Source organism: Mus caroli, unplaced genomic scaffold, assembly GCF_978045245.1.
Source record: "Mus caroli unplaced genomic scaffold, Mus_caroli_1 scaffold_16, whole genome shotgun sequence".
Taxonomy (NCBI): Eukaryota; Metazoa; Chordata; class Mammalia; order Rodentia; family Muridae; genus Mus; species Mus caroli.
Genome location: NW_028227271.1, coordinates 61330299 through 61618656, shown reverse-complemented (window position 1 = coordinate 61618656; position 288358 = coordinate 61330299). Strand labels below are relative to the sequence as shown.

Here is a 288358-nt window from a genome sequence, read left to right as displayed (position 1 = left end):
AAAGAGGGTTGTAGCCTGAGGATTGTTAGCATAAAAAGTATAGCTCTTTTATATGCATAATCTTAAATCACATCCAGAAAGTGATTTCCAAAATTATATGCTAGGAAAGATGGGGCTTTATCACCTAATTTCAAGAGCAACTGTATGTCAGGCTGTCAGATAAATATTTACAACACATTCAAATTTAGCTGAACTTATATGACTTCAATCAGTGAAACTGTTTCCAGACCCCAAAGGTCACCAAAGCTGTTATCAGGACTCCTGAGATAGCTCCCACAATCAAAATCATGCTGGAAGCCAAATGCCACACACTTTAGGCTTCCTTGAGTCCTCAATAGCTGATAGGAAGATAATCTCCTCCTTTCTGTCCAAGGAAAACACCTTGTCACTCCCCCTCCTCCTCCTCTTCAATGACCCAATGCTCTTTTTGTCCAGTTGAAGGGTCTAGCCAACTCCCTGAAGCTACTGTGCCTTTCTGCCCTGGAATGTGCTTTTCAAAATGTTTAGGCTGGAACTTGAAGGGTATGAACTAGTATGATCATTGGGAAGGGGAGTGAAGAAATCTCACAGTAGCGGGCTCTGAGCCAAATGTCCAGGGTAAAGTTATCTGCCTTAAAAAATGTTAGAAGGGTCAAAGAGGTGCCCAGAGTGGGAACCTGCCAATTAAAAGAGTGTGAATGAGACTTATGGGGCTGGCGAGGGTGACAGGACCACAGCCATCATCTGGCAGGAGACAATTCACAGATAGGTGTCTGACAGGGTAGCCAGAGTTCTTGGGAGCTTATGAATGATTCTTGGAACTATGTTCTGTGTTGCAAACTATTTTGTTCAGATTAGAAGTGCTACTTGCTGACTCTAAAGGTTACAGCAATTACAATGAGAACTTCATTTCATTAAGAAATGGGCACTGGAAAGGTTTAGTTAGTGGTCATGTGGTCATGTAGTTAAGTAGTAAAAGTTGGAAATTTTAAAAATAACATATTTTCAGGGTTTCCATCTACTTCTTTGAAAAATTCAAAGAACTAAAAATAAATTATAACTTTAGAATTAAGAATAATGCTATGTCTCAGTAATAATAATGCTTCTGAGCCTACGAGTGTGGTACCACATAGGTCCTAGAGGCTATAATATAGAATCCATTCAAGTCATCTTATTAGGATTAGATTTCTCTTCAAATATGTGACCCATGTATTGCAATGAAAGGGGCTGAAATTCAAGCATGTTTCCTTGACTGGTGTGTTCAAGTGACCATGACCACTGACTTCTTAGGTGTGTCTAGACCACATATGAGACTAAAATAAAACTCTATCAAAATGGAATAGTTTAGGGTTCATGGGGATAGCTGTATTTTGATATAACATTAATAAGAATTGCCATTTCATACAGAAAATACACAAGCCTTAAATTGCAAGGCAAAAGGCTTAAATAAAATTTCTGAGTTCAGATTTATGAATATTAACTTTAACTTTTACTATTCTTAACTGTAAACTAATATCACTAGATAAAATTAAGAGCTAAGAATTTAGAGTTCACTATGTGAGAATTCCAACATGTTCTAAAAGCTTCCTAGGAATTAATTTATTTACTATCCAAACAAATCCTGTGTAGTGGGTATTTTTATTAACATAATTTGAAAGATGAATAGAAGTGAGGTGATTTGGGGGCTGAAGACATAGCTCAGTTGTTGTAGAGCATTTGCCCAGCACAAAAAAAAGGGTCTGACTTTAATACTCAGCTTAAGAGGAAGGAAGGAAGGAAGGAAGGAAGGAAGGAAGGAAGGAAGGAAGGAAGGAAGGAAGGAAGAAGGAAGGAAGGAAGGAAGAAGGAAGGAAGGAAGGAAGGATTAGATCCAATTTAGAACTTAAAGCCAAATTCAAATGAGATAACTTAGCAACAAAGCAGACAGTAAAGGCATCTGCCAACTATAAAATTACTAGCTTAATATTATGGTTGGTTTTGCACACATACACATACACAAAAGTTTTCTCATTTGGTTGTGGTATAACAGAGGGGAAAAATAGAAAGTAGTGCAACATGGCCTAGCTTTGAAAAGCCCCCATTTCCATATTACCTGTAAAGATGGAATTCAGAAACAATAACAATTTCATTCCAAAAGGTGCTTCCAACATCAGGAAATGCGTGTTCTATAATGCTGACCTATGCTGTTTAAAATATAATGGGCATTTACTAACGCAGAGCAAGTATTACAGTGACACTTCAGTGTGGTAAGTTAAGTATTTGTTGTCAGTTCTCAGGAAGATAATTGATAGGTCTACTCTTATCTCAGGAGAGTTCTCCAAAGAAAGAAGAGGTTGGAGCGTCTTACTTCTGGGTGGCCGAGCACTCCAGAGGGGTGTTAACAAAATGAAAGCAGTTTCTTCGCTAAAACAGAAAGATAAACTGGGTTGTCAAATCGCTGGGTGTATTTTTACCACACAGTGGGACTCTCAGTAAAGCTCCTCCTATTACGGAGACAACGAATTCATTGTGCCAAGACACAGGCTTCCAGACACACTACTTGAACACAATTTCCGTTCCACTCCACGTGTTCTCTTCATCCTTTCCTTGATATCCACACTAACACTTGGCAACAGCCAGGCATGGCTGCTGTTCACAGCTCTCGGTGACACCTGTGAAACATCAGTTGGTCTGGTTAGAACACACAGATCCACCTTCCTAGATTAACAAGAAAAATAATTTGAATTCAATCTGGGAATTCAGTAGATCACTGGGGAAAAGCCAGAACTTGCTGGCTTTAAGTTCTAAGCCTCCACTGTCCTATCTTGAGCATTTCATCCTTTCTGATCACTCGCGGTTTTACCTGGTTCTGCCATTACTACTTTAACATTTGTAAACCAGTGCGAACTCCTCTTTTCTTGATAAGTCAGAAAGTCTGTTATTCAATACATAATGGCCTTTCCCAAGGGCCACTAGTAAACCACTCTGGGTTCCTTCCTATCGTGCCTCATATAGACTGATGCCAACAAATGGTTTGAACTGCATGAGGGGATTGAAACAAAAGCATAAATTGCCTAAGAAGCAGAGTAGACTACTGAGCTCACTCTCTCGGAGCCTGGGTCACTCCAAGTGTCAAGGAACATCAGAGATTTAAAGTTCCAAAATGGTGTATTCATTCTGATTCTAGATTTAGGAAAACTGGCAGCACCCAAAGCACGGAGAGCTGTACAAATTCTGTTTTGGCAGAAGCTTTCTCTCCCCACCGCCCAGTTGAGAGGAGGGGTGTTTGAAGAGCTATGGGAATCTGGCTTTCTCTCAGGCTGCAGATGAGAAGTGAAGTAAATAACCAATGATGACTAGCCTTGGCGTTGAATATCCAGCATTTATTAAATGCATTTTATTAAATGCATTCAGACTTTCAGTAAATTAAGAAAGTGATGGCCCATGGGGCCATACACACCATTTATGGTACTAAAATACTTGAGAATGAAGGTTGATTTTTGTACAAAGGTTTATGTACTATAATTGAAAGTGTGTGTATGGGCAAAGAATAGTAGGGGCCATGTTTCTGACTTATGGAAATTATACCTATTATAAAACTGATCTCAACAAAATGCAATTGATTAATTGATTTTTATTTTGTAGATAGCACACAGAATATGACCTATTCAAAGTCTTGTCTGACCCATATACACTCCAAAACTTTTTTTTTTTTTTTTTTGAGGAAGAAAGGGTTTATTCAGCTTACACTTCCACATTGCTGTTAATCACCAAAGGAAGTTAGGATAGGAACTCACACAGGGCAGGAACTTGAATGCAGGAGTGGTTGCCAACACAATGGAGGAGTGCTGCTTACTGGCTTGCTTCACCTGGCTTGCTCAGCTTACTTTCTTATACAACCCAAGACTACCAGCCCAGGGATGTACCACCCACAATGGGCGAGGCCCTCCGCCTTGATAATTTATTGAGAAAATGCCTTAGAGCTGAATCTCATGGAGCCATTTTCTCAAGAGAGACTCCTTTCTCTGTGATAACTCCAGCTTGTGTCAAGTTGACACCCAAAACCAGCCAGTAAAATTGTCCCCTTGTCAACTTGACATACAAACACATCACTATTAAGCATCAACCATTACTTTCTTATTCATCCCCAAGATATAATAACTTTAAAAATCCCACAGTCTTTATAAGTTCTTACATACTAAAATTACAATCCTGTTTAATTATGCAATATCTTTTGAAATTAATTTTTTTTTTTTTTTACAGTTCGAAGTCTCTAAACTGTGGGCTCCACTACAATATTTTCTTACTTCAAGAGGGAAAACATATTAGGGCACAGCCACAATAGAAAACAAAATTAAACTCTGTCCAATCTCTGATTCACTCATGATCTTCAAGGCCCCTCTAAGGGCTTGGGTTCCTTCTTCAGCTCTGCCCTTTGTAACATACACCTTGTCTTCCAGGCTTCAGTTGCTTGTTCAGGCTCTACTGGTGCTTCTGTTTTTGATGGTCATCTCATGACACTGACATCTCCAAAACAGTGCTGTCTTATGCTGCAACTAGACTTTACAAATAGCCTCTCATAGATTCTCTTCATGGTGTCAAGCCTCAACTCCTTTGATACAGAACTATAGCAGGGCAGTGGTAGCACACACCTTTAATCCCAGCACTTGGGAAGCAGAGGCAGGTGGATTTCTGAGTTCCAGGACAGCCTGGTCAACAGAGTGAGTTCCAGGATAGTCAGAGCTACACAGAGAAACCCTGTCTTGAAAAACAAAACAAAAAACAAAACAAACAAAACAAAATAAAACAAAAAAAAAACAACAAAAAAACAGAACTATATCAAACTCATCAACTTCAAAGAAGCAAGTGAAAGAAGTATGTGTTCAGAGAGCATGAAAGTGAAGGTTCATATAGCTCCCAGTGAATATGTCCTGAGGTCCTGATATTTGACTTTCTGGTTCCAGCATGTGGTGGTGTTCAGCTCTGATTTTCTTTTACTCCCTCACATTCTTTCTATTTTTTAAATTTTTTATTAGATATTTTCTTCATTTACATTTCAAATGTGATCCGGAAAGTCCCCTATACCCTCCCACCCGCCCTGTTCCCCTACCCACCCACTCCCACTTCTTGGCCCTGGGGTACTCATGTACTGGGGCATATAAAGTTTGTAAGACCAAGGGTCCTCTCTTCCCAATGATGGCTGACTAGGCCATTTCTGCTACATATGCAGCTAGAGACAAGAGCTCTGGGGGTACTGGTTAGTTCATATTGTTGTTCCACCTATAGGGTTGCAGACCCCTTCAGCTCCTTGGGTACTTTCTCTAGCTCCTCCACTGGGGGCCCTGTGTTCTATTCAATGGATGACTGTGAGCATCCACTTCTGTATTTGCCAGGCACTGGCATAGCCTCACAAGAGACATCTATATCAGGGTCCTTTCAGCATAATCTTGCTGGCATATGCAATAGTGTCTACGTTTGGTGGCTGATTATGAGATGGACCCTCAGGTGGGGCAGTGTCTAGATGGTCCAACCTTTCAGCTTAGCTCCAAACTTTGTAACTCCTTCCATGGGTATTTTGTTCCCTATTCTAGGCAGGAATGAAGTATTCACACGTTGGTCTTCCTTCTTCTTGATTTTCTTGTGTTTAGCAAATTTATCTTGGGTATTCTAGGTTTGTGGGCTAATATCCACTTATCAGTGTCACTCCAAAACTGTTATACCTTGCACTAGTTACTTTCCTCCCAACTGTCCCCAGCCTGAACAGAAGTGTGTTGATTAATCTCGTGTACCAGAAGAGATCCCAGTTAAATTACATATGATGATAAAGGGAGGAGATTACCATCACTGGTGGTAATTTCAGTAATTAAGCTCTATTGATTGAAACAGACCAGAATGCAAGCTGTGGCTGACTAGATAGCCTCAGAGCTTGTCCTGAAAGGAATAGTTTCATGTGGTTCTTCAGCACTCTCAGAATCCCAGTGCTCAATTACATCAAGTGAAATAGTATTTGGGGAACTCCAAATTGCAAAGTACCAAGATGGTTTATCTAACTTTTACATTCTGCTACATCTGAGCATCATTCGTTTTCCTTCAATCTTCATGCTATCTCTCACTATAAAGTAATCACACAACAATTTGTTTTCAACAGCTGGTCTTATGCCAGAGCATTTTATCTTGTCAACCTCTAACAAATGCTACAGTAAGCAGAGGAATACAAAATACTCAAGAAACTTCCCTCCTCTGCCCTAAGCTACATGTGGTTACAATAGTCTCTGATAAATTCCTCATTTTTCCTTAAAACAACCTCTCTAATCTAATGTCTCGCAAACGGCCCGTGGAGAAAATGCCTGATGCATTCTTTATATTCTCTGGTCTCTCAGGTGGTTGAATATTTTTGTCCAGTCAATATCCACTGCTGGGTTGGGTTTCAACATTATTTCAGGTTTCTATTCTATTTATATTATTCCTAATAGTTTGGTTATTAAAATCAATTGAAGATCTCCAGTTAAAATTGAAGCAAGCAGTATAAATGTCCGCTACACTGGTCTAGTAAATAACTTCTAAGGGTCATGGCTTTCGATGGTTTCAAATGGTTCATTTGGGTTTTATTTCCTTTCATTCCATGATCAGCAGGAAACAAGTGGATTGAGCCTATATAAGAAAGTGCAGTGTTCTTTTTGAGAAGGAATATGTTGTTTAAAATTTCCACACCCCCCAAAAAAATCCATGGGGATTTTCATTCTCTGCATTTCATGTTGACATATTTTCTTTTCAACTTTATGAATTCTGCTAGATATTTTTGGGATAAAATTGTAAACAAGTTGTAGATTTAATGCTTTTCTCAATGTCTAATTATACTGAACATTTCGATTCATATATGTATATAATGCTTACTATGTATAAATACATACTATGACCTACTCAGTATATATTCATACATGCATGCATGCATACACACACACACACACACACACACACACATATATATATATATATATATATATATATATATATATATATATACATACATATTGCAAAAAAATGTCCTTTAAAGAAGTGTTTAAATCATGGCTAATGTTTTCCAACTTAAATATTAAATTTCAATGTCTTAAACAAACAAGCAACAAAACACTGTTAGTCATAATCAGCGATTGTGCTACTTACACTATTAGTATACTAGAATCTAGGATGCTTTGTCACTTGTGTGTAATCTGTTTATGGAAAATTCTGATTTCCCAAGGACATCTTGCAAATGAATACTTGTAAAAAAGTAAATGAAAGCTAACTTTCTTTTCTAATCTAGTATTTAAGATAGAAATATCTTAAAACCATTCAGTTATTACTTTAAAAAAATTTCAAGTAGAAGACAAGTTAATTTGTCCAGATGTTAAGACATGCCAGAACCTGGATCAATGATATACAGATGTAAGCTTGCACTGTGAGTCTGAAACAGTAGCATCAAGAGTTTAACTTCACTGTTGGCTGTCTAAAATATATCAAGGTCAGCTTAAGCTACAAGGGATGATACCTTAAAACAAAGCAAAAACAAAACAAAAGGAATTGCATAAATGATATAGTGTCTCGGTTCTAAAGACTTTTTAAACTTTATTCACTGCTCAGTGGTCTGCAAATCCTACCACAAAAGATGCTGGGATGCAACTCATAAACCAAAGAAACCAAAAGAATGCCACCCACCAAGAAAGTCACATCATATATTTTATTTTGAAAACGAAAGACTGTCACTTATTACATTCTTTAAGTAGTATTTACTTGTTTTCTATGTTTCAAACGTAATTTTAAATTACTCTTCTATCTTAGATTGTGGCTAGCTGAAAAAGTGAAATGTGAGAGACTCTAGGCTCCACGATAGCCTGCTCACACTAATATCTACTCCGCTCAATCCTATCCATCTTTACAGTAGATCTTGGGGAGGGACAACCTGAGAGGCCCTCTTTACCTCCAGACTTGTCTTCTTCAGAGTATCCTGATGACAGGGCCATCTCTCAGGCCATCCCATGAAAATTCATTAAGGAAACTTTATCAAAAGGCATACCTCTGAAATTTTGGGGGGGACCAACAAAAAGATGATTCTCCTAAAACATAAGATTTGCTTTTAAAAGACTTGAAATAACATTTTCTAAATTGAGCTGTCAGAAGTTTCCATTTTCTTATATGATAGAGTAAGCAAACAAAAATGGGGTTATCTATTTTTTCATTATTTATCAAATGAGATCTCTGTGTGTGTGCATGTGCACGTGTGCGCACTTGTGTGTGTGTCCTAGTACATCATGTGTGTACTGTTCAATGACCTGCTCATGCCAATCATATGCCACCCCTTTCTCCTGAGCACTCACCATCAAATGGAAAGCAGAAATAAAAATAGAGAGTAAGACTCTTAAAGTACTTCTCACTTGCCATGATCATCTATATCCTGCGTTTCCTCTGCCAAGGCCCCTCCCCCACCTATGGTCCCTTTTACTTTTCTAGTTTATGTAATTATTCCATGCTGTATACTCGTGTCTGAGGATTTGGAGACAGGAACCATAGACAAGCAAGATCATATCTGTCTGGATCTGTGTTACCTCACTCAATATACTTTTTTCTAGGCCCATCCATTGACCTGCAAATTTCATTATTTTGGGTTTTTTGTTTTGTTTTGTTTTGTTTTATAACAAAATGGTGTTGCATTGTGTATCTGTACCACATTGTGGGGCAGTGGGCTGTGCACAGCCTGGTCTTCAGTCCAGCATAGGTCTTGAACCCTGGGGGATCCAATAGGTGGTGACTTCCACTTACATGGGACGGAAGGACCTCTGGCTCCTGTCGAAGTTACCACCCCAACAACTCCCTCAGAAGAGGTGTGTAACTATCAGACCCACAGACAATGTCCCAAGCTCCTGGCATTCTGGCTAGACTCTACCCCCACAGTTATCTGACTATAGGCAGCTATGCTCCTCCCCACAGTTACCTGATAGCCCAGCCCACTATAAAAAAGAGCTGCTTGGCCCCTCCTTGCACCCTTACCTCTCACCTTTCTTACCTCTCTAGCCCTCCTTCTCTCTCTCCCTTCCCCTGTCTCTCCAGTGGCCATAGCCAGCCTCACTCCCTCTTTCTTCCTTCTCTCTTTCTCCCTGCCTTTCTATGATAAAGCTCTAAAACCATAGACTGTCTCTGCTCATCAAGGTCTATTGTGCTTGAATGATGGGATAGGCTTTCCCCTAAGGAGCCATATCTAAACTTCTGCAAGAAGACATTCCTGTGCTCCAGCCACAGACCAGACCAAGGACTCTCGCCCACATGAGAACAATCTAGCACCCCCTCTCCTGCTGCCCTCTGCTTCCTTTGGCCCTGGGGCTGACTGAGCCTCCCCAGGGCCCCCATTCTGTTCTCAGCTCTTCTGTGGTGTACAGAAGTGTCTGGGATGCCCAAGGCTGAGAACCTGGTACCTAGGACTGTCCCTTGTCCATCACCCCCTGATCTGAGATTCCATGACTTCCCATGGCCAGACACACACCCAGGACCACATGGAAAGCATGAGGCAGTCCTTCCTCATCCACCCGCCCAGAGCACCAGAGGACGGCCTTGTTGGTCATCAATGGGAGGAGAGGCCCTCTCTCCTGTGAAGGCTCGATGTCCCTGTGTAGGGGAATGCCAGGGTCAGGAAACAAAGAGTGGGTGGATTGATGAACAGGGGGGGCGGGGGAGGGGATGGGGGTTTTTAGAGGAGAATCCAGGAAAGGGGATAACATTTGAAATGTAAAGAAAGAAAATAGCTAATAGAAAGAAGTATTTTTAAAAATTTGCATCTATTTACTAAAGATGATGAATTGTTTTTGAATGATCTCTTGGCTATCTTTAATCTGTTCTACAGAAAAATCTCTGTTTAAATCCTGCTTGTTTGTTTGCTTTATTCATCTGTTTTTTAAATACTTTGCATATTCTGAATAGTAACCTTCTGTCAGATGTACAGCTGGCAAAGACTGTCTTTATTATATTATTAATACTATATTATTATACTATAATTCTGTAGGGATTTTCTTCACTTGATTGATAGTTCCTTTAATTGTATAGAAACTTCTCAGTTATATGTTATCCCAGTTGTCAGTTGTTTAATAAAGCCTCAAGGAATCATGTTATTTTATAATTATCTAAAACTATATACAGTACAAATGTGTGTGTGTGTGTGTGTGTGTGTGTGTGTGTGTGTGTGTGTGTGTGTGTGTAAGATAACCAAATGGACTTACAGTACTCTCCACCAAAACCATAGACTAACACAAACCCCAGTACCAGAACAAGAAATTTCATTTTTAATGGTGGGTCAGGTTAGTTCCAAAATAATAGTTTACCAATGTATCCTTGATTGTGACTCAGTTATTAAGGGTTGACCTCTAATTTTGAAGACATTATAGACCTAGGACACAGGACTTATATGACTCAAGCAGGATCTGACCTGAAAGGCTCTCCCTTGTATTCTAGTTTTCATGGTTGTGTGCATGTGCAAGTGTGTGTTGTGTGTGTGTGCATGCATGTGCCCATGTATGTGCATGTTTTTAAACAATAATAATCCAAGAAAAAAAAAAGAGTAGCATGTTCTGTGAATGTTTAAAGAAGGGTAGTTGGGAAAGGTTAGAAGAAAAGTGGCGGGCAGAGTCATCTAATTCTATTTCAATTGAAAGAAGAAAAATAACTCTCAATCGTAGAAAAGGTAAAAAATTAGTGAGGAGAGAATTCTATCACATCAATTTAAGTTTAGACCATGTAATTAGAGCATGAGTCATTCTCAAAGTACAATTGTTTTTGTCCTATTACTTGTCACTGGTATTATGGTGTGGTTTCTTTCTTTCTTTTTCTGTTTTAAATTCCCTTCAATTTAACTCCATGTGTATTTATCATACCTCCATAAGAGATCTTTGAAATACACATACATAGGCATTTTCATCGTCTTTGACAGCTCTCTATGTCATACAACAATTTCTTCATGTAAAGTAAACATTTTCTAAAACCCAATAGCAAACTGATTTTTATGATTTTATCTGTCTTTGACTTAGAAGTCTTGCAAAAAGCCTCGTTAGGGTCTAGATAAAGTAGGTGCATTGATTTTTCAAGTCCACACGTTTATTTATCTCTCCAGGGATACTTTGGTTCCAAACAACCAGCAAGGATCATTTCATTACATTGTGTATCCCATCACTAACCTGGATATTTTCTATTCTTAGTCTGGGAGGCTAAAAAGTCCCAAAGCTTTCTTTATCTATTTGCTGTTCTTTATAAAGGTGCACTATTATATGAAACGAAATCTAAACTATGAATACTTTTAAAATCTCAATTTCTAACAGTGAAGCATGTAATAGAATTTTGATAAAAGTCTGAAGTTATTCTCTTTCTTCTAAAACATGCTATCCAACTACACATAAGTGCTAAATCAAAGAGCAAGATGTACATAGACTTTAACCTTTGCAAATAAAAATGCAAATTACTTGAGAATAAGCAGGTATTTAATGTGATGCATGGCTGAACTCAGATTTTAATTCTAACTTTCAAGCACAGATAAGTCCTCTAATCACATTATTTTAAAGTTAAAAACAAATTGATGTTGATAAAAAGTAACACTATTTGTTGGAAGTCAGTGATGTTTCTTCTTAAGGCTCCCTGGAACCACAAAGTGAGGACTGCCTTTCTTGTTTAAAGAAAATCACATTCAAGCTTATAAATTATTCCTTATTCTTGTTGTTCTATTTTTAATGCTACATTTTTACTGTGTGGGCAAAGGGCATGCCTTGGAGGGATTATTTGCACAATGTTTGTTATTGCTTATGAAAAATGTTTTATGCCTTGCTCTTTGGCTGTTTCTGCTTTCCAAGCCAAAGAGAATTCATGAAAATGTTACATGTTCAACTCTTTTGTATTCCTTTAATGAAAAATTCTTTCCTATCTATGTTCGTCAATGTTTATCTGAACTCATATCCCATTATGTAAAAGAGAAAAGTACTTGGCTTATTCTCAAAGAATTGTTTGACACTTAAAGGATTAGAGAAAATTTGATTTATGATCTGTAATATGAACCCTTAGTATGAACAGGAATAATATTCTGAGATCTAAAATCAACTACCAACAGAAGGATTCAGTTGATTTGCTTTGGTGATTTGAAATTCCATCTCATCAGAAATAACCTGAAACTATTCTCTTTAATGTGGTTTATAGACTCTGACATCAATATTTAAAAGGTAAATATTATGTGATATCTCCTGACAAATACACATCAAATGCTTATTATGTCCTATTTCCTTGATGTTTAAATTATTAACTTCATGCTTGCTTATGTAAAAAAAAAAGGTAGGGTTTCTAACATAAAGAAATTAATAAAGACCCAAAGGCTCAAAGTGTATTTTTCACTTAAAAGAAAAAAAATGGACAGATGATATACATTGAATATTTTTTAATAAATGTAAAAATACTACTGATGCCAAGAAGATCCTGATAGCAAACATTGCATCTTCTTAACTGATGTGTTTATAATGATAGTATAATGATGCTTGGGAACTTTTCCAATAGTAAATTATAAAACACTAGGGCTAGGGGGCACTTAAATAGTGCTATTAGGTCTTTCTCAAGAATAAGCCCTTTTATACTAACTAAATCATACTTTAGAACGCATGAGGTTTATTTTCTAATCCTTTGCCTATACACTGTTACTATAATTCCATTAACAAGTGAATTAAGAGATGCTGGAGAAGTGGCTCTGTCAATAAAGCACTTGTACCACAACTATCAGGGCCTGATTTTGAATCCCTAGAACTCACATTGTTTTAAAAAACTGTGGCAGCTAAGTGCCAGTCATTCCAACACTGGAACACTTAGAGACAGGCAGTCCCTGGAGCTTGCCATCCTGCTAACCCAGCCAAAACAGTAAGCACCAGGTTCACTGAGAGACCCTGTCTCAAAACAAGGTAGAAAGGGATTAAGGAAGGTACTTGATGTTGACTTGTGGTCTCATGCAGGGGATGGGGGGAAGGAAGAGTTGCTAAGGGAAAGTCAATTCAAAATTAAAATCATATAATACTAATTATGAAATTTCTTAATCATATAACATTTCATTTTCATAACTTGTCTCCTGGCTTTCCTGAATGTTATTTATTTATTACACTTTATTCACTTGTTTTGTTTCTGATGGGAAGGAGCACACAATTGTACCATGGTTAGTTTGCTAAGGACAGAGAGTAATGTGTGGGACTCAGTTATCTTCTTCCATTATGTTTGCTCTGCAATGCAAACTTAAGCCCTTAGCCTTGGTGGCAGGCATCTGTATAAACTAATCAATCTCACTGGCCCCTCTGGAATTTATGAGAAAAAAAACTCAAGGTGGCTGCTGCTGCTGCTTCTTTTCTTCTTGTTGTTGTTCTTCTTCTTTCTTCCTCTTCCTCTTCCTCTTCCTCTTCCTCTTCCTCTTCCTCTTCTTCTTCTTCTTCTTCTTCTTCTTCTTCTTCTTTCTTCTTCTCCTTCTCCTCCTCCTCATCCTTCTTCTTTCTTCTTCTTCCTTTCATCCTTCTTCCTTCTTTCTTCTTCTTTCCCTTCTTTCTTCTTCTTTCTTCTTCTTCCTCCTCCTCCTCCTTCTTCTCCTTCTTTCTCTCCTCCTCCTCTTCCTCCTATTCTTTTTCTTCTTTTCTGTCTCTTCTTTTTACTTCTGGTTTTGATACTGCTTCTTGATGATTGATTGACTTTACAGCATCTAAAATGTGTGACACTTTCTGTTCTCTCTTTTAAAATGTATTAATTCCTCCTTGACTCCTTGAGTCTCTCTCTCTCTCTCTCTCTCACACACACACACACACATATACACACATACACACACACACATACACATACACAGAGAGACAAACACACAAATTTACATGTGTAAATTTTCTGTGATGAAATGATTGGCAACAGTGAAACTCAGACATACTCGAGGGACAATGATCGCAATCCCACAATATTTATTAGGATGATAAACATTAACAGACTATTAGGAAACTATATCTCTTTGAGATGCTTTCAGAAGATCACAGGAGATGGTCAGCAAAATAAATAATTTTATCAGCCTGGTAAACGACATAATTTTCCAGGACTAGTCAAGAGTGAGTACCTGAGGAAGAAAAGCAGTTAGACAGAAATTCACCAGAGCAGAGTGACTGAGAGAGGAAGAGCTAGGGATGAAATGGTCACTTGAGCAATAGGAGAAATATTGCATGAGCTGTAATGAAGGAATCAGAGTGACATAGTCAGAGATCATGATGTAGATAGAGTAGATGTTGTGTTCTCAACTCAGCATACAAAGGAGATTAGAAGAATAAATACCTGCCTTGTGAGCTCCTTAGTAGGATTCACCCTTGGCAATTCAAGCCACTGAAGAAATTTAAACCAAGAAATTCATGCAGTGAGGAAGGCAAGAACAAATCAGTATTCAAACAGAGATTATAGTGGCAATCAGTAAAAGATAAAATAAAGGATCTGGTCCTAGCAATGAAATGATAAGGGATGGAAAAGAGATTTGTGCTGGACTCTGAAGGCAGAGTCAACCAAAGCAACAATACAAAAGATGAAGAAGTCAGTAGATACAATCAAAGCCTGAACCACAACTTACTAAATATCTAGTCACTAGATAATCAGTACATCCAGAAAAGGAAAATATGAGAAGAGGATAAATTTAAGCATAGTATGGTTTGATAGTATGATGGAAATTTCCCAGAATCTATGAGCTTGACCCTAGTAACGACTCCTAGCAATGGAGGATATAGAACTTGAATGAGCCATCTTCTATAACCAGAAAAGGCTTCCAGTGCTGGGAATGAGACACCAACCCAGCCATGAAATCTACCTACAACCTATCCAGCCTGTAATGTATTTTGGGGCAATACTGTCTCAGAGTTTGTGGGAGTGGTTCAATCACTTGTCTCACTTGTGTGAGTGAGACAATCAGTGACTTGGTCTAACTTGAGGTCCACCACCAGAAGAGTGAGTCCATGCCTTACACAGCCTAGATGAACAGGACTAGGAGGCTGGAAGCCCAGAGACCTAGGGTAGAACCAAACCTGACTAGAAAAAAACATCAATGAAATGATTCCTAATAATATTCTGTTATCCTCATAACAGAATAAACACTCATAAGCACCTCATGGGTACTTAGCTCCTTTGTCATCAGAGATGTGTCACTAGAAGCTGATGGGAGCAGATTCAGAAACTCACAGTCAGACATTAGGCAGAGCTACAGGAATCTTGCAGAAGAGAAGGAGGAAGGAGGATAGGAGCCAGAGGGTTGGAGATACCAGGAGAAAATGACCCACAGAATCAACTAAGCAGGGCTCAAAGGGGCTCACAGAGACAGAAATAGAAATCACAAAACCTGCATGAGTCTGGTTATGCCTCTGCAGATACCTTATGGTTGTTTATCTTGGGGTCTTGTGCGATTCCTACAAGTAGAAGATCAGTCTCTGACTCTTGCAAGCTTTCGCAACTGTTTTCCTTCAACTGGGTTACCTCATCCAGCCTTGATGTGGAGGTTTGTGTTTAGTCTTAATACATCTTGTGATGCCATGTTAAATTTATGTCCCTTAGAGTGCTGCTATTTTCCAAAGGAAAACAGAGATGTAGTGGATCTTGGGGAAAGCTGAGTTGGGAGTATTCTATGAGGAGAGGAGGGGAAGGAGACTGTATTGTGTGAGAGAATAATAAAGAAAAAGAAAAAAAAGGAAAAGAAAAAGAAAAAGATGTAGAAAAAGAAAAAGAAAAAGATGAAAAAGAAAAAGAAAAAGAAAAAGAAAAAGAAAAAGAAAAAGAAAAAGAAAAAGAAAAAGAAAAAGAAAAAGAAAAAGAAAAAGAACAGAGTACTGTGGTTTGCATCTAAAATATCTCCAATGGACTCATGCATTTGAACACCAAGCCCCAGCCACTGATGCTCTTTTGGGAGGTTCTAGAATGCTGGGTCCATGGTGCTATCTAGTAGATACAGGTCACTTGGACAAGCATTGAAGGTTAAATCCATATTGGATCTGGTCTGATCTGTCCATTTCCTGATCTACCATGATAGGAGCAAATCATGTTGTGACATCCCACATTCATGGCACAGTTGTTCAAGCCACCCGGCTGCCATGCTTTGCCCAACAGGATGGAGGGGACCCAAAATTCTCAGCCAAAATAAATCTCTTCTGTCAGATATTTTTTTCTCAGTGACAAGAAAATCCAAGTAACACAGGCAATTATTAAGTGATTCTAGGTGAAGGTATGCTAAATTGTAAGTATGGAATATCTTCGTGTAAGTGAGAATAGCAATATTCAATGTGTGTTTTCAAGTTCTTTGGACCCACCAAGCTTAGCTCAAAAAGAACATGTATGTGGAAAATCAATTGAGAAATACAAGGTGATTTGCAAACAGGACACCAAGTAGGTTTATTGCATTGTTATGGACTGAATGGGTCTACTCCTCAAATTTCAATGTGAAGTAGTAACAACCATTACCTCAGCATGGAGATGCTTCTGAAGGCAAGACAACTAACAAGGTGTTTAAGTTAGAATGATAAGGCCATGAATTTCAAAGAAAACAAGAAAGAGTATAACAGATGGTTTGCACGGAGGAACTGGAGAGGGCAAATGATGTAATTATATTATAATCTCAAAAATAAAGGAAATCACAATTACCAGTTCAAAGATAGCTTATTTTGTGCAGCAAGACTGTCTCAATACAATAAAAAAAAAATCACTCCAATAGTCCATAGAATAGAGCATATTTGTAATAGTTTGCTGGCTACTTCTGAAGAGTATTCTGTCCTTGATTTATGATATCCAATAACATATTTCCAGAAAATCCATTAACCATTTATTCAGTAAATTGTGTTATTACTTATGAGTACCTACTTGAAGCCTGGCACTGTCTTAGTTGTAGGGACATCAGTAAGCATGACTTCTTGAATCTTTGCAGACTGCCTGGGACAAATATATTAGAGGACATTCAGATTGATATACCTTAGTTCCTTTTGTTGTGCTGTCAGGAACTGCCTTCTTGATGCCATGTTTAATCCACCTTCAATCATATACTGCAGAATAAATAGTGATTTCAAGATAAAATTGCTTTTTTTTAATTTATTTTTTAATTAGGTATTTTATTCATTTACATTTAAAATGCTATCTCAAAAGTCCCCCAGACCCTACCCCCCAAGTCCCCTACCCACCCACTCCAACTTCTTGGCCCTGGCGTTCCCCTGTACTGAGGCATATAAAGTTTGCAAGACCAAGGGACCTCTCTTCCCAATGATGGCTGACTAGGCCATCTTCTGATACATATATCAGCTAGAGACATGAGCTCTTGGGGTACTGGTTAGTTCATATTGTTGTTCCACCTATAGGGTTGCAGACCCCTTTAGAACCCAGATGTCCCTCAACACAGGAATGGATATAGAAAATGTGGTACATTTACACAATGGAGTACTACTCAGCTATTAAAAAGAATGAATTTATGAAATTCCTAGGGTAATGGATGGGCTTGGAGGGCATCATCCTGAGTGAGGTAACCCAATCACAAAAGAACTCACATGATATGTACTCACAGATAAGTGGATATTAGCCCAGAAACTTAGAATACCCAAGACAAAAGATACAATTTGCAAAACACATGAAACTCAAGAAGAACGAAGAGCAAAGTGTGGACACTTTGCCCCTTCTTAGAATTGCGAACAAAACACCCATGGAAGGAGTTACAGAGACAAAGTTTGGAACTGAGATGAAAGAATGGACCATCTAGAGACTGCCATACCCAGGGATCCATCCCATAATCAGCTTCCAAATGCTGACACCATTGCATACACTAGCAAAATTTTGCTGCAAGGACCCTGATATAGCTGTCTCTTATGAGGCTATGCTGGGGCCTGGCAAACACAGAAGTGGATGCTCACCGTCAGCTATTGGATGGAACACAGAGTCCCCAATGGAGGAGCTAGAGAAAGTACCCAAGGAGATAAAACTGCTTTTACAGTGTAAGATGGGTGTGTCAGTGGTCATATTTAGAAGAGCTGTGCTGCGTTGTAGCTTTTGTTACTAGAAACTGTAAATGTCAATATTAGGAAATAAAAATCTCTGAGTGTTTTTGGCTCAGTTTTGCCTCTTGTCCCATATTCACCCTCAGCATCAGGACCTTAGCATCAGGACCTTAGTAGTACCTGGAAATATGGTATTAAAAGGAATCATTAGGTTAAAGTGGGCTCTTAGGCTATGCCTTACTTCAGCCTAATTGATCTTCCTTACAAGAAAAGAAAAATCCCTGCACACAGAGATTCCCAGGCTCATCCATGCACAGGACAGTCCTGTGACAAGTCGTCTTTAAAGATGTACCTTCAACAAGCTGAGAAAAAAAAAGCCGCGGAAAAAACAACCTTTATTGGCACCTTGACCTTGTACTTGTATCATCCAGAACTACTAAAAATAATCTTCCACTGTTCACATCACTCAATTCTGGTGTGTTGCTATGGCAGCCTAAGCGAAGACAATAGCAAGTCAAGACTTGTAAAATGAAAACCAACTGGAGAGGCCATCATTATTCTCTTAGCAAGGATGCTGCCATTTGTGACATCCTCAGATAATGCATACCATCCATGCACTTGGTCATTCTGTTGAGTACAGCACATATTCTTATGTCAATGGTCTGTTGTTTAAACAGTAAGAACTTTCAATGAGAGTAGAAACATTTTCATTAGATGCCTTTTATCACAACAAATGGGTGACAGTTAATGTATCATCAGGTCCTGTCACCACCACGGCACTTCATCTCTAGGTTTCAGAAAGGTTTATTTAGCTAACTTTCTTTCAGCCATCTCAGTGAACCATGGTAATTTCTGGCACATGTGGAAAACAGAACAAGCTTGCTTGAATTAATGAAATGAAGTCTGTCAGACTTAGGCTGGCTGGATATGAAGTTCAAAATAGAGCAAGTACTGGCTGACCATAGCTGCTGCTTGCATGGATCAGATTTGGCATAAGATCCAGCACATGATGCAACGTCAATTGCCAAACTGATATTCCTTCATCTTCCACATGGCTTATTTTTAAAATAATATAGATTTTAAAGAAAAATAAATCTTCACTTAATGTGAAAATAACTACTTATAAGAAAAATAGAATAAAATATAAGTTGAGTATTCATTAAGAGCTGGCTTGTGGTTCAGGACAATAATCTTAGACTTCATTGTTTCCATTACGATGGAACAGGAAAAAAAAAAAAACAGAGATGGATCAGGATACAGAGCTACTTTCACTGTTACATGGGAACTCTTAAAATGTGCATATGTATTATAATTTATGGATTGACACTGTGTTCTTTCAAGTGAAAAACCACCCTTTTTACAATGACAGAAACAAAAGGAGTAGAGACTATTTGACTTTAGTGACACTCAGTTAACAATGCTGAAATACTCATGCCCCCTCAGTGACAGACACAACAGACTACTTTGAAACACCAGTTCCATGTAGCAGCCACCATTTCAGTGACTGAGGACTTTGGCCAATGTTCTCTTCTCTTTAAAATCAGAAACATAAAATCCCAAATCTTCTACAGGAAGGTTTTTACTCAGAGTGTCAACAGATCAAACAGGATATTTGTATCAGAAACCTCTGGGTGGAGCCAACGCAGGTTGAAATTCAATGCAATTCAAGACAGCTTGAAATTCAAATGGGTGACTTTTCTCACTGGGTCAGATAGCTGCCTGATTACATTCTTTACATTTTCAATTAACGTAAAATCTCCAAAGAAATTTGTTTTAGGAGTTTTCTAGGGTTTCTTTAAATACAACAACAGACAATTCAAAGTAGTAATTTTAGGGCCTAATTAAAATACCAAATGTGGTTTGGGGGAAATAGTAAATATATTAATGTGTTCCTGTTGCTGTGGTATATTGTTTCGTTCATTCACTCAAATAGATCATTATCTGCCAGGTGCAGTAGTTCACAGAGGGTCACAACCCAGTTGAGAAACATCACCTCTACCCAAATGGAGCTTATGTGCAAAAAGAAAGGTAAACATTAAGTAATTAAAACTTAATATGAACTAGATAGAAATTGGATTGTTTCAGTGTGCACTGTGTGAAGTGCACACACACATTCCTTCATCCCATGCTCAAAATAGTAGGGTGAGGTCATCATTAATTTTAGCCTTATTTTACTCAGAAAAAAATGAAAAGGGGAAATTGAGTCTGAAGGTTATGCAATCTCTTAGTGACAGAGCTGGGATTTGAACTCAAACACTCTGCTTTCAATGCATGTATCTTTAAATACTATTACTGCGTGCACCATTCAAATATATCATGGTAGACTTCGATTTATTGCCATGTAGAAATGGACCATCTACAAAAAAATGTGAAGACAAAGCCAAATTTAACCTAACATCAAGAGGAGCATCTCAGCAACACTGGTTTTTAAAAATTGAATTATATTCATTTTGGGAGCGTTGGGGGAGATCTAAAGACAAACTGAAGGAGATAGTTCTTTTCCTCTACAATCTGGGGCTGGGTGATTGATCTGAGATAGTCAGGTCTGACTGGCTGGAGCATCTTTACACACTTAGCCACCCCACTGGCTCCTAGGAATACTGATTTTTAAACAGAGACTTGAAGGGCAACTGAAAGAAGAGAGAAAATGGGGACAGGTTATTTCTAACAGAATAAATGACAGGTCTCCAGCTTATAGTATTAAAAAAAAAAGAAACAGATTGAAGTTTGCCAAAACTTCACCAAGAGTCAAAATGTATTTTCTATTTTATATTTCATTCAAAATATAATTTTTGTGTAAAAAAATGGAAACACAAAAGAATTTGAAAATAATTGGAAAATGTTGAAAGACACAAGAAAATTGAAAAATTACTTTGCACAATGCCAAGATTGCTGATACAATAAAAAAGGCTAGTGGCAAAGTGATTATTTTTGAATGTATTTCTACCCCCAAAAGGTATCTTGTATAACATTTTATCCCAGAAAATGGTATGTTTTCAATTCTGTCCTTGCAGGCAAGAAAGGCTGTCAAGCAGATGGATCAATGCAGTCAAAAATAAAAACATTGTGGCTTGCTCTCAGAATTGCAAAGAGCTTGAATTTGGCTCAGGTATATGGGAAGGTATGGGAAGAAGAAGATAAAGTTGGGCTGGTGTTGTAATTTGCGTATGGTTTGGTTTAAATGTTCCCCTAAACATCCAAGTTTTGGAAACCTCTTAGTCCCCAGGACAGTAACATTGGAGATCATTGAACACTGAAGAGATGGAGCCTACTGAGAGGCATATGGGTCACTGGAGGACTGCCTAGCAAGGGAGCAAGTGAATGTGATTGTATAAAAGCAGCAAGCCTGGATCTTCTCACCTCTCTCTGCTTCTAATTCTTCAGTATCATTTTTCAGAAAAGAATATGGTCACAGCTTACTTCTTACTGAATTCTTTTGTCTAAAATATCAACTTCAAGACTCAACTGAAAGAAGCCAGTGTAGGCTGGAGTGATTGTTCAGCAAGTAAAAGTGTTTGCACCGAGTCCTGGTTTGCTTTGCTGTTGCTGTGGTAAAATGCAGACTCACCCAACTTGTGGAAGGGGAAGGATTTGTTTAATATCCACATCCTAGGTCACACTACATCAGTGAGAAAAGACAGAGCAGAGCATGGAGGTAGAAACTGAAGCAGAAGCCATGGGGTAACTGCTTACTGACTCGCTCGCAATGGTTTTCTCAGCCTGCTTTGTTGTACAGCCCAGGAATCATTATTGCCTCAAAAATATGCCAATAGGCTGATCTGACCGAGTCTTTTTTTTTCAGTTGGGGTTTCTTTTTTCTTTTTCTAGTTTCTGTCAAGTTTACAAAACACTGGATTGCAAATTGATATTGCATACCCTGTAAGTCTGGTGACCTAAATTTGATCTATAGAACACACATAAAAGTGGCAGGAGAAAGACAAATACACACAATTTTCCTCTGGCCACTACATAGGTGCCATGACATGATTTTGCCCCCCCCCCTCCATCACAGATGGATACAGACACACAATCTAATTTTTTCTTAAAGCTAGGGTAGAAATGCCTTCTACTTCAGTCTAAAGATATCCCTACTTATATTCATGGGTACATAATACTAAAAGGGATAGTATGATATTCTTTGAACAAGATGGGTTGTAGCCAGATGTGTATGATTAAAGTCCATATATGTATGGAGCTTATATAAATTGATAGAGATCAACTTATAGAGATAGAGAGAGACAGATAGATGAATGGAGTGTGTGTGTGTGTATATATATCTATATATCTATATCTATATACACACTACACACACACATATATATACATATATACACACATACACACACACATATATGTGTGTGAAGAAGAGTGTGTGAAAGAAAATGCTTGTATTTTCAACAAAGAGTACAAGAATTGGCTCTTTAATATTAGTTATTTGAAAATCACACGATTCTAGGTGTACCAAATATTGGTATGTCCTCATTACTAATTAAATTATTTTCAGTATTATTAAAATGCAATTCTTTGTTTCATCTACTCTTTACAACTAATACCATACAGAAAATATTTTAGACCTTGTATTCCGTAAAATATATATATATATATATATATATATATACATACACACAAGCATACACACGCACGCGCGCACACACACACACACACACACACATATATATATACACCATGTTCCCAGGAAAGACCATTTCTGTCATGTTTTTCCCTAACATTTGTCATATTAAATATTTAAAAGACAATATGAACCAATATTCAAGAAAATAAATGGAGGAAAGCAAAATTTTTGAAAATTTCACCATAATTAGAATATACTGTGGACTATAACCTACCTACTATGTGACCTTGAATAAGATGGTTAACCTCACTAAGTCTCAGCTTATTCACCTCTATAGTAAGGACAGTAACTGTATCCAGAGGATCCCAAAGTGAAGCACCAAACAAGCAATTAGCAGAATCCAGGGTATAGTGAAAGAGCTTAGTACATAGCTGTCATATACACTATGACATTGTTGCTATAAGCCAATGTCCTTTGCAACCTCTGCATTTTGAAGTTGATCCTCCTAAAATTCCTGCTATCCCATTATCTCCTGTAAACTTCTGTTCTTGTCTTTTAGTACTAAGAAACCTAATGCGAACAATCTATATGTGTGAAGAAGCTGGTAAAGTCAGGAAATTAGCCTTTACCTCTGAAGTAGAATAAACTAATGGCAGTGCAGAACTTGTGTGAATGGTAAATCCAACTGGTGGGGGAAAAAAGCAATCACATGATTCCTGATGCTATTTTACCATACTCATAGATTGGTGCCTAGTCCTGTCATCATCAAAGAGACTTCCTCTGGCAGCAGATGGGAGCAGATGCAGAGACCCATAACCAGTTACTATGCAAAAACAGAGTCTAAATAGTAGTTTCCATTTATTCTCTCTGCCCTTGAAGCCAATCCCATCGAGTCAGAGTAGACGGAAGACACCAGGAGAAAATGACCCAGTTACTCAACAGAATTCATGTGGTCTCACACACTGAAGTGGCAAGCATGGCGCTGGCATGGGTCTGCATCACATTCTCTCCCTGTGAGTTATAGCTGCTAGCTTGGGTGTTTTGTGGCACTCATAATAGTGGGAGCAGACATGTCTCTGATTATTTCTGCCTGCTCCTGGGAGTCTTCCTCCTATTGGATTGCCTTGTCCTGTCTCTGTGAGAGCTTCTGCCTTGTCTTACTGTATCTTGCCTTGTCATGTTTGGTTGTCTCTTAGAAACCTACTTTTCTCTGAAAGAAAACAGAAAGGGAGTAGATCTGGGAAAGAGGGAAGATGGGAGAAGTGGAGAGAGAGGAAACTATGCTGGTGATATATTGTGTGAGAGAAGAGTGTGTGAAAGAAAATGCTTGTATTTTCAACAAAAAATACAAGAATTGGCTCTTTACTATTAGTTATTTGAAAATCACACAATTCTAGGTGTACCAAATATTGGTATGTCCTCATTACTAATTAAATTATTTTCAGTATTATTAAAATGCAATTCTTTGTTTCATCTACTCTTTACAACTAATACCATATAGAAAATATTTTAGACCTTGTATTCCTTAAAATACCATTAACTACTGTTTTGAAGTCTTCAAATTTAATATCTCTAATATACACAAATATTTATGTGAGTTGTAAAGTAAATGTTATAATCAAATACAGTGATTTGAGGGAGAAGACAAATATACATACTCTTAGTCGCTGATAATTTCTGAAAATAAAATTAAGACAATTACTTTATGACAATATGCTAGAACTTCACTTTTGAGTGAGAGGAGATGTAAGTCAGAAATACACACTGCTAGAGTACACATGGTAACATAACAGACCTTAAAACTGTATATTGTTAAATTGTCTTTGGAGTAAAACCAAAATTTAAGAGTGTGTTTAACTAGGAGAAAATATATTCTCTGCCTTCATATCCTGTCTGTTTTCAAAGTCTGTGTTGTATCCTACTTATCCCATGAATGACTAATTTTCATTTAACACCAACCAACTACCTAACACCACCCTTCATACCCTTTTCAAGCAAATCAAGGAATGAATAATCTTTAATTTTTTAAAAAATAATATTTACTCATAAGTCTGGTTGTTGCATTTAACGTACTGCAATAGTTTTTGTTTTTTTTTCCTAAATTTATCTTGAAATCATTTGTGTTAAAGAATAGCTAGCACATGATACTTACACTATAAAAAGACAAAAAATAGCAGATTTTAATAATTCTTAGGTGCCTCTATACAAAGCAGATGTTCTATTATACTTTCCAGATGCTGGGCGCAAGCATGATTAATTAAAGGCAGTGCCTACATATCATTTTGGTACATTTCCATTCTCAGTTAAAACTATGGTAAAGAAAAGAGAGAACGAACAAAATCTAGGACTACCTGGATGCCCAGGGAATTTCCAAAATTTACAAATTTTTCATATGCTATGCCAGTAATAGGCAGAATTACAAAGCAACTCTTACCAAAGAAATAGGTACTTCTTTGGTCTTCTGTGACAGCAACTGTTCCACTTTCATATGAAATGAACCCCAGAGGAAAGTGTGTTGACAGCATGGTACCCAATGTGGCATTCAGAAGTGGAGAAACTGGTCTGATGGTTAAGTACTTTGACTTTATCAATGATGGAGTCATATTTGAGTGGGCTGTTTTAACAGTGGGAAATAGAAACTGAAAAAGGTAGAGCCTGATTGGAGGAAGTGAGTTGCTAGGGAGGTTCCTTTAAAGGGTATTTCCTATTCTTCATCCTTCCCTCTTTCTGTCTTCCTCTGCTTCCCCTCCGCCCTCTGGCAGCTACCTCATGTCCCTTTGGTCATGATGCTCTTTTTCACAACAAAGCTGTAAACAACAGAGCTAGTTAGTTGATTATGGCTATAAGCTTGGAAACTATAATCCAAAAAATAAACTTCTTTTAAGATTTTTTTTTTTATGAGACAGGGTTTCTCTGTATAGCCCTGGCTGTCCTGGAACTTGGTGGCGCACGCCTTTAATCCCAGCACTCGGGAGGCAGAGGCAGGCGGATTTCTGAGTTTGAGGCCAGCCTGGTCTACAGAGTGAGTTTCTTTTAAGATTTTTATATCAGGCATTTTGTTATAATGATGACACACTGACTAATACACCAACTTTGTTCAAACTTATGCAGAGTATATGACCTTTGTTTAGGTTCAAGCATACACATTTGTTAGATATTAACTAAATTACCAGTAATGTGTTAGGAATTCAATCACCTGACAATATTTGAATCAAATGGTTTTTATGCAATTTACTAGGGAACATAAATATATTTTCTCAAAGAATACATTTATTTCTGTTCATATTACCAGTTCCATATATTGCATCTTATGTTTTGAGCACTGTGTTGTATCTTATGCGATCTATAAAGTCTTTCTTTTTAATATAAGTGTAATTAAATGTGCAACAAATACCAGTGTGTTCAAAGTCCTGACATGCAGGGCAGAGGTAGAAATGAACCATCTAGAGCTCTTGGCTCAGAGATCTCATGTTCATTAAGTCTATCAATTCTTCATCAAATTCAATACCTAATTCGCCAACAGTTCTAGTTGTATTTTCCACCAGATTTTATGTTGAGTTCATTATTGTGGGTTTACCTGAGTCATCACAATGTTTATCTCATCTGTAATTAAGTAGCATTTTAAAGAGAGAAAACCAAAGTTGTAATTAATGCATAATTTTTTTAAAAGCACATTTTAAAAAATCAACCATAAAGGTATATAGCAGTGGTCTTCAACCTTTCTAATGCTACAACCTTTGAATAGATTCCTTCATGTAGTGGCCTTCAGCTACAAAATTATTTTTGATGCTACTTCTTAACTGTAATTTTGCTACTATTATGGCTCATAGTGTAAATTTCTGTGTTTTGAGATGTCAATCCATGTGAAAGGGTCTTCAATCCCAAAGTGATTTGAACGCACAGGTTGAGAACCACTTTTATATAGGAATTATTTGTAACAAATAGTGCTACCTTCTTACTCACATGGTGAGATAATCAGAAGTGAGTAACCCACTATAAGTAATTAAGTCACTTGTTCTTTACAGTTTACCTTTGGAATGCTGGGTAATATGCCATCTCCTTTTCCCTCTTGTATTCCAGACTGCAACAGAGGAAGAAATCTGAGTTTACTCTAAACACACCAACAGAGATTCTTTGTGTTTTTTTCTCTCTCTTTTTTTCAATAATGTATTTATTTATTCACTTTACATCCCAATCAAAGCCCCCTTACCTTTCCTCCCAGTTGAACTCTTACAAATCCCCCCATAACCCGCCCTGCTCCTCAGAGCAGAGGAAGTTCCCCTTGGGTACCACTGACCTTGTGACATCAAGGCCCAGTCAGACTAAGTCTGTCCTTTCCTGCTGAGGCTCCACAGGCAGTCTGGCTAGGGGAAGGGAATATTCTGAATCATTTATTTTTTCTAATGGTCAATTTTAAAATGGTCTGTCTTTATAAAAAGAAATTCAAAGAGACTTGGCTTATTTGCTTAGCTTAAACCATAAAACCATTTATGATCTGCATTTTCTGAAGTTCAGAGTGATGATTCTGTGTAGTTCAAGCAACAAACTCTGCCTTGTAATTTCAACATACCATCTCATTAAATTAATCCTTTGAAACTGATACAATTGCTTTAGTAGAATTTGACTCTTCTTGCATTTGACTTGATGATGGTTTTTCAGCTCTATTTTCTCCTAGCTCGGTTTTGATTCTTCAGGTGTATTTGTGTTGTTCCCAGAACAGCCTGGCTAACTAAGGTAGCTGGAATGGCTATGCTCTTCGTTCAGTGAGAGACTCAGGCTTAAAGTGAAGACCAAGTGAAGAAGATACCAGAAGTCAAGTTCTGGTTTCCAAATGCAGGTGTACCCACATGAACCTACATATGTACACATGTACACCATACATAAAGATATCTGAAGAATCAAAACCCAGCTAGAAGAAAATAGAGCTGAGAAACAGGTGACAAGCAGCTTGCATCCCACCCTGATTTTTGCTTATTGGCTTTAAACTTGTTTTTCATGTAACCCATTTTGATCATATTCTTTCCCCACCCCCATCTCTTCCCAGATTCTACCAGTCTCCTTACTCACCCAACTGCATGTTATTTCTCTTTCTCAAAAAACCTAGTAGGCCATCACTGGAAAGAGAGGCCCATTGGACACGCAAACTTTATATGCCCCAGTACAGGGGAACGCCAGGGCCAAAAAGTGGGAATGGGTGGGTAGGGGAGTGGGGGGGAGGGTATGGGGGACTTTTGGGATAGCATTGGAAATGTAATTGAGGAAAATACGTAATAAAAAAAGGAAAAAATCATACAATTAAAAAAAAAACAACCACAAACAAAAAATAAAAGGGCAAGGAAAAACAAACAAACAAACAAACAACAATTAAATCAAAGCCAGGGGGAAAAAAACATTTAAAAAATCATTTGAATCTGGTTTATGTTGGCCAACTATTTGTAAGGTTGGGGCCTTCTCTGACTGCTTTTTCTTAAAAAATGGGATTTTGGAGATCTGAACTCAGCTTTTCATACATGAATTATATCTCCCTAGACCTGATCTGATCAATTTGAAAAAACATTTTGCTTAACAACAAGAAACAGAAAAATGAAAATGGACTCAAAATGCAATCTGTCACAGCTTCTTGTCCAGTGAAACCACTCAATGATATAAATTCAAGAGTGCCCTTATCCTAAGGGAGCAGAGGGTGTTTCTTGGGGCTTACTTGAAAGCCTCGTCTCCAAAGAGTTCTCCTTCATGCAGTGGTCGAGAGGAGGCACACAACAGGTACAGAGATCTGCAGGGCTTACCTCTGAGAACCAAATCTTTTCTTCTTCTTAATGAATTTCTTTCATTTAAGTCTTTAATATAATCTAGTTTGATCATACTATTTCCCCTCTCTAACACTTTCTAGATTCACTTTATCTTCTACTCACCCAATTCCATGTCTTAATTAATTATTTTCATCAATATGGCATTTTATTTTGTCTAATTCTCTCTTTGTGTCACTTTCTTGAAAATAGATTCTTTTCTCATACATTATACCCTGATTGTAGTTTCCCCTCTCCCACTCCTCCCAGTTCCTCTACCTCCCATCCCCTCCGCATCTCCTCTCTTTCTGTCTCTCTTTAGAAAAGAACAGATTTCTAAGAGATAACAATCAAATAATGACAAAATAAATTATAGACAGATGAAACAAAAACTATCATATTGAAGGTGGCCACAGCAAGCTAACAGGAGAAGAGTCCCAAGATCAGGCACAAGAGTCAGAGACCCACTCATTCTCACAGTCAGAAGCCCCATAAAAATACTAAATTAATATCTATAATATATACACAGAGGACTTGGTGCTACCTTACATAGCCCTATGCTTTCTGCTTCAGACGCTGTGAGATCACACGTGCCTTGCTTAGTTGATTCAGAGGACCTGGCTCTCCTGACTCTCACAGTCTTTTCTAAATTTTTCCTCTTTGTTGAGATTCTCTGAGCTCGGAAGAGAAGGATTTGATGGGGATATCCAATTTAGATGCGCTCTTCACATAGTGTCTGGCTTAGGATCCCTGTATCTATCTATTCATGACTGCTGCCAGAGGAAGCCTCTCTAACAATGACCTGTGAGCATAGCAGAACATCATCAGGAGTCATCATTTTATTGATACTTTTCATTTCCAGACCAATAATGTTTAGTTTTACCCTCAGTCTCTGGGCTATTTACTCTCTGGTTCTTGGTTACTCAAACTGTGTCAAATATGGATTCCTTCTAACGGAGTGGGCCTTAAGTCAAAGCACACATGTGTTGGCTACTTCCTTAAGCAGAACCAAGTATTCACTTAGCCCATTAGATTTATTCTCTATTAACACAAGTCCTACTGAAAAGTGATTACTGTAAACCATCAAACCACCCACACCAAGTCAACTGAAGTTCACCAAAATCTTCATACTCACATGAAATGAACTCATTTCCCACATTCCCTTGCTACCAGTCTTTCTTTGTTCCCAGAAGTGCATCCACCTAAGAAGATCACATTATGCCTATCTGGTTTTTTCCTGTACCTTTAAGAGTAAGAGACAAATAGATGATTAGTGAAAAAACAAAAACAACTACAATAACTCCTCCCCAGGTGCACAGGAGTGAGGGGATGAACATACTTTATCTAGTAAGACAAGGTGAGTGTATGATTGAGCCCAGCTATGTTATTTAGCTGTCTCTGCTTGGAGGTGGTTGAAGCTGCTGAGCAGGCACTGTATTGAGAGGACTGGAGTGCCTTCTCCTATGATGTTCTGTTAGTGTGAATACCTTCAATTTCAGTCTGTAGTATAGAGCTCAACAGAGAAACCGTTGACTATTGTTATAAACCTGTCAGATTGTAAAGATCTCCCTGGTGACTTGTGGCTTGTGATCACAGAGTTTTGAGACAGACACAGAAGCATCTGGGTTTGAGACCATGCTGGTCCACATAGTATTTTTTGAGGGAAGTCTGTGCTTCATAATTAGAACCTGTCTTTAAAACAAGGCCAAAAAATGTCTACAGGAGATGCTCCACCGCAATCTGGCTGGCATCTGTAGCAAGATCAATATATTGTAAGTGGCAAGTTGTCTTTTAGAATCAGCAAAATGCACCCAGAGGGTTTGCTGCAGTCCCCTTTTAAGCCAAATTCTTTCAGCTAACCTATTAGCACTCATCACCTCTAGTTTTTCTCTGCTGCCTTTGTTTACTTTGCCTTGCTTACTCTTCCTCTACTTCTCCTAGAAGGCAAACGTCAGGATAAATCAGAGCTCTCTTGTTCATGGCACACTCTATGACAAGGGCCCAAATCACACTAGACATCCAGGGAATACTTAGCCAAGGCTATGGAATTAATTATCTGAGTAATGCAAACTGCAGCATACAGCACTGTTAACACCAACTAGCCCTGAGAAACCAGGAAAATTTAGACAATTCCTTGGTTGGATTCCTCTTCTTTTCAATAGTGTTTCCTCCAACATTTGAAATTTCATAGACATTTGTCAAGCATCTACACCTGGGCTATGAGTAAGTAAATATTTGCAAAACTGAATTTCTGGATAGAAAGCATAGTTTGTAAATAAAAGTAAACCTGTGTGGTTGACAAAATATGAACCCTGTATTTATTCACCAAATTAAATGTTCTCTGAGTCTCTAGAGCATGACAGACACATGGCACCAATTGTTGCTGGGACACCAGAGTTCTTCCAGGTAGAACATATGCCTCTAAGTTTGTTACAAAGAATGAAGTTCATGTTGGGTGAGCCTATAAGAGGCTACAGACTGAATCCATTCTACTCCAGAATTTTAGCATCACCCTCCCTTTTTTTCACCATGGAAGACACATCAGTACTTTATTTTTCATGTCTGTACAAGGAACATGTCTTGGCCATGGAGAATGTTTATGCTTATAAAAAATTTATCCAGTGGAGGCAAAACCCAGTGTTTAGGGTGTAATGCTGTGGATTAGAGTGATTTTTTTTCCTATGGGCAAAATGATCAATCTTGTCCTTAGTGTCCACAATTTAGTCACCTCAGACATAAAACAACGATAATAAGCAATACCTTCTAGGCATTAATAAAAATAGGCAAGGCCATTGTGGGGCTTAATAGAACACTCTACTATTCCAATTCTTTAACATATTTAAAATATGCAACCAAGCCTTTCTTATTTCCAGTCAGAAATCAAACTGATGATGCTTTCATCTGTGGGTAGGAAAATGGTTTGGAACTTAAAAATACAGTCTACACAGAGATAGAGTAAGATTTGGCATTCTTCATAGGGAAAGCTCGAGGGAAAATGATGACGAGCTTTTCATAAAGATTTTCGCATTTCAAACTTTCTCTTCTATTATGTGAATTTTCATAGCTGTGGACACAGACCTACCAACACTGAAGTCAAAACATTGGAACAAACTCATCCCTTCTCTAGCCTTTATGTAATACCTCGAATCACAGTTGTATGGAGAGGTATTTCATGTTCCCTGCAATTTTCTCATTTAAAATTACAATTCAATGGTTTCAATATATCCACAAAATTCTAAACCACACCACAATTTTATATTTTCAGTATCCCTTTACTCCTAAACCCAACACCCATACTCACTTCCCTTCAACAACCCTAGCCCCATTGAATCACGTATGCATTTTGTGTGCCTATGGCTTTTGTTTGGTTGTATTTTAAAACAGTGTCTCATTGTGTATCCTTAGCTTTGTAGTCCACTCTGTAGTCCAGATTGATCCCCAACTTGAGATCCTCCTGTTTCAGCCTCTGAGGACAGCAATTATAGGGATATGCCTATAATCATGACTCCATGATATGTTTTTTTAGGACAGATCTGAGGGTTAAATCAATGGGTGAACTAACATGACATAGAGTATATAATGTTTTACAATGCAAATTTGAATAATTTCTTGAACGGGTAGAAATTCAGATGTTAAGATGTATATAAGAGACAGATGGTATTGTCAACATGTGTTGCTGATCAGGTAGATGTAAATCACACATTTAACTCTTATCCACAGGGAAGCTGAGGTGCAGAATAACACACTAGCTGTTCACAACCTATCTGAGAAAAGAGTATGTGGATACGATGAGATTGGGTATGTTTGTGCTTGTATGACTGGAGACATTGCAGATAAAGAGGAAGCCTGAAGAGTGTATAGGGTAAGAAGACCAAATGGTTAGGTCTGTGGGTATACAGGAGAAGAAAGGACTCTGGCAACTGAGGCAGCCAAGAAAAGAAAGCTCGTTTAGGCAGAAAGAGACGGGCAGAGAACAGTGGGCAAGGATTTCAATTTTCATCTCCAAATAAAAATTCTCAAAACATGGAATGATCAATTGTAAGTATATAATGTTCTTAATAGTTGAGTAGTATTTCATTGTGTAAATGAACCACATTTTCTGTATCCATTCTTCTGTCTTCTGGGTTGTTTACAGCTTCTGGCTATCACAAACAAGGCTGCTATGAACATAGTGGAACATGTGCCACTGTTGCACAATGGGGAATCTTTTGGGTATATTCCCAAGAGTGGTATTGCTGGGTCTTCAGGTAGATCTATTTCCAGTTTTCTGAGGAATCTCCAGATTGATTTCCAGAGTGACTGTAACAGTTTGCAATCCATCCAGCAATCGAGGAGTGTTCCTCTTTCTCCACATCCTCACCAACATATGTTGTCACCTGAGGCTTTGATTTTAGCCATTCTGATTGGTGTAAGGTAGAATCTCAGAGTCATTTTGATTTGCATTTCTTTGAACACTAAGGACTTTGAACATTTCTGTTTCTCAGCCATTTGAGATTCTTCTTGTAAATTCTCGGTTTAGTTCTATACTCCATTTTTTATTGGGTTGTTTGGTTTTTTTGGTGGTTAGATTCTTGAGTTCTTTATATGTTTTGTATATTAGCCCTCTATCACATGTTGGGTTAGTGAAGTTTTTTTTTCCCAATCTGGAGGTTGCTGATTTGTCTTATTAACTATGTCCTTTGCATTACAAAGCTTTCCAGTTTCATGTGGTCCCATTTATCCATTCTTGATCTTAGAACCTGAGCCAGTGGAGTTCTGTTTAGGCAATTTTCACCTGTGCCAATGAGTTCATGCTACTCAGCTATTAAGACTGAGGACATCCCGAGCTTTGCAGGCAAATGGATGGAACTAGAATCATCCTGAGTGAGGTAACTCAGACCCAAAAGGTCATGTATGGTATGTACTCACTAATAAGTGGATATTTACGAACAAAAAAAAGTGCTGAATACCCAAGATATAGTCCACAGAACCCATAAAGGTCAACAAGCTGAAGTGCCCAAGTGATGATGCCTCAGTTCCACTTGGAGGGAGAAGAAAGCAACCACAAGTGGAGAGGGAGGGATCTAGGAGGGAAAGAGGAAGGGGGGACAGAAAGGGGCACATGATTGGGTATTGGGTGGGAGAAAAGGATTGAAATCCCTGAGGGCCAACAGAAAGAATGGAAACATGCAATGGAAACCTCAGGAGGTAGGAGGTTTTGGGGACCCTCCAGAATATACCAGAGACCAGGGAGGTGAGAGACTCTTAGGAATCAAAGGAAGCAGCCTTAGATGAAATGCCCTACATCGGGGAGAGGGAACTTGTAGAGCCCACCTCCAGCAGAAAGACAGAGCATCAAGTGAAGGATAGGGTTGTCATCCCACAGTCAAAACTGACCAATAATTGTTCCTGTCTGAAGGAACTGCAGGGATGGAAATGGAGAGGGGCCTGAGGAAAAGAAGGTCCAGCAACAAGTCCAAAGTGAGATCCAACTCAAGAGGAGGCCCCAAGACCTGACACTATTACTGAGGCTTTCACAGAAACGGACCTATCATGACTGTCCTCTGAAAGACTCAACAAGCAGCTGAAAGAGTCAGAGGCAGCTATTTGCACCCAACCAAAGGACAGAAGCTGCTGACCCCTGTGGTTGAATTAGGGAAAGGCTGGAAGAAGCTGAGAAGAAGGGTGACCCTATAGGAGGACCAGCAGTCTCAATTAATCTGGACCCCTGAGATCTCTCAGATACTGGAACACCAACCAGGCAGCATAAAACAGCTGTTATGAGGCCCCAACACATATACAGCAAAGAACTTCCGGGTCTGGGTTTAGTCAGAGAAGATGCGCCTAACCCTTAGAGACTCCAGAGAGAGACTGGAGACTCCAGAGAGTTTAGAGGTCTGGTGGGATCGGGGTGGGAGGTAGGGACATCCTCTGTGAAGATAGGGGGCAGGGAGGAGGTATGGGATGTGCTATGGGAGTGGACTGGGAGAGAAATAAAGTCTGGAGTTTTAAATAAATAAATTAATTAATTAATAGGAAAAAATCAAATAAACACATATCTCATAGAGACAAAAATAAGTATATAATGTATATTACATACATTTAGAATTATGTATAGCTCAGACATCAGTATGTGAAATGTATTTTTCCCTCTAGCACTGAAAATTGAGCAGAGTCTTCCCCTTACTAGCAAGTCCCCTACTGCTAGGTGACATTACCAGCCCTAAAACGTGTTTGCACAAACAAGATCTATGTGAGCCACATGTGAACAGCTTGTTTGTTTTGTGTTCCTCATTACTAACTGTCAAATTTTGTTGTAAGGATTATGTTGCAACTTCTGAAATCAAGAAAATCAAATACCGGAAAACTACAGGGAAAAAGAAAAGAACAGCTCTTTACACCATCATCAGAGTAAGACTGGCAGCACGAGAGTCTCAGTCTCAGTCTTGACTCTAACACTATGTCAACCCATTGCCTCTGCTACAAGTTCTCCCGGGGCTTCTTTAAAAGTGATTGCTGTTCTGTGCCTTGCTTCTGGATCAAATGAAAGAAACAAGTCAGAGGCTACATTGATGGATGCTAAACCCAGTGCTAGGCCAGATGGTGTTAATACATGGCACTGACCTCACCTTTGATGGATGGAAAGATAGAGAAGCAGATGAATTTCTGCTCCTGCCCTGCGGCTCCACACAAGCAGGGCAATGGGCCCAGTTATTTCACCAAGGGCACCATGCAAAACCACATACTCATACCTGCTGGGACTGCAGTGACAAGGTTATCAAGACTGAATGCCCAACAGGACCACTTAAATGTTTTTTAAAAACTCCATGCCGGGCTTTACCTGAAAAAAAGCCTTATGCAGGCTTATAATTCTCACAACTGCTTGGTAATCCTGGTGCTACTTGAGGAGGGTGGGTGGGGGGCACACCCTTCAAGGATGAGGACCAGTGGTGCAGAAAGGGGTTAAGATCATCACATTTTCTAAGCGTAAAATACATCTGCCGTAAGTCCACAATGGCACCGGTTATACTCAGTTCCCTTCGGCCACTGAGGTCAGCCATCAGGGCTGGGGCACAGGACTGGGGACAGTGGCAGTGAGGTGCTTGCTGGACTGAATATTAATGCTGCATTGTTTGATTTCCATACCAACTAGGGTGCAATAACAATACAAAAATAAGGTTGGAAATATTATTTTGAACTTTCACCCATTTTTTAAAAGCTGAACTCCACTGCATCTTCATTTGTTCTTGATTCTGATACTTTTATGATTCACTGCATCCTCGGGGTAGATGGATGTGAACTAAGAATGACTGGAGGACCTGGGCTGCCAATATGCCTATTTATGTACATTTTTTTTCTCTGAAAGTACCAGAAATTCTGCCCCTGAAGGGCATTTGTGTCCTGCTGTGTCTCAGGAGGGATTCAATAGTTGAGTAATTGGGAAATTAAAACCAAGAGTTTGGCTTTTCCAACGTAATTCTAAATGAGGTTTACTTATGTTTTCTTCACTGGACATCTCCTATTTGTGCTTTTGCGGATCCTGCCTTCATTCAATACATCTAGATTGTATTCTGCCTTTTCAAAGGCACAGAGGGAAATGTAATTCTTTGCTCTCTGAGGGATGTTTTAAAAATACATCAGGCTATATTAAATTTAAGATGATCTTGCTAATAACAACAACAAAACAAACTTCAGATCCTGAACAATTGAAAGGGAATAAACATGTCGGAAATGAAAAGATCGATGTTATGACAACATGAATCCAGAATCCATAAATTCCATAATAATAATAATAATAATAATAATAATAATAATAATAATAATAATAATAATAACGCTCAGGGTTTTACACTTGCAGAAGGTTCTTCCCAGAGCCCAGAGTTGCTGAAATCCCAGACCTGCTCTGTGGCTGCCCTCTACTGGCCAAATTGCAAAGTGCTACTCAGAACAGAGACCATACTGAACTTTCAGCAAAACATTCCCAGTATTATACATATGTTTTCAGGGTTTGTAGAAGTTTTGTGTGGTCTTTAGTGACACCACTTCTGTATAAAAGAAACATTTCACTTGTGCTTAAACATTTCTGACACCATCTTGAGTTTTAAGTCTGTAATCGTTATTGTCTAAGGGGGTTTCCAACGATGATTACAAAAGTAATCCTTGATCACACACAAGGAATTCAGTATATTGTAAAATATGATTCACTATTGTCAGGCTGTGGAAGGCATATAGGGTTTAAACATGTAGCTGCATTCCATGTCATTTATCATTTTTAACTTCAGTTTATTTACATGGATAGCAACCAAGGATAGATATATGGAGCATTTTTTTTTTAATTATTGGAAACTGATAATCTGGTTTGTAACACTTCAAAGTCTGTTAGTCAGCAGAGGGGACCAGGGAGATGGCTCAGTTACCTGTGCAAGCATGATGACCTGAGTTCAAAACTCTAGCTCATACATAGAAATCAGCCATGACTGAACATACCTTTAACATTGGCATGGGGAAGAAGACAGAGGAGATAGGCAGGTTCTGGAAGCTCACTGGCCCACAAGCCTAGCTGAAAGAACAAGTTTCAGGTTTCTTGAGATAATTGACCTAAAGAGAATAAGGTAGAAAGCAATAGAGGAATACCTCAATGGAATCTTCCTGCGGTTTCCATATGTTCATGCATAGACACATTATCTACATACTAATATGCATGCATCACATACAAACACAGAAACATACACACACACACACACACACACACAGAGAGAGAGAGAGAGAGAGAGAGAGAGAGAGAGAGAGAGAGAGAGAGAGAGAGAATAACAATAATAAAATAAAAATAAACATCGGTTGCTGGGCAGTGAGCATGGGGGAATAGAGAATGGGAGAAAAATCCACGTCCCGCCAGAGTTCCGGTGCTATAGGTGGGCAGAAGTGGAGGACTGCCACACTGCACCCTTTCCACACTGCCCGGTGTCTGGCTGTGGGAAGCTATGGACCCAGCCCTTGGCGGGGATGGATAAGGGGCAGTCCTAGGTCTCTGGACTTCACGGGGACCAGAGATAACAGGTTCTCAGTCTCGGGCATCCCAGATGCAGCTGGATACCACGGAAGAGCTAAGAACAAAACAGGGGGCCCTGGTGGCACCTCGGCTTGGGCCAAAGAGAAGAGAGGACGGGGGCAGAGGGACCACTGGATGGTTCCCATGTGGGTGAGAGTCCTTGGTCCCGTCCATGGCTAGAGCACAGGAAGGCCTTCCAGTGGGAGGTTAGACATGGCTCTTTAGCGGAAAGCCTATTCCAATCGTTCAAGCATGGTGGGCCTTGATGGGTAGAGACAGTCTATGGTTTTAGAGTTTTATTGTAGAAAGGCAGGGGGGAAGAGAGAAGGCAGAAAATGGGAGAGAGGCTGGCCATGTAGACGGGGTAGGAAGGGAGAGAGAGAAGGAGGGCTAGAGAGGAGATTAAGAAAGGTGAGAGCTAAAGAGAGCAAGGAGGGGCAGAGCAGCTCCTTTTATAGTGGGCTGGGCTATCAGGTAACTGTGGGGAGGAGCACACCTGGCTATAGTCAGGTAACTGTGGGGGTGAAGTCTATCCAAAAGGCCAGAAGCTTGGGACATTGTCTGTATGACTTATAGTCACAGAATTATGGAGTTGGGTGCTCTGTAGTGTCAGGGACCTATCTCTGGGAACGTGGCTCACTGTTCCATCCTTTGTAGAGTTTCCTACTGGGTCTCTACTTGGTCACAGGAGCAAGCCTCATTCAACCAAAACAGGCTGCCTTTAACAGCCCCACAATTGGTCATTGATATTTCTTAACAAGAGAATTACAAACCAATTTTCCATAACAAAACAGATGCAAAAATTCTCAATAAAATACTTATAAATCAAACTAAGAACATCAAAAAATATCATCCACCATGATCAGTTAGGCTTCATTCCAGAGATGCAGAGATGGTTCAACATACTTAAATCAATAAACATCACATAAACAAACTAAAAGACAAAACCACAAATTCATCTCATTAGATGCACAAATGGCCTTTGATACAAATCCAACACTTTCATGATAAAAGATATGTAGACATAGAGACACAAAGGACACATCTCAGAATAATAAAGGCAGTTGACAGCAAACCCATAACTAACATCAACTTAATAGAGAAAAACTCAAAGTAACTCCAGTAAAGTCAAGAAGAAGACAAAACTGTCCACTCTTTACATATCTATCCAATATAGTACTTGAAATCTTAGCTAGAGCAATAAGACCCAATATTAGAAATACAACTGGAAAGGAAAAAGCCAAAGTGAACTTATTTGCAGATGATATGATACTATTCATAAGTGTCCCAATAATTCCGCAGAAACTCCTACAGCCGATAAAATACTTTTGGCAAAGTAGATGGATACAAAATTAACTCACAAAAATCATAGCACTCCTCTTTACAAATGCTGAACACTGTGAGAAAGAAACACCTTTCACAATAATATAAAATATCATGGGATACCTCTAGCCAAGCAAGTGAAATACTTTAATGATAAAACCTTCAAGTAATTGAAAATATTAGAGGATGAAAAGATATTCCATGTTTGCTGATCAGTAGGATTAACACAGTAAAAATATTAGTCATCCTACCAAAAGCCATTTACAGATTCAATGCAATCCCCGTCAAAATTCCAACACAATTCTTGAAAAATCTTGAAAGGACAATTTTCATCTTTGTGTGGAAACACAAAAAAATCCAGGATAGCTAAAACAATTCTGAATAATAAAAGAACTGCTCAACATATCATCATTCCCAATTTTAAGATGCACTACTAAGTCATTGTAATAAAAACATTCATGTTGATCTAATTGAAGACACAGATAAAAACTCACACACCTATGGATATCTGTTTTTATAAAGAAGCCAAAAAAATACACCGGGAAAAAGACAGCATCTTCAACTAATGATGCTAGGAAAACTGGATGTCTGAATGTTGAAGAATGTAAATAGATCCATACTTACCACCCTGCATAAAACTCATGCCCAAATGGAGCAAAGATAGCAACATAATACCAAATACACTGAGCCTGACAGAAGAAAAGAGAACATACCTTTGAACTCATTGGTACAAGAAAGAGTTTCTGAACACCAATGACTCAGGCACTGAGATCAACAATTAATAAATGGGGCCTCAGAAACTGAGAGGCTTCTCTAAGGAATAGACACAGACATGTGGACAGGCAACAGTCTACAGAATGGGAAAACTTTTATTAAGTATGCATCTGATGGAGGGTTAATATTCCAAATATATAAGGAACTAAGGAACTAGATGTCAAAACAAACAAACAAACAAATAAACCAATATAAAATGGTGTACAAATCTAAACAGAAAATTGTCAATAAAGAAAACTCAAATGTCAGGGATGCCCTTAAACATTCAACATCCATAGCCATCAGTGATATGTAAATCAAAATTACTTTGAGATGTCATCTTACACCTGTCAGAATGGATAGATCAACAAAACAAGTGAAGCTCCAGCTGGCAAGAATATGGAGTAAGAGGATCATTCATGCATTGCTAGTGGGAGTGCAATGGACAGCCCCTGTGCAAATCAATATGGCCATTTCTCAGAAACCTGGGAATCAATCTACCTCAAGGTCCAGCTCTTCCACTCTTGGGCATATACCCAAAGGATCCTTCTTCCCACCACAAAGACACTTGCTCAAGCATTTTCACTGCTGCTCTATTCATAACAGCCAGATAGTGGAAACAACCTAGGTGCCCCTTAACAGAAGAACAGATAAAGAAAATGTGGTACATTTATAAAACGGAGTATTTTCTTAAAATGGCATCATGAAATATGTAGCCAAAAATGAATGGAACTAGAAAGAACATCCTGAGTGAGGTATTTGTAGTATTCCCATTTGCTGCAGGAGGAAACTTCTCTAATTATGACTGACCAAAACACTGATCTGCACGTATAACAAAATATTATTAGGAGCCATGTTATTATTATATTTTTTTCTGGCCCAGTAAGACAAATATGGTATATGCCCCTCATATAGCTAAGTCAATGATAACAAAAATATAATCTGTAGAATGGAGAGCAAGTAAGACTAGAGGGAAAGACAGATTTTATCAGAAAAGTGAGATAAAATAAATACTGGTGGATGGGTGGCTAGAACAAGAGGATCAAGTTAAGAGTGAAAGAGGAGAGGAGGTTGTGCAAGGGGATACAGGGAGAGACAGTTAAAATTAAGGACCATTAGACAGGTAATATGGAAATCTAATATAGTAGAAACTAATTAAAATATATACATATATGAAGGTGAACCAAATAAAATTGCTAAGTAATGGGGAAGACAGAGCCCCTACTGGCCATCTTTTGTCACCAAACAAAGTACTGGGACTGGGTTACATATAATTAAATTGTTGGCCAAAGAGAATTTATGGGAATCCCCAAACAACCAAAGCTATAGGTCAAGACTATAGGTTGCTCTCCACAAACTGACAACAAGGCCCAGTTGCTGAAGACAATACCTATACAACTCCATTAAAATGGAGATGTTGAGCCGGTTCTTACATAAAGCATCCACACCTATGTTTTAGTGTCTTTGGTACAGAGAGATACTCTACATGCTACCAAAAGAAAATTGCAAACACCAACTTATCCAAAAACTCTTTGATCTCCAATGGTATACTGCCTGTAAGATATGCTAGGGCAATAATGGCAAAAAACTTCTGGGAGTAACTACCCAATAACTGATTTGATTTAAGGTGTACTCCATTCGATGGTACTCCTTGCTACCATCTTAGTAGGTGAGGGTACTCCATACCCAACCCTGCTTGGGTGACAAAGAATCAGGAACTAGAGAGCCCAGAGACCTAGGATAAAACCAAATAATACTGGTTTGAAAGGATGGAGAGGGGAAATGATTCTATATTCTGTATATACTCTGATATACTCATAGTTCAATGTCACCAAAAGAGAGGCTTCCTCCTATTGCAGATGGGATCAAATAACAAAGGTTTACTGCCAGACAATATGCAGACAGATAGAGTGTGACCTTAGAACACTTAGCCTTAAATGAGATTCACCATCAAATCGTCCCCTCAGGGCTCATTGAACTCCATGGAAGAGGAGGCAAAAAGATTGTCAGAGCCAGAGGAGATGAAGAACACCAAGAAAACAAGACCCTCCAAAACAACATGAACAAAGTTCATATGAAATCACAGAGGCTGAATCAGCATGCATAGAGCTTTTACAGTCTGCACCAGGTCCTCTACATATATTTCATGGCTTCCAGTTTAGTAATGATTCTCGTGTGTATGAATAACTGACTCTCTGATTTTGTGTGCCTTCTCTTAGTCTCTTTTCCTTCTGTTGGTTAGTCCTGTCCAACTTTGATATAATAGTTTTTGTTTTAACATATTATATTTCATTTTGTTATACTTATAAAAGGTGAATGAATGAATGAATGAATACCTAGCCACTAGGGTAAAGATTAACAACTGAATTGTCATTCATATCTGCTGAGAGAGAGAAAATCAGTTTTATCCAAAAGAGTGACACTGTGCATATCAACTACTCCAGGAAAGGCCTCGTGGTTTTTTGCTTTGTTTGTTTGTTTGTTGTTATTTGGTTACTCTTTGGTACTTTGCTTTTTCTTGTTTTGTATTCTTTTCCGGTGCTGTGTTATATTATTTTCTTGATTTGGGGGGTTGGTTGTTGGATTGGGTTTTGTTTACTTTTGTTTGAAAAAAACCTTAATGTTGAGTAGCAATGGGAAGAGGATCTGCAAGAAATTGAAGCAGGGAACGAATATAATAAAATATATTTAAATTTTAAATTGTTTTGAATTATAAAATATATATTCAAAATAATAAAAATACTTGAGGGCAGTTGGGATTTTGAGTTTAAAAAATTGATTTTGATTTGGTGTTTGAAAGTCTTCTACTGAAGACTTTATAATCTGTACATACTGAATTCCTTAACTTGTAAGCTAAGGCTGTAAATGAGAAGAGTTTAAGTATATACAATGTGCTAGCCAAGCTCATGTGGTGAACTTGCTCACTTGTGATCAGTAAAAAGGCTATGACCCACAGTTTCTCAACAGAGGACACATTTTGGCACATAATTGATAAATGAAGAATAGTTCTTCAAATCAGGAAAGGACTTTGACATATTAAGGTTGAAATCCTATCCTTTGTAGGGCAAGTCATTTCTTCGGGATGCAAGACTGCAAAGGATGAAGCTTACACCAGAAATGAGAACTGGTAAGTCCAAAATACCTCCTGTTCTTTCCTGTTATCTCCTATTATCTGAAGAGATCTATGACTGAGTCTGTGTTATAGTGAGTCATGGAGACGTTCAGCTTTTCTTACTTCTAATCTGAGGGTTCAGAACATCAGACCATGTTCTCTCATACAGGACAAAGTTTACAGAATGGTTCTTTCAGTTGTCTGCCCTCTGCTTTGATATCTACCCACCATCTGAATCTTTGTTTTCTGCCAGCAGTCCCCCAATACTTCGGGAAGGGAACTCCAACTCCACAATCTTGCCAAGACCCCTTTTGCTCCTCTCTTCAGTCTTAGGAGATGAATTTTCTCTGCACCTCCTAAGCACTTCTCACTCTCTTTTCTGGTTTGCCTATTGCAATCTTCTGAAGAATTCCATGCTTCCGTTCCAGCTGAAGATGAAGATCTTCAAACAGTTTCTGTTTCAGGACTTGCCAAAGACCTTCAAGACAGATGAGCACCAAGGCAGGGAAGCCAATGCAAAGATAAATAAAGTGCAGTTTCCATTCTTTCACTCTCCCACATTAATAAAGCTGGTACTTGTGTTGCTTCATCAACAAATATTCTGCCACAATTTTGAAATCAGGGAGACTAGAGAGAAATGAGGAACACATTGGGCTAAGACTTTGGAAGAAACATGTTTTAAAAACTCTGTTCTCCATAAAGGTTCCTGTCTTCAACTCTCATGAATCAATATCCAGTGCAATGAAATAGAGTGAGATTTCCTCCCCCATCACATCCTCATCACAGTACAAAATGTGTGTACTAGCACCATACTGCTTAGATTATTGACCTCAGCTCCACCTGCTGGTACACAGGAGGTTTCTCACTGTGCTGAGGCAGAGCAGGGCAGGGTAGGGGGCACATATGTGTGTGTGAGAGAATTCATGCCTCCTTTCCGATCACTACCAGTGATTAAAGGTTCATACCAAAATACAGGTAATGATTCAAATACAAATCAAATTATAATACACTGAGTAAGAGGGTACAGCATAAGATAAAGTGTATGTAGCCAATGGCAGAATGTTGAAAGTAGAACAATATTCCCAGTGTGGGATTTTATAAATATTTGTGAATGCCATGCTTTAATATTTCGAAAAGTGCATTCTCCGTGCCTCTATTTGTTAATGTAGTTTCAAGATATATATTAATTAGACTGCACTGGAACTACTAAACACATGTCCTCTTTCAGTTTTATTTATCTCTACTCTGTCTTGTTTATCAACACAAATATGAATAATGATATACAGCACAAAATATTATTTGCCAACAAGAAAATAATTAATACATTCTTCAAGCTGAAAATTAGGCTGACTATGCTACACATAATAACTCTTATGTACAAACATTAACATGGTGTCAATTGGCGTTTATTCTGGAATTTTATATGATGAACAACTTTAATCCAAAATCAAAACAAATGAAGTAAAAAACCTTCTTCAAAAATAGGTCATATATGTTCTTGACCATATATAGAGCCCAAGGCTAGGCTATAAAAAGATTTTCCAGACTCCCAAAAAGATCCTGAATTTAGTAAGGACGAAAATATTTATTGCTATATTGGCATTATGGAGACCAATCTCTCATGAGTACTGTCAGCTGTCCTTGAGAACATTCAGCTCCACAAAATGAATAGGCTTACTGTTGTTGTGCTATCTGAGTGTCATACATGTAGTACCTAAAGAATATAGCGAAAGCACTACATATTAACAAAATTTTTATTCACAATTGACTTGGATTTGGACTAGCTTAAATGAAGCAGGAATGTGATGCAGTTCATATGGCAGGGAGATCAAAGTTCTAGGAGGATCCTTGAAACAGCTAAAATAAAGCAATGGAGACTTACATTGTCAAATCCTTCCACAATTCACATTGGTTGGAATCTCCCTTCACAGAGAGCCAGGCACCCTTTCAATAGCTCTCTAACTTCCCATTCCACAGTGACTCTCACTTATAATCTCCAAAGAAAAGCTGATTGGTTTGAGACAAGGAGCTACATCAAAACCAAATACTTGAGGCCAAAAGTGATGTGACATGATTGTGGATAGCAGGAACTCTGAACCCTGCCTTCCTAAGCTATGCATCAATTTTCTCATCTAGTAAGCAGTGATAGAGCAATTAAGTTCAGAATTGCATTGTGGGGGAATTAAAGTGACACTGTGACTCAAAAGTGTGGCCAATGTTCATTCCCAGACGAATGGATAAATTTGGTATAGCCATACAACAGAATACTATTCAACTGGGAAAAGAGACAGAAATTCTCCTACTGTGACAATACTTTTGAGTATAAAGGACACTCAGCTAAGTGAAAAAGCCAATTACAGGTTGACTGTGCTTATATGAGGATTCTAAAACAATCCCACATCCAGCAGAACATAGAATAGTAGTTATCAAGGGGCTAGTGGAGATGGTAAAAATTGATCAATACAAATAAAATATCTGCTATGCAAGATGAGATCAAAAGCCCACAGGGCTATGAAATTGTGTGAACACTCCTAAATTTATATGTAAAGTAAAGCAAAACTGCAGTGAGACATCAACTCATCCCACTGTGAGTCACTGCTAAGGGTAGCAAGTGCTTCTGGGAGTGTGACCAAAGTCTCAAAGTGTTTGTAGGAAGGGTGTGAGAGATACCATAGAATTCCCCCAGATTCAAAAAGGCGTTGGTCTATTATCCTGCAATTCTATGACTGAATATACAGTCCAAGGAAATGAACTCAGTAAGCCAGAGCCCCCACTTCTCACTTGTCCTTTGTATTACTAGTCACAATAGGAAGAAATGGCAACATTTTAAGTGCCTGTCGACATAGGAAAAGAAAACAAAACAAAACAAAAGAGAGAAAATGTGGGGCTCACACACACTAAAATACTGTTCAGCCATAACAACAATAGCAACAACAACAACAAAAGAGTAAGAAGTGCCATTCTTTTTTTTCAATTTTTTATTAGATATTTTCTTCATTTACATTTAAAATGCTATTCCAAAAGTCCCCTATACCCGCCCCCACCCTGCTCTCCTACCCACCCAACAATGAATTTATGAAAAAGTGCCATTCTTGAGAGTGTGGATGGTAGTGGGAATATTATGCTGAATACAGTAAGCCAGTCAACAAAAGACAAGAACCGTATCACTTCACTCATATGTGGGATCATAAATCCCACAGAAGTTGAGGCAGCACAGTGGTTAGCAGAAGCTGGGGTGAGTATAGAGAACGGTGGTATAGGAAAATATTGGCCCACATTAATAATTTAGATGAGGAACTAAATTCTAGTGTCCCAATGAATGACAGGTGAATATAGATCAATGATAATGTGTGTTCCAAAAAAGCAAGAAGGATTTTTATTATAATCACCACAAAGAAATGATACATGTCTAAAGATGTGTCACCTTGACTTGAAAACTATGGTATATATATATATATATATATATATATATATATATATATACATATATATATTATATATATGCATATATAGAAATATATTATTCATATTTATATATCACCTGGCACCCAGTAAGAAGTTTGTTGTATATTATTTTTAGAAAAATTAAAGTGATATGCATGCTATTGAGATGTGTTTTAGAAAATATTGCCTATGTTTAATAACACTGTAGTGTGCGTTTAAAAATTGAAGCTATGACTCTTGCTGGAGACAAACAAGTAAAATCTAAACTGAAGAAAAGGAGATGGAGAAAGGAGTGGAAAGAGAAAAAGTAAAGGAAGGGACAGAAGTAGTGACAAAAACAGAAAAAGAGGGAGAGAGGAGGGGCCCAGTAATGTATTTATTGGCTTCATAGTGGTGTTGGTATCGCAAATGTGTGTGTGTGTGTGTGAGTGTGAAAACTCATCAAATTAAATACATTAAGCATAGACTTTGTGCTTAATGTCACCTATGTTTCACAGATCATTAAATAAACTGCCTGACATAGAACAAGTACAATTTGAATCACTGTTTTTCTACTAGAATTTTTTTTTTTGAAACCTGGTCATCCACAAAAATCATTTAACAAACTTTTTTAAAATGTGTGGTGCTTTGATTTTTTTTTATCCCCAGAAAACTGCTTTGGATACTTAAGTTCAGAAATGGGGTTTTAATGTATTGCTTAGAAAATTCTAGTAAATGTTCATAGCAGCCCTATTTATAATAGCCAGAAGCTGGAAAGAACCCAGATGTCCCTCAACAGAGGAATGGATACAGAAATTATGGTACATTTACACAATGGAGTACTACTCAGCTATTAAAAAGAATGAATTTATGAAATTCCTAGCCAAATGGATGGACCTGGAGGGCATCATCTTGAGTGAAGTAACACAATCACAAAAGAACTCACACAATATGTATTCATTGATAAGTGGATATTAGCCCAAAACTTAGGATACCCAAGATATAAGATACAATTTGATAAACACATGAAACTCAAGAAGAATGAAGACCAAAGTGTGGACACTGTGCACCTTCTTAGAATTGGGAACAAAACACCCAGGGAAGGAGTTACAGAGACAAAGTTCGTAGCTGTGATGAAAGGATGGACCATTTAGAGACTGCTGTATCCAGGGATCCGTCCCATAATCAGCTTCTAAACGCTGACACCATTGCATACACTAGCAAGATTTTGCTGAAAGGACCCAAATATAGCTGTCTCTTGTGAGACGATGCCGGGGCCTAGCAAACACAGGAGTGGATGTTCACAGTCAGCTATTGGATGTATCACAGGGCTCCCAATGGAGAAGCTAGAGAAAGTACCCAAGGAGCTAAAGGGATCTGCAACCCTATTGTTGGAACAACATGATGTACTAACCAGAACCCTGGAGCTCTTGTCTCTAGCTGCATATGTATTGAAAGATGGCCTAGTCGGCCATCAATGGAAAGAGAGGCCCATTGGACTTGCAAACTTTATATGCCCCAATATAGGGGAATGCCAGGGCCAAAAGAATGGGAATGGGTGGGTAGGGAAGTGGGGGGTGCTATGGGGGACTTTTGGGATAGTATTGGAAATGTAATTGAGGAAAATATGTAATAAAAATATATAAAAAAAAAAAAGAAAATTCTAGTAAGCATCCAAGATCAAAATGACCAGCACTGAACTACACATTCCATGGTTAGTGATAATTTTTGAGTCCCTTCTTAAATATTCAGTGTTTAAACCTATGTATATCTGCTTCAGGGTGGGAACATTGGTATTTGTTTAGTGAAATAAAGAATAATGCATGTATACACATGTGTGCAGTAGATAATAACATTTATGGGGTCAGGGTAAAAGGTCAGAGGCAGTCCAATAGAATATTAAAAAAATAATTATAGGGCTGGGATGTGGTTCAGTTGATCAAGTATTCGCTTAAACTGAAAAAAAAAAATGCCTGAGTTTGATCTCTAGCACTACGTAACTGTGAATTAAGATGCAAACGTATAATCTCACCACTTGAGAGGTGGATTCAGGACGATCAGAAGTTCAATGTCATCCATGGCTATGCGGGAATTCATGGCCAGCCTAGGCTAAAGACTGTCTACAAACTCCTATTAGTCATAAATAAAGCTAACAAGTTGCTTAATTTGAAAGACACTAAATAGTGTGTCTTTTATACCCCTTTCATTAAAAATCAATCTCTATAATGATCCAGAAGTTTCAGTATTGGGAGCACAAAGGTTCTTATACTCACAGAGAAGCACTAAGGAAACCAGGAATGTTAAACATGCAAGGTTGTCTCTTCTGCCCAGAAGGCTAGAAAGGCAGGCTCCCATAAGCAGACCATAGATAGCTAATAGTTTAAGAGACCTGTATGATGGAGATTACACAAGATCTGTCCCCTAAGCCCTATAAAATAAGACATGTAGTCAGTCTATCTTTAGAATGTAGCTTCATGGAACAAGTGGCATGTACTTTGAGAAGAGTTGCAATGTAATTATGCCTCCTTGTGTCCACAGGATGCCGTTACATGAGAAAACTTTTTGTTCAGATTGCACTGTTCTTACTGATGCCTAAAATAAAGTACCCAGTGCCAGACTCTAGAAGTATTAGCCCACACCAGCTACTGAGTTGTAATAAACCAGATTTTCTGCTTGCAGATTCAAGCAGGTCCTTACTCTGCTGGCCATGATTATTTGCAGACTCCCACACCTAGAAATAAATTTGGAAAACGAACTCCGCTGAAAGCCTAAATACCTAAACAGTGCCAATCTGGGAGTACTGTTGTTTGCTTTATAATTCCTATTTATGACTGAACCATTAGCTTCTTAGTCCAAGTTCTATCTCTCACTGCAAAGGAACTTGAGCACAAAAATATCTACATTTAGTTCTCTCTTAGAGCCCCTCTCAACACCTCCCACACAAGGTTGCTAGCATTGACAGCAGGAAGATAGACCAAAGAAACAAAAGGTAGGCAAAACTCATTTGAGAAACCTAGGTGCTTGCATCCTGAAAGGTGATCTATGTAGCACTGGATTGGGCAAATGCATGAGCTGTAGACAAACTTCTGAGCCTACACACTGCCAGCCATTTGTGCAAGGACCATAATGGCCCAGAGTTACAGAGGAAACATCAAGGGAGCTTAAACCCTGGATACCTCAAACATGAGGGTAGCAGGAGTTGGCTACCTCCCCCCTCCCAACTGGATTCCACAGCACCAACCTTACTAAGAATCTATTACCGCCAAGTATCAAGCTTCACTCCTTGTTTGACTTTTTAAGGTTTACACACACACACACACACACACACACACACACACACACACACACACATCCTATAGCCACTGCGTATGTAGATGAAGCATCTTTCAACATCCCTACACTGATCAATGTTACATGGCCACAAAAACCTTGCCCAAGAGACCCTAGCCCCTTCTGCAGGGGCTTAGTTCTCTGAAGCAGTTCCTCACTATGTTCATTCTCTGTGCACTCATGTGATGGAGATCCCGCACTGAATTCATCTGGCTAATATTCTCTCCATCTAATCCAGCTGGGTTCAAAAAGGACCTGGCCACCCAAGGGAGAAATGGGCATGAGGCAGTAGAGGGGCAAGACTGGAAGAGGGAATAAGACTTCTAAATATTGTTCCAATAGGTGGGTTCCCCAATTTAATATATACAGTACCCTGCATCTATGTGCTTATACACAAGTTACAACTTGGAATGACACTGGGACCACAGAATACTGAAATGGTCTGCTCAACAGGACTTTAGGGAACAGGAACTACTTTCAATTCTGACTATAACATGCAGGTAGGCGTTGACTTGCTTCATACCATCAAACTATGTAAGTCTTCTATGTTAAATGTCTCTATGACTTCCCATTGCATTTTGTGAAAAGTTAGAGGAGATTCTGGTTGGGCCCCATTTTGGCCCTGGTTTGGGCCTTGAGGACAAGCCCAAGCCTGGCTCGAGTTTCTGTGGCCTTGTGGGAGAACCTGAACCTGGCTCAAGTTTGGAGACCTGTCTCAGTCACTTCAGTATTGGGGTGACTCAGCAACACCTGTTTAGTCCTGCCTCTGCCCCATCGTTGCTGATGTATAGCTTTGCCATTGGCCCTGTCAGTCACTCCATACCCTCTCTCACCCTTCCCTGCCTCCTACATCATCTTACCCCACCAAAAATCCCCCTCCCTATGTTCTGAGCTTATATAAGCGGGAGGCTGATATCATAAAGTTGAGTTCCTGCTTTGACAGATGCCTGGTTGGCTGTGTTTCTTTTGGCCTGTGGACACTCGCCATCCCACTCAGCCCAGGAGAGACCTCAGTGGGACAAGGACCTCTCTCCTCTTGCTTGGATCTGCCAGCAAGGAGCTGGCAAATTCTCATCAACAATGATAGTGATTTTCTATAAGGATGCTACAAACGCTGAAATAGTAAACACTGGACAGAAACACTGGAAAAAAAAACACTGGACAAAATATTGTATTTTTAGAATCAAGTTGTATCATTTTTTTAGGTGAGCGAAACCCAGCCTTGTGTATTTGTGTTTCTTTTCAAAGGCATTTAATACATAGGGTTGATTCATTAACATCAAACTAGTAGTCAGTAGCATTGACTAACAACTCACAGCACTAATAGTCAGCTGGAAATCCTGCCTGAATAAAGTGTTTCTAACACTATTTTCTCACATGACAACTCTCTGGTGTGCATAAGAGTACTAGACAGTATTTCAACATCATTTTAAACAATGACATCACCACAAAAAGAAAGATGTAAAAATTTTAAAGTGCAGATTTAGTGTATCTATAAACAAGAGTCAGTATAAAGCATGAGAGCCAAAACAGGGAAGAAAGTTATCACCTTGCCTCATGAACTGAGAATTGTCAACCCCGAACTCACTACATTTTTAACACTGTCTACAAGCCCACAGTATAAAGAACTGTATTAATGTGATGATGCCAAGTAAATTTTGAAATCCACAAAGGATGACAATAAACTGTCTTTAAGATGAGAAAGTTTCTGATCTCAACCTCAGAACTTGGTTCTCTCTCAGCATTGGCTGTATCTTGTCTTTCTACATATGACCCTGATCTTCACTAACTCTCCTTTCTTCACTCTTCACTCCACTATGAGGTTAAATAACCTTAAGTAATTTTTTTAACCTAAAACATAAATGTCCAAGAAATTTCATGGGCAGAAGAAAGGTTCTAACCATAATGTATTAACTATCTACATTAAAATCTCTGAACTCTGATGAAGACTATAAAATTAAAGGTGTTACCATGTAAACAGACAGTAAGGAAGTAGTTAACAGAGTGGCGAGAGATTAGATACCACAACCAGACCAACTATATCAAGTATATATTGACCATTATGTGGTGATTTGACTAATATTTGAATGCTTAGTCACCAGGGATTGTCAGTATTTGAAAGGATTAAAAGGATTAGGAGTGTCACCCTGTTGGAGGAAGTACAACAATGGGGATTGGCTTTGAGGTTTCAAAACCCCAAGCCAGGCCCTTTGTCTCCCTTTCTGCCTGCAGATCAGGATATAGCTTTCAACTACTACTCCAGCACTAAGCCTGCTGTGGCTTCCACAGGGCATCCTGCTATGATAATAGTGGACTAAGCCTCTAAAACTGTAAGTCCTAAATTAATACTTTCTCTTAAAGAGTTGCCACTGCCCTTGTGTCTCTTCACAGCAATAGAAAAGTGACTCATACAATGACTTTGGAAAGTTCATGACCCACTTGTCAATTATTGATCTTGGAGCCTGAGCCATTGGTGTTCTGTTCAGGAAAATTTCCACTGTGCTGATGTGTTCAAGGCTATCCCCCACTTTCTCATTTACTAGATTCAGTGTACCTGTCTTTTTGTTGAGGTTCTTGATCCACTTGGATTTGAGCTTTGTACAAGGAGATAAAAATGGATCAACTTGCATTCTTCTACATGCAGACCACCAGTGAGACCACCACCATTGTTAAAGATGTTTTCTTTTTTTTTTTCACTGTATGGGTTTGGCTTCTTTGTCAAAGATCAAGTAATTTTCTGTTGGTGTGTGAGTTCATTTCTGGGTCTTCAATTCTATTCCCTGGATCTACCTTTCTGCCTTTGTACCAATATTGCTCTGTAGTAGAGCTTGAGATCGGTGATGGTGATATTCCCATTTTATTGTTGAGACATCTTTTTGCTATCCTGGGTTTTTGGTTATTCCAAGTGAATTTGAAAATTGATCTTTCTATCTCGGTGAAGAATTGTGTCAAAATTTTGATGGAGATTGCATTGAGTCTGTAGATTGCTTTTGGTAAGATAGCCATTTTTACTATGTTAATCCTACTAATCCATGAGCATGGGGGATCTTTTTATCTTCTGAGGTCTTCTTGGATTTTTTTCCTCAAGGACTTGAAGATCTTGTGATCCCCATTAATATTAGCAGAAATTGCCAACAACATGGAGATAGAATCTGAAGATATCACCTTTTCAGTAGATAGACATGGCTCTCAGTTATGTGATGGGGCTACCCACCCACCTCAAAATTTTTAACCCAGAATTGTTCCTGTCTAAAGGAAATGCAGGGACAAAAATGGAGCAGAGTCTGAAGAAAAGGCCATCCAGAGACTGTCCCACTTAGGAATCTATCCCATCTACAGACACCAAACACAGGCACTATTGCTGATGCCAAGATGTGCTTGCCTGCTGGAGCCTGGCATGGCTGTCCTCTGAGCAGCCCTGTCATAGCCTAACTGAGACAGACACAGATGCTTACATCTCACCATTGGATTGAGCCCCAGGACCCCTATGGAAAAGTTAGAGGAAGGTCTAAAGGAGCTGTAGAGGCTTGTAACCCCATAGAAAGAACAATAATATCAACTAACCAGACATCTCAGAGCCCACAGGGACTAAGCCAACAAACAAAGAGTATACATGGGTTGGTCTATGACACCACTACAAGTGTAGCAAGAGATTGCCTTGTCTGACCTCAGTAAGAGGGGATGCACTTGGTCCTATGGAGGTTTGGAATGCCCCAGAGAAGGGGGATGCTTGGGGTGAGGTAGGAGTGGGTGGGTGTGAGAGGGACAACCCTCTTAGAGAAGTAGAGGGGTATGTGGTGGGAGTCTCATTGGAGGGGGTATCAGGAAGGGGGACAATATTTGAAGTATAACTAATAAAAATAATTAAAGTAAGATAAATGAATAAATGAATAAGACATGAACAAAAAGCAACAGCTGTTGACATGCCAATATGGATGGGCAAAACCTCACAAGGCCCTAACCTAGAGGAAAAGACAACATCACTTAATGGTTGCTGAAAGAGAGAGAGAGAGAGAAAGAGAGAGAGAGAGAGAGAGAGAGAGAGAGAGAGAGAGAGAGAGAGAGAGAGAGAGAATCTGTCTTCCCCAGAGATGAGCCCCGTAATCCATTATCTAGTACCAAGTGGTCATTCCTTAAAGCATTTACATAGGTCCAACAGTGAATGGGTTCAGCAGGTTGCATTAATATATATATTTGTGTATGTGTTGTGCATGCATGTATATAATACTACTAATAATAATAGTAATTAAAGAAACAGAAATAAAGAACAGAGGGAGGGGAAGGGACAGAGACAGTAGAGGAGATGGAAAAGAAAAGGGGAGAGGGAATATTATAAATATGAACAGAAAATAAATTTAAAAATTTTAAAAAGATAAAGACCAAATTTTTCCTTACCTTTCAGGAGATAAGTTTAAAATCTATCTTAAAAAAAAACAAATTTTTCTTGTTAAATAATATATAGTCTAAAGTTACATAAATGTCTCATAATAAAATTTTAATTTTGAACTTTAGATAAAGCAAAGCATATGGAATGCTGTGCTTCAAATGACAGCACTGTTGTGATTGGATGTCTTGTTATGTGCTGTATAACTTGGCCATATGTTTATATATCAAAAATATACATATGTATATGTGAAGTATACATTTATATGGATGACACATGAGATGTATGTGCATGAATATATACCCTATGTTTTAAGATTAGCTTTAACTCTGTTTTTGTGAATCACTTTATAAATTAAAGAAACCCAAAACTTAAAACAAAAAAGCCCTGCCATCCGATACATGTGTGTGCTCTTACAATTTTAAGAATTTCAAATAAGGGACCTGACTTTTTGTTTCCTCAGGTAATAATTTGGAAAAAAAAAATCCTTTCCTCATTAAGTTCTTATTATCTTTAGCTTCTACTTTTGGTATATGTTGTCAGGAGAAAGATATATTTTTGTCCAATTATGAATGTTTAGAAAACTAGCTTTGTCATGAATTAATTTCATCACAAAGTATAAATACAAAGAGACAGGTCCTTTTTTTTAAAGTTGTATCACCTAGATTATTCTTAAATAAATTGTCCTCCTTTCAGTATGTGCTTCACTTTTTGTGTGGAAGGAAGCATTACATTATTCAGTATTTTTCTAAGATTGCATAGGAGGTTGCTTAAGTTCTCAAGATCCTTTAATATCTTCAAACATATATCTCATGGTCTATATTTCCCACTTATTCTCAGCTTAGCCTCTGTCATTAAGAGACAAAATAAGGGGCTGGAGAGATGGCTCAGTACTGACTGCTCTTCCAAAGGTTCTGAGTTCAAATCCCAGCAACCACATGGTGGCTCACAACCACCCTTAATGACACCTGACGCCCTCTCCTGGTGTATCTGAAGACAGCTACAGTGTACTTACATATAATAATAAATAAATCTTTAAAAAAAAGAGAGAGAGAGACAAAGTAAAAGATCACATAATCACAGAGTGACTAACCACATACCCTAATCATTATAAATCAATCCAGTTTCCTGTTCTAATTCAAAGACAGCCTAAGACCAAGGATGCGTGGAAGGTAAAGATTGAAAAGTAGAAACAAAAAGTGTACCAGGACAGATGCTGGAATGCTGTGAAACAGGCTGGGTTGCAGCCCTGCCCTCATGCATGATTACTGACAGGCCACTCAACCTCACAATCACTTAAGAAATAAGTGCATTCTTAAAGCCCCATCATGCCAAAGACAAAGAAAGCACTTTGGTGCAACAATGCAGCACAATGTCCAGAGGAGCTATCTGAAAGCAAGGAAGCTGAATTCTTTGTTGGCACAAAAGTTAACAAAAGCACAAACCTGGAGATATACCCAAGAAGTAGCATCTGTCTGTCTGCCTTGTGATGGCATGTCATCTCTACATCCAGGTGTGATTTGCTTAATCTTAGTGGGTGAAGCAGAGCAGACAGCAGAACTCAGTCTACGAGTATGAAACTCCGAGGGAATAAAAATGATATGAAAAAATACCAAAGTCAAAGTTAAGCTATTAGAAAACAGGAAATCTGATACCTGTGCAATTACACCAAGTACTGTTTTCCTGAGACAAGCAGCAAACAGATAAGAGCCGTAGCATGCATGATTATAGATCAAATGAAACTTTGGAATCACAAAGCAACAATCATGAGCAGCTTCTTTATGGCAAGATCTATCCTATGCATCAGGGATGAAGTAGAAAATAGGGCAGTATCCCTGTCCCCATGGATTCTACATGCAAAAGGGATGACAGATAAACAGAAAGACAATTCTCAATTATAGCTAGTAGAAAAATATGCTGTTTCTAAAATAACACAGAGCATCTTCTCAGCTGTGTTACTAGGATGGGAAGGGGCATATAAGTCGCTATAAGTCACATGAGAACAACAGAAAGCACGACACAAGCAGCTCGATCTCTGGGAAGACGCTTCATCAAAGAAGGAAGCATGAGGACAATGTGTGCCCATAATGCTCTTTTTCTTGACCACGGATGAATATACCTGCTGTTTCCAGCCACTTTGAATATGGTGAACTATACCTAATATTATGAGCCAAAATAAGCCCTCTTTGTGTTCAGTTTCTTTTGTCAGAGTATTTTATCACAGCAACAGAAAAGTAACTAAAGCTGTCCTCAAGTTTGAAACAGAATTGGCATATTTAAGAAACAAAGAAGCTGTCATATATAGCCATATAAATGAAGTAGGAGGTAGATGGTTCTGACCTTGGAAAAGAGGACAATACCCAGATCAGAGAGGGATGCTCAGTCACAGGAAAGAATTTAAAGGCCACTAGTGGAAGACTAGTGAAGAAGTGAACACTTCTGAAAGACTCTCTGGAGTCCCCTCTGGAGGTAGCCTGAAGAAGCATAGCAGAGGAAACAAGAGGGACTCTCAGCCCCATGGAACAGTACCCTTGCGAGAAAGGGCAGTGACTACCAAAGTCTGGATTTGTGAACATGGGGATATGCACCACCTCAGAGCAACTAGAAAATCAGAAAATTCAAATAGCTTTCTAAAACATATATCTAAGAAAATATCGATTAATCACTTATAAAATCTCCAGACCTGTGCTGAATTCTACCTTGTCAACAATACAACTTGACACCCAAAGCTTAAAATATGCTTGAGATACAAACTAATGAAATGTTACAGCTAAGAGGATCTATGATGGCCAAGTGATCTTCCTTTTTGTGAAGAAATCAGCAGCCAGAGCCACAAATAAGGAAGGAAGGAAGGAAGGAAGGAAGGAAGGAAGGAAGGAAGGAAGGAAGGAGTAAAGCTGGAATACCCAGTGCTGTGCAATGAAGAGCACAAGGAGCCTGACACTTTCTCAAGGAGGTGTCATAAAAACAGCCTCCTTCCCCAAATTTACAGCCTTCCCGTTTATACAAAAGTAGGTTGAGGGGTTATGTCAGGGAATTCTCAGATAGAAATATAGCTCAAGTATCCCTGGAGGTATGGAGGAATAAGGATCAGACAGAATGAAAAATGGACCACCCTTTAACTTCAGCCAATTTTACATGGATCCTGGAGTAGCAACCACTGGAGTGCCCCACGTGAGGAAGACACGGACAGGCATACCCCTTCTATATCAGGCCTATCCTCCTATTCATAGGAAGATATGTGCTGTCCCTAGAAGGCCAGATTTAGAATGAGCAGTTCTCTGTGGTTGAGGTTGTCCCTGACTATGTTGACAGCACACATGCGGGTCTTGGATCGTGACTCCTATATCCTCATCTCTATTTTGGGGAAATAAGTGAAGGCAGCTGTGAAAACATTCTGTCCTGTAGAAGCAGGTGTTTCATAGACACACACACACACACACACACACATCCTTTCTCTTCCCTTCCTATGCCCCCAATTTATTCTTCTCTTTCTAAAGCAATGGCAGTGCCCAAGGTCAATTTCCTTCTGCTTAAACTTTTCCTTAAACTTGCTGAAATCTGAACCAATATATATAATTAGATATCAAGGCTAAAAGACGAAACTAGGTCAGTGCCATTCATTTTCCATGATTTGGCTTTCCCAAATAGGTAAAGGTAAGTCCCTTGTGGGTCAAAGAGTGATCTGGAATACTATACCTTCTATTTGTTTCACAGGCTGTTACATGCTTAGGGGAGGTTCTGTACTACAAAAAAGTAAGACAGCCTACATGTATTCTTTGCACAATACAGAGGAGGCTTTAGTTCATGCTTTACACTATGAAATTTTATAGACCCTATCTCCTCACAAGGAGCCAAAAATCATCCCCATGGGAGGAATCTAGGAGCAGACTTAGTCCTTCTGTGATGTTATTTTCTAGGACTGGAAACTATGATCCTGAAAACTACAAGCAAAACAAGGATGGGAGATGAGTCATTCTCTATATTTATGTTATAAGTTCTACATGATGGATTGGAAGTGAGCAGCAAACAAATTATTTTTCACATTACATTATATACCAAGTGAAAACTTGTGTGATTATCACATCAATAATGCAAAATACAAACCTCCAAAAGTGTCTGTGGGAGCCATTACCCACAGGCTAAGGCAGGCTTGTTGTAATGTTCCCATCAGCCTTTAGAAAAGTCCTAGAGAATTTCATAAGCAAGCAGGAAGCAGTGTTCTGAAAATTCTGAATTGTCATGATATAATTGATAACAGTATTCGCTAACCATATGTCACAATACAAAAGACAAAATTAGCTAGGAACATACCAATAGAGAATAGAAAGGACTTCTTTCCCTAACAATGGACCTCAAAAACAAACAAACAAACAAACAGAACAGGATGGGTGTGACTACTCTCAGTGGCAATGAGCAACAAACATGTAAATCAAATTCAAACTGTAACATTCTAAAATGTCACTGATTAAACTTTATGTCTTAGAAGGCTATGTCAACTTTACAAAAAAATTTAAATTATATTAAAGACCAATCATAAAAAAATAAATTTGCCCAAGAATTTATCCACACCAAAATAACACAGAAAAATAAATGCTGAACACCTCAATGTCCTTCTTTATATATCTCTATAAAATAGCCATTCTTATAAGTTATGGTTTTTACATTCTCTAAGAAACTTATAAACTCAGAGGCTAGACAGAAGGCTCAGTGATTAAAATGCTTTTTTCCCTGGCAGCAGGAGAGTTGAAGGATAGATTCCCAGAACCTGAATAAATGGCAGATGGGTGTGGTGGCCAGTCTGTAATTCCCGTTGTGTTTGATCACCAGAGTAAGCTGACTAGTGTTACTAGACATATTGCTGAGCTCTGGCTTTGACTGAGCAACCCAGCCTCAAGGACTAAGGTAGAAGACTGATGGACAAGAATTCTCAACATATACATACATAGATATATGTGCATTCCCACACAAGCATGCCTGTGTGTGTGTGTGTGTGTGTGTGTGTGTGTGTGTGTGTGTGTGTGTGTGTGTGTGTGTGTACACACACACATGGAAAAGGAATCCTCTGCGAACTTCGATACATGTCACATCTTAAGTCTCCATTACTATCAGGATGTGTTGTGGATAGCCCTGAGGCTAATTATATTTGATGTTAATTCCATACTCCTGTGAGTGGTTGTGTACAAGGAATGAGTCAGCACTCAGGTGATTTCCTATAAACCTGCTTCCCACTTTAATTTGTAAAATAAAGGGGAGCTGATGATTGGACAAATAAAAGGGAAGGTGGAGCAGGACACAGAGGAGGAAGAGGAAGAAGAAGAGAGCAGAAGCACAGGGCCTGGAGAAACCGCAAGTTCTAAGGGGTCTCATAAGCTGCGGAAGATGGTAGTGTAACGATAGATCTGCCCAATCTAGGCACACAGCATGTAATCATATTAACTGTGTTGTGTTTTCATTGCCGGGGCATATTTGGGTGGGAGGAGATTTACTGCCACAAGGATGTACTAAGGAAATCAACAAATTAATCCTGTGTTTAATTCAACGCACACTAATATACAAGACAAGTTTATATTAAGTTGAAGTGGATAAAGAAGTGTCATGGAATTTGTATTCTAAAACACAAAACAGATATTGAGTAACCATTAATAAAAGCGCCTATGAACCTAGAAGTTAATATATACACTCAGAAATCCTACTGCCAGGGGACAAGTCTAGCACTCTGCAAGCACTGAGCATTGCCAGTCCCTAAAAAAAAAAAAAAAAAAAAAATGTGTGAAATAACAGAGCATCCTAGACTCTAGATTAGTTACACAGATAAGTGAGCTGTCCAGAAGACAGTAAAGTGCAATATGTGTTAGCTGCTGTTATCAACATGCATGGTAAAAATACTAGGAAAAGAGGAATATAAAATGCAAGTTTATTTGAATACTGAATATTGACCTATGTAAAGCATGAAATAAAACCTAAGAATAACATGCCATAGTCAAAATTGGGTGTGTCTACTGCTTCTGTTCACCAAAACCACTGCACACACTTCCTTATTTGTTCATGCATGAAGGATTTGTTTAGGTTCTTGCATGGGACTGACTGTATAAACATAGCTCCTGTATTTATGGGGATAATAATCTGTCTTGATACAAATAGCAATGCTCAAAGACTCAGTAAGCACTTAAATATAAGTGATTGCCTAAGCAGATCTCAGAAATTTTATGTAAAATGAAAGAGTTTCAAGATATGTGATTCCCCACTAACTTCACCTGCCACTTAGAACTGAAAAGATTGCTTATTCAAAATAGAAATTTCTCCTTCTTGCATTTTTGCTACTAATGAACTCAATAAAATTTTTACAAGACTTTAATTCTAAAAAACTGATTAGAAGCACCATTAAATTCATAAATCTCAAATAAAATATGCCATAACTAGCCATCTATATATCATCTATTAACATAAACTTGGTCTTTGGAAAGTAAGTAATTGGAATGTGGCTAAAAATCCTGAAATCAGCAGGTAATTTGTTCTACAAAAACACTATTTTCTAACTCAGTGAGTCTGAAGCCCTAAGTACCAATATGTAATGAAGTACAAGAATTAAATTTGTATTCCAGGGATTTGGGAGAATACTGAGATCTGTTTTCAACTCAACCAGCAGGGTTCTGGGACAAGATAAATGAAAAATATAAACCAGATTAGCTACATATTGGTAATCATTGAAGGAAGAGATACTGGTCCATGAAAGTTCATCCTAGTTTTCTTTCCATAGTTTAATCTATATTTTCATTATTTGGTCAAGTTCTTCTTAATAAGAGAAAAATGTGACTTGAAATCAAAATAATAGTCCACAATACAAGGACACATAGAAATGAAGTTGTGGAAAGATATTAAAAGAAATTAAACCGGAAAATAGCTTAATCAGATCTGTAAGTTTTAAAGAGGTCCCTCTGGCTCTTGCATAGTGGAGAATACCTTAGGCAGAAAGCCTGGAGTGGAGAACTACAGCTTCTAAGGTCAATTATGTACAGAGGTGAGAATGCTGGAGGGCTAGGCAGAGAGCATAATGGAAAAGAAAACCACCAGTTCTTTTGATGGGTTGCTGGGAGAATGGCAGGGCCGTTTGCCAACATGAGGTCTGCAGCAGAACCCAAAGTAGGAAGCAAGATATTCAGCTGGACTATGATATCACTATGAAATTCTTATGGGGCCTCAAGAAAGCCAGCCAACTCTGTGTCTAGCTCAGATGCATTTGAAACTGTGGTCACCACATAATGTGAAGTATTTTAAATAACAGAGGAGTTATTAATACAGCATTTGAGCATAGGTAATATGCCCCTAGTAAACAACCCAAAATAAAAACTATGAAAGTTTTACCTTTTCAATTTTGAAAATTCTTTCAGTCAGTTTAGATATGCAGGTAGTTATCTTACATATGAAAACCACTAATTTTCATTTACATCAACAAATTCAAGAGTAGGTGTGTTCAGACAGAGATCATAGTACACCTGCAAGCACGAGCCCCTTCTGAGAAGTCAACTCAAATATGATGACTAGAAGCTGACCTAAATCCTAAGAGGGAGCAGATAAGGGTGAGCCTTGTTTATTTATTTATTTATTTATTTATCTATTTATTTATTTTGGATCGAACTGATCTTGCTGATTTGTGTATGTGTTCTGCCTAGTGGACTGGGCTAAAGCTGCTGGTTGTGTTTGGTGTTTGCTAGTGGATGGATTGAGAACAATGAAGATTGGAATCACCCTCAAAGAACTATTTGTAAACAGGCCCACTTCCCTTGTAACCTTTACTTTTCACTGTTTCTGGTGAGTGACAGGCAAGAGGGTTGGTTAATCCCTCATTAAGTAGATTGAAAAAGTATGCCTACAGTTTATTATTCTGTTATAAATATTAATAGCTTGGAATTTTCTTAGTTTTTACCTTTTCTTTTTTTGCAAGGAGATGCACAAATGAGTGATAAATATCTTTATGAATACTTTCTGTCCTAGTAGGCTGACATAAAGAGCCTCATGAGGCTCACCAAGGCAGCTGAAGCAGCAAGAAGCCACAGGAACCTAATGAGAAGCATTTTGTCCTGTTTCTCTCTAAGAAGTCACCACAAGCAAAGCTCAACAATGCAAGGTAAGCCGAACCAATACATGTATATCATCAGTGAAGTGTAGTAAGGTGGTGCCAAGTGAACCAGTGGTCGAGCTCCCACTGTCCACTGGGGTCATGTTTATATTCCCTCTAAACATCATGCCTCCTTTCATGTGTCCGCTATAGCAAAACATCCTTTCACCAGTGTGCCCCAAGAAAATATCTTTTGACATAATGACTTTCCAAAAGTCATTATGAAAAAGTCATAATGAAAAAGTCATTAAGAAACCAGAAGTTCCCACTTTAAAAACCACTAATTTTTCACACTTGTTCATACTTGTAGGCTGTTTGATTCTATCTAAAGTTTCACTTCTGACTTAGAACTTAAAATCACAAGGCCAAAGACATAGCTCAGTGATTAAGAACACTTTCGGCTCCTGAAGAGAACCCATCTTCAGTTCCCAGCACGAAATGGCACCGCACAATCATCTGGAACTCTAGCTCTAGGAGAGGCAATGCCCTCTTCAGTACACATACATACATGCATGCAAAACATTTATACAAGTAAGTAAGTACATAAATAAATAAATATAATACTAAGAAATCCTTTAAAAACACCACATTTATTTGTGATAACCCTTAGGTATCAGATTTCAAAGTTGGTCTCCTTTGAGAAGAAGTGTCCTATGACCCAATAATTTATACAAGATTTATTCTGTAATTTTCTCTTGTCTTTATGTAAAGAAAATAATGTTTTTAAATGAAAACACAGAACATATTACTAAAAGTGTATATGAATTGCTTTTCTTGTTGCTATGGTAATACTTGAGAAGAAGCAAATTAAGGGAGAAAGGCTTTGTTTCTGCTTACGGGTTTGAGAGGACACTGTGCATCACTGTGAAGACATTATGGCAGTAAAAGAATAAAGCACTCAGGCAGTGGCCACATCTCTTCTCCTTTCAGCAAGCAAAGCAATGACTGCTGGTGCTCAGCTCACTTTCTCCTTCTCATTCAAGCCACGAGCATGCCTAGAGAGCTGCAGCTACCATTAACCTTTTAACAGAAAGTGCCTCATCTAAAAATCCCTCATAGACAGCCTAGAGATTTGTCTCTAGGACCTTTCAAGTTAGCAATCACAAGTACAAAGCATTTCTCAGCTCTTCAAGGATTAAAAATTATTTTGCTACATCCCAACATGCTTACACTGATATAAATTCTAGCATTCTGCATAACTCTGACCTCTGTGTACATGGCCTCTATCCCTCCCATTTAGAGAGTTCCTGCAGGACCGTGGGTTACCAGTGCTAAAAGAGCATGTCCGCAGCATTTCTCTGAAACCAAGAAAATAAACTTAGGGAAAACAAAACAAAACAAAACAAAACAAAACAAAACAGCTCAGTGCTTTCAACAGCAACTAGCTAGACTCTTTTAAAACCTTCTAACCATTACAGGCAGTCCCATCATTACTTGCACTTGGGCTTACAGGTTTAAAACATGATTTACCGCCACTCAAAAACTAAAAAGCAAATTTTACAGCAGCTGTGTCTGATCCTTAGAGGACTGCAGCAATCTCCTGACTTTAGGAATTAAAGAACAGAGAGGAAGGTGGAGGGCAGGGAATTCAATGGGCAGTTAGTTCAGCCCAAGAATGAGAAAGAGATCAGCACCTAATTAAAGCTGCCTTGCAAAGGCTCCCAAAGGAGAACAAAGAGTTCTACTGAAATCTACTGGAACCACTCAGTAGGACACCATCAATAGCTAAAACTGAGGAAAGGAACCCAATCAGCAGCTAGACAGAGGCAGGGCAGGCAAGTTCAAGGGAACAAAGGGTGGATAAGTTCCCTTTGTCTGTGCCCTCTTCTATCTGGGATGCCACCAAAAATGCCACATACACTTGGGACTTCCCATACTGATTATAGCAACTAGATAAAGTCCCCTTTCTTGGATGATCCCAGTTTGTGGCAACCAATCATCACTCTAAGAAAGATAGATATCTCTTGTTTCCTCTCCAGATGTGCAACCTAAACTTTCTAGATACATAGAATCATATCTGTACTTATGCTGTGAAAGCAAAAGCAAAATTGGGAAACAAAGAGGACTAGGCAGAAGCAGAGGGGTGAGGAAGAAGGGGTGTGGGATAGATATGCTCAAAGTAGGCATTATTCTTGCATGAAAATGGCACTTTGAAATTATTAACACCTCCTCAGTTCCAGTGGGCAAAGAATTCTGGTGTGGTTAGCTGGATGCCTCTTTCTCAGTACCTCTCTTGTAGATGTGATAAAGCTCTTAGACAAGACTTTTAATTCCTTGGGATTTGATTTTCGAGTTCACTTGAACACTTGTTACCCAGACTCAGATGCACATGGGCTGCTAGGACAAGGTCTCAGTTGCTTACCATGCCTCACAAGCATCTCTATTGTGGGGTGCACAGCAAGACATTGGGCTTTTTTAAAAAAGAAATTGAGATGGAGACAGGGGTGACAATGGGAAGAACATGTTGGAAGGCAGTTTATATAGCCCAATCTTAGAAAGAATGCCTCATAATTTTTTCCTTTGCTCTGTTCCTTAGCAAGTGTAGAACCAGCCCACCTACAAGAGGAAGAGGTTGAAGGATACTAGTGGTGGGGATACTGTGAGCATGTCAATAGCTGCCAAATGCCTGTGTTTATGGTGATCTGATTCGCTTTGAGCTGCCATGCTGCTTGAAAGCACATTTACATTTATCATTTGCTAGGTGTGAGAGCCTCCAAGAGGCATCAAGGCACTTCCTTTCTAGTTCACTCATCTACAAAACAGAATTGGGAATGGAAATGACACATGTTCTGGAGAACTTAATGTAGGTGCATTGTGTGAATAATGGACACAAAAATATAGAACAGTACTTTGCACATGGTAAGCATTCAAATAACACTAGGCAGTATTACTTTAATAATTAGATCACATAGAATGATCCAGCTTCAGCTCACTGCATACACTTAAGAGGGAGGCATCATATTTCACATTGTGAAAATAATGCGATACAAATGAGATGCTTAGGAAAGAAACCAAAGCCACAGTCATTTTAGGCAAAGCTGAAAAACATCACCTCTGTTGGCAATGGACATTTGCAACCCTAATTTTTAGTAGCTAAAGCTTCAGCCAAGGAAGCAGAGTGTTTCGTTTCTGTTCCACTCCCTTAGCCTCATATCCTGATGTCACAAGAGCTTATTGCCCCAATACCAGCATTTCCTGTTCAGTATGGAATGAAGCAAACTACGTTGGCTGATGGTACTCTGCATGTAGCTCTGAGGTCAGCTTTTACTCACCTCTTCTTCTCTGTAGATGACACCAACACTATACACACAAACCCACCACAGACAATACAGACTCACATATGCTTTTAGACTCTGACACAATTCTTAGACATAAATAATATTTACCACTCAAAACACCTAGAATTTCACACTAACCCTTATCAATAAACATCCACAATAAATTTTGTTTTCTTTTGTTTTTTATTCACTTATTTATTTTTTTATAGCACTTAGAGTCTCCATCGTGGCAAGCTGCATTCCTTTGGGAAATATAAAGAATTCCTCTCACTCCAGGAACTCACAGTGCATGGTCTTCTGAGCTTAATGACACCATAAATAAATGTCCCAATAACTCACTACATTTTTCATTATAATCATCTACTGTCTTTACTTATGGCAGGGAAATTACAGTCACTGGAACCAGATTGGGTCTATGAGATCCACTCCATCTCACTTTTTTTCTGGTCAATTTCTTCTGAGGGTAACCCTTAACTTCCAGGTTGAAGGAGGCTTTCTAGTTGCTGTATGAAAAGAGAAGACTCTTGGTTGGTGGTGAGGGAAGGGCTACCATCTTTCATTTTACTGTTGTGACAAAGTTATAAATTCCAGTTTAGATTCAACCAGAATGTGTTCTAGCAAAGAGACCTATTTAAGTCTAAAGATTATCCTGAGAAAGACAATATATCAAAACAAGTGATAGACTTAGCTTTAGAGATATGGATTCCTTGATATCAATGAGTATCACAAGGTCTCGTGGTGTTTGGTTACAATTGTTTTAGAATTTTATCACAGGAGTCAATGTTTCCTCAGTAGCTCCTTGAAGCTGGAACCTCCAGAGCATGCTCTGAAGCTGGCCAGTGCAGCTACTCGTGCTTGTTCTGGTCTCAGATCAGGTTCTAGCTACTTCTCCCCTCCTATCCTGTGTTGGTCAGAAGCAGAACTTTTTGCACTCAATCTGAGCTGTCTGGTAGACCAGGATCTTCCTACTACATGGACAATGCTCTGCTAATTCAAAGGATAAGACAAGTTCTTACAAATCAGGTAGTTTTTTTCCAGGTACAAAACCCTTAAGCATCTCTTACTGGACATCACTAATCACAGGAGTTCCATGAATGTTGTCCTTCAAACATCGCTTCTCTTGTCTTTTGTTTACTGCTATTTCATTCTGGGGAACTCTATCGCATACAATATCAAGTTACATTCTTTCAGTGAGGCTGACTTCAATTCTGACCTAAGCAGTAGATGTGACTTTTCCTTGAACACAGAGGCAGGCATTGAAAGCAACTCATTTCTAAGCCATAGGGATAGTCTCGGGGTGTTCATGTGGCTCATGCCAAATGAAACAGAGCTAATCCTAAGAATATTTCAGAAATGTTTGTAAAATAACAACTCTCTTTTCTCTGGGGTGGCTAATCAGACAGGATATAATCCTGGAACTTCTGGAAGCCACATTGCTTCCTCTTGGAGACAGCCAGCCTGAGAATGGGGCCAAAACAGAGAAACAGAAACAGGCTTGGTTGGAGGAGATACTGTTCCTGCAGACGTTGTATGATTACCTGGATTCATCCATGCTGAGACATTTCAATTAATTAAACCAGGATATTCCCTTGGTGCCTAAGGCAATTTATAATAGACTAATGTCCTATAAAATCAAAGAAACAATTTGCCTTCCACAATTTCAGTGGCAGAGGGTTAATATTCTAGTTAAACTTGTTTCCAATGGGCTGTGAATCTTGGGATTTGGTGTCTAGTTCTTTCTTGTTTGAAGAGAAGCTTGCAGCTTTTGGTCTATACATCACTAGTGACTTACTCAGTTGTTAGCTGAGTTACTTTGTTAGTTGGGGAACAAGTAAAGAGTTTGAGTTTTATATGTTACAATAATAAAAACCAAAAAAAATATATAAAGGAAAAAGATGTCTGTAATAGAGGGATACAGTGATATACATGATAGGTACTGTGAAGGACAGGCACAGAAGAGTGAGTTTTATGGTAAAAAAAAATGGGAACTCATGGTAGTTAATATAGAAAAATAATATCACTTAAAATATAATGTTGCAAAATATAGTGCGAATTCAATTCCCACAGTACCAGACAGCCCTACAAAAGTTGAAGTATTTGGAGCTCTTTATGATTTTCCTATTTTCTGTCATAAATAGCTCCAAGTTTTCTTCCTTCACATTTCATGTGACAGAGCTCTCAGACGACCATCAGCAAACTATTCTCCTCTGGGATGATTTTATTGTGTTCATATGTCTCACAAAAATAAGGCATGAGAGGAGCTCAGCCATTCCAGATACTGACTGGGCAACCATACTGTGAAGACCTTGTCTTTCTTACACGATCCCCTAACCCTCTTTGTGAAGCTTAAGTCTGTGGTCTATCACAGGCTACCAGCTCATGTAATTCATTCTTTTGGTGCCTATTGCTTGCATAAAGCACTGTACTGTTGGGATACTTCATTCACATATATTATGGACTTTCATCATGCTTACACTTCCTATGCCATGGTTACCTCCTCTCATTATTTAGTCTATGTTTTCCCTTGTAGTCTATCCTCTATTTTTTGTCATCTCTTCCCTTTACATTTGAGGAGAAAAAAAAAAGCTATGACACCTGTTTTTCTGTATTTGTTTGTTTGTTTCACTTAGCATAATGATCTCCTGTCCCATCCATTCTCCTGCATGTGAAATGATATTCTTTTTTTAATATATGAATAACAATCATATTGTGTATACAGGGTCATAAACACTACACATTCTTTGTTCCAGGCACATAGGCTGATTCTGTAATCTGGATGCTTTCACTATCAATATGCTAAAACACAGGTGTACTGATTGAGTATAAATAAGGAGACTACATGTCTGCATCATATGGTGCTCTATTTGCAGTTTCTGTGGAACTTCCATAACAATGACCATAGTGGCTGTACTGGCTAATTTTGTGTCAACTTGACACAAGCTGGATTTATCACAGAGAAAGGAGCTTCAGTTGGGGAAATGCCTCCACAAGATCCAGCTATACGGCATCTTCTCAATTAGTGATCAAGTGGGGAGGTCCCCTTGTGGTAGTCTTGATTCTATAAGAGAGCAGGCTGAGCAAGCCAGGGGAAGCAAGCCAGTAAAGAACATCCCTCCATGGCCTCTGCTGGTTGTCTTGATTCTATAAGAGAGCAGGCTGAACAAGCCAGGAGAAGCAAGCCAGTAAAGAACATCCCTCCACGGCCTCTGCATCAGCTCCTGCTTTCTGACCTGCTTGAGTTCCAGTCCTGACTTCCTTTGGTGATGAACAGCAATGTGGAAGTGTAAGCTGAATAAACCCTTTCCTCCCCAACTGCTTCTTGGTCATGGTGTTTTGTCCAGGAATAGAAACCCTGACCAAGACAGTGGCTAAGCCATTTTACAATCCCATAAACTGTGTATAAGGGTTCCTTTTCCTTTCCCCCCAATATCTTTGACCAGTATTTGTCATTGTGGTTGTTTTGATTTATTTATGATGTTCTGACTGTGGTAAGATAAGATTGTATTTGCATTTTGATGGTAAAAGATGTTAAATATTTTTTATTGGCTATTGTGAGAAGTTCACTTTTCAATTTATCAATTGGTTTAAATGCTCCTTTGGTTGTCTCCTCCTCCTCCTCCTCCTCCTCCTCCTCTTCCTTCTTCTATCTCTTCTCCTTCTTCCTTCTTGTTGTCATCTTCATCTTTGTCTTCTGCTTTTTAGAGATTCTACATAATAATTATTTTTCTCAAATTCTACAGACTGCCTACTCACTCTGTTGGTTATGTCCTTTGCTGTGGCTAAGGGTTCAATACGTTACCAATGAGAGAATGAAACTCTATATAGACCAGGCTGGCACTGAATTCATGATCTGTCTCCCTCAACGTCTGAAGTTATGGGATGACTGGAATGTACCATTATGCCTAGTTAATTCCAGTATCATTTGTTAATAAGGCTATCTTTCCTCTAATGCATGTTTTTTTGATACCTTTGCTGAGAACCATGTGGCTATAGGTTCATGTAGTTATGTCTGGATTTGTATTTGATCCCATTAATTTACCTGTCTTTTTATGTGCCAAGACCATGATGTTGTGTAACTTTAGCTTTACAGTCTACTTAAAAATCAGATACTGTGTAACTCTAGGATTGTTCTTTCAGTACAAGATTGCTTCAGATATTCAGGGTCTTTTGTGCTTTTTAGAGCATTTTTGTTCTATAATTTTTTACCACAGAAATCTTTAAGTGCCTTCATTAGATTTTATTCCTTAGATATTTCTTCTGGTGCTATTATTTTTTAATTTATTGTTATTTAATTTTTGCCAAGTCCTGAATGGCCATGGAAGGAATGGCATGACATTGTTCACACCTCTGGAGCAGGACCAGCAGGGTATGGTCCTGTATAAATGTTGATGATTGCTGTACGAATAAAGATTGTTTGTATAATAATGTATATATTTTACTTTATGCTCCTCCTTTGCCACACTCTGTTAACCAGCACAAGCTACAAAAGCAGCCACAGTCCAAACATCAGGGAAATGGGATTAATCCATTCTTGGACAAAGCTTCAAAGTTGCAATGTAGGGTAGAGAGATATAGAGTGGATCATTGCAATAAATTCACTATATACCCCCTCAGTTTGGTACCTGAAAAATAAGTGTAGTGACTCTGACCCCTTACCACCAGACTCTATTTTGCTAAATAGTTGAAACAGGAAAAATGATAACCAAATTTTTATTTGATTAGAGTGATTCAACAAATATCTTTGAAACAACTATATTATTATATGCCTTCAAATTACACATGAACACAAAAATCATACACACACAGAGATATAGATAGATAGAGAGGGATGATATAGATATAGATATAGATATCTTATAGAGTGTGCAGTTTAATGCCTTCTTAGTAGACATTTATCATTTGGTGGAAATGCTAATACACATTGCAATTTCAACTAAAATTTCAAAAGATTGTTTAAAAAAATAAGTTATTGCTTTTACAACCATGAACATAAAATTTTTCAGTTTTGACTAGACCAGCTCACTTATCAGCCTGAGGCTACACATATTTTCAAGAAACAAAATAGAGAAATAATGGAAGTTTGATCATGTTAAAAGTTAGTATTTGGTATCTGGTTGTTTTCTTGCCCTTTATTAGTGATTGTGTCATGTGAATCCTTGGTCTTTCTTAATTTTCCACTGCTTAGAATCTGCAGGTTTCCAAAATGATGGCTTCTCATTCAGCTCTATTACCAAAATTGCTAAATTAACTTTTCTAAACAGCAATTTCTAAACAGCTAGAATTTAGAGCTCATCTTCTCTATTCCTTCCCTATGCTCATGATAATATGCATCTTTTTACATCAGCTCAGACCATATGAATGCATGTTCTCCTTTCCCAGGGCACTGTTCATCCTAATGTATTGGAAAATCATAATAGACATGAACAAAGACACTTAAAGTCAATAATAGGACTTTGAGGAAGAACCATAGAAGAGATGGAGAAAGCTACATATATTCCTAATACAGTTAAGGGTGGTATAGAAGGAAGGAAGAAGAAAATTAGGTTAAGGTATGCATATCAATGTGGTTAGTAATGCCATCATAGAGGAACTAGGCAAATGACAGTGGAAATCAAGTACTTGGTTTTTCTCAATGATTTTGTGTAACATTTTATATGTCTGGTAAAATGGTAATCTCTTTCAGACAACTGTAGGTCTGAGATTCAGGATGGATAGATCACTGATTCATTCATTCTTATATACAAACACTTATGATATATAGATGTCATGCTTTGTTGAGAATAGCTTACAAGGAAGAACAGGAGAATACTTGTAGTCTTAGTTACTGTTCTATTGCTTTGAAGAGACACCATGACCAGGCTAACTCTTAATTTTTTTTTTGATTGGTGACGTGCATATAATTTTAGAGAGTTAGCCCATTATCAATGTGGGACACAGACAGGCTTGAATTCCATTGCCTAGTTACCTTTTGAATGGCATTACATTGGTGTACATCTCAGAAACAGACAAGGGCAGTAGCTGACAGCTTTATCTATTGCTCCTCAGGCAGCAGACATAGAAACAGACACTGAGCCTGGCATTGTAGAGGAATTTTAACCCAGCAACATGGCTGCTTTGGTAAGGGATCACATAAAGGCTTATATGATACATCTGGAATGCAGACATGTTCTGGATTACAGAAGATCTGGCTAGAATATAGACATGCTCTTACTACAGACCTTTTAATCACCAACAGCAAAGGTAAGGGTTAATTTGTAGAAAGAAGCAACCATGTTTGAATGTGACATCTAATTGAGGGGCAGACAATGTGGTGAATCAGAGAAAGATTTGACAGAATGAGTCAAAGATAGGATATGACCAACTCTCACAAGAACAGGAAAGAAGAAAGAGAGGCTACTTAAGAATAGCACAGGGAGAGACAATGAGCTAGACACAGGTGAAGCAGAAGAAGCCAGAAAATGAGAATGAGCCAGAAGTTTAGCAAATATTGCCAAAGTTAGTATGAGCCAAGTAGAGCAATTCAATCAGCATCAAGAGAAGCCTGGTTGAGTCAGTGGCCTTGGAAGGTTAGATTGTATGGAGGCTAGATGCAGCCAAGCCTGTGCCTGGGAATGGTTAGAACCGAGAAAGAAGTGCTCTGGGCTCAGCCTAAGCCATATATTCACATAGTTGTGCATGGCTGTCATCTCAACCCTTATTTCCTCTCAAGAAAATAAAAGTGACCATTTACATGACATGAACTTTTGAAACCTCAAAAGCCATCCTCAGTAACATACTTCTTCCAAAAGGGCCACACCTTCTAATTCTTCCCTAACAGTTCCATTCCCTGGTGACTAAGCATTCACATAGATGAGCCTATGGGGCCATTCTCATTCAAACAACCATACCTGTGCTTGAGGGACTGTCTTCATTTCAGAACTGTGCAGTCCAATACGTCTTTCTGGGTACATGGCCTTATCAGGAATACAGCTTCACATGTGCTGTGATTTACCATAAAGGCTATACTATTCAATGAAATGGGCTCCACAATGTTTAGTGCTCAGTAAGAATCCTAAGTTAAGCTATTTGGCCAATCTTACAAAGGGGAAATGGCCAGGAACATTGATTCTGGGGCTCCTTTCAACTCTGCTTTTTCTCTCATCTTCTGTATAGTTTAGAGAGAAGTTCCTCATAAAGCAGATGGTTTATAGTCCCACATGAGTCCCAATTCCAGCACAGTCTCACATGTTTTGAGGACACATTTGTTGGTTAAATCATTTCTCCTTTCTGCACCTTGCTGGCTGTAGTGTAATCCCATAGCCAGAAAGGACAGCATCAAATTGAGTGAGTAGGGCTCAAGACTTTATAGACTCCTCTTTTTAGACACTTCTCTTGGTTAGAAATACCACTGGCCTCCAGTTGCTAATACGCTCTAGCCTGCAGAGCTTAATGCAGCAACTGGCCCTGAGAGAAGGTCTCACAGTTAGCAAGGATTCATGCCACAGGCAGAATAAGAAATTAAGAGCAAAGCCCAGATTTCTTTTTTTTTTTTTATTTTTATTACATATTTTCCTCAATTACATTTCCAATGCTATCCCAAAAGTCCCCCATAGCGCCCCCCACTTCCCTACCCACCCATTCCCATTCTTTTGGCCCTGGCATTCCCCTATATTGGGGCATATAAAGTTTGCAAGTCCAATGGGCCTCTCTTTCCATTGATGGCCAACTAGGCCATCTTTCGATACATATGCAGCTAGAGTCAAGAGCTCCGGGGTTCTGGTTAGTACATCATGTTGTTCCAACAATAGGGTTGCAGATCCCTTTAGCTCCTTGGGTACTTTCTCTAGCTTCTCCATTGGGAGCCCTGTGATACATCCAATAGCTGACTGTGAACATCCACTCCTGTGTTTGCTAGGCCCCGGCATCGTCTCACAAGAGACAGCTATATTTGGGTCCTTTCAGCAAAATCTTGCTAGTGTATGCAATGGTGTCAGCGTTTAGAAGCTGATTATGGGACGGATCCCTGGATACAGCAGTCTCTAAATGGTCCATCCTTTCATCACAGCTACGAACTTTGTAACTCCTTCCCAGGGTGTTTTGTTCCCAATTCTAAGAAGGTGCACACTGTCCACACTTTGGTCTTCATTCTTCTTGAGTTTCATGCGTTTATCAAATTGTATCTTATATCTTGGGTATCCTAAGTTTTGGGCTAATATCCACTTATCAATGAATACATATTGTGTGAGTTCTTTTGTTATTGTGTTACTTCACTCAAGATGATGCCCTCCAGGTCCATCCATTTGGCTAGGAATTTCATAAATTCATTCTTTTTAATAGCTGAGTAGTACTCCATTGTGTAAATGTACCATAATTTCTGTATCCATTCCTCTGTTGAGGGACATCTGGGTTCTTTCCAGCTTCTGGCTATTTTAAATAGGGCTGCTATGAACATAGTGGAGCATGTGTCCTTTTTACCGGTTGGGACATCTTCTGGATATATGCCCAGGAGAGGTATTGCTGGATCCTCCGGTAGTACTATGTCCAATTTTACTTTTCAGCATTATCTTTTATTTTCTCTTTATTTTGTTTTTAATGTTTATTGATGCTTTACCTGAATGTATGTCTGTATGAGGATACACACATTATGGTAGCTCACACCTTTACGTCGGAAGCCCTAGACAGGGGTGATCAGCCATAATGGTGTGAGTTGCCATGTAGGTGCTGGGAATTGAACCTGGGTCCTCTAGGTCCTCTGGAAGAGCAGCCAATGCTCTTGACTGCTGAGTCACCTCTCCAGTCCCAGCATTATAGCTGTAATAGCTTCTATTTATGTCTTGTTATGGGTCGGACACCAACAATGGATTGCTACATGCACATAGTTTGTGTTAATCCTCACCAGTTCCTCACAGGGTGAAGATAACTTTTGTCTTTGTTTGACGGATAAATGAACTGGAACTTAAAGAGGATACACAGCCTGGACACCAAGTGCCAGGAAAAGAATGAGAAAGTGACTCTAAGCCATTCAACGGAACAAAATTCCTGTGCATACAACATTTTTTTCAAATGAGGTTTCAAATTGTGCTGTGTTCTTCTAAGACTATTCTTTAAGCCATTCAGTATAAAGGCTTCTTCGCCCATTTATTTGAAGAGTCAGTAAATTCAGTATATGCTGAATACTAAATGTGGGTTTTAATTTACAGTCATTCCTAAAGGGACCTGATTCTAGGTAGAACAAACATTGGACATTTCTAGAATAAGTTATTTAAATTGTACACTAATTTAATAATGAATGTGGTCATGCCTCGTGCTGAGCCACAGATGATTTTTAGTGATAAGAAAATATCAAACAAGGAATACAAATGAAAAGGACATGCCGGGAAAAGTATGGGAAAATGGCTATACCTTTTGATATAACTCAATGAAAATTAAATTGCTTTTAGTAGACAATAATAAAATAAACCAACCAGAATGACTAGACGGGAGAATGACTGCTCGGTTTCAATTCATAAAACCTTCAAGTGGAATGAAATGCCAAGGAAAGTGATTATTTTTTTAATGTTGAGAAAACTAGTGGTTGAAAATTTATAAATGTGTGTGGTTTTGTTCTTTGAAACTTACCCAGCCCTGTCATGATCTGAAATTTCAACTACAAAGTTCAGCCACCAAATATCCTCTTTGGTGGAAGTCAGAATGTAACAAAAATAAATAGAATCCCCGCAAAGTTGAATGCTTCAGGTTTAAAACCAAGGAGGGAAAATCTGGGTGTACTATTGTTCTATACCGACGTCAGCCACTAGATGGCAAGATATGATGCAAAATAAAGGCAGCAGAGGCCTTTAAAGAGAGGCAGCCACTGCCGAGTTTGAGGCGACTGAGGGTTTAAACCATGCTGCCTGCATGGAGAAATTATTAAGTTACCCTGCTTTTAATCTTTATACTACATTTTAGTCATTTGTTTTGTGTGTTTGTAGGGGTGGAGAGGCACGTGGGTGGCAAGTGGTTAGAGAACAGTTCACTAGAGTCCTTTCCTACCACCTTGGGAATGGAGCTTAGGTCATAAGTCTTGTTGATATGTGCCTTTACCTGCTGAGCCATCTTGCCGGCCCAGGGTACTTAGTCTTAACATGTGCACATTACTTCTATCTTGACTTTTTCAAATTCTTGCCTAGAAGTACTCAACTAAGACCCATTTCATTGCCAGGCTTAGATCCTGACAACTTCTTCTTTCTCAATTACCTTTTTAAAAATGCCTAAATTATTCATATATGTATGTAGGCATTTTATTTGCATTTATGCCTGCATTCCTGGTGCCAACATTAACCAAAGTGTTGGAGTCCCTGAAAATGGACTTACAAATGTCTGCTGAAAATGGAGCCCACGACTTCTGAAAGAGAGGCCAGTGCTCTTAACTGCTGAGCCATCTCTCCATCCCGTGTCAACCTCCTTTCAGAAGTTCAAGTCCATCCTACTGTTTGACAGAATCTCTTAACATTAGCTGTTACTTTTCTTCTGTCCTATTTATTATTTGTGCGCGTGCTTATACACGCGCGTGCACGTGCACACACACACACACACACACTGTCGACATCATCTCCATCATTCATCTTGGCTTCCTTTCAAGTCCCTTTATCCTTGTGTATCCGAAGTGTGTATTTGCTTCACTGAGCCCCTTTGCAATCACTCGTTGTGGATAGAGTGCTGCTGTAGTGGTTTGAATATGCGTTTTCGAGGGAGTAGTGCCACTAGGAGGTGTGGCTTCGTTGGAGTAGATTTGGCCTTGTTGGAGGAAGTATGTCACTGTGCAGGTGGGCTTTGAGAACTTCCTCCTAGCTGCCTAGAAGACAGGAGTCTCTTAGCAGCGTTTGTAATAAGATGTAGAATTCTTAGCTCCTCCAACACCATGCCTGCCTGGAAGCTGGCATGCTTCTGACATGATGATAATGGACTGAACCTCAGAACCAGTAAGCCAGCCCTGATTAAATGTGGTCCTTTCTCAGAACCTTGGTCATGGTGTCTGTTCACAGTAGTAAAACCCTAACTAAAACAAGTCCTCTGTATACCTACATGGCACTTCTGGTAGGATGCTTTGTTTCAGGTCTAACCTAAGCCAAGTAAGTATCAAGATATGAGAGCAACATTTCTTCTTAAAATAAAATGGGTGTGATGGATTATTTTACCTGTCAATTTTGACTGGAACAGAGAGCAACAATGTAACCAGTCAACCTTGATTGAGTGAATCTATGAAGATATTCTGAAAAGGCAGTACACTTGAATCCCCCACTGAAGGAAGGATTTGCCTTTCCACCCTTACAAATGAAAGTTACATATTAGCCAGTTCACTGATCCAGCAAAACAAAGGAGCCCAAGAAGGGAAAATCTCCTCTCTCTCTCTCTCTCTCTCTCTCTCTCTCTCTCTCTCTCTCTCTCTCTCTCTCTCTCTCTCTCTCTCCATCCATCTTCTTCCATTGCCTTCAAACATTTCTTGTTCTCAAGCCTTCAGCCTTGGGCCTTAAGTTACACCATGAAATTCCTTGGTTCTCAGGCCTTTGAACTTGAAATGAATCACATCCCTCATTTTCCTGGTTGTCTGGCTTGCAGGCAGTGTACGAGAGCAGGAAGAATTATCAGCCAACATTATTGTATAATAACTATCTTTTCTCTATTCTCCTTTCTGCCTTCCTTCCTCTTTCCCTTTTCTCTTCCCATTTCCTTCTCTCCTCCCTGCCTCTCATTTCCCTTTTCTCTTCCTCTCTCCCCTCCTGCCCATCACATCTCATTCTCTTGTACCCTGGGGAACTTTGAGTAATACAGCAGGCCACATAAATATTCCAGGAAGGCTGAAGAAGTGGGGCTTCAATAAAGTCCAGTTAAGCAGCTTATTCAAAGTTTCTCATCAATAATTGCTAAAAATAGAACCAGAGACTCCTGACACCTGACTTGGCACTCCACTTAGTCAATAGCATCTTTCTTTGATCATGAAATGAAAGAACAGAGTAGCAATTTGGGGAGAAAAGCCTGCCAAGTGGACTTAATCTTTCCCAAGTGCTATCAGTGGAACAAGAAAGGAAAAAAATAAAGAAAGAAAAAGAAATAAAGAAAAAAGAAAAATGAAAAACTTTCCTGCCTAGCCTTCCTGACATTCTATACTAGCTGACTTCAGGACTTTATACCCAACAATGGAATTCTCCTAAAAATTGCAAAGTGCAGGAAAGCCTGAGGTTTTCCAAAGAGGCCTTTGTGGGGTGCTCCCAAGAAATATGTGAGTGGCATGTGTTGTTTCATATAGAAGAGCTCACATGATACTCTCATGAAAGCTTCCCTAAGCAAAGACATCTAACTCATCTCATCCCTACTGTGCCTGGCCAATATTAGATGCTCAATATTTACAGAAGGAGGGATTGAGATGAGAGGGATGGGAGGAAGAAGGAAGGAAACAGGAAAGAGAGCCTGGAATCTCTATTAAAGGCTAGTATGACCTTGTTTATTCTTTTGTGCAGTTGAGACAAATACAAGTCCGAGCTCTCCTCAGTTTGACTTGTTTTAGGACTGGCCTCTAAGCAAAATGATTTGCCAGGTATCTCTACTCTACACTGAAAAATGACAGTCTCTAACATGTTGCTCAAAATTATCATTGTCTGGGGCTAGAGCAGTGTCACTCAACCTTCGGTCCCTTTGGAGGTGAGTGGCCCTTTCAAAGAGGCCACATATTATATATCTTGCATATCAAGATATGCATATTTACATTACTCTCCATCACAGTAGCAAAATTACAGTTATGAAGTAGCAATGAAAATCATTTTATGGCTGGGGGCTCACCACAACATGAGACTCTATATTAAGGATCTCAGCATGAGGCCGGTCAATAGCCACTGGTCTAGAGGGATGAATCGGTGACTGAGAGCATTTCTAGCTCCACATAGTGAATTACAACCGTTTGTCACTCTGATACCTTCTTTTGACCTCCATGGGCATACACATGGCACACAGATATACACACACAGGAAACATGCCTACACATAAAAAGAAACTAAGGTAATTTTATGTTGTTCACAACCTTTGTGTCCTTATCTGTGTCAACCGTGATTTCTTCCTCAGAGGTCATGGGTGTCTGATGTTCACCCTCCTGCTATACAGTGCCTCTCTCTTTTAAAGGATAACAACATAGTTAAAAAACATACCAAGATTTATTTTTATTTTAATTTATTTCAAAGTGGGAATTGCCTCACAAACCACATGAATGCCAACCTCAGTGAGACAGGGATAGCCCTGTCTGAGCATATGCATATCATCATCAACCAGGGCCATGGTTCATATTCGGGAACTAAACCATGACCCCCAAGTTAAATCTTAGAGGATTTTGAAGCCTCAAATCCACAAACATCTGTGCCAAGTTATCTCACCAATCAGGATGTAGGGATACGGTATTCTTTGGGAACATGTCTGTGTTGTATATTCATCCTGTTCCCATTGGTTGGGGCATTCAGCTGTGGCAGGGAACTTGCCTTGTCTAACATTCATGTCTCAACTTGTCTGCCAGGATGTCAGTTACCAGGAAAGTCTTGGGAACTTAAACTTTACTCAACCAATACTCAAAATAGAAGCCTTATTTCCAATAGTTTCTTATATCTCTTATGTTGGGGTGCATCCCATGGGCAGCTTGACCATAAAAGCTTATACACAGGGGCAGGGAGGGCTGTTGGGTGGTTGCTTGGGGTCCAAGCTTATTTTGGCTAACTAAAAACCAGTTCTACTGAATTCTATTGTGATTGTTTTCCTGGAGCAAAGAACATAACTGAGTATGTAATCAGTCCTGGCATTAGAAAGTTTCCTAGTAACAGCAGAAACACATGAGAAAGTTTCTGCATAATGGCAGGCTAGCCAAGTAGTAACTGTTACCTAGGCCTTAACATTCTATCTAGATCTTATTATTTTACCTATGTCCTAACATTATTCTGAAACCCAGGAAAATGAGGGCATTTATGCATTTATGCATATAAATCAATTTTATCAGGGATTTGCTTTCTTAAATGATAAAACATTAATTACTGCATTCAAACATTTCATCACTCTGAACCTATTGCCACATAATTGACTACACTATATAAAATATAAGCATAGATAAAATAGTCAAGCATATTTTTTGTTTACATTTCCCAGGTTTCTACTTAATGAAATAATTATTTTTACACTAAATTCATAAAATGTATTTAATTTTTTTTCTTTTAGTGCATAAAATCCCAGAGAACTGGTTGGCAAGTACTATTTGGAGTAAACTTGTTAGTTTCAGCCACACAGTGGCCCGTGATCTAAGCGCCTTCCATAGAGTACCTATCAGGGTGAGGTTTCACCAGCGAGGCTTGGTGCCATCCCCTTTTCTCCATCTCCACAGAATCAGAAGATCCAGGTGAGGTCCCGCTTCTATAATTCTACTCCAGTTTCAAGGGTCTCAAGGGACCTTCACATCACCACTGGCCTTTTCAATGTAGAACAGACTTTATTATTGTTCTTTTCTGGTAAAAGTACAAAGATGTTTTGGAGTAATGGCTGAACTGTGAAAAGTACCTTCTCGGTCCAAAACTCAAAAACCCTGGATGTGTTTTCGCAGCCTAGTTCTGGGCAGGGAGAATCTGTGTTCCGAGGAAGTCGTCACATGCTTTCGTCTTCCAGAGATTAACTTTATTTTTAGATTCTGCTGTAAGTTAAGTCATAAAGCTTCCTTGTAAGTCACGTACTTAGCCAAGTATTGCGTTTGCACCTTACTCAGAAACAGGTTTGATTTCTTCTGTGCGGTGCCGTGGGATGCCTTCCATGGAAGACATTGCCTTCGACAGAGGAAATAGAAATACCTCCTTTTGTTTGGCAGGGCAGGAGAAATTGCCAGGTGGTGGAAAGAGGGGACAGTAGCAGTGAGCCGCAACCACTGAGCGATGAACTGACTGGGGGTCTGGAAGGTGGGATCTCAACAGAGGAAACTGTGGTCTCGGTTCTCAGTCCTTCAGCTTCTACCACTTCGATTTTGGTTGTTTATAGATGACCCGTTGCAAACACGTGATAGCTGTTTTTTTCATGACCATAGCCACGTTATAGTTGATTGACAACATCCATGATTAGTCTATTAGTAGTCTCTGAACTAAGCCTCCCATTCCATTTTGCTTTTGTTTTGTTTTATTTTTTAATCACATTTTCATGTATTTTTCCCATAAAATTAATATACATTGAAGGCCCTTTAGCTGTGACTTGTAAGATGGCCCCTTGAAGCAGTTTTCAATAATTATCATCATATCTGCTATAAAACCACTGATATTTTTATAGGGGGTATAATATACCAAGAAGTTTCATACCTATTTGAATAATACATAACTACTCAAAATATAGAAGAGAATGTGCTTTTATGATTTCAGCAAAACTAAATAAATGTTTTAATTACCAATGTAAATTTTTGACTAGTAGGCTGTTAAGGGATTTTTTTTTTAAACTAAATTTGGGGCTGTTAAGACAACTCAGTGGTTAAGAACACTGGCTACTCTTCCAGAGGTCCTGAGTTCAATTTCCAGCAACCACAATGTGGTTGATGACTTTATCACAAAGAGACCAGATGCCCTCTCTTCTGGCATGTAGGTGTACATGCAGAGAGAGTACTGTACTTTAAAATGCGTAAGTAAGTAAATTTAAAAATGTTTACAAATGAATTTAATTTGGAATAAGACTAAGTTAACACAGAAAATATGTGTTGTCTTTATGGGACCTCTGCAATTTTTCTACCAGGAGAGAAAGAAATTGAAGACATAAAGCTATGTCTAAAACTAATAGCTTCCCTCTGAACTCCGGAATAGAAAAGAAACTATTGCTTATATGATTCTCTTCACATGGCAAAAAAAGAAGTTGATTGCTGAAAAATTCAGGAACTGGAGCAATGGCTCAGAAGAAAGCACTGACGACTCTTGCAGAGGACTTAAGTTCATTCCCCTGTACCCACATGGCAACTTAAAACTACCTAGGACTCCAGTTCCAGGAGACAAATACCCACTTATGACATCTATGGGCTCCTGCAAGTAGGTGGCACACACATATACACTCAAGCAAGCATGCATGTGCTCGAAGGCACACACACAATGCACATGTGTAAAATAAAATAAATGTTGTTAAGAGTGGTGGCATGTGTCTTTAGTTCCAGAAGTCAAGAGGCAAAAGTAACTGGGATTCTGTGAGTTCTAATCCAGCCTCTTCTACAAAGAGAGTTGCAGGGCAGCCAATATTATACAGTGAGACTCTGTCCAAAATCCAAATAGTAAACCAAAGTGATAACTAAAAGTGAAATTCCAAATTGCACAAGTAATATGTGTTTCAGTGATAAAAGATGGAAAGCTTCAGGCTTCTGCCACATGGCTTGGTCCTGGGAACATGATCAGCGTGAGTGGAGCATGCACAAAAGGCAAGCACATAAGCACATATACAGAAAACTCACATCAGGTGAGCTGTGCTGATTGAAATGGAGCAGCAGCCAGAAATCTCAGTATATTTATTTTAAACATCTGAATTGAGGAGGCAGGTTACTTGTATGTGGCTTAACTAGGAGGCAAGGTTATTACATACAGCTTATCAAGCAGGCAGATTTAGCCAGTCTCAATGTGTGTGTGAGAGAGAGAGAGAGAGAGAGAGAGAGAGAGAGAGAGAGAGAGAGAGAGAGAGAGAGAGAGAGAGAGAGAGAGAGAGAGAGAGAGAGAGAGAGAGAGAGAGAGAGAGAAGAGAGAGAGAGAGAGAGAGAGAGAGAGAGAGAGAGAGAGAGAGAGAGAGAGAGAGAGGAGGTTCAGGCTGTAAACATCCTGGAAGAAGTCCAGGTTGACATTATCTGCACACACTGTCAGTCTCCTTGCGTAAGTCTGAGGCATTGGGATCCTTGACATGGCCACATTCATGTCAAGAGTATATAGTCATTCAGGACTTCATCTGACTGTGGCTTTCTCTCCCACAGGCTTCCCAAGTAGATATTATATCTTCATAAATGTCACTCACCATTGTGGGAACTATTGATTATCAGCACACTGTGTGTCTCTGCGTGCCCAACATCATTCCTTTGTGGACCTGTAGCTCTAGTCCTCCACAATCACATTAAATAATGAACTGGCCGGGCGTGGTGATGCACACCTTTAATCCCAGCACTCAGGAGGGAGAGGCAGGCAGATTTCTGAGTTTGAGGTCAGCCTGATCTATAAAGTGAGTTCCAGGACAGCCAAGGCTATACAGAGAACCCTATCTCGAAAAACAAAAACAAACAAACAAACAAAAAAATGAACTGCACACTCTTTCCATGTATGACTAAGTGACCCACAACTGGGCCTGATATAAATGAGAGGATTTGGCCTGGTAATTTCATGATAACTTCTAGGTCTAAGATTCAATTTTAAAATTTACATCCTTTTATTTAGTATCCACAGTACTTCTCTCAGTATTCTATGGACGTAATACTTATATACTCTAATGGAGAATATACAAGAAATAAAGCTAAATAGGTATAAAATCAGCAATTCAAAATCAGGTTAGGTGATAGAAACTATAGTATTCCCCTCCCCACCAAAAATAAATCAAGTGAAATCCCAAATTTAACTTGTGTTTTATAGTAGAGTTTCTACCTTTCAAAGAATTTGAAGTCAACATAGAACACCAATCTCCAAAGAGGGGCCCTGTGGTGATGGCTCTCTATTCTGACGACTCCACGCCAATTGCAGGTGAGGGTCAGAAAAAAAAATAGACAAATAAAGACAGACCTCAGCCTCCGATGCAGGAAGAGGCCTTTGAGTTCTTGACAGGATAATGACACAGCATAGGCTAAATCTCCCCTGGGAATCATAACCAGATGTGTTTCAGAATGTTGGTCCTAAACCCCTTCTGCGATATGATTGATCTGTTTACTCAAAATGTCGAAGAAGATAATGACGAGGGTTAACACCCAGCCTTCCCTCCATCTCTAGTCTCCCTCCTCCCCAGTTTGCACAATTGCAGATCTTATTTGGGGCCATCTACACTTCTCCACTAGGAGATCTTAAGAAATTGGATAAGTGCTCCTTCAGAAGTAGTAACTTCTGCCCAAACTCTCTGATAGGGAAGAAACTATTTTTCTGTGATTCTCTTGGTCACAAATATTCTAAAGCTGTGGTTGCATGTGAACCCCTGGAACATATACTCTAAGCCCCTTCTCTCCCCACCCTTGGCTGTTTCCCTCTGTCAAAATAAAGCACACTAACCCCAGGAAAGTCCCCCCATTCTCTGAGAAATTACAATATCTTTTAATAGAAGTGATATTTATCAATTTAATGGTTTATATGAATCTATGCTTGAATTATGCTTAACTCACAAAACAGCAAGAAAACTATTGTATAGACACTGGCTGGATTGGTTTCTGTCTTCACTTGACAAATATCTGCTATGTATTTGCTTTCCTGAGGTTTGCCTCACTTATATTAAAACTAAATTTAGAATTTCAAGATTTAGATTGAATGCTTCAGATTTCTAGAGTTGCATTTAGCCACGGTATAACTAAACTTATTAATTTTAAGAAAGATGTTTTTCCAGAGCCTGGTATATCTTTCACTTTGCATCTGTGTCATTATTCTTTAATCTCATTATTAACACCATTCTCCTCTGGAACCACATCTCACACATAAATGAATTGGACCAAGGAAGCACCGAGTAGATCCACAGTTGATATTTGTAAACAATTCAAGAATCAAAGACTATCCTGGAAGTAAAACATTCTCAGTTTTTTTTTTATTGAACGTTATTTTACTATGCATGCTCCTCATAGGTAATTAAAGCAATATAGTGCTGTGACTCACACATTTACAATCATCAAATTGACCAAATAGGAGAGGCAGAGCCGGACAGCAGCTAAGATCTTCAGGGAAGCATCTTTCCAAAGCCACATCACGTTAAGAAGCCAATACAGCAAACTGCTGTCATGGAAAGTAAGGAAAGCATGTGAGAGATCACACCTCCTATTCTGAAATAACAAAGTTAAAAACCATATTGAAGAAGGCTAAAAGGAGAGATTACCTGCCAGGGTTACCTTTCCCTTAACTTCCCAGAAGTCCCGTGTGAAGAAAATTCCTGTCTACAGAATGGGGAGAGAATTAGTCCATATAAATGATAGCAGTTCAAACTCTGTTAAACCAACCAAAGATATCAGAAAGGAGAGCCAGACTGCCCTCTGAGACACAAACTAGGAAATCCTGGCCTTAAAACTTATTGAAGTCTAATTTGGAGAATCTGAAGGTCTTGTTTGCATTCCAGAATTAATAAATTAATTCCAGAATTAATAAAGCCACAGACTAGCCCTAGTAGTCGGGAGAAATGGGGCCACTAGTAGAATAGACTTCGATTTCTGCATACATTTCATGATTTCCAGTCTTAAAACAAGTCGAGATTTTTAACCCTTCTCTAAAGAAAGTGAAGGTCTTTGCAGGAAACTTCCACCTTTTGAGTACTAACTTAGGGCTAGGTGTCATGGGGCTCTGCCCAGCACTGGGTTCTATTATGGAAGGAGTGGTGCTTATATGCACTTAATTCTTTTTACCATCTTTAAGATTCAGGTGGTCTGGCTTAATATCAGCCTTGATGACCAAGAAACCATCTCCACCACCAGCCTCTTAACTATAGATATCACAGCTTCTGACAGACTATCCCTATGTCAAGTTCTTTAACTATCCCAACATGAAACAAGACTTATATCTCAATAGGATGGACTTTTGTTTCAGTCTGTGCCATGGTTACCTGTGGTATGTGAGGTATTTATGGTCCCTGTGCTTCCCTAAGACTCTATAGGCGCTTGCCACCATGAGACTCTGGTACAATTCCACTAAGCATCAGCCTAGGGGCCAATGGACTGTTCCTGTCGATGCTATCTAGTGTTTAAACAGCATCGTGCAGTGCAAGACCTAATTCACCTGAGGTAGAACATGGTGGTAAGTGTAATATTTTGTTCTGGAATTTAATGTAGGGTCAGTGAAAGTAAATGTTGAGGAGAACATAATGATAGACATTGTTAGGCCTGCCTATTAACAGCATCTCTGAATAGTTCTGGGGTCAGAGGGCCCAAGGTTCTAGCATATCAGATTTCATTACAGCTCCCATCATCTGTAGCTAGTTTCTTTATCCTTAGGTCTTGTCATTTACTGTAACATTATGCCCTTCATGGTCATATAGGATGAAGTCCTGTCCCAGTGTGCTTTGGGTCTTGAACAGCTATGTGTTCAAGCTTGGCAGCACTAGTGGTCCAGAATGTGATGTACGAACCTAGAAGTATTCTCTCTATGGTGACTCTGTCTGGGGGTGGGTCGAATTTTGCAGTACCTGAGAATACGCCAGAAATTGTGGATGTGGCGTGCAAACGCTACTGGTTCTTTCTGAACATCACACTGATGGTGTACTTGGAACAAATGTGGGCTTAGGTTACCTTTTAGTAGTCTATTAGTGATCATTCTGCAAACAATTCCTGGCTATTTGGGACCCACACTCTATCTAATGCTGTGCCAGGCAGCACTGAAACCATAGAACGTGTCTCCAGGCTTGGAAGAAGTGAATTCACAACTTTCATGATTTGAGAAAACAAGCAAAAATAAAAACAGACTAGGAAGATTACAATATGTGCCTACCCCATTAGTGCCTGATAAGCTATGCATGCAAACAGAGAATAAAAGTTTCCAGGAAACTATCACCTCAATTGATAACACATGAGAAACCAAATGGAGAGTAATGTATGTGGGAGATGGCCCAGATAGAACATTTAAAGCCACCATCTTAATAAAATGCAACGGGCTGGGGAACACACAGACCAATGCTTCAATACTCCAATGAACAGAGTTAGCAGAGAGGTCTAAAGCAATGAAAATGAAGGCAAAAATATTTAAAGAATAAACTCAGTGGAGAAAAATCTGATAGAAGTCATCAGATACAGGAAAGAATTAAAGATCACAAACACAGAATGTTTGAGAACTTATACTTGAAGGCAAAAAAGAAGAAAATGAGAACTAGAAATAGCTGGCAGGAATGTCAGAGACATTGTTTAAATAGCACATATTTGAAAATTCCAAAGTACTTGAGAATGTCAAAGGAGTAGAATGCTTAGCTTAAAAAAAAATACAACAAAAACAAGAAACAGTAAGAAAACCTTCCCCAACTCTGGGGGATAGCGTAAATAACCAGGCATGGAAAGGTCAAATGCTCACAGACTGAACCCAGTAAAGAATAACAAGATACCTTATAATTAGGTTCACAAAGTAAAAGTTAAAGAATGCTAGGATGCTAAAGAAAGGAAATAATTCGATTTTTGGCATTTTTTTTCTAACAGACTTTTAAGAAAAATAACTCAGAGGCCAAAGGAGAGTGTTGTGAGATCTTCACAATGCTAAAGGACAAAAGAAAACAGACAGATGAATGTAATGTGACTAACAATACCAGCACTTAAAAAATAAGAGATGTCTGCAGAGCTGATGAAGGGTTCAGTGTGCTTGCTACCTGCCTAGAGGACCTAAGTTTGATTCCTAGGGTCCAAACTAAGAAGCTTACACCAACCAGTAATTCCAGGAGACTATACACAGACAGACACATCACACACACACACACACACACACACACAGAGACACACAGACACACAGACAGACACACACCACACACACAGACACACACCACACACACACACCACACACACACACACACACCACACACACACACCACACACACACACACACACACACACCACACACACACACACACACACCACACACACACCACACACACACCACACACACACACACCACACACACACACACCACACACACACACACACACACACACACACCACACACACAGCACACACACACACCACACACACACACACACACAGACACACACACACACACCTTGTCTTGTCTGAAAATGTCTTTATCTCTCCTTTACTGATTTGTTTTTAAAATATTAATTTCATTCATGTGTGTGTGTGTATGTGTATTTATATATCCTCCACTATGAACATTATAGCTCTTCAAACTGAAAAGGATATTAATAAGCAAAGAAAGTAAGGTATGAAACACACTCCTCCTGAATTACAATATCCAAACCTGTTTGAAGGCTCCACTATTATAAGCAAGATACACCAGCCATTTGTTTCATAAGACACTAAAGAACAAAATTGCAGTGATACCTACATTGGCCTATGAAGAGACTGGATGTCTGGAAGAAGGGTAATGGAGCATGAACAATTCAACATGGTGGAGGGAGTGAAGTGTGCAATGTACAGTGTACAGTGTATGTGCAGTTTTCTCATTAGCACGTTATCTAATGTTATCTTCTTTTGGTTCTTGTCTTTCTGATTCTATTATCTTGCTACTATTCTAAGATAAATGTTTTTAAAAGCTTTATGGTAATTTCAAAACTCTAAAATATAGCTCCCAAACTAATAATAGATAAAGAATTAAAATGTACTAGTAGGCCCAGGGACATACTTTCTGATATTGGAATGTGCACACAAAAGCTGGATAATCTACCCAAAGTACAGAAAATAAACTTAAAAAATATTCCAATATCTCTTTGCTACAAACAAAACAATCAACAGCACTGGAGAAACAAGCCTCAAATAACACAGCATTGGTATCAATGTACAAGGAACTCATAAGCTCAGAAGCAAAACCCAAATGATCCAAGTCATGAGTGACAGGCTATATCTAAGTAGATGTTTCTCAGAAAACACATAACTATGGCCCATGTGTGGGTATATAAAAAACATTCCATAGCTCTAACCACCAGGAAAGTCTAAATATACTATGAGATACTGCCTCCATCAAGAGTGAGTGTTGTCAAAAGACTAACAATAACCACCGCTGGAGAGGATCTGAAGACAATGAAATGCTTGAACACTGCTGGAAGGAGTATAAATTAAAGCTGTTCTTTGGAAAATAGCATGAAGTTTCCTCACAAAACTAAAAATAAATCTACCACATGATCAGCAATCTCATTGCTGTGTGTGTACAGCAAAGATGTGAAATCAATATGTGAAAGAGACATGAACTCAGATGACCATTTCAAAGCTATTTACAACAGCAACAAATGAAAAGATAAATGCGTATGGCTGAGTATTGAATAAAAAGGTTGGCAATGTAAAGGGTATTCAGTCACAGAGATAACAATCTCTTGTCGCTTGTGATAACGTGACTAAAACTGAAGCCCATCACGCTAAGCAGAATAAGCCATGTGCAAGAAGTCAAGTTCCACATTACCTCATACATCTAATGTATGAAGATCTAATGTGGTTTGATTTCACGGGAGTTGAGAACAGAGTAGTGGCTTTCAGAAGGTGGGAAGAGGAGAGCTGGTGGGAGACAGGACAAGGCAAGTCTTGACTAGTAGCTAATAGGTTATAATTAGGAAGGACTAAGAAATAACAAGGTAAATGTAGTGACCACTAGGAATTACATGACTTTTTCATTTGTATCATTTTTACATATCACATTTTATTAAGCCAGTATATTTTCTTTGACTATAATACGTGGAACATTGTGATGTCAAAATGCAACAGTGTGATGTTGTGATGGAGAGCTGTGATGTTAACGGAACATAATGATGCCAAATTTTCTTCAAGGTGGCACAGTAAAGCATTGTGATGTCACAGTGGCTGCATTGTATTGTCACAATTCAATATGAAGGTGTCAAATGCAGCATTATTATATCATAATTCAGTGTAGTGACAAAATTTACCTGTAACTTCAAGCAGAGCCTATCCCACCTATATTCCAAAAAAATCATGTTGTCTTGTTGGTCTTTGTTTTGTTGGTTAACTTTGCATGAATAAAAACTAAGGAAAATATTCTTGTTTGCTATGATTTTATTTCAGTTTCAATCCCATACTCTGGATCTTCACAATAGAGATTAACTAAAAAATTTAAATCTTGCACAAAGGATTTTGAGTGTTTTTTAAACCATAAAGCAATATCAAGTAGATAAATATGCTCACCCTTATTTAAACCTTAATACACACATGTATGGAAACAGTGCACATTAACCCAGTCATATGGCAATCTATTTTTCTTCAAGCACCTAGGAGATAGAGCACCAGGGTGTTTCATTTGGAAGTAGATAAGCAATGTAAGGATGTAAACACATCTCTAATTTCAAGTAATCATCTCATCTCATCTGGAAACAAATTGTCTCTAGCTCTAATTTGTATGGGAATTTAAAGTAAGATGATATGATTAAACTAGTGTCATTAGGTGTACATTGATATATTATTAAAGTGATTATTCTTGCTAGTAACTGCACTTGGACATGTCACAGTCACCTCCAAATTTAATCCATTCCCTCAATCTGTTTCTCCTACATCGCTCTTTATTTTAATCACTGACATTGCTGTCCACACAGGCGCTCAAGCAAGAAACTTTGTAGTCAACAGCAACCTCTCTTAATTAGGAAAGTGTGGTGGGTAGATCCCTGCTTCTTATTTACTACTGCAAACATATGCCATTATTGACTTCATGTTCAAATGATTTTGGTGATTACCCACATGTTCTGAAGTTTAACTTGGAGGACTCATTTCTTCACCAATAAACTCAGAGACACACATTAAATAGACACAAGGTTCTTTAATATTAATAGCTGACAATCTATTAGATGTCAAGGCTTTACATGTAGTTTCCCTATGGGCTGGTTCCCTGTTCCACATGCTTTCAGGTGTCCTGTTTATTCTGTTAGCACTTACTATTCTCAAGGACAACTTTCTGTTTAAGATCTGTCCTTTAGCTTGCACTGAGAGTCCTGAAGACTAAAACTGGCATATAGAGACTCTTTACCTTTGCCTCATACACAAATCAACTCGGCTTATTTTACTCTCTCCATTGATATCCTACCCTACATCATTCTTGGCGCCCACTGAGACGACTCAAACAGCATCTTTTCCTGTTTCACTGCCTTGTCTTGTTTCTTCCTATTCATAGAGAAGTCACACTGACCTTATATCCCCTCCTTGCACAAAAGGAGTGCTACGTCCTTTTGCAGCTTCACACCTGACCAGCATCTACCACTGTCATCTCAGTACTCAAGCCTTTTGCCTCACACCAGCTCCAGACACACCAGCTTCTTTTCTGATCTTCTCTGTTTTACCACCTCTGCTCATGCTGCTCACGATCCTCTTGCCTCGGATTCTCTAGTGCTTGGACTTCCTGTATGCACACCACTCCTAGTTCATTAATTTGTTCTGAAAGTCTAAAAATAGCATTGCTATCCTGTTGGTTTATTTTTACTTAAAATCAAGTCTCCTGTCATGCAGCTTAATCATATATTTTGTCAAAGTATTTGACATCCCAGAAGATGTTCTTACACACACTAAAAATTCTGACTCTTCCATAGGCATATACCCAAAGCCAATCAGTTGAAGCTCCTGGGTCCCTTGAGGATTATTGTAAACTCATTATGTAGAAATTGCAATAACAAAGACATTGACCCTAAAGTGCCCAGGAAAGTGGCATACTTCCATTTGTGTCTTGCAGCCTCTCTGGGCTCTGCCTATAATGCAATCATGTTTACATAAGGATTAGTTCTAGTGACAAGTGTCTGGGTTTTCATTTAGGGCTGAACAGGACTCACTCCACCACAAAGAACCACTGGATCATAGGAGTGTGTTCTTTTAATTTTCTTCCATAAACAGACAAAAATTGAAATCAGCTGTCAGCAAAGTCCAAATTAAAGAGCTGAGCATCAGAGCCACCACTGAATTGAGATCAGTTTTTAGGCTGGAGTAGTGGGGGGTTAGATTTTTGAATTTCCAATGAAAATATATTGTTAGGTACAAAGTGAAGATTTCATTTTAACTGGGGTTTAAATACACTGTGCATTGTTTGCTTTTCAAAAATTGAATTTAACTTGAAACTAATATCATTCAAAAAAAAACAGATCTTCCCTTGCTTAAATGTTGTACATGATCTCAAAGTATAATGCAATAAATGTGCAATTCCTCACCATCCCTAATATGATTATAGAGGATACAGTTCTGTCTGCTCAGCTTGCAGGCTGTGACTCTCCTTGATATGGCTCAGAATAAACTGCTAATGCTTCTAATGATTTCAATGATTACTCTAATTCTGTCCTGGCAGGTTTTTCTTTCTTTCATTGTTTCACAGTGACATTGATGCTGAGAACATGTCCGCTATGACAATACGCAAAATTTTCAGCTTGGAACTTCTGATAATTCAATAAATAGGACACAAATTATTCATGTCTATTAAGGTAAATGTAGACATCTGTGGTTATGTGCAATGCTGGGTAATTAGGTTATCATAGGCATGAATGTAATTAGGGGACAATGTGGCATGGTAGGGGAAGCAATCCTAGTTGTAAGTCAGATCAGGATCTGAATTGTGACTTGTACCTTCCCAAGAGTGCATTATTAATGTTTTGTAATTTTAATTCTATTTTTAAAATACATACATTAATATTTCATATGGTTGTTTTAAATGTGTAATTTGATCATGTACATTACATGCTTACCACGAAGACATGCCTATTGATAGTTCTCAACTATACAATTGTTCTAACAATTTCACCAGTTAAACTCTGCAACAGATTGTTCAGTTTGCTATGTGTCCAGATCTAAGAGCTACAAAAAAAAAAAAAAAAAACAGTATGAAATAATGTTTATGGCTTGAAAGTCTAGTTGTTAGTTTTAATTTTGGCAACTCTAGTTCCTGAAACAAGCAATTTGTTACAAGTTGGAAAAGGCCTACATAGAGAGGAAGGAAGATGAGAGCTATAAGGGGCTAGAGAAGAGAACAATGTAGCAAGATATCTGATCATACTGTGATCCTCCAGATTGTACACTGGAAAAATCTCTAGGTGTGGTGTGGCTCAGCCCAAGAACACACCTTTAATCAAAGAGCTTATTGTAAAGAAGATTGAATAAAGTCAACCATACGTCAAGAGGCAGAGCGAATAATCAGTTGACATAGGGGTCGGGGAGAGAAGCACTAAATGTGAGAAGAAATCAGGAGAACAGATAAAGAGATGCACAGGAAGTAGAAAGGAGGGACATTTGGCTTGGAGGGTTTTAAAGGCAGTATGGAAAAGAACTGTTGTTGGTGGTGGTGGTGGTTGGTGGTAATGGTGGTGGTTTGGTTTGGTTTGGGTATTTTCCCCTTCTGGGTAGAAGAAGGTTAGCTTGGTTTTTTTCTCTGCCTCTCTGAACTAGCAGGCTTTCATCAAAGCACCCTGAGTCTTCATTTGGTAAAACCAAATGTTTGGGATTTCGTTTTAAAAACAACAATAATGATTAAATATAAGTAATAGTGAATTTTATTAAAAGACATGTGAATGTGTTCCTTCTCATGCAATCTCGTTGTGCAATGAGTATCTTTATTTTGTGGTGACATGCGATGAGACCATGCTTGAGTTTCATAACCTCATCAAAAAGAGCCACTAGCTGAGGCCCAAGTGTTTAAGTTCATGAGCTTATGGGAGAGATTTTTCACTGAAACCACCATAGACCAGCAGTGTCTTTAAGAGTTTTAAGTGTATTAGCTAATCACTTTAGAAAGCTTACCTTTCACTCACTGTAGCCAAAGTCATCTTTCATAAGCACAGATCTATTAACCTATTTACTTAAAGTATTTTTCTTAGAGTAAAATCTAGTTGATATTTTTCCATTTTAAATTGGCTAGAGTTTGAACATAGGACTTTAGACATGCTAGTCAAGTACTCTACCACTGATCTACAACACTAGCTCTAAGATATAGTTTCTTTACCATAACCTGCATAGTCCTTCACACACCTTCGGCCCAATCTTTTAACCTCATCTTCCTTGCTCACACATACTTGCCTTATCTGTCTATCACCCTCAACTTATTCCTAGCTCAACACCTTTGTCCCTTTCTCTCCATCATCTTAGATATGCTCTTGAGAAGACTGTCTCAGCACATAGCCTCTGGTAGACCATTCAAGTTCAGCTCAAGTACCATCTCTTCTTACAGGCCATTCTGTATCATCCTGACTTGGCTACCATGTTGTTACCCTGATTCCCAGTCACCCTCAAGTTTTGGAATAAGTTCAGTAACAACAGCAACTTAGGCCAAATTAAATATATCATTTTTGTCCATGATAGACTCACCAAAATCACGTCAAAGCTAGACAGCAAGAGGAGCAAATATAAACATACATCCCAAGCAACTTTTAAAATTGCATTTTTCATGAGGTGATATAAACCATGAACTGTTTCCCTTTAATAAAATGGTTCAAGAAAGATCTGTGAGGCAAATTTGAGGTGAACTCAAGACATCCAGAACTCATACAAGCTGTTTTAAAGCCCAGACCTGAGCTTCAGCCCATAGAATTGAGATTTCTTTTACTTCCATGAAGACAAAAGGAAGAGCTACAATTGTCAAATGACCAGCCCGCTGCTTTAAAAACTTGAAACTGACCATGAAAGAAGTCATTCCCTGATTACTTTGGATTTAGAGTAATGTCTTCCCTGGTTTTACCGATAACTTTTTACAGTTGGCCTTCACCACACACACACACACACACACACACACACACACACACACACTAACTCACTCACACACACAGTGAGAGAGGTAGGGGGCTTACGGATGCAGAGGGTAGCAGGGTGAAAGTGATTCCAGTGCCCTTCTTCGAAATCTTTACCATGATACAAGATCCAATAGAGGAGATCTGCTACAAGTGACAACACCTTTCCCGCTAGCACCATCTCACTTCCTGATAAAACATCCATTTTTATAACCTTACAAAATAACGTTCTTAACTTCATCTGTAACGTAGCTCCTTCTGAAGCCACTTACAGTCTTTCTTGGATTTCCAGATGAAGATGGAATCCCCACTCTGACAGCCATCCCTTCTTGTTCTAGGACATGCATTTTAGATGTAGTTTCTAGTCAAAAGGTGGCCTGAGATAAAATACAGAAAATGAAACTCTTATTTGAAGACATGGAGAAACGAGGAAAAACAGTGACTATTTCCTGCCCCGGCCAGCTGCTATATCCTTGTGATTCTCAACCCATACCTACTGCTCATAGCCAACACAGAACACTCCGTCTGTAGCTGAGGCTACAGCTGTGGTTACACCTCAGTAAATGCCTATCTACTAATGTAGGGTACTGAAACACAGAAAGATCTTTCAGCTTCTTTCAGTGTAAGACTCATCTTCCAGAGGCTTAAACAATGCTGTAGACAAGTTCTTTACAAGTTGCCTAAAAGATTTTAATGTTTGGGTGACTGAAACAGAGATATTGTTTTTTATCTATAATGAAATCTATTCTTGGTTTATCTCATACAACATCAATTCAGTCATAACTTAAAAGAAAATCCTGCCCAGACATGGTGTTACAACCTGACTTCTAGGCTATCCTGGCTGCATAGCAAGGCTGTGACTCACACAAATAATCTAAGGAAATCTGGTACTTAACCTGTTCTTATTCTCTACTGATGTAAGAAGGACTCTATCCTTTATGTCTAGAAGAATGAACTCATACCCACCTTCAAGCTTCAGGAAAATGAAAAGGCAACCGAACTGACGACACCCATTACTCTGACCACATCCATCACTCTGAGTACACCCTCACCCTGACTACACCCATCACTCTGACCACACCCATTATTCTGACCACATTCTCACTCTGACCACACCCCTCACTCTGCTCTGTAACTCAAATCCCCCACCCTTCCTCATCAAAAGCATCTACCTTCCCTATGTAAGCATTAAATCTTCTCAGAGGCAGGCTGAGAAGTTCAACTCATGCATACAGGCCCTTGGCTCATCTCATCTGCAGGCACATAACATCTGTTCTTTTCTGTAATTTTTTGGATTAATAATCTAAAACATATTGTTCGATGGAACTATCCAGATCTGGAAACACTATATAGCTTATAAGGTGAATGTGTTGGTTCACAGGATGTGTGTTCATGTAGAGTATAATCTGAGCTATATTGTCAGAATTTGAAGGATAGTCTGTATTTTAATTTAAATTGTGCTTAGATGAGATAAAATGTGTATAATGTCTTCTTACTTATGCAAGTATTATATATTCACGGGAAAAATAAAAAATACACTTTTCTTTTCAATTTATACTCTTTTTCCTTTCTTTGATATGTACTGAGAACCTATATTTTAAATGCTAGAAGTGATAAAAAAAAATTGGTGGGGGATAGTCTGATGTTACACTGATATATCAAACTGACTGAATGATAGGTTTCTTCTTTTTGGGCCACTAACTGCTTCTATGTTCAAGTAGCCTTTGAAATGTCAACTTTTGCCTGTTGGTCATGTGTTCACCAGGAAACACTTCCTCCTTAAATTCCAGGCTGTGGCATTTGTTCCTCACTCACTACGGATATTACATCATTCATTCTCTGACTAATTTCTGTTCTATTTTTTTCTCATTCTATGACATAAATATGGGCCTTGCAAATCAGTCTCTTAACATGCTGATAATGATCCAAAAGCCCATTTGGGAGAGTGAAAATAAAGACCTATTTTTCCTTATTTGTGTGTGTGTGTGTGTGTGTTCATGTGAGCACATGAAGGAAAACAGAATTGAATGTTGCTGTTTTCCACAGTTATTCTGGACCTTATTTTTTAAGACTGAGTCTCTCACCAAACCTGGAGCTTCCTGACTGGCTAAACTGGTATTCAGCAAGTAGCAGGGATTCACTTCTCTGTTTCTCCCCTATTGCTACCCTATGCTCAGTTGGGTGCTCCGTGTCTAAACTCAAGTCCTTATGCTCATGTGATAAGTGCTTTACTGACTGGGCTATCTCCTCACACTTCTTTTGTGATTTCTAAACTGTCAGAAGACACACTTCTGGGCTGATAGCAAAATCACCTGAAGCCTGATGCTCAGAAATGATCAGTCTTCATACTTAGGACGCAGCTGACAGAGAGATCTCAGGCAAATGACAGAATTTTACAGAATGGACCTTATCGTAGATTTCCTGAGGTGCTAATAACAGGAAACACTTGGTGCAGGTATTGACCAAGTTAAGGTTCATAACACTAGGAAATTAAAATCATGGAAGACTTAAAGCAGCTGTTTTGGCTCGACTAAAGGACAAGGGGACAAAGAAATTGAGTTCTAGCCAGAAAAAGGTATCATCTTGAATGTTTATTGAGAAAATGGAGATGGGGACCATGTTACCTGAGATATCACACAAGATCCAGGAGATACTAATAGTAGAGTTGTAAAATGCAGCTTAGTGGTATAGCACTTCCTTAGCATGCCTAAAACCCATTGTTTTACCCCTGGCACTAAAAAAATAAAAACAAAAACAACAAACATGGATCCGTGAGTCATGCCTCACTGCTCCGTTAGCCAGACTTTGATATCTTTCAACTCCTCCTAGGAAGGAAGGGTAGGTTTCACTGCCTGAAGAGAATCTAGAGATCAAGTGGACCAAATTGTGAAGGAGTTAATGAACATAATATATCCCCTAGAGTGGGGGATGTCTGAGTCATTTAGCAGAAACCACAAATGATGCAAAAGATGTCTTGATGCTGACACAAATGTAAATGTTTAGAAAAAAATTATTCATTCTGCCAATTGCTTACATGTTTATTGAACACTAGAAATTTTGTGGAGCAAAATGAACTTAATATAACCAATTGAGAAAGCAAAGCACAGCACCATCACCAGGGATATTCACTGGGGGAGGGGAATGGCAGCAATATTTTTTTGTGGATCCCTTTATGCCTCATCCACAGTATTTAACACTGGTTACAATTCTTTCTTTATGTCTAGATTAGAGAACATACCCATTTTCTTTAAATTGCATTTAAACTGTTTCTTGGAAATTCTAATGTTTTCCAAGGTAACAACTTTCCCATTGCCAAAATCTCCTCTTGGCCTGGGACTTCTCTGAGTGTGAGCGTTGTTGCTTTCCCTTATCATATAATGCTTTTGGCTTTTTAGACTGGAGGGATTGCAATATTTACCTGTTCCAGGATAGAACTGGTCCAGCAGACTGATTGTTGTAAAGAGTGAAGTATGGGCAAGAGGAAGGTACAGCTTTAATGCCCTACCTTCAGAAGTCAATGGAAAGTGCTACCCTGCAGTATAATGGTACTGTTTGCACAGCTACACTTTGGACCCACAAAGTGGGGCTCAGATTGTTGGCAATATTTGCTGCAGCAACATAAATTGCTAGAGAATAAGCACAAAAGATAGCTTTGATCAAACAAAGCAAGCCACTTATTGAGGTATTTGTAAATTGAAGTCCCTATAAGACAAAATGCCTTCAATCTATCCCATTTTGAGATCTGCATTCATTTAGCACAAACTCATAATACTGACAGGCAATTTTCGTTCCTGTTCAGAATGTGGCTAAATGTAATTAGATTTCTCATTCTTAAGGCATAATTGGCCTAAACACTACTCACCTCTCACCTCTTTGGACATTCCCCTGCTGTATTTTCCAAGGCTATAAATCTTCAGTACCTTGGAATTATCTCCCAATCCATCCTCATAAGTTATTACATTTCACAAACATATACTAAAGCCCTATGCTAGTTAATGAAGTTCTTCATCCTCTTTTGAAAATATGAAAGAAAATAATTTTTCCTTTGGTTTTTGTTTTCTCTTCTTTTGATGTGTCTATATATACAGTGCATGTATTTGTGTGTGTTTGCATGTATGGCAAGAGAGCTCAATATGAAGATCAGGACTATTTTTCCATCACTCTTCAGCCTTATTCTATGCATCAGGGTATCATTCAGTCCCAGAATTCATTGATATGCCTCATCACAGTAGCTAGCTTGCTCAGATGATCCCTGTTTCTACATTCTGGGGTGTCAATGACAGATGATTTTTCAGCCTTTGCATTGGGTCCAGGCATCTGAATTTAGATCCTCTTGCTTACAGGGCAAGCACCTTAACCATCAAACCATCTCTGAAAATATTCTTATTATAGAAATTCATTTATTTAGATATTCTCAATGAAGACATGTAATTGCTGTGTGTACATTTTTAGTCACAAAAAAGACCTAGATGAAAAAGGCAGTTTGGACAGACAGAGATAAAAGATAATGGGAAAACTGGAAGACAACATGGCTTAGATTAGAAGCTTGTCTTCAATCCCCATGATCAACCATGGTTCAAAAACCCGATGTAGCCCAATAAAGTATTATAAGAGACAGAAGGAATATTCACAGCAAATTTTTAGTGTTGCTGGAATGTTTTATTATTAATTGCTAGTGTTAAATTCTTATAATTCATATGTTACAGTTTACCACAGGTATGTATTAGGCAGAACAGTTTCCATGGGACTTAGCAATACCCTTGGATTCAGTTGTCCATGAGTGAGAACTACTGGATCCATGTTCTAATGCTTGGCCCAGAAAGTATTGAGCAATCAGTCACATAAATTTCAATTAATTTCATCATTTAGCATGAAAGAGGTCATATCTAAGCCTGGGCTTGTGTCTATGACAGGGTGCTGGTGCTTGCTAGATCGTATTACTAAAGAATGTCTCTGAGGTACTAGAAACCACGCATTAGGCATGATATTTTAATAGTGCCATTATTTAATAAGAAATACTCATTAAAGATGGAATAAATGGAATAGATGAGGCTGGAGAGATGGCTTTGTGGGTAAAATAAATGCTGACTAAGGATGATGTGTGCAGTTTGAAATAAGTCATTTTTGAAAACTTCTATTTCCAATCTAAGAAGCACAGAGTCAACTCTCCTGATCTTAAAATTCCAATTAGATTCCATTTCTATACTAATGCCCATACATACATACTTTTATATCTTTTGTCCTTTTTCAATGTTCTTGATAAGTGTATCTCATTCCACATAAGAACAATTCTGAAAATATATATGCAAAGCTAAAAGAAAATATGTGATTCTCCAGGGAAGAACAGTTGCCTTTAAACCATGATTCAAAAGAGGCAAGAAAAAAAAATGTACTATTTCATTTTTCTTATTAACAATTACCATTATGAAAATAAATATGTTCTTTAAATCATTAGATATATTAAATTAAGTAAGTATATTGGATATTAAATTAAACAAACTAAACAAATTGGAAAAGAGAAATTTGGCAGTTCTTATCTTACATCTTTTGGAGAGAAGGCAAAGGGCTGGAGGGAAATGCCTTAGGGTAAATGTGTGGTGTTTGGGCCCCCCGACCCCAAAGTCTTACAAAGTTTTCTTCCTATTGCCAATAAAATTAAAAATAAACCTTTAATGAATTAATGTACAAGATTTGCATGCTTAAATGTGAAGATATAGATGCCCAGGTTATGTTTAAGATAAATTCTCTTTTTTAATGATTTCAAAGGCTTACCAATGGACAAGAAAACATTGAAACTTGTCATAGGCTTCTCTCTAGTTAAACCTCCTCATCTCATTTGCTTAAGTTCCATTTTATCAATATCTGGAATCTGGAACATTTTAATGCATATGTTCAATGATGCAGAGGTACTTAACACATGGGGGGGTGCATATGGGCTTGGGAATTTGGAGACCAGAGGACAATCTCATGTGCCATCTGCAAGGACAGCATTCACTTTCTTTGAGGCAGATTCTCTAATTGTCCATAAGATCAACAACTGTACTATGCTGGCTGACCAGCACTCCACATAGGTTCTTTTTATGTTCTACTTCCTTGAAACTGGGATTATAAGTGTATGTCACCACACCTGGCATTTTGACACATTTTTTCCCCAAAGCTACCCATATGATACTAATGTCTAGGGCTTAGTTTTGTTTTTCTTATTGAATTTTATTACACCTATAATGAACAACTACTCCATAACGAAATACTTCCATTTTCTCTATTATAACCTCATAGAAAGATAGACCTTGAAAATCACACAGTATGCATGTTATTTTAATGGTGCCATTAGTTAGTGAGAAGTACTCATTAAAGATGGAATAGATTGGGCTAGAGAGATAGCTTAATGTATAAAATACTTGCTGACCAAGCATAATGTTTGCAGATTGAATACGCATCACCTAATTCAAAAGGACAACAAGGTATGGTGTCATGTTCTTATAATCACAGTATGGGGAATAGAAATTCATTCAGTGACAGACTTGGTCTCCAAATTGTAAGGAAGAAAGCAATAAAGGAAGACACTGATATAGGTATCTATGTTCAAATGTGTGCACATGTGTAACACACACACATATACACATTTTAAAAACGATGGAATATACATGAAATTACCAAACTATGCCCACATGTATGATGATTATCTTTCTGTCATTTTGAAATGGGATACCTTAGAAATCATTTCATTTGACTCAAGCCAAGACTGTTGAGAACTTTCTAAATTCATACAACACAGTGTCTATCACACAGGCCTGTCCACTAGAATTACTACATGAAAGAGTTCAGGCACTGTCCCTGCCTAGATGCTATATTGTCTACTAATCCAAAGTTCCTGAGACTGGGACACAAGATTAAATGATTTTTCCCTCAAAAGTTACCCACATGATTCTAATGCACAGGGTTTAGTTTTGCTTTTACACATCTTACTGCTTGTAAGACAGAGCTCTCACCTCCTAACCAGTTACCTAAAATGCTCCACCCATCCCGGTTATGCTGAATAGCATACTGAAAGGTAAAAGATGAGTCTTTGGAGAACTTAAATAAATTTTGTGATCATCTAATTTTACAAAGAGGAAAGTCTATATTAACCAGATAACTAATGAGCCTGGTTCCTAACCTTGTTTATCTACTGTCTTCAGGAGTGTGTGCTAACCCTCCAGGGACTCACTGATAACCCTGAATAGATCAGGAAGAATGGTGGCACGTTGTACTCCATATAACCTTCAGTATCCACTTGGAACTTAAGGTCTCAAAAGAAAATTTCTGTGAAATATCTTATTGTATCCTTCTTTCCAGGATTGTAATCAGAACTCTGCCCATTGGATGTATTATTTTTCTTATTTGGTTTCCTTTGGAAAAGAATGGAAACTCTGAGCCTTGGCCACTCCTCCATCTTGTTCTGATTTGTGCATTTAGTGGGCCAGCATAATTTGTATGCTTCCTTTAATATCAAGAGAATTAATCTGCATTATGTGAAAAATGTACAAGGAAGATTTATAGACCTCAAAAGCAAAATAAAAATTAAATTAAATGTTGAGGTTTTCTTAAAGGTAGAAGTGGTTCATTTGAAGTGCTTGCCAATGTTTGGTTTGCAAGGAAATGTGTATAAAAGTCCCCAGGTTTCCTTTGTTTGATTCCTAGATCTTCTTTGTATAAAACTCTGATGGGGAACACATATACACAAGTACTACAGTAAATATGATCCCATCACAAGCAAAACATTTTTTCCTGAAATCTACTGGAACAGAAAAGTGACAAATAATAAAGAAGAGAATCTCTCTGAAGAATGTTACTTCTTACTTTTATTTAATGTGGTTACCTCTAAATTCCCAGGCAGTTTTTTTTGTTTGTTTGTTTGTTTGTTTGTTTGTTTTTGGAATAACATTGTCCTGGCTAGTTTTGATCTCGGTGTAAATGAATTTTACAACATTTTCTCTCCTACATAACATCTACACAAACTATATTTTCTTAGTGTATTTTCCCTGTGTTAATGTCACAGCTACAGGTACGAACTACAGTACCTAACAGAATGCCTGGCATATAATATATAATACCATTTAGAATGGTCTGTTGATTGAGTATAACTTTTACCATTTTCCTCCCATAGGCACTGTCCTATTGATTATAGGAATTGGCAAAAGGAAGTGAGGAATATATTCTTGCTAAAATTTTTGTGGTTTGCAAGTTCTGGCTTATAAAACCCACAAACTACTGAATCCAGAAATCGCTTTTCAGATGGCTTGATGCGGACTTCAAACATAAACTTGAACTCGCATTTTAATTCTACCCCTTCCTAGCAATTGCTTAATCATGGAAGGTTATTATATACATTAAATCTCCAAGAGCAATACAACGGCATCTTCATAGGATAGAAGGAGAAAGCATATAATTAAAAAGCTATCAGAATTGGCACCCCAGAGTTGGGTTTTATTGTTCTAGTTTCTTTTTTGTTTGTGATAAAATATCCTTGCTTTCATTCAGGTTGCTCCTTCAACTCATATACTTCCTAGAGAATGGTGCCATTCAGAGTGGGATGCGTCAATTAACAATCAAAATAACTCCCCACAGACTTGACCATAGGCCCCTCTGATCTAGTCAATCCCTCAACTAAGACCCCTTCCCTGCTGATTCTTGGTGGTGTCACATTGACAAATAAAACCAACCAGCATATTCAGTTAATGCTCAGTGAATCAAAGTCTTTGAAATAAATAAATGAATGAACCAGTAATTTTGGTGGTCCATTTTGAATGTTGAATGGAACGTTTCCCAGGTCATGAAGTATGAAGGTGGAAAAGGCTTATGTCAATCACCGTGACTCTGCTTGTGGGGTCCTTGAGCCTTAGTTGCAACAGAAAGTTCACTCTATCTGTGGTTTCTGGAATCACATCAGAGGTCTGGAGTAATTTCAATTAGAATCCCCTCTGTGATAATACCAAGTAACCCAAAACTTCTATTGCCCCTCAATTCCTTTATAAAAACTCTCAAAATTATTCTAGAAACTACACAGTAAAAGAGTATACTGATGTTATTTATGAAATTAATACTGGAAATTTTCGTTAATATGACATTCAGGAACTCACAAATTTTCTTGAACTTTGATCTTGAATTATTTTTTTTTTCAGAGAACCCAAAGACTTGGATTTATTTCATGGATATCATTCATTTTCAGTTGAAGTTTTTTTTTTGATTTTTAATATTTTTATTACATATTTTCCTCAATTACATTTCCAATGCTATCCCAAAAGTCCCCCATAGCGCCCCCACTTCCCTACCCACCCATTCCCATTCTTTTGGCCCTGGCATTCCCCTATATTGGGGCATATAAAGTTTGCAAGTCCAATGGGCCTCTCTTTCCATTGATGGCCGACTAGGCCATCTTTCGATACATATGCAGCTAGAGACAAGAGCTCCGGGGTTCTGGTTAGTACATCATGTTGTTCCAACAATAGGGTTGCAGATCCCTTTAGCTCCTTGGGTACTTTCTCTAGCTCCTCCATTGGGAGCCCTGTGATACATCCAATAGCTGACTGTGAACATCCACTCCTGTGTTTGCTAGGCCCCGGCATTGTCTCACAAAAGACAGCTATATTTGGGCCCTTTCAGCAAAATCTTGCTAGTGTATGCAATGGTGTCAGCGTTTAGAAGCTGATTATGGGATGGATCCCTGCATTTTTATACCTACTTAGTTAAATGCAAGTCTTACTTTATCCAAAACCAACAACAGTTTGAAGTGTTAACAACTTACAAAGTTTATGAAGCTAAAGGAATCACTTAACTTTTTGTAGCTTAGTTTCTTCAAATGTTATATGAGAATAGTGAGAGAATTATCCACTTATGGTTATATGTGCATTAGAAAAGATAAACGACATGAAGCACATTCACAGTGGTATGACAGTTATTGGAGTTTAATAAGTGTTTGCTACTTTGATAGTACAGAATCAATGGGTATTTCTTTCTCTATCTCTGTCTCTGGTTATCTCATGTGTGCATGCACACACACACATACACACACTCACACACCTTTGAAAGAACATGAACAGTGATAATAGCTGATGGTCACTTTCCCTGAAAATATTACAGTTAATTTTATACCAAGTATATTCTTAGTATTTTCAAATTCTAATGTCACTGAGGATTATTGCAAAGTGATCTTCAAAAATCTACTCATTGCACATAAATATTTTTGAGTGCTATTAGGCTAGGTCTTTTCTAACTGTAGTTTAGTAACCACCTACATTAAAATATATCATACATTTTTAAAGATGCAGACACTTAACGCTACCCAATCCTGCAGAACAAGAGACTTAAAGAGTATAAAGCCAGAAAATATGCATTTCAGATCCATTAAGCAATCTCTACTTGGGATGAAATTTGAGAACATCTACAATAGGTTGAATGTATTAGTTTTTATCATAGTACTTTACTATCATTAGTAAAGTACTAATAGGGAAGGCTAGTAAGGCTAACAGGGAGATACAATGTTAACCTCACTCAGAGAAATAAAGCAAAGGTAATACGTAATTATTGAGCACCTCTGTGTGATAAGTACACATGGAATATATCCTAGTCACGTTCTGTATATAATTATGTCTCAGACACCATTTTCATGGAACATTCTTTAAAACTCGGTCATATTACTCAGATCAAGATCATGATAGTCATGGGACAAATCTAATGGTTATATCATAAATACATGAGGTTCTAGAACAACTCAACAGGCAGGGGAGAAGAAGAAATATCCATTGCTAAAGCAATGAGAGTGCATAATAAATTTGGAAAACAAATCTTACAATATTCATAATTTCATATGAGGAAATTTCTCCAGTGTGACAGTGCCATTCAAGTCATAGATATGACAGACCATTGCTCTGAACCACGTGTATCTCAGTGCACACACTTGGCTTTCCATGCAGATGAAGGAGTTTCTGGACCTGAGTCACAATGCTTACATGCCTACCATTATTCAGAGATTATCACAGTCTCTTATTCTAAGATCCCAGCTAGCACCCAGTAGGAAACTCAATCCTAAAAGTACCATGTCTTTCAACTTCACAAAACTTAGGATGTACCTCAAGCATCCAGAAGTTGATCCCGGAGTCCACAAAAATGCACCTCAGCTCTAAAGCTAACTGATGAGCCCTCTCTCAGACTTCAGCAATATCCTCAATATCAAAGGCCCAAAGAACTACACAAAGGAAGACACTGAAGGCTATAATTCTAACAAAACAATAGAGAAGAACTAATTATCCATGCTGTGTTGCCTGAGGAAAATGTAAGTTTAAAGTGAGTTTAAAATAAAATAAAATTTGTAACCTGGAGGGAGACATATTGTGAAACACGGGGCCTCTGGGGTAAGGAGTAGTACATAGATATGATTCAGATATTTTATAGTAATCTATGAAAATTACGATGAATAATCTGAGTGAGCATTTAACACTTTACAATACAAATGCTGACGTTTTAATCACAACAAAGAATTCCATTCATCTTTTCTCCTGAATATCATTAAAAAGGGAGGGTTCTTCTTCTGAAATGTAGTTTTAGCCTGGTTGCTGTAGTGACTGAGGGTTAAGGGATGAGACAAAAATAAAATCTGTCTTTGACTCTTGAAGTTTCTTTACATTTGACTTAGAAAACTAAGAGGAAGCACATTTGCATTTTCCACCCCTAATGGAAGAATTGCTTGCTAACAGAAGAACACACTGCTGAAAAGATGCCAGGGAAATAGCTGTGTTTCAGAAGCCATGGACTGTACTCAGTACAAATAGCATTTGCGGTTTCAGACATGAGGTTCTGTGGCTGGGGTATGTGAAAAGGAACTGAAACGAAACGGAGTCTCATGTTCTGATGAGCAGAAAATGTGCAGCCCTGGTCAAAACCACTCCAGCCATCCAGGTAAGGGAACGCCAGCCATGCATTACCCTCTCAATTCCTTACTCACCTGGCCATCCATTTCTTCAGGATATAGTCTTATTTATTCTAGAGCATCATTAATCTGGCACTCCATGTAAAATATAGCACATTCAACATTAATGGTTAGCCAGGCTAGTCCTTAATGTGAATTATTATTTGCACTTGAGCTAAGAGATCTCTATAAAGATTTTCATGAAAAGAAAAAAGAACTAAGGGAAGAAAGTGAGGTGGGAAAAATGGAAGAGAGGAAAAGATAAGAACAAAAGAAATATCCTCAGTAGAACAGTAAAGTTGAATATTAAGGGTATCAAAATTTCCATGCTCGGTAACTCTGGGGCCTCTATTAAAGAGAGACCACCTGACTAGACCAGAAAAAAAAATCAAATAGTTCGCATTCTGTAACTACCTGTATGGTCTCTCTCTCTCTCAGCTTTGAGGCTCTCCCTTCTCCAAGCTACCTCCCATTGGAGGACAGAAAGCAAGGGCTGGAGATAGAGAGCTCAAAGAAGAGTGTTTGCAAAGCCCGTGAGTTTCTGAGACCCTCAGAACTACATAAATCAAGAAAGGAAAACACAAGAGGAAAAGTTATAACTCAAATCAGCATTTTTTAAAACTTGTTCTCTGAATAGCTTAAATGTCAAAAAAAAATTCATGAAACAACAGGTTTGGTCAAGTCCAAAATGTTTTAAGGTTTTCTTTTCTTTTCTTTTCTTTTCTTTTCTTTTCTTTTCTTTTTTTTTTTTTTTCATGGTATTTCCACTGTTGGTGTTAGCCAAAACCCAGGCTTCATACCCAGATGAAAATCAATATAAATCTACAAACCTCAGAAATGGCCAGAACTTGCTGTGAAGACCAAATGAATGACAGCTTAGGTTAGTATGCATTTTATCTGAACTGGGCCCCTGACTTTTACATGAAGAAAATTGTTATTGTGCCAGTGGAGCAAATTCATCTCCCAAAACAAAATACTCAGAAATTCCATCTACTCCATCAAATGGTAGGCAAACTCCAGTGATTCATGACATATTCCTGTTATTTTCTCTGTTATTCCTAGTAAGGGATTCAGTGGTGAATTGAAATGTCTTTAGAAATTGTAACAACTAATCCTTGGGAATTTAATTCTCAAAAACTCATTTAATGCTTGCAGACAAGAAATAAAGAAGGAAAAGAAGGTAAGAAAGAAAAGAGAGAGAGAAGGAAGGAAGGAGGGAGAGAGAGAGAGAGAGAGAGAGAGAGAGAGAGAGAGAGAGAGAGAGAGAGAAAGGAAGAGAGGAAGAAAGAAAAGAGGAAAGAAAAGAAAGAAAATCAATACTCATGAGTATCACCTCAAGACTACATAGCTGGTCACTAATTATCTGTTGTTCTCCTTATTTATTTATTCATGTACATATTGGCCTCTTTTTATTTTCTAACATGGGCAGGATGAGGCACATAAAAGCACTTATTAAAGGACATGATTTTGCCTTGAAGCAGCCCTGTTTCTGCCCCCACAGGATGTACATACTCTCCTCAGACCTCGTGCTGATTGCCCTCTGTGGGAAGTAGTGGTCAACTTTAATTAACTAATTTACTTTCAACAAGTGTTTAATTAGGGCCTTTGCCCATATGTTGTGCTCTTTTGAAGATTCTGCCCAAAGTAAGACCTTTCTTCAAAAACTTCATCTGATTCTCTGGCACAAGAAATCTTTGAATATACAAAAAATTAGATATCCTTTGACAACTATTAAATACAAGAACTAAATGTTTAACTTAGAAAAAGCATGAGGCCAGCCACCATGAGGGAAAAATACAATGAGATTTGATCATGTACCTGGAGACAAACCCTGGAGAAAATCAAGGAAACTATACAAGAGAGGTAAAGTCTTTGTCACCAGTGTTGGCTGAGAATAATTATCTATGTTCCTTGACTATCAACTGTCTCTCTTCCCTCTCACTTCATGCTCTCAGGAGTTGTGAGATGTAAATGGTGCCTATTTTCCAGAGAAAGAAGTAAAAGACAAAGTTTAAAGGTGACCCAAGTTACATATAGCAGGCTTTAATTTGTGTGCAAAGCCTTTAAAATCACAGTGAAGTTCAAGTGTCTTAAAGAAGTGTTCCCCCAATCCAGTAAGCAATAAAACAACTGGAAACCTCCTCACCTGCCAGAGTCCAGCTCTGTTAGCTCTGGAGAACTGTGGGGATGGGTATACTAAGGCTTGAGGGAGTGAGAACTGCCATGACTGATACCTCACACACTGTGCAGTCACATACCAGGCCAGGCTTCCATTTTCTTACCTATAACAGAAAGTGTTGAGTAAACCAGCGAGCTTCCAGAACCTTTCCCAAAAATAATAGAGTAAGCCTATAATTCCATTGTGGGTTAGGAAAGGAGGCAAAGCTATGAGCCATGGTAACAGGAAAATTCTTGAGGACAGTGAAAGCTACAAGTTTATCTGAGCAGGAAAATCAGGTTGACAGATTTGGCAGCCTATACACCAAAGAAGGTTCTGGACACTAGACAACACTGTGACAAGTCTGTACCAGAGAAAAATACACACAAAACAGGGAAAACATCTTAAGTGTCTATATCTTACTCTATTAATCAGTCATTTTGTTACAAGTTAAAAAGTTAATGCTTTATCATTTCAATAATTGTCTTCTTCGTGGAACTAAAGCTCCATTGCTGTGACTAAAATCCACTGATTTTGTCTACTTGGGCTAAGACTGGTGCTGGGTCCAAACACAAGGTAAAATTTCTATAGAATTTTTTTCCCTGTAAACCAGAATTTTAATTTTAATATTTTGTCATGGATCATTCCTTTGATGTTGTACTAATAAAAATGTTATTGAACAAACATGACTAGGAATTACCTGCAGAGTTCATTGATCAAGCTGTCTTATTCCCCAGATTCTCAGGTCCCCAAGTTGATTCATAAGGTACAAAAAGGGACATAAGAAAGTGTTCTTTAGCCACACTTCATGTGCTTTTTGTATGTGGTCCTCATCCTTTGAGACATATCTTCCTAGTTAATGTGAAAAACTCAGCCTAGAGTTTGGCAAGTTTTACAAATAATCCTTATTTATGTAATCTAGATGTTGATAAGTGAAACATATATCCAAAGATAATGGTAGCCCCTATTTACTGGGTATGTGCTCAATGCTACACATGCAGTACATATTAAATATTTTATATGTGTATATTAAATGCCATGCTTTATAATACCCATGAAGATTTTTCTCTTGTATTTCTAGATATGTGAACCTACTAATTTCTTTTTATTTATTTAAGCCATTCTGAGCTTGGATTTTGGTTGTTTGCAGCCAAAAATGCTCAATCTGTTCTGTATTTTCTATGCCAGACATATAGATTTAAACTGATTACCCCTAAAAAAAATGCTTCAATGTCCCATGGCACGGAGAAAGCATGTCTGACAAGCAACGCTGTGATAAGTTTCAACATTGAAGTATTGGAGATGCTATGGAAAAGGAAGGAAAAGATAACAAGGGTTTAGGAATAGAAAACATTAATTATTTATTGTAAAAAGGGCAACATACGTGAATAGGTGGTCACAGGACCCTAGACAAAGGACTGGTTTGTGCAGTGGCTTAGAAATGTGGAAGATAGAGCATCAGATAGGTGACTGCAAGATGCTCTACTCTCTGCCTGACTGAGTACAGGAAACTGTGTCTGCTCAGGACATGAAAGACTTCCAGATCTGCTGCTGAACATGTGGAGAAAGTTTTTAGGATTGTGTTATCTTGACTCAGATACCTGGATTTAAACCCCAAATTTGTTTCATGTTATCTGCATAAGTTTGCATGACTTTCTGAACTTCTGAAAGCCTCCACATTTTTGTCTGAGAAGTAAAGTTGACTATATCTAATTTTTAAGTATTGTGAAGTTGATAGATGATGAATACAACATTTTGGCATGTTATTACAATGATTGTGATTACTACTGTGCTAATACAAAGGGAAGGCACTCTTCTGAAATACTTAGCATCCAGTCCTCAAGAATGTGATCCAGTAACAATGCTGGGTGAGTATTGAGGAAGGCATAGGACAGAATGAAAAGCACTGCATTTAAAGTTACTATAAATTAGTTTAATTTTTAGCCATCTTAGAAATAATATAAGCTGGAGATCAAGGTTGGACTAAAGATCACAGCATCTATCATGGTGTGGAGAGCATAATCAAGAAAAAACAGAAGATCAGCTGAGGGCTTGTTAGTGAAAAAGAGAAGGAGGGAAGAACAGAAGAGGAGAAAGTGATTGAAGAGACATTTTAACATAAAGTTGTTTGGAACTTGTGCTTGAGCTAAGACCTTCGAATGATGTTCATTTATCTAGCTTAGGGTGTCACTTCCTGGAACCTGTCTTGTAGGAGATGAAGTGAATTCATTGCCCTCCTATTCTCATTTTCTCTCTGCATCTACACAGTGCTTTGTCCAAAGCAACTCTTTTTTGCTCTGACCCATCAGTCTTTTGCACTTCATTGTGCAGTTCTATATCAAGCAAAACCCAGTATATGTGAGAACTTATTAAACATAAAAATTCTTGGTGTCTACTATAGTGCTAAGAAATTAGAAACTCTGATCCTTGATCCAACAGTCTCAAGCTTTTAAACAAGACCACCAGGTGATTCTAATGCATTCTGGATTCTGTAGACCCATTTGTCTACAGTAAGCTTAAGAAAATGGATGTTTTAACATCCTGGCTTTCTTATGAGGAAGCAACACTTGCAGCATTCTGCCATACCCAGAGAGAAGACTCACAGTTTTGGGAGGCCTGAGGATGAGGAAGCCCAGTGCCCAGCCCCAACCTGAAACATACACACCCTTACAGGTAAACTCCATAAGAAACAGTCACAGCCAGTTTGGGGTGCTCTGTGACTGAATTGTATAATCAGGATCGTCTTCCAAAGGGAAAGAAGAATGTTCAAAGTTGCTGGATTCACACTATAAAGCTACCTTAAGACCAATCCTGAAATGCAGCTAGGAGAAAAATTAGGGGGCATTGGAATATGTGAGGAAGTAATCAGAAGGAAAATCGTCTGGGACATTCCACTGCTCTTAGGGACAAGGCCACTCTAACTCCCAGAGTCAAATATAATAGCTCATCATGCCAGGTCAATGGGTAAAATTTCAAGGGTCAACAAGCCATGGTCTTAAAGGCTCCAATTACAAACTAGACTACTAGACAGATGCCCAATTGTCTACTGGACTCTGCAGCAAAACTTTATGCTCCTAGGAAGGAGGGGGTGGGGTCAGTCTTTGGCTCTCAGGGAAAGAGGATTAATCCTATCCTGACCCCTGGGTCTCAGCTTCCAACTATCCATTAAATGTCTGGCTCAGTCGCATCCCTGGGTGGGCTGCATAATTTCAGAATAGCTCTGAAATCCCTTCCTGTCTATGTTCCAAATAAACCCCTTTGCAAAGAATATTTTCTTATTTTCTCATCCAATGAGATTTTCTCTTGAAACATTGTTAGATGTATTCCGTTCTGTCCTTTCCCTAATAATACATACTGTTTCAACGTTTTTCACGAGGTGAGAAACCTCAGTATTTGAGTCACTGCTGATCAGCACTGCCTACTTTCTCACAGTTCATCTCCCTGACCTTCTAAGCTAATTACTGGTAGCCTGGTTCACAGTTAGACATCCTTGTACCAAAGCTAGACATGTAGGATTACTCTGAGGTCAAACGGGAGACCTTTCATCCCCCCTACACTCCTAATAATAGAAATTTAGTGCAAATAACTAGAAAAAGGACCCACATTCTCAATTCCGACTGAAGCCTTTAGGACATTCACTGTCTCTGAATGTAACGTGTAACTAAAAGGATCCTTTTACTCTCCTAATTGTCCTTATCTGAAAAATGAGGATAACTGTGAAGGTTAAAGAAAAAGGCATTTAAAATCAATGCTTTGTCTAACAAATAGCAGCAACAAGGGGATAAGGATGATGAAGATGAAGATGGTGGTGGTAGTCGTGGTGATAATCATGATGACGATGGTGATACCATTGCAGTACTTCTATGTTCTGCCCCAGAGTGCTGGGCATCTCCTAGTTGAAGAAGGTGTCATATCCATGGATTATAGTCTAGCATTTCTTGTTCACTAGAACCTTGTGTTTCACCTAAGAGCACATTTCTATACACAATACAGCTGCTGAGAACTTCACCCATGCTGCTAAAGACACAGCGTGTAATGCCATAGTTATAAACTGGCACATATCTGTAAACTGCCAACTCATCTGATTTCTACCACCTTCTAGATCATAGGTGCTACGCTTCTCTCAGTGTGAATCATAGAACACTAGATATCTAATGAAATAATACAATCCATAAAAAGCAGCTTCAATGTTTGTATATCAATGGTATTATCAGTTTATATTTAGTGATCACTTATTTTCAATACGATGGTGAAAAACTAAAATTACATGGGTGAATAAATTAAGGAATTTCCTAGTACAAAACAAAACTACAATGGGAGCTATGATATATGGTACTAAGTTTGTGATGGTAAAATATAGGAGCAAACAACCAATATTGTTTGTTGAGAATGTGCTGTTTCAGGAATTATGTGAGACATACGTAAAGTACAAAACTTTTCTCATTTTATCGTGACAAATTATTGGAGTACATATATACTAAGATAGCCTCTCATCCCATCTCCACCCTATGATGAGCCACTGTTCTAGTTCACTTTTTGTTGCTTTAATAAATATCAGGACCAAAAGTAACTTGGGGGGAAAGTTATGCTCCATCATCAAGAACCTCAAATTTGGAACCTGCAGGTAGAAGAGAATGTGTGTGTGTGTGTGTGTGTGTGTGTGTGTGTGTGTGTGTGTGTGTGTCTGATGTTTCTGGCTCAGTTTACTGTTTTGTGTTTCTGCTCAGTAATCTTCCTTACACTCCCAGTACCATCTGTCCAGGAATGGGCTAGGCCCTCATATGTTAATTAGTAATCAAGAAAATATCCCACACACAAATCCACAGACAAATTGATGACGTGTTTTCTAAATTGAGGTTAGCTTTTTCAAGGTATATTCATCAAGCAACCAAGAATGGCCATCACAGTCAGCATCAGTGTAGTGTAGAATAATCTTGGTTAAGAACAGAATTAAATGATTATTTGGCAATTAGCCAAAGCACCCCTTGCGACCTCTCTGTCTCTCTCTCTCTGTCTCTCTCTGTCTCTCTCTGTCTCTGTCTCTGTCTCTCTCTCTCTCCCCCTCTCTCTCTCTCTCTCCCTCTCTCCCTCTCTCCCCTCTCCCCCTTCCTTCTCCCCCCCCCAGTTGTTATGAAAAGGGAAAATGAATGGAATGGACTGTGTTCTCCATAAGAGACTTTAAAGTACAGAGTACAGAAGTCTAAAACAAAAGTACATTATTGATAACTAGTTTTGTCTGTTGGTTCTTTTTGGATACATTTTACACTTTAGAAAGATTATATTGACTATACTTTGAGGAATAGTATGAAACTGGGCATAGCAGGCAGGTCTTTCTGAACCACCTTCTTAAATGAGCAAGTCTTCTCAGCATTTCATTATACAACTAAGATTGTATGTCATATTCTAGTATTCTATGTCTTATGTTCTGACTTCTTGATTAAAAATACTTACAAAGTGTGGATAGGAAAGACAAGATATAAATAATAGCATTATAGCAATGCCTTTATTAACATAGATGCAAAATACTTAGCAACATATTAGCAATTCAAACGTACCAAATTATAAAATGTCATGGCTATATATATATATATTAAGGTGCCTTGCTTTAAAAGCAACAGAAAGAATTATGTCAGTCAATGTAACTTGTCATCTAGTTATAACAAAAAAATGTCTCCCATTATGACTTACTTGAAGAATGACTGAGCACTGCATGTATATGGCCCACCCCTCTTGACTCTGAGAGTCTCATAGCTAATTCCACAAATACTCTTTTCTGCTTTGGTGTTATCTCTGCAAAATTCTCCAGGAAATGTCAGAACTTGCAACAAGTAGGCATAAATGTAGGGAATTCTACAATTGTCCACATATTTCTATCTGAAAATATATCTAAGCCTACTTTCTTTGATGTCATCAAACAGTATGTAGACATCATGACATCTCTATTTTGTTCCATGAATTCTCTCTCTTAAACCTTTGCTGCATTCCCAGATAGAGTTTTCACTCCCCATACAATAGTTTTCTATTATTTCCAAAACATATTGCCTTTCTAAATTGTGTTCTTCTAATTCCTAGCACATTATAAGCATCCTTTAAAAGCAAAGATGAGAAGAAATTGTTTTCCATTTAATATAGAGTTTAGAAGACCAGGAGCCCAACAACAGACATGCACATGCGCACACACAAACACACACAGACACACACACAGTCTAATGATTTCATTCAGTTTTGTTCTTATATAAGTATGATTAAGAATAATTACTTGAGATTAGATAACTTATCGAGGGCTCTTCCCCTGAGGAAAACTGATTCTCACTCTCTTAGTAGCCAATTATTTCCTGAAGCTTTTAATCTAAGGGTGGGACCTTGGGAAATTCCCACCATCCATATTGGCATATCAGTGGCACTGTCAGTATTCAGGATTTACTTAGATAGCCATATTTCATAGATGTAGCTTCTTTGCCATGTATAGACAACAATATCTAGCAGCAGGTGTTCTAGATGGATAAACTTTTATTTATTTTTTTAATTATTTTTATAGCCACTGAGATAAATGTGTTAGATGTACTACTTAATCTTGTAACTAGTTTACAACTTATTATAGTTATTTTTAGTGGAAACAAAATATAAAAAAATATAGTGGTACCTAAATATATTAGAGAAGTTTACAATTGTTGGCATAAAAAAGCATGAAAAAAATCTAAATAAAAATCTCTTAGACTCATGAATCCCATGATGCTAATTACTGCTCCTAATTACACATCAGAAGTGAAATTGAGATAATATAAGATTGTTTAATCTACCTTCTTGCCCATGATGGGAAGTAATTCTAAATGGCGAAACTGCCTTGAAATAGGAGTGTGGATGGAGGGGGGCAGGGAATCAAATATGGAGTGTAAAAATGAATTACAAATAAAATTAAATTTAAACAAACAACAAATAAAGCTTCTATGAACATAAAAAGAGAAACATAGTTAATCTAAGGACATTCCTAAATGAAGACTGAAAATCTCAGTGCCAAGCCTTCTCGCTTATAAAAACTTAAAAATGAATGTGTCCTAAGTTGAGACTCTTTATTAGAGATGTAGTCCCTGATTTTCCCTAGCTCATTAATCCACACAAGCCAACTTGCTTTGAGGCTGACCGTACAAATAAATAGAAAGCAGGATTCTAGTTCCTGAAGAAAGCTGAGAAAGGAGAGTTCTCAGGATCTGAGGTTTTGATGTCAAGCCTTCTTTATTCTTCAATTAATCCACAATTGTATGCCATTTCCATAATTCAATAGTGATATAATTCTTCCAGAGAAAACTACAGCACCATCATTGGTCCACTGAAAACCCATGCTATATGCAATCCAGTTGATGTTGCTGTCTTTTGTACATCTTTTGCTGGTTTCTAAGTATCCTCCACTATGGCCACACCCATTTCTCCATGCAGAACAAATTGAGGAGGAATCCACGTGATATATTACTATATTTATCTTCTTCAAAATATCTGTCTCAATATCATATTATTAGAGAAATTACCTTGACACTTTGGAATATTTACCTTACAAAGTAAAAAGAGAAATGGGATATACAGCAAACAATGAAAATGATGTAAGTGACTTTGGTTTATAGAGCTAAAGATTCATGTTAACTGTTCAGCCATCTGGCTCACACATGGAATAAAGCAAACTAACTGAGTTGGCTGAGAACACAAGAAGGTCCATCTGGTCCTTAGCAAACATTGCCTGAGTGCCTACTCTGTGCCAGAAACTGAAACCAAGTGTGAAGATAATAGCTTGGTGGAACCCAGCACAAGTGAGTGTTTTGTTTTTTGTTTTTTGGGTTTTTTCCCCCTCTCTAGCTGTTTGAATTCTCAAACAATGGACTAGGCTAGTTTATCACAAAAGCCTCTGAATACTTTACTTGTTAACCAAATACTTAATAACCACATTAGATTTTATAAAAACATTTACTTTTTTTCTATTGTGAAGGAAGTAAAAATAACTTAGTTAAGCAGAGTATTTCTGTGGAATGACAATCAATCTTTTTCCAGTATTTATTTTCCACTCAACACTCTTTGCTCATTCCTCTAAAATTCTACTGCTCAGATTAACATTTGTGCAAGGATGCCCAGAATTCTCAAGATTAGAAGGTGCTACTAAATCAGCCATGGTCAGCAGTACCCCAGGTACTTCAATCTAGACGCTCTCCCTTCTGCCTAAGAACAAAATAATTAAACTTATCTTAGATGCAAAATTACATAAACTTCCATCCTAATACCTACATAGTATTAATCCAAGTATAGCTTTCTTTTATTCTTTCAGTAATTTTGACACAAAATCATGCAGTTATCATCAAAGTAATCTGTCTCTCAGAAATTAGATATGACTAGATCTGGAATAATGCTGCCTCAATGTCGCTAATATTCTCTCATACATTTTAAAATCTATATCCTACCCACATTTTCAGATTGGTTTGTGCTTCTGTGTCTTAGAATAGCTAAGTAAGGAGTAGTACCGAATCCCCCAATATCAGCTATGTTTTCCATGTTTCCAGAGTAACTCGTGTTACTTTTAAAGATCTTCTAGCTGCCAGTTCTATTCTCTAAGAAGATGTAAATGGATTTGGATTTCATTCATGTTCAGCTACTGCTAACAAAATGCATCATTTTTCTTTAAGTCAGGTAGCACAAAATATTCAGTAGATAGTTCTAAAATCCAAAACTACAAGTACATATCTAAAGTGTGTGGGTCAATTTTAACTCAGAAACTCTCTAGACAGTCAAATCTCAGTTTCCTGTTGTTTATACACACTGAGAGGGAAAGGTGCACCTGTGTACTTCGGGGGACTCTTTTGGAAGTTCTCATCCCTCCAAGGATGGGGTCATGACTTTGTACCCTTTGGGAATGGGTACAATAACATGTGGTTTACAATAATCCATTCGCTGTATTATTCAATAGAGTTACAGAGTTCACTAAGCAGTAAGCACGCAAAAGTGTGAGATGCTACATTTAAATAAGTATTTTAATTCTTTGATCCTAGCAAAGAGTATTGTATTCAGTAATTTGTCAATTAACAACACTTTGATCATCTCTATGGATACATTGCTATGAAAATGACTTCGAAAATCACAGACTAGGAGAAAATAGTGATGATGACCTATCTCATTAAGTAATTACATCAGTCATCCACAAAAAAGTCTTACAACATACTAGAAAAATAAAATACAAAAATTTAATGGGTAAAAATGTTAGAAATTTTACTGGAGACAAGATATATTGATAACAAATTAACACATGAAAATATTCTAATAGAAAGATATTATGATACACATTACACAATTATCAGAATGTTGAGCTTGACTCACCTTGCCTTGTGTTAATAAGAATGTCAAGGAATATGCATGTGGGTAATGCTACTAATAGTAATAGGCCTAACAAAGATATAAATATTTATGATCTGTAAAACATAAACAAATGGTTTTATATATGTATTATATGTATATAGCATATATATAATGTGTTTATATAAAAATATTTAATATATAAGCGTACAAATTTATTATATAATAAGCATATATGTATTATATACATATAATATATACTCACATAATATGTATATAAATTCATATATACCTATACATGTTTTATATATAAAAATATTATATATACATATGAAATGTATATATAAAACCCCAGAAATAAAAAAGGACATAATATATACTTCTGCTTGCATAAACTTCTAAAAATATAAACTAATCTATAGCATAAGGGGGCCATACAGATGAACATTTGCTTAAGAGCAGAAAACAAAACAAAAGATGATTAAAGGGATATTGGGAGATATTTGAATTTCAGACATGATGATTGTTTTTAATATCGTATTTGATATTGTATTTCAGTATCATATTTGTGATTTGTTTGTGGGCTTTTATATGTCAGAGCCTACCTTATTTTACAACATGCATTTATTTGCTGATGATATCTAAATATAGTTCCTTTTCTTTATGGAAAGGATAAAGAGAGAGATAACGATGACTTACATTTTGAAATTAATATCTGGCTAAAGTTTCCTTAGAAAATGAAACATTGACTCAAGTATTCCTTCATTTAACATGCATTTATTTAAGAATTTTTATTTTCTAAGTACTACTATATAAAACATGACAGGTGGGGTTACCATGACTTACACACTGAATCTTAGTGACTCTCAGAGAGATGGCTCAGAAGTTAAGAACACTTGCTGCTCAACCAGCAGACTCTAGCTTGATTCCCAAAACTCATGTTGGGTGTCTCACAACCACCTTTAACTCCAGCTACAGTGGATCTGACACCCTTTTATGGGCATTTGCAGTTCAGAGAGAGAGGGGGGGGGGCAGAGGCAGACAGACACACAGAGAGACAGAGAGAATGAGACTAGAAAGTGAAGGAGTGAGTGGGTAAACTTCACAACTTGCCTTGAACCTTGGTTTCTACATGTGTAAAGTGAGCCTAACTAAAGGGAGGGAAGAAGGGATCGAGGAAGGGAGAAGGAGAGAGAGATTTAAAATTATGTGTTAAAAATTAAGATAAATCTTTAAACTTTATGGACACTGGAGAAGACACGCTCTACCAAGTGAGAAGGACTATTTGTCATTGCCAGGAGGAGTTAAATTAGGGAAACAAAACAGAAAGAGAACAAAAGTGAGGATTATTACTTTGATTCAGAGGTTCACAGGTGACTTAGCAGAAATCACTTTTATCACCTTAATTTTTTCATTCATAAGTATTCATAATATCATTTTAGAAAAGATTTTGTATCATAGAAATAATGTTCTGGCTAGTAATGTTAATTCCTTGACCCTTTATATGATTAATGTCCCCTTATAAAAGGAACAAAATGGGGCTTGTTGGTGACACGAGTGAGCTACAAGTTAAGAAACACATATATAAATGAAAGGTCTGTGAGATTTCTAAAAGCTAAACACCAATTAGAAAACCAGTTTGAAATCAGAACCATCTCTCATAATTACCACTTTGAAGACAACTGCCTTGCTCCATAATAGACATTTTTGAGCTGAACATGAGTGTTCTGTTCACTTGGCTTTTCTTGTCTTGACTTTTACATGTTGGTATGAAGGCAACCAGAACAAAGAGTAAAACGGTCTTTGCTGTTACACTTCATTCACCAACCCAACTCATTTAAAATGTCTTGTGCTGAACTGAATTCAGGATGTTGCTGTGTCAGCAAGTTAGACCTGGAACCAGAACACATTATTATCTGCTAGAGGTAGAAAACCAAGTAAACAAGTTTCAGGAAAAAAAAATATTGCAAGAGGTATTGCCTTCAAAGTAAAGAAGAAGGGAAGTGGGTTGTCGGTTCTTTTATTATGGAGTGCATACCTTCAGCTTCCTTCTGCAACTTTCCCTTCTTCCTGTTATGTCCTACTATTTGGGTCTTTAGGGTTAATTGCGGCCAAACACTTGTTATATTCTGTTTATTAACACTTTGGCAATATATCATAACATATTTCAAACACGAAGAACTTTAAACAATGTTAAGAGTCTCATAGAGATGAAACAAACAAACAAACAAACAAACAAAAATAGCTGAGTCTGTTATACACCTGACTTTCACCTTCAACACCCTCCAAAAAGGAATTGCCATGCAAATTTGAGATCTGTCTATCTCAGGTTCCACTTTCTGTTTCTACTATGTACACATATACAAATATTACATTTGTTTACACCATTGCTTGTATGTTTTAAAAGTTTCTATAAATAACACCATGTTTGAGAGGTCTGAAATATCAGACTTTCCAACGAAAAGTGTAGGGTTCTTCTTGGTTGGTATGTAAAAAGCAAATGACCTTTTTCCTACTCTTCTTTTCTACATATGCACTTTCCATGACTTGTAGTCAAGGTGATAGAATTTGAATGAGGCTGGTTCAGCAACATTGCTATGAGCATGACTATGTGGGGAGCTGTGAAGACATGAGGGAGAAGCTTCAGGGGTATATTGGGGAGCAGAATCACTAATAGGCAGAATTTACATTTTACAAAGATGGCAAATTTATTTTGGAATGTACATTATCACGAGCTGCAGGTAAATTTTTATATTGCTAATTCTTGACAAAATCATGTTTTCATAAGAAAGAGTACAAAATAGCACTTCAACAAGGTTTGAATTTACATTTTCTTATTACCAGTGGAGTCAAGCGTCTTTTCTTACTTAGTGGTCATCTCGACTTCTCTTCTATGAGATATTTTTACGCATTTTCTCAGAGTCTTCTAGCAGAATAACTTACTGTCTTCTATTTTAAATTTATTAAAATTGTATGAATGTTTGTTATTATCTTATGGCCAGAAAAGAATGTTCACTTCTCTGAAACTGGAGTTGGAGGTGGTTGTGAGCTGCCTGGCACAGGTGCTGGCAACCCAACTCTGGTCTTCTAGAAGAGGAGCAGTGTTCCTAGACCCTATGTCATGTCTCAGCCCTTTATGAAACTTGTTACAATATACTTGTGCCTTTAAAATCTTAAGATAGATAAGTATAATTGGTAAGATTGCATTTAAAATACTTAAGTACAATTCTCCTTGCCACCTTTATCCTCAACTGAACAACATTCCACTGTAGAAGAAATTTTCACTCAAATTTGAAAGCTGGAGGCTACAAAATGTTCTCTCTCTCTCTCTCTCTCTCTCTCTCTCTCTCTCTCTCTCTCTCTCTCTCTCTCTCTCTCTCTCTCTCTCTCCTAATGCTGGCTATGTACAGGAGACAAAGGGCAGAGAAGATAAAAATCTAGGATTTTAAGTATTAAAGTATGAAATAAATGAGCTTCCTACAGAACTCTGAGTAGGGAGACAATGATAACTAATGCTTGAATATCAGAAATGAAACTAGGAGGTGTTCCCCAGGAGGGTTCAAGCTAACATGTTTCTGAGTATGGCTGTCCTGGAAGCCATTGGCTTGGGATGTGCATTCCTCAGGAGCATATTTGGTAATGGAATTGTTTGAAAAGAAGACAGATAAAATTTGTGTTTATAAATGACTCTTTTAGCACAGACTAACCAATGGACACAAACACTGTTCAAGGAAGAGAGTCACCACTTACTTAGCAAGCACTTCCTGTGAGGCCTGGTTAGCAGTGAGCGATGCAGGCCAGAGCTCTAACGCTCTCTGACACAGTTAACCTGCTGTGTTTATTAAGCACCATTTGCCTATGTGTGCTTATTTACTTTGTGCTGCATAGGAAACATCTTTTTTGCTTACTGTCTTTTTCAATACTCCCATGACGATTTCAAACTGTTCTGAACATGAGGAACCTGGGGGCCAGAGTGGGACAAATCATAGACCTCCATGATGCCATCCTAAGTTTCCTTCCCTGGATACTGAAATGTCCCTTCCTGGTTGGCCTTCTGAATTGACCAAGAAATTATAAAGACCTAGAATTCCAATTTTAAGTTATTTGTGTATTTCTTTTCTGTAAGGAAAAAAAAAAAAAAAGAAGAAGCGAGTTCTGGAATCCCAACCTTTCCTATTTGGGTCAAAATAAATGTTGCTGGGCACTTCTTTCTGACTTTGCTTAAATATTCCCAGTTCTTCCTATGGTTGGCATTCAGAGGCCATGAGAAGACAAGATTCGAATGGCACTGATCTGTCAATGCTGGACACCATGTTGCCCTGAATATGCTCCAGGGATGAACGGCTCACTGTCTTTTATACAGATATTAGTCATTTATTTTAAAAGGTAATGTGTTCCTCCTAAAACGCTTTGTGCTTTCAGCAGAATGAGCCAATGCCAATTTTTTTTTTTTAATTCCAGTCAAGGGTTTTACTTACCCTTAAAGCTCTCGTGGCCACTAATCCACAGAAGCTGTTTTTTCCTTTGAAGTTTGCACTCCAGACATAGAGGACTGTAGCCAAGTTTGGCTTCAGGAGACCTTCAGAAGTTGTTTTCTGCCCAGGTTGTGTCCTCTTGGTGTGGTGGTTGAGCTGAGGCTCAGATTTCATGAGGAGAACCAGTTGTTCATGTCCAAGGCAGAAGGAGTCTATGCTTCCTATGGGGAGTGGGGGAGGGTACATGGGGCGGGGAGAGGGACTTGTAAAAGAAGAATGGATAGCTGGTTTTAGTGAAATGAGCCTATGAACTACAAGACTCACTTAGTTTGCTTTAAACATGTGTTTTTATCAGATCTAGAACTAACTTTCAACATGATAATTGCTACACAATGGTTACTCTTGCATAGGTCACCCAATTTTCCAATGTAATTATTAGTGAATCTGAGATGATGAAATAACAGTCTAATAAAGAATGGCCATACCAAGCCAACTATGAGCAGCAGAAAAAAGAAGCCATGAAAGTGGCTGAACACATTACCCAATGTTCCCATGACTGTACTCAGCCCTCTCGCCTCACGATGCACTAATATTTCTCTTAAATAGGGTCATGGATCATTAATTTCCTGGCCTTGAGATCTCTTATTATTAAAGTGTTACTTAGCAACATTTAGACACTGAAGTTACTCCAAAGGAGAAAAGCCACAAGGGCTGTTGGTCTGTTCACTCTTGTTTTAAAAACAAAACAGAAAAACGATTGATGTTCTGTCCTGGAATAAGTTTCATTCCCTTTCTTAGAATTATATTGTCTTGACTGGGTTAGAGCACACAAAAAAGTGCAGTATGAGTTTCTTTGGCTTCCACTGATCAGAGAACAAAATCACACACATTAGTGCTCAGCACCATGTTGGCCCATAATTCTTCATGTGTAAAAATGACTGCCCCTCCCAGTGTTGGACTCTGTTTGAACAGCATGTTCTATGTGATTCAACGTAAGTATGGTTTGTTGTTGTTGTTGTTGTTTTCTTGTTTCTGTTTTTGCGGGAGTGATTAATATAGCCTGTTATTTTTTTGCTAATGGCAGTCAGGTCTGCCTTGATTACTCAGTACTATTTGATAAAACCAGAAGAACTGTCCAGATGAACCAATTCCATTGTGTGCCTGAGACAGCTTAACACACTCTTCCCTTAAGGCACTTGCGATCTTGTTCTGAATTAAAATTAGGCTTATATAGAGGGCTAAATTAATAGGCATGAGGCCATGGGGTGGCATAATTTTCATGACAGATATTGGTTTTAATGCTATAGTAAAGTTCTTTTTTTAAATCCTAAATTTTAATCAGTCTTTCTCTACAATTTCAGTTTATCAGAGGCTCCATAAACTCTATTGCAGGTCCTCTACCCAAGTCTTTGATCTCTTCTGGAAAAAAAGTCATTTGAGAGATAAAGAGATGGAGCAGAAGTTAAGATTATGTGTGTATTGCTCTTACAGAAGACTGGAGTTCAGGTCACAGTCAGGAGTGGCTCACAACCACCTGTAACTCCAGTGCTATAGGATCCAACAACCATTTCTAGCTACCTAGGGTGTCTGTGTTCACCAGTAGATACACACAGGGGCAAGCATGCACATAAATAAAATTTATAAAAGAATCTTAAATAATTAAATAGCTAAGAAGGAAGAAGAAAGGGGGTATGGATGTAGGGACAGAGGTGCAAAGAGTTAGAAGGAGGTATGGAAAATGGAAGAGAGGAAGAGAGGAGACATTTGAGGTCAGAAACTAAATTTGCAGCCCCAGTTCAGTGCATGGACTGAAAATACTGGAAGCAGGTTAACCATGTGATAAATTGTTTTAACATAATAAATATCTGTACAATGTTAACAGTACAAATGCTATGCTTTAAAACAATTATCTAATATAGTTATAAACCAATATTTAAATCAGCATAACTTCAATTTATTTCTGTGTGTATGTTGGTAAGGATTGAACTCATGGCTTTATAAATGACAGTCAAGAGCTATACCCTGAGCTACATCCCAATCTTTGGTTCTGTTTCTGCTAATGTATAGCTATGTTTAAGGGCAGAAGGAGTCCAAAATATTAAAGGCCAGATGTATTCTCAGGAGAAGATATTATAGAACATTTTTGGTCTTCTGTGTGTAAAATAGCCCAGTTTTGCATATTACTTGCATATAGTTGTATATTATGCTTAGGGTGATGTTTGCTATTTTGACAGATATATCCACGTATGTTGTGGATAGCCCTGGGGCTAATTGTATTTGATGTTAATTCTGTTTTCCTGTGAGGGGTTGTGAACAAGGAATTAGTCAGCACTCAGGTGATTTCCTATAAAACTTCTCACCTTAATTTATAAATAAAGGCTAGAGCCAGTGATTGGGCAGAGAAAGAGGAGAAGTTGGAGCTGAAGGTTTTGGGAGAGAAATAGAGAGGGAGAGGATGACAGAGGAGGAGGTGGAAGGAAAGCAGAGCAGAAGCACTTGGCCTGGAGAAACTGCAAGTTCTAAGGGGTCTCTAATATGGGGAAGATGGTAGTGTAGTGGTAGATCTGCCCAATTAGACATACAGCATGTATTCATATTAATTGAGTTGTGTTTTTATTGCCAGTGATTATTTGGGTTGAAGATTTATGCATGTAGAATGTCTAAATCATCGTAATTAACATGCACAATCTCAAACAGTTGCGATTTTAAATTTTTTATGTTTAGGAACCTTCCAACCCCTGTCTTGTAGTTATGCTAAAATGCACAGTAAGTTCTTCCTGTAGTAATCATACTGTGATAATAAGCACTAGAGCTTAATGCTCCCCTCTAACTACAGTTTTGTTCACATTAGCCAGCCTGTCTCTGTACCATCTTCCTAGCTTCTCATACCAACCTTTCTTCTCTCCTTTGTTCGTTTCCACATATGAGTGAGCACAGGTGTTTGTCCTTCTGTGTCTGCCATATTTCATTTAACACAATGACTGTTAGATCCATCTGTGTTGTCTGTCACAGGTGACTGGATTTCATACATTTTTATGACTGAGTAGTATTCCACTGTGTAAATATAACACATTTTCTTTACCTATTCTTCAGTCAATAAACAATTAAGATGGCTGCATGTCTCAGTTGGTATGAATAATACTGCAACACCATGGGAGCATTAATATAAAATAGTATCAAAATGTCAGTTTTATAACCTAACTTTATTGAAGCTATTATCTGAAATTTTATTTATATTAAAAATTATTTTTTAGATCATGAGAGATCTTCAGTTATATGTGAAATTTCCAAGAGAAATTATAAACAGCAATGAATTATAGAGGTTGTGATGTTAAACATAGTACATACTTCTTTGTATCTGCCTCACAAAAGATATTACTGAGGATTCAGCATCATGGAGAAAGACCATCCATTCAGCGCAGTCTCATAAGTAACTATCTTTGTGTAGGGGAGCATCATATGCCCTCCACTTAGGAAGAGTATTAAATGATAGTTTTTAATGAAGATTGGTCTCATTGGAAATAGTAGTACAATCTTTCTGATTTATTGAAGTATATCATCTTCATAGCTTTGATTTTTATCACTGTGTACTGCAAATATCCCAGACCTGTTGGGAAAATTAATACCATGCTTCCTGAATGTCCAAGTAACATTATATCCTATGTCTTCTCCCAATGCACAGTACAAATTTTGGAGAATCATTGGACACCATGAATTTAGAAAATAGTAAAAACCTGTTTGAAATCCAGTTATTTCTCCTAATTTAGGTTACATGGCTCAGCACTGGATATTATTTAATGTCTTATTGATGCTTCTGAAGCAATTAAATTACATAGAACTGCATATACATGTCAAAATATCTAAAAAGATAACAGAAACATTCTCTTCCATTTAGTTTTGAAACTCAGAAGAAATGAGAAAGGATGCATGAATCATGAGAAGCAGGAAGACTAGACCTGTGGTTTAGGGGTCTGTCCATGGAGTAGTGTGGAACAGGCCTGAGTAAGAATTCTTGGCACTTTGGAAAAACATATCCCAGATATAGCTGAAGCAGCTTTGAAATTGGACCATATTAATTTCACTTGGAAGAACACATATGATTTCTCAGGATAGCCTAGAGACTTACACAAGTGTGGAACATGGGCTGACAGAAAGCCTCTCCCAGCCTGCTTACCCTAGACACTCATTTTCTGTGACTCTATTGAGGAAGTCCACAACAGATTCTGAAGTGGCCTTGTAACTCCGCCCAGCCTTCAACTATACTTGCTTTTAATTTACTTTTATATTAAATCATCCCAGACTCTCACAAAAATCAAAAGGTGAGTTTGTAATAACGTTTCCGCAAATCATTCTGAGATACATTTAAATTGGCTTTGAGCAGCTGTTTTATTTGTCTCTGAGTGTAAACTGAACAGTCATCTCTGGAAAGAATCAAACTCATATACCTCCTCACATCTCAAGAACACATTCAGTATGATATTATGTATTTGAGTACATTTTGATAAATACTGTTTGTGTTAATTATCAACAACATGCTTTAAGACAAATCACTTAGCACAAAAGTCAATCAGCATTATGGAGCAAGGGAGAAGCTGTCTAATCTGCAAGCATACTTAATACTGGAGGCCAACTTCGAGAAGGTGGTCTTTTGAATGTTCAAAACATCCATAATTAGGGTGTAGCAAATTTAATGACAAAGAACTGCACAGAACTCCTAATTACAGTGGTGCACCACTGATACTAAGAAATTAACGAAAGGGTAATGAACATACCATCCATTTTGACTGTTGCTCTTCCCCACAGCACACCAAAGTTCAAACCTATAAGATGAAACACATTCAGCTACCCTGTTCTCAAACCTCAGCAGCCTGTGTTTTTGAAATACACTAATTTAAATTTAAAGACATATAGTTATGCTGTTTTCTCTTTGTAGGTTTTCAACAACATACACACAGGGAGTCACCATCTGTTTTCAGCCTGGGTCATTACCAATTCATCCTCCTGCTCTGTGTTATCAGATCAAGAGGGTGGACATAAATTTGGCCACCTGGGTGCTGGTGTTATTAACATGTGCCCCAGCCACACACTCATAAAGTGGTTTTGTTTGGAGCTGAAGCCTGGTGTTTTCTTTTTCCATTTGATCAATGCTCAGAATTTCTCAGTATGATTCTAATAATGTAACTTCAGAACAAACTAAAGAACACAAAGTACTTCCAGGAGTATATGCCAACAAATCCAAGATAAAGTCATGTATGTTGTCAGAGACAGGAATACATGGGAAACACAAAAGAGGCAGAGCATTAAAGCAAGAGAGAAGAGCAAGGCAGGATACACAGGAGCCTGGGCTTGCCTGTGATGTGCAGATGATGGAGCTTAACAGTTCCATACATCTCTATATGTGGCCTTTGAGTGAAGATGGTCAAGCATTGTGTTATCTCCACATGGTTATAAAACCTACAGCAATCCCTCTCAAGTCACTTAGCTCATCACAAAATTAAGATGTCACCTAAAGCAGAAGTTTCACATTGGTTAAACTTTGACTTTATATTAGTTTGTACACCACATAGAGTGGAGAACTCATCTGAAAATTTACAGAGGTAGTTAACACAGATACCCCTGGCTCTTTTTCCTGCCCCTTTTAAACATTGGGCAAAAATCATAGCAGCACAATTATCATTACATAAAAGAATAGGAATCAAATGCATACTGCAATAATCCCATCTTTTAAAGAAATGTAATGTAGTAACTAAGAATCTTATAAACAATAGCAATGTTCACCTTGTCACTCGTAAAAATTTTCTTTTTGGGCTGTCACAAAACCTCAGTGTGTGAAAAAGTGCTTGTCATCAAACCTAGTGAGCTGAGTTTTGTTTCCAGATCTATATGTTGGAAGAGGAAAACTGACTACTACAAGTTGTTGTATGACCTCCACAAGTATGCCATAACACACACACACACACACACACACACACACACACACACACAGAGAGAGAGAGAGAGAGAGAGAGAGAGAGAGAGAGAGAGATATGAACTGACAGACAGATGGATGGACAAAAAGACAGACAAGACAGACAGACAGAGAATAAATGATAAGTTTTATTACCATGATTCTAGGCTGAGAAAATACTGGATCGTTAAACTTATCCTTTAAGTTAAACAAACAAATCAGGGACTAGACAAGGCTGTCCACTCTCTCCATACCTATTCAACATTGTACTTGAAGTCCTAGCCAGAGCAATTCGACAACAAAAGGAGATCAAAGGGATACAAATTGGAAAAGATAAAGTCAAAATATCACTTTTTGCAGATGACATGATAGTATATATAAGTGACCCTAAAAATTCCACCAGAGAACTCCTAAACCTGATAAACAGCTTCGGTGAAGTAGCTGGATATAAAATTAACTCAAACAAATCAATGGCCTTTCTCTACACAAAGAATAAACAGGCTGAGAAAGAAATTAGGGAAACAACACCCTTCTCAATAGTCACAAATAATATAAAATATCTTGGCGTGACTCTAACTAAGGAAGTGAAAGATCTGTATAATAAAAACTTCAAGTCTCTGAAGAAAGAAATTATAGAAGATCTCAGAAGATGGAAAGATCTCCCATGCTCATGGATTGGCAGGATCAACATTGTAAAAATGGCTATCTTGCCAAAAGCAATCTACAGATTCAATGCAATCCCCATCAAAATTCCAACTCAATTCTTCAACGAATTAGAAAGTGCAATCTGCAAATTCATCTGGAATAAAAAAAAAAAAACCTAGGATAGCAAAAACTCTTCTCAAGGATAAAAGAACCTCTGGTGGAATGACCATGCCTGACCTAAAGCTTTACTACAGAGCAATTGTGATAAAAACTGCGTGGTACTGGTATAGTGACAGACAAGTAGACCAATGGAATAGAATTGAAGACCCAGAAATGAAGCCACACACCTATGGTCACTTGATCTTCGACAAGGGAGCTAAAACCATCCAGTGGAAGAAAGACAGCATTTTCAACAAATGGTGCTGGCACAACTGGTTGTTAACATGTAGAAGAATGCGAATCGATCCACGCCTATCTCCTTGTACTAAGGTCAAATCTAAGTGGATCAAGGAACTTCACATAAAACCAGAGACACTGAAACTTATAGAGAATAAAGTGGGGGAAAGCCTTGAAGATATGGGCACAGGGGAAAAATTCTTGAATAGAACAGTAATGGCTTGTGCTCTAAGATCGAGAATTGACAAGTGGGACCTCATGAAACTGCAAAGCTTCTGCAAGGCAAAAGACACCATCAATAAGACAAAAAAAACACCAACAGATTGGGAAAGGATCTTTACCTATCCTAAATCAGATAAGGGACTAATATCCAATATATATAAAGAACTCAAGAAGGTGGACTCCAGAAAATCAAATAACCCCATTAAAAAATGGGGCTCAGAACTGAAGAAGGAATTCTCACCTGAGGAATACCGAATGGCAGAGAAGCACCTGAAAAAATGTTCAACATCCTTAATCATCAGGGAAATGCAAATTGAAACAACCCTGAGATTCCACCTCACACCAGTCAGAATGGCTAAGATCAAAAATTCAGGTGACAGCAGATGCTGGCGAGGATGTGGAGAAAGAGGAACACTCCTCCATTGTTGGTGGGATTGCAAACTTGTACAACCACTCTGGAAATCAGTCTGGCGGTTCCTCAGAAAATTGGACATAGTACTACCGGAGGATCCAGCAATACCTCTTCTGGGCATATACCCAGAAGATGTCCCAACTGGTAAGAAAGACACATGCTCCACTATGTTCATAGCAGCCTTATTTATAATAGCCAGAAGCTGGAAAGAACCCAGATGCCCCTCAACAGAGGAATGGATACAGAAATTATGGTACATTTACACAATGGAGTACTACTCAGCTATTAAAAAGAATGAATTTATGAAATTCCTAGCCAAATGGATGGACCTGGAGGGTATCATCTTGAGTGAGGTAACACAATCACAAATGAACTCACACAATAGGTATTCACTGATAAGTGGATATTAGCCCAAAACTTAGGATACCCAAGATATAAGATACAATTTGCTAAACGCATGAAACTCAAGAAGAATGAAGACCAAAGTGTGGACACTGTGCCCCTTCTTACAAGTGGGAACAAAACACCCATGGAAGGAGTTACAGCGACAAAGTTTGGAGCTGTGATGAAAGGATGGACCATCTAGAGACTGCCATATCCAGGGATCCATCCCATAATCAGCTTCCAAACGCTGACACCATTGCATACACTAGCAAGATTTTGCTGAAAGGACCCAGATATAGCTCTCTCTTGTGAAACTATGCCGGGGCCAAACAAACACAGAAGTGGATGCTCACTGTCAGCTATTGGATGGATCACAGGGCTCCCAATGGAGAAGCTAGAGAAAGTACCCAAGGAGCTAAAGGGATCTGCAACCCTATAGTTGGAACAACATGATGAACTAACCAGTATCCCGGAGCTCTTGTCTCTAGCTGCATATGTATCGAAAGATGGCCTAGTCGGACATCACTGGAAAGAGAGGCCCATTGGACTTGCGAACTTTATATGCCCCAATACAGGGGAATGCCAGGGCCAAAAGAATGGGAATGGGTGGGTAGGGAAGTGGGTAGGGGGTATGGGGGACTTTTGGGATAGCATTGGAAATGTAATTGAGGAAAATACGTAATAAAAAAAAAAAGTTACTTGTACCTTAAAAAAAAAAGTTAAACAAACAGTTTGCATGATAACTGGTGCACACTCATTTCAAGGGACTACAGCTGAGTTGTTAGAATAAAAAGATAATTGCTTGGTTGTAAAGAAAAGCTGAAACATCTTATTCTAAAACTTTGTTTTAACCTATGTTCACTGTACCAATTCAGAGGAAGGTATCAGGAAATCAGGGCTATAAGACTACCTTAAGGACTCACAGCTCTCAGGATCCCTATGAAACTGCATAGGCTAATTTCTTAGATTGTTATGAAAGAAGACACAAGATTGTGTGGCTTATAGAACATATTTGAATTTCTCAGCATTCTGACTTCCATGATGAAGGTGTTGACTCAAGGTCAAGAGTAATACAGGGCCATTAAGGTTCAACACAATGAATCTTTATATTTACTTGTATAGCTGGGGGGACTATTTAAGCCAACAGTCTTTTATATAGTAACTGAAAGGCATAGACTTCTTTTACTTCATGGACTTGTCTTTGTACCCAAGGCACAAACATCATGCAAAAGGTGTACCTCCTATTAACTATTAGATCTCAAGTGGCTGTATACCATTTCTCTGAAACCCTGTGAATTTAAGTTAGGCACAAGCACCATCTACCTGCAAGAGGACTGGGGAACGGAATGCTACTCATTGCTCAAAAAGGAGAGGGCCATTTCTACCAGGCTTTACCACACTTATTATCCAGGTATGACATATAAGAGAGAATATACCCAGGACAGGCATATGTAATGGGCAAACTATCATCACCCATTTAATTTAAATTTGAAATGTAAGTAATTAAAGCTCTCTCATTTGTTCCATTTTACGAGGAAAAGCATGGAAAAAACGAAGTGCTTCTACCACAATCTTGCTTTTTAGTTAAATACTATGATTGTGAGCATGTGATTGCCTAATTCTGTTCAGACATGTATGCGCTCACATCAGAAGGTTGCTTCCAAAGTAACTCAATAATTACAAGTTTGAAAAATCCTCATTGCTGAAAATTACAAACTCAAGGACCTATAATTTACAGAATGCTTGTTCTGTAGCCCAATTGATACATTTTATTGATTTTGAAAGCAATAAAAGAAAAATCCTTGTAGGGCCATTGAGATAATTATTTCATCATAAATGTAAATAAAATTGGTAGATGATATGGTAACCTGAAATTAAGTATCATTATCACATTTATGTGAAGCATAGTTTCCAAGTCTGTTAAGCATTGACATACCTTTTTTTCTATATCAAAACCACTTTCAAGAGATTATTCAGAGTATACAGTTTAGAAATAAAATTGAGGAGACACCAACTTTTAATTATTACAATTTTTCTAATTGTCCTTACTTCTCTCATTATTTTTACTATATAACAGAAGGGGAGGGAGCTACATAAAGCCTAGAACTCTTACCTATTTTAAAGGTATATCCCTGTAGCCCCGACAGGCCTCATCTGAGGCTATCATTGAACTCCTGAGCCTCCTCCCTCAAGCACCTACATTTGTGAATGCTGGGATTATAAGTGTGTGTTGCAACTCCCGGTGCAACTCTTCTTAGGTCACTATTATCACCTGCTTCTGGTGTTCCTCTAGGGACACCTTTTATTTCTCCTTACTTCTACCCCACCCTCTGGTTGACAATGTAGGTTTGAATGTCCAAAGTCTTTGTTCTCCCACCTGCATTATTTCTAGGCCATCACATAAAGGTCTAGGATTCAAAGAAAAAGCAATATTCCAATATATTCCCAAATTATATTTTGGCCTAGACCTTTTCCCTAAAGTCCATAATTATAACCAACTGCCTTCTTGCTGCTTGCTTTTACTTAGCTGCCTAAAACCACTTCAAGCTTAGCATATGAAAACTATAATCATTTGCCAGTTCTGTCCTCTAAATATTCTTACTCAGAACAAGAGACATAGATAACATCTTAGGAATATAGGAACATTTGTTCCTTTATTTCGTCTCTATCTCCCAAATGTCCTAGATCCATCCCCTCTTCCTTTTCTTTAGTACTATTCATTAACCAATGACATATGGATTCTCACTAGGTTAGTGCAATAACCTACTTCATCTCTTTGCTTTTCCTCTTAAAATCTACCTTCTACACAGATGACTTAATGAACAGTGTTCAGAAGTTAGAGAACCTCTCTTCTCCTTAAGCAGGGCAAATATCCAGTGATTTTTTTTCAACCCAGCAAAAAAAAAAAAATCTGAGTTTTCTCTATAGCCTTCGAGGGTCTTCATTCCTACCCGATTCCTCTAGGTTCTACCTTCCCCAGACAATACTTAAGTATTTGTTTCCTGGCTGTCTTTCTTCATTCTAATCCTGGTTTTGCTAAGTACTGGTGCTTTCTAGTGCCTTGGATCTTCTTTCCAAGATTTCAAATGTCTGTCACTGAGGCTTTATGTCAAAATATATCTGTCATATTCTTTCCGGCCATTGGTATATGGTCTACTGTCTCCACCAGAGAGGAATTCAGAATATCAAACTTCAATCTGAAACTCAGGGTACAAGTAAGCCACCCAGAGAGCAAGCATGCTGCAATCATTGTCTTTAAGACTTTACTCTTCAAAGAAACACAGTCCATACTCAACTTCTTGTCATGATAAGACGTAAGTAGACACCAAAATATCAAACAAAAATATACTACCATGTTGAGAGAGGCCTGTTTAAGAAGTTCTGAACCCCAGAAGCATAAGGATGGGGGAACACTTAAGCAGCCATTTTTAATAAACATTTCCTGGGAGATGATGATAGTTTCTCTTCAGGGCATTCACATGCACCAGAAAAGCTAGAAGTTATGAATCCTCTGTCAGCTTCAAAATCTTAAGAGGTTTTGCCCTGCAACTCCACTATGGGATTCAAGGTATTTTGATCAGATTTGATGGACAACATTTGCTGGAGCTGGAGGAGATGGCATGTGGTAGTTTGCTAGCATGTTCTTCCTATCCATATGACAATCTGCTTAAATATTTATTCCGTACTTTCCTGACGAGCCAACCCATTATTCTGTATTAAGGTGGGAATTATCTACTTTTGAATTCATGTTTGTTTTACATTCCAAAAAAGTATCAATTAAGTCACTAAACAAGTTAAACACAGTTCCTAAAGACTGGACATTGACCCTAACCTCAGCTCACTCAGCCATATAAGAAACTTGGGTTAAGTGGATGATAAAAGGACATACTGTTAAGAGTCTATAAGGAACAGGAGAATATTTAACAAGAGAGTAGTAGACTATATATGTTAATAGAGAAATAAGTGGTGAGATAATAAGGGGATATTTGTGGCGAGTGAACAGCAATATTTAGAAATAATAGTGTAGTCCTGAATGAAGTAAAAAAGGACCCAGCTCTCAGCAAAAAAAAAAAGGGGGGGCAAGAAAAAGACACAGAAGAGAGACTATAAACACTCATCCTCAAGACAGGCTTACTAGAATTTAATTACTTACAATTGTGGAGACCAACAGGAGTAAATGAGAATCATGAAGAGCCTTACTTGACCAAGATTATCCTCCTTAATAGGGAAAGGCTGATGGTGCCACAATTCTACAGCAGGCCTTGGTGGTTATTCTGGCCAGTTTGTACTTAGATCAAACTTCTGTATCATGGCAAAAGGCGTTACCCAGAATCCCTTGCTCCCAAGCTCAGGAACACATCTGGGTGACTGTAGGGCTCTCTTAGAAGCAGCTGAGGAAGAAGAAGCCTGGACATTTCTGAGTTTGCAACATTTCTCAGAGGTACCAGGTTATGTCTGAGATTTCAACGCATCCTAGACTCGAGGTCTGTCCTTGGTCCCAATGTCCCCTGGTTATAGTTCAACTATAGCTTGAAGCTTGAAGGGAATAGTTTGATAATTACATTTTGAGAATTCCCCCCAAAGCATGATAGTGGCTTGCTGCTATAGCTCCACTCTGGCTTATTTTGGTAACACATTTGACTTCATGGCTCATTGACTACCTGTGTAATTACTATATTCTTGATATTAGAGTGCATTTGAAATGCTTGGTTTAATTTCCTTGAGCGTACCCCAACTGAGAAATACAGCCATGAATTTACTTTTAAATCTATATATGTGCAGTTTTAACACAGAACCTCAAAAATAAGTGAGAATAAATTCCCATTAGAATAAAGTTAATGACTAGAAGTCAATCAATAGATTGGAAGTGTCTGATACCTCCATAAATGTTTATTCATTTATTTGCAGTATAAAAGATGGGTCTTAGGATTATGGATGTCAGCAAAATTCTCTACCACTAAACAATTTTAGATTCTATTTTGTTAATAGAGTGTTTGGGGAAAATGTAAATAGCCAATGGAATAAATAATAGTGTAGTACTTGGCAAACTTCTATAGTGACCACACTTTATATATTAAACACTCACCTCTTAACTCAAAGTCTGTACTAGGTTTCCTCATGGCATTGCTTCCATGAGATCCTGCAGATACCACAACCCAAAGATGCTCTCATAGAAACTGGTGCTATATTTTCTCAAAATTATGTGTACAAACTTCCTCGTACACTAAAAATTATTAAAAAAATACATAATATGTCTAAATGTTATGTTTAAGTGTTTCTAAATACATTAAGTGTACAGAATAATGAAAAATATATCTTCAGTATGAATGGATGTAATGTTTTGCAAATATCTGTGATACACAGTGGAGTCCATTACTACCTGTGGGTATGGAGAACTGTAGTATATGTCTTATTACAGCCCCTAAAACACAGCCCTATTGGTGGATAGCAACACAGAGAGATTAAGCAATTTTTTCCCAAGTTTCTTAACCTAGATTGGAACTTATGAAGCCTAGTTATGAAAATCCCACTTTCAACTACTTTGCAATAATATTTTATATAAATGAATATGATAAACACTAATACCAACAACATCTCTCATATTTCTCATCACTCACTAGCAGGAAGCAGTGTTGTTACGGAATGCAATGCAATTCCCCTTAAGTGCACTCTGCTAAAGCAAAATAAAAACAGGCTAAACAACAATTTTTGAGTTTTTAATGCACAAAAACAACAGTCAAGAAACATAACAAGCATTGACTTATTAACAATGAAGTATGATATTAAGGAGACCCCCTACCCTCTTAGTAAATAGGAACAGAGCATAAATGGACATGTAGAGAGGTGAACACTTTAGGATTAATTTCAAGCCCTAAAGTTGAATACAACATTCATATATGGCTTATCTTGCATCACTATTTTCACAATGAAGCCTAAAACATCTACAACATATCAGCAAGATGTTTCTGAATCAACATAAATGCGAAAGAGGTAGTTTTGCCAATGCAAGGCAAGGAAAGGCTTTGCCTTGCTTTGGATGTTTCCTCAAAACTATATAACTTATTTTGTTCTAACTTTCTCCTGGATCAGCCAGGGAAATAATGCAATTAGAACCTGCCAATTCATAATCTAAGGACAAACTGACCTAAGGGGACAAAGATGTTTTTGAAACCATGGCCTTGTGTGCGTCAACTAGAAAGCTTCCATCATGCTTCTGCTCTAATATAGTTGATTCCAATTCAACAGGGAAATGTAAGATGTGGCTCTCACTTGGGCAAAGCCATTCTATTTTCTCTCTCATTATCTTAGTGACAACAGCTTTCCCAGTAATTCAAGAACATTGCCAAGTGACCTATCATTCAAAGTCATGGGTTATTTTGAGTTTGAAAAAAATGTAATTGGAAACTGTATAATAAATACAAGTAACTACACACAAATCTTGTTTTCAGCTATATTTCATAAGTCATTAATTTTGGGATTCAAAAGAAATTTGGCTTCTGATGGCAAGATGCCGCATGCTGCTTTCTCTCTGTGTGTATGGTGACATGAACTGGGGAAGTTCTATCAGCACTGATCCTCTGACATTAGTCATTTGACTCTATATACAAAACTAGCTTATCCTATACTTACGATTAGAATCAAGCCCACCCCACCCCAGCCAAAAATGATAGGAACAAAAGAAAACAAGAGGCAACAAAACACTTGTTAATTTCCAAAACTAGAACAGCCATGTACCAGACCATGGTTAAGAACCACTAGAAACAAAGTGACATCTTATCAGGTATAACTTGTTACACACAGAAAGTATAAATATACAGTAATGAGCTTTGAATGTAGCGCAGCAGAATCTGTACATGTTAGCACTAAGATGAAATGTAGCAGGAATTTCCACAGAATACCCCTAGCTAGAAGGCAGTCTCATTGTAGGACCGTTTGAAGGTCACTGATGCTGAGAATGCCATGAGGTGACACTAAACATTTTTCCATGCACATTTGTCTTTGACGATGCACAGTGTGAGAAATAAAAGTCACAAGTGAACAGTGCTTGCTTGCTTGCTTGCTTGCTTAGCATTGTCATCCATCAAAATAGGCACAGGTGCATTCTCCAGTGGTGAGCTACAGCCTTGTGCCTCCTGTGGGTCCACCGTGCCAGGGACAGGTTCTTATGACACACTGTGCTCATCACAAGAGTACAGATGCATCAGCTCCTACTGATTCAGCTCAACAAGCTCCTGCCATCACAGGCCCCAGATTCTAATCAAAGCATAAATAACGCTGAGTCCATGCTTGGGCACCTCCCTTTGCAGCATTACTGAAAATGGATACTGGTCAGAGGATCAGGAATGCTGTCCACCAGTGTGGACTGGAGAGTAGCTTTGTGCACTTTTGCAAAACAACCACAACAACAACAACAAAAAAAACAAAACAGAAAACCTCAAAATGACCCAGCTATTTCTTGTATTTTATTGGTTCACTCTGTCTGTAGCAAGGAAGACGCTGTGCTGCTCTTGGGCTCTCTCAATCAGCTTCCGCCTCTTCTTCTTGTTTCTCTTCTCTTTTGCCTTTGGTGTTCTCTGTCCTAGGATGGATGGAGAAAGAGGGAAAATAGAGGATGTCAGAAAAGTTTCTTTTCTTAAAAAAAAAAAAATTAAGAATTTTGTACAAAGCCCATCTGGAAAACATCACCTATAGAAAAGGCAGCCTCAAAGGGAAAATTGTTCACATTAATTTTGATGAAATAATAATAATTTCCTAAATTGGATATGTTGTCTAGAACAGAGACAGATATTCTTTTTACAGGGAACTGGCATATTTAAAAACTTCCCTGAGGCCAGATCAGTCTTTCAAATATAAGCCTGGCACAAAAAAATCATTTATACTCTCTTACTTTTAACAATGCTACCTTTTACCAGCCAACTTTGCATCTTTCTGCTGCTCCACATGTCTGTTGGTCAAAAGAAAATAAGCTTCTCTCTACAGTAAATATACCAGAAGTTTCAAACTCCCTTCTTCAGGGGAATGGGCTCTTGCTTTTAACACCATTCCCACCAGGTTCTCTACAGACTAATGAATGAAACAATTAACTGTGTGCGCTGATTTTTTTTTCCATTTTTCTATAAAAACTGAAACTCATGAGGGATCATGTATCATGTGTTTCATTGGTTCTCATCTAATTGCCTAGGCTCATCATTCCTGTTAACACTAAGAAGAAGGCTTGGTTGTTCTAACAAATGAGTGATAGTCTTCTTCTTTATGTATAAATATAAAGTTTATTTAGCATAGTGTTTAAGAAAATAAGTTCACATCATTTCAGAAAACAAATAAAACACTTAAATTGTCCAGGCATAGCTCCCAGTACAGTACAACATACAGACTTTAGATCTCTTTGGATGGGTAATTAAGCACAGAAATGCTCCAGGCCATGCTGTGTGCTATCACCTAACAGTGCAGTAGATGCTCTGTTCCCCACCCCCTGTCATACACTCTGTGTAGAGTTTCTCTTCAGGTAAGGCACAGTAAAACTATATTGAGTATACAACTGATTTCCTCTGAACATACAATAATACAACAAAATGATTCACTTTTTTCAAGAAACCCTGAAAGCCCAAAGAGTCACATGTGATATAATTTGGATTAATAAAACATATGGTGGTAACATTTAATTAAATTGAAATGTCTCGATTAGACAAAAAATAACCATTAAGTTCTATCATCCAAGTTTTAGGAAGACTTTGAAACTGCTCTTGTAAAACATAATTACTTTCCCCACAGGTTTCCTGAATTATATTTATAAGATGATCTGTCAAAAACATTTGAGAAAAAAAGATTCGAGTTTATGCACTAATGTTCACATACTGAGGATGTAGCTCAGTATTCCAATAATTCCAGCTTTAACATGCAGAATAACAAGGGTACATACACAGAGTTATGGTCAGGGTGCATTCAACTATAGATATTTTTAAAAGACCTATGGTGATATTCTTCTATTTCCCTTCTTTTCTTTAGCCACTAAAATGCCTGGACCACAAATAAATACTTGGGGTTTTCCTCCATCATAGACTATTGCATACAATTTCTCCTCTGCCTCTGCCATCTTTTATTTCTTCTATCTCCTGTTTGTGATCTGTATTCCACTTCAGAAGGAATTAACATTTCTTCATGTACGTGTATATACAAGATTATGGAAAAAGGGAACAAGAAACAGGAGGCACTTGGGTTTGGTTATTTTATATTACAAACATACAGGCACATGACAAGTTTAAAAGAAAGGGGGCTTCAGAAATGTCCCATTTTACAGAAAGTCGTTACAACATACCCTTAGCACAGAAAAACCACTCTAGAAAATATTCTGGTTGTCAACTACCCTTCTCTACCTTCTGTGCTCCCAATGTTATACAACACACATGTTCTACCCCTGTAGGGTTCAGCCATCAGTTACCAAAGCAACCTGCATGGAAGTGACAACAACATGGAGCTTATCATCCAATTGATGCACTTCAGTCTCCCTATACATATGAAATTCAGTTCTCTAGCCCTTTACATTACAACCTCGAAATGGAGAACACACACACGAGATACCTTGGTGGTTAAGAGAACTTCCCACACTTGAAGAAGCCCTCAGTTCAGTTCCAATGGTGGTTCAAAACAATCTGAACATAATCAATTTCCAAGGGATCCGCATCTTTTCTGACCTTCACAGGCACCGTGTAACCACATGATAGGTATACAAACAAGAAAACACCGATGCTCATAAAATAAATCTTTAAAAATTAAAATAAGCAGGAGATGAAGGAGGTATATCTCTTAGAAATCCAAAGCAAAGCCTTCAGTTTCCTAAGTGAAAGGAAGTATTTCCTATTCGCTCACTTTCTGATTAGATGGTCACTGTTAGTGTTGAGGAAGGGAGATAGTCTTATGCCTCAAGGCCCCAGCAAAGTGACAGGAATACAGTCAACATTCAACAAATAGTGCCTGAGTAAAAACAAACATCACAAAGAAGATGATAAACTTATTTTAATAGACTCTACATTAAAATAATGAGAACATGATCATACCCCCATATTAAATTATAAAGGTCCTTGAAGTTAACTTCTGGTTCTCATTAAATTTTGGCATTAAATGTTATAATGGCATTCTGCCATCTTTAAACATAGTTAATCCTACCCAATGAAACCCTAGTCCAAGCCTTCATTAATCCAAACAGCTGTGAAGTTATAACTGTGTAGGTCCATTATCTCTAATGATGACACGCCTGATGAGCACAAAGAAGTACTTAAGAGAAAACAGCATGTTTAAAGAGAAGTGTCAGTTACAAAGTTTTACAAAGATTTCTCAGTTCTACACATTCTCTAACTAAACACATATCCTAAGTTAGCAACAATCATTGGTGACTATAGGTTTAAAATCATTCAGTTTACAAGGAGAACTCAAGAGGGAGACCCATGGATTTCCCTGGGAATGGAGAAACAGAATAGACATTAACCCTGGCCAGTGGTGAGGGTGGGGGATGGGAACAAGAGAGATCAGGTTGGGGAGGACAGAAGGACAGAAGGACAGTATACTGAGAGAAACAACTGGAACTGAGAGCAGCTTGCACATTCCTAGTATAATGGAAACTCCCTAGAATCTACATGGATGACCCTAGCTAACACCCCAAGCAATCGAGGATATAAAGCCTTCACTGGCTATTCTGTAATCAGGCAAAGTTTCCAGGACTAGGACACCAACTCAGAAACAAAACTTTCAAACTATAATTTGTCTGTCAACAAGATATTCTGGGGTAAAGGTGGCACAGAAACCATTAGAGCAGCCAACAAATGACTTGTCTAGATTGAGACCCACACCATGAAAAGGAGCCTACCCATGACATTGCTTGGAAGACGAGAAACCAGAGATCTAGAATAGAACCAAACACTACTACTACTACTACGAGAGAGAGAGAGAGAGAGAGAGAGAGAGAGAGAGAGAGAGAGAGAGAGAGACAGAGACAGAGACAGAGACAGAGACACACAGAGACACACAGAGACAGAGACACAGAAAGAGAGAGAGGAGAGACAGACACATACACACACACACACAGAGAGAGAGAGAGAGAGAGAGAGAGAGAGAGAGAGAGAGAGAGAGAGTCAGTAAAACAATTCCTAATAATATTCTGTTTATACTCATAGATAGGAGCCTAACAAAACTATCATCAGAGAGACTTCATCTAGCAACTGGTGGAAACAGATGCAGAGACCCACAGTCAAACATTAGGCAGAGCTCAGGAATTCTGCAGAAGTAGTAAAGGAAGAATTGTAGGAGCCAGAGGGGTCAAGCACACCACAAGAAATCCTACAGATTCAAGTAACTTGAGACCATTACAGGCTTACAAAGTCTGAATCAGCAACCAGGGAGCCTGTATGGGCCCGACCTAGGCACATTGCATATATATTACAGTTGTGTAGCTTGGTCTTCTTACAGGACTCCTAACCGTGGGAATGATGGTTGCCTCTTACTCTTTGCCTGCTTTTGGGGCTCTTTTCCTCCTACTGTGTTGTCTCATCCAGCCTTAATATGAGAAGTGCCTAGTCTTATTGCAATTTGATATGTCAAACTTGTTTGCTATCCATTGGGAGCTTCTCTTTTCTGAAGAGAAACGGAGGACGTGTGGATGGTGGGGGGTTGGGAGTAGAGAAGAGAAAGGAGCATTGGAGAAAGGAGAATGTACTGAATACATAAAATACTTATTAGGTTTATTATTCCTTTATCTAAATCTTGGCATTTCTTTTGAAAAAAAAAGTAAATTGAAATTAAGTGGATGGAAAATTAAGCTAAAACTTATTTTACTAGACTGAAAATGTCAAAAAGAGCTCCTGGCATTCACAATTTCAAAATCTTCATGTGGAAAAGGTCACTAATATAAAATAAACTAGATGGGGATGGAGAGTTGGCTCAGTGGTAAAGGAGACTTGCTGCACATGCAGAGGACCTGGGTTCAGTTCCCGTCGTGGTTTACAACCATCCATGACTTGATTTCTAAGAGATCTGAGCTTGTGTTATGAATGCAGTGAGCCTCTATGGGAAACACTTACTATTTTCACTAAGCCCTGATCTGTGCACAGCGACTCATACTTTTAAGGCAGCTAAATTTTTGTCAGTTATCTAATAATTATTCCAATGAAATCATCCACATCAGAGGGTCTTTGGCTTTGTAATATGACTGCGACATTTACGTGAAACACTTCATATTGTGGGCTTATTCAGTGATGCTTCTTAAAACTATGAGAAATTCTTTCATGGTTAGTTTTTGGTGACAAGGTCTAACTAACAATAATTTGGGGACCCAATGATAACCATAATGGTTTTCTTCTGAAAACTCTTGGTTGGTTGGTTTTGATTGGGGACAGTACCATTTCTGATATTAAATATATTGCAAATACCAAAGAATTAAGATAGTAAGCCAAAATCTGACCACAAACAGGAGTGAATTAAGTGAAAATATTTTGTGGTCCACAGTAGATTGTACTGACTTAATGCTCAACTTAAAATAATAAAACAATATTAAAAAATTATAGAAAGAATTCTACATACATTTTCTTCCAAATTTCAGACATTAGAAAATTAGGTTAAAACTGAGAAATATATCTGACCTTGCTCTTATCTGTTTGGTAATCTTTATTGGACATATTGGATAATATTTATATATGCTAGTTTTTATTCCTAAATTTCTTTAACTATATCTAGATATATTGATATATATATATATGTGGAGACTGAAGAAATTAAAAGTTGGAGAATGACTTCTGGACTTTGTATTATTGTACATTCTCAACATATTATGCATATTCAAAGGCATGCATATGTGTTACCCTAAGAGAAATCTAACAGATTTTGCTTTCTTACTCTTTAGTTTAAAAGGGAAGATATTGTGATTGACATATGTGGCAAGACATTGTGAGTATTCTTCTACATTTATGGTCCTTGTTAACCAAAAGGTTATATGACATATTACATGAGAAAGTCATGTTGCTAAGTTTTAAGGAAGATAAAATTATCAAAATGACAAAACTAGAAAGGCTTTATCAAAGCCACATGGTAAAGCAACATAATCTTGTTGACTTACACACATATGGAAATGGTACAAAAGGGTATCTTATCCATTCTTCTACAGTGAAAGGTGGGGAAATCCTGAGGAAATATTCCTAAGACTCCACTGTAGATTGCTACTATTACATTCACAATACGGTATGCTATTTTGAAACAAAATAGCAGGCAGGCTCTGAAAACAATGAATCTTTTGAATTCACTCTTTGATTTCTTTTACAAACTCTCAAATCCTACAATTTTCTTTTCATTTGACTTCAGAGTGTCTTTGCATCATTGCAGTATTGGTCTGTATGCTTCCATCAGTATGGCACAGAGGCTATCTAGGGTCTCCACACTGCCTATTGTTTGTCCTAAGAAAGACTTTGCAAGAGTAAAGGTAATAGAAGCAAGCTGAACCAACAAAACAGTGGCTGTGATTATAAATAGAAAAGGTTCTTTGCCACATATACTCCTAAACATATAGATGGAAATGAGAAAGAGCCACACATGACAAGTATAAAACTGTAGAATCAAGTATAATTACTGTTGTAGCCAAAACTATAACAAAAATAATCACCTATGTCCAAGATGCAAAATTTTCAGTTTGTGCTATACCAGAATTCTGTGAATTCATAAAATCTTTCAAGCAGCTAACACTAAATGATGTAGGGTCACTTTCACACCTGTCCTATCAAACTCTACCATCTCTCACAAGGCAATCTTTCATAAATTCATTCTTTTTAATAGCTGAGTAGTATTCCATTGTGTAAATGTACCACATTTTCTGTAATGATTTCTCTGTTGAGGGGCATCTGGGTTCTTTCCAGCTTCTGGCTATTATAAATAAGGCTGCTATGAACATAGTGGAGCATGTGTCCTTCTTACCATTTGTGGTACATTTGCACAATGGAGTACTACTCAGCTATTAAAAAGAATGAATTTATGAAATTCCTAGACAAATGGATGGACCCAGAGGGCATCATCCTGAGTAAGGTAACCCAATCACAAAGGATATCACACAATATGTACTCAGTGATAAGTGGAGATTAGCCCAGAAATTTAGGATACCCAAGATATAAGATACAATTTGCTAAACGCATGAAACTCAAGAATGAAGACCAAAGTGTGGACACTTTGCCCCTTCTTAGAATTGTGAACAAAACACCCATGGAAGGAGTTACAGAGACACAGTTTGGAGCTGAGATGAAAGGATGGACCATCTAGAGACGGCTATATCTGGGGATCCATCCCATAATCAGCTTCCAAACACTGACACCATTGCATACACTAGCAAGATTTTGCTGAAAGGACCCAAATATAGCTGTCTCTTGTGAGGCTATGCCGGGGCCTGGCAAACACAGAAGTGGATGCTCACAGTCAGCTCTTGGATGGATCACAGGGCTCCCAATGGAGGAGCTAGAGAAAGTACCCAAGGAGCTAAAGGGATCTGCAATCCTATAGGTGGAACAACAATATGAACTAACTAGTACCCCCTCCCGCCCCCACCAGAGCTTGTGTCTCTAGCTGCATATGAATCAGAAGATGGCCTAGTCCGCCATCCGTGGAAAGAGAGGCCCATTGGTCGTGCAACCTTTATCTGCCTCAGTACAGGGGAACGCCAGGGCCAAGAAGTGGGACTGGGTGGGTGGGGGAGTGGGTAGGGGAGCGTGTGGGAGACTTTTGGGATAGCACTGGAAATGTAAATGAAATAAATACCCAATGATAAAAAGAACATTAAAAAAATTTAACAAGCCACCTATTAAGAGTTTATTTGCCATATCAATTTAAAAGTGTAGACCAAAAACTTCCAAGTACTCACTTAGTCACTTCGAAATTTACAAAAGAACAAATGCTTTTAAAACTTGTGCAACATACATTGGAAAAAAAGAAAGCATCTTCAATAAATGGTGCTGGTCTACCTAGTGGTCTGTGTGTAGGAGAATGAAAATTGGTCAAGTTCAAGTGGATCAAAGACATCAACATAAACCCAGATACTCTGACTCTAATCTAAGAGAAAGTAGGAAAGTGCCTCAAACTCATTGGCATGGGGGAAGGAAATAATCACAGGAGATTGAGGGAGAGAGGGACATGGGTGGGCGAGGGGGGAGGGGAACAGGATCAGTTGTGGGGGCAGGAAAGAAGCCCAGAGGGCCAAGAGAAAGGAGATAAACAGCACCTGAGGTGGGTATGGGAGGACCCTCTAGAAAGTAACAGAGACCCAGGAAATAAGAGACTCTATGGACTCAATAGGGGTGACCTTAGCCAAAATGCCGAACATTGGCGAGAGGGAACTTGAAGAGTCCACATCAGGAGATAAAATGCAGGGACAGCATTACTAATCCACAGTCAAAATTTCTGACCCAGAACTGTTCCTGTCTAAAAGAATTGCAGGGACAAAAATGGAGAAGAGACTTAAGGAACAGTGGTCCAATACCCGGCCTAACTTGGGATCTATCTCATGGGAGGGCACCCAGGTGTAACACTGATGCTATGCAGTGCTTACAGATGGGAGCCTGGCATGGCTGTCCTCTGAGAGGCTCTACCATTAGCTAACTGAAGCACAAGCAGATACTTAAACCTAACCATTGAATTGAAGTCGGGGGCCCCTATGATTGAATTAGGAGAAACACTGAAGATGCTGAAGGGTAGAGAGGACTCATAGCAGTCTCAACTTACCCAGACCCCAGGAAGTGCCCAGAAACTGAGCCACTAACAAGGAGCATACAGGGGCAGGTCTGAGGTCCCCAGCACCAATATAGCAGAGGTCTTCCTGGTCAGGCCTCAGTGGGAGAAGATGCACTTAATCCTTGAGAGACTTGAGGCCCCAGTGAAGGGGGAGGTATAGTCAGGGGTGAGAGCACCCTCTTGGAAGCAAGGGGAGGAGGAATGGGATGAGGAACTGTAGGAGGGGGACCAAGAGGGGAGCAACAACTGGATTGGAAATAAATAAAATGATAACAATAATAATAATAATAATAATAATAACTTGTACATATAACAGTAACAACACGAGAGGAAGTGAAGGGTATCACAGGACTGGTTATAAGAAGATTGGAGGAAGGGAAAAGGACAAAGTGATACAATTATATCTTAATTATGAAGCACCAAAAAGACAAGATTACAAAAGAAAATGTCTACAGCATAACATGGTTAAACACTAAGTATATAAAAACAAAAAGCATACAGATACCTTCAAGAGAAGGAAAAAACAGATTATCACATACAAAGGAAAACCTATCAGAATAGCAGCTGGTTTCTCAATGGGAATTTTAGAAGCCAGAAGAACCTAGAAAAATTCATTTCAAGTCCTAAAATGTCATCGTGACCAATCTAAATTAATATGCAACAAAACTATGATACTAAAAGCCTGGAGGAAGAGGAGGAGGAAGAGAAGGGGGAAGAGGAAGAGGAGGAATAATAATAATAATAATAATAATAATAATAATAATCCTGGAACTAGAAAACACAAGAAAAGCTGTTGATCATACTGAAGTCAAATACAAATGTATATAGTTCGAAGTATCTATGTTTAAAATCAGAAAGAACACATATAAATAACTTAATAAAGCAACTTAAAATTTGGAAAAATAAGAACAAACCAAATCTAAAACCAGCTGGCAGCAAAAAATAATAAAAATCAAAGCAGAAACCAATTAAATAGAAAGAAAAATATAAAGACTCAACAAATCTTAAAGCTGCTTCTTTGAAAAATTATGATCAATATTGATGGACACTTAGTCCAACTAACTAAAGGAAAGAGAGGACTCAAATTAACAAAATCATAAATGAATAGGGAAGCTTCACAACAAACCCAAAGAAATTCAGAATATTATAAGAGAATTCTTTAAAAACCTGTATTTCATTAAGTTGGAAAGGACATGGATAAATTTATAGATGCAGTCAAACCACCAAAATTAAATCAAGAAAAGAACAACATCCTAAACAGACCTATAACACATGAGGACATTGAAATAGTAATACAAATTTTCCTATGAATTAAGTCCAAGGCCAGATGGATTCCCAGCAGAATTCTACTACACTTTCAAGAGAATACACAGCATATTCTCCCTAAATTATTCAAAAAAACAGAAACAGGAGGAACACTTCCAAACACCTTAAATGAAGCCAATCTCACTCTAATGTGAAAGCCAGGTAAAGATGGATGGATGGATGGATGGATGGATGGATGGATGGATGGATGGATGAAAGGAAGGAAGGAAGGAAGGAAGGAGGGAGGGAGGGAGGGAGGGAGGGAGGGAGGGAGGGAGGGAGGGAAAGAAAGAAAGAAAGAAAGAAAGAAAGAAAGAAAGAAAGAAAGAAAGAAAGAAAGAAAACTACAAGCAAATTTCACTGCTGAACATCGATTTAAAAACCACTCAATCAAATAATTTTAACAAAATGCAGATATACAATAAAATAGATTACCCACTATATCCAAGTTAGATTTACTCTTGAAGTGTTTCATATACTCAAATCAATAAATGTAATAAATTACCCACATGGATTTAAATACAAAAGATCAAATCCATAGTTGGAAAAAAAAAAGCCTTTGCAAAAATCATGATAAAAGTCTCAAGAGAGTATAGAATTAGAAGAAATATACTACAACTTAATAAAGGTTGCATCTGAGAAATCCAAAGTTAAGAGCACCCTCAATAGGGAAAAAACGCTACCAACAATAGCAAAACTAGAAGCAATCTTACAAGAGTCAGGAATGAAACAGTCCATGATCCCCACTACTTTTCAACCTCATGCTTGCAGTACTACCTGGATCAATAAGGCAAGAGAAGAAAAGAACCAAATAAGAAAAGAAGCTAAACTATTCCTCTTTGCAGATGACATAATATTATACATTGGAGATCTCAGAAATTCTAGTAGTAAACTTCTAGACACTGTCAACAAACTAAAATATATAGCAGAATAATGGAGTCAAATCACACAAATCAATAACACAAACCAACCACAAACATAAAGATATCATGGCTATATTTCTATACACAATAGCCTCAAAGAAAACAAAATACCTAAGAATAAGCCTAACTAAGGCAGAGAAAGGACTTTACCATGAAAATATCAAACCTCTGAAGAAAGAGATAGTGGAAGACATTAGAAGAATGAAAAAGATACCCTGTGCTCTTAGATTGGACAAATCTGTACTGTGAAATTGACCATTTCATTAAAAGCTTTTGCCAGATTCAAAGCAATGCCAATAAAAAAAATCCTCATCTCATTCTTCCCAGAAATAGAAACAACTATCCTAAAATTCATATGGACACACATAACGTCCTGGATAGCCAAAATAATATGAGCAGAAAGAATAATGCTATCAGGATTACCATCCCAGAACTCAAGATATACTGCAGAGCCATAATAATGAAAAACAATGTGGTCTAGGAACAAAAATGGACACATAGACTTGTAGACTGATGGAACAGAACCAAAGGTCCAAACATGAGGATACAACTTTAGCCATTTAATGTTTGACAAGGATGCCAAACCACACCCCGGAGAAAGATATCTTCAACAGTGCTGGGAAAACTGGATGCCCACATGCAGATGAATACCTTTTACCTCCACCAAACTAACCTCAGATGAACCAAAGACTTCACTGTGAAACCAGAAACGTGGAAGCAGATAGGTGGAGGAAAAATAGAACTCTGAATAGAACTCGATTTGCAGAGAGTTAAAGCCAACAATTGACAAACTGGCTTCATAAAACTAAAAGGTTCTGCACGTCTAACAATACAATCAGCCAGGTGAAGAGGGTGACCATGGAATGGAAAAGAATCTTTGTCAGCTATACATTTGGCAGAGGCCCAATATCCAGAACTCTATAAAAGTCAAATCAAATAAAAAAAAAAACACGAATCACCATAACCTATTAAAAATTTAGCCTGGAACCTGAGCAAAACAATCTCTAAAGAAGAAGAAACAATGGTGACTAATAAATAGCTCAAAAATATTCATAGTCCTCAATAATTAGGGAAATGCATGTCAAAATAAGTACTCCAGTGAGCATGGCAAAGATAACAAAACAGCCAACAACATATGCTGGAAGGGATGTGGGGAGAAGGAAAGCCTTATCCAGTTGGTCAGATTGCAAACTGGTCTATCCACTCTGGAAATTAGTGTACAGAATTCTCAAAATGCTAAAAGTGAATCCATCACACGACTCAGCTATACCTTCACGAGATGCTCAAAGAGCTCAAAATCCTCCTGCTCAGGCAAGTCGTTGTTGCTCTTTCACAATAACTAGGAAATGCAAACATCCTAAATGTGCTACAACCAATGAAGAGACAAAGGAAATGTAGCACATATACACTAGGAAATACACTTTGGCTGGAAAGAAAATGATATCACGAAATCTGCACGTTAATGAACTGAACTAGGAAAGAAGATAATCTTGACTGAAGTAATTCAGATTCAGAAAGACAAATGTTTTATGTTCTCTCTCATCTCAGGCTCTTAGCTCCAAATATCCAGATGTGAGTACATATACCAGAAAAAAGGAAAACAAAAGCAACCACCTCCAGAGTAAGGGAGAAACAGAGAGAACAGCTGGGTGTGGGTGATCTGATCTGGGAAGTGAGAAAAATGGAGGAGGGGACTTCAGTTAGGGAGAATGAAAAGAATGAACACAGAAGGGAAATAAAAGTAAGGGTGTGAAAAGGCCATGAAGAATTGTAGTATTAACTATCTACAGAAATACCAATAACTCCCTCCCTCCAAGAGTCAACGACTATCCAAATTCCAACATCAGGCATGGGAGACCCTCATTCCAGTTGTTGTCCAAGAGACTCAAAACATTCCAAACTGTTGCTATTGCCCTTGGTCACCCCATGATAGGGGGAAGGTAATTTCCTACTGCTGGGACTTCAAAGACATGGCTCAGAGGCTACTGAGTTGGAACAGATCTGAAAGCCTCCTCCCGGAGGACCACCTTGTATGGTAGCAGAAAGTACCACTAACGCTTCCAAAGGAGAAGCAAGCAACAGCCCTACCCATCCATGACACCTATACACCACAACAATGACTAGTGTGGCATAACACTAAGGGTTCATACAGTAGTGGGAGAAACAGTCTTCCCCAGAGAAAAGCCCATCAAATGGTTATATAATACCAAAGGGTCATCCCTGATTTAAAAAAAAAAAATACATGTGTATAGCATCATATGGACTGAGTAAGTTATATATACGGTGAGAGGGAGGGAGAGAGAGAGAGAAAGAGAGAGAGAAGTATATGGGTAGGGTGTAGAGGAAGGAAAGGGAAGACGAATAATATAATGTAATATATTCTAGCCTCAAAGTTTATAATGTAATATAATATAATGTAATTATATTCTAGTCTCAAAGTAAAAAATTAATAAAAGGAAATAGGAGTAAAATGACTAAAATTCACTGTATTATGTACATGAAATTGTCAGAATAAAGATAGGAAAAAATTCCAGTTTTAAATAAATAAAAATATTAATTAAAAACTCTGCACACAGAGCTCATATAACTTTCCAGTAGTTCTTCTTGCACTGTAACTGGTAGAGTAAGGCAGTGACCCCAAACCAAACATAATAGATGACATGGAGTTCTCTAAGCATACAAACATGAAACGTTACTCAAAATATCAGAATCCAAAAATTTTACTCCCTATGTATGCCAAGTGAATTCATTAAGCCATTGGGCCTGAAGGGGACACTGATGAGTGCGTGTCACTGCCTGTCTGTCTGTCCTTTTACCACAAATGGCTCTGCTCATGTCTGTGGTCTGTGCTGCCAGTTTTTACCAGAATAAAGAAAATATAAAATGGCCTCTTTGGTCCTTATATTATATATATGGTTCATTATCCATCTAGCTTGCCTTAAAGGTCTTGTTTCCTATTCTAAATGGTAGAAAGAGAAAGAAGCCAAATTCAGGAAGCACCAGTACCTACATGAACTATTATACTACCACTAAAGTTTCCGTTATATGGTATTTCAAACGTCCCTAATGTTTTACAGCCATAAAAAGCCATCCTTTGTCTGTGTGATATGACTTTTATAGGACAGTTTAGATAGTGCCTTTATCAATGCACCTGATGCAATGGGCTTGACAGCAAAGTGATAGGGATGAAATTTGGTTTGGTTCCCTATAACATTTGTCACCCCGGGTAGCTTAAGTCCGTAGACATGGCTCACACAGAGGGGAAAAACATTCACAGATGTGATTCTGTCCACTTAATCATAGGAAAGAGTAAGCAGGGAGAAATGGATAAAAACTCATTCCATAAGAACTGTATGTTCCTTGTAAAGGACAAAATTTCTGGGTGGGAGAAACCTAAAATAAACGTAGTTCTGTTTATGTTGTGGGGTGATACAATATATAGGTCCACCACAAGGGGGCAGTAATTCACTTTTACTGTAGGACTACTGGTGATACATTGGTTTTTAGTTTTAATTGTTCAGGGAAATTTTACAGTTCTCATTTCTTTAATTAATTTAAACCTCACTTTAAGGCTTACTTTTTTCCAGAGATAAGTTCTGTAGAGGATTAAACAGTAACAAGACCCGAATGCCGCTCAAGGAAAAATATAATTGCCGTCCTGTCAAAAAGATGTCTGTGGACAAGAGAAAAGCTATGAAGATGACCCAGCTCTCCAACCATTGAGCAGGAACGTCACTACTGATGCCAGGCTTTAGCAGACATTTTCTTATGGAGCAACGAATACACGCTACAGCTACAGCTAAGGATCACTCTTCTTGCGTCTGCCTCTGGTTTATAAGAACACTTAAAACTAACCACGGTCTTCAGCAGCTTCTCTTCCACAGGGTACACAGGCTTAATCTCAAGAATAAAAGCTGACCATTTATGATGACTCCTGGCAGAATACTCTAGGCAGGTTGGCCTCCCCACCACCACCATGGATAGTTAGCTTCGGGGTGCCAGTCAAGAGGCAGCAAGTGACATTTCAGGCAGGCTGCTCAAGTTCAGCTCTAGGAGGTAGCTTGGACGCTGAATAAGGAGGCACCCAATGTCTGGAATGACCTAGCCCCTTTCCTCTACCTAATTAGTAGCAGGGCTGGTTGCAAGAAGGGCTTTGATTTCACTGGTCCTTACACAGACTTACAACCTTAAGAAGTCATTATAGGCAGATGCAATTGCTAAGTCATTTTTCTTTCAGTGAAGACAAAAAGCATTTATAGACAACTAATATTCCCCTTAGTGAGTTCTCTGACAAATGTCACTGCAGCACAACCATGAAAATACTATTTTGTTACTTGTTTTGTGAGGTTTCTGTAAATTCACTCTGAATCGTTGTTTATTCTTTACCTTTTGTAGCTATTCAGTCCACACAGTTTCCTCAATGCAGTTAGAGACTATAGAGCATACAATTACCACATATTTTAAGTGCTTTCTAAATATTCCTATTTAATTGAACATTGCGGGACAGATAAGTACTCAAGTACTCAAATCATGTTGCCAAAAGCACTGTGTAGCAACACAGTATCAATTTACTCAAAATAAACAGAACTATCAGAACATGGTTAAACTCACTTGGCAATTTTACATCAAGTCTGAAAGTGGCATCAAGAATGTTATGTTTTTATGTTATCAATCTAGTATGGTGTTAATGGAAGCCACACAAAACTAAAAGGTTACAAATGACACTAACATTTTAAATACATAACAAATTAATTACAATAAAAAATGCCACTGAATCAGAAGTTTCCAAGGAGAGATTCCAAGTTAAAGATCCTATAAAAAGATATAATTTGTCGTCAAGAAAAAGTATATAAAAATAACAATGAGCTATTATACAAGAGCAAGTTGTTTTGATCTTAGCATGCTGTCTTAGGGACCTGAGTTGGAAATACAAACTAAGGTCATGGAACTGAAGCAATTCTCTGACAAGAAAACAAATAACCTAATTTTAAAATGGGCAAAGGACTGGAAGAGACACTTCCCAAAGGAAGAACAGCATGCCATGATAGGAAGTCATAGGTAGGCAGCAGCTGTCCAGAGCTGGCAGAAATGTAAGTCACTACAACTACAGCATGGAGTTTCTTCTAAACACAGAATTACTGCATTGCCCCGCAGTCCCAGTGTTGGGTATCTACCCACAGGAACTGAAATAGCTTATGTTAAGGGTGTCTGATGCTATCCTCATACATTTCTACATTATCCACCATAGTTAAGATGTGGGAGCAACCTGAGGGCCCATCAGTAGATTCATAAATAAAATAAAATAAATATGATGCATAGTAGAAAACTCCATGGCCTTCAAAGAGAATAGCCTGTTATTAGTCACAGTATAGACAGAACTGGTCAAAATTACAGTCAGCAAAGCAAGCCATTACAGAAAGATAAATAATACTGTGTGGTTTTACTTATATAAAACTTACAAAACTTGCTGTCATGGAAACAGAATATAAAGGTAGAAAAGGAAAAGTAGAGGAAGAGAAGATGTTGATAAGAAATATTTGTTTTACAAATGATTAACTTCATTGCAAGTGATCATAAAGATAATTATTTCGACATTTCAAAAAGCAAAATTTCCTTGCAGTGTTGAGGATCAAATCCAAGACCTTGTTCATGCCAGATAAACTTTTATCACTATGTTGCACACAGTTCAAATAGTTTTATGTGTGATTGCAGCAAGAAAAATGTAAGTGAGATTGTAAATATGTTAATTATCCAGATGTAATATTGTATTACTTATAATATGTAATGTATATTTAATATATATTATATATGTGTGTATATATATATATATATATATATATATATAGAGAGAGAGAGAGAGAGAGAGAACATAGAACAAAGCCCAACAAATTAAAATAGATTTTTTAAAAAGTCTACACCTGAACAGTAAAAGTAGGTGTGTGTATGAATGCAGAGATTAGCACTGAGCATTTATTAGCTTAGACAATCAAGATATTGTGCCCCAAAGGGATTGTTGAACATATCAATTTAAACAGACTAGAGAGTAAGGATACCATGTACATTTCAAGACCTGAGATGGCAAACAGTGAACAAAGAATTGGTCCGTTTTAACTGAAAGTGGATTCTTCTCTCAGACAATAGTTTCCCCACACTCCATTCTTTCTACTCTTCCCCACCTCCTGTCCTCCCTAGGACCACTCCATCTCCATTTCCCTTCAGAGAGCAGGCCACCAAGAGACAACAATCAAACATGACACAAGAAACAAGACAAGGTAAAAGTGCAAGTCCATATATCAAGGCTGGACTGGGCAGCCCAATAAAAGGGAAAGAGTCCCAAGAGTGGGCAAAAGAGTCAGAGACACATCTGCTCCCACTGCTAGGGGTTCCACAAAAACATTAAGCTAATAGTCATGACGTATATGCAGAGGACTGTTAGGTCAGTCATGCTAGATGATAGTTTATTCAAAAACAGTTTTCCCATCTCATACATAACACAAAATTCAATTCCTAATTACAATATAACTTTAAATGTAAATGGCAAAAAAAAAAAAACCCTAAAATCTCTTACTATAAAATCAGGATCATGGAGCTTGCTATGAGATTGTATCTCCTAGTAATAGCATAAGTACATGTATAAGATTTAACTAACAGGACTGCCTAAATGTAAGATGAGCAAAGGTAACACACCAAGAGACATACCAAGGTGAATGCAGAAAAGTCCATGCGATTTCAATCTTATCAAAGAACTCTAGACAACTAAGAAAAGCTAAGAGGTGGGAAGGTGACCTTCCTCAGGAAAAAGCACACCAATTGGTTGTGCGGTGCAAATGGTCAGCTCTGAAAGCATGCATACAAGTAACATGACTGAGTAGCTATATTTAGGGATATATATGTATATCCATATTCATATATGCATGCAATAAAAACAAAAGAGGCTGTGAATTTTAATGAGAATGGAGAGAGATACTTGTGAGGTTTTGGAAGAGGAAACAAAGGAAGAAGTGGTTATATTATAACCTCAAAAAGAAAAACCTAAAAGAAAAATGGAAATCATATCTACATTAAAAATATTTAGCAGAATGTATAAGTAAAGAAATATCTTAAATTTCCACAAAATAGCAATGTGTGTATACATACATATACACACGTATATGTATATGTATATGTATATGTATATGTATATGTATATGTATATGTATATGTATATGTATATGTATATGTATATGTATATGTATATGTATATGTATATCCACCCCTCCAACAAGCACACACAAGAAAACTTTAAGGAAGCAGAAAAACAAGACACAAACTATAAGTGTGGATTTGAAATACACAACACTTAGTGAACTTTTTAAGCCAGAATGCTAATAATAATATAGTCAACCCATGTCTCAACAGCTAAACCACACCAAACCTGGCCCAGACATACCTGCTCAGGAGCTAGAAATAAGGCAAAGCAGCCTTGTGCACTCAACTGACATGGTGGGTAAAATGCCCACCAGACTCCATAGTGACTTACACAAGATGCTGATAAAGATAAAGTTGAATTCTAGCTACTGTGTCTGAGAGGATTGTTGCCCAGCAATGCAAAACCAGAATGGAACCTCATTGCTTAAAAGACTGTTGAGATTTTTTTTTTTTTTAGGTTCCTTTTCTATTTTAAGTTTCTGTTGGTAAGCATGTGTGTGCTTTTTTTTTTATCATGCCCAGTTTTTTGCAAGTTTTATAGCAAATATTGGAATAGGAAGAATTCAGGTATAACAGAACATCAGTAATGGCCAGGTAGCTGCATGCCAGATTCCTACATGCTTACGTGCGACTGCACTGTCTTTTGATTGACCGGCATTGATTGATTTATGATTAACTGATGGTTGATTGGTTGATTCTTTAAATAGTTCTTCTTGTTTCCACTTGGTTGATTTCACCCCTGAGTTTGATTATTTCCTGCCTTCTAACCCTCTTGGGTGAATTTGCTTCCTTTTGTTCTAGAGCTTTTAGGTGTGTTGTCAAGCTTCTAATGTGTGCGCTCTCTAGTTTCTTTTTGGAGGCACTCAGAGCTATGAGTTTTCCTCTTAGGAATGCTTTCATTTGAATTTTTGAGATGATAGTTACAATATTTCTCCCCTCTCTTTGCTTCCTCCAAGCCACTCCCATATATAGCCCTCCTTTCTCTCCTTCCAAATTCATGGCCTCCTTTCTTTACCAAAATATCCAACTCTGCTTCAGAAAACTGCCTCCCTCATCCTGAAATTCTGTAATGTTTTTCAACATCAAAGTCACAAATCCCTATTTGGCCCGAGTCAAAGTCCCTATACTCTACAGAAGCTCCTTAGACCATCAAGGGTGGTAGTGGATTGTAGTGTCACTATCCCCATAGAACTGAGAGGAGGGTGGAGAAAGCCAAGATGCCCTGGAATACACAGTGACACTTTGTCTCAAAACAACACTAATAATTAGAGCCATCCTGTAAGACTACTACAGCAATTAAATAAATTAGCAGAGAGGGCATAGAGCTAAAGGACTTTCTAACTAATTAATCAGGGCTTCACTGAGTGAGGACAGGACCCAGGTCAGAGGTTGCCTCGGGACGCTGACTCAGGCACTATCAGTAGCTGAAAGGCAACATACTTTTTCCATCTCAGTTTTTCCAGTTGTTGGAGCATCCTCCTAAGATCTGTCAGTAGGTTTTAACTTACAGCGTTATCCATCCCATCACTCTTAAGTGTTTTAGGAAGACATTTTGAGGAGTGTGGGCCAGGGCAAGTCCATTCAAATACCATTTTAATCAGAAGCCAGAGGTCATTAATAATAAGCTCATTCAAATATTCATTACAAAGAAAACATACGACTAAACTTTCTATGCCTGAGAACAACTCACAAGTCCAATTCCATGTTTTTTTTTTTTTACATAAACACAAAATGTAATTCTAACAATTCTACCTGAAAAACATGACAAGGACCTCAAGGCCCATCTCCTCCACCTATCTGCACTAAAATGCATTAGCATCAATTTATCCCAGAAAGACCATTTAAAGACCCAAGAGAATACTTAAGTATTCTTAATAACTTTAAGTACCAAGGAGCTGTTGACTCTTTGAACTCCAAACCTCCTTTTGTGGTTACTCAAGTATGATTTCTAAAAGTGAGAAAAATAATTGGCCACCAGGTTCCATACAATCTGCAAGCTCTTTAAACCTTATGAGGGTATCCTTTACCCTTGCTGAAAGCATATAGTTAACAGATATACTACTTAGCTCACGAAGTTTGCAAAATTAATTAGCTTATATAAACAGACACCATGCTCATTCATCTTTTGAAATGCCATGTTTATTTTAGAGACTCAGAATTTATTCCTGCCAAAGTCTTCCAAAGTAGACTGCAAATCTTTCTGCAATGCTGTTCTTCTAGCTTAACCGTTGGGTTAGTTTACTAAACGTACGTAGAGGAAATGAAAGTAACACAACTGGGCTCAGTGCCATACTGATTCTTTACATGTGAATTCTCAGAGTAGATGCTTTTTTGCATCATCTTAGTTTGGGAGAGCAGTGTGGCCTGAAGGTTGGAGAGCAAGCCTTAGTTTACTTTAACCTCCTATTCTAAGTTGACCCAAAGACTCACAGCTGGTATTTGCTATAAACCGTGGCTATTTCTCTGTAACACATAAATGTGAGAAACAATAGTAACCTGTTAGGTAAAGTGGCTGTTTGGATTAAGTAGAAAGTTGAGCCCTGCTCATGGCCTGATATGAGCACTCCAAACACCTTAGTCCTGATCGTGCCTGTCATTGCTAATAAAAGCAATAAAGAATGTCAAAGAGCTCCATGGAGCACAAGTAGATTTTAACTTTACTTAAACCAACCACATTAGGTAATCTGAAGCAGGGCAAAATCACAGGAAAAGTTGTACCATGTACCCTGAAACCATGAAGTTCAATATCACGTTCGGACTCAGTCACACCACAGATATTTGGTTGTTACACTGATATCAGAAAGACTTCTTCCTATGGTTCTTGACAGGTATCCACTGGTAAGGATAAGATTTACTGTATATCCTATGTATCCTCTGACTTACACACATTTGCCAAAGTAACTTCATTGTTTTGAGAGGTTAAGTAATACTACAGAAGTAGCTCGTGTCCAACAAAATGAGGATCACACGGCCAAAGGAAAACAAATGTGTAGAGGAGATAAATTCACTTCATAATGGATGTTTACCAAAAAGAAATTACATCCACAATTCTCTCAGCTGGGGACCAATGGCAAGTTACATGCCCCCTGTTTAGCAGCTGAAAGCCAGCCAGATCCTGCGGCTTGGCTCCCTCACAAGCCTTAAATACATGCACTCCCAGAACTGCACCCAAGAAGGCAAATAACGTGCCTGCTGCTCTCAGCTAAGCAGCAAGGGGGGGGAGGGGGCGCAGAGTTCTATAACTACAAGCTTGAGGAGATTACACAGATAAATAACGTCAATGTCTTCTGAAGTATAAGTATTCAATTAAGTCTTCAGAATCACTGAAGGACCCTTTAACTCACAATGCCAGCCCCTCTTCTCAGACTGTATTTTCAAACTATCTTTGTAGCAAGAATTTGGAGAAATTTACAACAGATACAAATTCAAAAGCTGTTTTTCTCATTTATTTTTTTCCACCTCTCCCCAACTAAATGTCACATTATGAAAGGGATGGAAAGCAATTACCTGTAGTTCTAATTCTCAGTTGTTAAAGTTATGATATAAGGTCTAAAAATGTTGCTGGGTAGAATTACTTAAGCCCAACCCAGCTATGGTAGTCACAGAATGACTAGTCACCCATCCACAGGATTCCAGGTAATTCTGATGGTTTCAGGGATTTGACAAACACTTCTGCATGTCATTAAGAGTGGTTTTATCTATTATTTTGGGTGTGGGCTGACATCAACACAGATTCTAGTTAACACTAATGTACACACAGATGTACAAGTAATATAGAAAGCATCATACTTATATCACTGACCCACTGAGGAGTCATTCCAATCTGCAAGAGAACTCTTTTACAAACAGAGAGACTAAGATTTGGTTGAAATTATTATTTAACTCTAGAGGTCACCAGTCTACTCAGCAAGTATCTGGGATATAGAGTCTAAAGCTTTTAGTCTTAGCAATATGCAGTATTTCCTGTTGTTGCAATTGCCTACACACTGAGAAGTAATGTAGAAGTGACTATGCAAGAGAAATGAATGTAAAGGAAGGGGAACTGAGCATCCCAGCAGCTACTGCCCAAACTCTATACTCTAACTACAGTGAATAAAAAGGCTTCTTCAGCTACTAAATAACTCTATCGTTAAAAGTTTTACTCTCCGTCTAACCTAATGAGTATCCTTCACTGTACGAGAATTCTACTAGAGATTTCTCGTGCTACAAAGATAAATTCTGAACCATAAAGTTGGAAAGCAAATACCGCTGTGCAAAAATTATACAGTCTCGGTTTTGTAGTGATTTCAAACTATGTTACTTCATCTCTAAATAAGTCATCTAACTCATGATGGATACTCAGTAAAGTCTTATTAAATAGACAGCTATGATCTAACACTGAAGAAATAAGATTATTTTTCAAAAGCATCCCTGAACTCCCCAACACATATCAAGACCAGACCCACACACTGAGGTTGGCCTCATTACCAGACACTTGGCTTGGCCACTATGTGTCATTTTTCATCTCATGACTGTATGATATGGTTCAAATCCTTACTTAACTAGTTGACATGCTAAAACTACCAAGTATGATTTTATAATCCAATTTGTTTCTCATCATTTAGGCAGATGTTTTAACCAAACTGCTAATTTGTTTCAGAGCATACATAAAATCCAACATTTCTCTACCCAGGCTGGAAAAATACTAGCATTTTGCCAGCATGAAAAAAATACATCACTCCCATAGAATCTTGTGATGAAACAATTAAGCTAACTACAAGACAAAATTTAAGATTTAAACTACTTAATTTACTAAACTTGCACTAAAAACTATACCAAAAATAAATAAGAGTTACTTTGTTTGAGCTGTTTCCTACATTCTAAAAAGAGGATTACTATAAAGTGTGTCTTTATTATTTACATATACCCCAAATCACAGATTTTTCAGTCCTTCTGGCTCCAAGATAGCCTACATCTAGCAATGCCCTTGGTAATTTGAGATCTGCAGTATACATTTAACACAAGCCTCTTTTATTTTCCTTTACATGCCTTCAGAGTACATGAATGTTATCACTCCACATGACTTTCTGTTTGAATGCTTGGTGCTCATAAAACTAACTGAATCATACGTCTCTACCATATCACTGAAACAAATATAATACTATAAAAATAAGAGGGGAAAAATAAAATATAGCCAGGTTAAAAAAAAAAAAAAAACACAGAGCTCTGGACAGGAACCAACAATAAACATGAAACAAGCAACTCAAATACGCTTCAGGGAACTCACACCACTGCACACATGATAGCTGCATTCCACAGAGAAAGAGAAAGCCTAGGGAGTGCTATGAAGGAAAAGGCATTTGCCCAGTTTTCTTTTTATCAGGGTAGCAGAGAAATCTCCACATGGCCAGATATCATGTCTGAAGTACAACTTGAACATTCCTAAGTACTAAAGAGAGACAGTTACATATACAAACATAAGCTATTTCTTTTATGTATATATGGGAGGAAGGTAGTATTTAAAAAAAAATGAAATTTGGACAGGGAAAAGAATAGAAAACCACATAATGCCTTAGCAACAGCATTAACATGGGTGTACCTCACTAGCAAAATAATAAAAAATTGGCTAAACATTAAAACAAAGTGACCACATAACACAAATTATAACATATGCTTTGAAAAATGCCTGTTATTTCTGAAGCAGCAAGCACAGGACCTACATAGTCTGCACCAGGTCCTCTGTGTATGTATTATAGTTATTAGATTATTATTTTTACTGGACTTCCCACTGTGAGAATGAGTGAGTCTCTGATTCTTGCGCCTGCTGTTGGGATTCTTTTCCTCCTGTACTGTTGCAATGTGCAACGTCATATGATAGTTTTGGCCTCTTCTCTGTTTACTTGGGTATGTTTCATTGTTATCTCTTAAAAGGTGGTTGTTTTCTTGTGTGATGCAGAGAAAGTATTCATTGTATATATAATTATATTGTATGAAAAAATCTATTTTTAATAAGAAGGAAAAAATGAAAATAAAAAGTTTAACATCCTTAGTCAGCAATTGAATACAAATTAAAAACTACTCAGAATCCAAAACAAATGGTTATCATTCAAAATGTTGAGGCCTGCAAATGTTGATAATATATATGTGTAGTAATTTGTTTCAAGGTCAGAATACCTAAATAAAATTTAAAATCTAGCACCACCGTGTACAATAAACATGCACTCTTATAAAGCTTGTCTCAAGATGGCAAAGGAAAGGCCACTTAAAAGCTCACTAAAATAATAGCGAGCAGAGAGAAGCAGGAAGAGGATTGAACAGTGGGACAGCAGGTACCAGGTACATGATGTTGAAAGGCCAAAATCAAGTGGAGTTGGTGACTATGTACACAGAGCAAATCAAGACAAAACAACATTGGTGGTCACCTGGAGTTCTGGGCAGTGGCTCAATTAAGGAGGAGGGGGATACTTGCTAATATATGGCAAAATGTGTTGTTGATCAGTCAACTTGGTGAGAAAACTAGAGGTCAGTTTTATCTATTTTGAGTCTGGAGTTTATGTGGGATGACTAGGTAGATATGTGGTGGTTGGGACCAGGGCAACAAGGGTACTGATAAAACAGGAAGAGAAAGGGATGTAAACATTAACAACGAGAGGACCACTGAAGTTAAGTTGCCTCTGAAGAAGAGGAGCAAGCACTCAAGAGCACCCAAGAGTATGCTTGGAACACATGGTAGTTTACTTAACAGTACCTGAGTTTTAATGCCAGCATTGCAAAAGACAGGACAATAAAAGGTGGTTATCTCTTACAAGAAATTACAAGTGGGTTCAGTGTATGAAGATATGCCAAGGGAGGGAAAGAAAGTTGAGAGAATTGACTTAGTTATCTATTACAAGGAGAACATGGTGCCATCTTTTGAGAAGAAAATTCAATGTTAAAATAGCAAGCATATAGAATATGAGAGAGAGAGAGAGAGAGAGAGAGAGAGAGAGAGAGAGAGAGAGAGAGAGAGAGAGAACTCTAAATAATACGATCCTAAGATGATGAGCTGGGAATTTGTCACATTTGTCCACCTACTTTGTGAGCTCTTCAGCTTTCAACAGGATGGGTGGTGTGAGATTTAGAAGTACTAGATAAAGGCAGAGGCTGAGAGGACAGCAAAAAGAGGACTCAGTTTTTCTTTAGTTCATGTGGGCAGCTCAAAGTGCATCATCTACTCCTCCTGAAAGCCAAGGCTGTGACTTATCTTATGAGACCTTCCTATCACAATCACAGAAAGGGAGAACTATGATGTGTTTACTATGAGAAAGGCCCAATGAAGTCTTCACTTGTCCATCACACAGTTCCCAGATGGTGAATTTCCATCAACAATGTAACTCTTAGGACAAAAACACAAAAACCTGTTTTTCCAGTATTATAAATAATATGCGTTGGGGCTATTATTAAAAAATATAAAAATCATATAAAATACTCAAATTATCAAAAGAAAATGTCCAAGAGGATCATAAATGTGCCCCATAAACTATACATAGACTTAAATTATCTATTCCTTTTATTTTTAATAACCATAAAAATGCTGGTCCTAAATTTATTATCCACTTAAAATATATGTACACATATATGTAAAATAATATATACCCACACACTTACATAAAAAATGTTTTAAGAAATGCCACATTAACAACCTTTAAAAAAATGACAAAATCCATGAACTCATTTCTGAGAGAAAATATGTGCCAAGTTTCACCTCGGAGAAATTTTTCAAAATTCATTTTTGTAAAGAAGCTGACATGTTCTTAATTGTATTTGCCTTAGCTGGCGCCACTCAAGACTTAGTAGAAAGCTGAGGAGACAAGAACAGAAGCTAAAACTATCATTGGACAATACAACAAGTTATAAATCCAACATTGCTGTGCAGCTTTGGACTCATTTCAATCCATCAGAAAATTAAAGACCTCGTCTTTGGGCTTGACCATTTATTTATAAGTATTGAACTATGAAAATTTCAAACACTGTCCATGCAGTAGTCTTGGCATTGCATCTTAACATGTAGAAATTCTATTTTTTCTCTCTTTTCTAAACCTTTTAAGGAATGTGGTTTGTATTATCAATATTCTTTTAAGTTGCAGTTTTTATTATTTTGTTGTTTAAATAGTTGAGAGGAGAAGAGAAGAGAAGAAGGGAAGGGAGAGGAGGGGAGGGAGAGGGAGGGGAGGGGGAGAGGGGGAGAGGGAGAATGAATGAGAATATGAAGTTAGACCTGCCAGGACTTGGGAAAGGGGAAAAATATGATTAAAATATAGTGTACAAAAAAAAAGGAGCAATGAAAGAAGAAATAAAAATAGCCTTAATGTATTGTTAAATTGCTTTAACTTATATTTTCCATCTTGGCCTTTTATTGAGAAATCTTAATAAAAGGAAACTACTTACCCAAATACAGAAAAATAGTGAGTGAGCAAACGTAACATTAAGACATGGTTAAAAAATGAAATTGTGGATTTTACATGCAAAGCGTTTTCTCGTATCTGTAAGAGAATTTGGTTGTATATATTATCTTTAGTATCTTTAGTATATATTTTACCCAGTGCTCAGACTTATACATAGAAAATATTTGGAAAGATGTTTTAAAAATTATGTACTACCATTAATCTTTAAGCTCATAATTTTAATTTATTACAGAAAATATGTGTTAATAACTTCAATGCTATCGATCATAAATAAGGATCAAAACTGATGTAACCTAAATATTTAGCTCAGAAATTTTCAGTGTCATGTAAACCTGCCAGGTCCTGGATTTGTAAAAGACCCTAATCCCCCTGGGAAGATTGTCTAAATTTCAAGGAAAACATTTTCAGGTCTCCAGACACAAGGACTGGAGGATACTAATCAAGCTAGTAGGGACAAAAAGCCAATCAAGAAGGAAGAAAGAAGGAAGGATGACAATGACCATCGGATCCACAAACAGTGATCTACTGAATGCCAAATCAGTACCCTTCAAGGAATGCAACACTGAGGTTTGCCTGGCTAGCAGGTGATCTTGAAATCAGGACAACACTACAGCTTTCTAAAATTCCTGGTGTCTCTGTGAGTAGCCCACAGCTGAAGGGAGCTGCTGTAAGCACATGCATCTAAGTAGCCGTATATACTTAGCCCTGTGAATGTGCATACCCTGCATTCTCATTGAGCCTCCAAGACCATCAGACAGACTCCATCATTTGCTTCCACTTCACAGAAAAGCAGACTTACCAGCAATGTGTCTAGAGCAAGAATTAACAAGCACTAGCTCTAAGGAAACCACATTAGAATGCACTCCCTTTCGCCACTTGTTCTTCTGCCTCCTGTTATTTAAGAGAAGAAATATGGGTACCAAATGCAGTGAGCCATCAGAGAAGCCCAGAGAAGTGGTGTAGGGTATGCACTGGCAGGAGATGTTATATTATCAAGGAAGAGAACTTCAGACCAATTTCCCTTATGAATATCGATGCAAAAATGCTCAATAAAATCACACAAACCTAATCAAGGAACTTTATTCTTATGAGAAATAACCAAATACCCCTGAGTATAGTTCTACATTTTTGGCCCTGCTAAAATGACTTTCAGCCTGAAAAGTCTAGGCTAACTAGACTTTTGTACTAACTAGGTGCTCAATTGAACAAATCTGATCCAGGTTACAAGGAAATTTCTGCCCTCAGAATTTTCAGCAGACCAGTCAAGACAACATACATTTTACTCATGTATAATGCATAAAGAAGAAATATGAATGGACTATGTAAAGATATTTTTATCTGTTAAAAATTCCGACCTTGCATATAAAAGCACTCTTTTTTTTGTTGTTGTTTTCTTTTTTTTTAATTTATTTTTTTATTAGGTATTTTCCTCGTTTACATTTTCAATGCTATCGCAAAAGTCCCCCATACCCACCCCCCCATCCCCTACCCACCCACTCCCCCTTTTTGGCCCTGGGGTTCCCCTGTACTGGGGCATATAAAGTTTGCAAGTCCAATGGGCCTCTCTTTGCAGTGATGGCGGACTAGGCCATCTTTTGATACATATGCAGCTAGAGACAAGAGCTCCGGGGTACTGGTTAGTTCATATTAAAAGCACTCTTTAAATGAAATTGAAAAATAGTAGTGCTTAATTAATCAATATCTTATTGTCCTCAGATTTTCATTTTAAGTTGAAATAGGTTAAATAATAGAATCTCACCAAATTAACAGCTACTCTGTGTGTATGTGTGTGTGTGTGTGTGTGTGTGTGTGTGTGTGTGTGTGTGTGTATGTAACAAAAATAAAGATAAGAAGATCATAATATTAGGAGAGATTAGGGATATAGAAAGTGCTGGACATAGAGGAAATTATACAGTAAACATATATGAATTTAACCATGAAATTCATAAAAATAAAGTTTTTGAAATTATGATAAATTTGTGATATTAAAAGCCTATTTCAAGGATTTAAACAAAAGTAAATGATCAAAGAGTATTATATATATTACATGAGGTAGCACAATGAAACCTACTATGATATATACTTAATGAATACTAATAAAAACAAAATTTTTAAAAGTCATCCAAAAATGTTAAAGTAATTGCCAAATTTATGATTTCCTATATTTTTATACATTCAAATACATTAATTTGACTTAAAGTCTTCATAACTTATCTGCATTAAAATATAGAGAAGAATTAATTTCTGTCCATAAATGTTCTTACTACCTACAGTTTTCCTAGACCAATGCTTCAGACAACCATCATGAAATGCATTACCTTAAACTTCTCATTTATGATTCCTGAAAAATTGCTGAGCATATTGAAATAAAAGGTTTTCTTTTCAAAATATACACTTTCTCAGCCCACAACATTATCAGCACAAAAGGTCATTTATTAAAGCTATGATATCCCACCCACTTAGTGAAAATAAATAAATACACTAAACAGACGATACTTTGCCAGACCTTCAATCAACTGGATTAAAAATTGTGTGGTTCACCTAAGGTGGCTATTGGAATGTGGAGAGCATCTGGAAGCTAAACACAAAACACAGGTTCAGTCAAAGCAAGCCTTTCCCATCATCACCCTCAAGCATATAGCTTCCAAGGAGACAGGTGACAGATTTGCCCAGGGACCAAAATAAAATAAAGAGCTGGCCAGCCAAGAGAAGAAGGAATTTAAACACAACAAAAGCTCATGTTAGCAAATGTTGAGGTTAAATTTACTCTGCATGCTGAAGGAGGCAAGAGTATGGAGCAACTGAGGCAGAATATCCTGGAATTGAAATGGAAAACTTCTGTGTAAGGCAAAGAACACTGTCAATGTGACAAAACAGCAACCTGCTGATTGGGAAAAGACCTTTACTGATACATCTGATAGAGGGCTAATATCCAATATATACAAAGAACTCAAGAAATTAGACTCTGGAGAATGAAATAACCCTATAAAAATGAGGTACAGAGCTAAACAAAGAATTCTCAACTGAGGAATACCAAATGGCTGAGAAGCACCTAAAGATATGTTCAACATCCTTAGTCATCAGGGAAATGCAAATCAAAACAACACTGAGATTCCACCTCACACCAGTCAGAATGGCTAAGATCAAAAACTCAGAAGATGACAGAAGATGCTGGCAAGGATGTGGAGAAACACACCCCCATTGTTGGTGAAATTGCAAGCTCCTACACACACTCTGGAAATCAGTCTGGAGGGTCCTCAGAAAAACCTGAGGACCCAACTATAGCACTCTTGGGCACATTCCCCAAAGATGCTCCAATATATATCAAGGACACATGTTCCACTATGTTCATAGCAGCCTTATTGATAATAGCCAGAAGCTGGAAAGAACCCAAATGTCCTTCAACAGAGAAATGGATACAGAAAATGAGGTACATTTACACAATGGATTAATACTCAGCTATTAAAAACAATGACTTCATGAAATTCTTAGGCAAATGGACAGAACTAGAAAATATCATCCTGAGTGAGTTAACCCAGTCTCAAAAGATCAAACATGGTATTCACTCACTGAAAAGAGGGTATTAGTCCAAAGGCTTGAAATACCTTAGATACAATTCACAGACCACAAGAAGCTCAAGAAGAAGGAAGACCAAAGTGTGGAATCTTCAGTCCTTCTTCGAAGGGAGAACAAAATACTCAGGGGAGAAAAGATGGAGACAAAGTGTGGAACAGAGACTGAAGGAAAGGCCATCCAGAGACTGCTCCACCTGGGGATCCATCCCATAAACAGACACCAAATCCAGACACTATTGTGGATGCCAAGAAGTGCTTGCTGACAGAAGCCTGATATAGCTGTTTCCTGAGAGGCTTTGCCAAAGCCTGACAAATACAGAGATGGATACTTGCAGCCAACCATTGGACTGAGCAGTGGGTCCCCAATGGAGGAGTTAGAGAAAGGACTGAAGGAGCTGATGGGGTTTGCCACCCCAAAGGAAGAACAACAATATCAACCAACCAGACACCCCAGAGCTCCCAAGATCTAAACCACCAACCAAGAAGTACACATGGATGTACCCATGGCTCCAGCTGTATATGTAGGAGAAGATGGCCTTGCTTGGCATCAATAGGAGAAGTGGCCCCCTTGGTCCTATGATGGCTTGATGCCCCAGTGTAGGGGAATGTCAGGGTGCGGAGGAGGGAGTGTGTATGCGAGGGGGGGCACCCTCATAGAAGCAGAGGGAAAGGGCATGGGATAGGGGGATTCCAGAGGGGAAACCAGGAAAGGGGATAACATTTGAAATGTAAATAAATAAAATATCCAATAAAAAAAAAGATGAGATTATGGGAAAAAGAAAGAAAAAAAGAACGGAAATCTTCTAGACTTCTGAGACTACAGAGACCAACATGGTGGCACAACCACAGTACAGCCTATGGCAGAAAGCAGCTGCAGAACCAAGACCTTTCTACTGTGTTACTGTGTTTCTAATGAATGTCAACAGCTCAAATAAAGCCTTAAGTCAGCAGAAAAGACATTCTGAAAACTTCTCCAAGAACAGGGTCGGATATCAAAAAGTCATAGAAGAGAGAAGAAAGAAATTGTGGAGAAAGAAAACATCTTTGTGAACAACAACAACAAGGGTAATAATTCTTGCTTGTGATTAACTCAGGTCAAGCCCTAAGCAAGCATTCTTTCCTTCCAGTGACTGAGTCACATGGCCACTGGCAGGAACTGTTATCACTTCATTTTCTGCAGAATGTTTCAGAAACTTGAAACCACCCCTGCATTCCCTGTGTGAATACTCCACAGTTTTAAATAACCATGAAGTGTTTGCTTCCCAAACTGAGTGTATTTGACGGCCTTGGTGGTATGATCCATCACACACTGTTTAGCAGAGAGAAGAGGGATGAGAAGGATGGAAAGGTTACTAAACAAAAGGCCACAGGGATGGGAGAGGTTGCTGTTTGACACAGGATATCATTTGCACTAGCAGTAATAACACCTCTCGTGCTTTGGACTCTTGGTCCTGCAGTTTAGTCACACAAACAGTAGAGCATCCAAAAGAAAATAGGCTATATTGTTGAGAGAGGTGACATTTAAAACTGTGACCAAATTGGGTCTTTTCTACATTGTTGACCCTCACAAAGCATCCTGTCAATCTGTCCAAGAGTACAAGGCAAACAGTACTAGAAATTATCTGAAAATGTATGTTCCATATTCTATTCTCATTTAAAAAAAATCAATTTCTAGAATCAATCACAGTGCAGCATGTGCTGCTGCTATAATAAATCTTTAATATTTAGAGGGTTATTTAAATCAAAATGCCTATTTTAAGTAAACTTTGTAATTCTTTAATATCATCTTATCTATACCTATTTAAGGATGTCACAGATAATGCAGATCTCAACTCAGGTCCTATCAGTCAACACAAAACAACCTGTCTTCTTGAACAGTACAGGACTGGCCAACCTTAGATCCTTCTGGCTGTGCTAGTGCTACACTATCTTCAATCTTACATACCAACAATTTAAAGAGAAGTGTGCCTTTTGCCACTAAACCAACAAAGGAACTTTGTTTCGATCAACAATGTGCTTCTCACATTGCTCAGTCTCTTCTGGTACTGAAAGCTAGTTTTCATAGGTAATCATAGCTCCTTAGCACACAAAAGATAAAGTTTTGCCTAGAAGGAACTTGAAATGCAAACTACTCAGCTTTTTAACTTGAACCAAGTTAAGTATGTGTATTTTATAAAAGACACTAGCCAGAAATGCAAATTATTTCTACAAAGTCCTAATCCTGGTTCTCAGTCCCTTTAGACGTGACTCTTTACCTTTTATCCCTCCCTTCAATATGGTTCTACACTTTTATTGCATATTTTAAAAACAAAAAAAAAATAGTAGTAAAGCTACTTTCAAATCCACTTTCAGAGTCCTGAGAGATGGCACAGAGGTGTGGATAGGAGCAGTTTTCTAATTTAAAAGGTCAGATGGTTTATTTCTTTCAGGAAATGTAGAGCTCCCAGGATGCTTTGCTCATGGCTCCTTGGCCCAAGGCTACTTAGTTATCCACTATAATCAGCTTCTTTCTGAAGCTGAGAGTGAGAGGCCATACACATTCAGAGGTCAAAGAAATCTAGGAAATTGGAAGCACCCTTCCCATGATTCTGAGAGCACACTCACTTTTCACAAAAAGCTAGCTGCAACATTTGGTAAAGTGATGAATATGGCAAAATCAAATCCACTGGCCTGCTCTAGCCATGGATATAAGCTTGATCTCTCCTAATAACATTTAGAAATGGTTAATAGATCTCTTTTATAGATACCAGAAGCCATCGGTGTCAGTTGTTTTCTAAGATGTCTGTGACCCCTGCCATTGGTGTTTGGTTCTTGCTTCCATTCCACATAGCAGCTTTGGTTGCTTTTCAAATCTCAAATCATCTTATCAGCAAAGCTTGTGGTTTGTACAATGCTTATTAGGGAAAAATCAAGTATCTTACTAGAAAAAGTACATACTTTACTTATTTCTTTCTAGGCTGTGAATCAAGAGACACTTATACCAAAGCCACAGCAATTATTTCCAGATTCTAGGCTAACAATTTGAAATTCATTTGAGAATCTGATATAGACTACAGTCAGAATCCAAACTCAAGGCTCAGCATCAAGATGCTAGCTGTCACTCTATGATCTTCTTGCTTTAAAAAAAAATGTCAAATTTCCCTTCATTTTATAATTTCATAGAATATGATATTTTAAAGTCCAAAATTAGAGGTCATAGTTTTTCTCTTCATCTAATAGTCAGACTCACTCAAAATCTACTTGAGAAAAGTTAGCTACATATGAATCTCAACAGTATCTTTTGAATCTTATTCCAGGTTATGATTACACGGACAATTCTCTTATAAACATGTGTCAAGACTTTAATAAGTAGACTCTGAAATTAATTCTATGAAGACAGTTTACATGCAGCATACCTTATATAATCACTGTAGATCCTTTATCAATTTTGTGAACTGGGAAGCTTCCTATATTGACTTTACTTTAAGAGCTGTCAACAGATAATCCATTAATCACAAATAAAATCCACTACAAAGTGTGGGAAATGGGAAATTAAGAGTCTCATCTCTCTGTTGAATATCCATTTTCTTGGCTATCAGCATTACTCATATCGTAATTAGAATCAATAGAAAGTCAGCATTTTTTCCTCAGACCCTTTCTGTTCACATAGAAATCTGCTGAGTTTGATGGTTAGCAGAACTCACTAATAGTGTAATTTTGAAGTAATACTAGGCTGAACAATCTATAAACATTGCAGATAAACTAGCAAATTATTAATAATTATTAATAAATCACACTAGAGATACTGAGAAACCTATCAAAGAAATGCCTGAAAAGAGGAGGGTGATTGAGCAAGGTTGTAGAGAGGCACATGGTTTTGACAAAAGACAACATATATCACTTTCTCCCAGGGCTATAGAACTGTCTTCAATGAACTGACTACAATTATCTGCCTCTCATTAAACTGCCATCACCTGCAAGGGGATGTTATCCCCCAGGTTGTTGGAGGAGGATGTCATATTCTGTAAAAACTTCATGGAATAAATTAAAAAAGAAAGCCTTAATCTAATCTCCATGTGTCTAGAGAAGAGCGTGGTCTTCTTAAGACCCCCAAAGTTGGCTGAGCTGTTCTTCCAAACCTATAATCTCTTCTACTTCCAGATTCCAACTGCAAGCTAAAACTCTTTCAGTTCAAATTAGATTTAGGAACCTTGGGGATAGTAGAAACTGGCCAGCTGAACAGGTCAATGTCTTTTTTTCATACTGTGTGAACATTTTGAAAACACTATTTGCAGTGCTATATTCTAACACCCAGAGTTCTTTCATCATAACATTGTAGTGATCTCAGAGATAACGATCTTGCTGGCACACAAGTTCCAATTAATTTAATTTCCTTACAGTGTAAGTATCAAAAATAAAGATAGACTTTTAAGATGTTTTGACTCTTGGTAATATGGCTTTCTGAACCAACACATAGATTTTTTTGAAACTTATTTTATTATAGTGTTATATAAAATTGCCTTATTTAAAATAATAATATTTGTATCCCTCTTAGGATAAAAAAGAAAAAAAGAAAAAAGAAAAGAAAAGAAAAATGGACTCCAAAGTTAGGTTTTGGTCAAAACAAAACAAACAAACAAAAAAACTATGCAGTTTCCTTTTTCTGGAGAGAGGTGTTTGGGACGAATAATTTGTTTTGATTTTGTTATTGTTAGAAGGAACAGATGCTAAACATCTTTTAAAAGTTTGAATGCATATACAAGCTATTTCTGAAACAAAAGTATAAAATGAACTAAAAGTGTGGCTTTTTTATTTTAGTAACCTTTTTTTCTGTCTGGACTTCTATCTCCAGTAGCGGACAAATGCACTAATTTCCTGAATATGGAAAATGCCAGCACTGAAGCTGAATAAAATTGAGTTTAAGATAATTACACTAGATTCCATCAAAGCAACTTGGCATGCATCAAAATTCAATTCCAGTTAGCTGATGAGATTTCAGCAGGCTGTTTAAGACACAAGAGAATAAACAAAAGGGGAGAGATGCTGAAAATGGTGTGACTACTGTCAACCAAAACGCAGAGCACAACACCAAACACTTCCCTCCAAGTAATGCCCAGGCCATTAAGACTCTCTCACACGCTCATGTGTGTGCAAATGTGAAAGGTTAACAAATTATGATACATTTCAAATTTTCAAATCCACTGCATGGATTTATTGCATTATTCTGACCATGGAGCTGTTTGCTAGTAAACAATGAAGCTGCTTAAGATGATACCCACTTGAGCAGTGTGTGATGAAAAATAAACCTTTTTGAAATGCCAGTGCTTGGGAGGTCACTGTCCTTGTTTGAACTCTTTTAAGCAAATCCTTAATAAATGTCAGTGATTATGAAAGGAACGGTCCAAATTAGGTTACTACCATTGTGCAAATGTTTGAGCTAGACACGTGCACATGTCATCCACCTGGTGGAAAGACTCCGAGTAGCGGTTTGTGGAATATACAGCTCTTATGTTTCTGATAAAAGTAGAGGCAAAATGGCAACACAGAACACACCGCTTCAAACGGTGCTACAGAAGCTGGCCAAATAGCTCTTAATTCAAAGCACATTTGATGACTGTATTAAGTCAATCTGTGCACATGGAGTTGACAATTATACCAAATGGAGGAAGTGCTGAAATGCAGCAGACACTTGACATTTGAGATAGAAATTACGTTAAATTACTCAAGATAGCAATACCTCTCTCAACATGTAAAATCCATGTATAGATGCAAGACAGATGCATGCAGCTTCCTTCTATAGGGTTTGACGTGAGATGAAAAGAAGAGAAGGGAGGGGGATGGGAGCCTTTATGAGATACATCTTACCTAAGTTAGTATTAAATTGCTTTTACCATGTCATTGCATCAGACATTCGAGAATGATATATAAGTACTTGGTATTTGGGAAAATAGACCCTTCAGACCAACCAGTCTGTTGTCAATTTCCTAAGTCCTCAGTGATAACGATATACATTACCAATTCACATTTCTACTTTTAGTTACTATCATGATCTAGATATTTAATAACTAAAGTAAGAGTGTACCAACACTGAACAGAAAAGACATTAAGACCTGTGAGAAATGTCTCTTGGGAAGAAGGCCAGAAAAACATTAAAAAGAATACTTTCAAAGGCAGTGCAAAATGACACCAAGCTTCATGTGAGGCCTACTGTGTGCTGTTGTGTTGTCTACAATTGTCTTAATCTCTTTTCTTGGTGCTGCAATAATACATGATGACAAAAAAAAAAAAGTCAAGGAAGAAGCAGTTTATTGTTGTCACAGTTCCAGGATATCGTTCAAAATGTCAGGAGCTTAAAACAGTGCATCACATCACATGCATCAGCAGGAAGCAGGAGGCAAAGAAGAATGGATACATGATCCTACTTGGCTCTCTCCACTTTTACACTTTAGAATCATGACAGGGAACAGCACCACCCACAGGGAGTGGGTCTTTCCACCTCCACACAGACATATACTTCCCAACATTTACTTCTAGAGGCCGGCCTGCCAGGTTATTCTAGGGACTGTAACACCACTAACCATCACAATGTGGTTTAGCTATAAAATTGGCATAGTCCAATAAAAGACTGTAAATATAAGAAATGTTTTTTTTAAATTATTTGTTCACTTTATAATCTTGCAAAGTCTACCACAAATAGGAACATAGTCCAGGCTAAGCTGCACACCACTACTCTGAGATGAAGCACTCTAAGAGTTAAAGGCTTTTTTCTTTTTTTATTATTATTATTAATCATTCCATTCGTTTACATCTCAAATGATATGCTACTTCCCGGTTAGCCCCTCAACCAAACCCCCATCCCATGATATCCCTCCACCAGCACCCCATTCACATCTGCCCTCCCCTTCCCCTTTGCCTGTATGAGCATGCTCACCCACCCACCCACACTCTCCTATCCCATCATTCTAGCATCCCCATACCCTGGGGCATTAAACCTCCCCAGGACCAAGAGCCACCCCTCCTGTTGCTGTCAGGAAAGGCCATCCTCTGCTACATATATCTCTGGAACCATAGATCCCTCCAGGTTCACTTCTTGGTCAGTAGCCTAGACTTTGAGAGAACTGGGTAGTCAGGCCAGACTATGTTGTTCTTCCATTAAATGCTTATTTCTATAGAAGGAATATATAAAATAAAAAATGTGAGTTGCCTAAGTATGTCCCAGAGATTAGTGTACACTGAATGATAGGGGACTATATAGTCTAAAGAATGCTAGGATTGGTGTCGAAGCAAAACTCAGCCTTTGTCTTGAAGCATTAATAATGCACCCAGCCTCTGGGCACCTTAGTTTTATAATGGAAGGAACACATTTAACACATCTGAAAGCTTTGCTAGGAAGCCAAGCTCTTTGTCCTCTGCTTTTCCTCCGAAACAAAACCCATGTATTTAGAATCTCCAGAGTGTGATGGAGGAAAAGGAAAGGATGAAATACCAGAGCCCTGACTGCTTGGCCTTCCCCAAAGCCTGGGGAAGAATCCCATAAAGCATGGCAAACTGCAGAGAGCCTAATTTGAACAGCCCTGAATGCAGGTCTCTAGACATTCTTGCCTGTCTTCAAAGTTTAATCACTAAAGTATAATGGACTGGAAGATTGACTCCCCAGAGCTGATGTACCATTGGCTGTAGGCACAGAAGTGATAACATACTTACAGAACCAGTAATCAACTGTACCCACATTTCTAACTTTATTTCTAACTTTACATTGCATTCAGGGTAGTGCTTGTAAGTTATATTACATATATATCACACCCAGGGTTTAACGTCTTGCTTAGTGGATGTCCTATATACGTAGTCTTGAGCTCATCAATGTGTCATACATTAGTGGCAGATACTTAATCTTCCATGTGATCGTTGTCTAGCCAACTTCACATTTTTCAAGCAATATTCTAACTGTGAGACCCAATTTGATAACCAACTCTTGCTGGTGATTTGACTCTGTCCTCTCCCCCGTCCTTCCTTCTCTACTCCTTTCAATGAGACCATTGGCCTTTTGCTCTCTGCAACATGCATTGGTTTAGACAAGTTATCCCCATGTATGTCTGCTAAGCTATACACATGTCTCATTTTTCATACTATCTTCCCTCTCAGCTCTGTTCATTTTTGCTAACACAGGCCTTTCACAACTGCAGTTCTGCACTCGGCTGTGTAGTCTTAGCAAACTAGCCTCTACTATTCATCTTGCAACTGCCATCCCTAGTAGGCACAGTTGATAAATGAATCAGTATATATGTATGACTTCTGTGTTCATTTCTAAAGGTAATGTGATCAGGCTAATAGAGGTAAGGCTTGCTCAGTACTGTGCCCTAATAAGGATGTTCACTGACTGCCTCCACTAATGTTGAAACTTAGTGTCTCTTTCACCACCCATCCCTACAGTGAAGTGAAATCAAATCAGCTTTGAACACACTGACGTATCAGTTAGATGGCATGGAAATATAATGATATAAAAAGACTTCAAGAACAAATAATAGAAAGAAAAAATGAGTGACCAATTGAGAATGAAGACTGGATAGGTAGGTAGTCTGTTAAAGGATAGAGGACAGAGGTCTGGGAACTGTAATGTATCTGTGTGGTAAAGTGCTATCCAAGCACACAGAAGATCCTGAATGTGATTTCTGGCATCATAACAAATAAAAAACATGCATTTTAGCCTTTACTGCATACAAAACATGAAAAGAATGGTATTATGTATTCCTTATGACAATCTTATGTCACAGGCACATGTAATTATCCCCATTATATAGATAGTGACACTAAAGATGCTTTTCAATTTTGCTTGCTTTTAGTGTTGACCAAAGATTTAAGTCCTGGTCTGTCTGTGTATAAGGACTGTATTAAGGGCTCAGAGCATTGCAATCCTGGGAAGCTTGTAAAAAGGATGCCCAAGTCAGGGGAAAGGAGCTGGACATTAGATATCAGCTATGGTAAACTGGGTACACTGGCAGCACATCTAGGGAAAGATGCCTACCAATGATTGAACTGAGAGACTAGAGTTCAGAAAGGAGCTAGTACGTATCACATGAAGCTGTGAGATAGGCGGAAAGCAAAACTGTGAGTACCATGGGTAGACTAGGTCATAGGAGGTAGTATTGGCAAATAACATGTGACAAAAAACATAACCTGCTTCCATGCTGTGACATGTTCATTCTACACATGTTAGAAAATTAAGAAACTTGATGTTATTTGATCAAATGTAAAACGCTATTCATTTCCTGTACTATGCTTTTCAAGATACTCATTACGTCTGCCGTTACTGAAGGCGTAGAATTGAAGCAAGGTCATGAGTTATCAAAGATGGTCAAGTGTGTGCTGGAAGATCAGAGGATGACAGCTGAAGAGCCCTGAGCAGACGGGGTTGTTACAGGAAGAGGAACTGAAATACAAGTAAGCTACACATTTCCTCCTGCCCCATGTCACAAAGGTAGCAAGTTAGCTACTACATGCCTTTCTCCTGAACCCAGTACTTTACTCAGAATTCCTTAAAACCTATGAGCCAGGCACTAACATGTCAGATAAGATCATTTTAGATTATACAGATGAAATTGGGCCTTGTGAGAACATTTTCATCCTTGACTTGAATAATATTTATGTGCTTTAAAGAAAATATACTAGAAAGGAAAATGTATTAGGGTGATAATATGACAGAGTAAAAAGAAAATAGAGAATAATCCATTCAAGGATCTGAGTAAACAGCACATGAAAAGAGTAAAAAACAGATATAGTTCACTTGGGGTAAAAGCAAAATATGCCTAGATTGAAAAAGAAAAAGGAAAAAGCCGAGGAGGAAATGTTTCACAAATACTAACCAGGGAATGGCCTGGCTTAGTAAGTTGGCAAACAGAGACAGAGGGGTCACAGCAGACTGGAAGCCAAGACAAAATCCTACTCTCATTAGAAAAGCAAGCAAACAGAAAAATGCATAAACATCAGGACTCCTAAGTATTTGCTGGTAATTCTACCATTAAAACCAGCCTCTTCTTAATGCTGGGCCCCAAGTCCAGAATGGACAGTTTATCCTCTCACCAACTGACACCTTCCTAAGGCAACATTCAGACACTTAGATTTATAGTTGGCTATCTACAAACATGCCTGCATTTTCAAATGTCTCCTGGCCTTTCCCCACCATACAAGACAAAGTCCAAAGTTCTCTTTGCCACAGACACCCTTCCCAGGCAGCAACTTAAAGTGTCTGCCATTAACTGCAGGGTTTGGCTTTCTCACACGGAGATTCTACCATGTCCATATTTTTAAAAAAATGCCCTGACACAGCATTATGAAACAAGAGAATCTTCAAAGATGATGTTGAGTTCATTTTGTGTTGGATATCTATCTACTGCTGGGCATAAGGCCTACACTAAATAAGAGTAGTTTGAATACCAAGTGAGACGCCGTTGGAGAAAACTAGTTTTTCCTTTGCAATTGTCAGCTGGAGCTACCCTCTGGGTTAAGGATGGAGGGTGGTGTTCACTTCTCTTCTCAGCTCCAGAACCCTATCTGGTGCACACCTGTGCAGGCCCTGTTCTGTGACTTCATGCATACACGCCATCTTGCTGTGTTTAGGGGACCTTGTTTCCTTGGTGTCCCCCCTCCCCTTATGTCTCTTACGATCTTTCTACCACCTCTACCACAGTTCTCTCAGAACTGATGGGAGGGATTTGACAGAGACATGCCAATTAAGAATGGAGTGTTCAAAGGTCTCTTACGCTCTGCTCATTGGCTGTGGTCTCTGCATCTGTTCTCATCTGCTTCAGGAGAACTGAGACAGCTTCTCACCATATTGCTCTGGTTTCTGGTTGTTTTCCACTCACTGACAGCAAAGTCATATCACTGAAGACAACTCAATGAATGCAGAGAAGTTAAACTGGTTACTATCCAATGTCTTCACCCCTAGTGACTAGTGTTCATGGTACTGGGCTGTGAGTATATCACAATGTTCTTAGGAGACATTTAATGGCTACTTTCTTTTAGCAAAACTGAAGTATTTGGTTTCCCCTTAGGTACTGGGCCTATCAAGTCTCAGGTTTTTGGTCACCCAGGCAGTGGTGCAGATGGGTTTCATCTCATGGAGTAGACCTTATATCTGCTAAGATCATGGTTGGTTACTCTCACAGCATTGTGCCACTATTACACCAGCATGTCTAGCAGGTATGGTACATAGAAGGGTTTGTAACTGTGTTAATGTTTACATTTCTTCTTTGGTAGCAGAGTACCTTCCAGTACTATGAGCACTAGTCAGTCCCTACTGAAGGCTCTCACTAGCTACCAGTGTGAATCCTTCCTTTTCATTGAGTTGTGTAGATGTCAGTGACAGGACCTTGTCATCAGTTTGTGGAGAGCAACTAGTTGGCAGTAACTTGAGTTATTTGAGGGTTCCTGTGGGGGTTTTCTGGCCACAGTTCAGTGATATGGATGTCATTCCTGTTACTGGAAGCTTCATTTGTTGGCAAGATATATCTATTTGAGAATCTCTCTCTCTTGATATTTGATGGTTTTCATTTAGATGAACTTTGTATGCATATATGTATTATTTGAAGAGGTTTCTACTAGGTTTCCATATGACCCCTCAAATGGTCATTTATCTGTCCCTCCACATATTCTATCCCTCACCCCTTCTAACCTCTGCTTCCATATTTGATCCTAATGGTCCATCCCCCAACCTTCTTCCTTTGTGTATGCAGTATGGATTTTGATTGCGAGTTTTTCTAGGATTCCCATGTGTATATGTGTGTCTTTGTGTCTATATATGCTTCTCATACTTTTTCTTTGACATTTAATCTTCTGTTCATTTGCTTTGTCCCATTTCAACTTGTTGGTTTCGTTCTATCTTTTATTATTTCTTAGCTGCCAGTTTGTTTTCTACTATGAGACCACAGAGAAATAGAGCCAAATGGGAAGAGAGTGAGGAGAAACTAGAAGAAGCTGGGGGAAAAGAAACCATAATCAGAACATATTATACGAAAACAATGTATTTTCAATAAATTAAAATTCCTGTTACTGGAAGCTTCTTTTATTGGCAAGATATATTTATTTGAGAATCTCTCTCTCCTGATATTTGATGGTTTTCATTTAGATGAACTTCGTATGCATATATGTATTATTATAATAATACAAAACTTATATAATAAGACAAGACTTCAAGACCTAGAGAGATAGTTCAGTAGTTAAGAGCACCCGAACCAGGAACAGAACAAGGTTCAACTCCCAGCATCCACATGGCAGCTCCAAGCCATCTATAACATCAGTTCCAAGGGATATGACACCCTCTCTGGCCTCCTGAGTAGCAATCATACACATGGTGCACATCCATGTACACATGCAGGCAAACACTCATAAAGTAAAAAAAAAAAAAAAAACCAAACAACAACAAAAAACAATCCTAACACAAGGTGTCCAGCCATCCCTGCTCTCCAGAGATCTTCCTCAGCCCTGATAACTAATAATCTCCCCTCCAACTAAATATCAGATCCTATTATAAGAGGCAATTGACATTTATGATATGGTTCTTTTGCTATCATGTTATACATATTCTTCTTCTTCACTGACTTGATTATCATTCTTGTTTAAATAACTCCCTTATCTCCATCTGTTCATTTCTTCAGAACATGGGAAGAATACGTAGACAGAGCAATCATAAAAGCATGGAATTGACAGAGCAGCAGATCTCACACAGCATCATCTCTGGGATGGTGCTCTACAACAAGTAAAGTGAGTTCAACTGAGGAAGCGTCTACTCAAGCTGCATGTGGTTTACTCATAACTAATAATTTTGATACAGATTAAAATCATCCAAGAACAGCCTTGGAAAAGAGACAAAAACCACAAAGGGCTTCTTAAAATATTAGTGTAGGGAAGTCCCTTGAGAGATCTTCCTTACCATCTAGTGAGTATACCATATTTACTGACAAGTTTCAAGGGCAGCTGTCCATCCTTAGGACAATAGAGCTGTATCATATGGAGAGATACTCCAGATGCCAAACTTTTACCTGCCCTGCAAAACCAATATTCACTGAAAGAATATTCTGAGTGATACCAGTCAAGTAAAAATGATGATAATTCAGAGAGTCCTATCTACACTGCCCCCACAACTTTGTGGAGTCACATCATGATTATAAACCCTCTATTTTCCATGAAGGGATATATGAATCTGCCTTCTGCGAACTCAGGTGTGACATACACAGTCTTCAGTACACCTCCCACCACAGGATCCACAGCTCTGGATGTGACTTCCATTTGAGAAATGTATTTTATCTGACAGTAACCTCCTCAGTGTGTCTATCCTTATGGAACCAGAATATTTTGTGAGAAGTAGCAATTACCTCAACTATATTCTATAATGGAAATCCTTCTCCTCCAACATCAATTAACTGCACATACTTCAATGTCTTCAGATTTTTATTTATCCTCATATTTTTACATTTGGGTGTCTTTGTTTTATCATGCAGTGATGTACTTTTTTACACTATCACTAAATATGATGGGCATTTAAAAAGATATAAGAACTCTGTATTAATTATTAAATGTCTCTTGGTCAGACAATTTTATATATCTTATTCCTAGTCTTCAAAGTCCTTAAATAAAATAAAATACTAGATCTATGAAAAATTATGTCTGTGTATCACAGAGATGCTGACATGTTCAGCAAAAATGTTCCCTAGTTGCATGTTAATAGTGAAAACGTTTGTCAAACCTGTTATGCAAAATAACTGTATCATCGTAGCTACTTCTGTATGGTGGCAATGTGAGTCATACTGGGATTTTAGTAAAATCTGCCACTCTTTCCAACAAAATGTTCTCTTGTTGCCTCTAGCCCTGGAGATAATCACAAGTATAGCTGGAGTTCAGCCCAGTAGCTGCAGAGGTGGCACAGGAAACCTGAGTGAGTGCACCAACTTGCTCCTATTCTCTATCAACACCACAGAAAGATCACAGGTGTCAGTGGTGGAAAAATGATTTCTAATAAATATTAGGGGATTTTTAGGCAAGGCTTTCTTGTATCCTAGGGGGTAAGATGATGTCTCCTATAAAGTGGATAGTCCGCATCCAACACCATTCGTGTCCTATTAAAGTTGTTTTTATTTTTGGAGAGTCACAAAGAATGGTTTTACATCATTCACATTAAGACCAAACTAGCTTGCTGCTGAGTAAAATTCATAAAAGAAAGAAAGGCCCTCTGGAATTTTCCTCTTTGCTTTGTTACACATTGGACTTCAGGCCTTCGGTGGCACATGTAGTTGAGAAATTCTTTTTATAAGTGCCCATAAAAGAGGCTGGAACATGGTGCCCCAGACTATGATTAACTAGGTCTGGTAGAGGTTCCAGATGGAAAGTGCCGAGTATGGCTGAGAGGTGTAGCTTCTTTCTCTTGCTTGCTCATTGACTGTCCTCTCTGGGCAAGCAAGGGTAGCATCTGAACTGTCTCACAACAAAGCGGAGAAAGAATTCTAATTTCACTCCTTTGAATTCTGTAAGAGCCCTGAACTTATATTTTTCATGCCCATGCCTATGCCCAGAGTTTTGCCTGGTTTAACCATCTATAAATTGTATGTTTTCCATCTTTCCTACAGGAAGATCCTTTGATATTCCACATTTCCACAGAACTTACACGTAGCTATGTGAGTGTCAATAAACCTAAAAAGAACATGATTTCTAAAAAACAGCAAAAATGGGTGCACCACCACTTGAAACAGTGGCACAAACCAGGCATCCAAACATTTGGGAAGTGGCACTCCAAAAGACTCTGGGCTTTCTAAGCACTGTATACACAACACACACACACACACACACCACTACTACTGACACTACCACCTACAACAATAGCAATGAAAATTTCTACTACCACCAACAGCAGGGTACCAATGTTTATCCTCTGCTCATTTTCTAAGAATAAGAGAAAAGAAAAATTTTAAAGTTGGGCATGATAGAAAGGCTCAGAAAAGGGCACTTCTCAAGATAACATTCAGCCCTTAAAATAGGAGTTTTAGACACTCTACAGCCAGAATTTTTTGTGAGCAAGTAGATCAGTTTTGGATGATGAGGATGATGGTGATGATAAACATTTACAAATGGGCAGCTATGGGTAACTTCAGGTTTACAATCACTACAAATACTATGCATGTATACAAATTACCCAGAAGCACTATGATTTCCTTAATTCAAAATCACCACAAACACAAACCAATGATGGCTAAAAGAAATACAACAAAGTATTTAGCAGAACACAGAGAAATGCAAAACAAAACAAACAAACAAACAACAAAATCTGTTTAGATGCTTCAGATGAAAACATGCATTAACGACACCTTTGACAAGGTGTAAGTCTCAGAAGGAAAGTATTTTTGTCTAATCCTTTCTTCCAAAGTATCCTTGAGACTGGCATGTAGAAAACTGACCACATAAATTGCAACTCAAATGTAAACAAAATGTTGAGAAATAAAGAACACATGTCTAAAGCATATTTTCTTGACCCTGTCCTACCGAAATTGTGCTTATTTCCTGTTCTTGGTTTAATCCATCCCCATCTACAAGCATCTTTAGTTCTATTATTTAATGCTTAGTCTACAGGAGACTGTCAGTTTATATACTCTCTCTCTCTCTCTCTCTCTCTCTCTCTCTCTCACACACACACACACACACACACACACACAAATAGAGATTAGTGAGATATTATTAGTGTCACCTTTTAAAAGTAGATGTTTAGAGAACTTAAGATTCTAAGTTGCTAAATAATATTGTCATTTGCTTCCTACTAACAAAAGAACTACTTCTGAAAATAAAGTAGTGGGCAAGAATCAGGTAATGCCCATAATCAGGATTAATTATTTTCAGATTGAAATAGTATATAGTTCCAGGTTTCATATTTACCTTGTTGACATATTGCTAAGAAAACAAGTGTGGCTGAAAGAATTACACTATGACAAACTAACAGTGAGCACAAGCAGTCACAACACCAAATACAGAAAGCTACTGAGCATCTGTCAGAGCATCACCTAAGAGGCTGATTACGGAAGTGTTTAAGAGAGAAAGGCAATGATGGGTACAGATCTATCATATTTGGAATTGATGCTAAATGTGACACACACACACACACACATACACACAAGCAGCCTCATCCAGAAAGCTGACCTTGAAGCACTAGATATGAAAGGACTGTCTTGAGGCCACATATCCTGGTGAAGTGAAGACCAGCAACACTAAAATTATAGGAGGGTAGGATTTTCATAGAGTATGAGTCTAAGCACAGTTAGTGGTCCCATGCTTTGGCAAATATGAAAGATGACCTCTGGATTTCACCTCACTTGTTATTCTACATAGCAAGATGTCAGGAAGGAATGGAGGTAGCATGAAGATTTGGGTTCCTTGTGATCCAATACAGTCGTGGCTTTTCCTTTAACCTTCACTATAGGAACAAGGAAAAGCCACAAGAGACTCAGCCTTCCTATGCAGCAAGACTTTGGTCAAACTCTACACTGCCACTAGCAACTTCCTAAGGGCCAGTCAGAGTCTCCCAGGCACTCACTGGATCATCCTCCTTCCCCAAAATATTGTGGGATAACCAAAAATATTAAAATAGTCATTGAGTCAACAACTACAACACATGTATCCTTGATCTTCAAAGGACCCCTTCCCTCAGATTCCTGACCAAACACCAACTCTCACCTCTCTCTAAATAGGAAATCAGTCTGGCGGTTCCTCAGAAAATTGGACATAGTACTACCGGAGGATCCAGCAATACCTCTCCTGGGCATATATCCAGAAGATGTCCCAACCGGTAAGAAGGACACATTCTCCGCTATGTTCATAGCAGCCTTATTTATAATAGCCAGAAGCTGGAAAGAACCCAGATGCCCCTCAACAGAGGAATGGATACAGAAATTATGGTACATTTACACAATGGAGTACTACTCAGCTATTAAAAAGAATGAATTTATGAAATTCCTAGCCAAATGGATGGACCTGGAGGATATCATCTTGAGTGAGGTAACACAATCACAAAGGAACTCACACAATATGTATTCACTGATAAGTGGATATTAGCCCAAAACTTAGGATACCCAAGATATAAGATACAATTTCCTAAACGCATGAAACTCAAGAAGAATGAAGACCAAAGTGTGGACACTATGCCCCTTCTTAGAATTGGGAACAAAACACCCATGGAAGGAGTTACAGAGACAAAGTTTGGAGCTGTGATGAAAGGATGGACCATCTAGAGACTGCCATTTCCAGGGATCCATCCCATAATCAGCTTCCAAACGCTGACACCATTGCATACACTAGCAAGATTTTGCTGAAAGGACCCAGATATAGATGTCTCTTGTGAGACTATGCCGGGGGCCTAGCAAACACAGAAGTGGATGCTCACAGTCAGCTATTGGATGGATCACAGGGCTCCCATGGAGAAGCTAGAGAAAGTACCCAAGGAGTTAAAGAGATATGCAACCCTATAGGGGGAACAACATGATGAACTAACCAGTACCCCGGAGCTCTTGTCTCTAGCTGCATATGTATCGAAAGATGGCCTAGTGGGCCATCACTGGAAAGAGAGGCCCATTGGACTTGCAAACTTTATATGTCCCAATACAGGGGAATGCCAGGGCCAAAAGAATGGGAATGGGTGGGTAGGAAGTGGGGGGGGGGGAATAGGGGACTTCTGGGATAGCATTGGAAATGTAATTGAGGAAAATACGTAATAAAAAAAATATTAAAATTTTTTTAAAAATTGAAATAAAAAAAAATAAAACATGGGTCAGCACACCTCAGGGAAAGCCCTCCTTGCCCTGCTTTTCTTTCCTATACAGCCTATGCCTACAATGAAATTATATAGGCTCATCCTATATAGTTCTATATACTCATCCTATATACTCATCCTATTTACTTCTTTACTACAGAGTTAGTATTTCTAAGAAAAACTCAAGAATTCTTTAAGCAATAGAACAGTAAGCACTAATCCACAAACATCTAACAAAACTTGCTGCTAGAGCCAGAGAGCTACTTAAACAAGAAAACACACTTTACTATAGGAGCCAAAGAACCTGACTTTGCCCCCTGGAACAAAAAGGGTAGGAAAGAATTAACTCCACCAATAGCTGACTGTGAGCATCCACTAATGTGTTTGCTAGGCCCTGGCCTAGTCTCACATATATAGTCTCACAGCTCACATATATAGTCTTCAGTACCCCGGAGCTCTTGACTCTAGCTGCATATGTATCAAAAGATGGCCTAGTCGGCCATCACTGGAAAGAGAGGCCCATTGGACATGCAAACTTTATATGCCCCAGTACAGGGGAGCGCCAGGGCCAAAAAGTGGGAATGGGTGGGTAGGGGAGTGGGGGGGGAGGATATGGAGGACTTTTGGGATAGCATTGGAAATGTAATTGAGGAAAATACGTAATTAAAATATATTAAAAAAAAAGAATTAACTCCACAAAGTTCCTTGCCCCTGTGCCTCTGTATTTGTCTCTGTCTCTTCCATCGTTATCCTTTAACATCTTGTGGTTGTTTTCCCACTTATCATTCAAATATATAATAGCCCATTTATCTTTTTCTCTTAAAACGCTGCCTAATATACAACTTAAACTAGAGGTGAAATTTCTCCCATCCCATAGAGTTTTTGAGCTATTACTAAACTATACTCTTCCCACCAGGATGAGATCTAACACTGGGGAGCTGAGAAGGGATGGCTGCATCTATAGCAAGTACAACTTTGACTCTTTAGGGGTCTACTCTTCCTCACACTTGTTTCCCAAAGACATTATCAATTCATTGTCTTGTCTTTTTTTTCCTCCTGTGGTTTCTTATTCTCCCTCGTCTCTTCTTGTTCCTCCCTTACACTTCTCCTCTTTGGTAGCTAAGCCAGCAGTAACACCTACATTTAAAATAACTCTTCTTTTGTCTTTGAAGGTTGAATACACAGAAGTCATTTTTGGAGCAGGAGAATGAAAACCCACCAATTGCAGATGGCTTAGCACATGTTCAGGGCAACAACCACCAGAAACACAGTCATCTCCACAGTCACTCTGGGCTCTTTCCCTTGTCTTCTATGGGGAAACCACAGACCTCACCTGTTCCTTTTAGCAATTAATCCTGCAATTGCTGGAGTTTAGAAGAAGTCTAAATCTTAGAGATCTCCCCCATCAGTATTTGCAGTTTATAAATGAGGAAATAAGAGCCAAGTATTAAGTGACTTGTCAGGGGGGTCACAAAAGTTATGAGTTGACAGGATGTAGACACCCAGACCATAGACCAAATCTCTGAGGACTGATAGGAAAGTCCAAGAAATCTTACATGTTTCATTCATAGCCGAATAAAAGGCAACTGATCGAAACCAAGAGTTTAGAAATGAAATGGGTACTTTAGCACAAATACATCTACTAAAATTTCTATATAGTTTTTTCCTTTTGCCCCTCACAGGCAGATCAGGTTGTGATGGGTAAAAATCTAGAATGCTCTATCATTACACTGAGATGTTTTTCTTGTTATTTTTACTTTCCTAGTTGTTCATTTTCCCCTATTTAATAGCTTTCAGTGTAACATCTTAGACACGCAGCAGCTATTCCACGATGCTGACCTCTAACTCTGGCCTTTCCGTAATCGAAAGCAGCTGATTTTAATATGCCTGTGCTCCAGTGTGAAGGGGGCTCAGGCTGCATTTGAGTGCAATCAGGTTAAGATTGGCTCCAACGGGAGAAAAATCCATACATATGTTGAAAAGATCTGAAAAATGCCTGTATTTCCAACCTGATTACGACTTACATTTTTGCATGGTTTGTCAAAGCAGATCACTGAAATCAAATCAAGATGGAAAGGGGGATAACGCGGTTTTCTTCTCCATTCTTCCTGTAATCAGCATGACCAGCTGAAGAAAGGGACTTTCCCCAACTCTCACCTGAGGCAAGGTGGGACTCTCCACTGGAGGTTATGCCAATTTTTAGCAACCGATGCCCACGTTCCACAATTAATTTCTTAGTTCTTATATCCTACATTTGTAATTAGAAGTCATTTTATTACAGAGCCCTTAATTTCTACTAATTTAGCTTATTTGCCTTTAAATCAAACAATAAAACAAGTTCCAGAATATCTATGAAAACCCTATTATAAAGACATGAGTGTTTGTTATTTGACATCTAGACAAAAAACAAATCATGTTAGTAACTGAAAATTAGATAGTTACAGAGATTAGAACAGTGCTTAATGGAAAAAATATGGTTAAAACGTACATAAAGTTTAAGCTAGAATCTATCTCTGATTCACTTGTTTGAAAGGGGAAAAAAAAGAGCAAATCAGTCTTCAGCCATTTTTTTGTGGCACAATTTATCAGTGGAGTCAATCATATTCCATTAAAATGGTAACTGTTGGTGGCACAAATAATGCAAATGTAATAAACATTATGGTTAACAACCTATCCGTTCTCTAGAAAACTCTCAATCATGACTAAGGCCAGAAAAATAAAAGGCTGCAAAGGGTAGAGTGGTATCAGGGCTCTTATTACACATAAGCATGTTTGTTACCAGAATATTTTCAGTTTAATTTTTGCTATTAATGTAAACCACAATTGCAGGACCATGTTGCCTGAAAAGGAGTGGGGGGAGGGGAAAGTTATATAAACAATACACAACAAGGAAAGTCTTTCTTTTCCATACCTGAATACATCAGCTTTGCTTTTAGGCGAAAGGTTGTAGGTTAAATGCTCTCAGCTATCCAAGACATGGCTTATTAGTTTTGTAAGAAAATATTTTCTTATATTTTGACTGAAAAATACCCACTTTAAGTGAACAAAACCATCCTTGTTAGTGAAAAGCAGACCCAAAAAAACTTTGTTTCAAAGGCCCAGTAAGGAAAAGCAAGACTAATTCAAGAGGAAAAGCTGGCTCCTCCCCCGGAGCTTCTGAATCTGGATCTAATCGTCCTCAGAGGGCAGCTGGAGTCGTCCAGACTTCAGTCTCGTCTTTCTCCATGGATCATGGACAGTCTCTATGAGGCAGCAGAGTGTGGCTAGAAACTCACTGTAGGCAGCTCTGTGGTCTTTGGTTGGGCTTGAGTGAAAAGGTTGAGAAGTCACTCACCAACAGTGGGTGAGGGGGGAAGAGGGCAATCCAAAGTTTGGAGTATTTTAAAGGCACTTTTCCAAAAACAACTTTCCTTTTGTTTTGTTTTGTGCTTTTTAAAAATTTGTACATTTGAAAACAAAACAAAACAAAATACACCTCGGTTGGATCTGTGGCAATATGGCTTTGGCCAGTGGTACAGAAAGTGTCAACAAGTGATTACTGCTTTACAAAGCACACTAACATTGTGAAAATTCCATATGAATATGCTGCATGGCTCAGTCAGTAATATGCTTGCTGGACCGTTATGAAGAGCAAAGTTCGTCTACCCAGCATCTACATACAAGTCAGGTAACTCTAGCCTTGCAGAAAGTGCATAGAGACAGAGGGTCCTAGGGCCTTGCTGGCCAAACAGTCTAGCCAAATTAGTGAGTTCCAGGTCAGTATGGAGCCATGCCTTTAAAAGGTTGAAAACAATAAAGGGAGATGCCTAATGTTGCCATCTGGCCTCCACATTCACACACATGTACACATACATGTCACAAACACACATGTATTCACAACCCATATACGCATATACACAAGAATTGCATTTTGATCTCCTGGTTCTGTGTTGTCCAACACCTTGCTAGGTACTCCTCTCCTAATTTCCAAATGACCCTAATCCAGCTATTATAGAATAATGACTGCAAATCAATATAATTATTACAAAGAGTTAAGCACACACATACCAGTAGCTGTTTGCTACAAATTATTATCAAAACAAAGAGACAGGGATAATTGTGGTAACATTAAGGCAGGGTTTTTTCCTCCCAGTGTTTGGATAAGTTTATTTTAAGTTGTCATCTTCAACTAGTAATGATGCAGATAATTTTACAGATTCTATAAACTTTTGAATCTAAACTCTTCTCAACTGAACGTTGGCTCCTTCTTCTGAGCACCATCCGCAAAGGCCCAACTTCATACGAACCTTTATTATGGCACATTTGAAAACACAGAGAGAGAGAGAGAGAGAGAGAGAGAGAGACACACATACACATACACACAGAGAGACACATACACACAACCCACACTTTTAGAAATCTCATTTTTGAAAGCATATAGATACTCCTTCAAGCTATGTAAAACCTATTAAAACAGCAAATAAAATGTTCACTGTATATAAATCACAACTTAAGCATTTGTTTCTTTAAAAAAAAAAGGTAGGATTTTTATCTCATCTCCAATGTTAGTATCAGGTTTCCATCATGAATAAATAGCATTTACTGGGAGAAGGAGGGAGGAAGGAAAATTTCAGAAAGCAGGCAGCACATGAGCATAACTGTTTAGACCCACCTCCTGGACAGTGCCTCATGGCCATCTTGCATCTCCTGGACTCCGCAATGGTCGGACATGGTATTGTGTCTTTTGCTGGCTTTTTAACAATCTGCCGTGTTCTGGTTTCCAGACCCCATTTAAATCCACACGTGCGGTTGTTTCTGCTACACGTTCCCCATTCGCTCCAAGGACCAACTTCACAACCTTCTGATAAAGATTTAAAAGATACAAACACAGATGGCAGTTGGGTGTCCACTTTTCATTAGACTTTATCCATCACCTCCACCACAAATATCAAATAGCAGGTTATGTATTCTGTAGGATCTACACTCATCTTTCTGGAACTACAGTTGTTTAAGTCACAGAGCATTGACAGTTAAGACAAACAAATTCCTAGTAAGCAATTAAAGGCCTCGTGCTTTCCATCTGTCCTGTTTTCAAAGGAATACTGCTGGTAAGGCCTAGATGCAAAACTGTATCATCTCTAGAAGATGATCTCTAAACAGACAAAACCTAAAACAGAACAGGCTCTCTGCATGCCATGACAGAAGATAGAAGCTGACAGGCTAATTTCCCATGCCCTACTCCAAATCTATAACTGTGTTTGTTTTAAGTTCTAGAAGGTAGGCAAGGAGGTGTGTGTGTGCGTGCGTGTGTGTATGTGCTTGTGTGTGTGCCGCATGCATTTCTGATTCTGCATAATCTATCTATTTGTTAACAAGTATGCTGATATATTTCAAAACCTCTATATCTATGCTGTATAATATAAATTCCTAGGCATGGGCAATGTTTATTGTCCCTTTTTATAAGATTATGGAGTAGTGGTGGAGGTGGGAGGAGAGCGTGCAGAGCTGAGACTCCTAACAGACTTGCAAAGCTGCCCCTGTGTGTACATGAGGACCCCAGCCTGGAGTCTACACTTAACACACGGCATTTTCAAACTCAGTAGGCACCAGGGCCAATTCTGTAATTTTTCGAACCCACCTAAAATTGATATATAGGCCAATGCACAGGATTGTCATGAAATATTATGCACATTTCCATTCACAATTTCTAACAGGTGTGTCTCTTATTAAAAGCTAAAACAACACTCAGAATATATGCTTTAGTGGCTCTCTCATTTTTAGTTGAGTGATAATCTGCATGTACTAACACATATAAATACAATTACAACACATTTCTTTCCAAACCACACTCTTAAGTAAATTTTCCTCCACAATAGTTTGCAAAATATTTCAGCAACATTTCTACAGTGAAAAATTGTCACGTTCCATTTTAAAATCTCTCCTTTTAAGAAATGGGAAGTAGGGGGCAGTTAGATGGCTCAGTGGATAAGAGCACTGACTGCTCTTCCGAAGGTCCTGGGTTCAAATCCCAGCAACCACATGGTGGCTCACAACAACCCATAGTGAGATATGACACTCTCTTCTGGTGTGTCTAAATACTTACATATAATAATAAATAAAATAGTTTAAAAAAGAAATGGGAAGTATAATTGATGATTATTGCACATCAAATCCGGTATATAATGTACCTAGTAAAATTTGAGGGAGATGGACATGAAATTAGAGTTTAGAATCAATCAATGTATTTGGCAAATTTACCTGTTAATCACTGGCACACACACGGTATTTTATAAACATTCATCAATCAGTAGCCTCTATGCAAATAAAAGCCTACTTTGCACTTGGTACAAAAGCAAGACTTTATGTGAGTTCATATGAAGCCTGTAAAATGTATGATTATTTTTTCACACCACTATGTATATTAAAGTATGCATTCTATAGATCTAAAACTCAGTTAATAGCAAACTCACTTTAATAAATTTTGTAAAATGTGGTCAGTCATCAAGAAAATACATTTCAGCACAAAGGTATTCTTTCAACTTAAGTTTTTTTACACAGATGGCTTAGCAAGAAGGTCCATGGTTCATTTGCTTGCATGGCTAAGATTATAGGATGGCTGGCATGACACTGCTGGGACGTTTTATTATTCTACTAAATAAAATGTTTTTCTCTAACAGTACTAATAACTTAATAAGAAATGGATATATTACAGATGATAAACGTTATCAGCCCTTAAGTAGCCTAACTTGGCAAATACATAACTACCAAATGTTGAAACAAAGCTATCCATCATCGTGATGCCTAAAATATTCAAAATCAGCAAACAAAAACCCTTTTAGTTCTAATGAACAACAGAACCCATTTACTTTTAGGTTGACTTTATCCAATATGAGTATTTGCAGAAACAGGCATAAAAAATTGCAATGAAATTTTGAATTTGAAAGTTGAATTAAGAATTACTCACCTACACATTCCATAGTCTCATCTAACGATGCGAAACCATCTGGACACTCATCAAAGCAGCGGCCTCTATGCAAATAAAAGCCTACTTTGCACTTCGTACAAAAGTCTTTGCTAAAGCAAGAATCACAGTTTTCTATTCTGCATCCTACAAACAATGTTAAAGAGAAAAAAAATAGTTATGCATTGGTTACCTCAAGCAAAATGTTAATGATCAGAGAAATACTTGTACATACTCTGATTTATTTATGTCATAGCATTCTAATCCATCCCTAACTCTCCCAACAGCTTACCATATTAATAAGCTAGGTCAGAGTGCCAGCAAAGGGCTTGAGACAGCAGGAAACTCCAGAAATGTTTGCGAGTTGAAATGGGATTAAAGCAGGTGATTATATAGAATATTCTCTGACTACAAGTTACACCATTTCTAAGACTGATATCTGCTCTGCCTTTCAAAGTCTTACAGTAGAAAACAGAATGGGAACTCTTGTCAGATAGTCGGGAAAATATCAAATTTCAAAGTATATTTAAATGCCTGGTATGTTACCTAAAGCACATGTCAATGCTCTCTTCCTTTTTGTTCAGAGAATGATGTGACACATGGGCAAAGAAAAGATCATTTTTGTGGAGACATCACTGTGCCAAGGCCTTTACATATATATTTCCACTTACTCTTTCCCATTGAGTGGAACCCACAATTTGTAAATGAGGATCCCAGGCACTAAAAAGTCAGTCACACAGGGAGTATTGGATGCTTTGTTTATGACTGGGCTTTCCCTAAACCCAGTCTCCTTTCTTGAATGGCTGCTAGTAACAGCTTGTGAAACAGAGACTGCATTCCCACAAGAACAGGTCTGAAACACTAGGTTTGTCCTACGAGCTCTGCAACTTTGAATAGCCACTTGCCTCTACAGACTTTGGCATCTTCTCATATAGAGAGCACCAAACCTTTCAAGATTATTATAAAGATTTGCAATAACGTATACACCCACTGACACATAATATGAAGATAGAAGTAACAGGTAATTAGTACTGTGCATTTGCAACCAAAAGACAGAATGCTCCAATGAGGTGTTTAAAGAAAGCAATTAGTAGATTTGAATTCTAAATCAGATCTTCTGGCAGAGCCAGTGAATTCTGGGCCAGACCTAGGTATCAGGCACAGGTAGCAATGTGTGCTTTCTGGAGAGAACAGGAGAGGCGTGGCAGGCTGGTTAACTGAAAGGCCATGGTTTCAACAGTCTGTAGTCAATTATTATTTCTAACAGATTTAACTGGTGGTGATCACCAGTATCCAAAGAATATGCAAGTTCAATAGCACCACACCCATTCTTTTCCAAGAATACTATTCCAGCACTATATTCATTGCATCAGAATTCTCCAAAGACTTAAGTCATACATTTCCTACATACCAAGAGATAATTGGGGTAGAAAATTTAACTGAAATAAATCACAGTGTCCTTAAATTTTCAAACATGAAAAAAAAATAAATCCAGAAATTAGAAAAAGGCTAAAATGTTGAATAAAATAGATTACATAATGGTAATTTCTAAGCCATAAAGACAAAATGGCAGCTATCTGCCTTTCCTTTTTGAGTCTATACATATCTGCACATTAAATGACCACAAAACACCTAAACACCAGCAAATCAGGAACAGGACCACCAAGTCTCCATAGGTATAGCATTATATTATGACATTGCCTCTTTGCTGGGGGAAGAAAATAGTGGGTATAGAAGTATAGCTTGCTACCCTATAAAAGATTTATTTGTAGCCTCAAATGCTGTAACTTTAATAAACAGAGGCCTACAGCTGGTCCGAGGCCTCTCAGTCATGGTCAAACTACATGACCAGTATGTCCACAAATTGTTAGGTTTCTTGCTACAGTTTTTGAAGAGGCAAGAAGTCTTTACTGTTACAAATTATTATCCAAGACATGGTAAAAAAAAAATGTCCTTTTTCAAAGGACAAAACAGAACAGAGTGATGGACATATATAATTGTAAATATATACCTTGTTTTAAAAGCAAGGGTTCCACACTTCATCAATTAGCCATTATCTACAAGGACTGATTTTGCTTTTAAATATGGTCTGCACCATTAGGGCTTTTGGCCAAAAAGTTATAGCAACAAACATTTGCAATTCATTTTACAAAGTCCTTTTACTGGCCTTTATTGTTACATAAAGCTCCCCTTTCCCATTCCTTGCTTGATACCACTTCACGAATGCAGAATTTCTCAAATGCCTGTCATTCTCAGTACAGTCCCTTGGGATTATTTCAGGCATAAATCTTGCTGGAGAAAGCTTAATTATGTACTCTCAAATTTGATACATTTGATATATTGATAGTAGAATACTATAACCATTAAAAAAAAAAGCACACTGGGAATTACGAACAAATGATTCAGAGTAAGTGCAAATGGCCTATTGTGAACTGGAATAAAAAGGCAGGCTACAAGTTATATGTAACGTGAGACAACAAAGACATATGTACCAGGGTACACATGCATATGTGCATGAAAAGTACATAGGGGAGTTAATACGAGGGAAGGGCAGTAGAGTTATGAAGTGTCAAAAAGCGCTATGTGTCCTTAAAGTAAGTGAAACCTTTGTAAGTGAAATTTACTAATATAATGAAAATAACAGAAACAATTACTTAAAATATACAGTTTAATAAGCTACCTGGGTTTACAAAAAAAAAAAGCCTTTATATTAAACACTATGAAATAGCCCTTTTGATATCAACAAGGAAAAACAAATAACATTTTAGATCATGTCTCAGTCCTTTCTAGATTTGGGAACACAAAGCTAGAGCTTTAATTTTGCCAAACCTGCTTTAACCTTCAAACTAACTCTATGGTTGTTTCATCTTTCCTTGCCAGGTCTTGTTTCCTAATGTTCTATAACACTTAACCCTTCCGTTATATGAAAAACACACCTGAAAATATTATCTATGCAGTGAAGCATTCTTTAAATGCTATGACTGATGCTGAATGAACATATATAGAGTTGGGCTGGCCCTCCTGGATTCTATGGATTCACAGTTTATACCAAAGACTTAGCATGTAGCGCTAAACCAAAGGCCTTGTGAACTAGCAATGTGCAAGCCACTTTCCCCCAGAAACTCCACCCTGATGTCCTGCAGCCAGTGAAAACCTTTTTCAGCAGCCCCAGGTGCCCCCTCCCAATCCGGCCAGGTCTCCAAGAGGCAATACTTCTGAGTGGGAGCATGATCCCTTTGGGGTCCTCACTGACTTACATTCAGCCAGGAGCCATCTCCCCAGAACCACATAAGCTTGTTACCCTCCTTTAAAAACTACGTTTTACTAATTCTTTCTTTCCATACAAAAGTCATTTTTTAAATTTTTTTATTAGGTATTTTCCTCATTTACATTTCCAATGCTATCCCAAAAGTCCCCCATACCCTCCCCCCACTACTCTACCCACCCACTCCCACTTCTTAGCCCTGGCATTCCCCTGTACTGGGGCATATAAAGTTTGCAAGACCAATGGGCCTCTCTTCCCAATGATGGCTGACTAGGCCATCTTCTGATACATATGCAGCTAGAGACACAAGCTCTGGGGGTACTGGTTAGTTCATATCGTTGTTCCACCTATAGGGTTGCAGACCCCACAAAAGTCATTTTAAATAAAATTTTAAAACATTACAAAAAAAGCTTTTAAGAACATATAGAAATTTTCTTTCTCTCCTAAAGGCATCCCAGGCTCACTCCATCAGAAGGGTCAATGTGCTAACTATTTCTTGTAGGTGTTTCAGGAAACCTCTTTGTAACACATAAATGTAATGGGTTAAACACCATTTAAAGGCCAATGGGAAATGCAGAAGTTGGTTTAACCTTTGAAAAATTTATACTATGTAATAGGTATATCAAAATTTACTAAGCATAGGCTTTTGCTGTAAAAGTATGTGTTTAAAGTCCTTGTTCAGAAATGTAAGAACCCCCTTTAGCCAACTTCCATGCTTCTTCATTACAGTGCCTCCTCAAAAATGCAATCCACCAAGTGAGGACTGCCAATATTGGTTTAAGTACAATTACTGTCCAAGTGAAACTGTGGCCAAACATAGGCTGACAGGGCTGTCATTTGGCCACAAGGGCTTATCCTAGCCAAGAAACAGAAAAGCATGCTGGGCAGCCCCCTCGCCTGTCCTCCCAACACCACACCATACAGTCTCTAAAGTAACAGTTTTCAAATTATACTGTAGTCTAGTTCATACCAAGCATTCCCCAAGAACCTGGTATGTGCCGAAAATGCTGCCAGACCCTAAGAACATGGTTCCTTAACACTCATTCCCCTATCCCAGGGATGCCAATGCCAAAGTGATGGGCCACAGCCACGTGGCACTAACACAGTATCAAACAATAACAGAATACATAGTAGAAACGTGCATGTTGGCTTCTATACAGACTGAGATCAAGGGTCCATTGCTGTTCTGTCTTTAAGTTTTTATTTGTTTACATTTATGAATTCACCATCTCTAGCACTGTACTTGATATTGAGTGGAATTTTAGCTCTTGCCAAGTAAACAATCATGAATGCCATTTAAAATCTTAATTTCTTAACTATCTGAATACTAAGTAGGAGATCATTAGCATGTACTCTGTACAGAACATTGATATGAAAAAATAAAAAAACTCAAACAACCCATCCTCTCTAGCTATAGAGAAGTAAATCATACAGGAAAAACTAGAAACTACCTGAAAACCACTGAGATTGAGAGGGTGGTATCACAGTCCCGTGGGTAATATATACTGTGGATGCTGGGCTGCTCTCACTTAGTACATCTTGTTTTTCCCCTTTGAGGCACTTGATATTTATTTTATCAAAACAGCCAACATGTGAATTACTGAGAATCCACACAACTTTTTTTTTCTTTTATTGTATATTTTCTTTATTTACATTTCAAATGTTATCCCCTTTCCAGGTCGCTGGAAACTCCCTATCCTAGAAACAAACAGCCTTGAAAATGTAGAGTTGTGGAAGCAACAGAGGAAACACAAGTGGCCTGTAAGAGACGTGGGGAAGAGTGGTCTTACTGGGGAACAGTTCCGAGCTGGGGATGCTTGTTCAGAAGCTGTGGTTTAAGAACGTAAGTTGTCCACATTTTATGTGGCTTTTAAATACTTGACTAACAATTAAAGTTATTAAGATTAAAATTGGGTTCAAGGTTAGGGAGTTGAAGTGGCATAGAGTCTAGTATCTACTGATACCTGAGCACAAGAGCAAACTGGCCAAAATATAATGGCTACTTTGTTTCCTCATTTAGACAGATAGAAACCCTCAAAGGCTAGGAGACCTGATGGATGAGTAACCTCAAGAAAGACACTTAGACAAGCAATTGAATAATAATGTGACTACTTAATACTAGAAAGCTGTGTGTGCCTGTGCGCATATGTGCAACAAATGACAGCAGCAATAGTAAAACTAATGTTTCTTACAGAGAGTAGTCTTTAAATATGCTTGTCATTTATTTTTGCTTGTCACATATTCATTTATATCTTCATTGCATTAATGATTAACTATGTATTAATGAAAGTTATTTTTCTATATGAAGTATTTTGAAAGACATCCCTTCCATTATCTTGTTCCAGTTAGTAAGTTCATTTGTTTATTCCCTTCGTCTCCTCTCCTCCCCCTCCCTCTCACCTCTCCCTCTTCCCCCTCCATCACTCCCCTTTCTCCCTTCCTCTTTCCCCTCCCTTAGTTCCCTCCCCCAACTCCTCCATCCCCTTTCCCCATTCCCCTTCCTCCTTCCCCTCCCCCCCCCTGACATACAATCTTTCTATGAAGCCCAGTTGGGTCTTGAGCTCATGGCAGTCCTTCTGTCTTAATCTTTTCAGTACTGGAATGACAAATATGTTCTCTCAGTAAGAGAAGATTTAGGGGCATTAAGGCAAAGAGAATCTTAATCTTACCAAGTTGTCCACTGTCCTGTAAGAGTACTACTAAAGGATCTATCCTCAGGTCTTGCTTACCACAGTACACCTGGAATAGCCAGTTATCTCATCAAAGTCATAGTTGTGCCTCAGATCCAGGTGTCCTAACTATTCTTTACTCAAGATAATTGGACCACATTCATATTAATGTGCTTACTAGTAATGGGTATTTTGACTTGAACTGATTCTACTGAGTTTTCCCCAGACTTCAGCAGGGATGTCTATTAACTTAGTAGTGCTGATTCTCTACATTGTCCTACAAGTAGTTGAGCTCTAAATATGAAAATGTGAGTACTGCCCTTTATTTTCTTTAGTCTGAAATGCACTAAATCTCCTGAGGAGCAGTGTGTAGCTAAACTCTATAGCAAAAAAGAAGAAAGAAAAAAGAAAAAAAAGTAAAAAAAAAGTGAATTTAGCTTTTAGGTTGTAGTTTTTATCAATTCATATTGTGGTGAATTAATGTACTAACATATTAGAAATATGTATTTTTGGTAACTTAATTTTTTTACTGAGGGATATTTATAATCTTTTGCCAGTTTGGAGAAGGAGTGTTACACAGTAGCATTTGAAATTATTGGAGATGTCTAAAAATATGCAACTTTGAGACTCTTCAGTTTATGTTGCTGTCGATGGTTACTAAGTAAAAATATTTCTGAAAGTCTAATGTTGCTGCTTTCTGAATAAGTCATTCCTTTAACTTCTATTCACTTTTACCCTATACTGAGCAGAGAAATCTCTAGGAATTCCTGGAGACTGGGTGGTCTTTGACTGATACAGCTGTGACTTGGGGACTAGATGCCTTCAGAAAGTAGTGTCTCTCCACTCTGAAATGAGGTGCTGATGTGAAGTAATCAGCCAGTTGTTATCAAGTACAGTCATCCCAGCATGTAGTAGAAGACACAGGGCATTTAATGTGATGATAACCTCAGGAAAAGAAAAGGCAGCAGAAAAAGAATAGGTATTGAGGACTGATGGTTACTTGTACTTGATGAGCATCAAGAATTAAGAGGGTCCTGATGGTTTTCTCTAGAGTTGTCTTATCAGAAGTTTAGCTCTCTGAAACTACATGTACACCCAGTCACAAACACACAGAGACATATATGCATGCACACACACACACTATATACACACACACACATATATATATACATATATATATGTATATACAGATATATATGTGTATATACATATGTATATATATATACATATATATATATATATATACACACACACACACACACACATATATACACACATACACACACACACACACACACACACACACCCCTTTGGTAGAAAGTCATCTACTTTGAGTATTAGATACAAGGACTCAAAGCAACTTAGAGGTAAGGGAAAGATGGACAAGAAGAAACCTTTATATCCCTACACTCTTCACTAGAGAGGAAGGAGACGCCTAACTTAATTCTCTTATACAGTAAAGCCCTGGCTTAGGTAAACTTTAACGTCAAAGTATAATCAAGTTAGGTGAATGAACTCAGCCCAGAAATAGGTTGCTTTTGGGATCGGTGTACAAGTCTACCTTGTATCTTCCATAGTACTCCTCTTTGACACAGTCTCGTACTATGTTGCCAAGGTTGATCTAACACTCATAATCCTGCCTCTGCCTCTTGTGAAAGGCATGCCTCCCCGTGCTAGGCATACTTTATTTTGATTCCTAGAAATACATATGCTGTCAAACAGGGTTTTTTTTCCACAGACTCATTTTTAAGTCTTTAAACTTTATTTTGTGTATGTAAGCACCAAATTCAAATTTGTGATTTACATTACTGATATCACCTCTACACTATTTTAAAAATGGTATCTTTTCTACTCACAAAAAAAACAAAGAAACATCCAATCCGATATAAAACTAAGTAGTCAGATAAAGATATTGGCTGCTTCTCTTGAAATTGCATTCCAAACAGATGGAATGAAAGAACATGTCCTTGGGGAATGCAATGCCAGGCTCTAAAGGGATTTGTGTTTCCATTTAAGGAAGATGGGAGAAAGACAACAACCTCAAAGTCAAATCGACAAGAAGAAAATTTGAATTATAAGGCAAATTAATATTTCATATCAGATTTTCAATTCTTGCCAGCAGCCATTTCATCATCTTGGTCACTCTTTGTGCTTTTCCTAGTTTGGTAACTTGTCACCCCATCATCTTAAGGTGAATCCAGAACAGTGTAATAAACTTCAGACCTGAGTCCCCACTGGAAAGTGTCCAATTGGAATGTTGGAAAAGGCAATTTTATCTGCCCAGCTAAAAGGAAAATACAAGTGTCTTCTATTGCACATCTCATCCTCCACCTGACCTCTGCCCAATGGATACAAAAAGAATCTCTTAATTCCTTCACACTCCACACAGGCTTACAGCAAGTATACAGAGCTTTAGGGTATATGTTATAGAATATAGACCATAAGGTCTCTGTTGAAACTATTCAACTCTATTGGAACACAAAAGTAGCCACAACATGGGACCAGGCATAGTGGTGCATAACTTTAATTCCAGCATTTGGGAGGCAGAAGCCCGTAGATCTTCTGAGTTTGAGGCTAACCTGGTGGACAAAGTAAATTCTAGGGCAGACAGGTCTACAGAGAAATTCTCTCTAGAAAAAAAAAAAAAAAACAGAAAAAAACAAAAACAAAAACATGTCCAGCAATGCTTTACTTTTCAAAGCACAGAGTACAAGGTGGTATAAGCCTTTTAAAAGGAATGTTGCTGTGGTCAAAGAAAATGTACCAAGTTCTGTTGCAGCACTCACATTGCAAGTGTAGGTATACAGGTGAAGACCCTTGAAGGAAATAGCTAATAAAAACTCTGATGATGCCACATATATTAATGAATGCTATAGTGCCAGCAATCAGAAGGCTGAGGCAAGAGAACTACAAAACTTGAGACCAGTCAGGGCTCTGTGGAGAAATGCTGTCTCCAAACAAATGAGCAAATAACTAAATCAAACCCTGACACAGCCCACTAGATTATTGATGCCTTAGCCATAATGCCTTCCATCACAATGACATAACTAATGTTGTTCAACCATACCTAGTAGGAGGACTACTTTGATCTTTCAAGACTAAACTTTTTTATATGATTTAATTATTTTAAGCAATGATTATATAATTATAACTCAAAACAGAAAACAAAAGTTCCAGTTTCACTTTTGAGCTGGGATAAAATATTCAGACAATAGTTGTAGTTGGTTTGGCCTAATGCTGCTTGTATTATTATGTTGATTTGGGTCTCTACAATTGTTTGCACATCCTCATGTAAAACATTGAGGGATCCTGCATGAAGTTGGTTCTGATTGGTAAATAAAGATGCCAGCAGCCAATGACTGGGCAGTGCAGACAAAGGCATGACTTGAGATTTTCCCCAGGCTTGGGAGCAAAGGAAGAGGAAGATGATCTACCATGCTGGGAGAAGGAAAAGGTGAGAAAAGATGCCATGCTTGAGAATAGTGGAGGACAGGCAGGCATAGCCAGCATGTGAAGGAGTGCGGCCCAGTTGTGCAGCCCTCTGGGTCCAGGGCAGCCAAGACAGAATATATAATTTTGTAAGTAATAACTCAGGATTATTGGTGGGAGGTGGATAAAACACATTAGGTTAGGAAGTGGCCTGGCTGTTGCTCTGTTTAAGATATATCAAAATATAAAGGCTGTGTGTGTGTAGGGGGGGGTATCTTTCATTTGGGAATGTAAAGCACTGAGGTGGGTAATGAACCCAGCAAAGGGATTTATATACAAAAAAATTGCTATAAAAAGTAACTATATAAGGGAAGGGTTTATTTGGCTTACAATTCAAGGTTACTGTCCATCCTGCAGGGAAGTTAAGATGAGATTCAAGCAGAAAAATCACATGACATCCAGAGTCAAGAACAGAGAAATAAATGCATCAATGCTGTCTGCTAAGGTGTTTCTTCTCTTATCTAGGTTTGTTCTGCCTGATATATATAATGGTTCTACCTTCTATGGGCTAGGTCTTCCCAGATTAATAAATGATTGGAAAAGTCCTCCACAGACATGCCCATGGGTGATATAAATAATTTCTAAATTGACACTGCCTTCTCAGCTGATTCTAGGTTGTGGTGAGCTGACATTTAAAAGTAACAGCAAGCCAATAGCCACTGTCAAACTAAATGGAGAGAAACTTAAAGTAATTCCACTAAAACAAGACTAGGCTGATCACTTTCTTCCTCTCTATTCAATGTAGCACTTGACGTTCTAGCTAAAGCAATAAGAAAACTAAAGGAGATCAAATTGGAAAGGAAGAAGTCATAAAGTATCACTATTTGTGGATGATATGATAGTATACATAAGTAACCCCAAATTACTACCAGAGAACTCCTACAGCTGATAAACACCTTCAGCAAAGTGGCTGGATACAAAATTAACTCAAAGAAATCCATAGCCCTCCTTTGGACAAATGATATACTGGCCAAGAAAGAAAGTAGAGAAAAACCACCCTTTAAAATAGTCCCAAATACTATAAAATATCTTGGTTTAACTCTGACAAAGAAAGTGAAAGGCCTATATGACAATAACTTTAACTCGCTAAAGAAATAAATTACGGAAGATATCAGAAGATGGAAATATCTCCTATGATCATGAGTAGGTAGGATTAACATGATGAAAATGTCCATCTACATATTCAATGCAACTTCCATCAAAATTTCAATACAATTCTTTACAGACCTTGGCAGGGAAATTCTCAAACTTCATATGGAAAAAAAACAAAAAACCTCATGACAGTAAAATCAATACTGAACAATAAACAATAAAAAATGGAGGTATCACCATCCCTGACCGCACACTATACTACCAAGTAATAGTGATAAAACTGCATGGCATTGGCAATGGAACAGACAAGTTGATCAAGGTTGATCAAGTCCCAGAAATAAACACACACACCGATGGGCACTTTACTTTTGGCAAAACTATTTAATGGGGGAAAAAAGCATATTCAACAAATGGTGCTGGTCTGTCAGTCTGCATGTAGAAAATGCAGATAGATCCATATCTACCAGCCTGCACAAAACTGACGTCTAAGTGGGTCAAAGATCTCAACATAAAACTGGATACACAAAATCTCATATAAGAAAGTGGGGAACAACCTTGAACTACTTGGTACAGGAGACAACTTCTTAAGCAGAATACCAATGGTTCAGGCTCTAATATCAACAAATGATAAATGGGACCTCATGAAACTGAAAAGCTTCAGTAAAGCAATGGAACAAAATGGCACCCCACAGATTGGGAAAGGATTTTCACCACCCCTACATCTGACAGAGTGGTTTTATCCAAAATTTATGAAGAACTCAAGAAGTTAGACACCAAAAACACAAATAATTCAATTTTAAAGGGGGATACAGGGCTAAATAGTATCCTCAAGAGAGGAATCTTGAATGGCAAAGAAGCACTTAAATGTTTAAGTTCTTAGTCATCAGGGGAATGCATACAAAAATAACTCTGAGATTCCATCTTATACCAGTCAGAATGGCTAAGATCAAAATCTCAAGTGATAGTACCCTCTGAGAGGCAAAGGGGTGGGGGAATGTGAAGAACTGTGGGAGAAGGGACCATGAGGCAGACAGTGTCTGGAATGTAGATAAATAATTAATTTAAAAAAACCTACAACATTGAGTTCCAGGCTATCCTGCGCTACCTGAAAACCCTATCTAAAACAATCCTATTATACTGCAGTCTGAATCAATCAACCCAGAATAACTTCTCACTATAGAGTTAACCTGTACCTAAGCGCTTATATTTTATTTGTGACAGATTTCTCAATATTTTCATTTTCTATTTATAATACTCAATTCTAACAATATAAAAAACACCCATAATCTTCAAATATAATAGTTCCTTCATTGCTACACTCAACCCCTAAATTTTGGAAAGGGTATGTTAACCAGTTTAGGTAACTTCATCCAGCTAATGTAAATAGACATTCTGCTTGCACTATATTTTAGACAATTGAGAAAAATGTATGTAATAGAGATGTTGACCAAGGACAGAAGCTAAACAACAAGCAGTGTTTCTGTGGCATACAATCAACTTGATTATCTTTGGATTTAACAAAATGAGAAATTTTTAACATTGATACAGCTGTGTGCTGCTTATAAATTAGGATGATGGTTAGGAAGAAAGAATAATGAATAAGAAGAGGCAGGTGGATTTCTGAGTTCGAGGCCAGCCTGGTCTACAAAGTGAGTTCCAGGACAGCCAGGGCTATACAGAGAAACCCTGTCTCGAAAAACAAAAAAACAAAAAAAAAAACAAAACAAAAACAAAAACCAAAAAAAAGAATCCAATTGCGCGGGACCTGAGACTGCATTAGTTAGGGAAGCAGAAACCGGCCTGAGTAGGGCCACAGGCCTCATCCGGCCGGATCAGTGCCGGGGTAGCGGGAGCGCAGGGTTGCCTGACACCCACCAGCTACCCACGACCCCCGCCGCAGGATTTTGGGACTGCTGGTGAGTGGAACACAGCTTCTGCTCCAATCCAATTGCGCGGGACCTGAGACTGCATTAGTTAGGGAAGCAGAAACCGGCCTGAGTAGGGCCACAGGCCTCATCCAGCCGGATCAGTGCCGGGGTAGCGGGAGCGCAGGGTTGCCTGACACCCGCCAGCTACCCACGACCCCCGCCACAGGATTTTGGGACTGCTGGTGAATGGAACACAGCTTCTGCTCCAATCCAATTGCGCGGGACCTGAGACTGCATTAGTTAGGGAAGCAGAAACCGGTCTGAGTAGGGCCACAGGCCTCATCCAGCCGGATCAGTGCTGGGGTAGCAGGAGCGCAGGGTTGCCTGACACCCGCCAGCTACCCACAACCCCCGCCGCAGGATTTTGGGACTGCTGGTGAGTGGAACACAGCTTCTGCTCCAGTCCAATCACACGGGACCTGAGACTGCTCTGGTTGGGGAGAGAGAAATCCAGCCTACATAGGGCCACAACCCTCTTCCGGTCAGAAAAGCACCTGGACAGCTGGGGCGCAGGGTCAGCTGACACTCACCAGCTACCCACAACACCCACCACAGGATCTTAAGACTTCTGGAGAGTGGAACACAGCTTCTGCTCCAATCCAATTGCACGCGGGACCAGAGACTGCATTAGATAGGGAAGCAGAAAAACGGCCTGAGTAGGACCACAGGCCTCTTCCGGCTGGACCAGCACCAGGGTACCATCAGCTACCCACGACCCCCGCCGCAGGATTTAGATACTGCTGGTGAGTGGAACACAGCTTCTGCTCCAATCTTTAAACAGTGACAACGATAACAACTAACCCCAGAGATTACCAGATGGCGAAAGGTAAACGTAATAATCTTACTAACAGAAACCAAGACCACCCACCATCATCAGAACCCAGCACCCCCACTTCGCCCAGTCCAGGGCACCACAACACACCGGAAAAGTTAGACACGGATTTAAAAGCATATCTCCTGATGATGATAGAGGACTTCAAGAAGGACGTTAATAACACACTTAAAGAAATGCAGGAGAACACTGCTAAACAGGCAGAAGACAATAAAGAGGAAGCACAAAAATCCCTTAAAGAATTTCAGGAGAACACTGCTAAAGAGTTACAAATCCTTAAAGAAAAACACGATAACATAATCAAACAGGTAGAAGTCCTTACAGAAAAACAGGAAAACACATCCAAACAGATGATGGAAATGAACAAAACCATACTAGACCTAAAAAGGGAAGTAGACACAATAAAGAAAACCCAAAATGAGGCAACACTGGAGATAGAAACCCTAGGAAAGAAATCTGGAACCATAGATACGAGCATCAGCAACAGAATACAAGAGATGGAAGAGAGAATCTCAGGTGCAGAAGATTCCATAGAGAACATCGGCACAACAATCAAGGAAAATGTAAAATGCAAAAAGATCCTAACTCAAAACATCCAAGAAATACAGGACGCAATGAGAAGACCAAACCTACGGATAATAGGAGTGGATGAGAATGAAGATTTTCAACTCAAAGGACCAGCAAACATCTTCAACAAAATTATAGAAGAAAACTTCCCAAATCTAAAGAAAGAGATGCCCATGAACATACAAGAAGCCTACAGAATTCCAAATAGACTGGACCAGAAAAGAAATACCTCCCGACACATTATAATCAGAGCAACAAATGCTCTAAATAAAGATAGAATACTAAAAGCAGTAAGAGAAAAAGGCCAAGTAACATATAAAGGCAAGCCTATCAGAATTACACCAGATTTTTCACCAGAGACTATGAAAGCCAGAAGATCCTGGACGGATGTTATACAGACACTAAAAGAACACAAATTCCAGCCCAGGCTACTATACCCAGCCAAATTCTCAATTAACATAGATGGAGAAACCAAAGTATTCCACGACAAAACCAAATTCACACATTATCTCTCCACGAATCCAGCCCTTCAAAGGATAATAACAGAAAAAAACCAATACAAGGACAGGAACCACGCCCTAGAAACAACAAGAAGGTAATCCCTCAACAAACCTAAAAGAAGACAGCCACAAGAACAAAATGCCAACTTTAACAACAAAAATAACAGGAAACAACAATTACTTTTCCTTAATATCTCTTAATATCAATGGACTCAACTCCCCGATAAAAAGACATAGACTAACAAACTGGCTACACAAACAAGACCCAACATTTTGCTGCTTACAGGAAACTCATCTCAGAGAAAAGGATAGACACTACCTCAGAATGAAAGGCTGGAAAACAATTTTCCAAGCAAATGGCATAAAGAAACAAGCTGGAGTAGCCATTCTAATATCTGATAAGATTGACTTCCAACCCAAAGTCAATAAAAAAGACAGGGAGGGACACTTCATACTCATCAAAGGTAAAATCCTCCAAGAGGAACTATCAATCCTGAATATCTATGCTCCAAATACAAAGGCAGCCACATTCATTAAAGAAACTTTAGTAAAGCTCAAAGCACACATTGCACCTCATACAATAATAGTGGGAGACTTCAACACACCACTTTCACCAATGGACAGATCATGGAAACAGAAACTAAACAGGGACACAGTGAAACTAACAGAAGTTATGAATCAAATGGATCTGGCAGATATCTACAGAACATTCTATCCTAAAACAAAAGGATATACCTTCTTCTCAGCACCTCATGGTACCTTCTCCAAAATTGACCACATAATTGGTCATAAAGCAGGCCTCAACAGATATAAAAATATTGAAATTGTCCCATGCATCCTATCAGATCACCATGGACTAAGGCTGATCTTCAATAACAGAATAAATAATAGAAAGCCAACCTTCACGTGGAAACTGAACAACACTCTTCTCAATGATACCTTGGTCAAGGAAGGAATAAAGAAAGAAATTAAGGACTTTTTAGAGTTCAATGAAAATGAAGCCACAACATACCCAAACTTATGGGACGCAATGAAAGCATTTCTAAGAGGAAAACTCATAGCTCTGAGTGCCTCCAAAAGGAAACTAGAGAGAGCACACATTAGCAGCTTGACAACACACCTAAAAGCACTAGAACAAAAGGAAGCAAATTCACCCAAGAGGAGTAGACGGCAGGAAATAATCAAACTCAGGGGTGAAATCAACCAAGTGGAAACAAGAAAAACTATTCAAAGAATCAACCAATCAAGGAGCTGGTTCTTTGAGAAAATCAACAAGATAGATAAACCCTTAGCCAGACTCACTAGAGGGCACAGGGAAAGCATCCTAATTAACAAAATCAGAAATGAAAAAGGAGACATAACAACAGATCCTGAAGACATCCAAAACACCATCAGATCCTTCTACCAAAGGCTATACTCAACAAAAATGGAGAACCTGGATGAAATGGAGAAGTTCCTAGACAGATACCAGGTACCAAAGTTGAATCAAGATCAGGTTAATGATCTAAACAGCCCTATATCCCCCAAAGAAATAGAAGCAGTCATTAATAGTCTCCCAACTAAAAAAAGCCCAGGACCAGATGGGTTTAGTGCAGAGTTCTATCAGACCTTCAAAGAAGATCTAATCCCAGTTCTTCACAAACTATTCCACAAAATAGAAACAGAAGGTACTCTACCCAACTCATTCTATGAAGCCACAATTACTCTGATACCTAAACCACAAAAAGACACAACAAAGATAGAAAACTTCAGACCAATATCCCTTATGAATATTGATGCAAAAATCCTCAATAAAGTTCTTGCTAACCGAATCCAAGAACACATCAAAACAATCATCCATCCTGACCAAGTAGGTTTCATCCCAGGGATGCAGGGATGGTTCAATATACGGAAATCCATCAACGTAATCCAGTATATAAACAAACTCAAAGACAAAAACCACATGGTCATCTCGTTAGATGCGGAAAAAGCATTTGACAAGATCCAACACCCATTCATGATAAAAGTCTTGGAAAGATCAGGAATTCAAAGCCCATACCTAAACATGATAAAAGCAATCTACAGCAAACCAGTAGCCAACATCAAAGTAAATGGTGAGAAGCTTGAAGCAATCCCTCTAAAATCAGGGACTAGACAAGGCTGTCCACTTTCTCCATACCTATTCAACATTGTACTTGAAGTCCTAGCCAGAGCAATTCGACAACAAAAGGAGATCAAAGGGATACAAATTGGAAAAGATGAAGTCAAAATATCACTTTTTGCAGATGATATGATAGTATATATAAGGGACCCTAAAAATTCCACCAGAGAACTCCTAAGCCTGATAAACAGCTTCGGTGAAGTAGCTGGATATAAAATTAACTCAAACAAATCAATGGCCTTTCTCTACACAAAGAATAAACAGGCTGAGAAAGAAATTAGGGAAACAACACCCTTCTCAATAGTCACAAATAATATAAAATATCTTGGCGTGACTCTAACTAAGGAAGTGAAAGATCTGTATAATAAAAACTTCAAGTCTCTGAAGAAAGAAATTCTAGAAGATCTCAGAAGATGGAAAGATCTCCCATGCTCATGGATTGGCAGGATCAACATTGTAAAAATGGCTATCTTGCCAAAAGCAATCTACAGATTCAATGCAATCCCCATCAAAATTCCAAATCAATTCTTCAACGAATTAGAAAGTGCAATCTGCAAATTCATCTGGAATAACAAAAAACCTAGGATAGCAAAAACTCTTCTCAAGGATAAAAGAACCTCTGGTGGAATCACCATGCCGGACCTAAAGCTCTACTACAGAGCAATTGTGATAAAAACTGCATGGTACTGGTATAGTGACAGACAAATAGACCAATGGAATAGAATTGAAGACCCAGAAATGAACCCACACACCTATGGTCACTTGATCTTCGACAAGGGAGCTAAAAACATCCAGTGGAAGAAAGACAGCATTTTCAACAAATGGTGCTGGCACAACTGGTTGTTAACATGTAGAAGAATGCGAATCGATCCATTCCTATCTCCTTGTACTAAGGTCAAGTCTAAGTGGATCAAGGAACTTCACATAAAACCAGAGACACTGAAACTTATAGAGGAGAAAGTGGGGAAAAGCCTTGAAGATATGGGCACAGGGGAAAAATTCCTGAATAGAACAGTAATGGCTTGTGCTGTAAGATCGAGAATTGACAAGTGGGACCTCATGAAACTACAAAGCTTCTGCAAGGCTAAAGACACCATCAATAAAACAAAAAAACCACCAACAGATTGGGAAAGGATCTTCACCTATCCTAAATCCGATAAGGGACTAATATGCAATATATATAAAGAACTCAAGAAGGTGGACTCCAGAAAGTCAAATAACCCCATTAAAAAATGGGGCTCAGAACTGAACAAAGAATTCTCACCTGAGGAATACCGAATGGCAGAGAAGCACCTGAAAAAATGTTCAACATCCTTAATCATCAGGGAAATGCAAATCAAAACAACCCTGAGATTTCACCTCACACCAGTCAGAATGGCTAAGATCAAAAATTCAGGTGACAGCAGATGCTGGCGAGGATGTGGAGAAAGAGGAACACTCCTCCATTGTTGGTGGGATTGCAAGCTTGTACAACCACTCTGGAAATCAGTCTGGCGGTTCCTCAGAAAATTGGACATAGTACTACCGGAGGATCCAGCAATACCTCTCCTGGGCATATATCCAGAAGATGTCCCAACCGGTAAAAAGGACACATGCTCCACTATGTTCATAGCAGCCCTATTTATAATAGCCAGAAGCTGGAAAGAACCCAGATGTCCCTCAACAGAGGAATGGATACAGAAATTATGGTACATTTACACAATGGAGTACTACTCAGCTATTAAAAAGAATGAATTTATGAAATTCCTAGCCAAATGGATGGACCTGGAGGGCATCATCTTGAGTGAAGTAACACAATCACAAAAGAACTCACACAATATGTATTCATTGATAAGTGGATATTAGCCCAAAACTTAGGATACCCAAGATATAAGATACAATTTGATAAACGTATGAAACTCAAGAAGAATGAAGACCAAAGTGTGGACACTGTGCACCTTCTTAGAATTGGGAACAAAACACCCAGGGAAGGAGTTACAGAGACAAAGTTCGTAGCTGTGATGAAAGGATGGACCATTTAGAGACTGCTGTATCCAGGGATTCGTCCCATAATCAGCTTCTAAATGCTGACACCATTGCATACACTAGCAAGATTTTGCTGAAAGGACCCAAATATAGCTGTCTCTTGTGAGATGATGCCGGGGCCTAGCAAACACAGGAGTGGATGTTCACAGTCAGCTATTGGATGTATCACAGGGCTCCCAATGGAGAAGCTAGAGAAAGTACCCAAGGAGCTAAAGGGATCTGCAACCCTATTGTTGGAACAACATAATGTACTAACCAGAACCCTGGAGCTCTTGTCTCTAGCTGCATATGTATCGAAAGATGGCCTAGTCGGCCATCAATGGAAAGAGAGGCCCATTGGACTTGCAAACTTTATATGCCCCAATATAGGGGAATGCCAGGGCCAAAAGAATGGGAATGGGTGGGTAGGGAAGTGGGGGGCGCTATGGGGGACTTTTGGGATAGTATTGGAAATGTAATTGAGGAAAATATGTAATAAAAAAAAATAAATAAATAAATAAAATAAAATAAAAAAAAAAGAAAAGAAAATGGAAAGATTAAAATAAAGAATTCATTTAAACTGCTAAAAAAAAAAAAAAAACCAAAAAAAAAAAAAAAAAGAAGCCTGTGATTGTGCCTGTTGACATTCTTGTTGAGTCCCATGGTTACATGTGTCATTTCTCTTTGAGACAGATCTGTATTCACTATTCGTCAAGTTTGTTTTGAATTTGATATTTCATTTAATTTCTTTAAAATTTGTAAGACAATTTTGCAGGTAGAAAAAAGAAGGGAGATTTCTGGAAAAATATACTAAATACCAGCACTCATACTAAAAAAAAAAAAAAAAATGCATAGCTTCATTTGAAAAAAACCATTAAAACAAAAATACTACTCTATACACTTTTTTCATTAACATCTAGGTAGGGAAAAGGAAAAAATCTCTCCTTTTGGTTGAGATATGAACGGACACTTGTGTATACATTATATAAACTTCCAGAGGACCTGGGTAATATGTACCTAAAGATATTAAAATAGGTACTATAATTAAAAGTACATGTTAAAAGATGAATCAGACAAATATACAAGAGTATATTTGTAAATGGAAAAAAGAAGCATTTATAAATAATTATCCCTCAAAGTACTTGTAATTCTTAAAGTCTGAAAGTAAGTTTGTGATGGGTGATTAGCTAAATGTTGCATATCAGATGCAGAAATATATGTACGGCTATGCGGAATAGCATAGAAAGAGCCATAACTCATTAAGCTAAAATACATTAAAATATGACATACTTGTAAGGATGGAGGACAAAACCATGGAGAGAAACACACTCTTGAGGGCTGAACCCAAGATGTTAACTTTGAGTATCTTTGGGAAATGATTTGCTTTTGATCATTGCATTTGTATTTTATTAAGATTCATTTCTAAGATTTCTAAATAGGGGAATATGCAACAATTTTAAAATGGTGCTTCCAGGTAAATGAATTTGCTAAGTGAGGAAGAAAAAGTATGATGGAAACATCACCTAAAGTACCAGGGACAATAGAAGCTTTTATTATCTGTGAGTATGCTCACAGCATACTTCAATAGGCTAATCCAGTGACTATTTTCATGAGCATTTATGAATTTTACAGACCTCACAATGTACATCCCAAGAAGCCAACTTCAGCCAGCAAATAGAGCAAAGTGTTCCTTTGGAAGATAACCACTTTATACTTGCATCTTTACTATATCACAAAACAGCACTATGAAAAGTCAGGTTTCATTTACATTACTCCTGTTGCTTAAAGCTTATTTATCTATGGTCAAGTAATAATCTCAGTGAAAAGTAGCTATAATCTCCAATTCTCTATTATCAGTATTATAGTTTAAATTATTGCCATCTTCTAGATGCTATATAAAACAGTATAATACAGGCAAAGACTGAAAACAAGATAATAGCATGGAGGAACCATAATAATCTGATGTCACGAACAACAAATTATTTCTCTACTCTCACTCTGTTTTATAGTTTTGCTAATAAGCACTTCCCACTTGAACCACATAAGTAATGATTTCTTCTAGGTCAGTAATCTCCAGCACTGATTGCATTCACTTAAAAAAGTAAAACCATAGCAAGTCCCTTCTCATATGTAATATTATTTTCCAAAACCCAACGTACAATCATTACACTCCATTTCTTAGGAAAAGGGTCAATGGAACATGTCAATTCTTGCCTTGAGTTCTGAAGTCAAGTGCTGGTTCAACAGGAACTCCTACAGAGATAACTGTTCAAACAAACTTGTCCAAGAATATCCTGAATTGTGGCCCATACCCTCAAATGATTACTAATAGCATCATTGTTCACTAACTAATATCCCAGGTTGGGTTGGTTACTGTACAGCCAGACTGTTGCCCATACACACAATTCATATCACAATAGCTCAAGATTTTAGAGTAAATGCTTCAAGCTATCCACTTCTATCTTTATGATTTTGTACACTGAAAAGTACGCAGGTAAAAATTGCACAGGACAATAAGATACTCAAATTGCACTAGAGGTCATCTGAGCCAGTAAGAACAGAAAATTGTTTCCAGGTGGACCAACTGTCCTGTGCATGGGCCAAATCATAAGTCTTAAAGATGTAAGGTATACTTGGAAATTCAACCAAGTTATTGATACTTGTAAGTTACGTCTCTCAAATGATCCAATTTCATGAAATAAAGGTAAATCCAAACTTCATCTAAGCCTACTATTTCTATCTTGACTACTGGTACAAACTATTTATTCTGTTACTTGACTAGAATGCTTTGTCAAAACAAAACAAAAGCAAAACAAAAAACAAAGCAAAACAAAATAGAAACCAAAAACCTAAACACCCTAATTACATCTTTACCAGTAATAGTGCTTGGTGTTTCATTCATATATATATATGTATACATATATGTGTGTATATGTGTATATGCATATATATTTACATATATACATATGTGTGTGTATATATATACATATACATACATACACACATGTATTACAAATATAATATATATATTTGTAGATCTAACAAAAGCAGGAAAAAGAAAGGGAAAAGAACTGTAAAAATAAGATTATATCAAAGAAGATTTTCCATGCATAGTAAAATCATTTGGAGGGGATAGCTGGTTAGTTTGCAAGTAGTAATTTCTCCTTATAAAGTTCTATCTAGCAAGCATTTTTAGATTAACATAATGAGAAATGGTTAATCTAAATTACTGAAAGAACGTGTCTAGCTTATGATATACCTACAGAAAATACAAATTATAAACGTTCTCTTATCCTACCATATTCATTTTTGAAGGCTTTAAAGTATATCTACAGATTGTTACATATATGTTTTTCCATAATAACTTAGCACATTATATAAATTTCATATCAAGTAAAATAGGATGGACAAAAGTCAAATACTTACGTGCACATCTGTTCATATCTGGGGCTCGGTGTCCATAATACCCTGATGGGCAGGAATGCAGGCACTCTCCATACTGGCGCATTCCTTCTCTTCGAAGGAAAAAGAACAGCTTCTGTTGACATCGGCTGCACCCATTGTCCTTCGAACAAGACAAACAACCCTTGCAAATGGGATTTGATACATAACTAGCTGTAACAGAAAAACAGAAAACAAAAATGTTTGAATATGAATATGATTAGACATTTGGTCTATATACCATCATGCAAAGAAAGATGTTTCAGATCATATACCCAAGAGGAGAACCTGCTACTGCCCAGTTTCTACACCAATATAATTTCTGTTTTCTAAATACTTATCTTTATTCCCACAGATACTTGTAGCTCTCACCCCTTATCAGAGAAGCTTCTTTTTGCAACAGCTCAAGACTATTACAGAGATATCCCCTGGTCAAACTATGAAAACTACAGACTGTGGAGTGAGAAATCCAAACTGATACATGTGCAAGGGAACCCCTACACATAAGGCTCAGGGAAAATCATGAAAGAGGGGGAAGAACTATTCTGAGAGGCAGAGACCAAAGATGCCTGCTGATGGATCATGTCTGCTGCATATGTCAGAGAAAATGCACTGATGAACTTTCAATAATATGGCTGCCTTTATAAGACCAGCAAAGTTACACCAGTTGACATATCAGTGCACACAAGAGATTGCACATGGTCCCAAATCTAGTAAGAGGTATAGGTCAATGGCTGCTGAGAGGGGGGCAAGAAAACTGCCTCCAGGAAAAAAAATCCCACATAGGTTTGCCAATTCCAAGAGATCAACCCTAAACACACACACACACACACACACACAAACACACACATATATAGCTAATATACACATAGGTGTATATGCATGTGTGAATGTATATGGAAAAATAATTAAAGAAAATATCATGAACTTGGGAAAACAGATTCCTTTGTAGTTAAAGTGTAGAGAGGGAGGGGGAAAAGTGATTTAAATGCAGTGGTCATATATGAAGTTGTCAAAAAATATATTTAAGAAAAAACAAGTTCCCACTTTACTCACTTAGAAATATAAGCATATATCCTCACCCTGGAGAAACAAACATTTAAACTTTATTAGCATTAGAAAAATAAAACATTTTCATCTCCAGATCTTAAAAATATACATTTAAATTTAAGATAAACACAAAACTTGAAGGGAATCCAAAACTAAACTTTCAAAGTTTCTTCATTATCGATTAGAAACACCAATAAATTAAACAAGCACTTGATATAACTTTAAAGTACTTACTTCCAAGTGTATAGGACAAAAAAAAATGGATAAACCAAGCAATAGACAAGAATAAATGTATAAAATATTAGCAGAAAAAAAGAGGCCAAGTGTCTATGAATGGGATGGACACACTGCAGGATGTTTGCACTATAAAGTTGACTCAACAATGAAAATAAAACCTTAAAGAATTGTAGGAAAGGAAGATGTGAGGGAGACAGCAACAGGCGGATGAGAGTAATCAGGAGGTCTTATATACATGTATAAAATCATCAAAGAATATATTAAATAAAAACTGCAAGGATTTTAGAACACAAAAATTCTCAAAACACAGTCTCAAGAGGAACAAAATTAATACACTGTATCTTGGTCAAAGAATCAAGACAGAAAGGAAAAAGGAATGCTCTGGGAAATGAGCAAAGAAGCTCTATGGCATAGAGATAAGAAGATTGTGGGGAGCCATTCCGGACTTCCTGGCCAGCAGGATGGAAATCTGCTCCAGGCAGTAAACAAGCCCATGTTTGGTGGATGGCCCGCCCTTAATCCCTGATTGGCTGAGCAAGCCTGCCTGGTGAGGTGATGTGACCTGTGGTGGTTGGTGGGGGCGTGGTTGTGGCTGGAGTGGAGAAAAACACTTGTAACCAGAGAGGCTGGGGGATTTTAAGAAGGAAGCTCCCTGAGTTAATTACTTTAAGAAGAACCGGTGGTTGCATTTTGCTTGCTGGTCGAGTGGGACTTGACAGAAGATGAAGGTTGAGAGCTGACCTAAGAAGAGTTCTGTACTGGCTAGTTTTGTGTCAACTTGACACAACTGGAGTTATCACAGAGAAAGGAGCTTCAGTTGAGTAAATGCCTCCATGAGATCCAACTGTAAGGCATTTCCTCAATTAGTGATCAAGGGGGAAAGGCCCCTTGTGGGTGGGACCATCTCTGGACTAGTAGTCTTGGGTTCTATAAGAGAGCAGGCTGAACAAGCCAGGAGAAGCAAGCCAGTAAAGAACATCCCTCCATGGCCTCTGCATCAGCTCTGGCTTTCTGACCTGCTTGAGTTCCAGTCCTGACTTCCTTTAGTGATGAACAGCAGTATGGAAGTGTAAGCCGAATAAATCCTTTCCTCCCCGACTTGCTTCTTGGTCATGATGTTTTGTCCAGGAACAGAAACCCTGACTAAGACAAGTTCTATGTGTAGAGTTAGTTTCAATGGAAGACTGTAACAAATATCACAGTGTGGTTTAAGTGAGAGGAGCTCACTGCACAGGCTGATCATCATGGCTCCAAGCATCTGAGCAGAGCTCACTTCTTCTCAAGATAATTCTTTCTTCCTCAGTCTGCTGTAGATAGCGCCAGGCATATTTCCTGGTTCAGAAACTGCAGTCTCTTAGTATTCACTTTGTTGGCTGTTTCAGTATCACCATGCCTATTTTTTTTTGTATTTTTTAAATATCCTAGTAATTAGATGTCCACCTGTATGATATTTTCACTTTTTCTTTTATTTTTTCTTTTTATTGAACATATCATTTTTTCCTCACATAATATATCCTTTTATGGTTTCCTGCCCTCTACTCCTCCAAGTTCTATATATGTTGAAACAAGATCTCATTATATAGCCCTGGCTGACCTGGACCTCACACATTCACCTACTTCTACCGCCCAAGGGATAAAATTAAAAGGGTGTACCACCAAGCCTAGCTACTCTTTGCTTCTTTAACAAACAATAGAAATACTCTATTTAGGAGATAAGGTGGGTATGAGGATAAGCTGTAGAAATATGACCTAAATTCAATATATCATCACCATAAAATTTGTTATTCCTAATTTGAAACGGTAGCTTAAGATACAAAAGACTCTCTGAGTACATGCTATAAAATTTGGAAACTACACAAACTGGTATTTAATCTTTTCCTCTTTTTGGTTATTTTATTTATTTACATTTCAAATGTTATCCCCCTTCCCAGTTTCCCCTCTACAAACCCCCTATCCCCTCCCCCTCTCCCTGCCTCTATGAGGGTGCTCCCCACCTACCCACCCACTCCTGCCTCACCACCCTAGCATTCTCCTATGCTGGGGCCTCCACAGGACCCAGGGCCTCCCTTCCCATTGATGCCAGATAAGGCAGTCCTCTGCTACCAATGCAGCTGGAGCCATGGGTCCCTCCATGTGTACTCTTTGGTTGGTGGTTTAGTCCCTGGGTGCTCTGGGGGTCTGGTTGGTTGATATTGTTCCTGGGGGTAGCCACTAAAAATTCCCTAATGCGAGGAAAGCAAGAGACTCCCAGGACCCAACGGGGATGACATTAGCTGCAATACCCAACAAAGGGGAGAGAGAACCTGTAGAGACCATATTCATAGATAGGCATAGCCCATGGTTGAGGGATGGGGCCACCCACCCATCTCAAAAATATTAATCCAGAAATGTTCCTGTCTAAAGGAAATGCAGGGACAAAGAGAGGAGCAGAGACTGAAGGAAAGGCCATCCAGAGACTGCCTCACCTGGAAATCCATCCCATCTGCAGACATCAAACTCAGACACTATTGCTGATGCCAACAAGTGTTGGCTGACAGGAGCCTGCTAGAGCCAGATTTAAAACAAACAAACAAACAAACAAACAAAAAAACCCTCTATCTGCCAGAGCCTTACCAATGCAGATGCGGATGCTCACATACAACCATCAGAGTGAGCATGGGGACCCCAATGGATGGGTAAGGGGAAGGACTGAAGGAGCTGAATGGGTTTACAACCCCATAGGAAGAATTTTTTACTATAAGAGGACATCCTTTTGCTGAACATATAACCTTTACAGCTTGGGTTGCTAAAGTTGTTTTCCTTCTCATATTCTATGGTAGTCTTACAACATCTGCTACCCACTTGATTCCACTCTTTATTCTTAGTTCTGCTAATCTCCTTTGAATACTTATAGAGCTCAATTCTGGACTCATTCACCCTGAATTACATTGTTAAATGAATTTCCTCACTTACATGATCTCTGTAGTTTTTCTGCTACATAGTAACGCAACCAGAAATTGTGATTTTTTTTTTTTAATAAAGCAGATCCAAGCAGCTTCTTTACATTCCCAGTTACCTTCAGAAAAGGTTTTACTCTAATACTGTTGTTGGTGTCTGGGGCAAGTGTAAGTTTTAACAAATAGAACCAGTTGACTATCTCTGTGTAAGAAGCAAAAACAGTAATACTTACAGTAATAGAACAAATGATAGAGTGTAGATAGCTGGGGAAGAGCAACAAAGATGAAATGAGAAGCTGTGATGGAATAGAAAAATTGACTGGGAACAGGCCAGCTCTCTCATTTTCAGAGTTGTCCACAAAGAGTGTCCATCTAAAGCCCCCTGCCCTGTGGATTGGCATTTAGAACTCTTGTCTGAACAACTAGGAGATCAGAGCAGGAACAGGAGTTGCTGGCAGATGCTGCATCCAGAGCCCAGCATATAGGTCTGTCTGTACCCAGTGCTGCCTGTCCTCTGCTCTTGGAGTTAATTACAGATTTGTAAAAGGTTATTCAAATTGCAAAGCTAGCTTTGAAGAGAGAGGAGAATTTGTTAAGGTTTATACTCATGGAAGAATGTTGAAGGGGGTTTTCTATTCCACAGTGATCACAAACTCAAGGGAAGCTATACTTGCTTTGCGTTCAAAGGTCAAACCAAGAGCACTTTATCATCATAAATCATACTCCATAGTAAGAAGTACAGAGAAAAGGCAACTACAGAACCAAGGGAATCAACACAAATTAAAGGCTTTTTTGTTTTGCATTTATGTATCAAAAGACTACTTTAATCTTGACCACAAAGATTTCAGAGTCAACCAATTTTGCCCTACACTTACTTTTTAAAAGGTATTCTTAAAACTGTTACAAAACATTGCTTTGGTTAATTGGACCTTGACAGACTTAAGCAATAAAAGTGAATTAGGGAACGAATGTCATAGTCTCTATCTTCCCATCTGTATAACCTGACCCATGAGGGATGCTTGTAAAGCAGGAATGATGTGTCACACCCAAACCTAAGTGATCTCTTAAGAACAAGAGCAAAATGAGGTTTGCCAGTTGAATCTCTTGCCCCAATCCTCCAGCAGGCTTTCCAGTTTAAGTGACCTTCGTTCCATGCCAATCATCTCCACAGACTTCTCTGTATTGTAAATCAATACTCCAAGAGTAATTCGACCAGAATATTTCCATCTATTATGTATGGTAACTACCCTAACTCTGTATCCAAACACAGGCAAAACAGAAACTTAGACATGACTATTCCATCAAGGTCACAAGTCAAATGATTCTGCCTATTTCTGTGAGATTCAATTCAAGTGTGCAGGTGAATAAACAGTTCCCAATTCTCAGCTTTGATGGCCATGTTTATTTGTTTCTTTCCTGTAAGCTTCAACTTCTCCAACCTCAAAGCCTGCTGAGACCCAGAGCCTAGTACTTCCAACCAAAACATGCTCCCAAATCTAGACCCACCCAAGACTGGAAAGATACTCCTCTCATGAAACATGGAGACCACTGAAAAAGGCCATGGTGATTCTGCATGAGTCCAGCCATCTCCCGGATAGGTTTGAATCAAGGAGCAAAACCACATTGCCAGGACTTGTATCATGAGAAAAGACAGCATCCTTAGAACTTGATCATAATTCTGTCGATTCAAGTGTGTTCCTTTTTTATTAATCTGGATGTTTTAGGTTTGATCGTGTGTTAAATGTATCCAGCTATACACATTTTTATCTCATATGTGGACCAGCCTTCTGTTTCCAATGTTCCTGATACTTTTTAAAATTGCTCTCCTGTTTCTGGAGTTAGCCCCTACCAAAGAAGACATGCACTAAGTTCTTCTAGGTACAGGGATCTATTTTTTTATTTTTATTTTTTTTTATTTTTATTATTATTATTATTATTTTTTGGTTTTTCGAGACAGGGTTTCTCTGTATAGTCCCAGCTGTCCTGGAACTCACTTTGTAGACCAGGCTGGCCTCGAACTCAGAAATCCACCTGCCTCTGCCTCCCGAGTTGTGGGATTAAAGGCGTGCGCCACCACGCCTGGCTTTCTATTTTTTACAAAGGGACGGATATCTATTTCTCAACAATAGCCTGTCAGCCCCAGAACATCACTCCTCATTTGCTCATTAAATACTATGAATTACACAGATTTTCAAACTAAAATGTCAGTGTCACTTTACTATTGGAGCTAATCATAAAATTTCTAATGTGCATACTCATCCAAAAGTCCAATGTGTATAGTAAAAATGAGTAAATTTGTGGCAACAACAATGTGAATGGGATCCAATACAATTTAACTTGTGCCCAGATGCTTTCCATAAGGTCCTGACAACACTGCTAATGAAAATCCAGCAATTCAGTATATCAACACACTCAATGAAGCAACCAAGGCCATCAATTAGTGAGTCAAAAAACATTTGCTAAAAATCCTTAACTCCTATCTGGATACTTTTCTGGTTTGCACGAAATTAATAGTTCCATAAAATATCACCATAAATCATGGAATGTAGTAATATGAAAACAAATTTTATATACTGTATGTTCACAAGTCATCATAGCCAAGACTGGAAAATATTTGAAATTTTAAATGTTATTAAAATTTAGATATACACTACTAAATGTCATCCATTATAAATTTAGGAAAGAAAATAAACATGAATTTAATATAGAAACATAATAGCCAAGGGTAAATCTTATGCAAAAAAGTTCTTAGGATTTTGAACTTCTAGAGTTAAATGATACTCTCAGGATTTTTATTCATTTCTCATTTCAAGTCCTTCAACAGTACTTTTCCAAATAAGACTTACACAAGATAGGGAACAAGTGCTACAACAGGAAGTGGGTATAAACCCTCATCTCTAACCCAGCATCTATCACCAACTGATTACTATCCAAGGAGAAATTAAGTTTCTCCCACAGAGGCTTACTGTGTATACAGACCACATGGGCAGGCCCCATGCTCAGCAGTCAACACAAAATGAACTCAGTGTTTTTTTTTTAACCTTACAGTCTTCTGTTTATATATTATAGCTTCTGTTTTTGTGTTTTTATAGGATTCCTGTGTGTGCAAATGAATGTGTCTTTGCATCTATGTGTTTCTTATGGTTTTCTTTGGCTGCTTTTGTTTGTTTGTTTGCTTTGCCCTATTATGATTTGTTTGTTTTTATTATTATTTTCTAGATGCCCACTTGTTTTCTAATAAGAGAGAATGAGAAAAGTGTGAGTGTTGGGCAGTTTCAGAGGTAGAGAAGATCTGGGAGAAGTTGCAGGGAGGGAACATTATACCCAGTAAAAACTATATGAAAAGATCCATTTTTAATAAAATTAGTAAATAAAGGAAAAACAAAGGAACAACAAAGTGAAATAAAATAACGTTTAGTAAGCTGTGACTTCACACTCAAACAGTACCTTTGAGAATTATCCACTGCTGAGGTAGAAATGTTATTTAATAATTCTATTTTACACACCTGAATTGTGTCAGTTAGTATTAAAAATTTGGAAAGCTCCTTATATCTAAAAGTATTCATTAGAAAAAGAATATTTCTAAAATATATACACTCCCAAAATATGGAACTCTCTTCTAGAAATGAATGTTTTCTTTTTCTTATTTTTTTTTTTGTTTTGATTTTGGGAGTATCATGCTCTGGAGCTCAAAATGAACACCCGACTTGAACCGCTAAGAACGAAATCACAGGCATTTTGGTTAAAGTCTTCCCAATAGGGTCCTGGGAGCCTCTCGCTTCCCTGGTATCTGGGACCTTCCGTGAAGGGGAGATAGAACCTGTGGAGACTATCTCCAGTAGATAGGCACAGCCCCCAGTCAAGGGAAGAAGCCACCCACCCATCTCAAAAGTTTTCAACCCAGAAATGTTCTTGTCCAAAAAAAAAAAAAAAAGACTGAGACAAAAAATGGAGCAGAGACTGTAGGAAGGGCCATCAGGCACCGCCCCACCTGGGGATCCATTCTGTTTGCAGACACCAGACCCTCACACATTTGCTGATGAGATGAGGTGTTTGGTGACAGGAATCTGGTGTGGGTGTGCCTTGGGAAGTTCTGCCAGCAACTGACCAATGCAGATGTGTATGCTTAGAGCCAACCATCAGACTGCGCTTCTGGAAGCTGGCTGGGGAGTCGGCGAAAGGACTGGAAAAACAGAGAAGGATTGCAAACCCACAGGAAGAGCAATGTCAACTGACTGGACCACCCAGTGCTCCCAGGGACTAGACCACAACCAAGGAGAGTACAGGGAGGGGTCTATGGCTCCAGATATATTTGTTACAGAGGATGGCCTTGTCTGACATCAATGGGAGGGGAGGCCCTTGGTCCTGTGGAGGTTTGATGCCCTAGCGTAGGGAGACGCTGGAGCGGTCAGGAGGTAGAAAGTGGAGGGGAGCACTGTCATAGAGGCAAATGGAAGTGGGGGAAATAGCAGATGTAGGAGGGGTTTGTGGAAAGGTAAGCGGGAAGGGGGATATCATTGGAGATATAAACGAATAGAATGATTAATAAAAATAAAAATAAATAAAAAGAACTAAGTCATAAGAAAGTGCTGCCACACCCTGGTCTGAAATCAATACTCTGAATTTAAAGGTCTTTAACTGTAACATTTTGCTTCTAACAAAACACATGTCATAGTAGAAAAATTTAACATTAGAAGAATGTAGAATTTAAATTATAAAGAGATTTAAGAGTCACAAATCTATTTTAACACATGAAGTTCTACTATCATCCCTAACATAAGTACAACAATTATAAATCCCTAATTACCCTCCAGAGCCAGTACTACTTCAGCCATAAGCTTCATAAACTGGTACTATGGAAAAACATTTACAGCCGTGATTAATTACAGCCACAGGATGGTTCACTGCCTGGGATTTTGTTTTAAATACAGTTCAAGGAAAAAAGACAATCTGCAGTACAAGTCAGCTAAGATGTTCCAAGAAGCTCAGAACACTTAAGTGTCTGTGGGTCTACAAAAGACAGAGGGGCAAAATGGAGATGCTTATGGGCAGAGCAGACCTATCCAGTATGTGATAAACACATTCTCTTTCCAACATAACAACTAATAGACTTCATTAATATTCAAGACAAGCTGCAAGCCTGGGAAGAGATGGAATGACTATACCAATGGTTGTTAAAGCAAAAATAACTTTGGTAAACTCATTCCACCTTAAGAAAATGCAACATCCCGTCAATATGTATTTTACCAAAAATTGAAGCAAAGGAGAGCTGCATGCATTATTGTCAGGAGCCACAGAAACTTGAAGGAGCATCTAAAAAGCACATAGGTCTCTGTAACTCCTTCCATGGGTGTTTTGTGAGACTGCCATATCCGGAGATCCATCCCATAATCAGCTTCCAAATGCTGACACCATTGCATACACTAGCAAGATTTTGCTGAAAGGACCCAGATGGAGCTGTCTCTTGTGAGACTATGCCGGGGCCTAACAGACACAGAAGTGGATGCTCACAGTCAGCTATTGGATGGATCACAGGGCCCCCAATGGAGGAGCTAGAGAAAGTACCCAAGGAGCTAAAGGGATCTGCAACCCTATAGGTGGAACAACATTATGAACTAACCAGTACCCCGGAGCTCTTGACTCTAGCTGCATATGTATCAAAAGATGGCCTAGTCAGCTATCACTGGAAAGAAAGGCCCATAGGACTTGCAAACTTTATATGCCCCAGTACAGGGGAATGCCAGGGCCAAAACGTGGGAGTGGGTGGGTAGGGGGGTGGGGGGTGAGGGTATGGGGGACTTTTGGGATAGCATTGGAAATGTAAATGAGGAAAATACCTAATAAAAATATTTTTAAAAAGCGCATAGGTCACAATGCAAAGCACAGTGTATACACATATATATTCACAATGATTAGCTTTAATTGTCAACCTGACATAACTTAAAATCCTGGGAAGATACATTCAATGTGGCATTGTCTCCATTGGGCATTTCCATTTAAGAGTGTCTTAAAGATATATGCTAGATAAAGACCCTGTTCACTGTGAGCAGCACTATTTCCTAGACTGGTATGAACTATAAAAGAGTAAAAAAAAAAAATAGCTGAGCACAAACCAGTAAGCAAGTGAACATACATGGATCCATTATTCTCTGCTCTTGGCTGTGAATGTGTTCCTGCCTTAACTTCCCCATAATGATGGATTGGGACCTAAAACTATAAGCGGAAATAACCCCTTTTCTCTTTTCTCTCCTAAGCTGCCTTTTGTTGGAATATTTTATTACAGCAATAGAAATATATCAAAAAAACAGGCAGATAGATGGGAGAGAGGATAGGGATAGAGGAGCTGGAGGAGAAGGAGGGCAGGGAGGGGGGAGAGAAGGAGGGAGAGAAAGGGAGAGAGAAGAAAAGGAGAGAGAGATAGGGAGAGAGAGGGGGAGAGAGAGAAGAACATGAAAGCTAGCAGGAGAGATGTGGAAGGAAGAAGACCTGCAGGAGAACGAGGTTGCCAAAGAGATAAAATGGAAGTCGATGACTTCGATGGGGATACATGACACACTTGAAAGGAAATGTCTGTATGAAACACAACATTGTGTACAACGAATACAAGGTAATAAAAATAAAGAAGAAATATAATTCAGAGACGTATTTTCTAGTAAGTTAATATCAAGACTCAAGTTAGAAGATACAGGAAATAATACTTTTCCATAGAGCACAATAAAACCTCTCAACTCAATGCATAAAATAACCACAAATAACTAGCATTCAGTTTGTGAGTCCAAGTCTTAACAAGTGTTACTACTCTCTGTAACCTGACAAACTGTAGGACACAAAGGCTTACTGCACATCCCTACACCAGATGTTAATTCTGATATGTAATGAAAAATGTGCCATGAACGATGAGAAGACACTTATTCCAAAGCTAAGCTACTAACACACACAGAAGGGGAGAGGGGAGGTGAGGGGAGGAGAGAGGAGGGGGAAGGGGAGGGGAAGGGAAGGGGAGGGGTAGGAGAAGAGAGGGGAGAGAAGAGGAGAAGAGGAAAACAACCAGCCACCATCAACATAAGGTCTTCAGCTGCAAGTACCCATAGCATTTAATTATTAAGTAAAGAAACATAATGGCTGAGTTGGTACTGCTCCTTTTTTTTTTCCAGCAAAAAAAGTTTAGAAAACGGTCCTTCTTTTCAAAACAAAGCAAGAATCCTATCATATGCTCTATAAAACAAGCCACCTGCTGGGATCCACACAAACATAATTTACTCCATGAATCTATTCTAATGCCAAAAGAAAATCTTAAAGTTAGAATGCGTGAGACCCTCTAAGCCATGGTTAGAAACTGCTGTGCTATACAAATTACTCATGCTTAAACTTGGCTTAGGCTTTAACAACATACTTAAAAGACCCATGACAAAATATAGGCACAATGCTGTGCTCATGGTAACCCCACCACAAGCAGATCTAAATATATACATTCGTGAAGATTGTGAAACCACCACTTTCACATGGTTCTGTGTTTATACAAGGAGATAATCTATTTACTTAAATAGAAAATAAATGCTCCCAAACCCAATTTTGTGTTCCATAAAACATTTAAATACTTCTTACTTTAACACTATGTGAAAAGAGTTTTGCATTCTTGCTAAGTAAGTACTGAAACATATGTGTCAGTGTCTGGCCCATATAACTGCCACTATGCAAAGGTTTCCTTTCTACCTACCAAGATTAAACTAATTTAAAAGGAAGGAAGGGATGCCATACTGTATTCAACAACTCTACAGAGGCCACCTACTCTCTAGAAAACAAGGTAGTTGTTAACTCCTGCTTACATCATCTTAACTTTTAGAGTAATAAATAGAAAAACAAACTGAATGGCCTACTTCATGTCAAATATAAAACCCACAAAAAGAAATCAACTACGGAGTCCCTGTGATGTAGAGGAAGAAACTTCCACAGTGCTCAACACTGAGTTTTTGGAGTAAGAATGGACACACCCTTGTTAGCTCTGTTTTGCTTGAAAAAAAAAATTGTTTAACTTTATGGAAAACCACTAATACTTAAGTTTAGCAAAGATTATCATGCATTAGTAATTATAGTTATGACTTTCACTTTTACACAGTAGTGTGTCACTGTGCATATTCAATGTGGGCCATCATTTGCACGACAAATGTGCACCTGTGCACACAGGCATCAAACTAGTTCACTATAATATCTCCTCACTTACAAAGATTTTGTTCTTAATTTTCAAACCAATGTCCTATGTTTATTAAAGCACTTTAATATGTTTTAATTGGTGGATATGCTAACTTCACATTAATCCATAACTGATGCCCCAAATGAAATTTATTCTAAGATGATTCTGTAAATTCAGATGAAGAAAAAGAAGGCTGTCAAACAGAACAGAAGCGCAAATGTAAAGAGTTCCCACTGGAGAACACGTCGTACATGACAAAAGAGCAACAGTTCTTGTATTTCTTGAGAACATATGGATCATTCAGAACCTTCAGGCATACGAAGGAATAAACAAATTAAGAATGCTTTCTGAGGTCACACAGCTTAAATCTGGCCCTCACCTTTTACCTCAAAAGAAGCCATGTTTTACGTTCCCCCACTAAGCAAAACATATACAGCATCAAGAAAGAAAAGGCATTAAAACCATGAAAATCATGAACACACCTCCAACCAACACTTCCAAATGAAACTGCTGTTACATCAAAGAGGATAATGGGGGAAACTGAGTTACAGGTTTCTTCTGGCAGAAGTTAAAGAGAAATCTCCAAAACTATAAATGAAAAGTCTTTAATTGTTTGGTCAGATAGCAAAAGGCCAGCACTTTTTAAGCAGGGAGCTCTACTTGACAAGTTCAAAGAAAACAAAAATCACCCTCAAACCATGCAATTTCCTGCAAATGAGCCACTCTCTTCACTGTCTTTGAAGACAGAGCCCATTCTGGCTAAGGGGCCTTTGAAGTCACTCAGAAAGCATACCTATGTAATTAAAAAGCCTTAGAACCCCATTCAAATGACCCAAACTGGACTTTAAGGATGCACCGAAGAGAGAAGTGTGGGCAGACTTGGGAGTACGTTGCTCTCTAACCTGACTCTACTCCCTCCCTTGAACATTAGAAGTAAAAAGGACATATATGTATGTATATGCATTAATTGAAAACTGTTCATAGCATTTGATGACTCTCAAAAGGGATTCTCATACATAAATTTGAATAGGCATATGAAACAATGCAAACACCCAAGACAACAAAATGTATACTCAAATATTTATATATGTAATTGAGTCATATGCATATTTTCAAACATTAGGTCTTTACCTCAAGTTTTCAGGATTCAATAACTATTATCAAAAACATTTGTCTTTCAAACTTACTTGATTATCATTCTGGAACCTATTGTATCAATTATTCTAATACTATCCTTTATAGTCATTGATACCTTTTTTTTTTCTAACTAGAATCTCACCCTATGTCACACATTGCATCAGGTTTTCCTGTCTCTTTAAATTTCCAGTCTGAAATAGTCCTTTCATGAGTATCATACTTTTTTCTTTTTATTACATTTTTATTATTTAAAACATTTTTTAATTTAATTTTGATATTTCTCCACTCCCATCAAGTTCTTCCAGATCCTCTTCCCCTCCCTACCAATACAACAACAAAACCAAGAAAACAAAATAAAACAATACCCCCCCAAAAAAAGAAACAAACAAAACAAAAACAAAAATCCCACCAGTACACACACACACACACACACACACACACACACGCCCTTCAGAGTCCATGATTGTTGGTCAACTACTCCTGAGCATGAGTAGCTCCAGGCAGGCCCTGGAGTGACTGCTATATTCAATGTAATCCCACTGGAGAAAACAGAGTTACAAACCATGACTGCAAAGGTCAGGAAGGCAGTTTTGTACTTACAGCTAAACTTCCCAAACTAGAGAAGGAATGAGAATATTTACAAAATAAGAATCATAAGGTAGAGAAATTAATGAAGTTCTAGAGAATTCAGCATAGTTGGCACAAAGCTCACTGATAAAGTCAAACATTTAAATAAACAATGTAAAAAGATATACTCGGGAGAAAAAGAAAATGGTAGAATAATCCTAAAATAAATGCAGGCCAAAGGGCAAGTTTCCTGAGGCATTAAACCTACCTAATAGAATGTAATGTGCTACTTGGAAAAAAGAAAAAATATTGCAGTTTATTAATTTTCTAAAAGTAAATAGCTTCAAAGTGCAATGGAAATGAAACATCAGAGAGCTTCCCAGAGTAAGGATATAGTCTTCTATAGCCACAATATTATTGTTAGACCTCAGATATGTAACAAGGATGAAATGCTAAACCTCTTGTCTGCTTCCACATATGCTCAGTTATCTCTGAAATGCCATGTTCCACCTATCCAGAAACTAATTAGGGAGTGTGTGTTGCCATGAGTTGTTTATTTTTATTTAATTCAAAATAAATCACTCACTATTTGTTGACTTCTTGTTGGCATTTTTTATAGCCTAAGCCAATTGTATTACAGAATTTTATTATAGAATGGTATTATAGAATGCCTTAAAATCTGATAGTGATACAGAAGTTACTAGTTTGTGATCATTAACCAAAATATATCTTACTAACGTAATACCAATGGATGAAGGTGTGTGTGTGTCTGAAGTTACCCAAGGGATTATCTCATAATTCTAATGAACTATGCTGCCTTCACAACCAACGAAGTGGTTTGACCAAACCCACGTCAACTAAATAATCAAACTTAACATCAGCAAAAACTGCAACCAAGTGCCTTGTGCACTCCCCTCCCAGTGTCTCTGACTAGGCATCCACTTCTAAACAGATGCTTTCTCAGCAGACACTTGCAAATATCCTGTCATACAATCTCCAACTGCATTTTCAGGGATGAAGAATTTGGCGGCATGGAAACCATTTTCTTACTCTTTATTCCTTTCATTCTCACTAACAGTGCCCTGCCAGTAACAGATTTCCAAAGGGGGTGCAGCAAATGGGGAAAAGCAAAAGTAGCAAACGCTGATTATAACATTGGTTTTTGTTCTATACAAGACAGAATCCTTATACTGATTCACAGAGACAAGTGTGTATGCACACACACACACACACACACACACACACACACACGGCAATAAGAATTCGCTGCTTTCTGGGGGAATTGGTTTATTATCATGTTGCACACACATCTGAGCTATTACAAGGCCTCATTTTTGTTTTACTTGTATCATATAGAAATATGTTCAATAAAAATTCTCAATTTCTTGCTCATTCTTAAAAAGGAATGTGACATGCCAACAGTCCTGCTTAAGTCATCAGCTAGAGCAGAGTAACAGTGACTTGTATTCAAATTCGTGTATTTAACACAGAGTCCATCTCTGTATGTTATGCTTGTAGGAAACCTCACTCTCCGAACAAGGCAGCAGTCTGGCCTCTGGGAAGCACCATCCACATTTGGGCAACACAGCAAAGTTCATGCTGTCTTCAACAACCTTTCACTGACATCTGATTCAGTCACTCACAAGAATCCTTGAGTCATCGTATAAACCATTGCAAATGTCCTCAGTGTAAATTAATTGTTAATCCATAACATGATGGTTTTTTAACTGGAACTTAGTAGAACCGGCATAAAAAGAACAGATGTTATCATATAAATAGTATTAATAAAAACCAAATTAGATTCACATATGAAACTATTATAAACACATGTAAATGTTTCTTAATTTTATAGCCATGTCAAACAAATACACTATGCACAATGCTTGCAATTTTTTAAGTCTATGCTCATAGAGTAAAAGTTTACTGGTAGGATATGTGACAAAGTCATATATCTGGAAAAAGATAAAGCCATGAAAAGAAAAGCAACACATTGGAAATGTTGTATCATACAACAAATAACAAATTTTTATGAGAATATTCGAAAACCTTGCAAAAAGAAACAGAAAAGTTTAAAGAAACAAATATGCTGTTGAAAAGATCCACATGGAGATATAGTGAACCTGACTAGCAACAAAGGATTAATCAAAACACAAAGTCCTCGCCATCCTATCTTGAGCATAGAATATTGATTCTTTGAGAAATACTGGCTTTCCCACTGAGGCCAGAGAATCACAAGATCTAGGTCAGGCTGGGTAACATAGTGAGACCCTGTCTTATTTTTTAAGTGAACATTTAACCTTTTTGTCTCCATTGTACCTCTTTAACCATGGATGGGAGGGTGGACTAGAAGGGAGAATATGGGGAGGGAGAATGAGAACTAAAGACCTTCTGAATAATCCAACTGGAAATCTATTCTGTAGAAGCTTCCTAAACCATTGGTCCCCAATGGAGGACTTAGAGAAAGACTGAAGGAGCTGAAGGGGTTTGCACCGCCATAGAAAGAACAACATCAACCAACCAGACCTCCCCCCCAACCCCCAGTAACTAAACCATCAAACAAAGAGTACACATAGAGCAACCCATGGCTCCAGCCTCATATGTAGCAAAGGATGGCCTTCTTGGGCATCAATGGGAGGAGAGGCCCTTGGTTCTGTGAAGGGTCAATGCCCCAGTATAGCAGAATGCCAGGGTGGGGAGGAAGGAGTGTGTGTGTGTGTGGGAGCACCATCAAAGGAGCAGGGGGAGGGGTGATGGGATAGGGGTTTCCAGAGGGGAAACCAGGAACGGGGAGAACATTTGAAATATAAATAAATAAAATATCCAAAAAATAGAAAAGAAAAAAGAGAAATAATACATAAATAAATATTTGTATTTTAAATTACATATACATTTCTCCTTATATATCTCACTATTAGTTTATATAAAATATAAATATGTTCAGAATAGTATCTAATATATGACTGATAACTCTACAAAGCATTAATGAATAAAAAGTTGAATGACAATATAGCCACCAACATGATTTTTATATCTTTATGATTAGGAAAGTTTAACCACAGAGCCCACCCAGGAGAGATGTAAAATGTTTATTTCAAACCCAGTTAGTATACTGAAGGTAAAAAAGGAAATTGTGCCTCCATGTTCCAAATAGATTGCATGTTCTTTTCTGGCTGTGTGTGTCGTTAGGTTAAACAATGACTACATTAACTTCTCCATGAAGCACCCACATTGTTTCAAAGCTGGTGTGTCCTGGACACAATGGCATATAATTCCTCTGCATGCAGTACAGTGTGTGAAACTAGGGTAAAAGAATAGAGAGGAAGGGCAGAGGGATTCCTGAACTCACTGTTTGTTTTCTTTCTCTGTCATATTGTAATCATTAAAATATATAATGAAGTTCTGGAGAATTGTATGAAGACTAATCAAGTAAAAAGAAATTTATTAGAATTAAGTAAAATGTTACAATTGGCTAAAAAGCTTTCTAAAATATATACAAATAGCATATATAAAATATATAATAATATTATATATATATATACATGTTTTAATGTAATAGCCTATGATTGTGAGATAATCCCCCAAAAATCTGCCTGACAAGATTCCCACTGGCACAATAGTGGCATGAATATTAAAGGAGTATCCAACCACTTTATAATTGGATATAAGGCTCGCTTCATGACATAAACCTTGCACTGTTAATAGAGCCAAGAATCTGTGGATAGATGGGTAATATATCTTGAAAGAGAACCTAGTATTATCTTTCTGCTAAAGGAGTCTAGAATGAAAATCACTGTACATGACTTATTGCTATACCCACATATTAGTTTATCTCTCAACCCTCATCAGAGAGGCTTCAGCTTACAGTAGATATCAATTAACACAGAGACCATCAACTGGCCAATATGAAGAGAACTAAGGCACTAAAGAGTTATCAACCATAAATGGGAGAGTTATAGCATATGTCTCCCCACAAGGCTCTAGTATCTTCACAGAAGAGTCAGTAGAAAGATTGTAAGAGTCAGAAGTGAATACCTTTAAGCAAACAATGTTTCAAACAGAACAGGAAAGTGGCACATATGGACTCATAACAGTTTTAACAACATACACAAGGCCTGCACAAGATCAAGCCAGACAAAAATCCCAGCATGAGAAGGTGGAGAAGGGAGTGTTGATGCTCATGAAACCATACCACTAGCTGAGAAGCTACTGGCATCTGATAGCATCTCCTTCTTAAGAGGCAGTTTTCTTTACTTATGTGACCGTAATATGCTGACCACTACAGAGAGGGCCTCACTGTCAAGAGTATCTGGGCAACAAAACTAAACTGGAAAAAAACAAACAAACAAAAAACAAAAACAAAAACTCAAGTTGGATACATAGGTGAGAATGGAGTGTTGAATCCAGTAGTAAGGGAATGAAATGCTTACAGGATACTGTAAATATCTAATAAAATAAAATAAAAAAAGAAAGAAAAAGCATGAAAAAAAGTAAATACTCAAAAACAAAAAAAATTTTTTTAGAAAAATAAAAAAAGTAAACTTAAAAACTGGCCTCTGGCCCTTGGTCTTGCAAAGATTCTATGCCCCAGTATAGAGGAATGCCAGGGCCAGGAAGTGGAAGTGGGTGGGTTGGGGAACAGAGGGAGGGGGAAGGGTATAGGGGATTTTCAGAGAGGAAACTAAGAAAGGGGATAGCATTTGAAATGTAAATGAAGAAAACATCTAATAAAAAAAAAGAAAAAGAAAACATTACTTGCAGGGAAAAAAAGAAAGAAAAATCCTTGGGACTGGGTAGATAAGATAACTCAGTGATAAACAGTGAGCCCTCTTCCAGAGGACCCAAGTTCAGTTCCCAGCATCCATGTGAGGCAGTTTGCAATCACCTGTAACTCCAGCCCTAGAGGATCTGACACCTTTGGCCTCCATCAGCACCTGCCTGCAGAGATGTGCACATAATTATACACATTATTAAAAAGTATTAAAAATAAATATTTTTAATAAAGAAAACTCATCTGTGTGTGGTAACACAACCCTTTAATCCCAGCACTCAACAGGCAGAGGTGGGCCAACCTGGTCTACATAGCAAGTTCCCATCCAGAATTACATAGAAAGGTTCTATCTCCAAAAAAGGAAAGGAAAGAGGAGACAAGAGCTCCCTGAATGACTTAACAGCAAATGCTCTATACCAAACAACAAGTGTTGAGGTTTGGTCTGTTGCTATGTTTTATAATACTAAATACTGCCCCCCAAGGTCTGGTTGCCATCAGGGACAAGGAAATCATAACATACACCAAGTGATGCTATGTAACCTTGCTCTTTAATTTCAACCTATTGGTTGAATAAAGACACCTACAGCCTATAGTTGGGCAAAACAAATTTAAAAAAAAAAAGGAAAACAAAACAAAACTGGCCTCTGTGCAAGCACAACAGAGCATCAGTAATGAATAGCCTCAGGATTTGGTGCCTGGACCTGGAGGTGAGGCAACATTTGAGACGTAAATAAAGTAATTGATTGATTAATTAATTAATTAAATGTTTAAGGAGAAAAAAAGGAAATGGTTTCTCAAATATCTATCCTGATGATATCAATCTCCTAGAATAGAACTTAACAATACTGAATTTTATGCCTAACCCAAAAAATATCATTTCTAAGAATCTAGCTGAAAAAAAATAATTAATTGGGTAAATGCACAAATAAATTCAACTTAGATTATAGAGTTTGTTTAAAGTCAGCTAACTACCTTCTGTACATCTACAAAATACTTTATACCTAACAACTATTGATATTGACTGCAAATAGCTACTGATTGATTCTGTGTAACAGTGTTAATATGTGGCTTTTTATGTAAAAGATTTAGGGGACAGATTATAAAATAGTATGTATTACTATTTTTTTTTACTTAAAAAAGTATATATATCATGTACAACATGATATTTTGAAATATTAACTGAGAGGGGCTTTTTCCTTTTACTTCATTCAGCCCTTGGTCTTTTTTACACTCAAATACACAAGTGGAATTTGCTGGCTCAGAGAAGATTGTCAAAGAAAGTAAGACAGATGCTCAAATTTTGAGTTTCCAAACAGAATTTTAAAATCTTGGAACAGACAAAGCTCTGTTCTTTCCTTTAATTTTACTGCATTGTAAGACACTTGGCTTTGAGTATTAAAACCAGAAACTCAAGACTCAGAACAATAAATGTTCTCATAGGTAAACATGGAACGGTATCTATCAGAACAAATTACCTACTTTGGCAGGATAAAAATGTTGAGAGAAAGAACTGGAAACAGAGGTTGAATAGGTCCTTCTAAGGAGACACAGTTTCTCACCTTATAGAAATGGTAAAATTGTTAGCTATATCCTGCTGATGAGTTTAAGAATCTGATAACAAATGACACACCATAGTAGCACCCACCAGGAATACTCCTTCTCTTGACACTCAAACTGACAGCTCAGGAGAGAAGGTAGGGAGACCTCCAGGCAAAGAGAACTTGAGGTGGCCTCTCCAGCCAGAAGCAGTACAGGAGGCCATCCAAAATTTGTCTATAATAAACTGAGAGAACACAGGCTAGAGACAACCACAGAGCCAGGACAGAGATTCAGAATCTGAAAGGTGAGCAGAGCGAACTCCCATTCATATTGCTGCTATGCAATAACATGCACCAGGCAAGGAAGAGGACAGATGAGCAATGACAGCCACAGCAGGAAGTGCAGCATCACAGGACTCTGGCCCTCTATGGCTTTCCCTCCCCAAACATCATGAATCCTTGGTGTAAAAGTGTGTGTGTGTGTGGGGGGGAGACACAGGTCAGGCTCACCCAGAAATGAAATGGAAAAACAATTGGGACAATTTACTAACAATTAATTTTTCACTAAGAAAATTTTCTCTAATCCTTGAAATAGAAACTAACTTCAAGTATGGAAAATAAAGTTACTATTTGCACCACTGAGCAAGGACATTTCGAAGAAAAGATCTGCCTTTTACACATATGCAAGGAAATATTATACGACAGGGTCAATACTGTTGCTGCAAGTTGTTGTTGTTGTTGTTGTTTTTATGGTAACATCTTGCAGGGACCCACATTATTTTTGGTTAATAAAACCAGTTTCCATGTTCAAAAAGGTTAATAATTATTCTGTCAGAATAAAGAAACTCAGAATAATTATATTACCATAGTAATTTTGATAACAAAGTACTCATCATGCCGCTCCACTCCTTTGTCCTTGCTTTAAGTTGTCCAGAGTTTCAAATGCAGAACTAACTTAAAACAAAGCAGAAAAAGGTTCACCTAAGCAGTGATTTCCCTGAAAGAACAAAGCAGGGCATGTGTAGTTTAACCAGCATGTGCTAACTGCACTTACTGAACACAGCAAGGAAATGGCTGTGAAGTGGAGAGTTACTGTCTCTTTAAAGAAGACATAAAATCCTAATTTGCTTAAAACACACAGGAACCGAAAGACCTTAATAACCTTAATTACAACTCCCTCCAACTAGAACATTCATAAGCCCTAAATCCCTTTGCTCATTTTTACTGCCAGCAATTAGGCAAAGTACACAGAGCTGGAACCCTGTGTGTTTGAGTTTAAAGGTATCTAGAAACATTTGTGTCACTTAAGCCTGTGTTTGCTCATATTTTTTTTTCAATTCAATGAAAATACTTATAGAGATAATGAGGTGGGCAGGACCAAGAGGGAGAGAAAGATTGAGAATCAGAATAGGTAGAAATAAATTTATAAACTAATTCAATACTCAAATAAACAATACTTAGCTCTTATTCCTATAATTTGCTCTCATTATTCCTCTGCCCTTCAAATAACATGTGGAGTAGGAAATCTGAAACCAAGATTGATTTAGCACAAACTGTGGTGCTAAATTAGCAGGGATGCTTTAAAGTCTTGCTATGCAAAATGTGGTCCTCTGCCCTGCAACATCATCATCAACAAAAGCTGCATCTTGGGCCTATCTTCCATGCAATTAAGGAAGATGTCAACTAGATTTTAACATACCACCTCACATTCCAAAGAAAGGATAGGTAAAACAAACCATTGTTCCTGAGAAGCCTAAAATTATCCTTGTGATTTCCTACATATGTAAAACATGTATCACAAAAATTGAGCCATAAAAACTGAAGAAGAGATTTCTAATGCATAATCTGAAAAGGGGACTTGAAGTTATGTACAAGGGAAATTTGAAAGTTCTGCTCTTTGAGATAATTAGTAGACTCTATCCAACCTCCAATACAAGAAACACCCAGAAGGGTAATTACTATTGTAGTCAAATATGGTCTATATAATAAATCTTTCTCCCAAAAACCTGGAAAAATGAGTTTTGAAGGCACCCTATCTAAAGGAAAACTAACAAAGACAAAGAAATATAAAAATTAAGTTCCTCTGGTTTTTATCCATCAAAACTTGTAACTCTCATATTGGGATTTACTCTAAATTTATAATATGTGCATGTCTGGCTCATATCTGAGCCTAATGGTCCATCTACAATGGGTCAAACTTTACAAGTGTTCCCATCTTGGATTCTGATGTCGTCTCTGAGGCACATGCTATAGAGAACAGGGGGTTAATTTTTACTGTCAACCCCAAAGGTTAAGAGAATGCCCAAATATTCATCTTTATAATAAACCATCATGTCTTCACATAGTTAAGTCATTTTTTGTGTTATTTGTATTTTCACCCCTACTTCCTCTTAAGTAACCAGTTCTATAAGTTAATGACCTTTAGTGGAGGTGATCATTTTTAATCTAGGGCTGGCTACATCTTGGACTATACTGTGCATATCACCCATCGCATCAAACCGTCAAAACAAAATGATTACATATCTCCATGACACCCTCTACAGAGATCTCTGTTGCCCCTATTTTTTACTCCATGGACCTTTTATCCTGACCATTTTAAAATCCGTCTTCTATGTTTGTTACTGGTGTTCTATATCTTTCTGGGGCATTATCAGTCCATTATGCATATTTTTATTTGTTCAAATGTAATAGAAATATTCTGTATTAAATTTAAAGAATTGTTTCCAGGGCCTCGTGATCCTAAGAGTCAATAATATGGTATCAGCATACTAGAAACCTAACCAAACTAAATTTATATTGTTTTTTTAGCTTTCTGCTTTCACTGGCTTAGTTTTGGCTTTCATACATATAACTGTTCACCATGATTACCATAAATGTGTCTGTCTCGCAGATTTGAAGAAGGGCCAACAATTTTCCCCCACTGGCATAGACTTCTACATTTTGCCAGAGTTTATTGGTATTTATAGCTAATAGTGCAACCTGTACGTACTCCAATCATAGTAAATTAATTTAAGACTCATCCTTTTAAATGTGCCAAGATTCTTCTGTCTTTCCTCTGAAGAAAATTATGCAACCTATCAGTCTTGAGACAGTTTGTCAGCCACAACTGAAATAGCATAATGCATCTTGCAATTCCATAGTAACAATTTTGTTTTAAATACAAAAATTCAATCACTTTTTGTCATATAAATACATAACTATATTTCACTGGTCAGATGATTATAACATCTAGGCATAACTAGGCTTATGAGGCAATTCTATTATCACATTATTCTCCCTCACAATTTTTATATAATTTTCCTTGTGGGTATTTATGTTACATAGTATTAGGTTTCATGTAGACAATTACATTAACCATATCATCCTTTCCCGTTATCTCCATTTAGTCTTACCACATCCTTTCTCCATTCTTTTCTTCTCCTATCCTTCTTGATGCTTTCATGTCATATATGTGAACGTGTGTGTGTGAGTGCATGCGTGCATGCGTGCGTGTGTGTGTATGTGTGTGTGTGTGTGTGTGTGTGTGTTTACATAGCTTGGAAGAATTCTAGGACCTATAAAAGAGACTAAACAATGCAATCAACATGCAATATTTGTCATATTTTCTTGATTAGCACTATCCTTTGTTTAAAATTCCTAGCATGTATTATATACATACAAAAATGGCAATATTCTTGATAAATATTATAAAGACTACCTTGATGTTTTTGCTAATATTTGACCCTATGTAATAATAGTTTCAAGAACCCAAACCATGACAAAAGCTTTCTCCTTGATTAAACTTTCATCAAACTTCTCTGAGACGTCTTCTTCCCCAGTCCTTAAATTTGGTCTGTTGCTGGGCACAACTAATGCTAAAACTGACTATGCAAGTTAAGAGGTAATAGTCAGTCAGATGTCTGATGGAATCCCTCATTCCTGGACATCTCATCCCCCTGGTAAAGTCAGGGAGAGAGTTCAGTCTTTTCAGAATCCCCCCTACTCATGTCTTCTTTTAGTGACTTCCTATATACTCCCATCTCTGCTTGCCTACTCTCATGCTCTTTGATAATATGTCCCCGACTTTATTTCTTGTACCCAGGGGTAAGCCCAGCCACACTGAGGTCTTTTAATTCCTACCGTAAAACTTTCCAAAAAAAATGCTTTTGAAACTTTACTATCAAGCCTTAGTTCACCAAACAAAAATATTAGTTATCAACAACCCTCACCACTTTTGATGATAAAAGTAAGAAATTGCTAGAAAGAATGAGAGCTTGCAAGAGAAGCATCAGCTTCTAAATTGAACTCTTAGAAAAGAGCTGGAAAGAACAGTTAGAAAGGTTGTGATTTCGCTCTATGATAAAGCACTTGCTTAGCAAACACACGCACGCACGCACACACACACACACACAGAGAGAGAGAGAGAGAGAGAGAGAGAGAGAGGAAGTAATGGTCATCCAGAGGCTGCTCCCTAAGAGTAAAGAGATCTAATAAATATCACTATCACTCAAAGCAGTCATGTATGGTCTTAAGACAGTATGATGCATATATCTTTTCTCAATGAGTTACTCTTGGGTATGTCCCAAGGGGTGTAAAGGTAAGAGAATCTAGGAAACAGGGTATCGAACACAATTGAGAAGTTGGGGGAATCCTTAAGATGATTCTTGAGAGAAATCCCAAGATACAGGTAAAGCAGGCTGTATAGATGACAGTAGTGCAGTTGATTATATATCAAAGACTATGGACAAGGATTCCTTTACTCAAAAGGATAAAATAGTTATTCTAAGTATTCTAACATGCTAAGACCGGATTCAGACAAACTGAAGGGTTTTCAGTTTAATTGGAGGATACATTTAGAGAAGAAATAACATTCCAGAGAAAATGACTCATAAAGTAAGAAATGTCAGAATCACACACAAGGAGGTGGAGTTGTGATATAGCTCAGTGGGTAGAGTGCCTGCCTAACAGGCAAAGCCCTGGCATATGAATCTCAGCAAAGCATAACCAAGCATGGTGGCACAGGGCTGTGATCTCAGCATTCAGAGGGTGATCAGAAGTTCAAGCTCACTTTTTACTACACAGTTAGTTTAAGACCACATTGTGATATAGGAGATGCTTGGAAGGACAGAAGAAATGGGAAGAGGGAGGAAAACACAAAGCAACTCATTTTAAGGTGGGCCACTGAGAAAGAGTGGTCTCATTTACATACAGGATCCAAGAGCTTTCACATTTCCTTAAATTTAAAAAAGAAATGGACTTCCAAAGGAAGAATGCCTATATTAATGATACAAAACATTTGTAATAAATCATCTCACACTGTGGTATTTCACTGATATTTCCCAAACCTCTGTAGGGTCAACAGGGAGACCTCAAACTGCCAAATGGTTTAACCAGAACCTTACCAAATAACACTAGGCCACACAGAAGTACTTTTCTATATATGAGACAAGGCCATACATGTATGATTTCAAAATTCATGCTGTCCCAGTATTGGTTAAAGCTTATGTATTTCTAGACTCAGCAAAAATAAAGACATCATTCAAGCCAAAGGAATTTCGTATTTAGTAAGAGTTTAATCTCTTTGTTCTTATTTGCCAAATGTCTGTGTTTAATATGACAGAAAGGAGGTATGGATATGATTGAAAACCCAGACAAAGCATTAAAACTAAATGCATATATCACCAAGTGCTAAAATTTCATCTGTAAAAGACCCAAAATCTGAAAGTGCCAATACTCTAAATTCCATGCCTTCATCTTTTAGTAATTTTGGCCTTTAAATGCAATGATTCACATATTAAAATGGATTTCATGCCAACTCAAGAACTGTATCTGTTACTGCATGCATATTTACAATAGTTCTAAAACTCAGCTTATGGTACACTTAAATGTAGCAAATGTATTTATTCTAGAATATATCATTCTTCATAACTACATGCTCTAAACCCTCATATCTTTGTAATGTCTTTTCCAGAAAAATATCTAAAGGCTTTATTTAGAAATAAAGTCCCTTTATCATACTTTAAAATCTATTATGGATTATTATCCATTATTATTATTTTACCCATTATCCATTTTTTCTCCCACTTCCCAAATAATGTTAAATAGCATCCTGATTTAGGACTGGTATACAAAGCATGAAATCCAAACTTTGAATTCCTATTTCTGTTTTTCATCTACTCCAAGAATACATCCAAACCATCACGTCCTTATTCTGAGTTATTATTCCAATTCATGCTTCATATAGTCTCCATTTTCTTCATCTGTCCACTAACACACATTTTTTTTGTTATTTACTGTATCCTGGGATGTACCAATGATGAACTAAAGCAATAAACAATTACCTCCTTTCTCATACAAAATATCGTTTTTCACTGGATATTTTATTTTCATTTCAAATGTTATCCTCAATTACCACCCCTAGAAATCCCCTATCCCATCCCCTCTCCTCCTGCTTCTATGAGCGTGTGCCCCCTTTACCCATCCACCCCCACCTCCCCACCCTCACATTCTTCTACACTGGAGCATCAAGCCTTCACCTGACCAAGGGCCTCTTCTCCCATTGATGCCCAATAAGGCCATCCTGTTACATATGCAGCTGGAGCCATGGGTCCCTCTTTGGTTGATGGATTAGTCCCTGGGAGCTCTGGGGGAGTATTGGTTGGTTCATATTCTTGTTCCTCCTATGGGGCTGCAAACCCTTTCAGTTCCTACAGTTCTTCCTCTAACTCCTCCATTGGGGACTCTCTGATCAGTTCAATGGTTGGCTGTGAGCATCCACCTCTGTACATGTCAGGCTCTGGCAGAGCCTCTCAGGAGTCAGCTATATCAGGCTCCTGTCAGCATGTACTTCTTGGCATCCACAATAGTGTCTGCATTTGGTGACTGTATATGGGATGGTATATATTCTTTTGTAAAAAATATTTTATTTAAGTATATAAGTACACTGTCGTGTCTTCAGATACACCATAAGAGGACATGAGATCCTATTGCAGATGGTTGTGAGCCACAATGTGGTTGTTGGGAATTGAAATCAGGACCTCTGGAAGAGCAGCTAGTACTCTTAAATGCTGATCCATCTCTCCAGCTCCCTACAATATATCTTGATTACAGTTGTCCCTCCCTCTACTCTTCCCAGTCTCTCTCTAGCACATACTCTTTTACTTGCCTCCTTAGAAACTAAATTAAGGCTCCTTATCATCAGGAACATACAGTCAAACAATGTATGCCTGCATGGTGTGCCACATTTAATAGAACATTGGGGGGCAAGGGGAAATCTATCTCTAAGGCTTTTTCACCACCATTGTAAACATCATAAGATGCTGTATAGGTCATCTACTTAAAGAATAATCAACTGTATTTCCTTGCCAAATAAATCATTAACTTACTGAAACAGTTTGACTCAATGAGATATAGAAATAAATTACTTCTTCTTATTAAAGGTTCCCTTTCTTCAGTTACCCCCAAGCTTCACTTTCTAGTTGGACGTCACTTCCATAGTACAGAACACAGATTCCATAAGTAAAAACAAATAAAGATATACTATAGTTTTAACATATGAAAAAAACCATTTCTTTTCATTTTAAGTTGCTTTTAAACATAAAACCTCTCCCATAGTACCCTTCCTATAACACAGGTAGAAACTGCTTTTGTTCTCGTGAGCGTGGAGAACATTAGTGTTGGAGGGACATAAGTCTCCCAGCATGCTTGAAGGGAGCAGTGATGTCTACTACCTCTTAAAGGATAAGGAATAGCCTTATCTTTGTTTGCCTGTTAGGGTCATAGGTCAATTGGCACAGAGAGCGATACAAAGAGGTCTTCCCTAACATGCTATACCTACACCTCAGTTCTCTAAGCCTTAGCAGCCCATTAAAGAAAGTCTCATCTCACTCTTAGTACTTTCCAGAGGCAGCATATACCTCAGAAAGTCTCCCTCTTCTTCTTGAGAGGTTGGGAAGATAAGTGAAAGCAAGAGCCAGAACAAGAGATCAGGCATGAGCAAAGGAGAATGCACATGTCCCAGAATGTGTCCAAGAATGGAAGCAGTAACTCTCTCCTTTCGACCAATAGCATTGAAATTTAGGGGATTTTCTTCATGTCCTTACCCATGGGGGGGGGGTTGCTCTGGTAAGAAATAGCACCTTCACTCTATCTCCAGGCCTAAACACATATGAGTTTATGTGGAATGAAGGGTGGGGTAGCTAATAAACATAGAAACAAACAGAACTTGATCATGTTAGGTGCTCTTAACACATATAACTATGGGAAGTAAGGATCATGCACATTTACTTGACTTGGGGCTTCAACAACTTTTTATAGGGGGTCACATAGCAGATGTCCTGCATATAAGATATTTACACTATAATTAATTACACTAGCAAAATCATAGTCACTAAGTAGCAGCAAAAATAAATGCCTGGTTAGGGGGTCACCTCAACATGAGGAACTATATATTAAAGGGTTGCCGCATTAGGAAGGCTGAGAATCACAGGACTCTAGTAATCACCCATGCTGGATATCTCCAATACATACAACAAAATATAAGTCCAAACTACAATTGTATTAAGGGAAAAACAGTAAAAGAATCTTGAGAAACATGCTTTTACCCTCCCCTGTATATACCAAAGATATATTTGTAGATTACAGATATATAAAAATGAGAATGGGAGGAAAGGGATGGAGAAAAAGACAAGGAGACAGGGAAATTGATTCTTTATAATAAATCGCTTAATAATCAGTTTAAATTAACTCCCACAGTTCACTCAGATTCATACATACTCAATGATTTACTCTTTAGAATCAGTAAAGATGACCCCTCTTCATCATTACTTCGAGACAACAAAATTCTATTCCTTTAGTCAAATGCTCTGAACTCAATAGTTGAGAAAACATGAGGGTTTCACCATCCTGGAAGAGCACAACAGTCTGCCTCCAAAGCGCATCTGAAAGCAACACTTAGAAACCCCCAGCTTCTGGTTAGAATAAAACAGACCAGAAACAACAGGGCCTTTGTGGAGGCAACTGGAGGTCAAGTGCATGAGGATCAGATAAAATGCAACACATGGCATCTGAACTCAAATGATATGCTTTGATTTGTAGATTAAGAGTCAAGCAGCCAGCAGCACTTGAACACGCAAGAGAATGGATGCACAAGTAAAACTAAGACAGGCTTCCTCATAGATGGACAACCAGACAGAAAATGGGAACAGTGAACTGTGGCAGAGTGCCTTGTCTCATCTCTATCTTAAAGCAGCATTTTAAAGCTGCGGGAGATATGGCTGCATTTAATAGGACACTTTGTTATGATTATGGATAATAGGTATTTGATAACCACACTTAGAAAATGCATGTCAAAGAACTGATAATAAAATAACAGCTCTTACTCAGGCAGTACACATGGCCAAGCTCATGGTCTTTAAGACCTCTGTCCTGTGCAAGGGGAGGAAGCGGTGGATGGAAGGAGTTTTGCAGAGTTGTGTCTCAATTACCGCTCTAAAACCAGCTACCCAAATTCTTTTAGAACTTCTTGTTAGAAGCTACTCAGATTACCTAAGATAATAAAAAGCCAGGAAGCATAAGGGTTCTTTTGACCACACATTAAACATGACTTGAATTACTGAAATTTCATGGTGTATAGTCCCAATATAGTATGTTTCTATGTTTAAAAGAAGCTAACAAATTCATACATTGAGAGTACTTTTAAAGGAAAGAAAACACTTTAACAAATGTAATTCAAAGATCCACTTCACCAAAGACACCTTTTAAAAAGCTGGAATGCTTAAGTAAAGTAAAAATAGTAATAATAAAACATATTTGCAGGTTATTTTTGCAGCAAAATTCTACACAACTTATGACTTAAAATACTGTAGAAAATATAAATAGCTATATACAGGAAAGCAGTTGAATAAATTATGTTATATCAATTTAGTGGAGTATAATACATTCATCATTAAAAATGAATACTTCTCAGACTTGACAAGCAGAGGCAGGCAGATCTCCAGAGTTTGAGGCTAGCCTGGTCTACAGACCTCCAGGACAGTCACAGCTACATAGTGAGATATTGTCTCAGGAAAAAAAATTTACTAAGATTCCTGATAAGGACTTATATACTGATAGGCAAAATATAAAAGAGCTTAAATGCTAAAGAATATCAAATATGTGATTATATACTATCTTTTGATTCCAAAAGGTAAGTGTGAAAGTATACATATGGACATTTTTGTGCCAAAACCAAATATAATAAGAATTAAACTGGAAACAAGACTAGGTACCTACTGCAAGCAGGAGAAAACAGAATGGAAAAGAAAGAGGAGTGTGAATGGTATTAACATAGTGGTCTGCTGAAAATACAAACACCTCTTTCTACACTGTTTCACCTTTCCAAATTATGTTACTGTGGGCCATATGGAAATCAAAAAATAAAAATCACAAAGATTAGGGAAAAGGAACTCAAAATAGATGAGGACAGAAGAATGTCTATGTGAATTTATATAGAGGTATGTACACAGACACGTGCCTCCTTCCAGGCTTCAATTGCTTCAAAGGCCCAAAAGCAAAGAATTTATCCAGCATACAGATTTTGTTTTCTAAGTTTCCCTTGTCAACCAAAGGACTCTTAGAGCATTGCTGACTCAAAGGCTGGGTCAAAAAAAGGACAAATCTGCTGGAGTCACATCTGGTCCCAGAGAGTAGCACAGTGTTCCCAGAAGGTTAAGAATGCGCCACAGAGACCAGAGAGACTCATGCCCAATCAGAGATTATCTGAGCAACAAGATAAATGGCAGATTATAACCAATCCATAGCAGAAAAGATCAAATCATGAATCAACAGTGCCTAAGTAAATATATGAATACATAAAGCAGGGAGAAGGGAAAGTTCTCCCTTACTATAAAATTCCATTCAACAACTATGAAACAATCAAGGAACTAGAAGAGCATTTGCTAGAAATCTCGTCTTCGTTTTTTACTCTAGCTAAAAGCATTTAATGAATGTGTGATAAGAAGCCAATGTCATGGCAGCAAGATGGCTCAGCAGATAAAGCACTTGCCAACAAAAGCAGATGACCAGTGTTTAGGGCCCAGAATCTCCATGGTGGAAGGACAGAAGACAACAACAGCAAGATGTCCTCTAATCTTTACATATGTGCCATTGCATGCATGTGCTGTCAAATATACATACAAAAATATATTTTAGAATTTAAAACATAATATACTTTTATTTTTTGAAATTATAGTTAAATTTCTCCTTTTCTCCCTCTAAACCAGTGGTTCTCATCCTTCCTAATGCTGTGACCTTTTAAAACTTCCTCGTGTTGTGGTGACCCCAACCATAAAATTATTTTCATTGCTACTTCCTGTGATTTTGCTTCTCTGATTTTGCGACTATTATGAATCATAATGTAAAGATCTGTGTTTCCCAAAGGCTTTAGGTGACTCCGGTGAAACGGTCATTGACACCCCATAAGGGGTCGTGACCCATAGGTTGAGACCACTGCTTTCAAAACTCCCACATAACTCCTCCCTTTTTTTAAGAAGCAAGATTCAATATAGTTTATTACATAAGATACTTGGTAATATTAAAGTGAAACTAGAGACTGTGCAAACTAAACTGCAATGCAGTGACAAGAATCAATATCACCAGAATTGGATCAGCATGGCGCCAGGTGCTTTATGATAAAATGCACTGAGGGAAAACATTCCTATCATATCCCAGACAGAGATGAAATGCTTCAGACCAATCATGGTGAAGCATGAGAAAAGTGCGAACAGAAGATTGATCTACAGACCAACATTCTCGAGAATAGATAGTTACGGATCAGGTTGTGTTTTAGTGAGGGTTACTATTGCTGTGATGAAACATCACAACCAAAGCAACTTGGGGAGGAAAGGGTTTATTCGCCTTACATTTCTATACCACTGTTCATCATCAAATGAAATCAGGATAGGAATTCCATCAGGTCAGGATCCTGGGTGCAAGAGCTAATGAAGAGGATACAGAGGGGTGCTGTTTACTGACGTGCCTACAGTCTGATCTTACAGAAGCATTTTTCTCAATTAATTTCCCCCTTTTCAGATACTTCTAGTTTATGTCACATTGACATAAAACTATCGAACCAGGAAAGAGGAGGGTCAAATGAGACAGGGGTAGGGTGGATAATACAGGATAGCTGGAGGGGAATAAGATGAGGGAAGGACAACTAAAACTAAGGATCATTTAAGAGTTCATTGGAAATTTAATGTAGTAGAAGTTTTTCAAACATAAAATGCCAAATAACAATGGAGATGGAGCCCAAACTGGACATTTCTCATCACCAAAGGAAGCTTGCAGTAATGGGAATGGGTTATATCTAATCCAGAGGTTGGCAAAGGAGCCCCAGGGGAGCCTGCAAATAACCCAGGCTTTTGCCAAGTCTGTTGATTGCTCTCCACAAACTGAAAGTCAGACCCTACTGCTGCAGATAACATATACACATTTCATTGAGTGTGTAGAAGTCAAGTCGATGCCTCCGCAGAGCCTTCAAACCACAGACTAATGTTCATGGTACTAGAAAATGCTCTGCATACGACCAAAGGAGAACTGTAAACATCAACCCAGGTCTAAGCCCTTCCATCCACAATGGTGAACTGCCTGCAAAATATGCAACAGGGATGCTAAGCTTGGGGGAAGTAACCAACCAGTATCTGATGGGCCTTAATACCCTCAACAAGAGATGGAACCCATTCCCAACACTGCTTGTATGAAAACGAACTTGAGACTAGATAGGCAAAACCAAACACTACTGTTCTGATAAAGGAAGGTAGCCTTAACATGACTCCTGATGGCATATTGCTATACTCATATGTCTGTGCTTTGTTTGGTCATCATCAGAGAAGTTTCTTCCTGCAGCAGATGGAAAAACAAAATAGAGACCCACACCTGGAAAATATGCAAAGACTAAAAACTGTAGAACATTAAATGGAAAGTCTCCAATCAAATCCCTACCCTAATGGCTCAGGGAGCCCTGTGAAAGAGGAGGCAGAAAAAAGTGTAGGAGCCAAAGAAGTTGGAGGGCGCCAAGGAAACAAGGCCTTCCAAATACAACAGATCCATATGAACTCAGAGACTGGCAGCATGGGCAGGGCCTGCACAGGTCTACACCAGACAGGTCCCAGGGTTGAAAGGAAAAGTGGACACAGGCTTCCATCCCTAACCCAGTGCTATCTCCAATCAATAACCAACTGCAAATGAAAAATTAGTTCTATCCAATGGAGTCTCTCTAAGGATGCAAACCACTCTTATGAGCAATCCCCAAACCCAGCAATAGTTGGCAAACACAAGCATCTTTGGAAGAACTTTGTCTCATAATGTTTTGTCAAGGGGTGTGTGTGTGTGTTTGTGTGAGTGTGTGTCTATGTGTGTGTTTAACAACACAGTTCCTTTACATACATATTATAGCTTCCACTTTAATATTTTGATGGAATTCCTATGTGTATATGTGTGTCTCTGCATCTCTGTGTTTCTTGTGTGATTTTTCTTTGGTTCTTTTCTTCTGTTTGTTTTGTCCTGTCCTGGTTTGCTTGCTTGCTTTGTTTTATTATTATCAAGGGGGAAACATGTTCAAAATATACTGAATGAACAACTTATTCTCAATAAAAGAAAAATCAATCAAACAAACAAACAAACAAAAAACATTGTCAAGATCCAGAAAGTCAAGGACCCCTGGATGTCTGAAGTGATCCAGATTAAAGGAAAATAAAGAAACAAAATGTTAAACCCCAACATGTGATGGAGGACAGGCTCTAAAACAGAGTTTCCCTTTTACTACAAATAACCATTACTGGGCAGCAGCAAAATTTCAATAAACCCTATGTACTAGACAGTACTGTCACAGCTTTATCATCCTTGTACATCTGATTTACAAATTACAAGGCTTGGGTTTTAAGGCAGTAAGTGTGCATGGAGGTTTCTGGAGGTAAAGACCATTGTGTCTTCTTCAATCTATAAAGTCTCTGGAAAATAAGCTAATATTAAAAGTAGTTAAAGTATTAAACATGATATAATTTTAACATTTAAAAAATTGAAGCAGATAGTAGGCAGGGTGCAATTTTTTACCTTTCCACAAGTCTAAAACTATTTTGCAATGAAAATCAAATATGTCCAAGTTTAGGCAAGAGAAGCAAATACTCACCAATATACTTCAAAATAAATACAGTAAGTACATGTGAGAAACTGTAAGTCACTAGGATGTTTTACTTCCTTTACCAATACAGTTTCATCTGGTTTTATATTCCTAGATCTACACTCTTTCCTATATATTCTCCCTATAGAGGTAGTGTCCATGTCTACTGGTTTCCATGAGGAAAATAGTATCAAATATTACCACCCAAGAAGTCAAAGTAAATGGAAGATCAGGATTTTTATACAATTTTTAACCATTTTCTACTTCTGAAATAATTTTACAAGAGAACTTATAAACATGCCCCCCACCTTAAACATTAGCGGCTGTTGCCATTGCTTTTTTGTTACTCTCTAGGACTTGATGGTAAGGCCCTACATAAATGGACTGTAGGACATGGGGAAGTCAAGCTGGTACAAATTGAAAGTTTCATCTCTATTAGCCAGCTTTTATGGTTCTGACAGACACTTTACATGGAAGACGACTCACCATCAATCAGTCTTACCCAGCTTTGAATCCTGAGAACTATAGTAGTGGCTGACCAGGAAAGCTACATTTACTCATGCCAATAGTAGCATTAATGTAGTGGGATTGACCAATCACTTCTGATCGGTTTAAAGCTTACTCCCCAAGATGAAGCTCATGTCTGGTATTGTTAAGTGAGAAAAACAAACAAAACAAAGCAACATGGCTTCCTAGGTCATAAGCCCTAAGGAAGACCCTAACACCATTATGGTGCAAAATGCACAGACTATCACCCTCTCTATATTTCTATCTATATGATGTGGATTCATGCCTCTTTCAACCTTCACCAGAGAAACTTCTTCATGCAACAGATGGTGATTAATAGAGATTAACAGTGGGTGAATAGGCAGAGAAGACCATGAAAGGCTCAGCCCTAAATGTGACAGACAAACATCTATACTATACCCCTCCCCCAAGGCTCAGGGATCACCATCAGAGATGGGGCAGAAAGATTCTAAGAGCCAGAGGGAGTAGATGACAGTAGTGAAATACTATTTGCCACACTTGACAGATCAATCTCATACACAAACTCTCAAGGGCCAGGAATAAATGGCAAGGCTTGTATAAAATGAACCATTTAAAGTGACGGTATGGATGGGAAAGATGGTCACATGTCCCACTCCTAGTTGTGGAGCTATTGGCAGCTGATGGCTACAAATGACAAGTCAATTTTCCTTGGGGTGGCATGGTGTTCCCTGTGAGGTGCCCTATGCTCCAGTTGACAGTCCCACATTCAATACACATACAAGAAACAGAAACCAGACTCAGTGTTATCAAATCTGAAGGATCCCAGACATTAGACACTGAGTTATTCACTTCCAGAGTTTGGTTTTGCTTTGATCCCATTGTGACTGTATCCTGGTTCTTCCCACCTGAAGTAAGAAAGCACTTAATCTATTTTTTATATTACAGGAGGCCACAGTTGAGAGACTATAAATATTTTAGAGAAGATATTGGGGTTTTATAGAGAATTTGGATTTTAAAAGATTAGGGATTTTCAAAGAGACAACTTTTAAATTGCTTGAATTTGTAAGGCTGTAGGACTTTTAAGGTTGGTAAATAGTTCATATTTTGATGTCTTTATTAATGTGTGATTTTGGAGATAAACAAGAAAGAAAAAGTTGCCGGACAGTGGTGGCTCATGCCTATAATCCCAGTACTTGGGAGGCAGAGGCAAGTGGATTTCTGAGTTCGAGGCCAGCCTGGTCTAAAGAGTGAGTTCCAGGACAGACAGGACTGCATAGAGAAACCCTGTCTCGAAAAACAAAAAAGGAAGGAAAGAAGGAAAGAAGGAAAGAAGGAAAGAAGGAAGGAAGGAAGGAAGGGAGGGAGGAAGAGAGGGAGGGAGGGAGGGAGGGAGGGAGGGAGGGAGGGAGGGAAAAAAAGAAAGAAAGAAAGAAAGAAAGAAAGAAAGAAAGAAAGAAAGAAAGAAAGAAAGAAAGAAAGAAAGAAAGAGAGGGGGGAGGGAGGGAGGGAGGGAGGGAGGGAGGGAGGGAGGGAGGGAGGGAAAGAAAGAAAAGAAAGAAAGAAAGAAAGAAAGAAAGAAAGAAAGAAAGAAAGAAAGAGAGGGGGAGGGAGGGAGAGAGAGGGGAGGGAGGGAGAGAGAGGGGAGGGAGGGAGGGAGGGAGGGAGGGAGGGAGGGAGGGAGGGAGGGAAGAAAGAAAAGTTGTGGGTTAACAATGATGTGTTTGTGTGTTAAGCTGATGAGGGGTCAATTGTGCTGGATAGTTTCATCTCAACTTGACAAAAACCTGAGTTATATGTAAAGAGGAAACCTACATTTTGAAAATGCTCCCATATGATCCAGCTATAGGGAATTTTCTGAATTGGTGATTCATGAAGGATAACCCAGCCCATTGAAAGGTGGTGAATCACTAAGCTGATGGTCCTGAGTTCTATAAAAAGAAAAAATCAGGCTGAGCAAGCCATGGGGAGCAAGCCAGTAAGTACACCCCTCCATGGCCTCTGCATAAGCTCTTGCCTCCAGATTCCCACCCTCTTTGAGTTCCTGCCCTGGCTTCCTTTGATGATGAACAGCACTGTGGAAGCAGAAGCTGAATAAATCCTTTCTTCCCCATCTTACTTTTTGGTCATGGTATTTTGTTGCAGCAATATAAACCCTAAATCGGACGGGGGGGGGGTCACTTGACATTGCAAGGGAAAGTAAGATTAAGGGATTCAAGAGGAATAGGAAGGGAGTAAATGGGGGGATGGATTGACTTCAAATAAATTATATGCATGTATGAATAGTACATATTTTTAAAATACCAAGACATCAAAAAATTAAACCATGCAATCCAAGTGTAGGCAAGCATTAAATCTTGTTGCACTCTTTACACCCTTCACAATATCTTAGGTCATTCCCAGGTCTGTTGATAGTCCAGCCTAGTGGTTCTACTAGGAGATAACTATGTATACCAAAGAGCTCCATGTCTGGCAATTTTGACCAGCCATTCTATATATTGTTCAATAAACAGTGTTTCAAAGTTCTCACCTGGAAATACTGTTTGAACAGTGTTGTTCCAGCCTCTCCTCCCTATTTCTCTTCCACAAAAAGGAAAAGAGAGTTCTCTGGGTAGAGAATTTTGAACAGTAGGCTATGTATTGTGAACTAACCACCTTCAGCATCATTTCTTCTTTGGAACAAGCCTATCTCTGAGTAGACCAGACTGTCTACATCCAGTATAAATTGGAAAAGTTATTTTCAGGTATCCAAAGTTATTTTATTAGTTTTCATCAATAATAAAGGTATTTAGTTTATCTGATAAAAATCTTGATATAGAACTGTTAAAATAAATGCTGTTTGTTGGCTCTCTCATCAACTAAAGTATAAAATCCTATAATATTATCTCAGCATGTACAAACACACACACTTTTTATAGATGATAGATGGGAGATAGATGATGATGATAGATATATAGAGGGTGAATAGAAATATAGATGATAGATACACAATTGATATATGATAGATGATAAAGAGATCATAGATGATAGATATATAGACAGACAGACAATAGGTGATAGATAAATATAGACACCTTAAATCATTATATCTTTGAGTCAGAGAGATAGGTGATAAGTAATAGATAAGAGATGACAGACAGACAGACAGATAGATAGAAAACATTTTGAATCATTATATCTTAGAGTCAGTTAAAATCCGGTTCCTCATTTATTAGAATAATGTGACTTGACAGTACAACTCTTTTTTTTTTTTTTTTTGGTTTTTTTTTTTTTGGTTTTTTTTTTGATTTTTTTCGAGACAGGGTTTCTCTGTGTAGCCCTGGCTGTCCTGGAACTCACTTTGTAGACCAGGCTGGCCTCAAACTCAGAAATCCACCTGCCTCTGCCTCCCGAGTGCTGGGATTAAAGGCGTGCGCCACCACACCCGGCACAACTCTTAATATCAGCATTCATTTTTACCTGTTGCTACCCCACTGTTTGAAAAGGATATCCTATAGAGCAGAGGTCAGCAATCTAAGGCCCAGAAGCCAAATCTAGTCCATGACAAGTTTCATTTTTAAGTTTTTACAATAGAACTCTCTCTATTCCTTTATATACCATCTATGTCTATTTTTGGATTCTGAAGGCTGAACTAAAGAACTGCTATAGAAATATGACCCATGTGCCCTAAAATATTTACATGTTGAACCTCTATTAAATATTGTGTAAGGATTGTTGTAAGACTGATAAAATGCTATCAATTGCTGGCATCTAACATTTAAGTGTTTATTATCAAATATTATGGCAATATTCAAAGTAATATATTTTTTTTAAATTCCCTTAAAATATAGACTTACCAAGAAACAATATATGGACTGATCAAATTTCATCTATATACCATCACAATGGAGGCTTCAAGCAGTTTGTTGCAGGATTTTCCCTGTCCAATTACATTAGGGGAGCATGAGGCCTGTGACTAGACAGGGAAAAGGGAGTGGAAAAGGAAGGTGGAGCTAAGAGTTGCAGAGGCAGAGAGCATCTGAGAGAGAGAGAGAGAGAAGAAGAAGGGAAAATGGAGGCGGATGTGAACCAGCATGGCTTTAACCAACCACAGATAGTTATGATATCATAAGGTTAAAATAATTGGGATAAAGCTTTTATTATTTTCTATTGGTTCAGATTTATTGTATTGACATCTTGTAAATTGTGATTTTATTGATATATAAATCTGATTGGTTAATTATACAGTTCAAGAGTTTTGCTTTACTTGGTTTCTGGAATGTGGGACCACCGAAGGGGGAGAGGGAACTAGTGGCTCCCGGGACAAATGAGCCAGACTCTGTGGGGGCTTGCTGGAGTGAGTTGCAGAAGCACAAGGTAGCATGGTCTGGCCCACCAGGGAAGTTGGCAGGTTGAGAGGAACAGGAGCTCAGAGTTGTTGGGTTTCTTTTAAGATTTCCTGCAACAGGTGGAGAACCATGATGCTGGGCAAGAATCCACTAGAAATGTAAGATTATTAGCCTGAGAGAGTATTTTATTTTGTTGAGTGCTGAGACAAGTCACATGTACTCAAGTATGGGAGTTGAAACAAAGAAAGCAGCCCTGAGGTCCTTCACTGTGGGAAATTACAGGCTGCTCTGATTTAGGAGTAGAATGGAAGTTGACTGCCTTTTAGGGCAGAGGGATTGAACTGTGAATTTAGAAGTATGATTATTTGCTTTTAGGATAGATTTATATTCAGAATCTGTCCAAACCTCGTGGAAAATTTCACCCATAGTTCAGAACTAAGATAGAGAAAATTAGTCACTGACTCCAGAATAGAGAGGCAGTGATAATATTGCCTGCTATGTACAGGTAATAAATAATATTATCTGTGGCTCCAGGTACAGAGATCAAAAGATAGATATTATACAGGTATTAATAAAATATATCTGTGGCTCCAGGAAGAGAACCAAACAGATAAATGGTATAAAAAGATGGCTGCTCTAGGCAGAAAGCTGAAGAGTAGATGGTATAAGATTGCTTAACTAGCCACAGGATACTCATTCAGTCTAATGTGGGCTCCACAGGAATCTTGGGTTTTTTATCCTGCTGTGCAAAATAGACAAGGCCTAAGGATAGGCACATACAGTATTTCAGTTTACTTCATTTGTTTTAGATGGTTTTAATTCTCGAAATGGATGTGATTTTGAGTTTTGTGGTTATTTTATTCCTCTGGGAGAGAGGTCATGTGGAACAGAGCTGGCATTACCCCACCGGGGCATAGTGTTGTGGTCCAATGGTGCCAACACTAGAGCAGGAACATGCCAGCTCTTTTGTAATATTTCCTGCAACAGCACTTGTCTCTCCAGGCCTCTCTGTGCAGGCTCTGACCCAGGCCCCTGGACAACTGATGTATCAACTCTTGTGTGCTCACACTGAGGAATTATTCTTGTCCCAGTACAATGCAGAAGGCTTCTCTCCGATGACGCTCATCTCTCTGTCAACTGCAGCTGTTTCTTTGGCACCTGCCTGAATACTATCTTGCCTTGACATTTCCTCTGCCAAGCAAATCAGTCTATTACTTTGAAATTTAGCTTCACTTAAGTTCCTAGAACACAAGCAAAATGAAGCTGAGTCCTTGGCTAAAATATCACAGGAATGGCCTTTCTACCACCATGTCAATCTTCCTTTGAATACTGGCTCTAAACAAGGTCCTTAGAACCTGGGAAAGACCTTCCATCACTAATGGATCTGCATTATAAGGTGCAGAAAACGTACAAAGCAATAAGAGTAAACAGATGGAGCCCATGACAAGCTTCCTTTCTTCTACTGTAACAAAATGGTCCTACTAATACCATCAACTTACAAAGTAAAATTTAATATTACTAATTAAAGGTGCTATATTTCACAAATGCTTTGAAAAATTAACAGAATGGTAATCCATTTCTCAAAATAAGGCTAAACCTTCATGATTGCAAGAGACTCTCACCGTATAAGATGAATGTGCATATTGACATCTTGATATGAAGAATAAAGGCTGAAAATCTAAATATCTTTATTATTAAAAGATATATATATATATATATATATATATAAAGATATAATGAGAATGAAAATGTGAGAATAAATTTGCTGGCACTGGGAATGTGGAAGACTGGTAATTTAATTGGAATTTGTTTCTTTTGTTGCTTCCTGAGAATGGAACAGAGGGGCCAAGAAACGTACCCTTGTATCAGAAAAGACATCAGCTTACTATATTCAGCTCAAGTCTTGATTAGGCACCAATTCACCTCCTCCGTTTTTCTAGCTCAAATCATGAAAGATAAGGCAATGGACTAGAAGAAGGTTGATGTTTCATCAAAACTGCAGTACAAGTGACTCATCAACTCTAGCAATGGCTAACCTGGCAAGAAACAGAAAGGAAAGAACAAAGCAGCTGGAGCTGTCACCAAGGCACAGCTAGTATAGGTGAGGGGTCACCAAGGCACAGCTAGTATAGGTGAGGGCTTTAATCCAGAAACCTTGACTAGACCACAGGCATGAGCAAAGAGGCAACTACTAGCCGGGCGTGGTGGCGCACGCCTTTAATCCCAGCACTCGGGAGGCAGAGGCAGGCGGATTTCTGAGTTCGAGGCCAGCCTGGTCTACAGAGTGAGTTCCAGGACAGCCAAGGCTACACAGAGAAACCCTGTCTCGAAAAAGCCAAAAAAAAAAGAGGCAACTACTGACTTGATCGTGCCTCTGAAACCAAAACCTTTGATCTCTTTGTCCAATTCAAAAATTAAAGTTTATTCTAAAGACAACAAAAATAGGACAAGAAGACAAGAAAGTCACAGAAAAGCACCTATGGTGTCCACCAGCTTTTGGCTTTACCAAACATATTCTCCAGAATTTAAAACCATGCTCACTGACCCTGTGTTACAAATCCTCTGTGAGCTCACAGATGCCACTTCATTCCTGAAATGATAAGCTTGTTGAGAGTAGACACACATCAGTGTTGCCATCTTCCTAAGGACAGTTTCTGGCTTTTGAGGACAATGCAGCTTATATAAATAAGTAAACATAGTCCTCTTTTGATTCACTATTCTTTAGGTATCTTTTTCTTGACTTCATGATTAAAATAAGGAAATAAAAATTAACTTCTCTCTGTCAGTTTTCCTTGCTATCTTTGGAAGAAAAAAAGTGTTTCTTGTTAAGTACTATAACACAAGTTGTTAAAGACCATCCTCTTTTGTCTCGAGGATATATTATGTACCCAAGTTGTATCATAACTTCTCTAGCATCTCCTGTTAGCTATGGCCTTTGTTCAAGGGATGTAATCTTTACAAAATTCTGCTTGGTCCTAGTCCCCTCCACATCACTCATCCTTCTCACCCGCAGGCGACAAGCATCTTAGGCACCTCCCTAAGGCAGGTACTATGTCCCATGTGACTCAGAGTATCTTTTCATGTATTCACCATGAAAATATTCAAGGTACCACATAGACATCAATTAATTTTCAAAATTAACCTTCTTTGGAATCACACTTTTCTCTTAAGAAGAAATAAATCCTGAAGCCAGGAAGATGGATCGAGAGACAAAAGTGCTTGCCATATAAGTCTGATAACTTTGATCCCAGGACCCACATAAAACCACCCTGGTGCAATGGCTGGAGGCTGTAATCTCAGCACATCTGTAGTGAGGTGGGCCATGGAGACAGAAGAACCAGCTGGATTCTTCTTCCCTATGCATCTCAGCATCAGAAACAAGACAGCTGGCTCAAAAATAAAGTAGGGAGAGAGGGAGAGAAAAATCAAAAGTTTTCCTCTTATCTCTCTCTCTCTTTCTCTCTCTCTCTCTCTCTCTCTCACACACACACACACACACACACACTTGCACAAAGTAAATATTTAGAAAAGAAAATATATATCCTTGTAGGTCTTTGTGATCATATTCTTACTGCTTATTAAACATAGCTCATGGAGTGAGGATGAAGCTGAGCCGGCAATAACAACCAAGGCTCCGGGTTCAATTCCCAGCACTACATAAAACCTGCGGTGGTAGTACACACCTTGAACCCCAGAACTCAAGACATGGGGGCAAGAGGATCCAAAGCTCAGAGCAAATATTTAGCTACAAGAGTTCATAGTCAGTCTCGGCCAAGAGACACCTTGTCAAGTACAGGAGGCAGCAGATGTAGATATTTGTGACTCACATGTACACAATCACTGTTTTAAGAAAAAAATATATAAACAACAAATGAAGAAAAGATGGCAATCTGTGCTTCAGTGCTGAGCTGGGAACATGGGGGAGGCACGGGCATGAGTCCATCACGTTCTCAAAAGGCAATACCAAGTGTCCATTCTTTACGCCATTACTATGTCCTATCTGGAAAGCTAAAAGTTCTAACCCACCAACACCACCTTTTGCTGAGTCACTATGTGATTCGTGTGCTTTTCCTAAGAGCAATTAAAACAGTCATTGCAGGCCTAACTTTAGAACATGAAATCATTGCATCTGTGCTGACAGGAATGCAATGTGAAAAGTAATCAGCCCTTAAACTAGAAGCTTTGGGTTACATTGTTTAAACAGTGCTTCACGTTGCTCCTTCTCTGGAGGGGTGGGGATAGCTCAGAGTGCCCAGTAAGGGGGAAGCAATTAGTTCCTTCCATGGAATTCAGTGAGGTGGTAAGTTTTGTGGGGTTTTTTTCTCTCTCTCCCTTTCTGTCTGTCTCCTTCTCTGCCTCTGATTCCCTCCTCACATCCTGAAACTACATTGAAATTAAAGTATTCTTTAATTGTGTGTCTATGGCATGCTTTTCCTAACCAGATGTTGATTCAATTAAACAAAATATGAATACAAATTTGTTGAGATAATCTTAGGAATTGGGCAAGAAAATATTCAGTGGTACTGAGCAGTTATTCCTTTTGATAAATGTGACAATGCATTGCTAAAAATGAACACATCATAAATGAATAATTCAGAGTGTTAGGATAAATACATATTAGATTTGCTCTAAAATATTTATAGTGGTTGCTGGGAGAAAGACTTATTTATCAGTAGTGTAACCATTGGTATGAAGGTCATGCCCTTATATATTATCCTTTACACAAAATACCATAAGAAACCCTAAAAAAACAACAATGGGGCACGCACGCGCACGCACACACACACACACACAAATGATACTAGAAAATTAATTAGCTGGGAAAGGAAAAGGATCTAGAGAAATGGCCAGAGGAAATAGGAGAGGATAGATGGAATGAATATGATAAAAATACATTACATCCACATTTGAAAATGTTATAGTGAGCTTTCTGTATAATTGATAAAGATAAGTAGAAATGAAAATAGCAAATGCCTGTAGCAGAGACAAGAGAAAAGACAGAGGAAGCCCATGCAGGATAACCTTAAAATGCTGTATCTTTGTATGGATATAGGGGTTATCCTTTATTTGTACTTTGATTATAAATTTAAGTGAAAAGTTGCAATATCTGCTTTCCCTCCTTTATTTGAGACTTGGAATAATGACTAAATAAGCCCAGTCACAGGATGGAGCCACAATGGTAATAACAAAACAGAAGATTATTGCTGCGTACAAATTGTGGTCAAACCTATGAAAAGGTCATATTGGGATTGCTGGCACTCACTACCTGGCCAGCAACCCTAGCCCAATCAGTGAGCTTGAAGTTCAATAGAAACCCAGACAAAAGACAAAAGCAGAGACAGAAGATACAGAACAACGATCAACCTCAAGCCTCTACACACACAGGCAAGTACACAGTCCCATACACAGACCAGTACCAACAACAACAACAACAACAACACACACACACACACACACACACACACACCAAGTCAGACATACAACAACAAAACACACACACCAAATCAAACATGGAAGATACACTGCCAAGGCTGATAAAGATACACATATGTGCACAGGATACTAAAACATGTAATAGCCTCCTAAGACCAAATACCTTCACAGGAGACACATTTTATTTTCTTCATGTTTTCACTGAAATTACCAATCCCCCTCTGAGAACTGTTTTACTTATTCACCCCTCACAATACAAATATGTAAATCAAATTGAAAATTGTCTTCAGCACCACCTGTGTTCTAAATTTTCATATTTGCTTATTAGAAAGGAAAGAAGGAAAACACACCTGTGAAAGACTAGAGAGGAAAGGAAGGGGGAGGAGGTAAGAAGGGAGAGGGAGGAAGGAAGAGAAGAGGGAGGAAGAGAGGAAAAAGAGGAAGAGAGGAGATGAGAGAGGAGGGAGGACAGAGAAGGGAGGGAAGGGAAAGACAGAGAGAATGAGTGAATCCTCTTTGTTTAGCAGGGGCAGTAAAGGTTTGGAAAAATCACAGGAGGAGGATATAGCTCAGTGGTAAGAGCATGTGACTGTACACTCATTAAACACTGAAAGGCAGGACGATGCCTGGAGCCAGTACAGAAACTGAACCATTTGTTGCTCATGCGGCTTTCTTCAGATACCCAGAGGCAAAGAGGAAGGAGAAGCTAAGGGCTGGTCTGTGGGAGTAGGTGAGGCCAAGCTTTCCGACCCACCCACCAACAGTGGTAAGAGGCAGATGAAGGCAGCAGGAAGCAGGCAGAGTATCACAGAACTAAGGAATTGCTGGTTTCCATGCAGGACAGCTGGAGAAGCCTGCTTCTCACATGCCTGACCCCCTCTCCAACCCTTTCCCTATAAGCTTTACCATCAACAACAACGACACTGGGCTGCAACTAAGTGTAAATCCAACAAGCCCTGGAAAAGCACAAAGCTGAAACACACTACACATAAACAACAAAACAAACAAACAAACAAACAAAAACCTCCAAGAGGAACAGGAGCTCTCATTGCCCAAGGGGAAGAGGCACTGGGTGGGAATGAGCCTGGCTCTGGGCTGAGGAAAGTGAAAGAGCCTGGGCCACCAGTCAGTGAGGAGGAGAGGGAAGAGCAATTAAGTAACAACAAGGGCCTTGACAAGCTGAGCTTTTAAACCACGTGGCTGCGTATTCTCAATTTGTATCTGGAAGTTTGTTTTGATTAAAATGCTTCCTCTGTTTACATGTAAGATTAATGTTTTGCCACTTTAAAAAAAATCTGCCTTCTTTTTGGGAAAAGCTTTAGAGAGATAAAAAAAAAAAAAAAAAAAAAAAAAAAAGCCTAGCGTGAAATAGCTGCGTGCCAAAGGGTAGTCCTCCACTCGGGTTCTGAAACCTTGCTGGGGGAGGGTGCCTTTCAGCTCCTTTGTCTGTAGAACACTGCTACACAAGGACTATTTGCTTCATACTTCGAAACAACAATTGGTTTCTGAAGTTGCATCTAATATTTCAGATCACTCTTGGTAAACTGCTACAGGAGGATGGCTGTCTTTTGGGTGGACTTTTTACTAATGTATTTTGAGGAGGAAAATTACACATCTTGGAAAAGACCCAAGACATAGTCTTAGCACCTCTGCTTCTGAAGCGCGCCAACATTCTCTCATTCCATGTTTAATTTGAAAGAAAATTAAAGAGATACCCGTGACAACTTGGCTGAACTTTATTACTGTGATAGCCAGGCAAGAAGCTATGGAATGTGACCACTCTACAGCCTGGTGACAGCTATTCGACCCAGGGACTGGGAAGGAAAGATGTCCCTGTGGGGCAGAATACTCAAGGGAAAGGGAAATGAAGAAGTCATTTGTCCAAAAGATTGTGTTAACAGCCAGGAAGAAAAGAAACAAGAGCACCTGGTTTTCCACGTGAAGAAAATAAACAAAAGAAATATGTTTACTGACTTACAAAGAAGAATTACTTTCAACATAATGCCTGATGCCCAGTGGGTACTCAAGAACTCTATGGTCTGTGAATACAAGTCCCACAGAAGCTGACCTGTCCCAAGACATGTTACACCAAAAATTTAACTATGTACATGAGCAGTCATAAAAAGCCACTCATCCTTCAGCCCAAAGAGAAAGCGAGGTATATTTAGGAATCGACCACACAAAGATTCTGATTCTAGAAGACATAACACTAATATTTTGGTTGCAAAGCCCATGTATTAGAAATGGGCTCAAAATCTAAACAAATAGGAATTCCTTTCTCCCTTTATTATATAACATGATATATTTAAGATCATCCAGAAATTTTATTCACTCTATAAATACCAAGACTTACAAGTAATACAGTTTCAGGGGACTGAGGCAGAATAGTCTGACCCATATGTAACTTCAATGCAAAATTATCTGAATTATGTTATTCATTTACCCTAGACATCAAAAGCTAGCCATTTTGTCTGTATATACAGTCCTGACATATAGTCCTAAACAGTAACATTTTTTTCCTCCACTGTCATAAGTGAGTTGCAGAGGAAACATGAACGATTTGCTAACTGTTGACTGTATCCAGACAGCCACACAGTCAAACTCCAGGATATATATATCCATATATATGGTTGGAATTAAACTGTGTAATATAAAACACAGCCACATACAACTTCTCTCCCTTCACTTCACCATCTCTATTCGAGGAAAGAAAGAATCATTGTGCCAGATCAATGTGAGTAAATATGTAACAAAACATGAAACACCTATTATCTCCTAGGAGCCAAAAACAACAAAAACAAACAAAAACAAAAACAAAACAGGTATAGTTCAATATAAAAGTCCCAGCTCTATCTCAGAAAATACAAGTCAAGGCAGTTTCTGCCCAAATAAGGCTTGAACACACAGGTTTCAAAGTATGGAAACCATTTGTTAATGAGCTGCCATAATTTAGGCCTATGGCTTTATGAAAAGAAAACGTTTATACATTTGCAGGGAGGCATAATAAGAGTTCACAAATGCAAAGATAAAATGTGCTATCATTTATCTTGGATGATCAAATCTTGGGATTTGACTGCCTTGTAAAACATCCAAATCGAGAACAATTATAGATTTTTCTCACACCACATACACCATGGAACATTTAGCAAGTACATCTTTAACACTATTCAGAAGATAAGAAAGGAAGAAAAAATGCTCTATTCAGTGGCAGAAGGAAACAAAAGGATGTGCACATGGCTTGAGGCACGGTGGGAAAAGAAAGAGCTAAGACTCAGAATCGTCAGTGTCCAGTTTTTAAACCAAAACGTTTGGAAAGAAACAACCATATCCTATGTGACCAGATTAGTGTTCAGATTAGAACTGGGTACCAGGAGCCATAAGCATTGTTTGTAGAACACGGCTCTATCACTGCTGAGTCTGAGCAAGGCACGTGCCAATACCTTAATCTATTCAAGTAACATCCAGCATACCGACACAATCCCGTCAAAACACACATAAAATGTACAAGAACTAAATATTGACTCTATGACATTTTTCTCCCAGGAACTGTTAAGGACAATCCACCATATATTCCTATAAATAAATAAATAATAAGCAAGCAAGGAAATGGTTCAAGTTGCATGAAATATAAGCCTTTACCTAGACATCAAAAGAAATTGTAATTGTTTCCAAAGACAGTGGTTGATTCCAAGTATCTGGAGAAAATATAATTAAGATAAGTTTAAAGAAAGTAAAAGGGTGGATCAAAGATGGAGACCATGGCTACCATGATTCACAAGCAGACAGGAGCACCATTCTACAAGGAATGGTCAGTGGTCTTAGAGACCAGAGTCGGTTCATCTTCAGCAGTAGGATTTGGCACCATCACCTACCTCCCTGTTCTTCCACTGTACTTCATGTAACTCATGGGCATTATCCAGGACTATAAAGTATTAGAGGGAGGTGTGGTTTTACCATTCCAGGCTTACAATCGTATTTCAAATATTTCATTGCAATTCCCAATTGCTCTTATGTAAGAGTCCAGGTCAAGTATACTGAAGGGAACTCTGGGAAATGTGTGTCTTATTGTGATAGCAGCAAAGGGTCTCTCTTGTCTGACAATGAAGAAAGTGTTATCACCCTGAAGATGCTCTTTCACAGCCCATTCTTTCTTATCTCATGCTATTTTACCATTATTTCTTATCCAACTGCAATGGAAAAAGAAAGAAGAGGCTCAGGGCAGTGCTTGTTTCCACTTAGGAATTACCAGGGCCATTCTGGGTCATGGGACAAGGTAAGAGACTAGCACAATACGACTTTTTTCCTTTTTTAAGACAAGGCATCTTATTTGTCAGATTCTCAATTTTGCAAAACATCTGAAACAAAACATACCATGTGCCTATTATCAGGTACCATATTAAGTACTCGTGAAATATTACTGTCTAGTCCTTATGATTACCCTAAGCAGGTGAGTACTATTAGCATCCATTTAACAGATAGGGAAAACTAAGGCTTAGAGAACCAGGCAACTTTCTGAGAGCATGCAGCTTCTGCCTAGAATGCTATCCACTCACGACCCTGCCTCTCATGATATACGCATACAATTTTGTGAAGAAAATAACAAGAAACCTTAAGAAAGCAAATTCCAGCGAGATTGGCATGGGGGAGTGGGCAGAGGGAACCTGTCCATGCCTTCTCACTCTGTATTACACAAAGCAGACAAAACCACAAAAACTCTAGCTAGAAATAAGAGAAAGTGACAAAGTCTCAGCAAAGTTACAGAAAAGTCTATGCCAGAAAAAGAAATGTGTTAAAAATTATGTGTTTGTTTCTTAAATTTCCAACATTTAATATATTCATTTTCATTTACCTGGAATCTTGGCCTTCCAGAATTAAATGCTTTTGTGACAAGTGTAACTTAGGCATTACTGTCCCTGATTAAAACCCCAAAATTTAGGAAGCACACAAAGTTCTTCCCATCCACCCATCCCAAGCTCAGAATTACTCAAAGCATTTTTTCCTATTATATACATAGCTCTATAGTCTCTGTGGATAGAAAAGACATTAGAAAGCTCACTGCTCTGTTTCCACTAGAGTGAGTCAATACTGGGACATATTTAACATCCTCCATCACTTCTTTTGTGTATATGTTTTGTATCTGTTGCATTTTCAAATACTCTGTCCACATCCTTAAAAGAGCCTTCCAGGGAAAGTGAGATGCTTTATATATATAGTCCACAGATACTGCAATATTTGCTGTCATAAGATTTCAAGCTTGATGAGGTTAGTAATGGTGGGTTATAATAAAAAATCACCTGTAAAGAAGTTTATGTGAGAAAGACCACTCTACATACCTGTAAATTTACCGACTACATGCTCAATAAATAGATACGTGTTGATGGAGCAAATGTGACAAGATATTAATCATTTATTCTAGGCTACATGTATGTGAGTATTTATTTAGTTTTCCAACCTATGCCTATGGTTATTTGTAGTTCAACAAAAATTGAATATGAATGGGATTTCTTCTTTAGAAACTGAAGGAGACAAGGCAGCATTAATAAAAAGTCCATTTGTAATGAAGAAAGAAAAGCAATTGTGTTGTAAACATATATATCATAACATCTCTGGGGAAAAACACTGCTCCTCCCAAGTCAAAGTTAAGCAAGACCTGAGATGTGGCTGTACCTGACAATCTGGCTGCATCTTATCACCCATCTCAGCACTAAGCAGAGAACAGGGTATCATTTATTCTAAGACCAGAAAGGGAAAGTTATCTATGTTAACCCAGAGCAAGGAATCCTGGATTCCCTAAAATTGGATTGAATCTTCCTGGGAGAGTAGTTACAGTCATGGTAACAGCAACATGCCTCAAACACATCAAAGTAAAAAACTAAAACAGTTGATCCTGTAAACATCAACTCTTTGGTAAGGATATGCACAAGAGCTGTACAGAGCTGCCTAAGCCATAAGCAAGGTCTTCCAAATCCCCCAATATCTCCTTCCATCACCAACACATTTGACAAAGAAACAGAAAAATAACTAAAAATTTAAACAGGTCAGTGAATCTCATGTGAATGTTAAAATGGGGCAGGAGAGATGGCTCAGCAAATAAGAGCACTGGCTAATCTTCCAGAGGATCCAGGTTCAATCCACAGAACCCATATGGCAGCTCACAACTGTCTCTAACTCCAGTCTCATGGGATCTGACACCAAACAAATGCATATAAAATTAAAAAGTTAAGTAAAAAAAATGTGAGTGCTAAACAAACAAACAAACAAAAAAGGCTTCCATCTCTCTAAAACAATCTAAACAGCGTGCCATTGGGGGTCACCAAGTCAAAAATAAGAACAATAAATGGAACTGGAAGGAATAGTGTGGGGTCTAAATCAAGACTACAAATTTGGCAAAAATAAAATGGGGATGTGTGCCTCCATCAGCAGGAGGGGGTGCTGGCACAAAGACATTCTTCATCAAAGTTGGCTGCTTCTTCCTGTGGGTCCTAACAGATGTTAAATGATTCAAAGAACATATATAAAACGGATTCTTTTCCAAAGGTTTCATCAACTAAATTAGGAATGCATGGGAAAAAAATGCACAAATGGATTGAGACTTGGTACAAGACCTGAGGTCATAAAGGTCTTATTAAAGCTATACCATAAGACATGGGATGGAACTGTGTAGAAAGGAGTGCTGGAGAGATGGCTCAGTGAATAAATCACATGCCACACAAGCATGAGGACCAGAGTTCAGATCCGCACCATCCACATAAAAAGCCAACAGGTACAGATGTGAAAGCCACATGAAATTCCAGCACACAGGAGGCAGAGACCATTACAAGCTGGCTAAGTGAATTTGTCAATGTTGGATTGACAATTTTGTTAATTGCTGTTGTGATTCACATTTAACTAATCTTAAATATTGACTCTGTCTCCCCTATATTCCCTTTCTTAACTCGGTTTTAAACACCATTGTGTTGAACCAAAGAAGAGTTCCTGCCTCAATAAATAACGTGGCGAGGGATTCAGCCTCATGAGTGGCTCCTGCAAAGGGCTACTAGGGACACTTGTGGGAGTATAACACATCATTTCACCAATCAAACTGTACCACTGCAAAGGATGCTGGGAAACACTATGTAGTAATGAAACAAAAAGGGAAAATGAAATCAATGAATGTCTGGTGTTGCCTATTACAGGAACATAGAGAAAATTCTAGAATGGTTGAGAAATAAACAGCCGACTCAACTTAATGGAGCTGGAAGAAGAGTAAGAGATGTGAGACTCTCGGGGTATAAAGTCCAAAGAGTCCTCATCACTGGCTTGGAAGAGCACACACATTTCAGATTGTGCCATGTTCTGTCCCTGAGAGTTTACTACAGAAAACAGAAGAAAAAATAATGTTTTCAATCCTTTCCGGGTACTAAGAAGAAACTTGTCTCAACAGCCCACAGGACAATCAATAGCAGTCTTAACACAAAGATACAATTTGAGTGTTTGAAAACAGAAAGGAGAGGCCTGAAGTAACAAAGCAGAGGTGGAAAGCAGATAGGCTCAGGTCACTTTGTATTCCAGACTGGGCAAGGAGATTGGGATTTATTTGGGATATAATGGACACAATGCATTGAAACACTTAAGCTGGAGAACCAAATACTCAGACTTGTTTTATAACCATCACTCTGGATGCACACTGGAGAAGAGAACACAAAATGAATTGGAAGGCTACCGGTGCGGGTAGGGAGGAAGACGGCCATAAGGTGACCTACAAATAGCAGAAGATCTAGAGGAAAGTAACGTGTTGATACTACAGAAAAGTATATGCATTACTGAAAAAAATAAGGAATATGAGTGTCTTAGTTAGGGTTTTACTACTGTGAACAGACACAATGACCAAGGCAACTCTTCTAAGGAGAACATTTAATTGGGGCTGGCTTACAGGTTCAGAAGTTCAGTCCATTATCATCAAGGTGGGAACATGGTGGCATTCAGGCAGGCATGGTGCAGGAGGAGCTGAGAGTTCTATATCCTCATCTGAAGGGTGCTAGCAGGATACTCACTTCCAGGTAGCTAGGAGAAGGGTCTTAAAGCTCTCACCCACAGTGACATACCTTCTCAAACAGAGCCACACTTTCTAATAGTGCCACTCCCTGGGCCAAGCATATATAAACCATCACAGTGAGTTAAGCCATGGAATTAACATGTAACCTTATTTGGAGCCACGGGAAAGGCTATTTAAATATATGCTACTTGGGGTTGAGGGAGGTAGATAACTATGTTTTCAATAGGAATAGATTTAAGCAAGATCTTTATTAAAAATAAAAATAAAACATTATCAAAGGCTCAAAGCAATACATCTATCATTCTCACCTAGAGAATCACAAAGAATACAGTGTTCTAGAAACTGAAACCCAGTGGCAGTCAAATCCATAGCTTCACCTCTCCATTTTGGTGGTCAAAGCCAAAACTGAGCTGGGATTCCTAGACTGAACCTCTAGTCTGCCATTTCTAACTCTGTGACTTTGGAAATACCATTCACTCATTGGTGCCTCTGACACCAACGAGGGAGAGAGAATAAAGCCTGCCAAGAGGATTTTGGATGAGTAAATAAAATACAACCTGAAGAACCATGTTTTGCTTACTCTCTTGCTTTCCCTTCCCCCTCCCTTCTCTTCCCACGCCCTTCCCCCTTCTCTCTCCACATGCTCATGGCAGGCCTCTACTCCTTCCTTCCCCACCTCCCTCTCTTCCTCTCTCTGCCTTTCTGCCTTTCTCTGACACTACTACCCTCTTAACCCCTCCTCCACATGCCCTTAATAAACTCTACTCTTTAAAAAAACAAAACAACAAAACAACAACAACAACAAAAAAAAACTGTTTCAAGGAGTTGAAAAATAGGTTGGTGGTAGAGAACTTGTCTACTATACCTGAGTTCAATACCAGCATCACAAACCAAAGCAGGATGCAAGAAGAAAGTATGTTTAGCACACAGAAATCAGTCAATAAATGTAACCATTATAATATATCTATTCTGTCAATGATACGTAAGAAAAACTGAAAATACATAGGATATTCATTAATTATAGCAGCAATTAAAGTTTTCACTATTAGAGCTAGAAATGTTTAAGACTTAACAGCTCAATGTTTCAGACTGCCTCTTGAGCTTTCAGACTCTGATCTCTAGCTCATCGGGCCATGCATGGGGTCTTACACTCTGCCCTGTAACTGCTGCTCTGGGGGATCTGATGCCCCCTTCTGGCTTCTTCAGGCACCTGGACTCATATACACAGCCAGACACATAATTAAAAGTCAACTCATAAATGACAATTTTCAGCAGTAACTATCGAACAAAAAACAGATTTTAAATTTTCATCGTGAATGTTCTATGGTGCAGGCATTACAAATTATTAGAATAGTTAGAACACATGCCCGTTTTAACTTTTTTTTCTTAATTTTATGCTATGTCAAAGAAAAAAAATAACTAAAATGAAAAAATTCAAAATTTTAACAGTGGTTAGTCACTGCTTGGTGGAAAGATTACTGACAGTTTGGGTTTTTCATGGTAGTAGCATCTATTTGCCTCTTATTAATTAATTAATTTGAAAGTCATATACATTTTATAAACTACATTTGTAAAAGCCAACTCATTACATAAATGCAAGAATAAAAACCTCTCATTTTGTCCAAAGACCATCCTGACAAAATAGAACATTTATTGACAAAAACAACTTTCAAAAACCAAATTTTTAAAAGGCTGGTACGAGTAATTTCTGTCTTTAGACTCAATTATGAGATGCCACCTGCTTGTTTACTTACTGAAAAAAGTACTGTACAAATTGAAGAAAAATAACTTTTTCTTTTATTAATGTAAGAACCTTTATGCATTGCTAATTCTTTTTTCTTTTTTTTTTTCTGCTTTTTTAAAAGCAGTACACAGCCTAGAATGTGGCTCAGTGGTGCAGAGCTTCTCTGGAACCTAAGGCTCTGGGGTTCATTCCCCAGTAACCTTTTTGAAAATGCACCATGAAGATGCTTTCTGCACAAGGAAATCTTACCAGCAGTGTTGTCTTTCTCTGAAAACAGGGTGCTTATGATCTACATACACTATAATTTTCACAATAAATATTCATAACTAATAAAAAGTCCCTTCACTTCATCTCTCAAGAAAAAAATGTGACTATAACTGTTAGGTAGAAAAATTATTATTAATTCTATACCAGTGTTATCTTGGATAACAGTCGTGAGTTCAGTGTTTAGCCAGTTAAAGAGTTTTATCAGGAAGAACTAGCTACAACCATAAACTAGGAAAAGGTTTTTAATATTGTTGTTGTTGTTGTTTGTTTGGGGGAGTTGTTGTTTGTGAGGGGTGTTTGTTTATTTACAATTTCTCTATCAACCACTAAAGATAAAATCAGTAAGCAATTTTCTAAGTCTACAGGATGAACTATCTAACAGAAAGTCAGCCACGGATGGGCTACTGTCACCGTTTCTAAGTGGCTGCCTTGTGAGTCAAACTTTGAGGAAACTAATTTTTCTCAGGTGGCATTATTTGTATTCTAAACATACAATTCTCAAAGATGTTCCTTGCCTTCTCTCGAAACTTTCCACTGGGTGTTAAAGTTGCACCAAGTGGGTTTTTTTTTGGGGGGGGTGTTATTTTCTTATATTTGTTTGGGGAATTGTTCTGTTTTGTTTGGGGGGTTGTGTTTTTTTTTTTAATTTATTTAATAAACCTCAGAGTACACTAGGCTGAAGCAGTTCCTTGATCACTCAGGAGCTTCTCTGAAAAGCTGTTAACAGTTCCCTAGAAGATGGCTAACAGAATTCAGGTTTGCAAAAGCCTGGCAATTACCTCCCCTTGACACTATTCACAACATCTTTTTTGATGCTCTTTTACAGGACTGTTCCAGGAGACAGAAGTTGCTGAAAGTGTGGTCTGTCCCATCTGACAAGCAGTGGTCTGACACAAACAGAAGCATTTGATTTTCCTGTAGTGAAAAAAAAAAATCACTCATTGTCTTGGGTCACTAAGATCAATGCTTTACTGTGAAATTTTAGTAGCTAATGGAGAACTAGGGTTTTTGTTTTGTTTTACTTGGGGTTTGGTTTTGTCTGGTTTGCTTACTCTTGCTATGAGACTTGTGTTTCACAACAAAACATCTATGGTTGAAAAGAAACAGTTGTTAATAGAATTTCAGCTAATAAATGTAGGAAGAATTTTTTTAAGCCACACTATTTTGCAACCTCTCATGAAATGATGACTCAGACAAAGATCATCAATAGAAGCAAGCAGTAGATGAAAGGCTAATGGGAACCTGACAAATGAAGGGACCAAGCCAGCTGGTACCACAAGAACCTGTTTCTTAGTATCACAAGATGTGTGTGCTGTGCCCTCTGGTGTAAAGTATCGTGAAGCTCACAGCAATCCTTGTGAAGTATCTTAACCAGAAGAGTGAACCTAAATCTAATCAAGGCTTCCAGAAAAAAAAAAAATCTCCATTGGCCAAAATTGTGGAATATAATGGAAGAAGTTAAATGAACCACACAAAGGAGCAAGTGGCCAAATGCCAAAGGTTAAACATTCCATGTAAAACTGATCTTTATAAAGAATTAACCCAATGTCACAAAAACACAGAGAGGGGGGAGGGAAAAGGAGGAGAGGGGTAGAGAAGGAGAGACAGGGGAGAGGGAAAGAAGGAGAGAAAGAGAGGGGGAGAGGGGGAGAGGGGAAGAGGGGAAGAAGGGAAGAGGGAGGGAGGGATAAAGGGGGAGGGGAGGGAGATGGGGAGTGAGGGAAGAAGAGGTAAAGGGGGAGGGGAAAGGAGAGAGAAGGAGGGAGAGAGGAGGAGGAAGAGAGGGGGGAGGGATAAAGGGGGAGGGGAGGGAGATGGGGAGGGAGGAAGAGGTAAAGGGGGAGGGGAAAGGAGAGAGAAGGAGGGAGAGAGGAGGAGGAAGAGAGGGGGAGGGATAAAGGGGGAGGGGAGGGAGATGGGGAGGGAGGGAGGGATGAAGAGGTAAAGGGGGAGGGGAAAGGAGAGAGAAAAAGGGAGAGAGGAGAAGGAAGAGAGAGGGGGTGTCAAAAGAATACAATTTTTACCTCAGTGGCAAAGAATCAGGAAATCTTGAAAAAATATGACATACATGTGAAAATGTCACAGGAAAATGGATTCAAGTGAATAATAATGGTCTAGTTTGCATTCTGCAACTGTGAGAAGTCTCACAAGCAAAAGCAGTTCAGTGAGAGAGGGATTTATTTTATCTTACCACTGCCATACCACCATACACCATTGCAGGAAGTCAAGGAAGGAACCTCCAAGAAGGAACTGTAGCAGAGACACCAAGGAGCACTGCTTATTTAACTGCTCCCTTTGGCTTGCTCATATGCTCAGGAAGACCTGCCTGCCTAGACAGACATACTGCCCATGGTGAGCTAGGGCCTCCTATATCAGATGACAATAAAAAAAATATGATTCCCCATATGCCCAAATCTAATGGCGAGAACACAACTGATGGTGCCTCTTCAAGAGAATCTTGAAGGGTGGGTAGTAAATGAAATGAATGGGTGGGTAGTAGGTTTAATGTTGATTTATGCATGTCAGCTACCCGAAGAGAACCAAGATAATTGTAACAATCTACTATATTTGGTTAATAATTGCTACTGCCAAGGAATAATTTTGTTAGACACCTGAATGACATTACAACTTGGCAAAAACCTGCCCATGTTTATAAGAAATGCACTCAGAAATACATAGCATAAGGCAGCACGAACCTGGTATTTGCTTTATACCATTTTAACAAACAGAAGCACCATGAACCAACATTAAGTATAGGGGATTCTCTTTTGTTTAATGTTCACGATAGACATGAAGATTTATATGCTACTCTACCCTTCTACCTTTCTATGCACCTTTAAAAGATCACCGAAGCTTTAAAAGAACAAGACCTACACAGTACCACCACTAGTTGACACACTAATGTTGATGTGGGAAGTCTCAAAAGGCCCCACCCCTAGATGAAGAGCCAGGAGGCAATTAATGGCTGCTGGGAGAGGGAGAATTACTCTGCTTTAAGAGGAAGCCTCCTGATTGATTACTGAATCCCAAGTGGTCTGTCTGCCCTAAACAAATGCACATGCAGGTTAACAGGAAATAAACTCACCAGGCTGTATTTATATACGTACATGCATGCACATATATGTAACAATAAAAGGAGGAAAGAGAGGCCAGGAATTCAAGCAAGACTGAAGATGACAAAGAAGTTGTAGAGAGAAAGGGAGAGGTGGAAAGACTGTAAATAGAGTACTCATGTATGAAATTCTCAAACACTTAGATGGTCTCCCAAGAATTTCATATACTTCCAAATGCCAGTGTCAGATATTGCTCATGATCACAGGGACAAAAGGATAACTAACACTACAAGCCATGACAGAAGGCAGTCTTGAGGTTGCTATAGTGTTTCCTAAAGTGTGCTCCCAGATTAGAGGACAGTAGGCTTTGGGGAAAACTGCTGAACCCCAGGTTCAAGTTCAGAAAAAGGGCTAAGGGATAAGCAAAATCAATGTGTAGACTGATTCTATAAATGAATGAATGAATGAATCTTTAGATTCATGATGTTAAGTAGAACTGCACAAGCAGAGAGGAGATTATATACTCCAAACATTAACATGAATGAAATATTTCTAAAGCATCCTACCTCCAAGGTGACTGCATCCCCAAGTGTGTGGGCTGCCATTAGGATGATTCTTGATTTGTGTGAACTGTGCCTGACTTCTATCACCACTACTGCTCCACATAACTTTATCACCACATAATGGTATCTAGTCTATAAGGCTGTGTTGAAAATAAAGTACAATTTAAGGACTGTAGGTTTTGATGCAGTCAGTATATTATGTGCAGTACTATGTAGTCCAAAAATATACCTTATCCCCAGTACCTGTTTTCATAGTTGTAAACAAGATACCAGTAAGTTGAATGTTAATACAGTATAACTGGTATTCTTTATCTGCCATTATTTTGTTTTAAGACAAAGTTTCACCATGTATCCCAGACTGGCCTTGAATTCCTGATCCTCTTTCTTCCTTGGCCTTACAAATGCTACATTAACAGGCCTGTACCACCACACCTATCATAACTATGTTTCTCATTAGAAAAGAGAGAGAAACACAGAGAGAAGTGAGCATATAAAGGAGGAGACGGGCTAGAACCATGGTACCAGCTGTCCTAGGGCTATGTGTCTACCAGAAGCAGGGACAGACAAGAGATTAGAGTCTCAGTAGAGGCCTAAGCTTGCTGACTTGTTATTATCTTAATATTGGGTATGCAGCTTTCAAACCTGTAGGAAAGCAAGTCTTTGGTACTTTCATCCAACCAAATGTGGCACTCAGTTACAGCAGCACCTAGAAACCATACAATATCATAATGTGTGCTTCTGATAACCTTCTGAAAGCAGCAAAATTCAGAAGAGTAAAGAAGACTGCCATAGATTGGGGGCTTAATCTGTTTTATTATTGAGTCAAGATAAGTATGCCTCTTTTGATTTTGCCACATCATAATTTTTTTTAAATATTTATTTATTTTATGTATGTGAGTACACTGTAATTGTCTTTAGACACACCAGAAGAGGGCATCAGATCCCATTACAGATGGTTATGAGCCACCATGTGGTTGCTGAGAATTGAACTCGGGACCTTCTGGAAGAGCAATCAATGCTCTTAACCGCTGAGCCATCTCTCCAGCCCATGCATCATAATCTTAAGAGAAGTCAAAAATCAATAAAATTCAGTGTGGAAACACACACACCTATTATCTGAGCACTACTAAGCCAGGAGAAAAAGGAACTTGCGGTCAAAGGGCTACAGAGTACAACTTTATCTAAAAACAAAACAAACAAACAAAACAACTAATATCCATCATCTCCAATCAGTTCACACAATTAGTTCTTCACCCTTAAGAAGTGAAGGCTCTGTGTTTTGTGTTTAAAGATTTCATCAGTAAATTCATCCTATCGTTTCCAGTCACTGCTTTGCTTCTATGATCAGTCATTCAACATAGTCATTTCCTATTCTGCTTCACACTCTACAAAACAATGGCTCACATACAATGTGTCTTCAACTGAATCACTAAGAAAATATTGCTTCAAGTAAGACTAAAGACAGAGGCCTCCATTATACCAGAAGATCCTCCCCAGTGAACGCAAATCCATTCTTAACCAAATACAGTACATAATTGCAATAACTACATACACTGCTTTATCTGAACAGCTTCTTTATTTTTGTTGTTTTCTGTCTTGCTTGAGTGAATACATTTGCCTTCTTCTTTCAAGCCAATTCAGAACATTAAATTCCTCTTCATATATATAGATACAAAAGAAACAACTCGTTAAGGAAGCCAATATTTATGTTGTTGGGCACATATTTCTTTATGAGTGCCTCTCTCTATTGACCCTCATTTTTAAGCCATAAAGGAAACATTCACTTTACAATTGCTAATTAGAAAAAGCAAGGACAAAATAAATCTCATTACTTGTCACAGATAGCAATCTAAATGTCCAAACAGCTTCTTAAACCCATTATGCTATTTTAAGTTGTAGTTGCTGATCAATATTTGTCAAGTACTTATCTTCTACTCTAGTTACCTCATTATAGCAAACAGTATCTATATGGAACCTGCTCATGCTAGTTATAGCTATAATTCTTCAAAGTGACATCAATGACATGTAAGAACTAATAATCGTGCCTTCTCTTTTAGGAATTTTGACCAAACATCAAAATGCATTACCTATGACTAAAGGCCTTACTGATGATTTGGAGAATACTTTAAGAAGCAATTTTGTTTCCTGTCCTCTGTTTGGAAATAGCCTCATCATCTGTGTAAAAACAGCTTGCCCCCATTTTTTATTAGATATTTTCTCCATTTACATTTCAAATGTTATCCCCTTTCCTAGTTTCCCCTCCGAAAATCCCCTATCCCCTCCCCCAACCCCCTGCTCCCCAAACCACCCACCCCCCATTCCTGGTCCTGGTATTCCCCTACATTGGGGCACAGAGCCTTCACAGGACCAAGGGCCTCTCCTCCCATTGATGACCGATTAGGCCATCCTCTGCTATATATATATAGCTAGAGCCACAAGTTCCACCATGTGTTATCTTTTATTGGTGGTAAAGTTCCAAGGAGCTCTAGGGATACTGGTTACTTCATATCAATGTTCCTTTTATGGGGCTTCAGTCCCTTTCAGCTCCCTGGGTATTTCTCTGGCTCCCTCATTGGGGACCTTGTGCTCCATCCAATGGATAACTGTGAGCATCCACTTCTGTATTAGCCAGGCACTAGCAGAGCCTTACAGGAGACAGCTATATCAGGCTCCTGTCAGCAGGCTCTTGTTGGCATCTACCTAGTGACTGGGTTTGGTGGTTGTTCATGGGGTGGATCCCCAAGTGGGGCAGTCTCTGGATAGTTGTTCCTTCAGGCTCTGCTCCAAACCTTGTCTCTGTAACTCCTTCCATGGGTATTTTGTTCCCCATTCTAAGAAGGAACAAAGTATCCACACTTTGGTCTTCTTTCTTCTTGAGTTTCATGTGACAACAGCTTTTTATCAAGAGTTCATATGCAAGTAGCAATGGGGTGTCACATGAATTCAGTTATCCACATTCTAACTTATCCTTTGTGAATGGTCCTCAAATATCGAGAATTTGGCAACTGCTTACTCAAAACATCCCCATAAGGGTCCCTGTTGCTTGGCAAGAGCAAATTCTAAAGTCAGCATGTTTAAGTGTCTCTTTAATTAATAGGAAGTTTTCTATTTTGTTTAATGGATAGTTTTCTAAATATAAACATTCATCTTCCTCCTTATGCCTAATGTAACTTTAATGTTATATTCACGCAAGAGTAGAGGAATTTAAATTCTCTTCCCATTTGATGAGCTTCATGCAACTAGATCTTGATTCTGCTCTTCTTTTTCCTTGTACTATCCCCTTAATTGCTTCAAACTTTTCTCTCTGAATTTAACCAAATTTGAGTGCTTGGTACACAGGTAGAGGTGTAGCCACAGAAGACTAATTCTCTTTTATATAAAGGAGCAAGTAGATCACACTGAAGTCCAATCTACAAGGAGTTTTCCAGCTTTCTATGAATTCTCAGATAACATGTCTTAAAGGAAAGTAAACAGCCATTCATAATTGGCAGGATTCCATCAAGAGTCATACTGACTATGGCATGACTTGCTGCCAGGAATGGTCAAACATTCCTTCCCAAAACCACAATACACTAACCTCAACCAACCCACTAAGAGTGCTTTGGGAAACTGTCAAATGTCCACTTTATAGACATCAGTGGGGTTTTGTTGTTGTTTTGTTTCATTTGTCCTATTTAGGTGGTCTCCTGACTCCAGCAAAGTTTCTCCACCATGCTATGCTGGAATAGGTGGGTAGCAACCGATATCAAGTGAAAGAAAAGCTACAGAAAGAATAATTCTACCTTCTCTCCATCATTAGGTAGATATCGAGGTCCTTGAAGAAACAGAAAATTTGAGCAAGTTTGTTCATTCCATTCTTCTAACTTATCATAGTCCTATTATAGTTCAGAACTAGCATGTAAAAGCCCCTCACAGTACCCTATAAGCCTGACTTTAAGCATACATACACATACAAAGAGAAGGTACCTTTAAAACATCAACAAAAAGGTGCCAAAATTTAGCTTTAATTTTTTTAATAATTATTTATCTATTAACACACACACACACACCAAAGAGCAAGACTGCTTCATTTTAGGGCCTCCTTAGGTATGAGAAGTGGGAGCCTTGACTGAAATTCTCCGCAGTTAACTGTACCTTCAGCAAGTATGTCTGAGACAAAGCAGGGTATCAATGCCCATGGAATAGCTGAGAATAACAAATATAGTTATCTCAAAGGGATCTATCTTGGGGGGGGTGTATAAGATGTGTCATTCAATCACAGGATATATATTGTACTATGATTCAATTAATCCTCATGGAGAGAGTAGATTGGACATCCCAGTGGGACAAAGCCAAGTTGGGCTTCAAAGTCTTGTAGAAAAAGGAGGTGGGGGTAGCTACTATGCGAGATAACACTGACATCACATAAATCCTTGCACATTACAGGCCAGCTTCGAGTACCAGAAAGCAGTGTTAGAATACATATGAGGAGAAGAAGAATGAAGTAACAGATTTTAAACTATGACTTACATTTTATTACAAAAGATGGGGAAAGTACACCTTTTGAAAAAGGTAAATGTTATATTTTCATGTAAGATTAGATGACCATTTGCAAGCAGTAACATACGAAGGGTAACTGTTCGTGTGTAATAGATCCATCTATAAATATTAAAGAGAATTGAGCATTTGGAGTCCTTTAAGCAACTCCAAACTTTATCAACAGCTTACACTTTTAAGCATGCACTTTAATGGAAAATATTTAAATAATAATTTTAAATTAACATTTCTCTAATAGGGTACAGAAGCTGGTGTTTAATTGCAAACCAGGACAAATTCCAACTTTAATATCCATGTCACAGGCATTAAAACTGTAAGGGTTGTTTCTGGAAAGAAGATGAAGAACCCAAGCCAAAAGTGCTCGGGAAGAGTTAAAGCTTTAAGTACTCGCTGCTTTCGTTCCTCTAGCTAATGGCATCAAGATAATCACGTTATCAGTGGAGAGAGCAGAGCTGCCAAGGCAGAAAATAGGTACAGATCCTGCAGAACCTTAGGAACCAAGCAGGAAAAGAATGCAGAGTGTGCCCTCTATTGGTCTATACATCTTAATTGCTGAGGTGGTTTGATTCACAAGTTGTGGTTTCTTAGCAACAGGTAGGAGACAAAAGCCACTGTGGTACAAAAAAAATCATTTAGTGGGTTGATGCAGAAGTTGGGACCTAGTCTCAGCACACCATCCCAGAATACACGAGTAACAAACCCTGGCTCCCAGCATTCTGTAGACTGAGAGTTTGATGCATATGCTCATATTGTTACAACCTGGTGATCCAAATGGCTGCCTGAAAATTATAACAGAATTTTATATCATGATAACTATCTTGCTGTAGACAGAATGGATAGGTAGATAGATGTACCTTGTTCCTGGGATGAAATTAGATCCTTTAAGGTTTTAACAAATTCTCTTACCTTTAGTATAGTGTATAAGCTCTCTAGATGTTATGTAGAATTATCAATTATCATTTTTTAAATTCAAATGTGTTAACTGTGATTGTTTCAGTGTTGTTTCTTCAGGAAGGGATAGCCTTCTTTAAGTCTTACTTTTTGTATACCAGAAGCTGACACACAACAGTGGTACAACTGACATACAAATTAACATATGTGCATAACTGAAGAGCATGAAAACTTGACAGCATCATGGGCATCTCATATCCATGGAAGAGGAACTAGACTTTTCCCTGAGGCACTATTTCTTGTCTTTATGTAACTAGGTGAAAAGGGTATTTTGAAAGAGATGTGTGCTCTAAAGGAGGTCTTTGCTACTAGAAAGGTGAACTATTCTCTTTGAGGAAAAGGACTATGCCACAGTAATTATTTGCTGTGGCTTCTGCTGTGGCCTTATGGTAGATGTGCCCTAGAGAATGACTGAAACCCCACACAGGAATAAAAGCTTTTAGAAAACAAAATTTGCATCACTTTGAAGCAGCTATTAGATACTGTGTTCATTAAGGTTTATCCACTATTCAATTAACCAACATCTCTTAAACTATGAAAGGAAAGAATTAAAGCGAGCACTACCTGGACACTTTAGGGAAAGGCCTAGATCTACATTGCCTTCACATGTTCTGTCTCTTCATGTATTAGAAATAAGAAGTTGCTATAATTCATATATCAGATTGGTGAAAACATACCAATTTTGGAAGTTTTTATTATAATATATTTATGGTCCCTTAATTTCTCCAACCTTTACTTCCAATTATTTAATCTCAGTTCTTTATTAGTGTAATTATGAGGCATAAGGCATTTTGAGACTAATAACAGTCTCCAAACCTTCTGGATCAAAATTAAAATTTATTTCTATTTTTTGCAAATATTTATATAACAATAAATGTTGATTGAGTCTGAAGTGTTGGCATCTCATTATACCCATTCCGTTCTTAACAATTCACTTTACAGTTCACCTATTATCTTACTAAGCAGCTCACCATCCTTATCAAGCAAGCCCCACCCCCATGCAGCAATGAAATGCCAGAATTCTGACAGGAACTACGTAATCACACCCCATGTAGCCTCTTCACATCTACAAAGGAATTTGACTTCATACATACATGAGCATACCTGTGTCTCTCTGAGCTATGATTGTATGAATGTATTATATCAAAGTCACAAGTACCAAAATGAGGATTAAATTTTCTTGCAGTAATTTATCTAGTGCATTAGCATGAATGCCTTTTAAGAAAGTGCATATCTTCCAATTACTTTCTCCTCAATAATTTCTTCATTCATATGAATAAAGTAACCAGAGTGCATAACTCCATTGTTGCCCCTTTCTCTAAAGAGGTGTTTTTTTGAAATACAGGCACGCCTGCCTCAGGTGTTTCCCTACCATGTCCCCAAGTCAAAAGCCACTTAAGAAACAATCAAACTATCACTTGAATGACAGGTAGGTACCTGGATCCATATGCATGTGCTGATATACTGAGAATTTCAGGCATACAGTGTGTGCTGGCTGGGAACGCTCACAGACATCCAGAGTAAACAGTGAGGCAACAATAGGCAGTTAAGCACTAAAATTTGAAGTATGTATAAAACACTGTAAATTTTAAGTCACCAAAATTTCCTAGGGACAATGAAATCTACTCAATATCTATTTGTTGTGTAGGAAAGACTCTTTGGGGAACAAGGATTGTCAAGATGGCAGTACCATAGATACATCCATTGAGGATTATCATGTAATGCTATGAAATTAAATAGATATAATGTCACCGAGCCTTAGAAAAGATGAACAGGTACTTCCAGGAAGGCCATCAAAAGCAATGGTATTTTAACTGGCTAATATAGCATTTCAATAAAGCAAGTGAAGTACCCTGATGGAGTTTAACTATGTGATGCTTTAGTAGGCTGGGAGGAGGTTAGGAACATATTTCAATCAGAAGATGAGAACACTGACTACCACATAAAGAGATGCTACCCTTTGTGGGTAGGACAGCAGCTAGAGTGTTTGGGGTTTGTGGGCAAAAAATATGAGTAGATCTGTGGCTGCAAATGGTGCACATGGCAGCGTTCTAAAGGGCTGGGGTTTAGAAAACATAAAGCTGTTAGATAAGGAGGCTATGAGATCTAAGACAGGAAATATGCTTGGGAATGGAAAAGATACACTCACAAAACATAGATATATCTAAGGCATATTCTACAGTAAAGGATAGCTTCAACTGTTCAATTGAACTGATAGAATTTTAGACAGCAAAAGAAATGTCAAAACAAGAGCAAAGCTCACAGTTTTAACATACAGAAACCCCATGACTGGAAACCAGGAACACAAGCAAAGGCGCCTATCCAGGAAAGAGCCATGAGGAGGAAATAAGTTGTCAAGCCCAAGTTTACATAAAACATCCACCCAAGTATCAGAAGTTGTTGAGAAGTCTGAGTGTGCTGTAATCTGAAGCCAAAAATGAAAAGCTAAGAACTGAAGTTAAGCCTGGTTATGGAAGTAAGAGTTAAAGAAAAGCTATGGAAGGTAGATAGAGAGAATAAAGGTAAATAAATAAGAGGTACCATCTATTGTCAATAAGAATCAACAAACAGGGGTATATAGAAAACTGGAACTAAAACCTGGTGTCACTGGACAGAGGATGTAGCCCACACTAGAAAAAAAGAATAGGTTATCACCTGAGAGATGAGTACTGGAGATCAAAGTGAGATCATCAGGAAACACAGAGTACAAATGGCCATCCAGAAAACTTTTCTCCAGACTGTCAAGATGACTCAGTAGTTAAGAGTACTGGCTGCCTTTCTACAGGACCCACATGGCTAGTCACAACTGTCTGTAACTCAGTCTCAGAGGATCTGCATTCCTGGTCACCAGGTCCTAGGCACCAGTTACATATGTGGTACACAAACACACATGTAGGCAAAACACCCATATATATATACACATAAAATCATATTATAAAAGTATTTGGTTGGTTGGTTTGGTTGGCTGTGGAGAGTTGTTTGGATGCTTGGTTTTTTGAGACAGGTCCTGTTGTCCGTGTAGCCCTGGCTGTCCTTGAACTAGCTTTGAAGACCAGGCTGTCCTTGAACTGACAGATATCCTACTGCCTCAACCTCTGGAGTGCTAGGATTAAAGGTCTGTATCACCACTGCCTGGCCTATTATAAAGTTATATTTTAAAGATAACTTCAACAACTAAACCTCTGTTTTGCTATTAAAGAAAACTACTGTAAAAGTGAAGACCAATAATCTTGGATAGAAAAATCCAATCCTTTCTTGGATAGAAAAGGATGGAATTAGAAGCCAGGCTGTAACCAATTGCAAAGTGAATGATGCCCCCAAGATGACCAAGCAGAGTAAGCAGGAGAAGAAAACAAAGAAAAGGGAAGAAGATTGGAAAGTAATCATGACAAGAGAGGTGACTTAACAAGAGAAAGCAAAGGAATACATGTGACCTGTGACAGAGCAGTCAGTTATGAGAAGAAGTAGGTGGCCAGCAAGACAGGATAAGAAGGGAAAGGTCAGTGAGAGAGATTTGAGATGAACAAAGTATAATGACATATATGTGTGGAAAGGCCATAAGAAAGCTATTTATTGTGTATGTTAACTAAAAAATAACTCAAATCAAAACAGTGCAGAATACCTAGCAGCGTACAGAATACCTAAAAACTCTGATGGGAAGGAAGGTTCCAGAGGAGAGAAGAGAGGCAACACTGGACTTAGCAAGAAATAACAGCCTCATCTCATCACCCTACCATGGTCCTAATCTTTACATCCTAAAAGAAAAGCAAAAGGAAATGAAAGACAAGGGGAAATGAGCAAAAATATCATTTTAGTTCTAAAAAGCTAAATCCCCATTATAGAACCTTTTCTACTGTACTCTCTTCACACACAAAAAATGTGCATCTATAGACACCTTCATTATGATATATGCATATGTGTGTATATATATACATATATACATATATGTATACATACATATACATATATATACATATATACATAATATATACATATATATTATGTGTGTTATATGCATTTTAAGACCATAATTATCATCTGGTACATTTGTTTTCAGCTGAAACCATAATATGGCCCTCCCCTTGTGATTAGTCCTTGATTTGCTCTGGGTAAGGAGAAGGTAGGATAATGGCCCTAAAGACACCCTGAAAAGTACCAAAAATTTAAACATCTTCATCATCCCAAAGCTTAGCACTTCTTTTCAGCAGAGATTAACAGATCAAGCATTATATCAAAAGATTTGTCTGTTATCTATTTCCTGGACTTGGAGGGATAAGAGTGACTGTATCCAAAAAGAGGAAAAGAGATTTAAAGGCAGTCAGCTGGAATAAAAGAAATAAAAGAATAAGTAGCCTGGATAATCTATGAACTGGCCAGTCCCTGAATAAATCAGGAGGTAGGTTTGCATTAAGTAATGAGAAGTGTCATTTCTAACTTGTGATTGCTTCAATATTAGATGCTACTCGGGCTTTGTTTGAAGAGCAGATAAAGTAAGCCAGAATTAAATGGAAGGCTAGGAGAACGTCACCTATTCTGACTCCCTTCCAAATGTCAGTGGCAAATAAGATGTTGGTCTGAGCTCAGCAATCTCCTGACCTCCTTGTACTGGTTAAAACTCTGGCCAGAAAAAAATGATGCAATAATACTGGAAGCAAAAGCAGCCAATGAGGATGGGGGTTGGGGGTGGAAGAAAAGAAAAGAGAAGGAAAAAAAGAACATCTTTATTTTGAAAGTTAAACATCACATCAACTTTTCTGAACTACTTGGGAACTTAAAAAAAAAAAGCAAGCATACATACAAAATGTATTTTGAAGCTTTTAAGTGTAGGTTAATATGTTCCATGTGCTAGTTTGTATTTTTGAAAGGATACTGGAAGAAATAAGCCATTATTAAAAAGTACTTATGGAAAACAAATACCTTTACATCTCTTCATTAAACAATAAATGACAAACAAATTAATTTAGCTCTGTGCAGTTAAAGAGAAACTGTTTGTCTTTTTCTCCAACCTCAGCTTCCAGAAATACCACACCATTCGTGATAAACAAACCATTTTTGTAGAAGAAGCCAAAAGTAATTTTGTGAGCACAAGAGGTTATGGATGGAGGGGTGCTGGGAGCCTCTGAGAGAAAAGGTCACAAGCAACAGCACTTGGAGTGCCACACCCACCAGCCACACCAGTTACGGGTCCCTAAGCCTGGCTGCTCTCAAGAGCTTCCTCAATTTTGCTGAAAGAACCCAGATATAGCTGTCTCTTGTGAGACTATGCCAGGGCCTAGCAAACACAGAAGTGGATGCTCACAGTCAGCTATTGGATGGATCACAGGGCTCCCAATGGAGAAGCTAGAGAAAGTACCCAAGGAGTTAAAGGGATCTGCAACCCTATAGGGGGAACAACATGATGAACTAACCAGTACCCTGGAGCTCTTGTCTCTAGCTGCATATGTATCAAAAGATGGCCTAGTCGGCCATCACTGGAAAGAGAGGCCCATTGGACTTGCAAACTTTATATGCCCCAATACAGGGGAATGCCAGGGCCAAAAGAATGGGAATGGGTGGGTAGGGAAGTGGGGGGGGGGTAATGGGGGACTTTTGGGATAGCATTGGAAATGTAATTGAGAAAAATATGTAATAATTAAAAAAAAAAAGAAAAAAGAAATCTCTTCTCTGTGCACAGCCCAGACTCTGGCCACTCATGGCCACCATAGTCCAAACCTGGAAAATTCTATGAAACCATAATAAAGGTATATTTTACATTTTCTGTAATTAAGCTAAAAAATGTGGCTTATGATAAAGTAAGTAAATACAGCTAAAAAAAAACAAAAAAAAAAACCACCCATTTATGAACGCAGTTTACTCACAAGAACTCTAGACAGATAGTGGTGGTTAACAGTAGCTTGTAGGTACTGTTTACTAAGTGAAGAGGAAGGGGCTAACAACTGTGAGCAGTTACCATGGAGACGAAACATGAGTTGCCAATCAGTCTCCCCAAATATCAGCATGTGTGTCCCTTCTACAAGGATAGGCATTCTTACCACTGTGTTTGTGCCTAATTAATAAAATTGTTTCAGCTGGGCCCTATTAGGGACCATTAAATGCACTTTTATGAAATAAAGGGAGAAAGCTCAGTTGCAGTCTATGACGGTCTTCATGAGATAGTTTTGCCCCAAAGTTGATGAGAAATTTTATTTTCTCAATCCTCTGGTTATCTTTGGAATAAAACGTGGGGCTAAAGGATACATTTGCTCTCTATTTCAGACTGGATGCAATTGATTTTAACTGACTAAATGATCTGATCTCTGCCAAGGATTTTATTTCATTAAGAAAATGATATTAAGGAGCATCTGAGATCATGGAGCAGACTAAACATAATGCCAAAGAAGTTCTGAGAATATGCCACAGTGAAGGTTTGATTATTTGCAGATGGAATACAAAAAAAAAAAAAAAAAGAAAAAAAATCAGGTCCCAGGGGCAAGCCTAACCAATCCTGGTGCCATTGCTGCCTGCCTGCATCAGAGCACAAAGCCAAGGAAATAACTCATCTTTTATGCTACAGCACCTTTTTTTTTTAAGTAGTAATCACTTTTTTCCTAGAAGGTAATATTTAACTGCCACTATACAAAACAAAGGAGCAAGGGGAAATGTTGGTACCACAAAAGGCTCTAGCATGTCAACTGTCAGTATTGACACGATTTGGCTGGTAGACAGGCATTCACAAAAAAAAAAAAAAAAAAAAGAAAGAAAGAAAGAAAGAAAGAAAGAACACCAAACCTTAATTTAAATCAATCTCCTTTGGAAAAGCCAATTGTTTGGTATGCACAACAATTGGTATAGGATCAATCAGTGGACATGAGATCAATTAAAAGCAGCTTAAGTTTGTGAGGAGGGACAATTCACACAACTTGAGTTAGATCTCTATTCATTTCAATATGCTCACAATACAGTCCCTTAAGCTTCCTTGCAGGGCAGAAAAGCTACTATGACCCTGCGCTGTCTAGCCAGTCCTTTAAGTAGTTCCACTTTTAATTAAAAACACAGTGCACCCTTTGTTGGCACAGATAGTATGGTCACTTTAAAAACTGTAGTTATTTCAGGCATAAACTTGGGATTCAGGAAGAGACATCTGTTGAGGAAGAGAAAGCCAGAAACATACTTTGATAGACACTTTTTGAAACAGCCATACCCATTGACATGTACGTGAAAGCCTTCAAACTTTAGGAAATGACAAGGTTGCTCTGGCACACATTACTGCTGCACACTTTCTAAGTGGGTTTTTAAATGTCAGAGCTTGGGACTGTAGATGGCAATTGCTGCAAGAGATTTTTCAAAAGCAAGCTCTGAAACAAAATAGAATGTGATTCAGACAAGCAAGAAGGAAAGCACAGGCACAGAGCCTGGGAGATGGCCCTACAGGAGAAATAAAGGCATGCAGTATCGCCCCTGGCCGCAGGAGTGCTGTGATACCATTCTCCACTCAGCAGCATCTCCAGACTGTATCTCAGACAATGCCCCTAATTCTTCTGCACTCAAGCACAGGGGCCAGCAGTGTGAATCAGAAGTTCACCACTAAATTAGTCAGTCTTGTGATAGTCAGGAATGTGCTAAGGAGTTTTAGGTACTTCTGTATTTTGCAAACTTTATGAGCTTTGGTATTTTCAACAAAGTTGATTTCAATTCCAGTTTTCTTTAAAAGCAGACATAGCTTCTCCAAACACTGCAGACCACAATATAATCATCATCATCATCATAATAATAATGATAATAATGATGATGATATAAATATTGCCACATCTGCCGAACAACACCTGAAAACATAATAATGGCATGGAGAAAGGATCCTGTTGGAAGAGGTGAGAAGAGATGAAGAGTCACTTTTCAAAGTTGGGTAGCAACATCAAACTCTCCCAGCTTTTGAAGAGGACTTTCTCCATGATGTTTTATATGTAGTAACCTCTGAAATAAAGAAACATTCCTCAAATGTCAGAAATGATGCAAAAAAAAAAAAAAAAAAGACTGGGGTGGATGTATGTGTTCTTTATAATAAGCCAGAGACACATAGCAAATAAAAAAACACTGGTTCGTTGATTGTCACACACCATGGATGACCTGAAGTTTTGCTCTGGAATAGGCCAAGCTCTTCAGCTCATGAGAAAAGCTTAATGCCCCCTCAAAATGTCAACAACAACACTGATACCTCCAAAACTAGCTGCAGGGCCAGAGTCTTTATCCCACCAGAGTCATTTATAGCCTGGAAAAACAAAGTCAAGGTCTCCAAGCCTCATGACAAACTATCAGTGTAAAAAAGACCAAATTGGTGGTCAGACAACTGACTCTCATCAGGTGCTAACAAAGGGCTGTTGTACACGGGCCCTGTGCTAGTACTTCAACGCTATGCCCGTGTGATGCTGTACATGTTTACGTCCCTACAGAAAACTTCATTGTGTCTGGCTCAAAAATGCCCTTGGTTTAGTCGCCGCTCCCCAGTAAGACTGGAAGACAGGAGTCCAGAATTATGTGCAAACTAAAGTTGAATTCTCTGAAATCTTTCTGGAGGCTTCCATCTGCCTTCACCCTTCACACAAGTGATGGAGAAGCGAGCATTTAAAAAGACTCACATGAATCTCATTGAGTGCAAAACCCTTCCCAGAAACTGCCGCTTTTGAGAATACAAACAGGGCAATGTGGGCTTATTTTTAACAAACATTCACGCTGTAGGGGAGAACTCCCTGAGAAAGCCAGAGTAGGAGTCGCTACTTAATTCATTAAATTCCCATCTCTGCTAGGGTTCCGGAAAAGTGGAACAGTGTTGCTTTTTTTTTTTCTCCGCAACTCAGGTTCTCCCATGCAACTTGACATTTCTCCCCAACAACACCCCCTGCCCCCCGCCCTCTCCCCTCCCCTACACACACACACACACACACACACACACACACACACACGCCAGACCATGTCTAAAATTATCTGGGGCAGGATTTAGGGCACACGTGGGTTGGGAAATTAAAGACACTTGGACTTCAAGGAAGATGATTAAGAAGACAAAAGGAGAAAACTAGAAAAATGGTGCCACATAAGAAATATGATCCAAAGAAGAGTTCAGGAGAGGTGGCACAGAGTGTGAACCACATGATAAATCCCTGGGCGCTTGCGGGAGGGAAGCCCAGCACATCAAGCTCCCTATGCTTCTAAGGTCTCACCGCACCTACTAGGGACAGAAGGAAGCTTTCTGTGTCGCTCTGAGACCCTGAGAATGGTCAGTTGTAGCCCACACAAAAACTGGGGTGCAAAGCACAGTCCTGTCCCTCGAGTCCCCAAAGCCTAAATGTGAATAAGCACTCCCACCCACTCAGGAACTCCACGCACCTTCAGCCGAGCGCGACCCACCTCGCTTATTGCGTCTCCATCGGTTGCCTTGGCACTGGCTGTAATCCATACAGTTCAGAATGATGAGGGCAAATGAGAAAAGGCAAAAACGCATCTGGACGGTCGGGCTGGGGAGAGACACCTCTCAAAAGTCGAGGAAATGATGGGCTCCTGGAAGGAGACAGTGCGGGTCGCGCTCCTAGGGAGGACTCAGAGACAGATGTCACTGCCCTGGGGCTGCAATGATCAATTTGGCTCGATGAGCATCTCTCCCTCCACGGTGAACCTGGGAGAGGAGGAAAAGAGAAGCTGGGTGGGTGGAGGACTGAGAGAACCCGGAGGAGGTACCTGCACCTTCGCGCCTCTTAGTTTAAAGAAAGGAGGGAGGGAGGACGCGAACTCACTGGCACGACCCACGCAGCAGTTTAACGCAGATGGCACAGCTGCAGGAGACTTGGAGAGGAAGGTGATTACAATCAGTGAATTAGCAACCTCTGCCGAGCAGTGCCTTCTGACCCTGGGGAAAGGGCGTTGTGCGAGCTCTGCAGAAGGAAAGGCACTCTAGAAGCAGCCGAGCGCAGGGCTTTCAAGGGGCGCTCTGAAGCCTTTCGCTCCCCGGATGGGCTATCCCAGCGCCCCAGCACCAGGTGTGGATCGCCTACCGTGCGCTCCTGTCTCTCGGGCTGCACGGCGTGCCTAGGCGCGGCGCTCCATGCCAGGCTCTGGAAGCGAGCCGGGCTGTTTGGTCAGCACGTGGGCTCGGAAAAAGTTTGCCGACACCCGCCAGGAGCTCTTGGCAGCTTTAGGATTCCGCCGGCTGCAGAAGGGTCCGTGGACCTCTCGGGTCCTCCGGGCTGGTGGCGCCTAGCAAAAGCGCGCGGCCGGGCAAGCGCGACCGCAGGCGCTGAGATGCTGGGTCTCTGCCTGCGAGAGCGATTCCTAGGCGAGGGGCGCGTCCACTCTCTTCTTGGTGTCCGGGTCTAGTCGCTGCTCCCAGGGCTCTCTCCACCACCACTTCACAGCTGAAGTTTCTCGCTGCCTGAGCAAGGGGAGACAGAACACTGCCCGGAGGCCGAAGGGATGTGGCCAGCGCACTTTCCGATGGAGATGCAGACAAGCTAAGGCTCGGGATGCTTCTATAAGTAGGTGGTGCTGTGGTCCAAGACATCTAAAGCCAGGCTGCCTCAGAGTTCCTGGGTCCTAAAGCCAGAAACGCTCGGGTTTCCCTGAGGTCCTAAAGAGTACTGACAGCATGCAGAGAGCTTCGTGTAAGAAAAATAATGCTCACCCGGCTTTCCCAGAGGGATTGTCTAAAGTGAAGAGCACCTAGGGTGAGCGATATGGCCTGCCCTTGCTGTTCACACCCAACGTGTCCTCTCGGGAACAATGGGGTCGATTCCCACCTCACCAATTAGCCTTTCTCCAGAAGAATTTGATGGGTACCTTCTACTTTCCTCCTGAGCGCCAGGATGAGACTGCTGCTTCTGAAAAACACTTCAGCCATTTTTTTTTTAACAAGAAGACAAACCTCTGCCCTTTTCCCAAAATTTAAATCCTAGCCCTGCTCTGAAGGCAGATTTCCCCAGATCCAAGAAATTCAAACGCATGCTCAGTTTAAGGAGTAAGTTTAGTATTTCCCATTGCCTTTACCTTTCCACACAGCTGGGTTTTTTTTTCCTTTACTTTATTTTTTCGCAACAGATTTCACAAACATATGTGATACTTTGCAATACT

General features: G+C 38.4%; 1 protein-coding gene and 2 long non-coding RNA genes across 6 annotated transcripts; all 3 read right to left on the bottom strand.

Moving 5' to 3' along the window:
* Window positions 1-83813: 83813 nt before the first annotated feature.
* Window positions 83814-94632, bottom strand: LOC110311077 (uncharacterized). The gene is made up of 4 exons (XR_002379904.1): window positions 94575-94632; window positions 93881-93985; window positions 84102-84159; window positions 83814-84001 (listed from the first exon to the last, which is right to left on the bottom strand). It is a non-coding gene; the product is annotated as an uncharacterized LOC110311077 (long non-coding RNA).
* Window positions 94633-107707: 13075 nt separating this feature from the next.
* Window positions 107708-126337, bottom strand: LOC115029424 (uncharacterized). The gene is made up of 3 exons (XR_003835001.2): window positions 126288-126337; window positions 121519-121777; window positions 107708-107837 (listed from the first exon to the last, which is right to left on the bottom strand). It is a non-coding gene; the product is annotated as an uncharacterized LOC115029424 (long non-coding RNA).
* Window positions 126338-135234: 8897 nt separating this feature from the next.
* Rspo2 (R-spondin 2) lies at window positions 135235-287746 on the bottom strand. 4 transcript variants are annotated; one of them, XM_029469447.2, is made up of 6 exons: window positions 287287-287746; window positions 286625-286910; window positions 213299-213487; window positions 191390-191533; window positions 189098-189286; window positions 135235-137100 (listed from the first exon to the last, which is right to left on the bottom strand). In XM_029469447.2, the coding sequence occupies exons 2-6, from the start codon at window positions 286737-286739 to the stop codon at window positions 136985-136987; spliced, it is 753 nt and encodes a 250-aa protein (XP_029325307.1). In that variant the 5' UTR covers window positions 286740-286910; window positions 287287-287746; the 3' UTR covers window positions 135235-136984. The 4 variants fall into 4 exon arrangements, with proteins under 4 accessions (XP_029325307.1, XP_029325308.1, XP_021039714.1 ...); XM_029469448.2 differs by having other exon boundaries at window positions 189098-189283; XM_021184055.3 differs by having other exon boundaries at window positions 286646-286910.
* Between the last annotated feature and the right edge of the window lie 612 nt (window positions 287747-288358).

Coding starts and splice junctions, on each gene's coding strand:
- Rspo2 (XM_021184053.3), bottom strand. CDS start 286,739: ATGCGTTTTTGCCTTTTCTCATTTGCCCTCATCATTCTGAACTGTATG. Junction 191,534..213,298: donor AGATATGAACAGATGTGCAC/GTAAGTATTTGA, acceptor CATTGTTTGTAG/GATGCAGAATAGAAAACTGT. Junction 189,287..191,389: donor TGAGACTATGGAATGTGTAG/GTGAGTAATTCT, acceptor AATCTTTATCAG/AAGGTTGTGAAGTTGGTCCT.